At 45.1% G+C, this 288,358-nt stretch overlaps 3 protein-coding genes, 2 long non-coding RNA genes and 1 other non-coding gene across 14 annotated transcripts in view; 2 read left to right on the forward strand and 4 right to left on the reverse strand.

Moving 5' to 3' along the window:
- The first annotated feature begins 27,681 nt into the window (after positions 1-27,681).
- RAB26 (RAB26, member RAS oncogene family) lies at positions 27,682-199,043 on the forward strand. The gene is made up of 9 exons (XM_039349708.1): positions 27,682-28,018; positions 32,559-32,669; positions 144,019-144,060; positions 150,703-150,769; positions 163,493-163,545; positions 193,204-193,269; positions 193,541-193,597; positions 197,239-197,315; positions 198,290-199,043. Exons 1-9 carry the CDS (start codon positions 27,809-27,811, stop codon positions 198,390-198,392), a joined length of 786 nt encoding a protein of 261 aa, XP_039205642.1. The 5' UTR covers positions 27,682-27,808; the 3' UTR covers positions 198,393-199,043.
- Positions 199,044-202,121: 3,078 nt separating this feature from the next.
- On the reverse strand, positions 202,122-204,502 carry LOC120310851. Its single transcript, XR_005557476.1, has 4 exons — positions 204,343-204,502; positions 204,006-204,054; positions 203,630-203,664; positions 202,122-203,077 (listed from the first exon to the last, which is right to left on the reverse strand). It is a non-coding gene; the product is annotated as an uncharacterized LOC120310851 (long non-coding RNA).
- On the reverse strand, positions 203,874-203,958 carry LOC120310953. Its single transcript, XR_005557497.1, has one exon. It is a non-coding gene; the product is annotated as a small nucleolar RNA SNORD60 (small nucleolar RNA).
- A 285-nt stretch (positions 204,503-204,787) lies between the features above and the next one.
- TRAF7 (TNF receptor associated factor 7) lies at positions 204,788-256,580 on the forward strand. 5 transcript variants are annotated; one of them, XM_039349717.1, is made up of 23 exons: positions 204,790-205,040; positions 206,639-206,761; positions 211,713-211,777; positions 212,527-212,647; positions 212,776-212,833; positions 214,206-214,297; positions 219,016-219,126; positions 221,861-221,953; positions 224,871-224,904; positions 227,759-227,942; positions 230,645-230,779; positions 236,348-236,565; positions 239,028-239,101; positions 241,253-241,301; positions 244,415-244,542; positions 246,694-246,776; positions 248,707-248,746; positions 249,035-249,151; positions 250,213-250,335; positions 250,428-250,547; positions 251,178-251,309; positions 252,629-252,748; positions 255,845-256,580. In XM_039349717.1, the coding sequence occupies exons 4-23, from the start codon at positions 212,564-212,566 to the stop codon at positions 255,857-255,859; spliced, it is 2,010 nt and encodes a 669-aa protein (XP_039205651.1). In that variant the 5' UTR covers positions 204,790-205,040; positions 206,639-206,761; positions 211,713-211,777; positions 212,527-212,563; the 3' UTR covers positions 255,860-256,580. The 5 variants fall into 5 exon arrangements, with proteins under 5 accessions (XP_039205654.1, XP_039205651.1, XP_039205650.1 ...); XM_039349716.1 differs by lacking the exon at positions 211,713-211,777; XM_039349718.1 differs by lacking the exon at positions 206,639-206,761.
- LOC120310852 lies at positions 225,983-227,733 on the reverse strand. The gene is made up of 3 exons (XR_005557477.1): positions 227,158-227,733; positions 226,946-227,065; positions 225,983-226,332 (listed from the first exon to the last, which is right to left on the reverse strand). It is a non-coding gene; the product is annotated as an uncharacterized LOC120310852 (long non-coding RNA).
- A 1,376-nt stretch (positions 256,581-257,956) lies between the features above and the next one.
- Positions 257,957-288,358, reverse strand: part of CASKIN1 (CASK interacting protein 1) — a 118,084-nt gene continuing 87,682 nt past the window's right edge. For 3 of the 5 annotated variants that reach the window (XM_039349710.1, XM_039349713.1, XM_039349712.1), the window contains 13 exons: positions 287,954-288,048; positions 286,582-286,699; positions 283,578-283,820; positions 277,891-277,995; positions 275,637-275,758; positions 274,913-275,000; positions 273,623-273,720; positions 272,022-272,132; positions 268,027-268,128; positions 266,326-266,464; positions 263,448-265,541; positions 262,645-263,032; positions 257,957-262,281 (listed from right to left, as the gene is read on the reverse strand). In XM_039349710.1, coding sequence (XP_039205644.1) covers positions 262,185-262,281; positions 262,645-263,032; positions 263,448-265,541; positions 266,326-266,464; positions 268,027-268,128; positions 272,022-272,132; positions 273,623-273,720; positions 274,913-275,000; positions 275,637-275,758; positions 277,891-277,995; positions 283,578-283,820; positions 286,582-286,699; positions 287,954-288,048 — 3,800 coding nt within the window. In that variant the 3' untranslated portion in view covers positions 257,957-262,184. The remainder of the gene's footprint in view (positions 262,282-262,644; positions 263,033-263,447; positions 265,542-266,325; positions 266,465-268,026; positions 268,129-272,021; positions 272,133-273,622; positions 273,721-274,912; positions 275,001-275,636; positions 275,759-277,890; positions 277,996-283,577; positions 283,821-286,581; positions 286,700-287,953; positions 288,049-288,358) is intronic. The other 2 variants (XM_039349714.1, XM_039349711.1) reach the window with 2 other exon arrangements.

The following is a 288,358-nucleotide window of genomic DNA, read 5'->3' on the forward strand; positions in this document are numbered from 1 at the left end:
TGTGTGCCCCCTCCGATGGGATTCGGGCGACGTTTTGCCAAGAGGAGGAACGAGGAGGGGGCTTGCACCGCTGCCCACCTTCATGCACCCCGATCTTGCCCAGGGGCTGCTTTGGAAACAAAGAACTTCTCTTAAATCAGCGGTTCTCAACCTGTGGGTCGCGACCCCATTTAGGGTCCATCGACCATTTCAAGGGGGGGTCGCCAAACGCCGCGATCCGCCATTTTGTTTGTCAGCCAGTGCAGGGAGTGGTGTTGCGCATGCGCACCGTGCAGAGGCGGTGCATCGAGCACCACCACGCATGCGTGCCGCGCAGGGGGCGGTACTGTGCATGTGTGCTGTGCAGGGGGCGGCGCTGTGCATGCGCACCGTGCAGGGGGCAGCACCATGCATGTGCGCTGCACGGGGTGGTGCATGGGGGCGTTGCCGCGCAGGGGGCGCGTATGCGTGCCACGTAGGGGGGTCGCTGCGCATGTGTGCCGTGCAGGGGCGTTGCCACGCATGCGCGCTGCCTGCTTATGTCCAGGGTTGCCGTATAAAAAGGTTGAGAACCACTGTTTTAAATGAAGACACCAAGTTGAAAAAAAATATGTCGGTTTGCGCTTTCTCTCAGTCCAGGAAATACACTTACAAGCCTTTCCCAAGGCAGATACTAGCAGTAATAGTAACAATATAACAGGGTGGAAAGGAACCTTGGAGGCCATCTGTCTAACCCAACCTCTGCTCAAGCAGAAAACCATCTACCATCCCTGACAAATGGCAATCCAGGCTCTTAAAAACTTCCACTGATGGAGCCTCCACATCTTCTGAAGGCCAGCTGTTCCACTGACGAATTGTTGTCACTGTCAGGAAGTTTCTCCTTATTTCCAGGTTGCTTCTCTCCTTGATTAGTTTCCGTCCATGGGTTCTTGTCTTTCTCTCAGGTGCTTTGGAGAACAGGTTGACCCCCTGTTCTCTGTGACAGCCCTATGGGTTTTTTATTACTGAGATGCTGGGTTTGTACAGATAGAAGGTATGGGGCTGCTGTGGTCATCCCAAGAGGGTTTTTGTTTTATTGTTTTACTACTTTTAATGTTTTTATTGTTTTATTTATTGTTTTATGGTGGTTGTGAGCAGCCCAGAGCTGCTTAAGATGGATGGCAATATAAATATTTTAAATGAATAAATAAATTCTTGTAAGTAAAAATACAGTTAGCTACAAAACTAATTTAAATGCTGTCAGATTAGGATACATAAAGTAACTATATAAGGGGGGGGGGACTGTAAGACCATGTTAGTCATAAGCAAATCCAATACTGTACATAACATTTTCCCAGTCAGCAAATCTAAAAAGAGCTACACAAAATGGAGCTATTCAAAATAGCAACAAGTGCCTTTCTAATCCTGGTCAAATAAACCGACTTTATGTTGTTGTTGTTGTTGTTGTTAATTGCGAAGTCGTGTCCGACCCGTCGCGACCCCATGGACAATGTTCCTCCAGGTCTTCCTGTCCTCTACCATCTTCTGGAGTCCATTTAAATTCACACCTACTGCTTCAGTGACTAAACCGACTTTATATTCCTTCCTTTTTAAACAAAACAATCCTGCTCTCGCGTCCATTCAGATGATTGTTGATCCTTGTTTCAAATTTCTTCAAAACTTTAAACAACTTCTTTTGTAAGTCCAGCAAAAGGAAAATACTCCAATTGGTATCTGAGATTGTAATTTTTACTTCTGAATGTTTAAAGTCATATCCAGTTTTTCTTTATATCTAATTGCAAAATCTTGTTCATGTTGTTTCTGGATATACTTTATTGCACATTTTTCCTGTAACATCTAGGAACAGATTGTTCCCAAGAAGACACAACATAGCTGACATTATTGATTCAATGCCCCGATGCAGTTCCTCAAAAACGTCTCCGAACACCATTATAGCTTATTTTGTTATGTCTCAAATATTAGAAAGTAGTTTTTCTTTCCTTACAAAAATTCATTTATTCATTAAAATTAATTTCAAAATCTTCATGTCCAAAGTCCAGTATTACAATGTTTTCTGACCCATTTAAAACTGACTAAAGCCAAAACTTTGACTTGCTTGTTGTTTATTTTAAATTCTTAACAGTTATAAAGATGCATCTTCATATATTTATATAGGTACTCCTTGACTTACAACAGTTCATTTAGTGAATGTTCAAAGTTACAACTTCACTGAAAAAAGTGGCTTATGATTATTTTTCACACTTATAACTGTTACATGGTAACGTGATCAAAATTCAGACAGTTGGCAACTGACTCACATTTATAACGATTGCATTGTCTTGGGCTCATGAGTTCGATCACCTTTTGTGACTTTCTGACAAGCAAAGTTCTCTGGGTGAACCACGTTCACTTAACAACCATATGATTAACTTAACTGCAATGATTCACTTAACAACTGTGTTGAGAAAGGTCATAAAATGAAGCAAAACTCACTTAACAAATGTCTCCCTTAGCAAGAGAAATTTTGGGCACAATTGTGGCCGTAGGTGAAGGACTACCTGTATTAAGGATTGAATGCACTCACCCAGTGTTCCACCCTTGTCATTTCTGTCTAACTTCTTTAAAGCAGAGCTTTTCAACCTTTTCACCCATTGTACCACTTTTAGGATATGGCAATATCCGAGTACCACCAGTCACCTAGCAAGGTGTCAAAAACTTGATGACCCCCCCAAAAGGAAAAAAGTGATAAAGTACAGGTAGTTCTCGACTTACAACAGTTCACTTAGTGACTGTTCGAAGTTACAATGGCACTGAAAAAAGTGCCCCCCAAGGCAGAGCCGAACAAGACACTTTCCTGCCCACCCGGTGGCGCTCTTCCTCCTGTTGGAGGTTTTCATTGTTGTGAGTATTTCTGTTGAGGATTGGCAGTGTGAGTGGGGTGGGGGGTATTTGGTTTTTATTCCCCCTGTCTGCTGGGTGGTTGGAGCAGGTTTTGATCACTTCACATGACCCTGGGACACTGTGGCCATCATAAATATGAATCAGTTGCCAAGAATCTGAATGTAAATCACAAGACCCTGGAGATGCTGCAACATTCCAGTTGATCGGCGCTTCTTCTGGGCTCAGCAGAAGCGCCAGAATCAGCACCGAGCTCCAGCTGGAGCCTGGCGCTGATCCTGGCACTTCCACTAAGCCCTGACAGCCCCAAAGAAGTGCCGATCAGCTGGAGCCTGGCGCTGATCCTGGCGCTTCCACTGAGCCCTGACAGCCCTGCAGCTCCAGCCGCCTCTCGCTCAGGCTTGTGCGGTGCTGCCACCGGTTCAGCTCATTCCCCTCCCCTGCTACCACTTTTCTAGGATGGTCACGTATCACCTGCCAGGTGCCAATGTACCACAGGTGGTACCCGTGCCACTGGTTGAAAAGCCCTGCTTTAAAGCAGTTTATCCGCACTTTCCACGTATGGTTAGCAAAGGAAATGCAAACTTAGTCTCCTTTGAAAGGCTCTGGAGCAAGCATGGTGAATTCCCTCGGCTCCTGGTTCTCCAATCCTCTGGAGACTGCTGCTTTGCAGGCTATTTGTGAGAAGCAACCATATGGAGTACACGTTGGGCAATCTTGCATCCTCTCTTTATCCAGAGAGAGTTGGAGTAGCTGTTCTGCTCATCAATTCCCTGCCCTTAACCATAAACATGGCTCTGCTTCTTCCATTCACCATCCTTTCCTGGAAGTGTGTCCATTTTGTATGACTTATGTTTATGCTGCAACAGCTAATGCAGAAGAAGAGGCATTTTTATGGTCATGTTTAGTCTGAAATTGACAGAACATGTAAGTAAGATTGTAGTTTGAGACTGGAATGCCAAATTGGAGACATGAAGGATGAAAACATAATCGGAACAATTATGGAAATAAAAATGAAGCAGGAGAAAAAAAAAGTTTCTGGTTTCTTGGATTGCTAACACAAGCTTCCAACAATCAAAATGACATCTATCTGTATGGACATCTAGCTGGAATACCCAGAAAATAAACTGAATATATTATTTGTAGAAGGAGATGGAACAGTTTAGATACAACACACCACTCATGTGCAAGTTCCAAGTCAAACTAAAGTAGGAAAAGCCAACATCATCTTGAGTATATGCCCATCATTTCCAAGGAGAACATCAGGAATTATTTTAAAACTCTAAACTTCTTAGATAGGAAGCCATAGGAACTGTGTAATGCATTAAAGAAGCTGTTAAAGATGAACACAAAAAAAGACTTGACAAAGACCAAAGAAACAGAAGAAAGTAAATCAAATGTCAGAACACAGGTGGGAAACTTGTCAAGAAGAGAAGCTGAAATCAAGAATGACAAAGATCTCAACAAGGAACCGAACAAATGATTTCACGGCGCTGCATTGCGAGGAATTTAAGCAGAAATACAAATTCTGTAAAGACATCAAGTGGAAGCAGACATTGAAGACAAGTTTTCCATCAGATCTGAAAAGGAAATGTGGAAGGAGGTTCAAATTGATATGCAAAAGGATGCCAATGGACAGTTAATAACTAATTTAAAGAAGATTAAACAAAGTGAGAAGAAATACTGGTACTCTGACCTATAATCAGTCATTTAGCTATCATTTGAAGTTACAACAACACTGAAAATAGTGACTAATGACTAGTGCTCACACTTAGGAGCATTGCTGCATCCCCATAGTGGCATGATCAAAATTTGGCACTTGGCAATTGGCATGCATTTATGACAATGGTGGCATCCTGGGAGGTCATGTGATCACCATCTGGGATGTTCCCAGCCAGGTTCTGACAAGCAAAGTCAAGTGAGGGAAGCCCGATTCACTTAATGACTGTGCGTGATTCGCTTAACAATTGCAGTGATTCACTTAGAAGCCATGGCAAAAAAAGGTCATAAAATCGGGTATGAGTCACTAAGCAAACACCTTGCTTGGCAACAGAAATTCTGTTCTGTTCCAGCTGTGATCATAAGTCAAGGCCTACCTGCATGCTGTAATTCTGTACTGTGGAGAGGTCAATAGCCAAGATTGGTCCACTTTACACAGAAAATAATTTCAAATCTTCCTAGGAAAAAGTAATGCAAAAGAGAATGAGTTATGATTTTTTCTGATGATACTAACAAGCTAAATTAACTTCAGGTCAAAGAGAATCTGCTGCTATTTCACAAGATATATTTATTAATGATAAAATTTTAGGTTCCCGGATAGCTTCATATTTATACGAAATGTTGATCCCTAAATTCAAGAAAGCTTTAATTTTAGTTTCTTTGGAAGGAAAATAGATTATTCTCTTTGAAGCACAATATTGTCCACGTGGCATGAATGTTATAGAAACCATGAATCATGTTTCTCTTTAGGGACATTCATCATGAATTGATCACCCTTCTCTTATCTAAATTTCTAGATCGTTCTGATTTGACAGCTTTCTTATTAAATGTATGTAGTTCACCATAGCAATTATATTTCCTCCTTTCCCCAAAAAAACAGAAAGTACACAAATGCTTTTTAAAACATGTATTAATAAAATGCATTTTGTCTATATCAGTGGTTCTCAACCTTCCTAATGCTGCGACCCCGCAACCGGTCGTAAGTCGAGGACTACCTGTATTTCCCTGCCCGGGAGCACCGCGCATGCGTGGTGCCGCCCCCTGCGCCAGCCGAGGCGTAGCTGGCAAGCGGCAGAGACGGCGCAGGCTGACTACCGGCTAGGCCACCAGCTGGCCCAGCCCAAGGCAGGTAAGGCACCTGCCGGGCCCCACGCGCGCCAGCAACCCTCCCTGCACCCGCCGCTGCCTCACTAGCCTTACCTTGGCCACCGCCCATTTGGGGCGGCGGCAGGAAGGCCCAGGCGGTCCTGGGCAGCCACGGCAAGTGGCAGCGACAGCGCAGGCCGACCACCGGCTGGGCTACCAGCTGGCCCAGCCCAAGGCAGATAAGGCACCCGCCGGGCCCCACACGCACCAGCAACTCTCCCTGTGCCCGCTGGCCTCCCACCTCCCACCCCTGGCCCTCTTTTGCTTACATTTTTAGTAGTTGCTCAGCAGGGAGGGGTGGAAACTTCCAGACAGCTCGCCTTCGCTGCAGACAACTTGCAGCACCGTTTGCAGAATGGGACTTTTGGCGGGCTCATCAGGGCAGAGACAGCCTGGACAATTCCTATTGGCTTTTGAAAGCCAATAGAATTAGACTCTATTCAAGAGAGTCTATTCTATTGGCTTTCAAAAGCCAATAGAATAAAAGGGAGAAGCACAGCTAAGGAAAAGGGGGAAAAATGGCGGACTGCATTGTTTGGCGACCCCCGTGAAATGGTCGTTTGACCCCAAACGGGGTCGCAACCCACAGGTTGAGAACTGCTGGTCTATATGAAGATTTCTCACAATTTGCTAAACAATCAATACCTATTTGTGATGCATCTCTCAGGAATAAAACTAAATAATGAATAAGCCATGATGAGCAATCCGTTGCAACACATATCAACACAACAAACTAGGAAATAATAGGTGAATTACTGCATCTGAATTTCCTGATTCTCCAAAGCTAGGAGAACTTTCCCAAAAGTGCCAGTAAATGCTACTGATTAACAGAAAGTAAGAAATGATTGAATTCATGAAGAGTATTTATATTCACTACACTTAATTAAATTAAGTTAAATTCAATTAATTAAAATGCTGCTTCCAATGAGACAGAATAGTCAGTTTGTTAATCGATGTGATGCTTTGTTGAAATTTTTGCAGGGAAGAGCAGTCAAGTCTTTCGTGCACTTTTAATCATTCTCTGGGAAGTCCTTGTCAAGTGGCCCTAATTGGTGGATTAATTCTTTAATTTGATTATTTAAATCTAAAGGCTCCTGATGTTAATGTGCTTTTCTGAAACTCTGAGGCGGGGCGGGGGAAGTCTGCCAGCACATTGTGTGCTGCCTTCATTGTGGAACTGGATTGTGTGTTGCGGCTGGTTGTCAGCCCTGTTCAGAGAAAGAACAGAGGTGGGAAACTATGGTCCCTTTATGACTTGTGGACTTCAACTCCCAGAATTCCTGAGCCAGCACGGAATTCTGGGAGTTGAAATCCACAAGTCATAAAAGGGCCATATTTCCCCACCCCTGGTCTAGACGGTTTACACAAGAACACTACAGGTAGTCCTATGACCTGTTGCTCAGTACTGTTTGAAGTTACAACGGAACCCCTCCAGAAAGCTACTTTTGACCTGGATTTGAAGTTCCAATATCCAGCCCCATCCCTGGTGGTGTGACTGTATTTGGGGCATTTGGCAACCAGCCTGCATTTTCAGCTGTTTGTAGCATCCCACAGTCATATGATTGCGATTTAGGATGCTTTTTTCCAGAAACTAGCATTTACTTATAGTTTCAACTGCAAACCATACCAAACAAGAGATTTGCTTAATGACTATAGGGTTTGCTTTAGAATTGCCACTGTGTGGCAGTAGTCAAAAAAGCCAATGCAATCCTAACTTGCATTAACAGGGACAGAATCAAGATCACTTGAAATGTTAATATCGCTTTATAAAGAGTAAAACATTTAGAATATTGCATTCAGTTTTGGTCACCATATTATAAAAAAGGTGTTGAGGCTCGAAAGAGTGCAGAAAAGAGCAAGAAAGATGATTATGGGGCTGGAGGCTAAAACATATGTAGAACGGTTTCAGGAATTGGGTATGTCTGATTTAATGAACGGAAGGATTAGGGGTGACATGATAGCATCTTCCAATATTTTTTTAATTTTTTTTATTAGTTTTCTATATTTACAATTCATAGGTGCTTGGTAAACAACGTGTTGTCTGGGTCCATTTGTTTTAGTTAATAATACACATTAAATTCCTAATCTCTACCCCATTTTTCCAATATCATCCAATATTTGAGGGGCTGCCACAAAGAAGAAGGGGTCAACCTGTTTTCCAAAGCACCTGAAGGCAGGACAAGAAGCAAAGGATGGAAACTAACCAAGGACAGAAGCAACCTGGAACTAAGGAGGAATTTCCTGACACTGGGAACAATTAATCAGTGGAACAGCTTGCCTCCAAAAGTTGTGGGTGCTCCATTACTGGAGGCTTTTAAGAATAGACTGGACAGCCACTTTTCTGGAATAGTATAGGGTTTTCTGCTTGACCAGGGGGTTGGACTACATGACCTCCAAGGTCCCTTCCAATTCTGTTATTCGGTCTCATTGCTGCCTTTCAGCAGTTTAGGATCCAAGCACAACCTGTCTCGCCATTTTTCCTGGGCTTTAGGAAAGGCCTGCTAGAATAAGTGTTTGTGTGTGGTGGGGGGGGGGGTTGTTGCTCATTTATCTCTTCCTGGGGGAGCGGTCATAGCACCAGGGCAGAAATGAGCACGCTGCCTGCAGAAGTAAAAAAGTTGAAGGTGCAGATCCTTGTCAAACCCCACAGGAAAAAGATTGATGCATGCATTCTTGCAAAAGTCTGTGGTGGGAACCATTTTCTTGTGCATTCTGCCATCATGTGGAAGAAAAGGAAGGCGTTCGTCCTGGCTTGTTCAACGTTTCATGAGAGAGGCCACCAGGATCTTTGGAGCAGGGGTTCTCAACCTTGGCAACTTTAAGACTTGTGGACTTCAACTCCCAGAATTCCTCAGCCAGCTGTGATTTTGTCTTGTGTATAATATTAATAATATTAATAAGAAGCAATGGTTCTTATTATGGAATATTTGTAAGAAATGCAATTTGCCTGCAAGTAAGAACTGGGGGCATCATAAAATAGACAAAGTCATAGGAAATGAAGAAGCTAAATTCCTCTGAGACTTTAGAATTCAAACAAACAGGTATCTGCCACTTAACAGCCCAGACTTAACAACTGTTGATAAGAAAGACAAAAAAAGTCTAGATAGTGGATGTGGCAGTACCTGGAAACAGCAGAATAGAAGACAAAGAGAAGATAACAAATACAGTACAAAGACCTGCAAATAGAAGTAGAATGACTGTGGCAAAATAATGCAAAGATAGTACCAATAGTAATAGGCACCTCAGGTGCAATCCCAGAATAACTGGAACATCACTTGAACACTATCAGCTTTGACAAATTCACCACCAGTCAATTGCAAAAGGCAGATTTTACTTGGAACAGCTTACATCTTGTGACAATACCTTTAACACCAACAAAGTGTTAACAGCATCTGCCTATCCCAGATGCCTGGGAAAAACTTGATAGGTGGATAAATATATCAAGCCCAGTCTAAACATCTGGCTGATTATGCAAGCAACCATAATAAGATTATAAAGCCAATTGGAAAAGGAAGCCACTTCTGGGGCCAGTTGGCAATCATCATGGACCTCTTTAAAAATTCTAATTTATTTTTAAGCAATTATTCGTGTTTCTGACAGCAGCCAGTCCATCCTCTATTTCCTAAAGCAGATTTGAGGAAATCAATATCGGGGAAAGTATCAGAAGACGACGCAGACAAATTAGCCGCTGTGGTACCCAGAGAAGGACAATCCCATTTCGGGATGAATCAGCCTCGGTTCCGTAAACAAGCACTTCTTCATGCATAGATGCTTCTTCCTCCCTGGCCAAAAACAGATTCTAATAAAGCTTGTTGAGTATAAATATCATTTGTGAGATGAAAAATTAATACCTAATTACCAAACACATAAATCAAGTTTATGAGTAAACAGCGTTTGCAACTCCGGGAAGCATTATTAGGATTGTCCTAGCAGATCTACTGGGTGGTTCTGAGTAGCCAAGGCAGCAGGTGACATGGACATGGACAAGGGGGCCAAAATCCCAAGGAAGTTATGAAGCACTCCAAAAGAATTGCTTCAACTAGAGCAGTGGTTCTCAACCTGTGGGTCGGGACCCCATTTGGGGTCGAACGACCATTTCACGGGGGTTGCCAAACAATGCAGTCTGCCATTTTTTTCCCCTTAGCTGTGCTACTCCCTTTTATTCTATTGGCTTTTGAAAGCCAATAGAATAGACTCTCTTGAATAGAGTCTAATTCTATTGGCTTTCCAAAGCCAATAGGAATTGTCCAGCTGTCTCTGCCCTCCTGAGCCCGCCAAAAGTCCCATTCTGCAAACGGTGCTGCACCAGTTGAGTAGTCCTCGACTTACGGCCGGTTGGGGGTCGCGGCATTAAAAAGGTTGAGAACCACTGAACTAGAGAAACAGAGAAATCACCTGCAAATGTGGTTCACAATTGCACGCACAACAGGAGACAGCACCAACCCACAACCAACCCACACAAGCCCCCTCTCCCCCCTTCAGCAGTTCACCTCCCAAAGACCCTGACCTGATTTAACCTCCCCGTCACAAGATCCATCCCCAGCCTCTCACTGATGACTCACCCCTGACCCATCACGAGACCCTCACTTGACACACCCACACCTGAGGTCCTTATAAATGAGGAGCCCTGACACAGACTTCCCCTAAACGCAGCTGAAGGTGTTACCTAGCCTGGCAAAGAAACATTCAGAAACCAACCCACAAGCTAGGAGAACGAACCTTCACCCTCATGTGGTTCACTCAGTTTAATGAGGAGCGGGGGGGGGGGGGGGGAGAGGAGGAGGAGGAGAAGGAGGAGTCTTCACATAGACGTGCAAAGGCCTGACGTGTGATCTCACCAAGAAAGGAGAACTTAGATCAAGGGACTGAAATAAAACTGTCGATGTTGTCACCCTGTTATCCTCATTTGTTCCATTCTGATGTTCGGTCACGCGTGGCAGGGTTTAGGCTGCCCAACATGCACCATCGGCAGTCAGGAAAGTGGTACTGGGGGCAAGATGGCGAAGCTTGGTGGAAGGACAAAAAAGTGATTTTGCAGAGAAAAGCACAGTTCAGGGGCCCCCCTCTCTCTCCCCAACACCAAGCAGACTGGGGGCCTCAGCAGGCCTGAGCAGAGGACTTGAAAGGCCAATTGAGGAAGAAAGCCCATGCCCATCAGTCTCCAGGGCATCTTACAAAGGACACACTCCCAATCCAGATGTGCTGGATCGCAACTCTTGTCATCCTTGGCCAGGCCGGTTAAGGTGAATAGAATCAAATGGACCCAACTTTTGGAGCACGCTATATTAGAGAAAGCTGATGTGGCATTTTTAAAAGATCTATTGTGTAATGCCTCTGGAAATTAATTATCCCAGGACCTTTGTTGTTGATTGAGGTGAACTGCATCGCTAAATACGCTCAGGTTCAGCTGTTAATTTCAGCCCAGCACCTACTGGGGAAAAAATAGCTGAGAACAATTAGTAGCAGACTATTCTTAGAGTAGCACCCCTGGGAACACTTAGAACAAAGCTCGGGAAACGTTCTGCAGCCCTTCAGGGCGAGATCTGCTCCCTGAGTGACTCAAAGCTGTGCGGGGTGAAGTGACACCACCCACCCCTCCCATGAACTGCAATGCTTCAGATGGGGTAAGATGAATCTCAAGCGGAGTCGATGCAGAGCAGGAGACATGCTGGCACTTATATTCTAGCACAATCGTCATTAATTACTGCATCCCTCAAAGTGACTTTCAGTGCTCACCGTCACCAGCTACTCTGGTGCATAAGCAGAGGGCAATTTTTGAATTAGAGCTGGGAAAAAGATCTGCCCACCACTTTCTCACTTGTGTACAGGAACTGACCCCAATGGCTGATGACTTAAATCTGAATTTAAATCTGCGGCAGGACAGCCACAGTGGGAAGGCCAATGTTTCATCTGGGGGCACCAAAAGGGCGAGCAGGCCCCTCAACACTCTCCTGTCTGCCTTATTGCTAAGTCCCAATATTTGCTGTTTTGCCGTCTGCAGAATTACTTGCTCTGCAATTTAATTTTTTTAAAACTAATCTGCATCAGGTTAAAAGCATCAAGCTTTTCACCGGTGTGCTGTTAAAAATTGCTGATGAACCCCCTCTCACATCGGTGCTCTTACTCATTTGGAAGAGCCGAGGTGACGCAGCAGTTAGAGTGCAGTACTGCAGGCCACTTTAGCTGACTGTGTTCAGCAGGTCAGCGGTTCAAATCTCACCGGCTCAAGGTTGACTCAGCCTTCCATCCTTCCGGGGTAGGTAAAATGAGGACCCAGATTGTAAATATATATATATATATATATATATATATATATATATACATTGTTTACTGGTGTACACCGCTTAGAGAGTGCTTGCACTTAAAGCGGTATATAAGTCTCATAAATAAATAAATAAATAAATAAATAAATATCAGTTTAAATGCACTGTGAGTATGACTGAGGAAGGGAGCTGCAGCTCACACATTTGTCTGTTTGAATAAAATTTGCTAGTCTGAAAAAGTGCTACCAGATTCCTCCTGATTTTCACTTACAGTGCTCTGCTCCTCCTATAGGTCTGATCTGGTGCCAGCAGCCCCCCAAATTGGGTGGCCGCAGAGAACTGTGCTCTGGATTTGTGCCATTGTGCTTGCTCTTCAGATAATAAGATCATCTTGTGGCTCCAGGTGTGGTCAAACCAGAAGGGAGCAAGCAAAATGGTACCCGTGGATGGCATAAGTAACAAGGATGCATTGCACAAGAACTGTGCAAACCATCCCTGAAGGGGACCAGTCCTAAAAGCACTAACGGATCTGGGTATTTATTACAGCGCTCCTGGGTGAGTTCTCAGAAATAGCAAGACAAGCCAAATCAGTTTTTTTATAAAAATGACTGAATGGAATCCCTACTTGATGGAAGCAGAGGAAAACAGTCATCACTCTTTTAGAAGAACACTAAGACTGTGTTTATATGATGCCCACGTAAGATATGTGAGGCAGCTGGACTTTTCATGGGCTGATGGCTCTGCAGAAGCCAGGTCTCTGTGGGTCAATCCTGCCACTCTACCCAAAGGGCCACACAGGACAGACTCCACCAACCAGAGGGATGGAGACGCCCAACAGGAGCTGGGAAGATCTCACCCGTGACTGTGTCAACAACCACAATCACTAAAGTCTAGAAGATCATAACCCAGCAAAAATGGTCTTGGCAGAAGACAGAAACCACTGCTTTATTTACTGTAAATGTGTCAAGGTTGAATTGCTAAGATGCTTGCTAACCTCTGTGGCTACTCAACTTGCCATAGAAACAGGGGGGAGGGAGAGCCTGGGAAAGAAACAGGAGTTTCAAGAAACCATCCACGGACCGTGAAACCCAAGGTCACTGTCAGAACCCATTTCTTTTGTTGAGGGGGGTGGTTCTGTTCCTTTCGGGTTATTTCTGTGGGTTTTGTCATTCTCCTGGGGGGGGGGAGGCTCCAGGGAATGCATCATTTCTCCTTTTGCTTAGCTACAATGTATCCTCTCTGCTTTTCCTATCTGCTTGCTCTTTGAACTGTTTCCCCTTGATGTCAACCTGGGGTGAGAAAGGAATGTGCCTCCGGCCATTTGGCTTATCTCTCGCTGCGAAGATGCGAAAACCCAACAATGTCTTCACAGGCATGGGAACAGACTCCGTTATCAGCTCCATTCCCACAGCAGACTTAACCCCTGGGGATTGGCTCATTTGAACTAACCCACAGGTCGGCAACCTGCGGCTCCGGAGCCGCATGCTGCTCTTTGAGCCTTCCCCTGTGGCTCCCAGCCTCCTCTGCCTTTGCAGAGAGAGACAGAGACAGAGAGGCAATTGCGCTTCCCTGCTTCTCTCTCTCTCTCTCTCTCTCTCTCTCTCTCTCTCTGTGTGTGTGTGTGTGTGTGTGTGTATAAAAAAAGAGTGCACTCCCAGTGTTCTCCGAGGAGCTGAAAAGCTTTCTGGGCGGAGCTCCTCCCTTTGCTGCGTCTCTGCAGGAAGCAGGAAGGGCAGGAGAGAGCTAGCTAGCCCAGCTAGGCTGACTCAGGAATTCTGGGAGTTGAAGTCCACGAGTCATAAAAGAGATGAGGTTGCCTACCCCGGAGGTTGTTGGACAACAGCTTGAAGCTTGCCAGGTGAGCAGCAGATAGAAGGGGGGGGAGAAGGAGAGAGAGAGAAAGAGAGAGAGAGGGAGAGAGAGAGAGTGGGGGAAGAGGAGTGGCAGATCAAGGGCAGATAGAGAGGGAGGGAGAGAGAGACCCTTTTGACATCTAAAATGAAGATAACACTGCATATACCTTTTTTTACCTGTGTGTGTATGTAATTTTATTCTCTTAAAGCATTCTCTTGGTGATCATTGTTTTAATAGTATGGATATTCCCAAGAGTCATATTTTTACTTTTATTTTTAATGTGTGTATGTATGTGTGTGTCTGTGTGTGTGTGTGTGTGCGTGTGTGTGTGTGTGTATATATATATATATATATATATACATATATACACATACACATACACACACACACACACACACACACACATACACATACACACACCTATAATAAAGGTAAAAAAGGATATATGCAGTGTTATCTTCATTTTAGATATCAGAAGGGTTTTGCGGCTCCCAGTGTTTTGTTTTTGGTGGGAAACGGGTCCAAGTGGCTCTTTGAGTGTTTTGGGTTGCCTACCCCTGAACTAACCGGATGAACTGTTGGGGTGGAGTTTGCTTGGGACTCTTTTAACCTATTGATCTGAGCGGGAAACCCTCAGATCCTGCCTTCTATGCCTGTTGTCAGCTTCTCCAAATAAAAGTTCCTTTTGGGATGAAACTGTTCCAAGAGTCCTGCCTTCTTGGGATGAGGTTTTGAAGCGGGTCCTTACGGTCACGAAAGCAAATGTCTGACGGAGAAATGGACTGTTTTCATAACAAGCTGAAGAGATGTGATTGGGCAATGTGGACATTTGGTGGGTAAGAGTTATGAAAAGCTATTATTAACTAACTAGATTTTTGCGTGGGAAAATTAGAGTTGATTTTGCTTCTTCAAAGTCGGATGTGTATTCAATGAAGGTTATCTCTTATGGCACTTCAAGACTGTAGAGTTTCTTTGATATTGAATTCGCTAGCCGGATGGTTGACATTATGTTAGTTTGCTTATTAAATTTCTACAATTCCCACTTCACTTATGTGGCCCTAAGTGAGTTGGAAGGGACCTTGGAGGCCTTCTAGTCCAACCCCTGCTCAGGTAGGAAACTCTGTTCCATTTCAGACAATCTTGTTAAGATGCTTAAATTTAGTAGCTGGAGCAGTGGGGTTGTGCAAGGAGCCAGAACACACAGTTGTGATTGTTGGTACCAGAGTGCTGTCTGCTGTGTGAGGCAATCTGCTCTGTGATTGGTTGCTGTGTAGGGGGACTTTCCCTTTTCCCCCCACCTTTTTCTCCTGTGTGCTCTGTGATTTACCTGATGATGCTCCTGTTGGCCTGACTATCTAGTTTGCTGTATATATTGATGTAAAATATATTTATATATAAAAAACTATAAATACATGTCAGTATCTCTGACTCCATTTGAACACCAGCTGTGCAATTCCCTGATAAATCTCTTTTTGAAAACCTTCAGTGTTGGAGTATCCACAACTTTTGGAGGCGAGTAGTTCCACTGATTAATTGTTCTAACTGATTAAAAAAGAAAACAGCCAGAACAACTCTTGGGTTCAGTTTTGGAATGAAGATAAGGGTGAAAAATGATTTGTGCTATGGTTAGAGGGTGGATATGAACACATAAGGCCCTTCATTAAATGTTCATATTCATTTTATAACTTGTGGACGTCAAGTCCCAGAATTCCTGAGCCAGCCATGTTGGGTCAGGAATTATGGGAGTTGAAGTCCACAAGTCATAAAGGGGCCACCTCTGTTCCCCACCTCTCATGTAGAGGATGAGCAAAAAGGGCGAACACGAACTAGTCTAAACTAAGAAGACACGACCAAGCCTCGCCTAATGCACTGCTTATAAACGAATTAGCTTGGGTTTTTTTTAGAAAGTGAGCCAAGGAACAAATAGGGAGATGAGAATGTGGATGAGAAACAGTGTGACGGAGGGATTGTAGGAGGAAAGCTGTGTCAGTCTATGTGACAAAAAGTCAGAAGCCCCTTTTCTGACTAACAAACGTTACTAGAATTTACTCCATCAAATGCACAGAGTGGTTAGGATGATTCAGGATTTAAATCGGGGTTGGGAGGGAAATGAAATGGATCATAGACATGCAGGCTACATGAGAGACAGGAAGCAAGTGTCAACTAACATTCTGGGACTTGAAGTCCACACGTTATAAAATGAATATGAACATTTAATGAAGGGCCTTATGTGTTCATATCCACCCTCTAACCATAGCACAAATCATTTTTCACCCGTATCTTCATTCCAAAACCGAACCCAAGAGTTGTTCTGGCTGTTTTTCTTTTTTAATCAGTTAGAACAATTAATCAGTGGAACTACTCGCCTCCAGAAGTTGTGGATACCCCAACACTGAAGGTTTTCAAAAAGAGATTTATCAGGGAATTGCACAGCTGGTGTTCAAATGGAGTCAGAGATACTGACATGTATTTATAGTTTTTTCAAATATGTCATGAATTAAATTACTTAATTAAAATATCTACTAACAATTGTAATGTGTTGAAAACTCATTGTGCTTCTTAAGACCTTTGAAGCTAGTTTGAAACCTTTTAATATATAAGCAGTCCTCAACTTATGACAAACGCTGACAATTACAGTCAGAAGTCTTGGCGGTCATAAAGCAAGTCATCACATGACTGGCACAATTTTACTACCCCTTTTTTTCAGTGGTTGTTAAGTGAATGTGGCATTTGTTTAGCACAGGGGTCCTCAATCCCCGGGCCGCACCCAATAACAGGCCGTGAGCTATTCCGAACTGGGCCACCTGAAGTGGCAGGCGAGTGTGCATGCGTGCATCCCCACTTGCGCAAGTGGGGGTGTGTGCTTGCCTGCTGCTCACACAGACCCATGCAGTTCCTCCCCCCCCCCGACTGCAAAGCTAGAAAGATTGGGGAACTTTGATTTAGCGAACCCATTGTTGCTATGGGCCGGTGTCAACCTCCTCCTTGAATATCCAAATAAAGTCCAGGATTTCTTTCATATCTGAAGATCTTACTGGTTTATTGAATACATGACATGGTATAGGGCTGTGATGAGACCGAGTGCCCAAACTGCAACCCAAAACCCACTTATGTATCGTTGGGTGCCGGGTGGGCGTGGCCCATTGGGTGGGCATGGGTGCTGTGGTAATGGCAGACTTGGTGGAACTAAAATTCAATCAATTCCAACTTTGCGAGATTTTTTTTTCCCCACAAGAAGTTGAAATTGATTGATTGAATCTTTTTTTTTTTTGCACATGGTGGCGGAGGCCTAAAGCGAAAAGGTTTTATAAACCCAGCTGAAGGCCTAGGACTGGGGCGAGGGCACATGTGCCTACAGAGAGGGCTCTGTGTGCCACCTGTGGCACGCGTGCCATAGATTCATCACCACGTGTATAGGGCGAAGGAAAACTAACTCTAACATCCCAAGACATCTAACCAAAGCCTATAACAATGGCATTCCCAGCCAAGCCACCCAGATGTCCACATAGTTCATGTAAACACGTTGTTTTGAGAACCTTCTGTTATCTGCTTCACAACAGTTAGAATGTCCTTGAAAAGTTTCCATACATCTTTGTCTCAACAAGTGTCTGCAGAACTGGAGAGGTTTCGTTTCTCTAACTAAGCCATTCAAAGCCTCATCTCTCCCCCCTCCTTGCTGTTAGGACAAGATGAAAACAATAAGGCATGTAGCTGACAGGTTTTCACTCTTGACAGCTAGTTTTTGCTGAAAATGAAAGTAAATGCTAGGTTCCAGCAAAAAAGTCATAAATTGCAGTCATAAAGTGCAGTCGCGTGACTGTGAGGGGGCTCAGCTGTCAAAACTGGAACTGGGCCACAAGTGCCTTTGGGGGTCAATACTAACTAACTGGGGGTTCCGTTCTAACTTTGAATGGATGCTAAGCAACCAGATATAAATCAAGGACTTCCTGTGTGCAAGTTCAACAATTGTCCTCTCAAAGGTGCTGTTACAAATCTCTTTTTCTCAAAAGGGTCTCTTTGACATCTGCAATAGAGAACTTGGGAGGCTGAAATGTTCTGACGTTGCTTTGTCCTTGTATTAAGTCAGGATTGACTGCATTGAGTCTCTTGTGCAAAGTCTGTCCTGTATGTCCTATGTAGAATCCAAAGGCGCATTGCAGATCTAGGAGGGCCTGGAGAGAAAGAGCGTGTGAAAGCAGCACTAATCTTGCATGTGCAACTGTTGGCTCTCCAGATGCCGCTATTAGTGCAGGGGCAAAGTGGACACCTGAATTAGTTTCAGGGGCCAGTTCCAATGTTGGCACATGGCCCTGCTGTTGCTAAAGGCTTATGAGCATCCTCTTTAGATTGGATGGCTGTCTGAAGGAACATCCTGGCCTGCTGCACGGTGCCTGAAAAAATGCAGAGTCACGGTTGTGTACGGGCTTGTCCTTGTCAATAATGTGTTGAGTAGCTTCAGCTGTGAGCCGTAGGGGACAATCAGTAGTGCTCTGTTGTTATGTGGGATGGTCTGTCTTTTAAGACATTCTCCCTCAGAATTGATCTGATTCTATTGATTTGTCTATTGATCTTGTTAGACAGGTAGTTCAGTCTCCCCAATGATTTAATTCCATCAGTTGAACATCTCTGCATGAGAAGAAATGCCATTACAAGCACAGCGCCTGACTGTAGATGATAGATTTGGGGGTGGGTTTTGGATAGAAACTGGAGGCCTGGAGATATGCACGGCAATCTCCAGCTAGACCCAAATGCCTTGCAGGCCTTTCAAGACATCTTGGAAGGCATTTGGTCCACAGAGGAGATGCCTGGTGACTTCTCTGATGCCCTCATTGTGGCTCTCTACACAAGCTAGGAAGCAAATCAGACAGTGGAAACTTGAGAGGTATCTTGCTGCTGTCCATCGCAGGCAAGACCTTTGCCCACATTCTCCTGAACAGACCTGTCACTGTCTCAGAAAGGAACCCCCCCAGAGGTGCAATGTGGCTTTTGGCCAGAATGGAGAACCACCAACATTGTGTTTCCCATGAGGCAAGTCCAGGAGAAGTGCATTGAGCAGAACACGCCTCTTTACTCTGTCTTCATTCACCTGACAAAAGCATCTGACATTGTAAACAGACTCTCTGGATCATCTTGAGATGCTATGGACGCTCATAGAAATTCAGCTACTAAAGTTGGTTCAGCTACTCCACGACAGGACAGGTTCTTTACAATGGTGATGTCAGATCTGCCATCACACTGCTTCATCCTTACTTTGCTTTGATGGCATGCTGCTGTTAAAAGGTGGGAAGAGGAGAATGTTGGAGGGGAGGTGACAGGAACCAAAGGTGCCAACCAGAGACAACAGTTGAAAGATCCAAAGTCACAGGCGTGGAAACACAATGCAAATGCCCACCGTCAAACATTAGAACTGTTACCAAGACATTTAGTTCGAATATCATTGAACATTAACAAGATGACCGGGGGGGGGGGCTAGGAGAAGGAAAAATCACTGGGTTTACACAGGAATATTCAGATCTGGCTTTGCTTATGCCAGTGATAGCGAACCTTTTAGAGACCGAGTGCCCAAATTGCAACCCCAAACCCACTTATTTATCGCAAAGTGCCTGGGCTGCATCAGCATTGTGGTGCCCTCGGGGGGAGGGGGCATGGCCCACTGGGTGGGCGTGGCTGCAGTGGTCATGGCAGACTGGATGAGCGTGGCCAGGGCCAGGGTGGCAGGGGCCAGTCCCTCGCCATCTCTGGGGCATCCCCGGGGGGGCCACTGCTGCTTGCTTGCTCACTTCCTGCCCTGTTGTTTCCAAATGCCACGTGCTCGCTACTCTGGCAAACTCTGTGAGGGCAATGGCATATGTGCCCACAGACAGGGCTTTGACTGCCGCCTCTGGCATACGTGCCATAGGTTCGCCACCACTGGCTTATGCTGTAACCACTTGGCTTTAGTAAAAAATATACCTTTCACTACAAATGGAGTCGAAGGTCTTTCTTTCCTAGCCCTATTTAATCTGCATGTTGTCATGTGCAATCCAGGAACTGAACAAGGAAGTGTACCTCAGGTACCGATTGACTTTTCTCTGACTTTTGCCATTTGAATGCATGGATGAAGTGAGTCTGTACTGGCTGTGGAATTCTGGGAGTTGAAGTCCACACGCCTTAAAACTGTCAAGGTTGAGAAACACTGGTCTATACAGTCATTTGAGAAACCCTCTTTGCTGGTGTGGATGTCTGGAACACAAGGACAGTGATCTACAATTTGTGCTGAACAAATTCTCAGATGCGGCTAGGCTCTTTAGCCTGATTATCAGCCTGAACAAGATAAGCCCCTGCCACATTCCAAGCCTGTGGAACCAAAAATCACTGCTGATGACACCCAGCTGACAAATGTAAACAGCTTCAGATACTCCGGAGCGATGAGTCTTTGGACAAAGAAGTTGACTCCAGGATCAACAAGACCAGGCGGGCACTGGCTTGGCTGTATATTAAAGTGCACAATCAACACAATACCCGTATCTCCACAAAGCTGAAAGTGTTCAGAGCGGTGGTCATCCCTTGTGTCCTGTATGGATGTGAGTCCTGTCCTGAGGACACATCAAACAACTGGAGAAATTTCACATACATCTTCTCCCTTCTATCCTCAGCAATTTTTGGCAAGACCGTGTCTCCAACCTGGAGGTCTTCAATTGTGCCGAGTCCACCAGCACTGAGTTCCTGATTATCATAGGCAAGATGAAATGGAACAAACACGTCCTCAGAATAGATGATCACTCTATGCCTCACCAGTATCTCTACAGGGTCTGGGAAGAGACCTTGAAGTCAACCAAACAAATGCTACAAAAATGCTTATACCACTGTAACAACTAGTTAATTAGAACTAGCAGCTGCAGCTGCTGACAAGATCCTCTGGTGAGCCCTGGCTATAAAGCCTCCACCAGCTTTGAGGTCAGGCACCTCCAAAAATAGAAAACCGTGAGTGGTGTCACAGAGTAACACCCCCAGTTCCAAAGAAAATGGACTTTAAGTGCCCCCATTGTGCTAAATTCTGTGCTTCCAGACTGAGAGTGCAGAGTCACCTCTGTGCCCACAGTTGAACCACACAACGTCTTTTTCACACTCGAAAGTTGACCATGTGTATAAAGTGGTTTTAGGGTACATTGTATACTGGTAGTTTGATGGTGACATTAAGGAAGTGGATCACTCTGTAGATATATTGAGGCTGATGACGATGATAAATTAGAAGATGATGAGGTCATGATGTGGTTTAAGGAGAGATTTGTTTCCATGGTTCCAGATAGCAGTAGCAATAGTACTTAGACTTATATACCATTTCATAGTACTTTACAGCCCTCTCTGAGCAGTTTACAGAGTCAGCATCTTGCCCCCAACAATCTGGGTCCTCATTTTACCGACTTCAGAAGGCTGGAAAGCTGAGTCAACTTTGAGCCAATCAGGATCGAACACCTGGAGTGAGCAGTGAGTTAGCTTGCAGTACTGCATCCTAACCATTGCACCACTATAGCTCTGTTGAGATGATGTGGCAATGCTGGTTGTTATGGGTGCAGCACAGTACATCCATGCAACATCACTACTTCACGAACTCTGTTTACTCCCCAAAGGCTCCTGAGTACAATGCAAGATGTGGGTTGTCACTTAGAAAGCCCTACAGATCACAGGGCCACACTGTTTGTGGGACTGCCTATTTCTGACAATTTGTACCTGTCCCACCAACTGTCACCAGTACACTGTGGGCCCCTTCAACAGGACGATCCCTTCTCTGTGGCAGTGATGGCCCTTCCAATGATCCCCACCCCACCCAGGCATGGGTGGCCCTGGCCGGCTGTCCTCTTAAAAACTGGGTTTTCCTCAAGGTGTTGTGCCAGAGAATTGAGGATCCTGACTTCCAAAGGTGGACAGATGCTGGCTAGTAAGGGAGCTTTTCAGGCTGAGTGGGGGGACGAGAACCTGGGTCTCCCCAGTGCCAGCACAACACTTTCATCAGAATGCAATCCTGTCTCTCTTCCCCAATCTAAATAAATCTTAAGATCATCTTAAGAATTTAAACAGTAGTTATGCAGCTTTGCAAGTGATGAAGATTTAATGAGAAATTTCCTTTTATGGACAGACCCATAAAGGTGGCCAAGCAGAATATATAAATTTTAGGACTGTGCAGTGTTTCAGGTTTGATGGCAAAGACTGGCTTGGCAGGCGAAGGGTGTGAGCAGCCTGCCTCTTCTGAAAACAGCTGCATTTTCCCCAAAACATGGCAGCTTGACGGCAATTCTGGGAAGAAATCCATCTGGGTAGACAGATGCTACATTCCCATCCCCACAGGCTCTGAAACACCTTTGTACTTTGAATTCAAAGCACTGCACGGCCCTAAAAATGAATTCATTTGGGAAAAAGCAAACAGGAAGGGAGGACACCTACAAGCATCCTGCATTCCTAGAAGAAATTAAAGTCCATTTAATTGGGCTAGAGCAGGATCTTGGATTTGAGAACTTGGGCAGACTTGACTGAGGAGGAGATGATTTAAGAGAGAACCTCTTGGCTGCCTAGACGTGGCCATCCTTTCCCCTTTTATCTCCTAACAGCCCAGTGCCCTCTCCTTACTGATGGTAAAAATGTCTCAGCCTCTTAATGACGACCAACTTAATGAAGATTGTTTTGTCCAGCTGAGTGATCCACTCCCATTTCTAATTTTAGAGTCTAGCCAGAGAAGAAGAAAAACGGCCTTAGAGATGACCGAGAATGCAACTAATCAGCTCTACCTGGTTAACTATTATGTGAAGAGACTTTGGCTGACTTCACAAAACACCCTAAACTTGTTTCCTTCGTTAACCCACTTTATTGGTTCAACAATATGTTGAACTAAACCATCTGGGTTCACTAAGCTGCAAAGCAACCAACCAGGGTTTGTGTAAAGGCTGCTGATGGGTCTATCTGGATCTAGTTGGCTGTGTTGTCTCAACCAGCCTAATGTGAGATGTGTGTTACGAAGGAAGCAATGCCTTCAATTACAGATGTAATTCTGACGGGCTCAAGGTTGACTCAGCCTTCCATCCTTCTGAGCTCAGTAAAATAAGCACCCATATTGTTGGGGGCAAAATGTTGATTCTGTAAATTGCTTAGAGAAGGCTGTAAAGCTCTATGAAGGAGTATATATGTCTAAGTGCTATGGCTATTTGCACATCTTATTTTTTCCATTTTCCTATCACAATAAACATTCTATAAGGTGCAGAAAATGCTACTTGCTTCTCTTGGTTGCATCTGCCTGCCTGCCTGCCTGCCTGCCTGCCTGCCTGCCTGCCTGCCTATCTATCTAGCTAGCTAGCTAGCTATCAATCATCTATTCCTCTATCAATCTATTTATTCTTCTGCACACTTTACATTCATTATATGATGAAATATATAGTTTATTATCTTCAGCAACCAGCCTCCTACTATATAGTTGCACACAAATTCCATAATTTAAGCTTTTTCACTTGATCATGCTTTCGAAATCCGCAATATTTGTAATTTTTCTCACATTCCTATATTTCTCAGTGGTCTGCATAGGCCTTGCCTGGTGTAAAGCCACACTGCACTTTCAAAATGTCACTTACTCACGCTTCTCTGAGTCTTGGAATTAGAGTTATAAGGTACATCTTCGCAGGCACATTTTACAAGTTAATTCTCCTGCAGTTTTGACATCTTTACTTTTGTACATGGAAAGAATAAGAATATAGATGTAACTTCACACACCTATTAAACAAGTCCTACAGTCACCCAATATATGCCATCTATGTCGCAATCTTACAATTTTTCACAGGATTGATTATGTGCCAGTGTCAACTTGTGGCAACCACATAGATAGAACTGCCCCAGGATGGTCTCACAATATGAGTGTTTCTTTTACATCAACCTTTTCATCACTTCTCACTACAGGTAGTCCTTGACTTACAACAGTTCATTTAGTGACCATGCAAAGTTACAACGGCACTGAAAAAGTGATGTATGACTATTTTTCACGCTTATGGCTGTTGCAGCGTCCCCTTATGGTCACGTGATCAAAATTCGGATGCTTGGCAACTGGTTCATACTTATGGCTGTTGCCGTGTCCTGGGGTCATGTGATCATTCTTTACACCCATCTGACAAGCAAAGCCAATGGGGAAGCCAGATTCACTTAACAACCATGTCACTAAGTTGACAACTGCAACTGTGGCAAGAAAGGTCGTAGAATGGGGCAAAATTCACTTAACAAATGTCTCACTTGGCAACAGAAAATTTGGGCTCAGTTGTGGTTGTCACACGAAGACTACCTGTATTCTTCTCATACAGACCTCTGAAATACTCTTTCTTCTATTTCCTTCATTTACTTTCGGCATGTCATTTCATCCCTTTTACATTTAATTCTAGCCACCCTGCCGGATGCTCCTTGCTTAGCCTTCTTCACCTGCTTCTGAATGTTCTTATGCATGCGACATGAGAGTACTGAATTTTTGCAGAACTTCTAAGATGGGCTCACGTATTCTGTAAAGCGGTTCTTTCAGCAATAATTCATTAAGTCAGCACTAGCTGGGATTGTAAAAGGCTCTAAAATGCATCGGGCTGTTGATGTTCTCTGAGCTTGGTTATTTTCCAGCAGAAATTTTGCTATCATGCTAGATAGTATCCTTGGTGCATGGGAGAACGGGATTTGCTGCTTGTTTATATACAGTAGCTTGCCCTGTCAATCTTGGATGGGGTGTGCTTCCTTCTTGATGGCCCTTAATAAACCATTTTTCCTCCTGATGGTTTGTTTGTGCTGTTTCTTAATTATGTGGGTGTGGCTGCTGGAGAGGATGTTTTTTTGGGGCTGTTTCCCTTCTTCCTAGACTTTTGATTGTATCTTTTAAATGGAATGTCAGTGGGGCTTATCTCTATGTGGGTTGATGGATTTGTTAGAATGCTAAGCTTAGAGCAGTGATGGTGAACCTTTTAGAGACCAAGTGCCCAAACTGCAACACAAAACCCACTTATGCATCGTCGGGTGCTTGGTGCGTGTGGCCCATTGGGTGGGCGTGGCCCATTGAGTGGGCGTGGCTGCGGTGGTAACAGCAGACTGGGTGGAACTAAAAAGTTAAATCAATCAATTCCAACTTTGTGAGATCTTTTTTTTTTTCCAGTAAGAAGTTGTAATTGATTGAACCTTTTTTTTTTTTTTGCACACGGCAGCGGAGACCTAAAGTGAAAAGGTTTTATAAAACCCAGCTGAAGGCCTAGGACTGGGGCGACGGCGCACGTGCCCACAGAGAGGGCTCTGAGTGCCGCCTCTGGCACCCGTGCCATAGGTCGCCACCACTGGCTTAGAGGAATTGCCTAGTATTTTTGGAATTGGCTTCATCCAAAATGCCAACCCTTTCCCAGCTGAAATAGTTGTTGAATTTCTCCCCCTGCAGAAAGATGAAGGAGCTGTTGTCTTCTCTTCTGAATGTCAGTTGATGTTCATAGGTGATGATTTTGATCCATAGTCCTCGCACTGTATGTTGTACCGGTAGATGACTCCTGTTTATCTTTGGTTAATTGTTATTTCTCTGGGTAGTTTTAAAAGCATTTGAAGAGATTTTGTTGGTCTGTGTCACAAGTAACCTGTTGGTTGTCTCAGTATTTCATGTATGGGATAGTTAACCATCTCCCAGGTTATGTTGCGATAGGTTGTGTAGCTAGGTACTTTTATGAAGTTGTGTGGGTATCTGTTTTGTTCCCCTGGCAACCAACACCCAGGGAGGCAAGAAGTAGCACTAGGCCAGGGAAAAACAGGACCCTAATCAAACAACCAAGAAGTGTTCAAAATGTACCCCAACCAAGATTGGGAGGACAGGGTGCTCTTTGTAAACCATCAGTGAACGCTGCTCTTCCTTGCACAGAAGACGTTTCCTAGCCTGGTAACAAAAATTCTGCCAGAAAACAAGCAAGCATAGGGGACATCAAGACCCCAACTCCTTATAAACTACAAATATTCTTCACTACTGAAATTCTAAAAAAAAAAAAAATAGTTCACCAATGATAGTGGCTTAACCCTAAGATAACATTTGCACATCTGTAAAATGAATACATGCTTACGAGAGCAACATTTCATGTGTATATGCAGATGTAAATCCTGTATTGTGATGCTTCTACTTAACCGGCTTCCCCTTTGAGGCTTTGTTCAGACGTCGCCCAAACATCGCAGGCAAGTCTGTTGCATCCCAAATACAGAGTGTGCATATGGCTGTGTGTTAATGTGTTGTCAGTGGTGCCTCCTTGCTCCAGAAGCACATTTACATATTTTGCCCATTCTTGATGAGGGGGAGGACATGATGAGCATGCTCGGGGAACAGGCTCTTTGGAGGATGCTCTTTGGGGTACAAACAGTGGGCCTTTGGGGTATGCTCTTTGGGGTACAAACAGGATGCTCTTTGGGGTACAAACAGTGGGCCTCAAAAGTCAGAGCAGGGGCTGCAACCCCTCCTTTTTTACACACATCACCATGGATCCAAAATGTTCAGGCTTCAGCCATCATGATCTTTCTGACACATCACAGAAGCCGCAGAATGCTGCATTTCTATCATTTCTTCTAAGCTGCCTATGTGTTAGGATTACTTTTAAGAGCACTTTGAGGCACAGATGAGTGCAGGTGACCTCGCTTAGGATCTGTCTAGCATCCTGCTAGAACTTGCTTGTGGTTTGGCTACTAATTCCCCGTCAAGATAAAAAGCAGCACGTTTAGTTGTGTAGACTCAGGGCTGGGCTTCACTGTCTGCCACGCCATTGTTTACTTAGCAATGCTTGATTGCATACACAAATAATGGGTTACTTTACATAAGAGGAAACACCTGTTCTACATGAAGCCCATATGGGAACCCAGTAAATTACGCTTACTCAGCAAACCCTGGTTAAACAGACCATGCTTTGGCACAGTGTGTTAAAGCAGGGGTCTTCAAACTTGGCCCTGTCATGACTTAAGGACTTCAATTCCCAGAATTCCTCAGCCAGTTGAAGTCCACAAGTCCACAAGTCATGAGAGGGCCAAGTTTGAAGACGGCCTGGCTGAGGAATTCTGGGAGTTGAAGTCCACAAGTCATGACAGGGCCAAGTTTGAAGATGGCCTGGCTGAGGACTTCTGGGAGTTGAAGTCCACAAGTCATGACAGGGCCAAGTTTGAAGATGGCCTGGCTGAGGAATTCTGGGAGTTGAAGTCCCCAAGTCATGACAGGGCCAAGTTTGAAGACCCGTGTTAAAGTAACTATTGGTTGGGTTCATACATCACTGTGTAAACCATGGGGTGGTTCAGCAAAAGTGCTGGGTAAAAAAATGGTCAACCCCCCCCCCTCCGGGGAGGAAGCCAGTTGGGTCGTGTGAACTCTGCTGGCTGATTTTAATTTTGGCTGTTGGGCCAACACCAAACAATTGCGGGACAGCCAGAAATGGTGCTTAAGGCAACGAGGGCTCGTCCAGAGGGCCACTCCACGGTACTTTTGTGCAACGCGTTTAATTTGCAGACGAGCTTTTCTGGCACGGGGGTGAGTCAGGCCGGACCCAAAGTGCACCCGGGGGACGGTTGTGCGAACGCGGCCTCCGCTGTCCGGGACGCGCGTCCGAGGAAACTTTCGGGGGAAGCGGCTCCCCGCCAACGCTCCGGCCCCGGGCAGCGCTCCGCAGGTGAGGGCGCCGCTCGCCCCGCCGCTGCCTCGGCCGAAGAGCCCGGCCTGGGCTGCGGGACCGGGCCGGGCCCCTCCCGTCGCCTGCCCTCCCCTCCGGGCCGCTCGCGCGGAGCCGGGCCGGGCTCCCCCGCCCTCCCCGGCAGCGTGGCCGCGGCTCGGGCGCTCCCAGCGGCTGGGAGGCGGGGAGGCGCAGCGGCGGGGCGGGCGCACGGACCGCGTTGGCGAGGACGGGCACCGGACGGGCGGGATGCCGGCGGGGCTGGCCGGGCTGTGCGCGGAGCGGGCGGCCGGCGCGACCTGAGGCAGCGCCAGCATGTCCCGCAAGAAGAGCCCCCGGGCCAAGGGCGGCAGCAGCGCCGCGCCCTCCTCCGCCCTGCCCGCCGCCCAGCAACGCGCCGCCGCCGCCGCCTCAGGCGGGCCGGGCCGGGGCGCGGGCGGGCCGGAGGGGGCGGCCAACGGGGGGGCGCTGCCCAGCCGGCCCTCGCTCAGCAGCAGCGGCGAGTTCCACGACGTCGTCTTCAAGGTGAGCGGCGGGCGCGGCTCGGCCGGGGGGCGAGGGCGGCGCGGCGGGGCTGCCCCGGCGCTCAGCCACCGCTCGACGGGCGGACGGGCGGACCGCTGCCCTGGCCCGGCCGGCGGCTGGGTCGACCGAGGCGGCGCGTGTCGGGGAGGCTCGGCGAGCGCCGCCTGCCTTCCCCAGCCGGGCTGGAGCGTCCCCGGGACGGCCTCGCAACAGGCGCGTCTGCCGCCGGCGGAGCGAAGAGGCGGCGCTCCGGAGCGCCGGCGGGCTTGTTTTGCAGCCGGAGCCCCGCGGAGGTCCCAAGCCGGTCCCGGAACCGCCGGGGTTCCAATTCATCCCGCGCTGCGCCCTCCGCCCGGTCCGCCCCCAAACTGGGTCTGTCTGTCAGCCGCGAGCAGGTGCCTGAAGCGGCTGCTTGCAGGGATTAATCCACAGTAGCGGTTGGAGGTAGAGTGCGCCTGTAGCTGGAAGCTCTTCGCCCCCATGTGACCTACTCTCCGGCGCTCTCTTTCTTTCCCAGCCACCGCCACTTCTGGCGCTGCCAATTCCAGCCTCCGGCGCACTTTCCCCCCTTGAACGTATCGGGTGGCCCTTCCTATCCAGTTGTGTTTGCCCAGCCCAGGACCCTTTTAGGAGCAGGATGGCACCTTTCCTGATGCCAGTCTGGGTATAAAAGGGCAACCGGGGAAGTTTTCTTCCGCTCTGCTGCTGGGACAGTCTGGGTTTGCACCTGGCTCCTGGGAAGAGAGCCCAGGTTTGCTTAAATTAATCCTACTGTCTGGGATTTGCACACAGTACTGGTGGCGTTTGTACAACATGCTTAATTGTAACTCCTATGGGAGTTTACTCAGTGCAGCGTTCATTCTCACAGCGTACAGAACCCCGGGACCCATCACGTGGGCTGCTTTGCACTATCCATGTGCAAGAGAGGGATGGGGCTGAAAGTGAAAAAGGAAGACCAAAACACAAACAATTAGCAGATAGGAGATGTTGTCACAGGTTTATCTAACACAGAGACTTGTCTGCAAACATTCTGAGAAATAAAGATACACACACACACACACTGCAATAAGTTCACTTAATGAACTTGCTAGTAAGAGAGGCTTGGAGGGCTCCTGTCTCAGTTCTCCACATTTGTGATTCTGATTCTTGGCATTACACTAAATAAAGAAAATGTGTGTGTTTCCTTGACCAGATTCTGCAGGAAAGGGGCTGGATAGCGTAAGGAGGGTAAAATTTACCGGTGCTTCATGATCGGGTAACTCAGATACTTACAAAGTGTTTGACTCTGTTAAACTGGATGGTTGGCCATCTATGGCTCACCCTGTTGTGAGTGTGGTGGTGACGGCATCAGGCGAGAAACTGGGAGACTGTGAGTTCTAGTCACACCTTAGGCACAAAGCCAGTTGGGTGTCCTTGGGCCACTCACTTGCTCTCGGCCTCAGGAAGGTGGCAATGGCAAACCACTTCAGAAAAACCTTGCCCAAAAAAAGCCCTGCAGCGTCTTCTCCAGGGGGTCTTTGAGAATCAGACACCGGTGGAAGAAAAAGAAATTTGCTGAGAAGTTTCATGTAGTTTATGTGGGTTTCACCTACTGTAGGTCTCAAAAGTGCTTTTTCAAAAAAAAAGGCAACTGGACTGTTTTTTCCTTGAAGAAGAATAACAAAACATTTTGCTTCTCATCCAAGAAGCTTCATCAGTTGTGATGGGGAGGGGGTTAGGAAGGATAGGTACTGACAGTTGAGAATGGATGGTGGAAGGATAGGTTCTGATTAGAATTTTTTGGGGAGGGGGGGAATGGAAGGATTGAATTTCTTTGCAGTCATCTGGTCGTTTGCACTCTCTCTGAGAGCTCTTGGGGTTTCAAGGTCTCCTGAATCGGTGCAATTGGTTGTGGAATCATTTTTGGAACTGCTGCAAGGGCTGCGTTGTAAACTGGAGATAAGTGGTGTCTTATTCCTCCCCCTTGGTTGAGGGAGGGCTGCTCAATGTTAGCATAAATGGCCTCTTTGACCCCTCTTTCAAACCAATGGTCCTCTCCGTCCAGAATGGGGAGTTTGGGGAGTTTGCTTTGGAAAGAGCGGCCTTTGTCTTTCAAATAACGATGGACCGCTGAATCTTGTCCTGATGGGTTTCATCGCCTACCTTGTGCCGTGCGCTTGTGAAGTGTATGGCTAAAAATATCCCTGCAGATTCTCGGTCATAGTTGCCTCAAAGGTGCTTTTTCAAAAGGCGACTGGTCTGTTTTTTCCTTGAGGGAGATGAACAAAACATTTCATTTCTCATCCCAAAAACATCATCAGTTGTGATGGGGGGGGGAGGATAGAAGGATAGGTTTGCCAAAGATTTACATAAAGCCAAAGCAAATAAGCCAAGAAAAGATTTTAATACAGAATCGGGTAGCTCTGCTGTGGTTGGAAAAGAGGGGTGCAAGAGCCGGGGCACTGATGGAAGAACTTTTTTATCCCAAGAGGTGACTTTGGAAATATCAGCCATGATGTTGAGATGTGATTTGCCCCCGCTCCCCCCTCCTCCCCAGCATGGCAGCAAAGCAAAGCAAAGCAAAGCAAAGCAAAGCAAAGCAAAGAGTGTCCTTGGGCAGGTGAAGCTGAGCTGGTTAGCCAGGTGGAACTGACAGAAACTTCAGGTTCTCTGATGCCGGACTACGGTTCCCAAGAGCCCAGCCAGCAGCAGCAACTGGAAGTTGGCCTTCTCTGCCCCAAAGCTGGAGAGGTGCAGAATGGCTGCTTCTGCTGGAACAGACCACATTTTCCTGTCCTCTTTGAAGGACATCCTGTTGAAATGGGACAACTCGCAATGGCCAGCTCACCGTGGAACAATTCCATGCAGGATAACTCAGTGCGATAAATATTATCGGCCGCTATTTCGTCGACATTATTTCCATTGACAAAAATGAAAAAAAAAAAAAGTCTAAGAAACGGGTGGGTAACATTTATTGCGTTGAATTATCCTGCATGGAACTGTCCCAGGGTGAGTTGGCCATGGCAAGTTGTCCTAGACCAGGGGTAGGCAACCTTGGCTCTTTTATGACTCGTGGACTTCAACTCCCAGAATCAGGAATTCTGGGAGTTGAAGTCCACGAGTCATAAAAGAGCCAAGGTTGCCTACCCCTGTCCTAGACCCACATCCTGTGGCTTGGATCCTTGCTTACTGGAAGTTTCAGCCGCATGTTTGTTTCCTTTGTGGGTGATAGGAAGATTACAGGTGGTGATCAGGGCAATGCTGGCTAGTCCTGGGGTTGGCTGAAAGAGGCCAACTGGGAGAAAGTGAGCTTCCAAGCCAAGTTCCCCCCCCCATCTACAGATGAGCATTCCCACAATCCCATCCTCCCCAGCCTGGAGATGGCCTTAGTCAGAGAAAGGCCCAGCACTGACTGGATTTATACATCATGGTAAACACTGGCTTGTTTTAACCAGCCTTTACTGAAGAATGGACATCAGGCTAAGCCAAACCAAGAAACCATGGTTTGGCTTATCTCTGTGTTCCTAATAATAGCAGAGTAGAGCCCACCATGCCTGGTTTGTTTATTTTCAGTAATTGGTTGTTGTCTCTGCCCTAAACCAGAAAGGATTCTAGGCACAGAGTTGTGGTGTGAACTGTAATCATGGGAAGGGAGTTTAAACGGCACAATGACAGATTTGGTACGTTTGTCGCAACAAACTAAGATTGGTCTGCCAGTCCCCCCTCCCTCCACGAAGTTACCAAGACCTAATATGTCAGCCTTGCATGCTTCTGCTTTGCACTGGTGAATAGTTCTCTCTCTGCTGCTTTGGAGATACAAAGGTCCACAAAGTGGGGGCAGTTTGGGCTGCCAGCAGTCCTACTGTGGAAATCAAGCGAGGGGTCAGTAAAAAGGTGGGCTTGAAACCTAACCACAGTAAAATTCAGACCTCCTTCAGAGCCTGAATGGTGTGATGTTTTGTCCTGCAGAAAATACGATGCCCGCCTGACTTGCCATTTGAGAAAAGAGAGTTCTCTCTAAAATGGGTGAAGACAACCTCTGGCAGCCCCTCCCCGTTTCTTTTCTTCCCTCTCTCTCTTGCAGTGAATGTGGATTTAACCCAGTTGGTCTCAGGCTCAACTCATTACAGCTTTGAGGCAGACAGCTGCAGTTGGGTAGCAGCTGTGTGGAAGCCGCTTCAATTACCCCGTTTGTGCTTCCAGGGAGAATCTGTGGGGCTTCTCGCAACTCAGGAGATGTCAGAATAAATCGGTCTCTCTAAGTCCCTCCGTTGGGAGAAGGGGGTCTTTGCTGCTAGGTAGCAGAATGGCTCAAGTCAGCCTGTGTTAGGCAAGAGACGTTGGGGGGCCTGGAGGAGCACAGTTGTCTGAAGGAAGCGCCACCACCTGAGGAGACCGTCTGAGGCCAGGCAGAGAGGCAGCTGGGCAGCTGTGGAGAGTCTACCATGAAGGCAAAGCAGGACCCTGTCCCGTCTCACTTCTCCCCTTGTCCATTGGGTCCAGGAGGCCAGCGAGGCCACTGCACCCCTTCTCATCTCTTCTCCTCCTCTTCTTCCTCCAGGTGATGCTAGTTGGTGACTCAGGAGTCGGCAAGACCTGTTTGCTGGTGCGCTTCAAGGACGGCGCTTTCTTGGCTGGGAGCTTCATCTCGACGGTGGGGATTGACTTCCGGGTAAGTAGCCCTAGATGACTTCATTTGGGGCTGAGGTTGCCGCCCCAGAGACCTCGGTTCTCCTACCAGCTGAATTGGCAGAAGTGGGCTGTGCCCACTGGGTTGGGGCAGGAGAAGGTCTTGGTGGGCTGCCCACCCCCCAAGGATCCTCTCTGTCTTGAGAGCAGGGAATGTATTATTTATTTATTTTACATTTTATTTACGTATTATTGCATCTATTTTTGCTGCCCATTTTCTCATTTTGAAGTGACTCTGGGCGGCTTACGGCATAGAAACATTAACATCATCGAAAATAAATATTCCAAAAAATGCCCTTTGGCTGAGGAAGCTGCCTTGCCTTGAATCTTCCACCTGCTTATTTGCTCAGGGATGCTGGAGTCCCAAAGGGGTCTGTGGGGAGGGGAGTTTTCTCCTTGCTCGTATTTCCATGTTGGAGGCAGCTAGGGGGCTGTAGGGAGAACCAAGTCCCCCTGCTTAAAAAAAGAAGAAGCCAATCCTTTTTTTTTTTGGACAAGGGCCCGCTCTCTTTGGCACCGCACGCCTGGCTGCCCAGCGGGAATTGAACCAAGAGCCTCTGTGCCTGGTCGATCGTTGCCAGCTGGAGGCAGGAGGGTCCCGGCTGCTCGCTCGGTCCCAGCTGCAGAGGCATTTCTGGGCTTCTTGGAAAGCTGTTTCTTGCTTCGTTTATTCTGCAAAATTGAAAAGCTCCCGAATGAAAGAGGGAAGCGTTTTCTCTCTGTCAAGCATTTCTAATTAAATAATAATAATAGTAATAGTAATAGTAATAGTAATAATAATAATAATAATAATAATAATAATAATAATAGTAGTAGTAGTAGTAGTAGTAATAATAAAAGACTTCATTTCAAGCATTTGGGCAGCTGGCCCAGGATGTTTCAAAACAATTGTTCTGGAGTGGACCTCTGTGGTTCTCCGTACCAGGGACCTTTCCCAAAGCCGTCAGTTCTGGTGCTGAAGGGGCGGCTGCTGGAGTTGGCATTCCATACTGGCTCTTCCTGGGAGAAATGCTTTAACCAGGAACATTGGTAGTGCCAGATAAGGGATGCCTTGCTGAAGTGGGCAGCAGCCGCTTCGAAAGCAAGTTGTCATTGATGTACTAGTCATACAGTTGAGGGAGATTTGTTTCCTCTTGTTCAACCACTTTACATGACCAAAGGGGAGAAAAGGAGGAAGACAGAGTGGCCCTGTTTGTGTGGGGCTGCCCTAGACTTTCATCCCTGTTTCAGCAGCAGGCAGAGAGAATTAATTCCCCCCCCCCCAGAACGCTCTTGGGGGGGGGGGGAAGCTTGGCTGCCAACAGATCTGGGCTTCTGGACGAATAGAATCCTCCCTAAGGGAGGATGCTGGCTATGGATAGCTTTTTTCTAAACCTAGTCTCTCTCTCTCTCTCTCTCTCTCTCTCTCTCTCTCTCTCTCTCTCTCTCTCTCTATCTCTCCCCCTCCCTCCCTCCCTCCCTCCCTCCCTCTGCGGGCCAGGTAGAAACAGGGTTGGTGGATCCAGCCCATCGGAAGCTCTTCCTGTGGGGAACCAATGCTTCCCCTGATCTGTTGCACTAGAGAAGATCTTTCTGGGGATTGAGATTGCTGGTAGTGTCAAATCTGCCATAAACTGGATTTCAGTGGGAATCAATGGCACCTTTTGCGTTGGAACAGTGCTGAGTTTGGCTGCCATCAATGGGCTGCAAAAGGCAGGAAGTGGGATTCCAAAGCAGAGGTGCCTTTACAGCTGTGCAGTCTTCAAAAATGATTGAGAGGAAGAGCTTTAGAATTGGCCCCTGCATGGAGCCCTGAAAAAAAGGTTGTGTCTGCTTTAATGAGCAGCCAGAGGTGCTGTGTGGGTGCGATTTTTCAAAATACTAATTCCAAATCATTCTTTTTGCTGATGGTTCTGGAGAACTTCTTCCAAGTATGGGATGGAAAAAAGGAAACTTTGGGAAGAGTGTAGAAAGCATCTTTCTTTCTTTCTTTCTTTCTTTCTTTCTTTCTTTCTTTCTTTCTTTCTTTCTTTCTTTCTTTCTTTCTTTCCTTCCTTCCTTCCTTCCTTCCTTCCTTCCTTCTTTCTTTCTTCTTCCTTCCTTCTTCTTTTCTTTCTTCCTTCTTTCCTTCCTTTCTTTCTTCCCTTTCTTTCTTTCTTTCTTTCTTTCTTTCTTTCTTTCTTTCTTTCTTTCTTTCTTTCCTCTTACAATGGGAGAAGATGAAAATGTTATAAAACGTGCCTTTGGGCTTGGTTTCACACAAGAGCACAACATCCCTAAGAGTGGAAAGATGCCGTGAGATAAGAGAAAACCCACCTCAAGGGACGGAGGCAGGCTGGCTAGCAGGTGCAGCCCTTGGTCTTTGCTTGCATGTGCACAAGATTGCTGTTGCCGCTTTTTTCACTGCTTCTTGTCATATGGCCATTTGTGAGTGTTTTTACTCCCCTCCCCCTCATGTAAATGTCTTCTTTGACAGTTTCTCTTCGCTGTCTTGAAAGAACAAAATTATGTTCTAAGGGTATCAAGTTAAAAACCTTTCTTTTGCTTGTTCTTATTCTTTTGGCAGTCTAGTAGAGCTCCAAAAGATGCACAGTTATAGAAGCTTCTTCAATACACACTTTAAATCTCCTTGGTTCTTAATGCCTCTTTTTTCTGCTTATGAAACGGTCACCCAAGTAGATTCCTGGCCGGTCCCCAAACCCTTTGCTAGGAAGCTTTCTTTTTTTTTCAAAACAATTTTTATTCGTTTTCCATTTTACACCAACACAGCTTAAGAACCCGCGTGGGAACATGGTGATCCGTTTTTTTTAAAAAAACAAGCAATAACATAGTAAATATATACCCAGCCTTTCTTAAAAAATTCCCTCTCTATCTATATAGGGTATTATAATCAAATTAATACATTTCCAAATGAATTCATTCATTACTATATCTAACCATCAACTAGATTAATCAATAAAAAATTAATCTATAAAAACCTATATTTCTTCACACATTTAAACTTAAGCTTAACGAACTCCATTGATTTAAAAACATAATCAAATCAATATCTTTCTAAAACAGTGGTTCTCAACCTTTCTAATGCCGCGACCCCATAATACAGTTCCCCATGTTGTGGTGACCCCCAACCACTTATACATCACCGGGTGCCAGGGGCATGGCCAAAGAAAAGGGGGAAAAAATGGCGGACAGCCTTGTTTGGCGACCCCCGTGAAATGGTCGTTTGACCCCAAATGGGGTCCCGACCACAGGTTGAGAACCACTGTTCTAAAACCAACTGATTCACTAATATAACATTTCATCCAAGTTATATAATTAAAGATAAACTAACATTATCTATTTATATTGTTATAGGCTCATTAAAACATTTCTAAGTTAGGAGGTTTCCTGTAACCACCCTATCTGAGAGCTCCTGAATTCTCATCCCTTTGACCTTTTGTGGGGACCAGGAGCCCCTTAGTGCCTCCACAAGGGAAGCAGCATTTGGGGCCTGAATACATCTTGGAAATGAGTGATGAGAGAGGTGGTCCAGTTTTAAAGTTACAGGAAACTTTTTAAAAACACGACGGAGGGTCCTCTGGCAGTGTTAGGAATCCCAGAAGGAGAATTTTTACTAATAAAGCATCTAGAATCCTAGTTACGTTGAGCAACATGACCCGTCAATGTCTCATCAGCAGAACAGATTGTTCTCCGAGTCCTTGAGCAGGAGAACATCACAGTTTCCTTCTGCCACTCTGATTTTGGTGGTTGTTGCGTTTTTCTTTGACCTTCCTTTCGGAAAATCTTGGTGGGGGAGGGGGGGAATCAGAACCTCTTGAGTATTAGCTTTTTCCCCACTGCTGGTTGCAGGAAGCGTCTTTGCTTTAAAGATGTCCTGCCATGTTCCAATTACTGAAATATAGTTGACTCTAAAAATGCCACCACATTTCAATGAACACTGGTAAACTTCTCCATGGAGCAAAACGTTCTTCATTTTAAAGCCAGCTCGGCTTTGTTTTGAGATTTTTTTTACCCTTAATCAGATTGCATTTTTTGAGATACTTTCCCAATCTTTCCTGATTTGCAAAGATGCTGCAGGTTTCTGAGGAGAGCTTTTCCATAACGGAAGTGTGCGTTTTATGCTAGATGGCTTTCCAATTTCCCCAGGATCTATAATTGCTCCTTCCCAATTACATGATTACCAAACATTTTAGATCATCATTCTATAATTATGACAATAAATCAGAGATGGTTTTGCAGTCTGGCCGATGTATTTGTCTGGACAGCTAATGGCATTTCTGAATGTAAGATAAATCATTCCAAAGAGTGATCAGTCAACAAAAACTCTGCCTCTTCCATTATCATTTTCTTTGTGGATTGAAAAAATAATAATAATCAGGAGGAATCTGGTAGCCATGGTGCTATCAGACTCCTCTTGATTCTTTCCTGTTAACACAGCTCCCCTCCTACAGTGTCTGACTGGTTTTAAATTGTACGTGTATATACAGCATCGTGCAGAGTGTAGAAAAGGAGTAAGAAATAGTAAACTAAAGAATTTATAGGAATAAAATTAAAGAAAAATAACACAAACTAAAACTAGTTTACAAACTCTCCATAGCTTTCTAGCCCTGCAAATCATCCTAGAACATCCATACATTACCTCAGGGTTTCTCAACCTTGACACGTTAAGACATGTAGACTTCAACTCCCAGAATTCCCCAGCCAGCTGTGCTAATAACATTGCCGTGCTGCAAATGTGGGTGAATTGAATTGAATTGAGTATATAGTTAAATCATTCACTTAGCAGTCCATTTATTGTTAATGCATGTTTTACTTCCATCATATACCTTTCTCATCATGTTCAAAATCCAAATTTCAACTCCTTATGTCTGAGAAAAACTTGAAGTAATTTCCTTTATCAAATACTTTCTCTAAATCAGGGGTCTTCAAACTTGCCCCTTTTAAGACCTTTTTTCTAAACAAATATTCATTAGTTACCAGTGTAATTCCTTCCTGGGTTTCCAAATTGCTCAATTACTTTTTCTTTTTGGTCTTTATATATTTAAACAGAAAAAATAAGAAAAAAGTGAAATATATATATATATATATATATATATATATATATATATATATATGTATGTATGTATATGTATATACACACATATGTATATGTATATGTACACCTTTTTTGGATGGAACATTGTAGGGTAGGCAAGGCAGGTTGTATGATGTGTGTGAGTTCTGACAACTTTTTTTTTTTTACAAAAAAGCACTGTATGGAACTATATATTCTTATACATGTAGGTAAATTTATATGGATATATAATGTATTATACAACATATTTCTTTGCAATCAATCATACAGTATGTCTGAAATGGTATGGGGTTTCCTGCCTGAGCAGAGGCTAGATGACCTCCAAGGTCCCTTCCAACATTATTATCATCGTTGTTGTTGTTGTTAGGTCTGTAAACAGTTTGTTCATATTCTGGTTTCTCTTCTGATCGTGTATATATGTCTTACTTTTTACCGATCACTTTTTCTGTATTCCCACATCTGGTTTCCAGCGCTCCCTTTGCATCGCCTAACAAAATCACTTTTCCTTTACTCAGAAAGTTCCGCATTTCTTCCCAAAATCCCAACTCTGTTTTTTTTCCCAGTATCGTTGTAGTGTAGCCTGCAATGATCACCATCCTATGTGTGTGAACGAAAAGAGGAATCCATAGCAACCTATGTTGGTAGAATTATAACAGCAGTAAGTACAGCACGGATGGTGGGAGAGCTGGGTTCCAATTCCAAGATCAGCATGAGACTTGCAGGGCATGGACAGACCATTCCCTCAGTTTTGCAGAGCTCCTGGACATGCACACACACACACACACACACACACACACACACACACACACTTTCTGAGGTTGATTGTTGTCTTTCTGTAAGAAGAATTTTGCCTTGGGGCCTTCTTTCTAAAAGGAGGTTGCAGACGCCGTGCAATAAATAATTCTATTTAACAGACTTTGTTTCACTTGCAATAAACTGGTCCCAAACCTGAATCTGTCTTAATGTCATCTAAATTATTGATTGGAATACATCGGATTCCCTGCTTCTTGTAGCTTTAGGCAATCAAATAACGGTTAGTTCATTTCCCCACATTTCAGTTTTGCTTGAGGCTGTCTGTGGTTGGGTGGCAGCCGGGGGAATGCCAGGAAGGGAAGCTTTGCTCCTTGTAATATATAGACATTGGGGTGCGGAGAAAGAATTCGGGCTGGCATGTCAGATCTAGACACGGCGCCAAGAGGATAACCTATCCTGGCGTCTCTGTCCACACGTTGATCTCCTGCTCAGAGCGGATGCCAAGAGGCAAACACAGAAGAGCAGGGACAACCCTAGAGAAGGTGGCCTTTCTCTTAGCAGAGAGGTGGACCTTACCTTTAGCAAAACTGGGACTAAATCCAGGAGATGAGAAAGCGTGAGTAAGTTGGAAGGAAGAGAAAACACTAACATGTTTCCAAAATTCTATTTTCATAGACAATCTCAATAAAGTAGAGATTTCTTGTGGGGTCTCTTTTTGACTTGTCTATTTGAATGGCTACGTCAAGACATTGCTAGATCTCTTTTCTACATTCTCCAGTACTGTCTATATACGATCCACATTCTCCTGTCTGTTTTTATCCTTTAACTGATCCAATCAATGCATCATATGAATAACAGAGTTAGAGGGGACCTTGGAGGTCTTCTAGTCTAACCCCCTGCTCAAGCAGGAGACCTTATGCCCTTCTAGACAAGTGACTCTCCACTCTCTTCTCCAGTAATGGAGCACCCACAACTTCTGGAGGCAAGCTGTTCCACTGGTTAATTTGTCCTCACTGTTTGGCAGTTTCTCCTTAATTCCAGGTTGCTTCTCTCCTTGAATAGTTTCCACCCATTGTTTCTTGTCTTCCCTTCTGGTGCTTTGGAGAATAGCTTGGCTCCCTCTTCCTTGTGACAACCTGGATGCAGTTTAGTTGCATCAAAAGCTGCAAAACTCAGGGGCAGGCTGTGGTAGCTGATGGGTGTTCGCAGTTCCTTATAAACTGCATGTATTTTCATCACCTTTATCTCTTCAAATGGGGCAGCCAGAGTAGCGAGCTGCATTTTGCACCTGCCACAGCCCCTTCCTCCCCCCCCCCAATGAGTTTTGTCACCTGCTCTGGGTGCCTCAGCATCCCTCGGCCAGAGCCAGCTCCAGCAGGCCGTGAGGAGAGTTCCTCTTCTCTCCTGAATTATGAAAGTTCCGGAGATTTGATTTTTGATAGAACTAGTGTAATGGCTTGTTTCGAGTTGCCGAGCAGATGTCTCTCTTTCTGCAAATGGACCAGAGGTTTTTGTTCTGGTGGCTCTTGGGGAGGGGGCTAGGGTTATTAGCAGTTAATTTGCCTTTCTCCCATAAAACAGCCTGTCAACGTGTTTGAGACTTTGGGCTTCTCTGTCAGAGAAAATTTAGTTCATTTTTGCTCACCGGAGGCCTTAATTAAACCATCAGAAGGCTGACAAGATTTAAACAGCCTCTGATTCACCGCAGAATAAAAAGTGAAATACTTTAACTTTTTCTTCCTAAGTGGAAAAGCTGAGCTGCAAATGTACTTTTGCTTTCGGGGGCTGTCACCGGATGCCTCCAGACAGAATACTGAAGAGTTATTTTCCTATCATGAGCAAAAATTACTTTCAGGTAATGGAATCGGGAAAACATTTTGCAAATGGGTGATATCAAGAAGGGATTTTTTTTTTATGGCTCATCCTCTGAGCTACTTTAGCACGTTTCCTTCAGTCCTTGAAGCGGCAAAGAGGTGTGATGACACGATTTGTCCTCTCCTAACAGCCAACCTCTATTCTGGTTCTGTCCTTATGGTTTTTGATTGTCCTCCCAGTTGTGTTTTCACTGCCATTGGCTGAGTGGGCTAAAGCAGCTCCTATTGCTCTCCTGAATGTGGTGGCTTTGGTATAACAGAATGCATGGATGACCTTGAGCAAAGGGGAGAAGACTTGCTGCCCAAGGAATGGCCAGAGAAGAGGGCTAAGAGCCCCCAGTCGCTTAATGGTTGGAGAAAGAAGCTCAAGAAGGATTCACCCTAATGGAGCGAGTAGTTAAAAATGGAGGTGGGAAGATTTGTACTTTCAGACCTGCAAGATTCTGTTAAGGTTGTCTTACAATAAAGTGAATTTAGCTCATCTGGTCGTATTTTCTGTCTGGTTTACCTGGGAAGGCCGATGTCAATCTTGTAAGCTTGAAAATGCAAACTTCCCTCTTTTAACTGCTCGCTCTATTAGGGTGGATCCTTCCTTGGTTTCTTTTTTTGACCGTTATGCGACTTAGGGATTCTGCTCCTCTTCTCCGTTCCTAAGCTGCATCTTTGCTCCTTTTCCCTCAAGGTCACCCATGCATTCGTTACATTTCATAGAATCCTAGGGCTGGAAGGGACCTTGGAGATCTACTAGTCCAGTAATGGTGAACCTTTTAGACACCGAGTGCCCCAAAACCGCTCCCTCCCGCTCCGCCCCTGCCCCACCTGCCCACAGGGCCACTTACCACCTCCACCGTCCGCCACAGCACATCGCCCAGGCAGCCGTGCAGCGTCATAGCGGCCCTGCCCTCTGCCTGCACCCCACAGCATATCTGTGCGTGACGGAGCACAAGGGCAGAGTCTTGTCCCTGCTTCCCAGCTGCCATGTCCTTGGCTGCGCTGCTCTGCACGGGCCACGTCCAGGGGTGACTCTCCTCTGGGGGGGGGCTGCTGGTGAGGAAGGGTCCGCAGGGGGAGGCAGGGCTTGGGCGATGGCACGCGTGCCCAAAGAGAGGGCTCTGCATGCCACCTCTGGCATGCGTGCCATAGGTTTGCCACCACTGTTCTAGTCCAACCCCCTGCCCAAGGCAGGAGACTTTATAAACCTGGTCTACGGAAGCCAAGAAGTCAGAAACCTGATCCTTCTCTTCCATCAGAATCACCAAAGGATGTGATTTTCATTGATGCCCAAATCTTTCTCTAGTTGCCACCTAGTATTTCTGCCAAAACTGGAGAGGAAAAGTCTAGGCAGCAAACGACCAAGGAGGTGATAAGACGATGCACCCCTCCCTGCCCAAATTAAAGCCATAGAAAGCAAGCCCTGATCAGCAGTGGGCAATTGGTAGTCCTTAGAAACAGGTTTTTTATTTCCTGGTGATGATCTGCTGCCCAAAGAATTAGCCTCAGTCATCAAGAGAGGCCAGCGCTGTTCCAAAGAGTGCCAAAAGAAGCCCAATGCTGTTTCACAAGACCGGCATGTGGATAGAAAGCCTGCATAAGAGCTCACTTGCGCTTCCCCCCCCAAAAAAATCACAGGCATGTTCTGGGCAGCTGCCCACAAAACCCGAGCACCCTGCTGAAATCAGGATGGGCAAGGAGAGAGCACCAACCAGGGGTGCATCCTTGCGCCTGAAAGTGGCCAACAGGTTGCTGGATCATTATCCACAGTCCCTGCCAAAGCACCACAACTCGTGCATAGAAGAAGGCCTGTGATGAAGAAGGTGGAAAACCACAATGGGCTGGAGAAATGGCAAGGCAGGCAGGTTCAGTTGTGGATGAGAGGAAGGCGGCATCCTGAGGGCAGAGCAGGGATTCTCCCGGGATCCTGTGGGTCAGCTCCAGTGGGAGGTATCCCAGCTGGCCTTTTTTTTTTTTTTTTGCTGTGGCAATTTTTTTCTGAGCAGGGATGGGATTTAGGATAACGGAGTCTTCCTAATTTGCCTTTGGGGGATGCACAACAATTGTGATTGTGCCACAGGAGGGAGAGGACTAATTGTTTATCCGTGTCAGAAGCATCACGATTAAAATAAGGCATACTATACGATAGTAGTTCTCAACCGTGTCTTCACCACGGACCCCCTTTAAATACCTGTTATGTCACAGGCCCCCAAGGCTTAACTCAAGATTTAAATCACAATATTTCTTCAAGCCTTCATGGACCCCGTGACGACATCGTGGCCCCCCGGGGGTCCGCAGACCACAGCTTAAGAACCACTGCTATATGATATAAAATTTAAAATATAAAATACAAAACATGTACAAATTAATCAGCTCTTGTCTAGAAACTAGCAACATTAATTGCGTTCAGTCGCGCTGCCACGAGGTCCTCCAGTGTACACTGATCAGGACACAAAAAGCAGGCATGGTAGTATTTGTGTTGTTTTCTGTATGTCACCACAATTGCAAAGAACAGAAGCCATTGGATAGCCCCATTTGTTCAGAGTGTCCCTGGAGCTTGTTGTACCCTTGTGCAGTCTGTTCAACCATTTCCGTACTTCCCAGCTTTTGTCAGATCCAAGTGTCAGCCCCTTCCTTGGTTCCATCCAGTGCTGGTCCTTTGTAGCTTTCCATAGGTCCACTCTGCTTTCAGATTCTTCGAAGAGAGGACTAATTTGTCATCTCTTTTATTGGAGTTGTTTTTAAAATAAAATAAAAAATAACACAAGATAGTGGACCCTAGTTTTGCCATTACTTTCATGTTGGGTGAAAGTTACTTCATTGGTAATTGATGATTTGGGGGGCTGGGATGTCTCTAGATCAGTGGTTCTCAACCTTTTTAATGCCGTGACCCCCAACCGGTCGTAAGTCGAGGACTAAACCGGTCGTAAGTCGAGGACTAAACCGGTCGTAAGTCGAGGACTAAACCGGTCGTACGTCAAGGACTACCCAACCGGTCGTAAGTCGAGGACTTTCCCTGCCCAGGAGCGCCACGCATGCATGGTGCCGCCCCCTGCACCCGGCCGAGGCATAGCTGGCAAGCGGCAGAGACGGAGCAGGCCGACCACCGGCTGGGCCACCAGCTGGCCCAGCCCAAGGCACCCACCGGAAAAGGGGGAAAAAATGACGGATAGCCTTGCTTGGCAACCCCCGTGAAATGGTCGATCGACCCCAAATGGGGTCGCGACCCATAGGTTGAGAACCACTGCTCTAGATGCTTCAACGGTGGGGTTGGAGGCCATAAACAGCCAATAGCCACTGGCCCCACTGTCTTTGTCACCCCTCTTTTCCCCATAAGAGAATTTCTTTTCCTTCAATTCAGTTGTGTCCAGTTCTGGGAGGCCACCTGGACATGTCCCTGCAGTTTCCTTGGCAAGATTTTTCAGAAGAAGGCTTGCCATTTCCTTCTTCCCAGGCTTGAGAGAAAGTGGCGAGTTCAAGGACTCACAGTCTCTTGGTTTCTAGTCCAGTGCTTTATAACCATTGCAACAAACTGATTCTCGCTAAGACTATTTACAAGCATATTTACTATGTGAAGGCCGACTGAGCCCTCGGTGTGTTTTTGTAGAGCTGGGATTGTGCTTTTGGCTGAGCTGGGCTTTCCAGAGATTAGGTTGAGGTGCCAAAGCTGAAGGCAGAGAAGGGGCAAGTCCTACTCCTCCATTGCTTCCAGGGTAGCTCTCTGCACCGTTAAGCTTCTTTCTCAGCACTGCATTCCCCTAGAAGAGCTTTGCAAATGTGGGGAGCATACTGGCCTTTGAGTCAGTCCCTGTTCCCATCCTTGGTATCTGAATTCTATGCTTCAGGAGCTGTTTCAGAATGAAAGGTGCCCCTAAATGTCTTGCCTTAATGGGATCTGCCCTCTTATGAATATTTTGCTGCTTCAGGCGAGAAGAAGCAACAGGCAAGACGATCCTTTGATGAACAAAGCTTCTGTCATTACGTTACTTTTTAACGATCAACTTTATGGGAACTTAATGACTAAATCATAAGGGCCATTTATTCTTGGAAGATACAGTCTTCGGGCTGATAGATAGAACTGAGTTTGTACTGGAATTTGGCTGCAAAAACAGCCCCCCTCCAAGTCTCACTTATGTGGAGGGGGGGAAAGCCTGCATGGGACAAATTGGTTCTACATGAAGTAAACGGTGGTGGGATGTTTCCAGGCATCGAACTGTGGAGGGTTTTATGGATTTGAATTGGAAACCGATGCAGCTCTAAGACTTTTCTTGCCTGGCTAGGGAAGAAATTGCAAGAATGGGTTTTCAAGGACACCTGTCAGAATCCACTTATACTTCATCTCCAGTTATCAAATATAGAAAACCCCAATTCCGCCTTCTCTGGATTCTGCCATAAGAGGGAGAGAAGGGGGAGAACAAAGGGGCTTTATGGCCCTCACTTCCTTCAGTATACGTCTAAGGAACTGAATGTGTGTATTGCAAAAGAACTAACCATAAGAATGGGGCCGTTTTCCTTTCATGTAGTTTCTTTGAAGTCTCCATCCAGCCAGGCAGTAATGAAAAGGGGGGTGGAAGTGTAATGCCTGAGACTGTCGCTGAAAGAGGGGGTTGATTGGGTGGGGCTACTGGGGAAACCCTTAAAACCTTGAATGGGAGAGCTTGGACCCCAAGTCCTGTCTAGCACGCCTGCAACCACTTCTTCTTAATAAAGGATGCCTGTTGGAAGAATTATTCCAAGAGTTCTGTCTTCTTAAGATGCAAAGTGGGGTGGGTCCTTACAACACCAGATAATTTGGCTTATTATATAGCAAAGCTAAATAAACAGGACGGAAGAGCTCCAGTGACCACCTGCATCAAAGGGAAGCTGTAATTATAGTGAAATTCGTGTTCAAATTTTTACACATCTTTTCTCACCCAAACGCTGGAAAGGGCTAGAAGCCATCCTCTTTTGAGTGGGAGAGGCAGTTTCCATCTGCTTCTTGTCGTGGTGGTGGTGGTTGTTTTGGTAGCAGACGAGTCTAATGTCAGGTTGTTTGCTTGTGACTGTCTGAGAACGGGTTCTCACAACTGGGCCCACAGAACAGGTGTTAGGTGGCTGTCACTGCTCTTCCCTGTGGCAGCTGTCTTTGCACCCACTGTTATTCCTGGGAAGTCTTCAAAGACTGTCCTAAGCTGGGCGTGTTGCATTGGCCGGTCCTGGAGGAGATGAGGATGACCTTCTCTTGCTCCAGGTTTCTGGTCCCAGAAGCGCCTCATCAAGGGCAAAGTCTCAGCCTCTACCTCCCTGTCTAGAAGTCTGCCTAGACCAGTGGTTCTCAACCTTTTTAATGCCGCGACCCCCAACCGGTCGTAAGTCAAGGACTACTCAACCGGTTGTAAGTCGAGGACTACTCAACTGGTGCAGCACCGTTTGCAGAATGGGACTTTTGGAGGGCTCAGCAGGGCAGAGACAGCCTGGATAATTCCTATTGGCTTTTGAAAGCAATAGAAATAAGACTCTATTCAAGAGAGTCAATTCTATTGGCTTTCAAAAGCCAATAGAATAAAAGGGAGTAGCACAGCTAAGGAAAAGGGGGAAAAAATGGCGGACTGCGTTGTTTGGCGACCCCCGTGAAATGGTCGTTTGACCCCAAATGGGGTCCCGACCCACAGGTGGAGAACCACTGGTCTAGAAGAACCCCAAAGTCGGGGAGCTGCTCCTTCAGGGAATGCCAACCCATCTGGAGTTATAGCTGAAGCTGATGGAGAACCAGGTGATTTCTGGACAAACGGGACCTTTTTGCAGAGCTTCATCTTATAGCCCGTTTCTCATGATCCCCATGATCTTCACAGCCTGGATCAGACTTTCAGTGCATATCTGGAGAATTCCTGAATAGAGAGGGGTATCTGAGAATTGTTGGCATTCTGGTGGTCCATCTCCCTGGCCTGAAGGGTGACCTTTCCCAACACTTTGTGTAACAGGAGAGAAAGAGGAATGATTTGGGACTTCATCTGTCCTCAGCTGCTGCTCTCTCGTTTCTTTCCTCCTCCTTCTGAGAAAGACCCATTGTGGTGCAGTGCCCCATCCCTCGCAGGTGGCCCAGAAAGACAGAATGGCAAGGGCCATCAAAGGCCATCCAGTGAAGGTTATCAGTCAAAATACCAATATGGCTTTTGCCCAGGTCATTGCCTCAACCTGGGCCTTGAGGGATCTAGGTAATCTGTGCTGTTGAGGGATCTAGGTAATCTGCACTTTTCATTTGGGTGGCTGCTTGCCTTAGGGCAGAAATGAGAGCTGGCGGGGGTGGGGCTAATCTTTCCCATTTTCCGTTAGGGAAATGGATGACTTTACGATGGTTTTTGTGATTGTGACAAGCTATTAGAATTTTGGGAATCGAGAAAGCTCTGCAAAAGTGATTAAGAGTTGCCTGGATTTATACCGTGGCAGATTTAGGGCCTGGATTTTCAATAAGGTTTCCAGGCATATATTTATTGATTAATTTAAAGGGTGAATTTAAATTATGTACATTGGACTTGGTTTAAAGCATAATGTCAAGTGGGGTTTAAATTCTGACTCTGCTTTCAATGCCAGATAAATAACTAAGGACTTTAAACAAGTGCAGATTGTCAGGATTCCACCCTTGAATTACAAGTTTGGGTGAGTCCTGCTCAGTGGGTACAGCTTCCTGGAATCGTGGCAGGCAGGAGGCTCAGATCTGATAACTTGAAAAAATATTCAGAAAGTTTAATAAATTAAGTTCAATAGTCAGAGCATCCTGGAAGAGGCCTTACCAAGCGGATACGGGCCCCTTTATCTCATTGTCTGTTCCTGTTTATTGGGGCGCTTAAGAAAATGTATTGGCATTGATTGTTCAGCCTAAAAGAGCATCTTCATTCTGCCAAAATCTGCAGCAAGATAACTGCATACTGATGGCTCAATAGTCTGCTCTTTAATAGGAAAATAAGAATAAAAATATTTCTACCTCTAATAGTCTTTTTTTAAAAAATATACCCAATGATGCTAAAAAAAAGAGTGGGGCCAAGCATACAATTCTGGTTTTCCGATATGAAGTAGCTTTTATGTGGGTTGAGGTCCCACAATTGTGTTTGCAAAGCTTAGGAAGAAAGATCTGATTGGTAGAAGGGGCTTAAAATTACAGGATCGGTTTATGAACCTTTAAAGCAGTGTTTCTCAACCTTAGCAACTTCAAGAGGCGTTGACTTCAACTCCCACAATTCCCTAGCCAGCATGATTTCTGGGAGTTGAAGTCCATACATCTTTAAAGTTATCCAGGTTGAGAACTGCCGCTTTAAAGAATAATCTAGCTTCAATTCCACAGGAGACCCATAAACAGCAACAATATTTTCCTAACAGAGAGAAAGCCAGGTGCACTTGGAAAGTAATTCAAAGTGTTCTTGAATTGCAGAAGAACCACCTGGTCACTGGCACTCTTGCGTGATAGCTCCTAAGGCACTTTGACCCCTTGACTGTCTTAAAGAAGTCCAGATGTTCCCACCTGACATACTCTATTTTATACTTCTTATAGGGAAAGGTCCTTCCTCCGGAAACTGTCTGTGGAGATTCCCAGTCATTCAGGTCATAGTTGTCTCAAAGGTGCTTTTTTTCTTCAAAAGGCAACTGGACTGTTTTTTTTTTCCTTGTGGAAGAAGAAGAAAATGTTTCACTTCTCATCCAAGAAGCTTCATCAGTTTTGATGGTGGGAGGATCCATCCCTCCCCATCATCTCGTCTCACCTGTCAGTATCTATCCTTCCATTAGAACAGTTCAGTTGCCTTTTGAAGAAAAATGCACCTTTGAGATTTCTTCTGGCAATGATTTTCTCCTCCTGGGGCCATTCCTTCTGGTTTAGGTGATGAGTGGCTGGAGTGATCAGGTCTACTGCAATTCAGCAGGTGAGTCATCCTGACTCTTTAAGCCAGAGGGTCCTGATGAAGTCTTAATGAATGAGGCCCTTCTGATCAAAGATAGAAGCATAGCCTCTCACCAAGGTGTATGCTAAATCAGCTTGATTATAACAAAATTCAGTGTATTTAACCTTTTCCTCTTTGATATTCAAGGTTTTCTACAGAAGATTCACATCCCTCTCCTTTTTTGCAGGAAGGCATTGGGGAAGGTGGGGAGGTGTCACAGATGAGTGAGGTTGAGATTTTTTGGTATTTTCCAGTATTTGAGGGGCTGTCACAAAGATGAGGGGATCAAACTATTTTCCAAAGCATCAAAAATCAAGACAAGAACCAATGGATGGAAACTAACCCAGGAGAGAAGCAACCTAGAACTAAAAAAAATTCCTGACAGTGAGGACAATTAACCAGTGGAGCAGCTTTCTTTCAGACGTTGTGGGTGCTACAACACTGGAGGTTTTTAAGAAGAGATTGGACAACACTTATGTGGAATGGAATAGGATCTCCTGCTTAAGCAGGGGGCTGGACTAGAAGACCTCAAAGGCCCCTTCCAACTATGTTATTCTATGTTCTTGGGCACATTTGTGGTTTTTTTTTTTTACTTTGTTTCTCAAAACTACTAAGCTTCATTAAAACAAATGTACATATCTGCCTCACAAGAAGAAAAAATATGTCAGATTGGCCCAGGGCTACTGCATATGGGCCAGCTTGGGCTTATGGTTGTTCACTTTTAATGTGGACACTTTACACAGATTATTAAAAAGATGTAGCAAATGGATCCTAAGCACTTTATTTTTAGAAATGTGTATTTCTTTCTGCCCTTTGATTCAGAAATAGAAATGGCAGCGAGCTTGGCTGATCCCCTTGCATATTTTAGCCCCAAAATCTTTGGGTTCAGCCAATTATTTCTTCTCTGTTCCATTTTTCTGGTATTCCATGTGACCCAGTTAACATCTCCAGACAGTCCAAGCAGTTTCTACATCTTTCTCTCAGGTTTCTAGATTAACTCTTATCTGATTGTGTCTAGATTGTGTTTCAGAGTTTTTAAGCCAGTCTCTGAGAAAAAACTGTTTTCTGATTAGAACAAAATAGCTTAGCTATAGCAAGGGAAGTATCAGAAGGGACCAATTAGCAAATTTTCAGCAGATTGCCTCCTCTAATTTCCCCATAAGAATTTGAATTATTCAGGGCAGAGAGTGAAGCAAAAGAATCCAACTTTATCCTTGATTGAATGGGAAAAACCAAGTGCACCTTGGAATCATAATTTTGCAGAGTTGGAAACAAAGATCGGATGGTGAAGAAGCCTGTTTACAGAATACAGAATAACAGAATTGGAGATCTTCTAGTCCAACTTCCTGCTCAACCAGAAGACCCTATACCATTCCAGACAAATGGCTGTCCAATCTCCTCTTAAAAGGCTCCAGTGAAGGAGCACCCACAACTTCTGGAGGCAAGTTGTTCCACTGGTTAATTGTTCTCACTGTCAGGAAATTCCTCCTTAGTTCTAGGTTGTGTCAGTGAACATCTTCAAGATGGCAGACTGTGTTGAGAGAAGCCCTGGCCTTTCTGTAAATCAAAGGCGGGTGGGGGTGGGGGCTTTGACTGTAGTGTTGTACTGGCCATCTTGCAGATTTAAGGCTTCTGCAGATGCCGCTGTATGCAATTCTAATGGGGAGTTGACCTTTGCAAGATGGGTGGTACAATGGAGCAGTGGAAGCCTCACTCCGGCAAAGCTCGAAGGGCGTAGCATCTGAATTTGTCAGTCTTCTTCACATTGAATATTGAATACCCAGAAAAGCGATAGCTGTGGTTATTTTGTGTTTGTGTGTGTGTGTGTGTGTTGGAGAGATCATAAGTTAATAATTGTCATTTGACCAAAAGATCTGAATGCAGAGATTATAAAGAATCCTAATGAGGCATAATGGTTAGGGTGTTGAATTAATTAATCAAGTTCACTTTCAGCCATTGAATCTCACTGGGTAACTTTGGGGTAGTTGCTTCCTCAAACCCAGCTCAAAGGGCTGTTGTTGTGAGGAAGATGGGAGAAGAGAGTGTCATGTATGTTGCCTTGATCTCCTGGAGCAGTGGTTCTCAACCTGTGGGTCGGGACCCCATTTGGGGTTGAACGACCATTTCAGGGGGGTCGCCAAACAACGCAGTCCGCCATTCCCCCCCCCCCTTTTCCTTAGCTGTGCTACTCCCTTTTATTCTATTGGCTTTTGAAAGCCAATAGAATAGACTCTCTTGAATAGAGTCTAATTCTATTGGCTTTCCAAAGCCAATAGGAATTGTCCAGGATGTCTCTGTCCTGCTGAGCCCGCCAAAAGTCCCATTCTGCAAACGGTGCTGCACCAGTTGAGTAGTCCTCGACTTACGACCGGTTGAGTAATCCTCGACTTACGACCAGTTGGGGGTCGCGGCATTAAAAAGGTTGAGAACCACTATCCTGGAGAAAAGATGGCATACAAATCTAAAAAGTAAAGAATAAACCACTGGTGGAGCAGTGGATAAAGTGCAGTTTTGCAGGCCAAAATTCTGCCACAGCCTGGAATTCAATCCTGACGGGGCTCAAGGTTGAATGGATGAAGAGATGCAAAGCTCATAAATCCCTCTCTTGGTTTTGTTCTTTGCTTGAATAGAGGAAAGAGATGGGTTTTGTAATCTGGGGATCTGAAATTTTGAGCAAGATTCAGGGAAATAATTTAACTTGAATCTGAATTGATTTTACTCTGAAATATTTATATGTTCTTATAACAAGAAAGGGAAGTTTTGAAGACCAGGAAGTCATTTGCATGATATTGACTAAGTGATATAAGGCATAAATCTTATAAATTATAAGATAGACTGTAATTTCATGTATTAAGTGCCAAGTTATTCTCAAGACGTTCCTCTTCGTATCCTCTTCTTTGCCTTTTATTTGCAATCCAGTTTGATATGCTGGATTTCTAGTTTACACTCTTAAGATGTACGTTCATGGGAGCCTCATATTACAGTATTAGGATACGGGTATTTGTGTGCACAATTTGCTCCCCAAATTCTAAGTATCAACTCATTCCCTTCCTTGCCTTCTTTTATCTTGACCTTCAGGCTGGACTTTGGAGCTGGCACAGTGTTGTCTAATCAATTGCACTTCCTACAATTCTAGAGGCCGGAATCCTTTTTTGGATTTAAATTGGATGAACTCTTTCTTTAGCCTGAGTGTGTGTTTATTGCAACCTCCATCATCATCTTTGGTTGGTGGGATGCTGGGGAGAGAAAAAGACCAGCTGCAAAGGAGTGTTGGAGGTGGACATTCCTGATAAGAGCCTACTGCCCACTGCCAAAGCCCCTGACACCTGAGGCCCCTAAGCTTTCTCTTGAGAGGCAGGCAGACCAGAACAGCATCCAGAGTCTTTCCAAGATGGTGGACGGCATTGGGCACACTCATGGCTGTCATGGTGGACATGGCCAATCACAAAACTGCAAGTAGGCTCTTTGCCATCTCCTAGGAGCTGTGGTTCTCAACCTGTGGGTCAGGACCCCATTTGGGGTCGAACGACCATTTCACGGGGGTCGCCAAACAATGCAGTCCGCCATTTTTTCTCCCTTTTCCTTAGCTGTGCTACTCCCTTTTATTCTATTGGCTTTCGAAAGCCAATAGAATAGACTCTCTTGAATAGAGTCTAATTCTATTGGCTTTCAAAAGCCAATAGGAATTGTGCAAGCTGTCTCTGCCCTGCTGAGCCCGCCAAAAGTCCCATTGTGAAAACGGTGCTGCAAGTTGTCTGCAGTGAAGGCGAGCTTAGAATACACTATTGCAGGCTAACTCTGCCCACAGCTAGGAGTTCAATCCTGATGGGCTCAAGGTTGACTCAGCCTTTCATCTTTCTGAGGTCGGTAAAAGTAGGACCCAGATTATTGGGGGGGGGGAGCAAGATGCTGACTCTGTAAACTGCTTAGAGAGGGCTGTAAAGCACTGTGAAGCAGTCTATAGCTATTGCTATCCTTCCTTCCTTCCTTCCTTCCTTCCTTCCTTCCTTCCTTCCTTCCTTCCTTCCTTCCTTCCTTCCTTCCTTCCCATGGTGGCACAGCGGTTAGAATGCAGTATTGCAGGCCGACTCTGCCCACAGTCAGGAGTTTGATTCTCACCGGCTAAAGGCTAACTCAGCTTTCCATCCTTCCGAGGTCGGTAAAATGGGACACAGATTGTCGGGGGCAAGATGCTGAATCTGTAGACCGTTTGGTGAGGGCTGTAAAGCAATGTAAAGTGGTATATAAGTCTAAGTGCTGTTGCTATCCCAGAAAGACCTCAGGAAGGCCTTATTTTTGCAAATAAATCTGGTGTGGAAGGTGGAACTTTATCTTGCATTATACCAGCTTCATAATTATTTTTAAATTTAAAAAAAAATGTGTTCTAAAAGTCAGGTGTGGTAGGGAGATTAGCCGGCAGCTAAAAATGAGCCTACAAGCACCATGTTGCCTACCCTGAAAGAGCCAGTTTCGTCCCTTGCTCTGACGGAAGCCCCAAGCTCTGCCTTTGATAGACACAGCTGGAATCCTGAGCGACTTCTATTTTCTCTTCCTGGTCCTTGAGAATTAACACCTCACTGCTTTGGCCCATCAGCTGCCCCTCACACACACACACACACACACACACACACACACACACACACACACACACAACCTGTTGCTGATCTTCTTCCTCTGGATCTCCTGAGGAAGCTTATTCTTACCAGTGACCTTTTCTCTGCCAGTCAGGGCTTGGCTCTGGACTGGGAACCGCCACATGCAGAGACACAGCAGGGAGCATCTTCTGGAAGCAGGACCATTCTGCTCTGGTTAGGCCAGCATTTTTCAATCTTGGCCCCTTGAAGATGGTGGACTTCAACTCCCAGGATTCCCCAGCTGGCTTTGAAGTCCATCTTCAAGTGGCCAAGGTGGAGAAGCTGAGCTATGCTTTTGGGCCCAGATCTGTCCCCAGCAGAGGCTCAAGACGGCAATGCCATCAATCAGGCAGGGGCACAGCAGAAAACCTCCCAACAGGCACTTTAGAGCATGGGCACCTTTCATCACAGTTTTCCTCTCTCAAAGGGGGGGGGGAGTTTGGGGTCTCAGGTCAGGTGAGTCCTGCCCGGTTTCCTATTGGCTCCTTCCATTGATAGTCTCCTGGTGAAAATGTTTTTCCCCATCCCCATAAGGGAGGATTCTGACTTGGAAAATTAAACTCCCCCCTGTGGGAGAGGAGATATCCTTGCCAAGAGATAACAAAGATCTAATTTATAGCTTCCAGCACTAATTAGCACTCTTAACTACTGCTAGTGACTTCCTTTCCTCAGAGCTAGCCCAAAGGTTGCTTTTCTGAAGCTTCTCAAGAAGAACCATCCCTTCCTTCCAAATGCTACAGGTGTCCTGGCCAGCTCCTCACTGTTAGATGACGGAGATCCTGCATACAGAAATTTAAAAAAAAATTATTTTATTTCTGCCTGCAGAATGTTGTTTATTCCGTGGAAGTTGGAACATTCACTTTGCACCTTCTCTAAAATGTCAGCTGCTCTTTTCTAGGTGTTTTCAAGCAAATCTTTCAGAGCATAAGGACTAGAATCTTGATATTTTTCTCTTGGTTTTAAAACAATAATGAATAGGTTCTCCGAAAAATGAAGTCTGCACTTCCGTAGAAACCTGTGCATACTTTATTTCATGCAGCCCTTTTTAAAATCCCAGCCCATCACTCCAAGCGCTAAACCTCTGGCAGGCAGCCCAGGCTCCATCTTGATGGAAATGAGACAAATTTAAATTTTCTATCCATCTTCTCTCTCTTCGGGAGAAATTCAGCATTTTTTCTTTTTCCTTATTTGTGGTTTAAGGTGATTCGCTTTCTGTCAGAATGTCAAATGCAACTAAAAATAGTACAAAAAACCCCTCTGTGAATAAGTCTTGAGGGTTAAACTCACCTTCATTTGAAATTCTACTAATTGTGCTATGGGGGTGGGTTCGTTTAAAACTGAGGAACAGAGCTAGAACTTTGCTCCTAAGGGCCGCAGTTGCTAAAGGTTCTGCTTACTTTCCACCTTTTTGAAGGCAACAAGGAGAACAACACCAGGAAAACTAGGGCGTTTTAACCCAAAATCCTTTTGTTGTTGTTGTTAATTGCGAAGTCGTGTCCGACCCATCGCGACTCCATGGACAACGTTCCTCCAGGTCTTCCTGTCCTCTACCATCTTCTGGAGTCCATTTAAGCTCATGCCTACTGCTTCAATGACTCCATACAGCCACCTCCTTCTCTGTCATCCCCTTCTTCTCTTGAAAAATGGTTCAAAAATGGTTATGAAAGTGGCAGTCCCTGGGAGCCTATACTGAGACCCAGGACCACTAGTGAAGAAGCAGAAACCTGGGGGGGGGGAGAGAGAGGGGGGGGCAGGCCTTGCCTTCCTGCCTACTTGGGCATGTAGGTGGTTGGTAGAAGAAGTCAGAAACCAACATAAGGGTATGTGTGTTTGTGCGTGTGTGTGTGTGTGTGTGTGTGTGTGTGTGTGTGTGATTTCTCTGTTCTTTGCCAGGCTAAAACCAACCTTTTTGTTCCACTTTCTTCCATCCACGCTAGGAATTAAACATTTAATTTATTTTTAAAAGGGATTGTTGCATATTTTATTGGTTAGTTACTGCCTTGTCTGCTGGAGGGGATAAGGTGGAAAGAGGTACAGTTTGAACAACCCAGCCAATCTTGCTGGTAGCAAATCAGTATTTTCACAGGGGAAGCTGAACTATTCCTGGGGCAGTTTGCTTTTCTTAGAGCCCAAGTGCCTGCTTGCTGAGACTTCAGAAGTGGAGTCTGACACAGAGTCTCGTTGGGTGAAGAATCCCTCCTGTTGGGCAAAGAAACTTTTCATTTGCTTAAAATAATAACTTTCATTCACGTTGGCTATAGAGGAGTCAAATCTGCTCCCATTAAGCAGATTTCTGGAAGATGTAGAGCAGGGAACTATCGCCTTTTATGATTTGTGGACTTCAGCTCCCAGAATCCTGGGAGTTGGAGTCCACAAGTCAATAAGGGGCTATAGTTGCCTACCTCTGATATAGACCAAAGATGGGCAACTATGGCCCCTTACGACCTATGCAACAGAATTCCTGAGCCAGGAGTCTGGGAATTGAAATCCATGGATCCTAAGGGGGCCATAATTGCCCACCCCTAATGTAGTTCCTCAACAGGTATGTCTCTGGAGGGTGTGTCCAAAATTCAAGATGGTGTCTGAGTCTCTTTAATGGATGTGCCAAAAGAGGAAGGGTTTTGATTGTGCAGTCTTGACTTTTCTGCCACTATAAGCAACTTGATGTTAACACAACACTCCTTCCTAGGACTAACCCACCTATTCAAGATCTGGGATGTAGTACCGTTGGGGAGCATCAGACGGTCTACTCTAGTAGCCTTGTGTCTTTAGACACCCCAAACCTCCTTTGCTCCTATGGAGGGACTTGAAGGTGGCTACGGCCCCATCTGGTGTGGACAGAAGTAATGCTGATGAAAGACAAAATTTCCTTTGGCTCATATTACAGTTAGTCCTCGACTTACAACCACAATGGAGCCCCAAATTTCTGTTATTGAGACGTGTGTTAAGTGAGTTTTGCCCCATTTTACGTCCTTTGTTGTCACTGTTGTTAAGTGAATCACTGTAGTTGGTCAGTTAGTAACCCGCTTGTTAAATGAATCTGCTTTCCCCACTGACTTTGCTTGCCAGAAGATCACAAAAAACGATCACATGATCCCGAGACACAGCAAGTTCACATAAACACGAGCCAGTTGCCAAGCACCTGAATTTTGATCACATGATCATGGAGAGTGCTGCAAAGGTTGTAACTGTGAAAAACGGTCATAAGTCGCTTTTTTTCAGTGCCGTTGTAACTTTGAGTGGTCACTTGACAAACTGTTGTAAGTCGAGGACTACCTGAATTCCTCATGAATGGCACATAGAAAAGGTGGTGCTTCAACTGCAGTTATGGCTGCCATCTTGACTTTTTGACCAGACCCTGCAGACTCGCCCCTTCCCGTTGTAATGGCTGCCTGCTGCTGTTCAGTGTTGCCCTGTGAAGCCACCCTTAGTTCTCCTGTTGCCCACCGGGCCTGGCACCTGAGGTGGAGGCTGCCGTCCTCTATAGCAGGGGTCCTCAATCTTGGCAACTTTAAGACTTGTGGACTTCAACTCCCAGAATTCCTCAGCCAGCTTTGCTGGCTGAGGAATTCTGGGAGTTGAAGTCCACAAGTCTTAAAGCTGCCAAGGTTGAGGACCCCCGCTCAACAAATGATGACTAACTTTCCTGATAAGCCAGCCTTTCAGGCATCCATCTGGCCTTGATACCCCCTCCCCCTTGACTACTTCATGCAGCCGGTTCAGAATTTGACATTTTCCTTTCCCAACCTGGCTGGTTTCTTTCAAATTGTTTAAGAATGGGGGGAAAAAAAGACTCTGTTCCCTTTGCAGATGACAGCAAAAAGCCTGCAGTTATAATAGCTTAATGATGGAATTGGCGGTCGTGAGGAGAATGTTCTGCCTTTGCTGTCATCCCCATGGAAACCATCTGTGATGTCAGTTGGGGAAAGAGCGCCAAGGGCTTGGCTTGCCTGGGAATTGAGGGGGGGGAGAGACCCTGCCCATTGGGGCTCCCACCTGGTTGTCGAGGAAGAAGGTAGAAGGGAAGAAAGACCGGTGTCAGCTACAAGCACCCAGATTGCAAAGTTCAAGTCTACAACTTTATCACACTCTGCCTGTTATATAGGTATCTCCCCAGACTGCCAGCCTTCGGTGTGGAATAGACAGATAAGCCCTATGGAGCTTAAGCTAGTGAGGTCTGGATCTCTTGTGGCTGATAAAGGATTCCGTGCTTAGGGCCTCCCCCTACCTGGCTGGGTCTAGGACAGTGGTTCTCAACCTGTGGGTTGGGACCCCATTTGGGGTCGAACGACCATTTCACGGGGGTCGCCAAACAACGCAGTCCGCCATTTTTTCCCCCTTTTCCTTAGCTGTGCTACTCCCTTTTATTCTATTGGCTTTTGAAAGCCAATAGCATAGACTCTCTTGAATAGAGTCTAATTCTATTGGCTTTCAAAAGCCAATAGGAATTGTCCAGGCTGTCTCTGCCCTGCTGAGCCCGCCAAAAGTCCCATTCTGCAAACGGCGCTGCATCAGTTGAGTAGTCCTCGACTTACGACCGGTTGAGTAGTCCTTGACTTACGACCGGTTGGGGGTCACGGCATTAAAAAGGTTGAGAACCACTGGTCTAGGACAATTTGCCACAGCCAATTCACTGTGGGACAAGAATTACACTAATTTCGAAGGAATGGTGGAATAGAATCATTAAAGAAAGGATGCCAAAGGAGGAACAAAATGAAAGGTGAATGACAAAAACATTTTGTCAATTATGTTAAATAATTAAATCAAATTGTTGAATTATCCTGCAGCAATTCTCCCGTGGCAGGCTGGCCATGGTGAGTTGCTCCTGCAGCAAGTTGGCAGCAGTGAGTTGGCCATGGCAACTTGGCCGTGGCAAATTGTCCCATCACAGCCTGGCTGGGCATTTCCTAACATCTGGCAATCCAGGTTTGAAAAGGTCTCGGGGCTCCAGAATGAAATGGAAAAGAAAGAACCTGCGCAAGAGGTCACCTAGGAGCTGAAAGCCATGTATATTGATTACATTCTAGGTGACAATAAAGTTATTATTCTATTCTAGTCTGTTTTCCTTGGCTGGAAGGGTTGAAGAGAAGCTCAAGGCTTCTTCTGCCCTACTTATCTTACCTACTTATCTTCTGTGTGGCTCAACTATTCCAGAGTAGGTATCATATGAACTATAGATTAACAAAATAGCCTGCCTTCACACAGTGTTGTGTAAATATGGTCAAGAGATGTGTAACTTGATTAGTTGTGTTTTGTGAGTTCAGCCGACACTTCTGACTGCTTTTTGTTCTTTCTGGACTATCACAGTTTGCTGAATATACAGGAAGAGATATATTTTGGTTATAAATGAGATTTCTTAATCTCAGAGCAATTAAACTGGGTCCATTTATTCAATTATTGTTTGCCTTAAAACTTCAATGTGCCCATGAGTGTACAGAACACCAGCAGCTATGCTAGCTCACTGAGCTTGCATTTTCCTAACTCTGTTTGGGGGGAACCAGGGTTTGTTAAAGCTGCTGTAGACACATAAAGGTGCTTCCTTTTGATTAGAGAGTTCTTGGACTGCAGCCATACTTTTTTTCCTGAAGGGCAAAACCCACTAAGAATAACACCCGCTCATAAACAAGTTGTCTTATTTTAATTTTGCTTTGTTGCACAGGATGATACATCAGCATAAAATATCCCATTGCTTTATGCATTTATAAATACCTTTGTTTGCCTAGCCAGCATCTGGGGCAATATATAATAAGCAGACCATAACTAAGCTTCACATCATAAAATAATAAACACAAGGGTGCTGTTGTAAAATCAGCACCCATAGTTAAAATTAGGAGGCTGCAGAAATGAAACTGTACTAAAAGAGAGAGAGAAATATATTTATATTGGAGGAGCTCAGCCCAGCCTTTCTGGGAAGGAATTACAGGGAGTCCTCAAGTTAAGATCACAATTGAGCCCAAAATATATGTTGCTAAGTGAAAAATTTGTTAAGTGAGTTTTGCCGCATTTTACGGCCACAGTTGTTAAGTGAATCATTGCAGTTATTAAGTTAGTAACATGGTCAAATAAGTGAATCTGGATTCCCCACTGACTTTGCGTGTCAGCAAAAGCTCATCACACAATCCTGGGACACTGCAACCGTCATAAATATGAACCAGTGACCAAGCATCTGAATTTTGATCACGTGACCATGGTGGATGCTGCAACGGTTATAAGAGTGAAAATGGTCATAAGTCAATTTTTTTCAATGCTGTTGTAATTTTGAATGATCACTAAATGGACTGTTGTAAGCTGAGGACTACCTGTACAGTTACCAAAAAGGCTCTTTTTAGGGACTCACCATCTATATCTTGTTTGAAGCTTGTGATTTGGGCCCTGCTAAAAGAGATTAAAAATGGAGATGTTGCAAATTTAGACTGTGAATAAAAGGAACAAGCTTGCTTGCCCTTGGAGAGCTAAACTGGGTTTCCCTTCTTAGTCAGATTCTACCTGGTTTGCTTCAGTTATCACCTGCTATTATGGTAATTGCAGGTGTAAAGATTAAGTGGCTCTGTTGGCCTAGTGCAGTGTTTCTCAACCTTGGCAACTTGAAGAGGTATGGACTTCAACTCCCAGAATTCCCCAGCCAGCTGTGCTGGCTGGGGAATTCTGGGAGTTGAAGTCCATACCTCTTCAAGTTGCCAAGGTTGAGAAACACTGGCCTAGTAGAACTTCGCAGCCTTTGAACATAGATGCATGATGGTAGGAAAAAAGTCCTTGAAGAAAAAGGAGAGTTTGGTCTAAGTCTTTTTTTTTTAATTAAAAGTTTTACAAATTACAATATAAACCCACCCATCCCCTCCCCCCCTCCCCCCCTCCCCCACTTCCCAGAGCTGATTACAGGGTAACAAATAAACAAACATACTCTAGCTAACATAAACCAACTAAACTATCAATCAAAACCATAATACACTTTAACTCCTTCTCAAAACAAATATTAACAAATTAAGACAAAAATAATAATACCATTAATACTATTAATAATTATCTAAAATCTATTCAAAAGCAAGATAATACTTTTCAGTTTCATACTTCTTCTGAATATAATCAATCCATCTTCTCCAAACCACAATATATCTTTCTTGTGAATGATCCTTCAAATAGGCGGAGATTTTTGCCATTTCTGCTAAATTAGACACTTTAAGTATCCATTCTTCCAAAGTAGTTTGGTCTAGGTCTTGTGGCAGGCTTCATGTTGAAAAAAAAAATCTCTACTTTAGTCAGTTTTATTTTAGATAATTTAGAGTTTGGATTTTTGTTCTTGGCACAGGTCACAGTAGCAGATCACTCAATATACTTGAATTAACCGCTTTCATTTGTGTGTACAGAACCCTTGGCCAACGCTTAGGATGGCCAGTTTTGCCTTTTGGGGTCATACAGGCTTTTCTCTCCCCTATCCCACATGCTTTGAATATCTGTGTGAAATCACTGGCTGAAATCATTCAGCAGATTAATATGAGGGGCCCTTCCCCATTGACCCTCAAATTCTTGTCTCCATCCAGTTCAGTTGATCTGATGATGGAAATGGTCTAGATCAGGGGTGGGGAACCTTGGCTCTTTTATGACATGTGGACTTCAACTGCCAGAATTCCTGAGCCAAATAGGAATTCTGGGAGTTGAAGTCCACAAGTCATAAAAGAGCCAAGGTTCCCCACCCCTGGTCTAGATTGTTGAAGTTCCCTCTAGTCATGGGGAGATCTGTTGGTGGATGTTTTGCCTGCTCAAATTTATGGTGTTACGGTTTATGGTCTTGGTCTAGTTTTCACCCTGCTTTAGCTGAACACATTATTGCTTGTGCATAGATGTAGCAATAAGCTGGCAATATGATATTGATCATTGTCCTTGCAGGCCCCCACGGCTTCTGCCATATAGCGTTTCCACAAGCTTTCACTGACAAAACCATATGGAGCGATCCATGCCCTGGACACTTCCAGAGTAGAATTCTGTAATCTAATACTGTAATCCATGTTTCTCAACCATGGCTACTTGAAGCTATGTGGACTTCAACTCCCAGAGTTCCCCAATCAGCAGAGCTAATAATGTATTCTGGGAGTTGAAGTCTATATACCACGGTTGAGAAACACTGCTGTAATCCATTATATTGCAGAAAAGGCTGTAATTAGTAAAAATCCAGCTATAGGACTATTAATTGGCATCAGGATTATGATGACATTTGGAGAAGGAAGTGATTGTTGTATTGCTTTCAAGTTTTTTCAAGCTATCACGATTATTTGAAAGCTTTTATATCTAAAGACCAGATAATGGAAAAGACTGTTTGGTTCCACGTACCCACTAAGGGTCAACTTAAGTGGTTGTCTCCTTTGTGGAGAATGTTTTGCCCAAGGACACTATGCTCGGCATCCAGTTTGGTATAATTTCCCTCCTGTTGTTTGAAAGACACTTTATCAGAACTGTTTTGCTTTCATCAGTTGCTTTGGGCTTGTATTATTTTGACCTGTTGCTGTTTTTCTCATCGTGGTATTTGAATGTTGGCTTTTAATTCACTTTCTGGTGTAAAGTTTTTGTAATCCATTATGGGAACATCTTCAGAAATACAGCAAGATCATATACCTCTAAAAGCAATGATTTTACAGAAGGGTATCACTGTTCAACATTAAGAAGAAACAAAAGACCACTGTAAGGCTTTAACATAAGGTCATTGTCACATAAACCTTCTCAGAAATACAGTGTGTTTCATGTGGACTCCAGTCCAGAGAAATGGACTATCATCTGTGAAAAGCTGAGAGGCTTGGCAAAAGACCCAGTTCAGCTCTTGAAAAAGAATGAAGATTCATCAGTTAAAGCAGAAGAGTCTCTGCAAGAGAAATTGGCAATGGAAACCGCTCTCCCGAAGGGAGACACTTTGATCAAGGAACAAACCCAGTGGACAAAAAAAAAAAAAAACCCTCTCAGAAGGAAGAAAGGTAGAAGATATTTTTCATTACTGTAGCTGAGAAAGAAGTGTCAGGATCTTGCCGAGGGAAGAAATTCTGTGCCTTCAGGAGTTGAGTTAGGATGTAACTAATCTTTGCTAACCCAGAAGGTTCCAGTAGTTGTTGTTGATAATTGCGAAGTCGTGTCCGACCCATCGTGACCCCATGGGCAACATTCCTCCAGGCCTTCTTGTCATCTACCATCTTCTGGAGTCCATTAAAGCTCACACCTCCTGCTTCAGTGACTCCATCCAGCCACCTCATTCTCTGTCGTCCCCTTCTTCTCTTGCCCTCCATCTTTCCCAGCATTAGGTTCTTTTCCAGTGAGTCCTTCCTTCTCATCAGGTGGCCAAAGTACTTGATTTTCAACTTCTGGATCTGGCCTTCTAAAGAGCAGTCAGGGTTGATCTCCTCCAGGCCTTCCTGTTCTCTACCATCTTCTGGAGTCCATTGAAGCTCACACCTCCTGCTTCAGGGACTCCATCCAGCCACCTCATTATTCTCTGTCGTCCCCTTCTTCTCTTGCCCTCCATCTTTCCCAGCATCAGGCTCTTCTCCAGGGAGTCCTTCCTTCTCATTAGGTGGCCAAAGTACTTGAGTTTCAACTTCAGGATGTGGCCTTCTCAAGAGCAGTCGGGGTTGATCTCATTAGAATTACCTGGATGAGAGGCTACTGGCACAAAAGCTGTGGCACTTCACAGGTAGTGGCAATAATGTGTTCAGCTAAAGCAGGGTGAAAACTAGATTAAACTTTGAACTGAATTCTGTTGGGATTGGAGAAGAAAACTTCGAAGTCTGATAAAGACTTGTCACTATAGATGGAATGGGAATGTTGCAAGGAGTCTCCTAAATTAAGCATGAAGGGGGAACTTTGATATCAAGGTCATGCCTTTTATTGTTGCCACACTGATTGTCAGAAGGTGGGAGAAGCAAGCAAGATTAATTTGAACTCCTAATACAGGAAGGCAAAAACAACAGTTGCAGGAATAATGTGTTAGAAATGAAGGGAGGGAGAGAGGAAAGAAAAATGTTAACCTTTTAGTGTTAAAAATACTCATTTCTATTCAACAATCCAGATGAAAGAACTTGTAAGTAAGTGAAGGAACCAATGAAAATAATATTTTGGTCTCTGTTGCTGCCCATCCAAGCAAGGAGTTGTATGTGGTGCCTCCCAGAAGAACAATGCAATTACTTCAAGGAAGTTTGGAGTCATAATAATGGGAGGTTTGAATAAAACTGGCTCTACCAAACAGAATTTCCAGGAAATTCCTAACATATATTGCTGGCAGCTATCTCCTGAAGAGGGTTGAGGAGGCACACGAGGTTGAATAACCTTGAGCTCCTAATAATCAGTAGGGAGGACTTGTTGAAGTGTAAGTATCTAGTACATTGGAAGAAAGAATATAACTATGTAATGTAGGAGTAAACAGATTCTAAAGACACTGAATGTAGTGCAAAGGATCCCAGACTTGAAAAATGAACTGTAATAAGAGCAGAGCAAGGAAAACTAGGAACCCATAAAAAAGCCTCACGCTAGGAGAGGCTGCTATGAAAGAGCATCAAAAAGCAATTGCAAAGAGTGTCCAAGGAAAAAGGCAGGGGACAGCTACTTTATCAAAAGCTCTATGAAAATTCAGAACAAAAAAGGATACAGGAAATGGAAAGAGGACCAAGTCATAGAGGAAGAGTACTTGCCAGGAATGATAAAAATAACATGGAAAACCAAAGAATACATTGACAACACTGATTGATTTATAGCAGTCCTGAGATATGTTGAAAATAAAAGAAAGAGGAAAGAATCAGTTGCACAATGGAGGTGACAAAATATTACCAGGGAATAAAGACAAGACAGCTTCTATTTTGGCTCAGATTTCTCCCAAGAGAGCATGTTTTCCACTAGGTGGTTGTGAAGAGGCAGGATTGAACCTTGAGACTGATTGAAATCTTCAGGGCCAGATGAATTGCAGCCTGCAAGGGGTGAGTGAAGCAGGCTGAAAATAAGAAAATGAAATTAAGTGATGAGTTCAAAGATGTTCTATTCGGAAAGAGAAATCAAAGCTACAGATAAATAATCTGATGAGCTATTAGTATTTAAGATAAATACTGTTTCTTGAAAACTGAAAATGAGTCAGCAGGGTAATGTGGCTGCAAAACAGGCAAATGCAATCTTAGGCTGCATCAAAAAAAGTGGTTTTCAAATCACTGGTAGCAGTAGCTTCACTTTAGCCAGTGTTGGTCAGGCCAACATCTCAAGTCTTCTGTCAGGTTCTAGCACAGTGTTTCTCAACCTTGACAATTTTAAGGCATGTGGACTTCAACTCCCAGAATTCCACAGCCAGCAAGTAGATGGTCCTTAGCCTTGCTAAGTTGATGCCTTTCTCTTTTGCATCTCCATAGAAAGCTTCTGCTGGCCATAATATGCACATCAACCATACAATAATATAAACTTTGCAGAGTCCACTGTGCACCAAGGAGATGACCTTCAGAAAGAGGTGTCTGGCTTCTCCTGTTGCCTAGCAATTCCCCTCTCAGGGTCATAAGCTAATTGGGAATACAATACCCATCATTATCTGCTCAAGCCATCAAGCGGCAGTTCAAGATTTAATTGATTCTGATGTCAGCTGGGAGAAGAGAAAAGCAGCTCTGCGGAGATGTTCACAATTATCAGGGATAAGGGAAAACGTCCAAATCTGTGTTTTTTTTTTTGAGCTTGTAGACTGCAGGACAAGAGTAAAAGATTTAAGTTACAGAGAGATTCCAGTTGAATGTTGGAGAAAACATCTTAAGAAAAGAGGAGTTTGTCCTTCCTTGGAGATGTTCAAGCAGAGGCTGGACAGGCATCATCTGGGATGCTTTGATTTTGACTTGCTGACCTTGATGGCCCCATACATGTTTGGTAGTCTGTGACTCTGAAAATCAATTGATTGGCCTTTAAGCGGCTATGGTAGTCTTTTAAAAAACACCAAAAAGTACGGGAAGGAGGGGGAAGGAAAGGGAAGGAAAGGAGAAAGAAAGAGAAAGGAGAAAGGAGAAAGAAAAGGAAAGGAAGGGAAAGGAAAGGGAAGGAAAGGAAAGGAAAGGAAAGGAAAGGAAAGGAAAGGAAGAATGCTTGCAAGAAGTATCTGGGTGTTGTAGTAGACCACAAATTAAGGATGAGGCAGCAATGTTCTGCAACTGCCAAAAGAGCAAGGGCAACCTTGGCAAGCATCAATGGAGGTATAATATCACTGGAAGTGGGTGCAATGGTTAAAGCCCCCTGAAATTCTGTGTCCACTTCTAGTCATCACAATACAAAATGGATGCTGAGGAACCCGAAAGGATGAGGAGAAGAGCATTAAGGATGGTGAGGGGTTGGTTGGATGGATATGAAGAAGAGTCAAAGAGACTGGGACTGGGCATGTCTTCCTGAAGACATCAGTTTTGGGGGTCATCACAGGATATTGTCGGGCTGTAGCAGTGCTCAGACAGAAGGAATTTCCTGGCTGAATACAGCAGACCCAGTGCGCTTTCTGAAGTTGTGGGGGCTCATCGGCGGGAGGCTTTCCACGGTTGGGCAGCCGTTTGTCTGGAACGGTCTGAGGGCTCCTGGAACAAGCACAATGGCAATTAATAACCCACACAGTCATGGTTTGATTAACTGGCTTATGAAATCGGGGTTTAATTGGGATCACACTACCCCAATTGGGCTCATAGATTTAAAACCAAAATAGTCAATCTGTACAACACATTATGCCCCACACTGTCAAACCACGTTATAGCTAAGGAAGTTTACATGTGTTTTTACCAAGGGGTACAGTTGGAGGGTGAGCCAGGATTCTTGCCTGTTGGCAAGGAGAAGAAAGTGCCTCCTTTGGGGGTGGATTCGAAAAGGGGAAGAGCGATGCGCCCCTGAAGCGTCTTCTGAGGGGGCGAGAGGGGGGAATCTGGGGACCTGCTGCTAAGCATCGTCTGCCGGCCCCTCCAGCTCCGTGTGAGACACGCTTCCTTCCCACGTTCCCCCGTGTGGAATAATTCATTTGCTTGACCTTTATGTATCTGGGAGAGAAATACAATATTTTTAGCTTTGGGTAGGCATCCAATTATTGGCCGAGAAGATGGGAAAGCAGCCGTCAATCTGCCTGAAGGCCCTGGAGAGGCGAGTCTTTGGGGGAACAGTGCTCCTCCCTCCCTCCCCTCCCCTTCCTTCCTTCCTTCCTTCCTTCCTTCCTTCCTTCCTTCCTTCCTTCCTTCCTTCCTTCCTTCCTTCCTTCCTTCCTTCCTCCCCTCAATGGGGCACCCATTGAGAGCTTTTGGGACCCAGAGGCTGCCTTTTTCCACCTTTAAATCTCAGCAATGACTTGTACCAGGAAGGCCCCATTCAAGGAGGGTGGCCATGGTATCCCATTTTGTCAATTTCACTGCCTTTCTTCAGAAATGGGTTTCCCTTGCCCCCCCTTACAGGTAGTCTTCAACTTACAACTACAATTGGGGCCAGAATTTCCATGGCTAAGCAAAGTGGTTATTAAGTGAGTTATGCCTGATTTACAACCTTTTTCTCTATGGATGTTAAGTGGATCACTGCAGTTGTAAAGTGAATCATGCAGTCGTTAAGCGAATCTGACTTTCGCCTTTGACCTTGCTTGTCGGAAGCTGGCTGGAAAGGCTGCAAATGCCTGGGACACGTGCCCATTGCCAAGTGTCTGAATGTTGATCCCACAATGGTAGGGATGCTGCAATGGTCGTAAATGCGAGGAATGGTTGTAAGTCATTTTTTTCAATGCCGTTGTAATTTCAAATGGTCACTAAATGGATGGTTGTAGGTCAAGGACTACCTGTAACTTCTGCACCTTTGCTAAACACCTGGACAGGGACCGTCTGTGAGGCACATTTGTGGACTTGTGAACCTGAGCACAAGGATCCAGCTGGAAAGGGCCAACGGGCATCCAAGGTTCAAAGACCCGATGCCTGGTCAGTGCCACCATCTTTGGTTTTCAGAGATTTTGACCTTGGCAAAGGACAAGCATTTTCTTTAAAAAATGATCACTTTTAGCAATCAGGAGCCAGAGAGTGAAGATACTACACTGGGGAGCAGGTTTGAGGCCTTCACCGGGACAGCTGGTTTAGGCCTGCTTGCAAGCCTGCACATATTTGGAATTTTGCCCCAAATCCAAGAGAAACGGCATCTCCAGGTGGGGCACGTCTTCCTGCCACATTTCAGCACACGTGGGTGCTGAGTGTGGCCCAAAGTTGGTGACCTCTCAGCCCCATCACAGAGCTTGAAAGAACCTTCCATGCTTTCAGAAGGCTGAGATTAATTTAGGAGGCAGAGAACGAAGGGGTGTCTGGAAAGTATGCTCAAAAAGTTAGGATGGCAGCCATGATGGTGCAATGGTCGCACCTGTTTTTTTAGGGGCATTGCACCCTGCGGACCCCCCTGAGGGGGGGTGGTTCTTGGGCTGAGGAGAATCCTTTGCAAGACTCCGGGAACCCGGATACCGGGTCAGTGTGTTTGTGTGTGTGTGTGTGCGCGTGCGTGCGTGTGTCCATGGATACTTTGGGAAAAGCTGTTTTCCAGCTGGTTGCCAGGTTTCCGTGTCCTTGCCAGCCTGCCTGGTTTGTTCACCTCTATCACCTACTTTGGGCTCTGCCAATTCAAAGCCAAATGCCCCCCCTCCCTTCCCCCCCCCCCCCGCAGCTTTTTCCATTTCGCAGGTTGCATCCAACAGCATCGCTATGGCAACCACTTAGGAAGGGCTCCATCTTAGCAACTCGCCTTGAACAGTTGCTCTGAGCGCAACCGTTGGGCAGGTTTTCCAGGATCTGCAGCGAGCAAAAACCTTCCAGTCGTGGCTCTTAATTTTGCCTCAGATTTTGAAGCAAAGGGCTGAGAGAAAGAGGGAGGGAAGTTTTTTTTTTCTTTCTCTCTTCAATACAGTTCTGCTCTTGTTCTTTTTCCTCAGGAGCTATTTTTCAATTCTTGCATTGAATTGGAATATTTTCCTTCCTGCAATGAATTTTGCTCCATCTGAAGCTCTAAACCAGGGGTAGTCAACCTGGGCTCTTTTATGACTCGTGGACTTCAACTCCCAGAATTCCTGAGCCAGCTAAGCTGGCTCAGGAATTCTGGGAATTGAAATCCACAAGTCATAAAAGAGCCAAGGTTGACTACCCCTGCTCTAAACAAAACTAAAGGGGTAGAGAAATGCACAGCTGAAAGGGAAAAGACTTACATCCCCCCCCCATTTTAACAAATGCCTTGTTTCTCTGTAAAAATGGATTCAAAAGAATTATGAAGCATGTCCTAATGTTTTCTTTCTAAAGGATGAAAAGATGAAATTTGTTTGTTGTTTTAAATCAAGAAATTTACTAGAATATAAAAGTCTAGAGATATTTAGACATCTATTTAAATATTTAGATGTCTAAATATAGTTATCTAAATATATTTAAATATGTCTAACAAATTAGATATAGACAAATTAGATATATATCTAATTTACTAAAATATAAAAATTTAGAGATATTTGATTCAATATAGGCATATCATGATATTAATGAAAAATAATGCAAGGATGAAAATAAATAGAATAGAAAGTGCTTTACAGTTAGGCAGTGACATTGCTCAAACAATGTTTTTGGAGGCCAAAGCTATATTTTGAGAGGGACCGCTCACTTTTTTTTCCTGAAAATTAGTGCTTGCTTTATTTATCTAGAAATATTTACAATATTTGTTCTGGAACAGTGTGGATGGTTTAAAATTATTATTTTTTTATGTTTTATTTTTTTGTAAAAAAATTATTTTCAATTTTACATTACATTCATAAAAAATACTTCAGATAAAGAGTAAAATAAATTTATACACACAACTTTCAGTATTGCTCACCCATTTCCCCCCAAACCGCATCCACCCTCTAACCTCTTCTCTCTCTTCCCTTTTTCCTCTTCTTCCTCACTCTCTCCCTCTCCTCCTTCTCCTCAACCTTCCTACTTACTTCTCCCCTTCCTCATATATTCTCACTCCAGATGCAGTCCAGGGGAAATGCCCGAGCAATTCCTCTCTCCAAATTAAAACATCAATATTATATACAATAAAACTATTTCTGCTTATCTGAGCTATTTAACCTGATGGTTTAAAATTATTGTCTAAATAAACTATATTTTTCAGACTGGTGTACACCAGGTAGATTTTTATAAGCAAACCAAATTTTGCACATTACTTTTTATAAGTAAATACTGACTATATATGTGTTAAAGATTCTGCTTTTTAAAAAAGTGGTGCACCTGAACAGTGAGTGTAATCTCAGTCAAATCAGCCAGTTTCTGCAAGATTCCAAACACATACGATGAGAGAGACATAGCTTCCTTCTCAATATGTTTTGTAATATTTGCAAATAACAGTGGGCCTCTGTGGGGACACATTGTAAGGCGTCTCCTCCATGCTGTCATAGGGCAGGATCCATAATGTTCCCATAGCATAGGGGTAGGCAACCTTGGCTCTTTTATGACTCATGGACTTCAACTCCCAGAATTCCTGAGCCAGCATAGCTGGCTCAGGAATTCTAGGAGTTGAAATCCATGAATCATAAAAGAGCCAAGGTTGCCTACCCCTGCCATAGCACATCATCTGTATCCATGGAGCATAGTAAAGGTTGAGTTGATCCCTCATGTTCTTTTCTACTGTAGATTTAGTTCAACACTGGGGCAAATCTTATTTTCCTCTTCAAGCAGCGATCTGCTGCCAAGCAGAAGATCCATAGACTGATTTCCTTAGATCGTAGAATGGAAGGATCTTTTGTGCAAATTTGGATGTCTAATTTAAAGTATGTGTCTTTGCTTGTCTTTATATATTTCGGGGAAAGGAGAAGAAAATGGTAGTCATACATATAAATATACAGGTAATAGATGCTATAAGCATAAATATTCAAAATTAGCAAACCTCATGTTACTTTCCCACCTATCTGTTTCTATCCTCAAGAAAGGATTATTGTCTCAGTAAAGAAGAAACGTATCAGTTATGTTGCCTTCGCAGTTTTGATAAATCTTTCTGAGAACTGAAAATGTACTGAAAATCAAGGACTTCAAAGTTTGCACACTTTCCTTCTCTGTTTCTGTCTTGCCAACGCCCTCTCTACTCTAAGAACTTGTTTTCTCACAACTGTAAGGCTTCGTTTTATCTGCAGCCCCTGAGGTACATTGGGTTACTATTTCCTCTTAAGAGTAGAACTGTCTGCACCTTGTCATGTCACCCTGGGTCAGTTTGCCTGCGATGGCTCTTTCATGAAGCTGTCTGTGCTTGAGAGCTGCTGATTCTTGAAGCCCTGGATGGAGCCTCTGATGGGGATCCTGGCACGACACCCCTAAGAGAGTCTCCAAGTCACTCTGGAGTTACAATGCTTCCTGGCAACACATCTGGATCTGGCATTTCTCTCCAAAGATAGGGGCTGACCATCAATGGCCTGGGTCTAGGCCACTTCGCTGCAACCCCCCTGCCCCAGCCGACCCACTGCAGCAGAAGCTCCCCCCCTCCGCACTGCCACGGTGGGGGAACAAGGGGCAGGGGAGAGGGCCAACGTCTCAGGGATGCCCAGGGCTTGGAGTCTATTGTGGTGTAGTGGGGGAATGGGCAAAGTGGCAGTTTGGCAGGGGAATGGGAGCTGCGGTGGGTCGGCTGGGACAGGGGGCCCGCAGTGAAGTGGCCAGGACCCTGTGGCTGTGGCCCATTGTCCCATTCCGCAATGGCTATGTAAAAGAATTTTTATTTTATGGGAAAATAAGAAAAATAGATTGCAAAGTCCCCAATTGACAGAATGTATTAAAATGTATTCTCTGATACATCAAAATGGTGGAAAGGGGCAGAGAATCTGTGCTACCTTCCTAGGTGACACCATTTTGCAGTGGCCAAGTTCTGGAGTTCAGAAAGAAATGCTTTTAAAAATAGGCGCAGCCTCCTGTCAAACTGTTGAATGAGGTTGTTCTTAGTCTGCGTTGATATATACAGGTCTGAGGGGCTTTTAATGTTCTTCTGAGCTTTTGTTGTATTTAGTGGTTAATTTGCCTTTAGTTCCTTGTTGTAATCTATCTCAAGAAGGCAATTGTCCTTTTTAAGGAGTTGGCAAGTGTTTAAATATTTTGAACAGCAAAGCAGACAAGCATTCACCAAAACTGTACTATTTATAGGGATTTTGCAAATCCATATCCAGTGTTTCTGGAGACACCAGCTTGGAGAACCCTTTTTCTCCTGAAGAGCACTTCACTTCTTTTTAACAGGGAAAAAAAAAAAAACCAATGCATAAAATTTGGGAGAAATTGAAATAGATACAGTACTTATTTTAGCATCTTTAGAAATCTAAAATCAGTTTATAAAGGTACTAGGTATATAATATAAAATATATTAAAGAATAATAGTTTGCTTACAAACATATTTGTAAATGTATTGATTGGATTTTGTTTAAAATGTTGTTTTTAGAGATTTGATTTATTTCTCATCTTACATAATGTTAAAACTGAAAAATAAGGTGCTTTTAATTTTGTTTTAAATGGGCAACATGCTCCTGAGGTTTAAGAAATGGATAATAAATTTTGCTTGTTTAGGAGAAGCAAGCAGTCAAATAGTTAATACTGAAAGGAAAAGAAACCATAAACATAGTCGAACAATAGAAATAAAAAGTTGTGGCGGTGTGGATTTTATCCTGCACTATAACGAATACACAAAAAGCACTAATTTTCAGAAAACAGCCTGAGAAAGAAGCTTTGAATACGTATTTGGCCATTTTAATCTAATTTGCCTTATTTTCTCACCATGAAGCATTATATTCTGTTTCTTTTGATTCTTTATTTTTATTCTTTTAGAGAAGCTTTTCCATCCTTTTAAATTTACTCCAAATGTACACCTTTTTCTCCCTGGATCTTCAGTTCTGTAATGCCAATGTGTCCTTCAGCCCCAATCAGAATGACAGTTTCTGTTTCTCTAAAACAGTGGTTCTCAACCTTCCTAATGCCGCGACCCTTTAATACAGTTCCTCATGTTGTGGTGACCCCCAACCCCCCCATCCAGCTGGCCGGCAAGGGGGGGCAGGAAGGCCACTCCGCCGGCTCTGCCCAGCCTGGTTAGAGAAGCACCATTCCTCTCGCTCTTTCTCTCTTTCTCTCTCTCTTTCCTCTCTCTCTCTTTCACTTTCTTTTTCCTCTCTCTCTCTCTTCTCTCTCTCTTTCCTCCCTCTTTCTCTTTCTCTTTCTCTTTCCTCTCTTTTCCTGTTTCTCTTTCCTCTCTCTCTTCCTCTTTCTTCTCTTTCCTCTCTTTCGCTCTTTCCTCTCTTTCTTTCTCTTTCCTTTCTCCTCTCTCTCTTTCTTCTCTCTCTCCCTCTTTTCTCTCTCTTTCCTCTCTTTTTCTCTTTCCTCTCCCCTCTTTCTCTCTTTCCTCTCTCTTTCTCTCTCTTTTCCTCTGTTTCTCTCTCTTTGCTCTCTCTCTTTCTCTCTCTCTCTTACGGCAGCATCGTCGGGGGTCCCCGCTGCCCCCAGCCCGGCCTCCGCCGTGTCCTCAGCCAAACAGGCGGGGAGGGGGAGCAGGACGGGAGGCAGCGGCTCCAGTGGTGGTGGCACGGCTGCATCGTCGGGGGTCCCCACTGGCCCTGGCCCGGCCACCGCCCCCGGTGGGACTCCGCGCTGCCCGGCCTCACCCTCCGCCCATCGATGGAGCCGTGGTGGGGACAGCACCCGCCCGAGCAGCCTGGGGGGCAGCAGGAGGAAGAAGGGGAGGAAGAAGAGGAGGGCAAGGAAGCCGCCGCCAGCGCCAGGCCCCACAAGGAGGTACTACTACCATTGCTGCATCTCCTTCTTCCTTCCCGGCAGCCTGGACTCTGGTGCGCCTTCCCAGCCAGCGAGGCCAATGGTCGGACTGGCTGGGGATCGCAGGGGCTGGTCTCCCTTGGGCCGCGGCTTGCAGGAGAGCTGGCCTGCTCAGCGGAGCCTCCAGTGGGCCGCTCCCAGCAGGGATCCCGGGGCTTCCCCGGGCGGCTCCAAGGCCACGAGGCCCTGGCCGTGCTTCTCCCAGGGGGTGGGGCACCCGGGCGCAGGGCCAATCAGGAGCCCTGCAGGAGATAAGTCTGCCTGAGAGAGAGAGAGAGAAGGGAAGTGAAAGTGCCTTTCTGTCTCTCTCTCTGCAAATGGCGGAGGAGGCCATGTGGAGACGGATGCGGAGCGGTGTCTCGGTTCCTAAGACCATGGGAAATATGTGTTTTCTGATGGTCTTAGGCGACCTCTGTGAAAGGGTCGTTCGACCCCCAAAGGGGTCGCAACCCACAGGTTGAGAACCACTGCACAAGAATTTTTCCAGGAGATCCAGAAGCTGTGAGAGAACCTTCTCTGCTGTTGCACATGTGCTCATCGTCGGGGGTCCCTGCTGCCCCTGGCCTGGCCACCACCCCCAGCGGGACTCCACACTGCCGGGCCTCGCCCTCCGCCCATCGATGGAGCCCCAGTGGGGAGGCCAGTCTACAAACAGCTGTAGTTGCTGGAGCTTTCCATTTTAAAGCTATCACTATCTCTTTAATAATAAATTCTGTAATTATATACTAATTAATTAATCAGATTTACTTAAGTAATTAACTATATGTTCTACATATTCTAGGGGTATCAAGGGCTTAAGCATTAATTAATTGCTCTTTTCTGTAATGTCATAAGAGGTGATGGATGGTGCAGTCAAATACATAGCACCAGCAATAGCACTTAGACTTATCTACCGCTTCATAGTGCTTTGCAGCCCTCTCTAAGCTGTTTACAGATTCAGCATATTGCCTCCAACAATCTGGGTCCTCATTTTACTGACCTGGGAAGGATGGAAGGCTGAGCCAACCTTGAGCTAGTCAAGATCAAACACCTATCAGTGGGCAGAGTCAGCCTACAATACTGCATTTTAACCACTGCGCCACTTCAGCTCCTAGAATACCATAGAGCAGTGGTTCTCAACCTGTGGGTCGGGACCCCATTTGGGGTCGAACGACCATTTCACGGGGGTCGCCAAACAACGCAGTCCGCCATTTCCCCCCCCCTTTTCCTTAGCTGTGCTACTCCCTTTTCTTCTATTAGCTTTTGAAAGCCAATAGAATAGACTCTCTTGAATAGAGTCTAATTCTCTTGGCTTTCCAAAGCCAATAGGAATTGTCCAGGCTGTCTCTGCCCTGCTGAGCCCACCAAAAGTCCCATTCTGCAAACGGTGCTGCACCAGTTGAGTAGTCCTCGACTTACAACCGGTTGAGTAGTCCTCGACTTACGACTGGTTGGGGGTCGCGGCATTAAAAAGGTTGAGAACCACTGCCATAGACTGAGGCATCTTTTGTGAGTCTGTCAATGCTTAAACCATTTCATCAGATGTTTCCCAAGTTCTCTTTAGATAGAAAAAGGGATAATGATTGATCTAGAAAATCCTGATATGGCTTTTTTTCCTACCAATGAGTAGCTTTTCTTACCGGAACATATTTAGGAACCCTTTTTCTTCCTTTACCAAGACCTATCTTCCTTCCTTCCTTCCTTCCTTCCTTCCTTCCTTCCTTCCTTCCTTCCTTCCTTCCTTCCTCCCTCCCTCCCTCCCTCCCTCCCTCCCATCCATCCATCCATCCATCCATCCATCCGTTATAGATAAAGACTGTAACAAACCATCTCATTCATTTTTGCTTTTTTTTTCTTTTCTGATTTGATCAAACTGAACCTCATGGGGCTTTTGTGGGAGATGCTCTTTATTTCATCCAGAATAGGTGTGATTCACTCCTTAATTAGGCAAGGTACGATATAATGCTTTGCACACATTGAAAGAAACTTGATGATAATCTGACAAAGGTCTGGCTGTCTTTGCTATTTTTTGGGAAGGTGTTGCTTGCTCTCTCCTGTGGTTTTGTAATGGTACTTTGAATGAGATTAATGAGGTGTGTAATGCAGAAAGTGGCTGCTTTTTCTTCTAATCCTTGAGATATTTTACATTGTACTGTGATTGTGACATAGATCATCATAAGAACCGAGATGTTGGCAGCCTCGTTGCATGTGGAAATCAGTCTTCTCCAACTCAGTGCTCACCAAAAGTGTTGGACTATAATTCCTAACAGCTCAGGAAACAGTGGGACACGTGGACCAACAGAAGGCAAGCTGAGCGAACTTTTGCAAACTTGCTCCTTTGCTTCAAATGATGTGACCCTGCCTTGGCTGTGAACAGAAGCAGCCTTTGATCTGTTTGAAAAACATCAGGGCTGTTTAAAAATGCAAGGAAGAAATGCAATAGAGAATTGCTGAGCCTGGGCGGTAGATGCAGTTTGGAGAGAGCTACCAATGGATAGGGCTGCTGAATACAGGGATAAATGCCAGAGGAGGGTATCAGAAATGTAAATATAAAATGTAAAATGTCCCAGAATTTCCCTGTCATGATCAAAATGTTCCCCAAACACCCCCAAATTGTGGAAGGAAAACCATCTTAGTTCCAGTTTAACTAGGCTCCATCAGCCTAGTCTCTCTGTGCCTTTGATGAAGTGTCCCAAAGATGCTCTTTCACAAGGCCATTGGACTTTCTTATTTTTCTTTGAAGATGTTTCGCTTCTCATCCAAGAAGCTTCTCCAGCTCATTGGATGAGAAGTGAAATGTCTTCAGAGGAAAACAAGAAAGTCCAGTTGACCCATGAAAAAGCATCTTTGGGACAACCGTGACCTGGATGACTGAGAATCTCCATAGACCAGTGGTTCTCAACCTGTGGGTCGGGACCCCATTTGGGGTCGAACGACCATTTCACGGGGGTCGCCCAACAATGCAGTCCGTCATTTTTCCCCCCTTTTCCTTAGCTGTGCTACTCCCTTTTATTCTATTGGCTTTTGAAAGCCAATAGAATAGACTCTCTTGAATAGAGTCTAATTCTATTGGCTTTCAAAAGCCAATAGGAATTGTCCAGGCTGTCTCTGCCCTGCTGAGCCTGCCAAAAGTCCCATTCTGCAAATGGTGCTGCACCAGTTGAGTAGTCCTCGACTTACGACTGGTTGAGTAGTCCTCAACTTACGACCGGTTGGGGGTCGCGGCATTAAAAAGGTTGAGAACCACTGCCATAGACTCTGATGAAGTGAGCTGCAACTCACAAAAGCTTCTGCCTTTTAATAAAAATTGATAGAGTAACCAGACCCCTTCTGATTCTTTCCCGTCCATTGGAATATTTTCCTCTGGAGCAGCTGAATCATAGAAAATCAAGTCGATGGTGTGAAGCCGTAGATGCACAATGCTGGCAGGATGCTAGGACAACCTCATGGGTTGTGTCAGCAGTTGTGAAGTCTTGAGCTGCTCCAGAGAAAATAACCTTAAAGCAATTTGGTTTCTCAGAAAAAAGAAAGAATAAATTGGCTTCTTCCCTCCTGAGATTGGTTTCCTCAGTAATCAGAGGAAAAAAGTGCTTTTTTCCCCTCTTCTTTTCTTTTTGTCCTTTTTTCATTTTTTATTATTATGTCCATTAGATTACAAGCATTTTATGTTATTATCCCAAATGCTTTTCCAGGAAAGTGTTCCATATCTGTATTACAGGAGAGAGAAAGGACCTTTTCTAGCAGTTTCAGAATCTCAAAATGAAGAAATGCCATGATGGATGACATGGTGGACCTGTTTCTCCTAAATAAGGAATGGCAACTTTTCTTCTGAAAAATCAAATTTCTTTGATAGAAAATGGAAAAACAAGCAGGTTTTAAGTTACAATATTATTTATTGAGAAGATGCTAACAGTGAAAACGGCTTTCCTAAACAGTTAGATTGCTGAGATCAAATTTGAGATCCAGAAGCTAGTGGGTTTTTCTTAATATTAATGTGCCACCGAAGAATTAGTGTTATTAGTAATGCTTGAATTGATATGCCACTATCTGTGACCTCAGCAAACTCAGGATGATTCAGCATGAGATTTGCTCCCAGTTTTCTTTATCTGTCCTTTCCCAGAGGAAGTTGTTTCCCTGACACTTGTGCAGTTGTGAGCAGATAACGACCTGCATTTCCAACACAGGACCTCCCTGGCTCTTGTGGAGAGGACGTCGGCCTACAAAATGGCCAGCACGTGTGCTGCTGTCACCCGGTCCTTTTAAGTCCTCTCCCTAACCAGCACAACAGTTGTTGGCTATAAAACAGCGGTTCTCAACCTATGGGTTGGGACCCCATTTGGGGTCGATCGACCATTTCACGGGGGTCACCAAGCAAGGCTGTCCGCCATTTTTTTCCCCCTTTTCCGGTGGGTGCCTTACCTCCCTTGGGCTGGGCCAGCTGGTGGCCCAGCCAGTGGTTGGCCTGCTCCGTCTCTGCCGCTTGCCAGCTACGCCTCGGCCGGCGCAGGGGGCGGCACCACGCATGCGCGGCGCTCCCTGGCAGGGAAAGTCCTCGACTTACAACCGGTTGAGTAGTCCTCAACTTACGACCGGTTTAGTCCTCAACTTACGACCAGTTGGGGGGTCGCGGCATTAAAAAGGTTGAGAACCACTGCTATAAAAGCTGGGCAGAGAGGCAGCTGGGTGCTCGTAGTCGAGGGCATCTCCAGCCCGAAATGGGACTTTGAGCAGAGGGCAAGGGCAAAGGAAACACTCCGGAGAAGATATGGAAAGGGTGTAGATCAGTGGTTCTCAACCTTTCTAATGCCGCGACCCCATAATACAGTTCCCCATGTTGTGGTGACCCCCAACCACTTATACATCACCGGGTACCAGGGGCGTGGCCAAAGAAAAGGGGGGGAAAATGGCGGACTGCGTTGTTTGGAGACCCCCGTGAAATGGTCGTTCGACCCCAAATGGGGTCCCGACCCACAGGTGGAGAACCACTGGTGTAGATTCTCTTGGATGGATGGGTGCAGTGTGAAAAGTTCCTTGCTCCTTAAAATCCTTAAAAGGCAAGTTAAGTTTGGAGGCGAGCTCCAACAGGTCTCCTTGTCTTCTTCTGTCGTGTTCTGCCCCTTGCATAGCTCAGCATGACAATGTTCAGGTTTGACCCATGGCTCTGATGCAAGACTTTTGGCCAGATTCCTCCCAGGCATCCTTTGGAGCAGTTGGGGAGGGCCTCTCTTTGGTTGTACTTTCTTGGCAAGATGGTCACATTTCAAAAGCTTGTTCCAAAAGGGGGAGAAACCCCCCCCCACCAATTTGAGCAGCTCTGTTCTCCTCGCCCCATGTAGTTCATGCCAAGGTTGACTCTTGACATTTTGACATTTCTCAAAACGACTGGCTTTTAAAAGTTCTTCCATGCTTTGTGCTGCCTTTCAGGCTGAACTGATGTTGTTTTGACAACTGGATTTGGAAGCGAAGTGCTGAATGCCACTTTTTAGATTCCTTTTTATTCTTTCGTGAAGTCACACTCAGAGCTGGTTTGGGCCCAAGATTGACAGATGTAGAGGCAGGGGGTTCTTTTGTGTGCCTTTCAAGTACTTCTGGAGGAGGGAAACGGCAGGGGAGGTGCCAATTAAGGAAGAAAAGGGGGCTGTACAATAACTGTAAGAGGGAAGAATGGGCTTCTCCCTGGTTTCAAAAAGCTGTGCCTGCTTTCCAGCTGCCAGATGGAAGTTAGAGGCTGCAGGGGACGGTGCTGTCAGCCATCCTGCCTACCTGGTTCGGTCCTCATCTCGCTTCATTCATTCCCTGCTCCAGCTGCCCAATCCGATGCTGTTTTTTCTCATAGGTCTGTCCCATGTTTGAATCAGTGTCCATGGGCTTGGGGGGGGGCAGCAATGAACCAATTGCAGTTAAGGGGTTGGACTCGGACCAGCCCCCCCTCTCTCAACTCTGCCTACCCTTCAGGGTTGTGGTGGAGGAGAATACAACAAGGGAATGCTACATACACCCCATTGAATTGCTAGAGAATACCTGGGGAATCAGCACAGAACTGGAAAGCAGGCACAGCTTTTTGAAACCAGGGAGAAGCCCATTCTTCCCTCTTACACTTATTGTACAGTCCTCTTTTCTTCCTTAACTGCCACCCTCCGTGCCATTTTCCTCCTCCAGAAGTACTTGAAAAGCACATGCTCACACAGGCAGAGCTGCCCCTTCCCAGTAGATAGAGCCGAGGTGGCCCAGTGGTTAGAATGCAATATTGCAGGCTGACTCTGCCGACTGCCAGCAGTTCGATTCTCACATTGACTCAGCCTTCCATCCTTCTGAGGTTGGTAAAATGAGGACCCAGATTGTTGAGGGCAAGAGGCTGACCTTGTAAACTGCTCCGCCTTTTTGCGTTGGCGGCCCGGGGGGGGGAGGGAGAAAGAGGGGACGGTTTTGTTGGAAGGGCAGGCACAAGTGGGGCCGAGAACATCCACGTGTGCACCAGCCACACACTCACACGGCCCGCTAGTGGGCTGTGGCCCACAGGTTGGGGACCCCTGACTTAAGAAGGGCTGAAAAGCACTGTGAAGCGGTATATAAGACTAAGTGCTATTGCTATTTCATGGGCCCCCTCCCAAAGACTTCACTGCAGGGCTGGACTCCCTTCCTGCTTTTTGCAGCCCGGACCTTGTAGCTCCTCCCCAGCAGGTTGGTGTCTCTCCCAGGCACCTTGTGCTGTTCAAGGTGGCAAGTGAGGCTGATGCTTTGCCATGTCATCCCCTCTGCAGAGGCCTTAGGGGAAAGCTAAGTTGAGCCCCCGCTTGGTCTAGACCAGTGGTTCTCAACCTGTGGGTCGGGACCCCATTTGGGGTCGAACGACCATTTCACAGGGGTCGCCAAACAACGCAGTCCGCCATTTTTTCCCCCTTTTCCTTAGCTGTGCTACTCCCTTTTATTCTATTGGCTTTTGAAAGCCAATAGAACAGACTCTCTTGAATAGAGTCTAATTCTATTGGCTTTCAAAAGCCAATAGGAATTGTCCAGGCTGTCTCTGCCCTGCTGAGCCCGCCAAAAGTCCCAGTCTGCAAACGGTGTTGCACCAGTCGAGTAGTCCTCGACTTACGACCTGTTGAATAGTCCTCGACTTACGACCGGTTGGGGGTCGCGGCATTAAAAAGGTTGAGAACCACTGGTCTAGAAAAAGGGAAGCCCTTTGGGTCACTTGGCAAGAAGAGGAAAGCTCAGTTGGATCAAGCAGGGTGCTTTAATGAAAGTGTGACATTTGGATAGCTGACAGTCTCAGCATTAGCATTCATGAGCTTGCAGGCGCTTGATTTGAGCTTTTTTTCCTCTAACGAGTTGGTAAATCTGCATCCCCCGAGCCACAAAGAAAGGAAGAAGCAGGCAATAAACATGTCCACCAGAAGATGCAAAGCCTCTCCAAAGTCAGTGCTTAGGAATTTGGGGGTTTGAAGCTTGCTTTCTCCTGGTTTCCCTTTCCCTTCCCTGTTTGTGGTGGCTGCTTTTTCTTTCCTTAAACTGAGAGCCAGCAACAGATTGTTTGGGGGTCCGAGGACCATCTCACCTTTCCTGCTGATCTCAGCCTGCGTGGCCGTCAGAAGAGTGCTTGCTCCAGCCCAGCTTAGGTCAAAGTGGTGGCTTTTTGTTCTCTGGTGCCTAGAAATGGACCAGCACAAGGTCCCACCCTTCACTCCAGGGTAGCTGTTGCTGCATTTCAGACAAGTGGCTGTCCAGTCTCTTCTTGAAAATCTCCAGTGATGGAGCACCCACAACCTCTGAAGGCAAGCCTTTCTATTGCTCTCACCATTAGGAAATTTCTCCTTAGTTTTAGGTTGCTTTTCTTCTTTGATTAGTTTCCATCTATGGTTTCTTGTCTTGCTTTCTGGTTCTTTGGAAAACAGTTTGATCTCCTCATCTTTGTAGGAGCCCCTCAAATATTGGAACACTGCTATCATGTCTCCCTAGTCCTTCTTTTCATTAGATTTGACATACCCAATTCCTGTAACTGTTTTTCATATGTTTTAGCCTCCAGTCCCCCAATCATTCTTGTTCTCTTTCCATGGTTTCAACATCTTTTTTATATTTTGGTCACCGTAACTGGATGCTGTGTTCCTAGTGTGGTCTTCTTACTAAGGCTTTGTAAAACAGTACTAGAACTTCGCATGATTTTGATTCTATCCCTCTATTAATGTAGACAAGGCTTTGATATGACAGGCCATGAATTAGAGCCATACACCCCCTGCGGCTATCAGATGGTCAAGATGGGGACAGTAAGTTCCCTTTTACTGGACAGTGTTTCGGCAGTGTGACATCTCTGGTCTTTGTAGTTTTTATGGGGTAGAATCCATTTCACATAGGTGACTTGCAGCTGATGCAACTTTCCTCAGCCTACTTGTGTACTTAAGTGCCCCTTATTCCCAACCAGCATGTGGAGGAGGCTGGCCTGCTATTTGTATGTAGAAGTGAAATGTTCTCCTGCTCCTTCAAGCAACTGGAAGCATTTCCAAATCTATAAATGCATACTGTAATCTCTCGTTCTCTGTTCCATGGTGTTACAATGCCAGCATTTTGATCTTTCCTTCCTGCTGCTGCATTAGCAAAGAATATTTGCTTGTTTGTTTGGTAAGGAACACTAGATCCCTTGTAAAGTCTGCAGAGAGAAAATTTTATTACTTCAAGAACATTTTCTCTACTCAGAAAACATGTGTAAAACCTGGAGCTGTAAAACAACAACAACAATAATAACAACTCATCCCTGAAGGCTGTGGTCAAAAAGTCAGCACAAAAGGAGAAAGAAATGATAGAGGAAACCAAAACCCTCAGGTACCAGTTTCTTGTTATAAATGGAAACTGTTATGTCCTGGGCCGGCCAGCACAGGTTGCAGCGATTGGCCCGGGCAGACCATGTGGATGCCCGGAACAAGAAAGGCTGCTTCCAACCTTTGCAATGATTGGCCCGCAAGGTATGGTGCAGGGGGGGACTATAAAAGGGGGCCGCACCATTTTAAAATCTGTTCTGTTGGTGTTGCAATAAAGGAGACTATTGGAACTCATTGCTTCGTCTCAATGCCTCTTTTCCTGGAACAGAACAGAAACAATTTAAGGAAAAGAGGAATTTAACCAAACTGAACATTTTCCAAGGCAATAAATTACCCTATGGACCAAGGGTAGCATATGTTATGTTAATGCTCTGAATGTTAATTATGCCATTAAATCTACCTACGATTTGTAAATGAATAAAATATAAACTTTTCTGCAAAAGAAGAACAGCCTGTCAGTATTTATTGCACACTTGTGACTTCTTAGCATTTTAGAGCAAGCATTTCTTACAAAAGAAATTGTAGGGAGGATTTCCAGTTCCCCATATTTGGGGGCTGTTGTTGAATGGGTCTGGGCTGTCTACTTAAAGCTATTCTGCCGAAGATAGTGGGGTGCCGATAGGAGAGGAGTGTTCATCCATTCATGACCCCATCTGGGCACTTTCAAAGATCTCAATTCTCAGCATTCCCAGCAGTGCCCATGGCTGGCTGGACAATCCTGGGAGTTGAAGTGTCAGGGCCCACTTCAAAACTTCATCCCAAGAAAGCAGGACTCTTGGAATAATTCCATTCCAAAAGGAACTTTTATTAGGAGAAGGTGACAGCAGGCATAGAAGACAGGATCTGAGGGTTTCTTGCTCAGATCAATTGGTTAAAGGAGCATCAGGCAAACCCCACTCCAACAGTTCATCCGGTGAAGTTCAAACGAGCCAATCCCCAAGTGTTAGGTCCACTGTGGGAACGGAGCTGATAATGGAGTTCCTTCCCATGCCTGTGAAGACATTGTTAGGCCTTCCCACCTTTCTCTTCTGCAGCAAGAGATAAGCCAGATGTCCGGAGGCACATTCCTTTCTCACCCCAGGTTGGCGTCAAGGGAGAGACAGTTCAAAGAGCGAATATGCAGATACAGCGGAGAGGATACATTGTAGGAAAGCAAAAGGGCATTCCACAGAGCCTTCCCCCATCCTTCTCAGGAGATTGGTAGAACCCACAGAAAAAAATGAAAAGAAATGAATTAAGATCCCCCCCAGGAAGGAAATGGGTTCTGACATGAAGTCCAACATCCTGGATTGAGTTGATCAAGTTGAATGCTGCCCCATAGCAAAAACTGTGATTTTAGCATATCAAGAAGGTTGACAGTGACTCATTTTCATCTTTACACTTGTTGGTGAGCAGGTAATGTGTTTGCATGGAGGACAAATGAGTAAAAAGAGCCAAGTTGGTAGTTACTCTTGATATAATCTACGGGGGCATCTGTCAGAGAATTCCATTTCCTTGGTAAGACGCATCTGCAAAGGACTGAGAAATGGAGAACAACCCAGCTGGAATTCTCTATCTGCCATGATCCAACTAGCTTTTAGAAGGCCAGTTTAATAGGGAGTATTTTAACCCTGTACTTTTCCCCTCCTGTTTCTTCCGGATGTTAGAAGTAAAGTCTTCATCCTGATTCTTCCAAGCCGGGAATAAATAAGCAAACATGGCAACTGCTTTGGGAAGAAGGTTACAGTTTATTGCAGAAAGATGGTTCTTCAGGAAAGTGCACAGGAGAGAAGGGCTGAGCATATGGTGTAGTAGGTTTTTATACCCCCTCTAGCCTTTTGTTTGGAATAGTTTCCTGTTCCTGTGGCACGAACCTTGAGGCTGTTTCTGAGTGTTTGTCTAGGCCTTGATATCTGTGGTTTAATTCTATTATCATATCCTGCTTCCCAGGTGATGGGGCTAATGACTCCTAGAGTTTGGGTGGGGCATGCAGATCTTCTCTTTGTCTTCTTGATTGCTCTGGCTCCAACTTTCTGATGGTTTTACATCTGCATTTGTATGGGGCTAAAGTCTTGCTTGGGGCAGAGAGATAGATCTGGGGCCAGGTTTGGTTTTAAAAAGTCCTTTTGAGGAAAAATATATATTTTCTGCCCTTTTTAATATTTCTTTCTCTGGGCTAACTTCCCTCACGGGTGTGTGGTTTGCAACTTGCATCACCCCTTGACACAGAATTACTGTATACTCCAAGGCATTTCAGTACCCAGGCTGGAGAAGGCAGATCAAAGTGTTTTGCTCTCAGTTAAAGCTGGAGCCGCTGGAGGAGACCCCGGACGGTTCAGTAGCTCTGGGTTTCTTGGGTATCAAACGGCTTTGGCTGGCATTTCAGATTTATCCTGAAATTGGTCCTCCGTGAGCCTTGAGGGTCTGCTGCCTCAGAGCTTCAGCAGAAATGCTGCTGACTTTGTTCCTGCCCATGAGACCTTTGGAGGGAGGGGGGGGCTGCTGTGCAGCAACAGAAGCAAGTTACACCTGTTAGGCTTTGCTTGTTTCCAAGGGATGGGAAGCCGGGACTACAAAGACTCTTGTGCTGATCAGGTAGCCTTACCTGGCCTAACGTAACAGATAAAGCAGAATGACAGAGTTGGAAGGGACCTTGGAGGTCTTCTAGTCCAACCCTCTGCTCAAGGAGGAAACCTTGTGCCATTTCAGGCAAATGGCTGTCTAATCTCTTCTGAAAAGCCTCCTTAAAGCAAGCTGTTCCACTGGTTAACTGTCCTCACAGTTAGGAAATTTCTGCTTAGTTCTAGATCGCTTCTCTCTTCGATTAGTTTCCATCCATTGTTTCTTGCGCTGCCTTCAGGTGCTTTGGAGAATAGGTTGACCCCCTCTTCTTTGCGGCAGCCCCTCAAATATTGGAACAGTGCTGTCATGTCACCTCTTTTTTTTTTGTTGTTGTTAATTGCGAAGAGAGGTAGAAGATATTTTTCATTACTGTAGCTCAGAAAGAAGTGTCAGGATCTTGCCGAGGGAAGAGATTCTGTGCCTTCAGGAGCTGAGTTAGGATGTAACTAATCTTTGCTAACCCAGAAGGTTCCAGTAGTTGTTGTTGTTAGTTGCAAAGTTGTGTCCGACCCATCGCGACCCCATGGACAACGTTCCTCCAGGTCTTCCTGTCCTCTACCATCTTCTGGAATCCATTTAAGTTCACACCTACTGCTTCAGTGACTCCATCCAGCCATCTCATTCTCTGTCGTCCCCTTCTTCTCTTGCCCTCAATCTGTCCCAGCCTTAGGCCCTTCTCCAGTGAGTCCTTCCTTCTCATTAGGTGGCCAAAGTATTTGAGTTTCAACTTCAGGATCTGGTCTTCTAAAGAGCAGTTGGGGTTGATCTATTTTTGCTAGACTCGACATATCCCATTCCTGCAACCGTTCTTCGTATGTTTTAGCCTCCAGCCCCCTAATCACCCTTGTTGCTCTTCTCTGCCCTCTTTCCAGAGTCTCAACATCTTTTTTTATGTTGTGGTGACCAGAACTGGATGCAGCGTTCCAAGTGTGGTCTTACTTTGTAAAGCGGTACTAGAACTTTCATGAGATCTTGACTCTATCCCTCTATTAATGCAACCTCAGAAATAGCTGGAGTCATTTTGGGGTTTTCTTGTGGGTTGTGTAATGACGCCGCTTTTCCCCTCTCCATTCAGCCTTTGGGGAAATCATCGTGGAAAGAAATGAGGCTGCTGGATATCCTGCTTTTCTCCCTTGGGAAGTCCCAAGGAGCCCAGTTAATTATTTATTAACCTGAGCTACATTTTGCCACCTATACTTTTCATTCCTAGAGATGTCTTGTTTCAGAAGAGGCAATTTTTTTCCCTTTTAAAAAAGAAAAGCTCGACACAGTTGAAGAGATGAAAAGATTCAGGTTCAGCCACAGCCTGAATGACTGATAATGAGATATTTTCAATGCTGGGAAATAAGAGTGATCTGTGCGCAAATTTGGGATTGTCTTGGTACCAAGGTAGGTAATCCTGGTGTTCCCTCCAGCATGTAAATCTAAAGGAGCCAAATGATGGCTTGTTTCATCCCAGAGTCTCTCCAGGGCTTCAGCTACTTCATTCTGCATGCAAAAGCTGCTTAGCCCTTGCAGAAATCTCTCTTGGGTGAAGAATTTAGATCAGTCATACATTAATCTGAAATATGATTAGCTTTGCCTTTTGCTTACCGTAAATGCCGGCGTATAAGACGACTTCCGCGAGCGCTGAAATCGGCGCCAAAGACGGGGGTCGTCTTATACGCCGAGTCGTCTTATATGCCGGAAATACTGGTAGTTTCCGGCATATAAGACGACGTTCTAGGAATGTGGCCCAGCTATAAAGACGGGGGTCGTCTTATACGCCGGGTCGCCTTGTACGCCGGCATTTACGGTACTTGCAAGTGAACCTAGCTATTAAGGATTGCAAATAATGGCCCATAGATTGACATAATGACTGCATCCAGCCAATTGTGGCTTATTAAAGAGACCAGCCCTAAAAAACATAGCTTAAGATAATATCTGTTGTAACTGTATCAATTTGGCATGATGAGATTGGTCTCATTTTGGTGTACCCAGTTTTCAACCAATCAATCAAAATAGAGCTAGAAGGCACCTTGGAGGTAGAATAGAATAGAATAGAATAGAATAGAATAGAATAGAATAGAATAGAATAGAGCTGGAAGGGACCTTGGAGGTCTTCTAGTCCAACCCTCTGGATGCAGTATTCCAGATGTGACTTTACTAAGGCTTTATAAAGTGGTACTAATACTTCACATGATTTTGATTCTATGCCTCTGTTTATATAACCAAGGATTGTATTAGCATTTTTGACTGCTGCTGCCACACACAACTAGCTTATGTTTAAGGGATCGTTCACTAGGACTCCAAGGTCCCTCTCACAGTTACTGTTTTTGAGCCAAGTTTCACCTAATCTGTACCTGTACTTTTGTTTTTTCCTGCCCAGTCATAAAACCTTGCTTTTCTGCACACTGAAATTCATTTTGTTGGATAGGTCCCATTGTTCAAGTCGGTCAAGATCTTTTGGATTCTGAGCTTGTCTTCTGGGGTGTTGGCTATTCCTGCCAGCCTTAGTGTCATCTGCAAATTTGATGAGTTCCCCTTATATCCTCTCATTTAAATTGTTTATGAAGATATTGAAAAGTTTATGAAGTTATTGAAAAGAAACTAATCAAGGAGAGAAGCAACCTGGAACTAAGGAGAAACTTCCTGACAGTTAGAACAATTAACCAGTGGAACAACCTGCCTCCAGAAGCAGTGAATGCTCCAACACTGGAAGTTTTTAAGAAGAGACTGGACGGCCATTTGTCCGAAATGATATAGGCTTTCCTGCCAGAGCAGGGGGTTGGACTAGATGACCTCCAAGGTCCCTTCCAACTTTACTACTATTATTATTAGTAGTACTGGGCCTGAGACAGAAACTTGTAGTACCCCACTGCTTACTTCCCTCCAAGTAGATCTAGTACTATTAAGGACTACTCATTGAGTATGGTTTGTAAGCCAGTTACAAATCCATCTGGTGGTAATGCTGTTTATCCCATATTTTCCTAGCTTATCAAGAAATAGATTGTGGTCCACTTAGTCAAATGCCTTACTGAAGTCTAAGTATACTATGTCCATAGCATTTTGCTGGTCTACTAATTTAGTCACTTTGTCAAAGAATGAAATAAGATTGGTTTGGCATGATCTGCTAGCTACTGGTTATTACTTTGTTTCTAGATGTTCACAGATCTTTTTTATTATTGTTTTTTTTCCAGTATCTTCCCAGATATGGATGTCAGGCTGATTGGTTTGTAGTTTCCTGAATCTGTCTTTTTTTTTTCTTTTTTGAAGATGGGAACCACATCAGCTCTTTTCCAGTCTTCTGGTTGTTCCCTAGTGCTCCAAGATTTTTTTAAAGATATGATACAATTCTGAGATAAAATCTGTCAGCTCCTTCAGAATTCTGGGATGTAATCTGTCAGGTCCCAGTGATTTATGTTCAAGATCAGACAGGTGTTGTTTTACTATTTTCTTGCCTATTTTAATTTTTATTTCTAGTTTGTCTTTTACAGTTATGTTTTTCGTAGGTTGGTCTATAGTTTCTTTTTGTGTGAATACGGATGCAAAGAATGAGTTAAACAGCTCTGCTTTCTCTCTACTGCCTGTTATTTCCTTGCCATCTTCTCTCTTTAGTGGACTGTTTCCTTGACTTTTTTTTGTTATTTATATGTTGAAAGAAACTTTTTTTATTATTATCTTTGACTTCTGTTGCAAGTCTTTGTTCATTCTGAGCCTTTGCTTTCCTGACTTCATCTTTGCAGATTCGGGCTATCTGCTGATATTCTGCCTTAGTTATGTGTCCCTCTTTCCATTTTTTGTACTTATCCTTTTTGTCTTTCAGTTTATCAGAGAGAACTTTATGCAAACATGCTGGTTTCTTCTTGGATTTCTTGTTTTTCTTTTTTAATGGTGTTGTGTTGGACTGAGCTTTTATGATTGTACTTTTCAGTGTTTCCCACACTTCTTGAATCCTTTAGGATTTTTATCCATGAAATTTTGCTTAGACTCTCTCTGAGTTTGTTAAAATCAGTTCTTTTAAGGTTTAGGATTATATTGGATTATATTATATTGGATTATATTGGTTGGATTATATTCTATTGCTTGTGTTTGCATTGTATTGAATTATATTTTAATTATATTTTAAATTATGTTTTAAATGAATCCAGCTGTGATTTAGGCTTAACAAACTATGTCCTTGCTCAGTCCTTAAGATATGCCTTTCTCCCTTATTATTCCTTTTATTTGTTTATTTATTTGTATTGTGCCTTTATTGTTTTTACAAATAATTCAAGGTGGCGGACCTATCCAACACTTTTCCTCCTATTTTCCAGCTCCTCTTTAACAGCCCTATTTAATTCAAAGATTTGTTGAAATGCAATTCCAGTTGAATATTTCCTTATTTAATCTTTGAAGTGTGTGTGTGTGTGTGTGTGTGTGTGTGTGTGTGTGTATCTGCCTTCCTTAAGATGGTCCTTCTGCACTGCTTTTTCACACTTTCATATATTTTCCTTTTCCAACTCCCAGTATCTCTGGATTTTACAAAACACTCCATTCCATTCTTTCTTTCTCAAACTTCAGTTCTTCTGTTCTAAAGTGCAAAACTCCTGTTTGGAAGGAAGCTAACTTGAAATGGGTTTCGTGCTCTTTCAGAAGAACACTAAACCTGTGTTCCAAAGACTCTGGGTGACTAGTGGGGGGGGTGAAGGGGGCGCTCCCACTGTCCAATGCAAGCGGCTCTTTTCTGCTGCTTTTCCGCTGTTTAGGATAATCCTGGACTCCGATCCATTCAGAGCTCTAGCAGGGGAAGGACAGTTTGACAGAACTGGACTCACCCACTGCCAAAGCAGGATGGTTCTGGATGGCAGTGCCCAGGCAACAGAGGGCAGAGTGTGCGTGTGCCAGCCATCCCGTGACCCTGGCAAAACAGCTGGTGAAAGATTGGCACAGTACTCACATGAAATTGCCCTATGTGTTGTCTACTTACAAGGAAAATATTACTAGAGATGACTTACAGGGCTGGACAAAAGGAAGGCAAAGTTGTGGGGAGAGCGCAAAAGAAAGAGGGGGGTGGAGATGTTATGGGTCCAGGTGAAAAAAAGTGTCATTGATGACTTCTCTATGTTTCTCTGGCTGGATTCACACAACATGGTAGAATGAATGAAATGTCTTGTGTGCAGCATGAATGAGACCATCACAGGGTGATCTGCCAGAATTTATTCTCCCAGCTTTTTATGGGAATGGTGCTATTTATGAAGCTGAATTTAGAATGTAGTAAATAGCATGAAATCCCTAGGTGAGAATTTCCATTCTTCTGAAAATACAAATGCAGAAGTGTCCACGGGGATTCTCAGTCATCCAAGTCAGGGTTGTCCCAAAGGTGCTTTTTCAAAAGGCAACCAGGCTTTCTTCGTTTTTCTTTGAAGACATTTCACTTCTCATCCAAGAAGCTTCTTCGATTCTGACTGAACGGTGGAGGATGGAAGGATTTATAGTCCTTGCAGTCATCTGCTCATTAGCGCTCTTCCTGAGAGTCGTTGAGGCCACTTGGAGGCTCATCGGTGCCCTCGGGGTCACCTGAATAGTGCAAATGGGCGTGGAACTGCTGAAAGGGATTGTGTTGTAAACATCCTCCACCTTTCAGTCAAAACTGAAGAAGCTTCTTGGGTGAGAAGTGAAACATCTTCAAGGAAAAACGAAATCCAGTTGCCTTTTGAAAAAGCACCTTTGGGGCGATCTGCTGAAGTTCACAGTCTGCTTTTGACCCATCAAGAAACACCCCTGTCTGCCGCACTTGGGTTTTCTCACTGATGTTCCACAGACTCTCCTTTTAAGTACAAGCACGGTGGAACAGATACAAGCAGCGTAGGTAACTAGCTGGAGCTGGAATTTGAGATAGATAAACCCGTCAGAGATGCCTGCCAGGTGCTGTGTCCAAATAGTCAGGATGGTGCCTGTCTGCGATGCCTCACCCCTTTTTCAGTTGTGGCTGCCATCTTGACTTTTTGGACCATCCATGCCTATAATGGGGGCCTTTCCTATTCCTGGTGTGTCCCAGTTGGCCTGCCTGGGGCCGGTGTCTTCCTTTGGCCACAATCCTTGCTTTCACACTGCGCTGACTTCTTCTTGGCTCCAGCCTGGGATGGGTGTCACTTTGCAAAGGATGCCTGACTTTTTTCCAGCAGTCTTTCCAGATTAAGGAGGTTTTGTGAAAGCTTCTGATGGAAATAACATGTTCCAGGGCCATAGCTTTCCCAGTAGCACCTTCTTTATGGAGAGTCTCAAGTTTCACTGTAAAACTGTCAGCTTAGCCGTTCCTTGGCTTTATTTACACAAAGGCTGTGTCTCTGCTCACTCGCTGGCTCACATCTGTCCATGCCATAAACAGATCCTGGTGGCCTCTTTGTTTTGCGTGATCCCCTGAAATTTATCTTCATTTCATCCCCAGCCCAGGTGCCCATCTGTCGTCTTTTGCTGTATTGGTGTTAAGTTAGCTTTTTCTCTTGTCTGAACACCATCAAGGCCTTGGAAGGACGTTAAGGCAGTGGCCCCCAACTTTTCTGGCACCAGGGACCAGTTCTGAGGAAGACAATTTTTCCATGGACTGGTGGGGGTGGGTGGGGAATGGTTCCATGTACAACTTAGATCCCACACATATGCAGATAAAGCTTTGTTCACTTGCCTGCTGCCTGTGTGACCCAGTTCTCAACAGGGTAGGGGAATGGGATTGGTTCACGCCCCAGAGGTTGGGGACCCCTGTGTTAAGGGACTGGGAGAGGTAGAGGAAGGATTGGGAGGGGCAGCCAAATGGTTGCGGGACTTGGGTTTGGCCAGTCTAAAGAAAAGAAGAAATAGAGGAGACATGATAGCAATATTCCAGTGTCTGAGGGGCTGCCACAAAGAAGAGGGGGTCAGGTTGTTCACCAGAGCACCACAGGGGGAAGGATGAGAAACAATAGTTGGAAGCTGATCAAGGAGAGAAGCAACCTGAAATTAAGGAGAAACTTAAAGAACAAGTGGTGTTGGTTCCATTCTGTTGGACCCCATCCAGAGGACTGGGTCCCATTCTGGGCCCCAACTTGGAAAGGGATACCCAGAAATGGGAACAAATAAAGAAGGGTGTTAGGGATGAGGGTTGGACTGCAGCTCAGTGGATTTGTTTAGCCTTTAGAAACAAAACTTCAGGGGAGGTGCAATCCCCCCCCCTATTCAAATACCCGGAACAATGTAGTACAGAAGAAAACAGATCTACTCTTTTTATTCCAGAATATAAATGTCTAACGGGTGAATTCTATCTGAAAAGCTTCAGCAGTGGAAGGTCAGATTCAGAGAGAGGGGCAGCCTCCCCACAGAGATGCCTCCAGGCAGAGGGGGTAGCAGTGGTCTCGGATGCTATGATCTGAACTCCGGCAGGGGGCTGGACTGGATGGCCTTGAAGGTCCCTTCCCATTCTGTCATGTTCTAAGTGAGCCTCCTGCCAAGGCCTTGCATCAGAACCCAGAACATATGGCTGCGGTTTATGAGCACCCCGCCTCCTTCCCTTCTCCTCTTCCACTCTTTCTGCTGGCTTTCAATTCAGTTTGAAAAATAATTGGGAGCGGGCGACCTCCTTGTTTTCTGCAGTCTAAATAATGAGTAGCAAGAATAGATAATGATCCTTGTGTCTCACGTGCCATGGAACCGAGGGAGCAGCTGCGTCTTTCAGAAGGGGTCAAATTCCTGAGGATGGGCTGGGCTGCTCTGTATTCTTTCTGCGGGTGATAGACTGGGGAAATTTATTACGATTTTGGTAATAAATATTGCCTGGCTATGTTTATAGTTGCCGAGTGCGGAGCATGGGATTTACTAAGGAAGTAAATTAGGAGACATTACAAGGTTGTTTTTCTACCTTCAGTTGCAAATGAGATTCTCCCCAGTGCTGGTAAATGAGACAGCTCTGTCTCCGCTGCAGTTGGGCCAACGTCCCTTCTGGAAAATGATCTGTCTGGAAAATAATGGCCAGCAGACTTTTTCTGTATAATGAACTCATTTTTGGGCACAGCTGAATCGAGTGCCCAGTTCATTCCTTTTCATTTTATTTAGGAGTGGAGTCGCAATTCTGTAGAGACTGTCCCCTTTTCTGCTGAAGTGTGATGTAATGCACCCACAGCGCCTTCAGATAACAAAATGTTTAAACATCAAGAGAGACTCTTAAGAAGCCTGTTGAAAGGGGCTGCACGAGAGAACGTCTCTTGGGCAACCAAAGATGCTTTTTCAAAAGGCCACTGGACTTTGTTTTTCTTGAAGATGTTCGCTAGTCATAAAAGAAGCTGAATGGAACTTCTTCAGAACTGGAGAAGGTTCTTGGATGAGAAGCGAAGCGTCTTCAAGGAAAAACAAAGTCCTTTGAAAAAAGCACCTTTGGGACAACCGTGTCCTGGATGACTGAGAATCTCCACAGACATTTCTCCCAGAGGAGGCCCCAGTAGAAAAGGTCTGAGTAGGTTCTTCATTTCCAGGTCCTGGACTGCTTACATATTTCAGTGTTAAAGTCAGCATCTTTACTTGGGCATCACAAGTCATTAGATGCAGAAAACCCACCCATATATTTCTATATTACAAACTTGAATTTGAGGGAAGAGCAATGAAGTGAAGATGGTAAAGGGCTTGGTGATGAAAGCCCCTTAAGAACTTTTAAAGGAACATCTTTAGCCTAAAGAATAGAAGGCTAAGATGAGACAGGAAAATGGACTTCCAATACAGGGAGGGGTTGATTAGCTTTATAATACAATGAAAATGCCTCTGTCACCCAGGGTCACTTCATTGTGAGATGGGTTGCATATTTAATTAATAAATAAAAAATAATATCCTAATCAAGGATTAAGGAAGAGGCTGTGAATTTATTCTCCATACTGGCCAAGGTTAGGGCAAAAACCAGTGGGCAGATTTGCAGCAAAGATCCAAATTCAAATTAAGGAGCAATTTCATGACTCTGAGGGACAGAACAGCCTGCTCCTGGAGTCGTAGGGGCTAGAGATCAAGCAAAGGTTAGACAACAGAAAAGAATCTCTGAAACTCATGGTGGAATTGTAGAGTCCTTGGTGCTCTCTGAGTTAGGTTGTTTTCTTACAGATGTTTCACTACCTGATTAGGTGACAATATCAGTGCTGGTGAGTGTGGGGTTTGTTCCCTGTTTATCTTCAGTAACTTGCCTTGCCAATGTTGGTGGGGTGTGGTTTTCTCTTTGGTAAGTTCCTTGATTAGGCTATGGCAATATTTTGAGAAAATATGATTAACCAGCTGGCTGGGGAATTCTGGGAATTGAGGTCCCTACATCTTCAAGTCTCTCAAGGTTGAGAGACACTGTTTTAGACTCTAGCACAGTGGTTCTCAACCTTTTTAATGCCGCGACCCCCCAACCGGTCGTAAGTCGAGGACTACTCAACCGGTCGTAAGTCGAGGACTACTCAACTGGTGCAGCACCATTTGCAGAATTGGACTTTTGGCGGGCTCAGCAGGGCAGAGACAGCCTGGACAATTCCTATTGGCTTTTGAAAGCCAATAGAATTAGACACTATTCAAGAGAGTCTATTCTATTGGCTTTCAAAAGCCAATAGAATAAAAGGGAGTAGCACAGCTAAGGAAAAGGGGGTGGGAAATGGCGGACTGCGTTGTTTGGCGACCCCCGTGAAATGGTCGTTCGACCCCAAATGGGGTCCCGACCCACAGGTTGAGAACCACTGCTCTAGCAGGATTGAAAGTCAGTAGACAGAGGCTGAAATAGAAATGTTCTCCTTTTTCCAAATTGTTTCAGAGGCAGCTTCTGTTAAAAAAAAATATTGGTAGAACATAGAATATCAGGTTTGGAAGGGATCTTGAGGATCTTCCAGTCCGAGCAGGAGACCCTATATCATTTCAGGCAGGTGGCTGTCCAGTCTTTTCTTGAGAACTTCCATTGATGGAGTGCCCACAACTTCTGGAGGCAGGTTGTTCCACTGATTAATTCTTCTCATTGTAAGGAAGTTTCTCCTTGGTTCTAGGTTGTTTCTCTCCTTGATTAGTTTCCATCCATTGTTTCTTTTCTTGCCTTCTGGCGCTTTGGTGCTCAAATATTGGAACACCGCTAGCATGTCACCCCTGGTCTTTCTTTTCACTAGACTAGACATATCCAATTCCTGCAACTGTAGGTTCATAGGTTTTAGTCTCCAGACTCCTAACTTTTTACCATTGCTGTACAGACCTCAACTTACAACTGGTCACTTAGATACAATGGACCCAAAAAGTTACTGACAACACAGATTCAAAGTTCAGACAGCCAGGCATGGTCACGGGATCGCATTTTGGATGTTCGGCAACTGGCCCACATTTACAATCATTTGCACCATCCCACGATCACTTGACCTTAATTTATTACATTTTTTGCTGGAAACTGGCACTTATTTCTGGTTTCTGACAAAAAATCATTTAGTGCAGACCATGGATTCACTTAATGACTGTGTTCCAAAGATGCTTTCTTTCAAAAGGCAATTGGGCTTTCTTGTTTTGCTTGAAAACGTTTCATTTTTAAAATATTGGGAAAAGATCTTTTGGTAACACATTCCCCCCTTCCCTTCCATTTCCCTGACTGCTAACCGCTACTTAAATATTTATGCTTTTCATTTAACATTGGAGAGGGTTGCTTTTATCTGCTTAAACCATTTCATCTATTATTTTAATTGGTCTTTCAGCTCTTTTTAGAAACAGTATTCAGAGTATCTAAATTTCCCTTGCTTAAATTTAGCAAAATGTCAGTTATGTCATTACTAGATATTCTCCAATTCTGGACTTGCATCATCAGCAAAATCTTATTTTCCAATATTAAATAAAATATGTTTTGCTACTATGACCATACCTATTGTCAGTTGGAGGGCATCTTGCCCTTCCCAGCCCAAGAAGGAACTTATTCCCTCCCATCCATGCCCAATAAATCTATAATTATTGAGAAACAGTGATAAGTTTTAGTAGGGACATATAATTCTGGTGTACAAATTTATACACTCATTTCTTCAAACCATATAGATCTCAATAACTATATCTTGACTAACTCGTAATGTTAAACCCAAATGGGGGAGTAATAGAAGGAGTTGACTCCTCACCCATTTTACAGGTCTGGCACAATGAGGTTGACAGCCAATCCTCAAAAAGCATTCTCTGGAGTGAAGAAAAATGAAGGAAAAGCTTTGGTTGAATTAGTCTCATTACTTAGCATGGCTCGCTAAGGAATTCTGGGAGTTGAAGTCTACAAGTCTTAAAAGTTGCCACGTTTGCAGTATAGGAAAGATATTTAAAGAGTAAGATCCTTAAGCATTAATTTGTTAATACAGAGTACTCCAACTTTCTATCCCAGAGAGAGGACTTATTATTTGAATAATATCTACCTTGGTGGTGAGCTTTGTTTATTTAAAAATCTTCTGCAGGCTTAGAATGTTCCAACATGCATTTCAGAATCATTAGCATTTGGGGAGCAGATAAGGCCAATAAATCCCAAACCAGACTATATTAGTTGGAATTTTAGACTCTGCTAATGCATCAAAATCACCCTGTGAATTCAAGCAGGAGTTTTAATTGAATCTACGGCCAGTTCAGTTTAAGGCGAACCAAATTCCTCTTGCAGTAACTCAAGTGGATTAAAAACTTGATTGGCAATAAGTATTGATCTATCCCTATTTGCCTATACAGTAAGTGTACCGGCAATTATCCATCTGTGATTGTTCCAAAATATAAGATTGTCAAACAAATAAAGATCCGAATTATGCTTCTATCTCTCATTTTTCAAATGTGCCTTTGGTCTTGAATTATCCAGAGTCGTATTATGGGGGAGATGTACAAGAATTAACTAACTAACAAACAAAACAAAATAAAACTGAGCTTTAGCTAAACAGGAAGCCAGTATTTACCATAATCTTCAAGGCTCCACATGATAATTTTCCAATTGTGCCTATAAAGATTTTATAGTGTATCTGTCAATACATTGATAATGTTACTTAGTAAGGTAATGAAATGTCTACAAGCAAAGAAGCCCAGAGAGCAGCAGTATATTCTTCTTTGTTTTTACTTATCTTTTGTTGTGCGTTCATTATGTAATTTTTAATTTTCTCTTACATCCTGTATGCTGTTTTGGGAGAATACTAAGGGGGTTTAGTGACATCCTAAATAAAATTAAATAAAATGCTTTTCTACCTGTTGACCATTTGCAAAGAATAAATGAAATGCTTTAGCTTTTACAGTGGTCAATGCTGCAAGGCAGACCAAAAACATCAAGGTGGCTTTTTGATGTCTGTGCAGGATTGTCTGCCCCTGTGTAGACTCTGTTGACTGCTTCCTTCTTCCTCGTCTTATCACCCCAGTGTTCTTGCCTTCCCATTTCTCTAAACTGGGGGTCTCCAAACTTGGCAACCTTAAGACCTATGGACTGACCCCCATGCTGGGTGAGGAATTCTGGGAGTTGAAGTCCACAAGTCTTAAAGTTGCCACGTTTGGAGGCCCCTGCTCTATATGATCACACGTGGTCTGCAAGCTGGGTTCTGTCCAGCCTCTGCTCTGAAGCCCCCGGCACGGGGCAACCCAGTGGTCCCTTGTTGGGGTAGGGGTGCAGCTGTTGGGGAAAGACTTGTCAGTCAGGAGCCTTCAGAAGAAGCCGTATGTTGTGCACTGTTCTTAGATCACGGTGTGGCCTCCACATGATAGGTCTCTATGCAGACTTTATAAATAATGCCGTATCAGACAACTGGACCAAAAATCCCCATCGGTGACGCCAGCAGCTCCTTTAATTGGATGCTATTTTAATAATACATACTTAATGTTTGCCACTGGGAGCTGTTCTCTGTTGTTTCTTTACCCTTTTTAAACAGCCTTTATATAAATTGGAATCTTGTGACATCTTAGAAACTCAGGCTAATTATGCCAAGTACATCCATTACCACCTACCTGTTATTTGAATCAACAGCTACACTGACCCTTTCTACTTCTTCTTCCCTTAAAAATATCTTGGTTTGTTTTTCTACAATGTCTTCACTATTTTAAAACCAACTTTCATATCCCCCTTTTCTACTTATACAAGTAGTCCTTGACATACAACAGTTCATTTAGGGACCATTCAAAGTTGCAATAGCACTGAAAAAAGTGACCTAACATCGTTTTTCACACATACAACCATTGTAGCATCCCCTGTGGTTCACGTGATAAAAATTCGAACTCTTGGCAACTGACTCATATTTATGATGGTTGCAGTGCCTGGAGGGGTCACATTATCCTCTTTTGCGACCTTCTGACACGCAAAGTCAATGGGGAAGCCAGATTCACTTAACAACCAGGTTATTAACTTAACAACTGCAGTGATTCACTTAACAACTGTGGCAAGAAAGGTCATAAAATGGGGCAAAACTTACTTGACAAATGTCTGATTTAATATTTGTTAATATTAGTGCCTCTGTGCGAGCAGCACTTTCATATCGGCTTGTATGTCTCCAAGTCAGAGAAATCAGGAAGGTTTGCTAATATGTGTAGCAGTGGATGCCCTAACAATACCGGTGAACATAGGCAGGTTTGCTGGGGCGAGAGTTAAGAACTAATCCTTTGTTGCTGATTACTTTTTAGCCTGACATAATGCCGATCTGGATGCCTTGCCATATTTATTTATTTATGAGACTTATACACCGCTTTAAGTGCAAGCACTCTCTAAGTGGTGTACACCAGTAAGCAACGTATATATATATATATATATATATATATATATATATATATATATATATATATATATATATATATATATATATATATATTGCCCCCAACAATCTGGGTCCTCGTTTTACCTATCCCGGAAGGATGGAAGGCTGAGTCAACCTTGAGCCGGTGAGATTTGAACCGCTGACCTGCTGAACACAGTCAGCTATGGATGTCTGATAAATTTGATGCTCTTGCCCAGTTTGAATTGCTGTTAAAAGATCCTATGACAGAGGTCTTCAAACTTGGCCCTTTTATGACTTGTGGACTTCAACTCCCAGGATTCCTCAGCCAGGCATGCTGGCTGAGGAATTCTGGGAGTTGAAGTCCACAAGTCATAAAAGGGCCAAGTTTGAAGGCCTCTGTCCTATGAGATCAAGGAGCCAGGTCTGAATAAGGACACGTATTTGGACTGACAGCTACTCTTGACATGGGGTGAAGAACTGCCCACCTGGTCCTTGCAGGCATGAGGACTGTTGTGTGGTGACTTCCAAACCTGAGAGTTGAAGGAGGACCAGGGTCTTGGGAAAAGCACCCTAGGAAGAAGTGTCTCCTGTAGAGACGGTTATTGCTAAATCAGCTTCGGGGTACTCCTGTGCTTGGAACTTGTGGAAGAGCTCACTTGTTGCAAGAACTTGCTGGTCGTCAGCTTCTGGGCCATCCTGAGGATTTCTGCCTTTAGCCTGGAATGTGTACAGTCTTTGAGCTTTCTACTTATGCTGTGGAAGGTTTACATAGTCAGCTTATTGGTACTGCTTTGCTTTATTTTTCAATCCCAACTTCATTGCATCCCTGTAGGGTTTAATATAGCAATTTCTCTTCAAGTAGGGCAGTGGATTGGCTCAGTGGTTGGAGCCAGATAGTTGCTGCCAGTTAATTAGGCACTGACTTCATTTTCCTCACTTCAGAATGAATGCATCATTGTTTTTCTCAAGGTACTGCAATATTTCTCTGCATTGCCATTCATTAAGTTTCCAAATAAACAGAGGCTGAGCAAATGCTGAAGGCAAAACTGGTCCCAAAACCTGGAGGCTGAATCCCCAGTTGCAGCTTGGCAGATGTGTGCTTGAAACCGGTGGTTAGAATTTCAGATGGCAAATAGATTTTATAGTGAGGCTTTGATTTAATGGGCTTTAGTAGAATGGAGTTTTGGACGCAGTGGGGGAAATTCCATTCCATTTATGACATTTGTTTGTAATATGCATTATGAAGGATTGTGAGAAAGATGGAAATTAACACAACACGCTAAACTCACATTAAATCTTATTATCACATAATGGAATATATAAATCCAGGTCATAGAATCCAGTTGTCAACATCCAGCTTGAGAATCCAAATAAAACTCCAGATTCATTCCATTTCCAAAAATCTTACTGTTTATTGAATATATGGCATGATAATGTCAAACAAAACTAACTCTGAGGTTCCCAGTCACCAGTTCATAGAATTTAACAATAATTTCCCCAGCCAAACTGCCAATCTCTCTCGTAGACCATGTAAACAATTTCACTTTGTTATGGGAACTGTCTGCTTCCTCTCCACACCTGCTACGATGTCCTTGGAAAGGTTTCAGGCTCTCACGGTCTTCAGCAGAACCATAGAGGTTTCATTTCTCCATCTAATCCAGGCATGTCAAACTGTCTGAAATGGTATAGGGTCTCCTGCTTGAGCAGGAGGTTGGACTAGATGATCTCCAATGTCCCTTTCAACTCTGTTATTCTATGTAATATTTTATGAATTTTCCATAAGGGAAAAGCTGTGTGTGTTTGTTCTAAAGGCAGAGTAGGCTAGGTAACCTTTGCTGGAATTTGTTGATTTTTTTTGTTGCTTCCCTTCCTCCACACACCGATTGACAGCCCTTCTGGGTATCTGTTGGAGAGACTGTTCCGTCCATTTTGTTCCCAGATCAAAAAGGTTCGGCATTGTAGTATAAATACTATCGAAAGAGGAGCATCCAATTCCTACCCTGGTGGCCTCACACAGAATTATTTGTGGCAATCGAATGAAGGATGCAGAGAGAAAGAAGAGGATCAACCAGATTACTCTTGTGAGGTTGGTTCCCGCAAGGGAGCTCCATGAGTGCTGGCTGTATATATCCAAGGCCTGGTCAAGCAGATGTCCAGGCCAGCACCAGACTGGTGGATAAATTCCTGGGCTTGACCATGGATTTTGTGCAGTCAATATGTTAAGTGAAACCCCAGACGCTGCTCTGAGAAATGTTTAATCCATCCCCTGAATGGGGGACGAGCTGTTGCAAAGTGAAAATTGCTGCAGTTTAGGAGATTATGACAAAAAGTCCTTGCTGCAAAGAGCCCCTTGCAGATGTTGTGAGCCTCAAAGTTGCAAGGGCACCAAGTGTGCTAGAACAGATGGGCAATGTTCAGGGACAGTTGAGTGCATCTGGGCTTCAGCCCACATTCCTCATTTCAAAGACGGGATCTGCATGAGGGCTAGTAACATGACCTGCATCATGTGCAAAGTCAGATCACCCAGCCTCTCCCTTCCTGCCAGGGGAAATCAGCTTGTCTTTGTAAAATTGGGGACTGAGACCTGCCCATCTCCTTAGCAGACACAGAATTAATTGACTCCGGGATCTGGAGGGCAGTCCAGGAGGAATTGACTCAGAGGAAGAACGGATTGCGGAAAGATGAATTTAAAAGGGTAGGCTAAAAAAAACGGACTTGCTAGAAATACCGTATAACTTTACTTTTAATTTGATTGTGGGTATTCAAGTCTAATTTGTCATCTCCAGTTGAGCATATAGTCTCTCTATATGCTCAGTCTGGGCAGTTTAATGAGCACCTTCTTTACACCAAAGCAGCTTCCATATTAGGAGTTTCTATATTGGGAAGCTTATCTATATTAACAGATTCTATATTAGGATCACAATGGGATTTGCTCAGAGCCTCATGTTGCCTCGTATAATTTTCTACCAAGATTCTTTTTGGATGCTGCCTGTATATTTTAAACAGCTCTATATTTATACAGAGACTGCTCAGCTTACAACCATAACTGAACCTGCCAATTACAGTCGTACGTTGTGATGGTCATAAAGTGGATCGTCACACGACCAACCCAATTTTACGATATTTTTTGTGGCAGTCGTTAAGGGAACCCATTGTTCACTATGGGGCAATTTTGCCAGAAACCATGAGTGACCATGGGATGGGATGGGGCTGTCAGAAATCCAAATCTGGTTTGGGGGGGTTTGTAACTTTTTTTGGGGGGGTGTTGTAACTTTGAACAGTCACGAAGTGTAGGAGGAAGAATGGCAGTCCCTAGGAACTGTGTTAAAAAAAGGGATCAGTCTAGAATCCCTACTTAGCCACAAGTGTACTAAATCCAGCCCCTTTTGAATTCTGTTGACCCTTACCTAGCTCTAACCAGGTGCTGACCATTAGCTGAGAAGATTCCTGCGCATAGACACAAGCAGCAATAAATCAGTTTAATTCAGTGGTTCTCAACCTTTTTAATGCTGCGACCCCCAACCGGTCGTAAGTCAAGGACTACTCAACCGGTCGTAAGTCGAGGACTACTCAACTGGTGCAGCACCGTTTGCAGAATGGGACTTTTGGTGGGCTCAGCAGGGCAGAGACAGCCTGGACAATTCCTATTGGCGTTTGAAAGCCAATAGAATTAGACTCTATTCAAGAGAGTCTATTCTGTGGGCTTTCAAAAGCCAATAGAATAAAAGGGAGTAGCACAGCTAAGGAAAAGGGGGAAAAAATGGCGGACTGCGTTGTTTGGTGACTCCTGTGAAATGCTCGCTCGACCCCAAATGGGGTCCCGACCCACAGGTTGAGAACTACGGGTTTAATTGGACCTTCATCTGTGGAGCTAACACTACTGATCAGTTGTAAGTTGAGGACTACCTGTATCGCTTTTGCCATTAACTGCTCCTGGTAGCTGCTTCTCTACAGGCCCCCCCCCGATGAAAGGAGGGGCAGGGTGGGGTCTCTGCTGGCTCCTTTGCAAGGTCTGGAGACTATTAAATACGGGGCTTCTAGGCAACTTGCTCTCTCTTTTGCCAGAGCAGGAATCCAAAGAGCAGAAGAGCTGAGCTGTGCCATCCTCGGGCTTGGCAGGGTGGAAGGTCCGCAGAACCCCCGGGAGAGCAGCCCTCGTGGGCAGAAGGGCTGATGCCAAGCCCTTGGCGGCTCTGGAGAGGGAGACGGAGAAAGTCTCTGCCCAGACCAGGTTTTGATAAAGAGATGGGGAGCTGCAGTTTACCTGTTGAAAAATCCTATTGATTGCAACTTCATATGGGGCTTTACTGGTCTTTTTTCCTTCTTATTGTGTATTTATTTACAAACACGTCTCTCCCTCCCACCTCCAGAGACAGCAGGTGCCAACATCCCAATGACAACTCATGAAATCGCCCTCACAGTTGTACCAGGAATGTAGCATCCTAAAATTCAAAACAAGACATGACGAAAACACCTCTCCCCTCCTTCTCTCGTGCATTTCCTAAAAGCAGAATAAAGAAAGAAATATTCTCTAGTGCCGGGGCTGCTGGGCGGGATGTCAACAGATGCTTGATAGCAACTTTAGTGGCTACAGTGAATTGTCAGTGGAAGTTGGAGCTCCCACAACTTCATAATTGGGATTATTCGATCAAAGATTCTTCACTGCTTAGAAACCTTTCTTCATTTGGGGAACAAAAACCGCCTGCCGTAAAGATATGAACTGTGTGATATATTCATATTCTGGGAGTAGAAATCCACGTACCTTAAAGTTGCCACAGTTGGGAAATACTGGCCTGATACGTATTCTTTTGTGAACTATTTCTACCTTGTTGGGTGCACAAAGTATTATTTTGAGTAAGGAATATCTGCCTATCTGTCCATCGTTGCATGGGGTGAGGGTGTTTGGGGGAAAATACAGACCATTGAGACCCCTACCTTCAGGCTTTATAGAAATCGGAACTGGTAACATCACCGCTGAACTGGCATAGCCCACACTCGGAATGTTGCATCCAGTTTTGGTCACCACGATGTAAAAAAGATGTTGAGACTCTAGAACAATGGTTCTCAACCTGTGGGTCGGGACCCCATTTGGGGTCGAATGACCATTTTACGGGGGTCGCCAAACAATGCAGTCCACCATTTTTTCCCCTTTTCCCTAGCTGTCCTACTCCCTCTTATTGGTGGCCACACACACTTGGGGGTCACCAGAACATGGGGAACTGTATTATGGGGTCACGGCATTAGAAAGGTTGAGAACCGCTGCTCTAGAAAGAGTGCAGAGAAGAGCAACAAAGATGATCAGGGGACTGGAGGCTAAAGCATATAAGGAACGGCTGCTGGAATTGGGTATGTCTAGTTTAATGAAAAGAAGACTAAGAGGGACATGATAGCAGTGTTCCAGTAACTCAGGGGTTGCCATTTATCTGAAATGGCATATGGTTTCTTGCCTGAGCAGGGGGTTGGACGAGATGACCTCCAAGGTCCCTTCCAACTTTACTATTATTATTACAAGGAAGAGGGAGTCAAGCTATTCTCCAAAGCATCAGAAGGCAGGACAAGAAGCAATGGGTGGAAACTAATCAAGAAGAGAAGCAACCTAGAACTAAGGAAGAATTTCCTGACAGTTAGAACAATTAATCAATGAAAACAACCTGCCTCCAGAACTTGTGAATGCTCCAACACTGGAAGCTTTTAAGAAGAGACTGGACAACTATTTGTCTAAAATGGTATAGGGTTTCCTGCCTGAGCAGGGAGGTCGACTAGATGACCTCCAAGATCCTTTCCAAGCTTATTGTTTTAGGTTCTGTGATCCCACACACTTGATTTTGCCCCCCCCCCTTGGAAAAGAGAAGAGGCATCATTAAAGCAATCAGGCAAAGAAATTGCTTTGAAGGAAAAGGATGTGAAGGAGTCATCACACAGATAAGCCCTCAAAGTCAAGTCCTGACCATTTACTGATTTCATAGAAATGTAGACTTGAAAAGAGCTCTTACGGTCACTTTTAAAGCCAAACCTCTTCTATGTACTGAAATCCAAAATAAAGCAACTCAGACAGATGGTCTATTATTCTTTGTTTGAGTACATCCAGATCTTTTTTTTTTTTCCCCCTTGCTTTTAGACCATGATTCTGTGCCCTGCTTCTAGGCTAAAAGAGAAAGATTCTAAATGTTTTTCTTTCTTTCTTTCTTTTCTGGGTGAATCACTTCAGATTCTTGAAGGGAGGTATTCGTACTGTTTAGCCTTCTCAAGATCCTTCCCTGTCTCTTGATTGGACTGAGTTTTTGGACAACTCTCATTTCCAATGTCCCCTGTCCATCTCTGACCCACTTTCCGTGAAAGTGCCCAGAAGGGGATTCTGGTCCAGGGGGGTGAGGTGAGACTGGATGTATGTCCTTCTGGAAGTCATCTGTTGATGTGGCTTAAAGGGCACTGCCTGTTTTGCAGACCCATTGCCTTCCGACTCAGCCCCATATTTGTAATCAGCGACTGTTTCAAGACCTTCACTGGTGCTGCTGCCAAACCAGTATCCAAAGAAAATATTTATAGCTGAGGTATGAAATAAGGGCTCCTTGGTGCTCTCTGAGCTAGTGGTTTTCTTGAAGACTTTTCGTAACTCAAACAAGGTAACATCGTCAATGCTGGAAGGGAGTGGGGTTTGCGGAGAGGAGGAGGAGGAGCAGGACGACGGCTGTGGGGGTCCTTGGTGCTCTCTGAGCTTTCTTGCTTTCTTGCAGGCATTTCATTACCCAAACTAGGTAACCTCATCCATGCTAGTGACAGCCTCGACTTGCACGGATGATGTTACCTAGTGTGGATAATGAAACGTCTGCAAGAAAGCAAGCAAGCTCAGAAAACACCAAGGACCGTCCTGTTTCTTTACATTGTATTTCTGCTCATCAGGCGCTTAATTCTGCATTTGGCTCTGTTTGTTTAAGTCTATTAAATGTAATTCCACCCATTTTTTTTTTATTTGTTAGCATTTTATGTCTCTCAGTTAGCTATTGTCAGAATCCAATTACCATATATTCCGGCGTATAAGGCGACCCGGTGCATAAGACGACCCCTGTCTTCGGCGCCAAGTCGCATGCCTAGAAAGTCATCTTATACACCGGAAACTACCGTAATTTCTGGCGTATAAGATGATCCCCGACTTTGGCACCAATTTTACTGCTTGTGAAAGTCGACTTATACACTGGAAAGTACGGTATATTTCATTTCTAGTTATCGACTATGGAAAACCCCATTTCTGCCCTCTCTGGATTTTGTCATACTACGAAGGGGAAGGGGGGTGAGCAAAGGGGCTTTATGGCCCTCACTTCCTTCATTAAAACTTCAAAGGGGCTGAATGTGGATCTCACCAAGAGGACTGACCATAACAATATGGCCCATCACCTTTCATCTACTCCTCTCTGAAGTCTCCCTTCTGCCGGTGGAGAGGAAAAGGGGGTGGAAATGTGATGCCTGGGATTGTCGCTGGAAGGACGGTGGGGTGGGGGCTGCTTGGGAACACTTAAAACCTTGAATGGTAGGGATTGGCCCCTCAGATCCTATCTAGAACGTCTGCAACCATCTTATCTTAATAAATATGCCTGTTGGAAGAGATAGCTATCCTGTCTACCTTTGTGGTCTCCTGATGACTGATGACTTGTCTCTTAGCTGATTTTATGCGAATCAATTTTGTTACTATAAAAAGTCCAATACTGACTGATTAATAAATAAATAAATAATAATAATAAAGTTGGAAGGGACCTTGGAGGTCATCTAGTCCAACCCCCTGCTCAGGCAGGAAACCCTATACTATTTCAGACAAATGACTGTCCAGTCTCTTCTTAAAAACCTCCAGTGTGGGAGCATTCACCGCTTCTGGAGGCAGGTTGTTCCACTGGTTAATTGTTCTAACTGTCAGGAAGTGTCTCCTTAGTTCTAGGTTGCTTCTCTTCTTGATTAATTTGCATCTGTTGCTTCTTGATTATTTAAGTTAATATTAGTTACCTGACCTGCACGGAGATATTGAACTTAAATTACGGCTGATGGTGCAGGAGGGGGAATTAAGAATAATGTGAACAAGCACCGCCAAAAATGCTGCCTTGCACGTTGTTAAATGCTATGTGAAAGAGCAGAAGTGTCCTGTTCCCAGTTTTGAGTGGCAGCCACTTCCTAAAAAATTGGCTTGTAATCAATTAATTAAATAAATTCGCACTTACAGCATGTCTCATTATCGAACCCTTGTAATCACCGCCCCCATCCTGCAGCATTCAGTGGTTGACTGTTGCTGGGTGCCTGCTAGATTCATTCTGTTTTCTATTCCCCCCCCCCCACTCCTGCATCCTTAGCCGTGATTCCATCAAGAAGCCATTTCATGGTTGAGATTTTAATTGCACTTCCTTCCCCACAATCTCAAGGTGATTCTCCCCTTTTGTCTCTGGAATATTGCCTTTCATTATTATTTTCATTAAAAATATATATATATGAAAGGCAAAAGAGGGAATGTAAATGGCTCTTTCACATTTATAGTTATAAATTAAAAGTATGTACACTATTTTATTTCTATAATAAGTAAATCTGATACTCCGGGAATAATTGTGGCTTGAAATTTGTTTTCCTCTTAATATGAAATGTCTGTCCAGACATTCATGCATCTCGCTTCCTCTTTCTTGAATTTGTCTGCATGAGGATTTGGCAACTTGGGAGTTCAGCCTCCACTGCCGTGGCCAGTGGCCAAGAAAACTGAATCCAAAAGAGCTGGAGGAGGCCAGCTGGCCAGCATGTAGCCTGGAAGCCTTTCTTTGAAGTCCTTAGCTAGCATTGGGTTTTCTAAAAACAAATCCATTAAGTATTTCATATTTTAGGAAGAGTTAAACACAGAGAACACAGAGCATATAAGTGGGTCTTTTGGGGAATGAAAATGATGTGTAGGCAACCAGAATTACGTTGTGTGTGGTTGGTGATTTACCCTTGATGACTATCAGCTTTTATGGGTTTCCCTGACGGTTTGGTATATTAAGATTGGTGTTGAATCATGGACATTAAATTAGTTCGGCCAGGTACCAGGCCAGAAAGCAGGAGATGGTGAGTTCAAATCCCATCTTAGCCATAAAATGGCTGGGTTACTTTGGATCAGTCATTCACTCTCAGCCCAGCCCACCTCACAGGGTTGTGGTTGTAGAGAAAATAGGAGGAGGAAGGTGTGTTGTATAGGTTCACCATCTTTAGTTATTTATAAAAGTAAGGATGTGACATAAACAAACAAACAAAAACAAATATAGGTCTGTCTTTTTTTTTTTTTGCCACTTTCCCCAAGCCAATATTCTCAGCCTGATGCTCAAGAATCAGGAAAGATCTTGCATCTAAGATCTTGATTGGATTAATCTTTCTGTGTCTTTTAAGTTTGCCTGTGCTTGTCGAAGACCCAGTAACCTTTCAAGCATGGTTCAAACCCTTATGAGGATGCAAATTTACAGAACCTCATAACTGCTGAAAGAAGGATAAAGTTATTTCAACTTCGGTCTTCTGGGGCCAATTGGACATGCACTGCCGTTTTTGGTGGTAAAGGAAATAAATTATGCAAAATCCAATCTGAGCTGTTGACCAAGATCAAAGTTTTTTTTCCTTCCAGGTTTTTGGGCTTGTACTGGAGCCCATCGTCAACCTCATTCTGGTGCAGTGATTATAATACAGTATTGCAGGCTTACTTTGCTCACAGTCTGGAGTTCGATCCTGACTGGCTCAAGATTGACTCAGCCTCTCCTCCTTCTGAGGTTGGTAAAATTAGGACCCAGATTGTTGGAGGCAACAGGCTGATTCTGTAAACCACTTAGAAAGGGCTGCAAAGCACTATGAAGTGGTATATAAGTCTAAGTGCTATTCTCTTTCTCCAGAATATGTGCACTGGGCTGTTTTATGCATTGCATTTATATGTACGACGTTAATGGCTCTTATGAACAACTTAAAGCTACACACAACCAAGAACCCATATAAATACAATGCATAGAACAACAACACAGTGCATATATTCTGGAAAGAGAGAAGTTTCCTGAGGATGGGCTCCATCACGAGCCCAAAAGCTTGGAAGAATAAATCTTTGGTCCTGTTGTGATTCTGTGACAGCCTGTGCTCCCAACAGCTGAGTCTGAGGAATCTGAGGAGGAGGTGGAGGAGGCATTTGAAGGGCCATCAGGGGCAGGCTCTGATGAAGTACAGGACTCACGGTTTGATGCAGAGCCTGGGCCCTCCAGTCGTGTTCCTGATGAAGCTCAGCTGTGTGAGGAGAATGAGTCAGACTCGGAGGACTCACACCTGATGGACTTGCTAATTGATGCTCGCACACGTCGTCAATTAGCGAGAGTAAATCAGCAGCAGTCAATACGGCAACTCCAGGGTAAAAGGAGAAGGCACTGAGAGGCAACGCCTTGGGACTGCTGTATAAAAAGAGGAGGTGTGGGCGGTGCTGGTTGCTGAAGGCAATCGTTTGCAAAGTGCTTCTTGGAATCCTGGTCTGTTCGTCTTGCTTGTGACTACTCTTCTATTTGCATCATGTGTCTCATCATCTATTTCCTTCCTTTGGACTTGAGTTTTGATGTTTGTGTTTTGGACTATTTGACAGGTTTGTCACCCATATTAAAAGGGGTTTGTTTTGTTTTAAAGTTTCCAGCTTATTGTATCAGCAGGGGTTTGGTCCTTGTGCCTTTAACAAGGACGGCAATAGGCTGGGATAGAACAGGTCCCAGTGATTGACTCCGATTAGTTTTTGCAATATTATTGTGGGATATGTATATTTACATTTGGCAAGTAAATTATAACGAATCCGCCAAAATATGCAAATTGGTTTGGTTTATGGAATAGAAGTGGCAGAATTCAGATTGCATTCGATGCATGTCTGTTTTCTGGGCTCAGTTTTGTACATGAGGAACATTTAATGTGCATGGCTGAGGGTTGATTTTGGCAGCCATCTCAGCTCGGGCCTTGTGTGCTTTGCTGGCTCCCTGCAAGGAAGCTGAGCTGAGTCCTGCAGAACAAATGGACTCGGCAAATATTAGCCCCAAAACACCGAACTCTCTTCTCGTCACAGCGCTGGGTTCCTTGTTGTGCTTTGAGGTCCTAATTAGCTTTAAGTATTTATTTGTGTGGATTTGTCACATTTTTGTGTACAGAATGTAAAGCAGAAATAATTAGGACAAAATCCCACAGCCGCCAGTTTGACTCGCACTTGTGGGCACGATGCTAATAAGCGATTCCACCCTTCAGAGCAACCATCTCCTCTTTTGGAACTGACTAAAAACCCTTTAATCTCATTTGGATACTGCTGAGACAAGCAAGGGCCACAATGCATCACTGCTTTGGTGTAATCTCTTGTGCTTTGTGAAGAAACCCCGGGTAACTCTTGAGGATGAACTTTCTAGCATTTATCTTTTAATTGAGTGAGTCTTTGAAGTATTTTTATATAGCTTTGCACTGTGCTAAAGATGCTTATCTTCCCCCAGAGAAGCAATACTCTCATGCTAAAAGTGGGTCTTATTCTGTTCTGTATTTATTAGACCTTTGGGGCTGCAGACCACTTGGGGCCCTTGTTTTAGGGACTCTGCCAGGGTCCCCTCGTCTTGCTCCAGTTGTGATAGGAAGAGGTTTTCATCTGTTCTTCACAAGGATTTTACGTGGTAGCTAGACCAAGGGGTTGGGAGTTATCTTTGGCTACTGATTGAGCACTGGGAAACCTAAACCCAGATTCCTTTGTGGCTTCTACAGTTGTCCAGTTGCAGATCCTCAGTGGGTTGTGTTGTGTCCTGAGCCTGCAAAAGCAGGCTCGGGATGTTGCATTGGTCCCGGGCATTCCAAAAGCTGCCCGGGACCAGACAGAGCGGTGCCAGCCTTGTGCGCATGCGCAAGGCGCGAAAACGCTCCGTTCCGTTGGTTGACGTCCGAGTTTTCTGGCCATATAAAAAGGCTTGCGTGCCTTTTGTTGTTGCTCGGGTGTTGTTAAAAGGAGATTAAAGAGTCGTTCAACATCACCATATGTCTTCATCATTTGCACGCGAACGAAGTATACAACAGGTTGCTTGCACACAGAGTTTTCACCTGGACTTGGGAAGTTCTGCCCCCTCATCTACCTGGTGTCCCAGCATCACCTCTTTTTCTCTTGTGCCTCCTTGGCACCCTTCCTATAATGGCTGATTTATGCCCTGGATGGAACTCAACCGTAGGAGAAAAGCTGGCATATTTTTTGCACTGGTCTGTTTTTTCAGGACTATCATTCTGGAAAAAGGCTGAAGAGAGACTGGCCAAAGATTATATTCCTTCCATGAGCTACTGTCCCTCATGTGCCCATCCTGGCTAGTATGAATCAACCATCTCTTAGGGCAGGGGTCTCCAAACTTCCCAGAATTCCACAAGTCTTAGAGTTGCTAAGTTTGGAGACCCCTGCCTATGGTTAGGGTTAGCCTTGTCCTTCCTCATGGATGCTGGCCATGCTGGCTGTGCATTATGGAATTGCAGTCTAGCACAGTGGTTCTCAACCTTTCTAATGCCGCGACCCCATAATACAGTTCCCCATGTTGTGGTGACCCCCAACCACTTATACATCACCGGGTGCCAGGGGCGTGGCCAAAGAAAAGGGGGAAAAATGGTAGACAGCCTTGTTTGGCGACCCGCATGAAATGGTCGTTCGATCCCAAATGGGGTCCCGATCCCACAGGTTGAGAACCACTGGTCTAGCACATCTGAAAAGTGCCAGGTTGGGGAAGGCTTGGATTGGCTACTGAAGAATCCCAACATCTGATTTCATGTTCTAGCTACAATGGGAAAATGAGTAAAGTCTTAGTTAGTCTTTAAACTCACTTAATGTCCTTTCTGTCACCAAAGATCTGTCACCCATTCATCCTCCAGCATAAGAAGAAGCAGCCACAGGATGCAAGATATTCAAGCTAACAAACGGGTAGAGGGAAATACTCTATTATTATTATTTTTTGCAGAATCTGGGTTATCTACATGGAACATACAGGCATTTACCTACCTACCAATCCTTCCCTTGGCACCTACAGGCTTCCTTAGCGATTCTTAGATGTCAAAGGCAACCTGAACTGTTATACAGCATCCAAGATGAAGGAGACTGAAAACAGCGTCACAATTTGGTTTTGGCTAAAGGGGTGTTTGGTAATGGGCCTCACCCACAACAGCAGCCATTTTGTGAGAGTTCACTGCAGCACAGACAACCCCTCTCAACTCCCCGAGCACCCGCTGGTTGACCTCAGTAGGGCTTTGAGATCTTGATTGGCTTGAATTGGCTGAGGGGGCCATATTACAGCCCCAAACTGAGAAGTCCATTTCCACAGTGAGTTCCATCTGACCCGCTTTTAAATCCCTGGCATCCATGGGGGGAAGGTGTCACAAAGGAAAGATGGTGGTCCTGATCACATGATTCTTCTTTCCTCCCCAGGAAAGGAATTTACACATTTACAAAAGGTTTCTTTTGTTTGACGTTGGAAGTGAATATCACAAAGAATTTGTTATTTCGAAAGGTCTGCATCCCCTGAACGGTAAGATTGACTCCAAAGAAAGATAGGAATGTTCTCTATTTTCTCAGACTGATACATCTTGCACACCCATTTTGCAGTAGGGTTTTGACTTGGAGTGATATAATTAATCAATCAATGGAATAGTTTGTCTCCTGGAGTTGTGAGAGCTTCATCATTGCAGGTTTTCAAAAATAAACCAGACCACCGTTTGACCGAGACGGTATAAAGTCTCCTGCCTTGAGCAGGGGGTTGGACTAGATGACCTCTGAGGTCCCTTCTAGCCCTGTGATTCTATGATTCTATGTTCTAAATCCTCCCTTCTTTCTAACTGTAGTTTCCATTGCCTCTCATCATGCCCTGCCCTTTGCTCCAATACGCAACCTCGGCTGCTTTAAAGGCTTGCTTTGTGTTGGTGAAAGAAAACTGTGCAGTAGCATAGAAGCCACCCAGGACAGGTCCTTTCCCGGCGGCTGGCAGAAACACCTCAGGCACACTGCTTGGCTGACTTGAAGTAATTATCTCTCTGGCTTGTCACTCCACCAGTTGATTGATGCTCCAGCCCTGTCTTTATCCCATCACTACCTGATGCTCCCAGGCACTTAAGGGGTGTCCGGCGACACTCAATCTGTCAGCTCTCCATCTTAGCAGTTGCTCTGTCACAGCAGCCTTTCTCCCCGGTGCCGCTTGTGTCCCCCTTGTGCGCCATCTCCAATTCCCCACTGCCCGTCCCACCTGCCTTGGACTGCAGCAGTTCTGATCTCCAAGGGGGAAGTGTTCTCTGTGCAGAGGCATCTACAAAGGCTTTGTGTTTTGGGTGGTGTCAGACCTCTTCTGCCTTTCGGATCTTCTGAGATGCTTTTGGGGCAGGTTATGGCAGAGTTTCTCTAGTTTCTGCGCTTTTTCTAGAGATCATTCTTCATAAAAGTCTTGCAGTCCCTTCTCTCTTTTCCCTCTCTCTCCGCTTCGTACCTGCAGACCATCCAGAGGGGGTAGAAAGCTCTCCTGCACAAATAAGAAATCGCCCCCCATTATTTTTGCAGTGCAAGAGTCTTTCTGCTAGAAGTCGACATTTGTGCTTCAGGGCCCAGAGGCAAAAAAACCTGCCAAGCCTGATTTAATTTCTCTATACTAGATGATCTGGTTAATATAATATCTCCCTTCCCTTTTAGTGGTTCTGCAATTTTATTTCAGAATTTACTGTTCTCTTTCATTCTCCAGGTGGTTTTTCTCACAACATCATGGATAAAAAGTACCACCAATTTCTTCCGGACCCCACAAGGCCAACTTCACCTTCTCTGGTGGGAAACGTGTTGTTTTCCAACCTTGGGAGCCTGGCCCTTTCCCCTCTTGGCTAATCCAAACCCCAGCCTAATTAAGACAGCCCAGGGAACAGATGGGGACAATCAGGCCCCCATACATCATGCATGAGCCGGGACCCGAGCAGCAGCAGTCCCTGGCTTGGAAAATTAGCCGAGACAATTTTCACTCTTTAGGAGCAAGGCAGGATTTGTATGTGACACTCACAGCAATGATGATTTTCCTCAAAAGTAATTGTTTAGCTGATATCCAGCAATCTGGACAACACAACATCCATTGTGTTTGGGATAGGTGCATCTCAAAGCTGCAGAAGGAATTGGAGGTGCAAGGAAGACGTGTTTGTGATTGACCTCTCTGGGTTTCAGGAGCTGCCGCTGTCCAACTTTTTGTCATCATAAGCCAAACCACCGTTCTTGTGCATTTGAAAAACCAGCCTATCTACAGTACAATGAGGCAGGTCAAGCAGGAAGGCAGATCAGTTTTTTCCATGCTGAGCTTTTGGAGATGCATTGGATTCCAGTTGAGAGCATATCTGTTGCTCAGGGTTGAACTGCGCGGATCTTGGTTCTCTCTGAGCTTGGTTGTTTTCTTGCAGACGTTTCATGACCCCACTAGGTAACATCATCAGGTTTGCAGGGAGGAGGAGGAGGAGGAGGAGGAAGTGGTGGTGGTCATTCCTGGTGCTCTCTTAAGTTGGTTGTTTTCTTGCAGATGTTTCATGACCCCTCTAGGTAACATTATTGGTGCTAGAAGGGAGTGAGATTTGCAGGGAGGAGGAGGAGGAGGAAGTTGTCCTTGGTGCTCTCTGAACTTGGTTGTTTTCTTCCAGATGTTTCATAATAAACAACCAAGCTCAGAGAGCACCAAGGAGCCGCGTGTTTTGAATTACATCCCCACCAATGAAACAACGTGTTACCTTGGCGGATGGTGTGCCGACTCGGCACTTCTGTCCACCAATATGGGAAAAGTTGGAGAACTCTGTAATGTGCCTTTTCAGGAAATGGTTTGTTCATTCTCTAAAACTAAATATCCTTCTGTCCTGGAAAGTCGTACAGTTAGGTGGAAATGATTGGTAAGCCCCCCCCCCCCACTTTTCTGCATCATAATCCGGAAAGTTGTGAAAAGAAAGTTCTCTGAAAGTCACAAGATTACATTAGTTAAAAATTAAAGGTATAACCTGGAATGAAAAACATTGGCTAGACTCAGAGCTGCTTTGTCAAGCACAATCTTTAATCAGAACCATTTTTGCTGGGCAGGCCAAGAGCTCTGGAGGCCCCCAGAGAGGGGGCTATTGCTGAAAAGCTAACCAACCGTTGCTACTGGAACCAATAGCGAGGGTTAGGTATTTAATTTTCTACTAGACGCAACTGCCTGGTGGAACCGAGTCGGTTTCAGCTGAATGGGCTCCCTGCCAGCAATTTGTTCAAACATTTCCACGGTTTGTGTCAGTGGTTCTCAACCTTTTTAATGCCGCGACCCCCCAACCGGTCGTAAGTTGAGGACTACTCAACTGGTGCAGCAGAATGGGACTTTTGGCGGGCTCAGCAGGGCAGAGACAGCCTGGACAATTCCTATTGGCTTTTGAAAGCCAATAGAATTAGACTCTATTCAAGAGAGTCTATTCCATTGGCTTTCAAAAGCCAATAGAATAAAAGGGAGTAGCACAGCTAAGGAAAAGGGGGGGAAAAATGGCGGACTGTGTTGTTCGGCGACCCCCGTGAAATGGTCGTTCGACCCCAAATGGGGTCTCGACCACAGGTGGAGAACCACTGCATTAAACAAACCCAATGCTGTGTTCACATAACTTGCTGAGTCCAAAAAAAACTGAATCAAATCACCATCATCTATTATCTCTAAAGCCATCCAAATCCTATTGCTGCTTCTTGAGACGGAGAGTTCCATATTAACATTTGTGAAATATCCCTTTTCTGTACTTGAACCCCCATCCTCCAGCTTCACTGATACCTATGAAGGCACAATGCACCTCACGGTTTATAAGCTAAATGTCCCCCTTTCCTGACAGTGAACCTCCCCACCACCTTGGCCAACGGTTACCCAACCTGCATCTTTTCCACTTTGCGGCTTTGTAGCCCTGGTGACCAGTATTGCATTCCAAATGTGATTGCACCGTAGCTTTTGGATCTAGCAGTTTATTTTTTCCTTGTCTAAGGATTTCCTTTATAGAAAACGGCAGCCATACCCCTTGCCAACATCTCCATCAAGCTGTCCATCACAACCCCCAGATCCGCTTCCTTTCATTTTCTCAACTCAGGTCTCATTATGCATCTATGAAAATTAGGATTTCTGTTCTCCGTTACTTGTAATAAGCTGCATTTGAATAGCCAGCCCTTGAACTTGCAGAGATCCATCTGGATCCTTCCCCCCCCTCACCCTTCCCTAAAAGGTGAGAGCAGGAACATATTTTGAATTTTGAAGGAGTCTGGTGGGGGCACAGGATTTCAAGATTCTTTTGTCATCCCAGTAGGACTTTTATGGAACCTAAGGTATTGCTGTGAATAAATAAAATGCCCAGGGCATTTTGGCTTTGCAGCAAGAAAAATCCTGTTTAATTTTTTTTAATGAAAGTAATATTTTAATATGTAAATTAACATGGAAGGAGAAGCTCCCTGTGCCAAAGGTCACTTGGATTTCCCTTTCTCTTAAATTTCCTCTAAGCTTGCTTGCTCTTCCTCTATTCCTTTCCACCTTTTCCTCAGACATGGTGCCACTTGCGCTGTGCAGTGTTTAAGAAGACGCTCAAAGGGCTGCATTGTCACTGGTGGCGCCGTGGTTGGAATGCAGTATTGCAAGCTGACTCTGCCCACAGTCTGGAGGTCAATCCTGACGGGCTCAAGGTTGAGTCAGCCTTCCATCCTTCCGAGGTCGGTAAAATGAGAACCCAGATTGTTGGAGGCAACATGCTGACTGTGTAAACCGCTTAGACAAGGCTGTAAAGCACTGTGAAGCGGTATATAAATCTAAGCGCTATTGCTACCATAGTGCTTTTACTCCTTCCTTCCTTCCTTCCTTCCTTCCTTCCTTCCTTCCTTCCTTCCTTCCTTCCTTCCTTCCTTCCTTCCTTCCTTTCCTCCCTCCTTCCCTCCCTTCCATGGTGCACAATAGTTAGAATGCAGCATTGCAGGCTGACTCTGCCCACAGTCTGGAGTTTGATCCTGATTGGCTCAAAGTTGACTCAGCCTTCCACCCTTCTGAGGTTGATAAAATGAGGACCCAGATTGTTGGGGGCAAGATGCTGACTCTGTAAACTACCTAGAGAGGGCTGTAAAGCACTGTGAAGCAGTATATAAGTCTAAGTGCTATTGCTATTGTCATCACCTCATCACCCCACTAGCTGCGGAATGGCTGATTGGTGTGCGAGGCACCCAGGCTCATCTCTGTGGTCACCAGCTCCCAAAATTCCAGAAAATTTAACAACTGGTTCCTGTGAGCAGCTCCAGTGACATCTGCCTTCCACCGGTTCCCAAATCAGGTGGATTTGCGTCAACTCTTAGATTTACCCATGTTAGCCTTATTCTCTGTGCCTGTTAGCCTTTAGATTTAACGCTTGACACTAAATCTCATATTGACCACCAGTGGATTTTTCTGGAGCTTTGAAGGTAATTTTTCCCCCCATGAAGAACTGAAGCCTCTTGGACAGGACCTGAAAACCCACTGAAGCAGGGATTCTCAACCTTGGCAACTTTAAGACTTGTGGACTTCAACTCCCAGAATTCCTCAGCCAGCTTTGCTGGCTGAGGAATTCTGGGAGTTGAAGTCCACAAGTCTTAAAGTTGCCAAGGTTGAGAACCCCTGCACTGAAGTGTTAAAATCGCTTAAGCCCTTCAACTGAAAACTTCACCCTTGTTAAATCAGTCTCTTTTATGTCTTTTAATGCGTGAGTGTGGGGCTTACTGATGAATAGGATTTTTAATTGTTCTAGATCATTTTTATTTTTGCTAATGAAATGAATATTTTGTTTTTGCAACAAATAAAAAGAGAAAGAATATTGCAGGAAAAGGGGCCCCAAAGGTGGTTTTTTTCAAAAGGTTACTGTATTTTCTTTTGAAAAAGCACCTTTGGGACAATCATGATCTGGATAACTGAGATTCTCCATAGACAGGAAAAGTGGCATTTTAATCTCCTTCCCTTCCCCAGTGGAAACAGATCCTGGGACATGGAAGAGAGGCAGTAACGGATGGCTAAGTAGCTTGTGCAGGATTGGAGGGGAGATTATTGATTTTAGAAGGGATTTTTGATGAAGGAACATAATTTGTGAAAATAGATCTTACTAGTTTTATACACTTTATATTACCTTTCTTGTTACAGTCATTAATTAATTTTAGTGCTTTTATTGGGCTGTTTATTTTTAATGTCTTTACGTGAGTTTATAAGGTTTTCTGACCATGAGAACAGAATGGATTAGATGTGTAATAACGGATAATAAAACTGAGCTGTGGAGCTGGGAGGGGTCACCACTGTAGTTTGTCATTCTGCAAACTGTAGAAAAGCAGCGCTTTGCCACTGAAAGGGAAGATGACCAGTCCTGGAGTCATCCTGGCTTTGCAAAGAGGAGACCAGAGTTTGGGCCAAGAGGGCTTACTGGGGAGCTGGACTCTTGGCCTCTGAATGTGCAGAGATCTCTGGAGTAAAACAAGCTGATTACTGTCTGCCTTCCAGGTCTCCATTTCAGGCAGTTGTGATCCATAGATCTGCCAGTAAAAAGAATGGAAGGGAAGGGAAGGGAAGGGAAGGGAAGGGAAGGGAAGGGAAGAGAAGAGAAGAGAAGAGAAGAGAAGAGAAGAGAAGAGAAGAGAAGAGAAGAGAAGAGAAGAGAAGAGAAGAGAAGAGAGAAGATGGAATAATAGAATGGAATGGAATAAAATAGAATAGATTGGAATGGAATGGAATGGAATAGAAAATGGAATGGAACGGAACAGAACAGAACAGAACAGAATTCTTTATTGGCGAAGTGTGAATGGACACACAACAAGGAATTTGTCTTCAGTGCATAAGCTCTCAGTGTACATACAAGCAAAAATGGTAAATCATGATCATAATCAATACAATCATCATAAGTCATAAGATACAAAACTCAATGATAGACATACAAACAAAAATGGTAAATCATGATCATAATCATAATATAATCAACAGAAATCATAAGATACAGCAACAAAGTGATAGTCATAAGATGTTAAAGGAACAGGTAACAAGAAAGATGAGAAGGGTATTAGTAATAATAATTCCTATAGTTACTCTAATAAGACAGTAGTTGTTTAGCAGAGTGATGGCATGGGGAGAAAAGCAGCACAGACTGCTGGCTGAGGCTCTCTTGCCAGATGTGCAGGTGGCAAGGAAGGCACTCTCCTGGCATGAGGTGGCCTTCCAACTGTTGGCCAGATTGTGTCCAAAATGGAGAGATGATGCTTCTTAGAGAACATTTGTCCAAAGCAGCAAAGGAGTAGGATCTTTTAAATGGGAAAGGAGATGCTATAGTTCTGTGACAGGCCATGACATGAAAGTTCTCCATGCATAAGAGGGTCACTGCCCTTAATGGTATTCTGGGTTTGCCCCCTTCCCTTCGCTGGGAGATTTTAACACTCATGTGCTTCCCATATGAAATGCTAAAGCATCTAAAGGTGGCTTTCTTGAGCCAGTACATCCTGTAGCTTTAGGTTTCCACAAAGAGAACTACTTTGTTTTTGAAGTGGGGGGTTGTCCAGCCTTAAGGGTGCCATCTGAATGCTCTTCTCTTGGGACTTGGCTCCCCTGCCCATCCTTGAGGCTGCTGTCATTGTTTCAGGCAAAGTGCTGAATGGATTTCTGCCGGGTGCATCTGGCACTTTGGACATGGTTTGGTCAGGAGGTTTGATGATGGCCTAGGAAGGTAAACGGCATGGAAACACTCAAGTGGAACACAAAGGGTGCCAACACAAAATATCCTGCACAAGGTATTGGAACACAGGGAGGCATCTGCAGCCCAGAAAGTTCCCCTTTTGCTATAGAAACCGACTTCTGGCCAAGAGCTGAGAAACACACATTTCTCAGAATGGCAGTAAAACAAACCTCTAAACCTTATAAAGCTTCATTTACACTTCTCCACAATTGTGCATAATTGTTGACACATACCTACGCTATGAATGAGTAATAGTTTGCAGATGTTTGCAGACAGGCCAACATTCACACCTCCCAAATCCCAAATCTCAAAGCACCAAAAGGCAAGATAAGAAAGAATGGATGGAAACTAATCAAGGAGAAAACCAACTTACAGTAGAACTAAGAAGAAAATCCCTAACAATGAGGACAATCAACCAGTGGAATAGCTGGCCTTCAGAAGCTGTGGGTGCTCCATCACTGGAGGTTTTCAAGAAGAAACAGCCATTGTCTGGAATGATTTGGGTCTCCTGCTTGAGCAGGGAGTTGGACTAGAAGACCTCCAAGGTCCCTTCCAACTCTAATATTCTATGTTCTATGTTCACCTGTGCCTTGTGTGGAGATGCGTGTTCTGGATGCTGATTGATTGATCCAAATTCAACTGATTAATTGATCCAAATGCTTTGTTCATTGAGCACCCCCAGCCCAGGAGTAGGCAACCTTGGCTCTTTTATGACTCGTGGACTTGAACTCCCAGAATTCCTGAGCCAGCCTGGCTCAGCTTGGAAACCTCTCCCTTTCCCCTCAGCATGGCTGGCTCAGGAATTCTGGGAGTTGAAGTCCACAAGTCATAAAAGAACCAAGGTTGCCTACCCCTAGCCCGAATGTTAACATTTGCAAAATATAAATGCAAGAGCTCTGCAACCATCTCTGAACAACAGATACATACATTCCATGACATACAGTGACACAGAAGTCTAAATGCAGCTTTTAGAGGGCAATCAAAGCTGAAAATACACCACTGTTGGTTTGCCCAATAAGCGGAACCTAATATCCTGGTTAGCCTTTCTTCTCTTAGTTGAGAAGATGTCAGAACTTTTGGTTCAAGCCCTCCGTGGGGTAGGCTGTGTAAACTGGAATTGGGTTCACACCTTGTGCTAAACCATTATTACATTGATGGCTCCCTAAATAAGCCACAGTTGAGTGGATTGACACAGCAGAGAAAACCGTGGGCCACGGTTTGCAAATCACAAGGGCTCGGTTTTCATGGCCGGGGAAGACAAAACGAAGTCGATCCCCTACTGGCTTTGTGAGATGTGAGCGTGCCCTGACTGAGTGGGGGCTGAAAGACGCTCTTTTGCCCGCCACTGCAAAGCAGAGCATTGAGCCAGGTGCCACTGACAGACACTCAGCTTGTCACATTCATCATGGCGCTGCCCTTGTCTGAATATTCCCAGGGGATCCTTGTTCTGAGCCATTGTGCCTGTCCCGCAGTCTCTCGTGAAATGAATCTGACATTTCCCTGTCGCGGCTCTTCTCTGCATGGGAAGCAGAGCAGCCCTTTCTCCAGCCAAAGGCAGACCTTTATGTCACACACCGGAAGAGAGCTCTCCGATATGCCGCAGGCTTATGCACCCCCAGAGCCTCTGCAGAGGTGCCCATCGTCCCAAGCAGTTAGGAAATCATCCCGTCACAGGCTTGGTGCTATTTTTCCTGGGCTGATGTGCATGTAAGCATAGATCTGGAGTAGGGGGATGTGGGGAACTGAGAGGTCCAGGGAATGTGGAGATTAAGAGAGGGAAAACTCCGCAATAGCTCAAAGACTAGACTGGTCTTTGTTTCCCTGATCACAGCAGGGTTTGAACACCGCAAAGCAGCAGGTGTGCAAAGTGGAGAGGTTGGGGGGGGGTGATAAGTGGCAGTGAAAAAAGGACCTATGGTTGCTCTGGGGGGGGGGGCAAGGGAAGGGGAAAGAGGGGTGATGGGCTTCCTCCTTCCTTTTTGGAGTGAGGCTTAGTGGAAGTTCTCGTGCCAAGAGCTGCATATTCACCATAAGAAGCGTAAGCTGGAGACTGAAGAACTTGGTTTATATCCAGGCTTGGGAGGGTAAATTAGGAAGGTCCTTAGAGCAGATAAGGTTTCTGCAAAGAGTTTGTGGGAAGAAGAGGAGGCTAGAGCAGTGGTTCTCAACCTTTTTAATGCCGCGACCCCCCAACCGGTCGTAAGTGGAGGACTACTCAACCGGTCGTAAGTCGAGGACTACTCAACTGGTGCAGCACCGTTTGCAGAATGGGACTTTTGGCGGGCTCAGCAGGGCAGAGACAGCCTGGACAATTCCTATTGGCTTTTGAAAGCCAATAGAATTAGACTCTATTCAAGAGAGTCTATTCTATTGGCTTTCAAAAGCCAATAGAATAAAAGGGAGTAGCACAGCTAAGGAAAAGAGGGAAAAAATGGCGGACTGCGTTGTTTGGCGACCCCCGTGAAATGGTCGTTCGACCCCAAATGGGGTCCCGACCCACAGGTTGAGAACCACTGGGCTAGAGTCTGCAAGGAGGCTTTCCATGGGCAGCTCTTCTACTCTTGCCAATCCCTGCCATCTTCTGCTTTGCTCAGTGGGTCAGATCTGGGGGGAGTGGAACGCTTTGACCTTAAACACCCAGCCCGGTGACATTTGGAGATACTGTTTGCATCTGGACCCTTGGCCTCTGCTGTGAAAATGGAGCCACTGGGCACGAGTGCTGCCTGACTTGGCTCAGCATGAGGGTTACCTGCCTGGGCCAGAAAGCCAGTTTAAGGGGTGCTGATAAATAGCCAAGGGAATATGGAGGCTCCTCCTTCAAGTATGGCTGATTTGAGGAGCTGAACAAGTACTGTTTTGGCTAGTCACGTGAACCTGTGTTCCTGAAGAGTTAAAATTTAATTGATATTAATATTTAATGTTTTGAAAATACTTAAAACATGAGGAAGAAGCACAAGGACATGTGCACCGTGGCAGTCTCAGAAGGAAAGGCAGGCTGTTTTGCAGAACCCTGGCTGAGCCAACTTAAATCTAGGTTTGGGGATGAGGGAGAGTGTGCAGGGGGTAAAATTGGGATTACCAGATACCCGCAAATTTCAGCCCGCTTAGGAAAAACATCAAAACAATTTATGTGGATTTTGTAGCTTTAAATCCTGAAGTATGCAACTTACCAAAATTCTGTGGAAATTCTAAAAAATAGTTTTATAACCTGCAGCCTGCAAGTGAGAAATTTCCTCTTAAAATTGCACTGGCAGATACCCAGAATTAAAGGGACTTGAGGGAGAGGGCATTAATACTAAATCTAATTTGACTGTTTGCAGATCCTTGTGAATCTCAGACCAGTAAAAGCAAGTCTATGGCTTTGTCCAATAAACAATATTTTCTACAGGTATCATAAGAAGTGCAGCCAGCAAATCAGAAAATTGTCTAGTACTTGAACTTACATTCTGAACTTGAATAGTTCCAACTGGGCTGGGCTCACGTGGATGGGCTTGAGGCTTTGCACAGGCAAAGTAGTAGCACCATCAAAATTCACTTCCTTTTGTGTGGTCTTGTCCAGGTGAATCTGGAAGATTCACCAGGTGAATCTGGAAGAAGTTTCAAGAAGTGACTAAACCCCTGGATTGCAATCATTTGTCCAACCAATTGCCAGTCATAGCAAGACCCAAACACCTTGGGGAGAGGGATGAACTGAAGGCGATCAGTCTGCCAACATTGCTGATAAAAGTAGGACCAACTCAGAAAAGCCAGTACATACCTGGGCTGCATTAAACAGAGAGATAGAATCAAGAGCATGTGAAGCATTTGTACTGCTTTACAAAGCCTTAGTAAGACCACACTTGGAATATGGCATCCAGTTTTGGTCACCACAATATAAAAAAGATATTGAGACTCTGAAAAGACTGCAGAGAAGAGCAACAAAGATGATTATTGGGCTGGAGGCTAAAGGATATGAAGAACAGTTATAGGAATTAGGTCTGTGTAGTCTAGTGAAAAGGACTAGGGGTGACATGATAGCAGTGTTCCAATATTTGAGGGGCTGCCACAAAGAAGAGGGGGTCAATCTATTTTCCAAAGGACCAAAAGGCAAGACAAGAAACAATGGATGGAAACGAACCAAGGAGAGAAGCAACCTAGAACACTAAGGAGGAATTTCCTAACAGTGAGAGCAATCAACCAAGTTGTTGGGTGCTCCATCACTGGAGGCTTTTAAGAAGAGACTGGACAGCCACTTATCTGAAATGGTACAGGGTCTCCTGTTTGAGCAGGGGGTTGGACTAGACCTCCAAGGTCCCTTCCAACTCTGTTATTCTGCTAAATCCAAGAAGGAAAATTACACGCCTGTTATTTTCACCAGTGCTTTTTGCATCTGGTGAAGACTGCTCAGTGTGTTCTATGATGAGGAATGTCTTTGATGCTGAAGTGGCAGCTGACACACTCCCGGTGATTGAGGAGTAGCAATTAATTGATGTCTGCTCTGATACTTCTTTGAAAATAACATTTCTGATGCTGCTGCTCCCTGAATTTTTGATCAGAGTGCAAAATGAGTGCAAGGCTTTAAGTGAGGAGCCTGTGAGCATTCTAATTCCATTTGAAGTGTCATAGTTGGGTGAGTCAGAATTTTCTACAGTTGCTGGCATAAAAAGCAAAAATTGATCTGAAATAAATGTGTAACAAGAAATGCGAAGGGCTGTCTTAAAAATAAACCCAGTTTCAAAAAAAAAAAAAACTCTGGAAAAGGAAGCCAATTAAAAATAAAGCTTTTAATGTTCTTGCTTGATTGTTTTTCTTTTAGAAAGTTGCAAGGTCTTGTCATTTTTGTTTTACCTAAATTAACATATAATTGTTAAAAGTCAATGTTATTTTACTTGTTGCTCGGCTCTAATGCCAGTGAAATAATTATTTTTAGTTATAAGAGGGAAGGAATCACATAAATTAATGTAGTATTTAAGTACAAATGTCGCTTTAGGGACTACCACTGAGTGATGTCAAAAGATAAAAGGCTCATGAATAGAACCAAACTGTGTTTTAACCCAAAGTATTATATCTTTTAATTTTAAATGAGAGCTTTGCAGTTTGCTTCAGGGAGGCTGAGATAACTGGGTTGGCCTTTTCTGCTTTTAATTGCGACAGATTTGCACATCATGTGGTAGAACAAGTTTTTAAAAGTTAATTGATTATGATATAAGTTATTATATAATGTTCATGCAAGCCTAAACATATTGTACTTTTGTTCGAAAATGGATGAAATACCAATTTAAAAAACACAAAGTTACGTCCAAACAAGAACATGATCCTCATTCTTGGCAGAACATGAAAGGAAAAGAGATGCTGTGTCTCAGAAGAAGGTGATCAGAGTGGTTGCAAAACAAATATTTTAAACATTTTAGTTTGCCCACAGTGTGCAAAAGTAATTCAGCTCACAGAAGGAGAGAGAGGTTTCTCCTTTTAATTGAAAGCTGGTGATGCCCTTGCAATATTATTCTACATATTCTCCTTCGTTGTGAGTTTTGTTCTAGACAGGGGTGTTTTAGGACTGCATGTCCCTATTATATTTTATTTGAAGAACTTTTGTATCTATAGTTTCAGCTTCTTTTGCAACCCTGATGTTAATTTTTCTCTAAATCCTGGCATTTTGAGAAGAATCTTCTCAGACTTGAGAATTGCCAGCTTACAGAATGAGAACAGAGGCACAAAAGCCATTTTTCTATGACTAACTTGGCAATTGGGACACTGGCATTTTCTTCAGTACAGAAAAAACATAATTTATCTTTAAACCTCTTTTAATAATCAGAATAATAAGTGGTTCTCATGATGGGTGGGCCCAAAGAAATAAAACACCCATGGTATGGCCTAGTACAGTGATGGCGAACCTATGGCACGGGTGCCAGGCGGCGGCACTCGGAGCCCTCTCTGTGGGCACACGTGCCGTTGCCCCAGCCTTGTCTCCCCCCGTGACCCCCTCCTTTCCAGCAGCCCCCCTGAAGGAAAGTCGCCCTCAAGCGTGGCCTACACGGAGCAGAGCAGCCAAGGACATGGCAGCCAGGCAGTGTAGACAAGACTCTGCCCTCACGCCCCATCATGCAGTTGATGCTGCAGGGCGCAGGCAGAGGGTGTGGCCGCCATAGCGCTACTGGGCTGCCTGGGCGATCTGCGGCGGGCCCTGGAGGTGGTGAGTGGTCCTGTGGGCAGGCAGGGCGGGGATGGGGGGCAGAGCGGGGGCGAGGCCAGTTTTTGGGCACTCGGTCTTTAAAATATTTGCCATCATTGGCCTAGTAGTTCATGTGACATGCTAAGACAATGGCTGGGCTCCACAGTGTGCTAAAATGATAAACTATATCCCGCTCCTCTGTGCTGTGTGAATCCTAGGTGATAGTGGATGTCAGTTAACAGAACTCATTAACACAGTTGCCTAGAAGCTGAAGGTGGCAGTTTGTTAAGAAGGTGGAAGAAGAATTTTAAATCCATCTCCCTGGCTTGGGATTCAGGCTGAATTTTAGTCTTTATTTTTAAAAAGTGTTATTCTGTTAGCTGGCCACAGATGCTTGGTTTCAGGTGGCTTACAGACACCGTTGCTGGAGACTGGGACTGAGCCGTTACCAGTTTGAAGCTGGCATCCAAACCAATTTCTTCCTTTTAATCTAATTCAGATGAAGGTCTGGGAAGGCTGAGCCAGTGCCGGTCACTCTAACAGGCCAGAGGAAGGCCGGGAAGCAGACAAGAGTCCAGTCTGGGCAACTAATTGAACCACAAGATGACAGTCAAATAAATTTGATAAATTAAAAAAAAATTTGAGCAGGGCCCAAGTACAGGTAGTGCTCAACTTACAACCACAATGAAGCTCAAAATTTCTGTGGTTAAGTGAAACATTTGTTAAGTGAGTTTTGTCCCATTTTACGACTTTTCTTGCCACCGTTGTTAAGGGAATCATTGCAGTTGACAAGTTAGTCACACAGCTGTTAAGTAAATCTGGCCTCCCCATTGACTTTGCTTGTCGGAAGGTCACAAAAGGGGATCACGTGACCTTGGGACACAGCAACAGTCGTAAGTATGAACCAATGCATCTGAATTTTGATCACATGGGGATGCTATAAAAGTTGTAACTGTGAAAAAGGGTCATAAATCGCTTTTTTCAGTGACATTGTAACTTTGAACGGTCACTAAATGAACTATTGTATGATGCCCCATTCTGCAACTGAGAGGAGCTCTCTGGAAAAGGGGCCAGAAATAATCAGGAAAAGGCTGCCTCAATGGTCATCCCTGGTCAGGTGGGCAGTTGAGTCCGGAAAGGCCAAATCCAGGCTGAAGCCCTCAGTTGGAGAAAGTAGGAGCCAGATGTGATCAGGACCCTGGACAGCTCTCAGCTTGCCTGGGCTCTGGGCATGATTGCAAGCTAGAAGAACACTTGAAGAGAAAGCTGGGACCCCAGTGACCCTCCCCCCACATACTAAACATTTTCAGGACTTGTAGTTGTGACTTGCCTGACTTCTTAAAATTGTAGGTGTTTTTTGAAATATACAAAAGAGGGAGAAAGGATAAAACCCAGCCGAGGTTGCAGCAGTTAGAGTGCAGTTGCAGGCTTTAGCTGACTGTGTTCAGCAGGTCAGCGGTTCAAATACCGGCTCAAGGTTGACTCAGCCTTCCAAATAAATAATATATAATAAATAAATAAATAACAAGCCAGGAAAACAGTTCCAAAGAACCAAGCAACCTATGACATAACAGGAAACCATTCAGCCTAATTTTTAAACATGTCATAAACTCCCTGGAATCACTCTGATCGGTCTTTGCATTAAATTGAATGAGAGCTGGAGGGGGCATCTCTTCAATTATCGAAGGCTCAGACCTTTGCAGATCTGGCGGGATGGGCCTCTGCTAGGGATCTCTGAGCTCCCGAGAGAGTGATCTCTCTGAGGTCAGTGGAGCTACAGGTCTGCTGAGCAGATATGGTGAGGCTGAGGGCAGCCATAGTCAGTCTCTAGATGGCATTTGCTGGCATGACGATGGGTCTGTCTTTGCCCAGAGGGAAAGACCGCCTGGATCTGAAGCACATGCCACCCCACTGTGGATTTCAGCTTTTCTTTCTTCAGTATAGCTGCATTCATTGGCTGTTTATCTGCTAACAAAAGACTCCGGCCCATTTTCCTTGGATTGGAGCCCTGGAAGGCTGAGTTACACCTTTGCTGAGAAGCTATTCGAGATCTGCAGGGCATTTCCCGTGCTTAGAAGGGTGGCAGCTGCATGTATCAGAGGAGAACAAGTGGATCTGTGTGGATTTGGGGGTTGCTTGAGCAGGTTGCATTTGCGGGAAGAGAAGAGATTGTGGAGCAAAAAAAATGGCATCTCCTTCCATCATCATGGTTATCTTCTTACACTCAAAGGGCAGGCAGATATTTTGGCCAGAGGGCACACTTTAAAAAAAAATGGTTTAATATCCAAAGCCAAAGGGACAGAAATGACTGCTGAAGGAGGAGGACTGGAAGCTTTACTCTCTATTCCCCTCAACAAAAGAGTAAGAAAAAACTAAAATGAATATCCAATGGACCATATATGTTTCTCATTCTACTTGAGTGTCCTGCTCCTGATTGGTTGATCTCAGAAGCTAAGCAAGATGATTCCTGCTTAATACTTGAAAAGGAGACCACTCAGATTGATTTATATAGATTTTTTTAAAATCCTGTTTTTGTTATTTTATTTTATAAGTAAATTAGTGTGGCGAACATGCCTAATACTCCTTCTTCCTCCTGTTTGCCCCACAACCATCCTGTGAGATGGGTTGGGCTGAGAGAGGATGACTGGCCCAAAGTCACCCAGCTGGTTTTCATGCCGAAGGCAGGACTAAAACTCAGAGTCTCCTGGTTTCTGGGCCAGAACCTCAATACCCAACTGGCTCTCAAAATTAAACACCCAGGTTTGTCATCTAGGCCAGATGGAGACTGGTGTAGATGGAGACTGAAAATATATTTCCAAGCAGTTTCTAGAGCTGTTGGCTAGATTGGAAAATAGTAAACAGCTCCCAGAAGAAGGTAGTTCAAACCACTTTGGCAACCCTCCAGGAAAACGGCATGGGTGCAATTAGCTTTTCTTTCCCACCACCCCCAGCCCCATGAAAATCACAGAAGGGGGTCCAGTAAGTCTTTCTCTGACTTACCACTGAGTATCTGCAAGCAGTCTTGGAGCACTTCAAGGCACACCTATTTTAATCCCTTTATTCTTCCTTGGTGGGGGTTATGGGCAATTCAAGGCAGATGTCACTATTTTCTGATGATAGATTCCCCTGACCTTCCTTGGGGAGTTGCCTTCTCGCTCCATTCCACCCTGGTAGTAAAGTTGTGAGTTAGATGGATGGAGCCCTGTCAGGTAGCACTTGTTTCAATTTGATAAAAAATAATTGCATTGATTTTTGTGCAGGATGTGAATCTCTAGCGAGATCACTTGTGTGTCCCTTCCCCAGGAATTCTTCCCTTTTTTCCACAAAAGAGTGGAAACTACCAAAGGGGAGGTGAGTGGAGGGGTATACAGGAGCTTTTTCACAGTTTCTCCCCCCACGGTGTGGTCTGTGGCTGCTGGGTGCAGAGGAGGCCACAGAAAAAGCACAGAAGCAGAACGAAACCGTTTAGCTCTTGAAAGAGAAGAGGAAGCTTGAAATAACATTAATTGCTCTGAAAGAAGGTTGGGACACACAATCAGCCCTCCTCCCTTCCCAAAAGCTGACCATGTGCTCACATCTGTTGTAAAACTCCCACCTGTCGGAGCCAAGTTGGTGCAAGTTCATTTCCTGCCGGATTCTGCTCTGGGTCAGAGCTGATCCTTTCCAGATAGGCCCCTTGTCAAGGTTCCGATTGATGAACCCAACCAAGCAAGCACCATCGAGACGATCCGATCTCTTAATGCAAAACTTTATTGAGTACATCGTTTTGGCACAAACGAAGCAAAACCAGCTCTGGTTAATTCTCGCACAAACCATTATAATTAAAATATGGAATTCTCCCTCACCCTATTAATGCAGGTCACATGGTCCAATCGAGTGTCAAAATATTGTTATGAGAAAGTGTCTCTGTGGGTTTGCAAACACCTGCTGAAACGTCCTTGGTTCACACGGGCTGAATTCTTGTTGTCTGGAGCCTGCATTCCATTTCCCCCTCTCTTCCCTCTTAGTGTGTTCGTTGGCAAGATGAGAAGTAATAATGATGGCAACATCACAGGCACACTTCAAGCTTGACACCCCTCCTCAGTAAGACTCAGGGTCTGCAGCTTAAGGGTGCAGAGAGTGACTGTCCTTCAGATGTGCCCCTTCTTAGGCATCTTGTGAGGGACCGTCTTTCCTAGTTTCCTGAGCCCCCCCCCATCCAGAATGGGACAACTCTCCATGGCCAACTTGCAGCGGGAAAACTCGCTGTGGGACAATTGAAAAATTCAGTATAATTATTTAAAATTAAAACAATATTTTAATTTTTGTCATTCACTTCTCATTTTGTCCCTGCTTTGGCATCCTTTCTTTAAGGAGACTAGACCAGGGGTAGGCAACCTTGGCTCTTTTATGCCTCGTGGACTTCAACTCCCAGAATTCCTGAGCCAGCCACGCTGAGGGGAAAGGGAGAGGTTTCCAAGCTGAGCTATGCTGGCTCAGGAATTCTGGGAGTTGAAGTCCACGAGTCATGAAGGGGCCACAGTTCCCCCATGCTGGCTCAGGAATTCTGGGAGTTGAAGTCCACGAGTCATAAAGCGGCCTAGGCCTAGGCCAGAGGTAGGCAACCTTGGCTCTTTTATGCCTCGTGGACTTCAACTCCCAGAATTCCTGAGCCAGCCACGCTGAGGGGAAAGGGAGAGGTTTCCGAGCTGAGCTATGCTGGCTCAGGAATTCTGGGAGTTGAAGTCCACGAGTCATGAAGGGGCCACAGTTCCCCCATGCTGGCTCAGGAATTCTGGGAGTTGAAGTCCACGAGTCATAAAGCGGCCTAGGCCTAGGCCAGAGGTAGGCAACCTTGGCTCTTTTATGCCTCGTGGACTTCAACTCCCAGAATTCCTGAGCCAGCCACGCTGAGGGGAAAGTGAGAGGTTTCCGAGCTGAGCCATGCTGGCTCAGGAATTGGAAGTGTAGCCCCCAGGGCCAAAGTGCCAACTGCAGACCAGGAGCCCTGAATGGCTCTCTGGCTCCTCCCTGCTTCAGAGGGGGTACAGGTGGTTTTCAACTTATGACTGTTCATTTAGTGACCGTTCAAAGTTACAACAGCACTGAAAAAAGTGATTTATGACCGTTTCTCACAGTTACGACCTTTGCAGCATCCCCCTGGTCACGTGATCAAAATTCAGCTGCTTGGCAACTGACCCATATTTACGACGGTCGCAGTGTCCCAGGGACGATCCCCTTTTGCAGCCTGCTGACAAGCCACGACAACGAGGAAGCCAGGTTCACTTAGCAACGGGTTACTAACTTTACAACTGCAGTGATTCACTTAACAGCTTTGGCAAGAAAGGTTGTAAAATGGGGCAAAATTCACTTAACAAATGTTTCACTTCGTAATAGAAATTTTGGAATCAATTGTGGTTATACGTTGAGGACTAGCTGTATAAGAAGGGGAGGAGGGTAGCAGTAGCAGACTTGTCACGTTTGACTGTTAGAGGCAATTTCATAAAAGTAGTTATACCCTTCCTATGGCGTTGATTCCTGGTTTGGTCTACTGAGTAGGGCTGACAGATTCCAAGACTACAAATTTCCTACAGATTTCCAGAAAATCAACTCCATAGGAAGCTATTGGAGCGAAACGAAGGTATAATTACCTAAATGCAGGATGAAACAAACGCTTTATCATGCTTGTAGACTAAGACATTTAAGTTCTGGGATTTTATTGATTAATCATATATGACCCAAGACCATATTTCTTGCATACAGTCATTACTTATACAACATAAAGAGCCGAGGTGGCGCAGCAGTTAGAGTGCAGTACTGCAGGCCGCTTTAGCTGACTGTGTTCAGCAGGTCAGCGGTTCAAATCTCACCGGCTCAAGGTTGACTCAGCCTTCCATCCTTCCGGGGTAGGTAAAATGAGGACCCAGATTGTTGGGGGCAATGTAAATATATATATACATATGCTTACTGTATGTAGGTACTTGGCGACGACGAAGTCCCATTCGTCATCTTCAGGCTGGTGTTTTAAGCTTCGTGCTTCGAGCAGCACGACTTCGTCGAAACGTCGCCAAGACACTTCCAATTTTACGCGGGAGAAAACCCGAACAACCAAAGACCTACATATATATATATATATATATATACATTGCTTACTGGTGTACACCGCTTAGAGAGTGCTTGCAGTTAAAGTGGTATATAAGTCTCATAAATAAAATAAATAAATAAATAATGTCTTAACACAGGCAGATTCTATGATGGCTAATCATTACTGGTGTTAGAGATAGTTTCCTTCCAGCCATTTTGCCTCCCAATTTAGGTTAACTTTTAATCTTAAATGAGACATATACAATCACTAATGAATGCAAGGGCCTCTAGACCCGTGGTGGCGAACCTATGGCACGGGTGCCAGAGGCGGCACTCAGAGCCCTCTCTGTGGGCACGCGCGCCGTCGCCCCAGTCCTAGGCCTTCAGCTGGGTTTTATAAAACCTTTTCGCTTTAGGCCTCTGTCTCCATCGGGAAAAAAAAAAGGTTCAATCAATCAGTCAATTTCAACTTCTCACGGGGAGGGGGGGGGGAGAAGATCTTGCAAAGTTGGAATTGATTGATTGAACTTTTTAGTCCCACCCAGTCTGCCGTTACCACCGCAGCCACGACCACCCAATGGGCCACACCCACTCGGCATTCGACGATGCATAAGTGGATTTTGGGTTGCAGTTTGGGCACTCAGTCTCTAAAAGGTTCGCCATCACTGCTCTAGACTGTTTCCTCACCCTACAGGACCAGTCCTTTCCTGACACCAGTAGTGCATATCTGCCATCTCTGTCTCAGGGTTCATGGCTTGACTCCTGAAGCACAAAAAAAATTGCATAAGTTCCAAAGAATAAGAAACAAATATGCCACAGTGCAGGCTATAGGCTCACATACAACTGCACAAGCGTGTAAGATTCTTTGTCACAGCCCCTGAGAGTCCCTCTGTTCAAGATGGAAGAACATAGATCCTTACAACCCAAGGGAAAATTCTGAGAGAAATCTGTTGACAGAAACTTCCAAAGTTGATGTGTGTGTGTCTCCCATTTCCCTAGCAATCTCAGAATTAGCTTCTTATAGTCCCAAGAAATACAGGTGATGGAAGGAGAGGGAACATCTGTTTCAAAAACCTTCCGTAGAAATGGGTAAAAGCATTTTAGCTTGGGATCTGTGCTAGGTTTAATTTATTTTTGTTGTGGAACTAAATGTTATGGCCTCGCCTCATATTCTTATCTTCTCTATACAAGCTAGTGATGAAAATACAGTTTTGATTTGGAAAATTCTTATGACTTAAAATTTTAGAATCTTTCTAATAAGGTTTCTGGAGATTCCAAAAAGAAATAGTAATAAACCAAGGATATCTCATGATCTATCCAGAATATTGTATTTTCTGTTTTAACCGTTGTTTTTATGAGATTCCCCCCCCCCACCAGGAAAAGAAAAATCCTCTAGCCCAGGTGTCTATGGAGATTCTCAGTCATCCAGGTCATGTTGTCCCAAAGGTGCTTTTTCAAAAGGCAAGTGGACTTTGTTTTTCCTTGAAGACGTTTCGCTTCTTATCCAAGAAGCTGAGCTGAACTTCTTCAGAACTGAAGAAGCTCCTTGGATGAGAAGAGAAATCTTTTCAAGGAAAAACAAAGTAAGTCAAGTTGCCTTTTGAAAAGGCACCTTTGGGGCCTGTAGCCCAGGGTTTCTCAAGCTCAGCAACTTTAAGATGTATGGAAATCTTGTGGAAAACGAAAGGACTCTTACGAATTCCAGAGGGTTTTAGCAGAGAGATTTATTGCGCAGGTCAGAAGCAATAGCAACAACGGGTTCAGACTTCAGTTTTATACTTCCCTTTTTTTTTCTCAGGAACAAAGGAATACACATTGAAATACACATTGTAATACATTAGGTTCATTTTTCACGGGTATAAATGGAGAGTTTGCTACATACATTGTATCCAAGTGCAATGCACATTAGGTTAGTCACATACTACTAACACAGCACTATTCCAGTAATTATGCAGACACATCATTATTCTAGTGATTGTTCATTATTCCACATTAGATTCCAATTTCCAGAATTCCCCAGCCAGCATGTTGAAGTTCACACATGCTGGCTGGGGAATTCTGGGTGATGAAGTCCGCGCATCTTCAAGTTGCGAAGGCTGAGAGGCGCTGGGCCAGAGGTTTTGTGCGGGTAGGTACAGAGTCTCATCCCTATGAATACCACTCCGAAAATCTGGATTTCAGGTAGCTAACTGGCTCTGTCACTTCTCCTTTATTTTCTAAAAAGTTCCTTTTATGAAATGAGGGAAGAAGGAAATTGGGAGTTGCTGGCTAAATGGATTGTGGAGGTAGTGAAATTCTGGCTTTGCTGTCAATCAGTCAAGAAATTCAGTTCATTAATAATTTTGGTGGCCTGTTGCAGGCGTACACACTCCTTTTCGTAGAGAATTAAAAACCCTTCATCAACCCTGTCATTAAAATAACAAGGTATACAGTTTAGAAGCAAGTGAATACTAACGTGACAAGTTTTGCAAAGTGTGAAGGAACTTAAGAAGGCTTTCTGTCAAGGGAAATTGAGTTAGGAGAACTGGAGCCGATGGACCTGGAAGTTATTTCAACAAGGGTTAAAATGGAGTAGCGTTTTATCTTTTTCTGGATTTGCCATTTTGGAATGGTTCGGAGAATATAGAATATAGTCTTTATTGGCCATGTGTGATTGGACGCACAAGGAATTTGTCTCTGGTGCATAAGCTCTAAGTGTACATACAAGCAACAAAGTGATGCAATCACAAGTCATAAGATACAACCAATAAAGTGATAGTCTTACGATACCATTAGGAGCATTATGTACTAAGAATAAAAGGCTTTTGAATATGCATTCACCTTCATGTGAGATGGGCAGCTATGCAAATTTGATAAATAATAAATAGAATATTACTAAAATATTAAACCACGAAAGGGTACTATTTCATAATGTCATCTATGTAATCCATATGTTCCTTATTTCAATTTCAGTAAGTATTTTCCATTCTAGATAGCATTATTGGGGTCAGTTTTGATCGTTGAGAAAATTTATTATTCCACCTTCATTGCCCTTGGTTGCTGAGCAGATTATTTTCAGTTAAGGCATAAATAAATAATCAAGACCTTCTCTGCAACATCTTATTGTGGAAGGAAGTGCAAGACAAAAGCCTAGAATCTGCATGCAATAAAGATGCCACTAATTTAAAGGAAGCCACCTCGGGGAATATGAGGTGCTGATGGATTCAGCTGCTCAGAGTCACTTATGTGTGAGTTGGGCAGCTATATAAATTTGTTTAATAAGAATAATGAATAAATAAATAAAAAATCAGTGCAGCATTTTGGTAGGAGCCTGGCTTCCTTCTTAGTTGATTGGCTGATACTTCTTAGGGTTTCATGCTTATGACTATTTGAACTGTATTGAACTGAAATGTTATTGATAGACTCAGAAAGGTTATTGATGGGTGCTTGCTGCAGTTTTGTTTTGTTTTAAACATCCTTGTGCAGGACTTATTTCGACACATTGCAATAAATCACTTCAGGCTTCATTTGGGAAGGCAAAGCAAGGTTAAACAAAAGCAGAATCAAGTTGGATCGAGCAATATTTCTGCCTCCTCTCAGCCTTCAGCTATCAATTGTCATCCCTGCCAGAGGCCTTGCATCTGAAGCTGCTCTCTTGGTTGCAACAACATAAGCTGTTCTCCTGCTTGAGCAGGGGGCTGGACTAGAAGATCTCCAAGATCCCTTCCAGCTCTATTCTATTCTATTCTATTCTATTCTATTCTATTCTATTCTATCCCATAATTCTATTCTATCCCGTAATTCTATTCTATTCTATTCTATTCTATTCTATTCTGTTCTGTTCTATTCTATTCTATTCTATTCTATCCCGTAATTCTATTCTATCCCATAATTCTATTCTATCCCATAGTTCTATTCTATTCTATTCTATTCTATTCTATTCTATTCTATTCTATTCTAGCCTGTACTTCTATTCTATTCTATTCTATACCATAATTCTGTTCTGTTCTGTTCTATTCTATTCTATTCTATTCTTCTATTCTATTCTATTCTATTCTACCCCGTAATTCTATTCTATTCTATCCCGTAATTCTATTCTATTCTGTTCTGTTCTATTCTATTCTATTCTATTCTATTCTATCCCATGATTCTATTCTATTCTATTCTATTCTATTCTATTCTATTCTATTCTATTCTATTCTATTCTATTCTATTCTATTCTCTCTTTGGAGAAGGACGCTCAGCTATCTTCTTTACCACTTATCCATCTGTCTTGTTTGTATGTGGCTGAATTACAGAAGAGCCATCAGTCCATGGGGTAGCCAAGGCACAGGCTTTGTTTTGCCAGCTGTGCAGGTTTTGGATAATGGGATCAGAGATCCAAAACATTTGGGAGACACCAGACCTAGTAATTGCTCTCGATCACCCAAGCAATCCTCTGCCTTGTTGCAAGGACGCAACTGAAATGGCTCCTTGGTGTATTTGACACAAAGTGGTAATAAAGCTTGGTCGGATGCCTGTTCCCATGATAGAACCTAACTCTGCCTCAGCAGATGTGGTTTATTTTCTTTCACAGTCGTATCCAAAGATCTTGAAGCATCGGCGTGTTTGAACTTGCTTGCTTTCTAACGGCATTTAATGAAAAAGAGAAGTGAGCCAAGATGGATTTGTCTGAAATACATAGGCAAGTGTGCAGGTTTCTTTTCTCTCTGACCTTTCCCTCGATAGTGTAATAATTTCCCACAGGATCCAATCTGGGTCTGTCACCAGGACCAGAGGTTTCGTCTTCCGAGCTCTCGGATTCGTGCTGGAGCCGTCCTCGGGGAACTTCTTTTGTGCACACAGAGAGAAGTTCCCTGAGGATGGGGGCTCCAGATGAGTCCAAAAGCTCAGAAGACTAAACCTCTGGTCCTGGTGACCGACCCAGATTGGATCCTGCAACATTATCCTGGGACATGTAGATTCGTCTTCGTTCATAATCCTTCCACCCTTTGGGGATGCTGCAGACTAGACAAAAAGGCATTGAAATAACAAATTCAATTCAGGCAAGAATGATGTGATTCCTGTTGGTGTAATAGTAACAGTAACAGAATTGGAAGGGTCCTTGGAGGTCTTCTAGTCCAACCCCCTGCTCAGGTAGGAGACGTGTACCATTCCAGACAAATGGCTGTCCTATCTCTTCTTTAAAAACCCCCGGTGATGAAGCACCCACAATTTCTGGAGACAACTTCTGTTCCACTGATTAATTATTCTGATTGTCAGGAATTTTCTCCTTAGTTCCAGGTTGCTTTTCTCCTGGATGAGTTTCCATCCATTGCTTCTTGTCCTGCTTTCTGGTGCTTTGGAAAATACGTTGGCCCCTCTTCCTTGTGGCAGCCCTTCAAGTATTGGAAGACTGCTATCATGTCATCCCTAGTCCTTCTTTTCACTAGACTAGACATACCCAGTTCCTGCAAATCTTCATGGATTATAGCTTCTTGGCCCCTAATCATCTTTGTTGCTCTTCTCTGAACACTTTCCAAAATCTCAACTCCTTTTTTGTATTGGGGTGACCAAAACTGAATGCAATATCCTAAGTGTGGTCTTACTAGGGCTTACAAGAACAAAAAGAGTCCTAGTTCCATGTAGGTGATGGATCGGGTGATGCATCAGGCAAGGAGTTGTGCATAGTTCAAAGGGAACCCAGTGTGCTTTTGCTGCGAGAAAGGCCACTGCATGTGTGAAATTATTGGAAAAGCAATAAAAGGTAAAACTGATGCAATTAACACTTGGAATACTGCCTGCAGTGCTGGTTCACTCTCTCCCAACAGGTACCATGAATCGAAGAAACAGGTGTTAAGAGAATAACAGAATTGGAAGGAAGCTTGGTGGTCTTCTTGTCCAACCCTCTGCTTAAGCAGGAAACCCTAGACCAGGGCTGTACAACCTTGGAACTTTAAGATGCTGGCTGGAGAATTCTGGAAGTTGAAGTCCACAAGCCTTAAAGTTCCCAAGATTGGACACCCTTACCCTACACCAGGGGTAGGCAACCTCGGCTCTTTTAAAAGGGAGTAGCCCAGCTAAGGAAAAGGGGGGAAAAATGGCGGACTGCGTTGTTTGGCGACCCCCCGTGAAATGGTCGCTCGACCCCAAATGGGGTCCCAACCCACAGGTTGAGAACCATTGCTTTAGCCCAAGATCAACTCCCCCCCCCCGCACATCCACCTCTAATCAGTGGGGCAGGGGGGGTGCAGTCCCATTTCACGGGGGTCGCCAAACAACGCAGTCCGCCATTTTTTTCCCCTTTTCCTTAGCTATGATACTCTCTTTTATTCTATTGGCTTTTGAAAGCCAATAGAATAGACTCTCTTGAATAGAGTCTAATTCTATTGGCTTTCAAAAGCCAATAGGAATTGTCCAGGTTGTCTCTGCCCTGCTGAGCCTGCCAAAAGTCCCATTCTGCAAACGGTGCTGCACCAGTTGAGTAGTCCTCGACTTACGACCGGTTGAGTAGTCCTCGACTTACGACCGGTTGGGGGTCGCGGCATTAAAAAGGTTGAGAACCACTGTATTAGAGGGGGCATTATATGATTAAATATCTATTTGAATGTGACTAAAAGAACAGGTGACCCTTAGATATAATTAGACTTTTATAATGAAAGATATGATTTAGAATTAAAATAACATTTTTTTCTTTTTTTTTGATATGGGAAATATGCAATAAGAGGATGGCTTGTATGAATAAAATTCTTAGCTATATAAATGTAATTAATACTGTGAAGATCATAACTGACAAAGATATTTCAAAAGCTGACGGGAAATCAAACTTTAACAAGAGCATGAAAAACAGGATATTGATTTATGAATTGATGTTATTGTTATTTTATAGCATTAGTAAAATATAATGAGGATGTTTACATTTAACTTTGTACGCATCAACAGTAGCAAGCCTTGTAATTGTGTAATGAGGAGAAAATGGAAAAAATATGGGGAAGAAAGGAGGATCAGGGACAAAATACTGGATTGTGCATTACCGAACAGATTTATATTGAAGAAGTCAATGTTAAACATGTGAACCCAGACAACACGTTGTTTACCAAGCACTAAAGATTGTAATGGTTAAAAAATCAATAAAACATTAAACCAAAAAAAAAAAGATAGACAAGCTTTGTCCTCCCAGGCCTTCTGGTGCAGTAGCTGCCGAGCCCCTGGTGTGGGGAGTTTGCCTTCTGTGTTAATATTGTTTCTTGCTTTGGAGAGTAAGCCAGCGAAAGCCAGACAGCCTTTAAATCTAATAAAATAAGCAAATAATATGGATGAGCTGCTGCTGGGCCTAACCTAGAGCAGGGAAATGTGTCATTATTTGACAGAGGGTTTTCTGCTGTCACTTCCCCAATACCAAGGAGTGATCGGTGGGGCAAAGAGCTGACCTAGAAGGCCCACTTGCCCGCCTCTCTCCCCTCTACTTCTATTCCTGAGCCCAGAGAGCTGAGTGCTGAAGACTGCCAATAACCGGCCCCACTTCTCACCCCTTGCTTCCTAGGGGGACAAGATCTCTATTCTGCTTGGGTGCTGAGGCAGGAGTAGAAGGCTTGGATGAATGCAGATCCCTTTCTGCTACAGAGACCTCACCAGGCCCCCAGCCTCACTAGCAGGGACTGTTCCAACCTCATCCAGGGACTCTTGGCGAGAGGGAGAGGTGGGATAAGGAAGGGGGTGGGAAGCTTTTCCAGCTAGAACAGGGTCTTTCTGTGCGGGATGGTCCGTGCAAGGAGCCTGCTGGTGTCACTGCCCAGCTTGCCTTGATGTTGAACACCCAAAAATCAGTTCAGTCTATGATCTCTTGAAAGAAGATTCTAAGCATAAGTGGGAGAGATGAAACTCGTACAATCTTTAAAAAGGCAATCAAGGAATATTTTAAAACCTGGCCTCAATTCTTTAAATCAGTGGTTCTCAACCTGCGGGTCAGGACCCCATTTGGGGTCGAACGACCATTTCACGGGGGTCACCAAACAATGCAGTCTGCCATTTTTTCCCCCTTTTCCTTAGCTGTGCTACTTCCTTTTATTCTATTGGCTTTTGAAAGCCAATAGAATAGACTCTCTTGAATAGAGTCTAATTCTATTGGCTTTCAAAAGCCAATAGGAATTGTCCAGGCTGTCTCTGCCCTGCTGAGCCCGCCAAAAGCCCCATTCTGCAAACGGTGCTGCACCCGTTGAGTAATCCTCGCCTTACGACCGGTTGAGTAGTCCTCGACTTACAACCGGTTGGGGGTTGCGGCATTAAAAAGGATGAGAACCACTGCTTTAAATAATTATAAAGAGGACATTTGTAAAGAGGGAGAGAACAGGCCAGGTACCACAGCAGAGAAGGCCCATCCTGTCATACAGCATCACAGTCTGGTTTGGAGGCATCCTTGCTTCAGACAGGAAGGCGGGGCAGAGAGTGGTGAGAATGGCCGAAAAGATTGTGGGCAGCTCCCTCCCTCCCATCCAGGACATAGCACAGAAGCGTTGCTTGAGCAGGGTCCGTAAGATCATCTGGGACACCACACATCCTCTTCACGACCTGATTTCCTTGTTCCCTTCTGGGAGAAGGGGGCTTCATGGTATCCGAAGCAGAACATCCAGATTCAGCCAGAGTTTCATTCCATACAGCATTAACCTTGCGAACTCTCAAGCTTCCTCCTTCCGTTATATATTCAAGATGGACAATATTTAATATTTATTTGCTACATATATGTAGGGGTGTGGGTCTATACATGCGTTGTTCATAGTATATTTAGGTGTGTGTCGTGTATGTGTTTCACTTTGAGAGCAGGCAACTAAATTTCATGTTTGATGTGTGGTGTTGTGCCCACAGTATACAAATGACAATAAAGGTTATCTTATCTTATCTCTAGGGGTTCACCAATTGTAGTTCCCTAGAAATTGGGACCCCAAACATGTCTTCTCTATCAGATTTCATTTAAAACAATTCTGCAGAGAGAATGTGCCAGAACAGGCTAACAAGCCCAAAGCCTTCCTTCCTTCCTTCTCAATGTAAAGCCGTCATTCCTTTCCTCAAATGAGGAAAGAGCAGTTTGGTTTGCTTGCAAGCAATAATTAATGGAGAGGCCCCCAGCATGATAAAATCAATGCTGGAAGGGACCTTGGAGTCCAACCCGCTGCTCAAGCAAAAAACCTATACCATTTCAGACAAATGGTTGTCCAATCTCTTCTTTGAAACCTCCATGTTGGAGCAGCCACAACGTCTGGAGGCAAGTCATTCCACTGATTAATTGTTCTAATTGTCAGGAAATTTCTCCTTAGTTCCAGATTGGTACTCTCTTGGATTAGTTTCCATCCATTACTTCTTGTCCTGCCTTCAGGTACTTTGGAGAATAGGTTGACCTCCTCTTCTTTGTGGCAGCCCCTGAGATATTGGAATACTGCTATCATGTCACCCCCCCCCCCCAGTCCTTCTTTTCATTAGACTAGAGAAACCCAATCCCTGCAACTGTTCTTTTTATGTTTCAGCCTCCAGCCCCCTAATCATCTTTGTTGCTCTTCTTTGCTCTCTTTCTAGAGTCTCAACATCTTTTTTATATCATGGCCACCAAAACTGGATGTAGTATTCCAAGTGTGGCCTTTCCAAGGCATTATAAAGTGGTATTAACCTGTCATGTGTTAATACCACTTTATAAAAGTGGGCTACTCCAATTTTACAGAATCCTTGAGTGCATTTTACAGTGGACGCCCTTTGGAAAGGTGTGAGAACATGACTCTGTGGCTTTGCTTGGGGAGCACAGAGAAGTACACAGCCATTGGGTTGGTCAGCATCCCAAAAGCATCCCTGCTTTTTAATTATTATTTTTTTAACATTGAATTTTAACCATCCTTGCCTCCTGCTGGACTCTTTGAAATAGAGAGCTGTGTGGGAGGTCCGCGAACAACACTTGTGGAGGTCTCAGAGCAACACTTGTGGAGGTCCCTGTTTCTCCACATCTTTCCTTCAGCTGCATCACCTTGGCTGGCCTACAGAAATCCTGTGGAGCAGCGTTCTCCAACGTTCTCCAAAATCAGAAAGACTTTGCGGACTTGCAGGGGGGGAGGGAGGGAGAGGCCGCTCACACAAATGGAGCTTCACGTGCCTGCACTCACCTGCTGCTTGCATAAGTGCAGCTGCACACATGTGCTCACCCGTCACTTCTGTGGCCCAGTTCCAAACTGGTCATGGCCTGATAGTGGTCTGTGGTCTGGGGATTGGGGATCTCTGTGGAGGCTATCAAATTTTTCTTCTACTTCCAAGAAGTGATGGTTTCCTCTCTGAATTCAATCTGGAGGCATATTTCACTCCTGAAGGCTGGCCTGGCATGCACAGGTCAGCCTCTGGTGTCTCTGGGTTCCTGTTCTGCTCAAGCTGAGATGCAGCCCTCAGAGTCACAGAATCCTCCAAGCCATAGGAGAGAGCGTGTGCCACTCAAGCTTGGCTGCTGCTAGGGTGGACTCCAGCATGTTCTGGTGACAGCTGAGTAAGCTTCCATGTCCAGAGGTAGAGTATCTCTGAATAGCAGCTGTCTGGAGAAAAACAGGAAAAGCTCTTGCCATCCTGTCCTGCTGGGGCCAGGATGTTGCCAATTAAGTTGCCAATCCAGGACCTGTAATGGGTGAAGAATGTCCTGGATTGCGCTTATCCTTCTTGGTTGTGTTGGAGAGGCTAATCCTGAGCTATTTCCTTGAATTGTGAACTGTTTCTATATTTTTTATTAATTTTTTTGCACAAACTTAAGTCACAATAGTTGGTACACAGTGTGACGTCTGGGTTACATTTGTAAAAACAATCCTTAACAATTAATTTCTATAGTCTGTATTTCATATATTAATTTTGTTTACTTTCCTCTTTCCCTGAAACATCCTTTTTTTTTGCAAACATTACTTTAATATAATTCTTATTGTTTTAATAAGTGACAATTTGGTATATATTTTTTCCAATATTCCTAAAAAAAATAATCATCATATTAATGCATTCTTTTCTTTCCATTCATTTAAATTGCCTTATCATCAATCCTGTTACAGCCCTTATTTTAGTTTATTTCTCCCACCAAATTCTAAGTAATTTTTACTGGTGACAATTAGTTACACTTGAATTGTGAACTGATCGGCCACTGAGCCTGCCACCTTCCTGATGCTCTAAGGCAGTGGTTCTCAACCTTTTTAATGCTGCGACCCCCAACCGGTCGTAAGTCGAGGACTACTCAACCGGTCGTACGTCGAGGACTACTCAACGGGTGCAGCACCGTTTGCAGACTGGGACTTTTGGCGGGCTCAGCAGGGCCGAGACAGCCTGGACAATTCCTATTGGCTTTGGAAAGCCAATAGAATTAGACTCTATTCAAGAGAGTCTATTCTATTGGCGTTCAAAAGCCAATAGAATAAAAGGGAGTAGCACAGGTAAGGAAAAGGGGGAAAAAATGGCGGACTGCGTTGTTTGGCGACCCCCGTGAAATGGTCGTTCGACCCCAAATGGGGTCCCGACCCACAGGTTGAGAACCACTGCTCTAAGGTAGAGGTCCTCAATCTTTTGGGCACCAGGAACCGGTTAGGTGGAGAGAGGTTTTTCCGCCAACCGGAGGGGGCGTGGTTTTATGTGCTGCCTGCATCCTGTGGGTGGGACTTTCCTTGTTTGTGTGGACTGGTTGCTGGCATGCTGCGGCCGGTACTGATCCACGGACTGGGGGTTGGGGACCCCTGCTCTAAGGTATCTGTCTGAGAGACAGAGTCTGTGCAGAACATCTGAGGATAAATGGGCAGATTTCAGTCTTCCTGTAAACGCCTGGTAAAATTCCACATTTTGCTGAAACCTTCTCCAGCCAGATTTCTGTGCCTGGGTTGGCCCTCTTGTCCATCCTGAAGCATTTGCTATTCCAGACCATCAACTCATTGCAGAAGCCCTGAGATTAGAGCTGCAGCAATACAGTTGCCAATGTCTGCCTTCTCCAACTGTTCTCTTAGTCAGTTCCTATCATCCCCAACCTTCATGGGTTTTCTAGTACAGGGAATATAAAACGGTGGAACCATTCCAAGAAAAAGTGTCAAGACACCACCAAGCCCTTTGGATTACTTGTGAATGTAGAAACTGCCAGCTAACTGTGTGTTTAATATTCCATTGATTGCCATGCTAGTATTTTAAAAATTAAAAATGATCTCCTTTAACTTTCCCCCCCCCTAGAGAGTAGTAGCATAGAGTAGTATAACTATCACTCCATGTGACATAAGGGTTCTCGAATGAAAAGCACAGAGCAAGGAGTTATTTTGCGCTATGGACTGTTTTCTTCCCAGGTTGCATCCCTGGAAATGGCCGTGTTCAGTTCAGAACATTTTCAACATTGCTGATGTACAGTGCTAAAGTGTGTGTTATGGTTATGATTAATAATGATAGATTGAGTAGTTCCTCTTGGCTTTTGTCTTTGAACCCAGAACAATTAGAGTTGCCCTGTAATTATTTCGCAAATTTAGTTGTCAAATTTAATTTAGATGGACTCCCACTGATGTCATCTTGTGTTCTGAGGGTTTATCTCAAAGCTGCAGCACGTTTTTCCCCCACAGAGTAGCACTTATGGCTTTCTGGCTCAGGAATCTCCCCCCACTTTCTCCTTTTCTGGGAAGGCAGGTCCAGCCAAGATGGAGTAAGATTACAGTAACTGAATATTATAAGTCTGAAAGTGCTTCCCCCCCCCCAGCCTTTACATTCCAGCATATTAGGGAGGGTCCCTTTTACGATACTTTCTCCACCCCATCACTCCTTTGGACTATGATTTCTTTTATCAGATCTTTGTCCAGCTTTTCCTCCTGTCTCCCAAGGTTATTCTCACAGCCTCTTATATCTACACAAATAGGAGAATGCAGCTGAAGTTGGATTCAGGCTCTTTTGAATGCCGAGCTTTGCAACTCTTTCCAGTTTGTCCCAACCCCACTCCCTCCCTCCCATTGCAAAGCACCAGGTTGCTGCTTGAAGTTTTTTTTTTAATAACCCTGTTGATAATTGCAAGTTTACAGATGTGTAAATTTCTGGGGACTACTGGGGAGTTGAAATTCACACATCGTAAAACTTGCCAAGGTGGAGAAATCAATGCTTTAAACTGAAAACTCACAGCGTTGGGGAAAAATTCTTGTTGTGTGAGGACAAGTTGTAAGTCACCTTTTTCAGTACCGTCATAACTTCCAATAGTTGTTGATGGTAAGTTGAGGACTATCTGGAATGTCCTGAGGGTGCTTTTCTTTTTTCCTGGGTCTTAATCAACCAGAAAGTTTATATAACTTTTCTCAAAGGAATCTTGCAGTGAGAGGGTATGTTGCTGATGATCTGACACCAAGTTCTTTTTTTCTGTTCCAGAATAAAGTCTTGAATGTGGATGGTGTCAAAGTAAAACTGCAGGTAAGCCAAGCCATGTGTCAGTGTTGATCCTGAATGTTTTGCTGTTTGTTGTATCTGTGGCTTCTGTAGAGCAACCAGCATCCTGTTCCATTCAGATGTTGTTTATTTGTTAGCATCTCTCCTAGTCGCCTCCTGGACACAGAACAACTTGTCACAGGCAGAGGGAACAGCCAGCCTGAGCCCACTTGGAGGAGATGTTCCCATTAAGACCTTCTGTACCAACCCAACATGGGTTTATAGATTAAACTAACACTTTCAATTCTTCTCAAAAACCTAAAGAAGCCAGAGCTGCATCTGAAATATTGAAGTTATACTGCCAAACTAAAGTTCTATTGCTGGATGGAATTCCAAAAATAGAGTAGAGTAGGGTAGGGTAGGGTAGGGTAGGGTAGGGTAGAGTACAGTAGAGTACAGTAGAGTACAGTAGAGTACAGTAGAGTAGAACAGAACAGAACAGAACAGAATAGAATAGAATAGAATAGAATAGAATAGAATAGAATAGAATAGAATAGAATAGAATAGAATAGAATAGAATAGAATAGAATAAACAACTTGACTTTAATGGCCAAGTGTGATTGGACACAAAAGAAATTTGTCTCCAGTGTACACATACAAGCAACAAAGTGATAAATCATAAATCAGTCATTTAATTATAAATCAGATACAATCATAAATAATAAAATATAATCAACAAAGTGATAATCATAAAATATACAAGGTTTGAGAAATAGTGATGTTTTATTGTCCTTAAGCAGCACATTGTAGACCTGAACATGAGGCTCTGCTATTCCTCAAACTTATTTGCTCTCAGTTTTCTGTCCCAAGTGTTCCAGGTATCTTTTTTGCCCATCTCCTGGCAAACTAACACCCACCCAGTGGTCTCTGGTCAGGAAGAGATGCAAGCGGGCAATCTGATCCAGCACCATAGCAGCCGCTGTATAAGTGCTTAACTAGATTCATCAAAGAATTTCCCATGGTGTTGCTGGTTGCCCTCAAGTATCTGTGGTAATCCAAGCAGATCCAGAAAGCACCTGTGATGGATCAAAGACCACTATGCTGCAGAGGTTGATAATGGTGACTAGTCTCAGGCTGATCACAAAATGGTCTGCCCATGGCAAAGAACTACTTAAGTAGTTCTCAAGTGTTCCGTCTTCAGCTCATGCTCTGGTCCATCTTCGTAGGTTAAACCAGCTGTCCCTTCAGACAAGTTCAGGTTGTCGTGCCAGGTTCTGTCATCTCCTACTGAGGTCTCTTTCCAGAACCTTCACATATAACAACCACTGTATGACAAATTGTGGGAAGCGATAGTCACAACAAATCCTAAAGAGCCCCGTGGCTGATCTGAAATGTCTGTTCATTGATGATGGTCATAGTTTTCTTTCTCTATAATGTCTGTGATGTACAAGTTTGCCTCCCTCACTGATTCTCTTATCTCACTTGGCCAAATTATATCCATGCCACTATGACCATCCACCTCCTCCTTCACTTCACATATATAAAGTTATCCATCTTTACCGGTGCAATTCTCCCCTGAGATGCTTCCACCGTCTTTCCTCCAAACAATGCATGCTGCCTTCGGTCCTCCTCTTTGCCAACGTAACTTGTCAGTAAAGTATTATACTCTTGGTAAAATCATGTCCCAGGAGTTTCTTTTTCTGGAAATGCCAACTGGACAGTTGACAGTCCTCCTCTTTGCCTCTTAATGTTCTCTTTGCTCAACATTATTTTTTGTTCTTCTCTTCTACAACTGCTTTCTTCTTCTTTGGACAGTCCATTCATTTCTGCACACGTTCTCCTTCACCACTTTCACTTTCTCTGCACTTTCAGTTGTCCAGGTAACTTCCTTCCATATTGATCTCCTCACAGCCCTATCATTCCTCAGCATACTACACTTTCTGTCCCTGTTGATGGACTCTTGGGTCATTTGCAAAATGGAGGTGGGGAAGCCATCCCATTCCTTCAAGAAGAAAAGTGCCAGCGTTAACAAAACGGCAAAACTGCTGAGCAGCCATTTTTAAAACTGGCAATTATCTTGCCTTCTTCCAGGAGCTTCAATTCACACACATCGCAGAGGGTCTGTGACAATTCACTGCAGCCAACTAGCCACAGCCGGTTCACTACTGCCAACTTGCCACGGCCAACTCACCGTGGGACAAGAGTTACACTAATATCAAAGAAATGGGGGAGTAGAATCATTAAAGAAAGGCTGCAAAAGGAGGGACAGAATGAAATGTGAATGACAGAAATTAAATAACTTGCAAGGTAGTTTGGGTGGAAAGTAACACAGTCGAGTCATTTGATGAACTTCCAGGACTGAACGTACAACCCAAATCTCCCCAGTTTTAGTCCCCCACCTTAACTATTCCGCCTGAGTATGTAATCCAGTGTGCATGGAAGAATGGCCTTCAGCCGAGATGCATGCTGGTTCTAGCACTCAAGATGATTAATTTGTTTATTTTTTAAAAGCAAATATTTCAGTCTGTATATTACCTGCCATAATTCAAGTTCATTATGAAGTCCAAGTAGATAAATATTGGAAAGTAGTCATTCAGTGGAAAAGTTGTAACGTGAATAATAAGTTACAAACACTCATACCAAATAGCAATGCTGCACCAAGAATTCTGATTAATATTTTAAAGGAGATGAGAACTGTGAACTTCCAGATCTACAAGTCCCAGCTTCGTTCACTATTCCCCAAGATGGTGTCATGGGAACAACACCTGAATAATCACAAGTTTCCCACCAGAAGCGCTACAGAGACACTATGTGTGAATAACAACAACAGCAGCAGCAACAACAACTCTTGGAATAAGATGGAGAAGACTGAGTTCTTTTTTTCCCTGTAACCCTTTTTGAGTGTGAAGCTTTGTGGTGGTAATTTTTCTATGAGGCAAACATTGACTAAACATGCAGCGCAACATCTATGATGAGGCTTTGCACACTGCTCATAATTTAAGAAGTTGCTAACAAGATGACATTATTGCTCATATTCTATTTTTAATCCATTTTTTTCTGTTTTTGAGTAGGCTCAGATGCTTCTTGTTTATTCCCAAGCATATGAATTAGATTTTTTTTTAAAGAAATCAAATTTATCTTAACCGCCAATTCTTTCAGGGAAATCCGCCATCTTTCTTCTGGTGAGTGGTGCACTCACTAATTTAATAAAGCATTTTACCAGAGAATCTAAGCTTAATCTTTTCTAGTGAGTTCTCCCTGTTTTGTTTTACTCTGCTTATCTAAGAACTGCACATCAATTTGGGCTATTCTGTGTGTAGTATTTATGTGGTGCCTGATTGTGTGTGGGGGCTTTTTAGTTGTTGACTGGGGTGTTGATGGTTGGCTATTAAGTCGTTGGCTGTTGTTTCCTTCTGAAAGCTCGGAAGACTGAAACCTTGGTCCCAGTGACTGACCCAGATTGGATCTTAAATAATAATAATAATAATGAAAAAAAAGTTGGAAGGGACCTTGGAGGTCATCTAGTCCAACCCCCTGCTCAGGCAGGAAACCCTACACCATTTCAGACAAATGGCTGTCCAGTCTCTTCTTAAAAACTTCCAGTGTTGGAGCATTCACTTCCAGTGTTGGAGCATTCACTTCCAGTGTTGGAGCTTCCGGAGGCAGGTTGTTCCACTGGTCAATTGTTCTCAGTGTCAGGAAGTTTCTCCTTAATTCTTGCTTCTCTCCTTGATTAGTTTCCATCCGTTATTTCTTGTCCTGCCTTCAGGGGTTTTGGAGAATAGTTTGACTCTCTCTTCTTTGGAGCAGCCCCTGAGATATTGGAACACTGCTATCATGTCCCCCCTCATCCTTCTCTTCATTAAACTAGACATACCCAATTCCAGCAACCGTTCCTTATATGTTTTAGTCTCCAGTCCCCTAATCATCTTTGTTGCTCTTCTCTGTACTCTTTCTAGGGTCTCAACATCTTTTTTACATCGTGGTGACCAAAACTGGATGCAATATTCCAAGTGTGGCCTTACCAAGGCATTGTAAAGTGATATTAATACTTCACGTGATCTTGATTCTATCCTGCAACATTATCCTGGGACATGTAGATTCGCCTTCATTGGTGAAAATTATTTTGTTATCTATAAATTACATTTCATAGATATAAAACTGCAGTTATTTCAACATAAATATTATGTTGGTCCCCAGTATGGAAGAAATTGAAAAATTCAGCTAATGGTTGGAAATGCCACACTAATTCAAATGAGACAGGTGAAGGCTCCCTTTGTGTAGAAATGGCAATATGCAGGATCCCTTCTACACAAAAGGGAGCCTTCTCTCGCCTCAGATGAAATAGTTCGGCATTTCCAACCATTAGCTGAATTTTTCAGTTTCTTCTACACATTAATAAGTTGCTTTGCTTATCACAACAAATCCTAAAGAGCCCCATGGCTGATCTGAAATGTCTGTTCATTGATGATGGTCATAGTTTTCTTTCTCTATAATGTCTGTGATGTACAAGTTTGCCTCCCCCACTGATTCTCTTATCTCACTTGGCCAAATTATATCCATGCCACTATGACCATCCACCTCCTCCTTCACTTCACATATATAAAGTTATCCATCTTTACCGGTGCAATTCTCCCCTGAGATGCTTCCACCATCTTTCCACCAAACAATGCATGCTGCCTTCGGTCCTCCTCTTTGCCAACGTAACTTTTTAGTAAAGTATTATACTCTTGGTAAGTAGAAAGATGGAGGAGAGAGGGAGGGGAGGGGAGGAGGAGGCAGAAGGAAGGGGGAAGTGAAGAGATGAGAGGGGGATGCGGTCTGGGGGGAAATGGGTGAGCAATGTCGGAATTTGTGTGTTGTATTTTAACTTCTTATGTATCTGAATTTTTTTTTCTTATGATTGTAATGAAAATAAAATAATAAAAAAAAATTAATGTTGCTTTGAAAGGCTCACTGAGTTTGGAAAAGTTCATTTTCTTTTGAACGGCAACTAATTGTGTGGAAAGTAACAAGAGAACAAAGAAAGTGAACCCCGAGGAACCATACAATGAAGAAGGGCTGATATTACTCCAGGCCCACCTGTCTAGCATGAGTTGGACAAGGATCTCATGAACTTTCATTCTTCCCATGTTTGAATGTTCTGTTGCTGGAGGACTGAAGGGGCCATTTAGAAATTTGGTCTGTGGTTTTGAAAGCATCTGTTTGTTCTCACTTTCCCCCTCACTTCTGAAGTTAAATTTACTCAAAAGTATACAAGGTAATTCTGAGCATATGCTTAAGACTAAATTGCTTAGGCATTCATATGAATGCCACTTTTTATTTACTATTTTTTGCAAAAAAAATTAAAAGGTTTGGTCACTTTATTTATTTTTGCTCATTTAACCTGGACATAAAATTGTGTGTGTTGTCCTCTTCTATCCCCTGGATGGAAGAAGTGTGAGATATAGACAGATGTTAACAATATTTGCCTGGCACAATAAGATCACAAATAAGTTTAAATAATTAACTGTGGATGCCAAGACCGACAAAACTATTTGCCTAAAGAGGCCAGAGAGACTTTTCTTTCAGTATCATTCCCCCACCCGTGCTAAATTCCATCAGGCAAATGTATTGGTATTCCTAAAAGAGCCCCTCAGCCACAACAATAGTATTTTTTAAACATTTCATTGACCATTAAAAAAAGAAGAGGTCACTTTTCCTTGAGAAACTGTATCCGTTTGGATCCAGATCAAAACAGCCTCACTTGGCCTATCTGAACTGAATGTAAAACGGTGCTTGTGGCTAAATTATATCTGCCATTAATTTTAGGACGACAAATATAGCTACTGTGTCCTGGATCCAATTTACTGAAAAGGAAAATTTGTGTTTGGGATTTGTAATACTTGTAAAGCAAGACAATACTTGTATTCCCCTTTCTCCCTCTGGGTGGACTCTCTGGATATTTATATTCATTAATTTAACACATTTATATGGTTGCACAGCTCACACTTGGTGACATCAACACTTGGGTCTAGGAGAGGGGTAGGGAACCTTGGCTCTTTTATGACTCGTGGACTTCAACTCCCAGAATTCCTGAGCCAGCTATGCTGAGGGGAAAGGGAGAGGTTTCCAAGTTGAGCCATGCTGGCTCAGGAATTCTGGGAGTTGAAGTCCACGAATCATGAAGGGGCCACAGTTCCCCCATGCTGGCTCAGGAATTCTGGGAATTGAAGTCCACGAGTCATGAAGGGGCCACAGTTCCCCCATGCTGGCTCAGGAATTCTGGGAGTTGAAGTCCACGAGTCATGAAAGGGCCACAGTTCCCCCATGTTGGCTCAGGAATTCTGGGAGTTGAAGTCCACGAGTCATAAAAGAGCCAAGGTTGTCTACCCCTGGTCTAGGACAACTCACCTCAGCCAACCCGCCACAGGACAACTCGCCATGGGACAAGAGTCACACTAATATCAAAGAAATGGCAGAATAGAACAATTAAAGAAAGGATGCAAAAGGAGGGACAGAATGAAATGTGACTGATAAAAATTAAAATATTTTTTAAATTATTTTAAATAATTAAATTGAAATGTTCCATGGGGAGTTGTCCTGCGGTGAACTGGCCCTGGTGAGTTGGTCATGGTGAGTTGTCCCATTCTGTCAACACTTTGCCCGCACTTTTTCATGTGGTTTTCTGCTTTTTGCCCTTTTCAGATTTGGGACACTGCTGGCCAGGAGAGATTCCGCAGTGTCACCCACGCTTACTACCGGGATGCCCACGGTAAGAACCTCTGTGACGTTTTGAGAAGTTGGTTCCTTGTGGGGAAAGGTTGCCATCTTGAATACACTGTAAAAGCCCTGCCTGTGGGTCTTCCCTTTCGATTTTTATTGAAAATTGAGCTTCAGAAGACGATAAGAAACTATAAGAAACGTATTTCACACGCTTGCTTACTTGTGAAAATGATGCTGCTTGTTCATTTTCCCAGCCTAGGAACATTATCAATGGTTGGTTGTGCCAGCCAGTCAGAGCTTGTTAAAAGAGAAAGAGTAAGAAAGGATATAAACAAGCAAGTTTGTAAGTGAGGGAAGATGAAGAAATCGGAAATTGAGGGTGATAGATTCAAACATTTTTGTACCAAGAACTGAAAAATAGCCAAGCGAGATAATCACTGTCTGAAATTACTGTTCACAAAGTGGAATGAGCATTAAAATGGCTCTCTAGTTCTGCCCAAGCTTTTAGTTCCCCTGTTCATTTCAATAACAGCATAATATTTTGTTGATTCCCTTCATGGATAATCACCATGTAATGGGAGGAGATTTGTCCACCAAGGGATGCTATGAACTGTTGGTCCAGAAGGGTCACCCTTGATGGGCATGGCATAGACAACTGCAAGCCCCTAGAGAAGGAAATGAGATCCTCCCCTCCCCCCAATATTCTATCCAGAGAACCCAGTGGACATTAAGAACCAGGATAGAGTCAACATGCAACTGGAAGATAAGTTCCCGGGGTGGTAAATATCCAGGAAACTGTTGAGGAAGAACAGAGGGCAAGTATCAGTAGCATTACTGCTGGTGATATGACTGAATTAAAGCTGGAAGGACAACTAGCTGCCATTGTGCCCAGAAGCAAACTGTGAAGATATATATACTCTTGGTACATGGAATGACAGAACCATAAGCACAGATAATCTTCTCAGAACTGAAATGTCAAGGCTGAAGTTTGACATTCTGGCAGTTGCAGAGCTGAAATAGACTGGAATGAGTCAATTCATATCTGAAGACCATCTAATCTTCTAGTGATCCTGAATCATAGAAGATATGTATTTAATTTAATTTAATTTAGAGGCTGCCTGAGTCCATGATTTTGGATACCTTCCAACTTAAAAAGGAAAGAATAATGAATGAAAGATCATGCTCATCTGGAGAAAAGATCAACGCCAAAGAAAAGCTAACAGGGATTCAACAACCACCCTTCCCCAAGGTATGGGTCTCCCCAAGTCAGGTTTTCAAAGATTTACAGAACCTCATCAGGGTGAGAGCTGTATGGATTTCTGGGCAAAGGCTGTTCCAGAGGCAAGCAAGCATCCAACAAAGAAAGAACAATATCCAGATCCCAAAAGATGACGTTGTTGAACAAAGGGATCTAGAGCATACCCATACTGTCTCATCTTACAGGATGATTATTGGCTTTAAGTAGTCCCTCAAATAATCAGACTGTCTATTAGGAAGGGCTTGGTAGGTGATAAACAGCACCGTGAATTGTACCTGGAAGCCAAATGGCAACCACTACAGCATGTAGAGCAGTAGTGGTTGCATTGCTGGATCTACTCTAGGGCCTCCCAGCCTGGGAACAGATGCAACTGTTGCAATAGAAGGACCCATACAAAAACCTCTCCTGGCAGAATTGCCACCTGCTCTTTCAGGACAACTTCCAGATAGCACCCCAGTCTCAAATAGGGAATTGTGATCCTCTCCAAGACCAAAGACAAAAAGTCCCCAATTCCATGGGGCCCAAGTATACACAGACCCTTGTCAGGATTGAACCTGAGTCTGTTTCTCTCAACCAGACCCCAAAAGTCTTACAGATACTGGGTTAGTACATTAATAGCTTCATCTGTACTACCCAGGGTTGAGATGTGCAATTGGGGATCATCTGCATACAAGAGTCCAAATTCACAGATGACCTGACCCAGCCATTTCATGGGAAAGTTAAACAGAAGATGCAAGAACATTTGAACTCTGAGGCACCCAACAAATGAAAGTTTACAGGCATAACCTCTTTCCCTCATTAATACAGAATGATACCATTTACAGAAGGACTAAGTCTACTGTAACATGGTGGCCCCACTGCCAAACCCCAAGGCCAATCCAGAGAGATACCAAGATTGATGACATCATAAGTCACTGAGCTATTAAGGAACGCAAGGATGGATACACCAATCTGTCGACTCTGTAAACTTAACCCAGACTAAGAAACTAACACCATATAATGTAGAATTACTTTTATTTGGACCACTGTTAGCAACAGATTCTTAAAATGTTTGAAAGGGGTTCCCCCTTTCTCAATTTATTGTCATGTGAATTAGGGAGGAGTCTATCTCAGACATTTATTCACATTTGGAAGAGGTTCAAGCCGGCTTGTCTGATCATTGTTTTGTAGTGACTCTTCTTGTTTCTTCTAAGGCTAACAAAGGCTGCAGCCTCTACACCAGGGATTCCCTAACCCCTGGTCCGTGGACCTGCACCGGTCCATAGCATTCCAGCAACTGGTCCACACAAACAAGCAAAGCCCCATCCGTGGGATGCAGGCAGCATGCAAAACCACACACACTTCGGTCCAGGAAAACCCTTTCTCCATGGAACCAGCCACTGCTCTACACGCACCATTCAAGCTCATTAACAAAAGGTTATCAAAGTCAGTGGTTGGATATAACACAAGAAATTATCTCACTTTGAATCCAAGCCAAGTGTTATTATGATGGTCCAGGGCTACGCTTCAAGTACTGATGCAGAGGAAGCAGAATAATTTTAGAATGATTTGCAATACCTTCTTAACTCCACCCAAGGAAAGATGCCACCGGCAACTGGAACACTAAAGTTGGAAGTAAAATAACATCCAGAATAACAGGAAAATTTGGACTTTGAGAATGAGACTAATAGAAGACAGATTACTAGACTTCTGCCAAGAACATTCAGGGTTAATATTTTACACATAGACATCACTGAATGGACCACACCAAAAACAAGTTGACTCTGTCCTCTGAAGAAACTCTTTTGTCAGCAGAAACCAACTCAGACACTGATTGTATCTCAGGTCACAACCTCCTTCTTGTAAAATTACGAATTGAACTAAAACACACACATCAAATCATCAGGTCAACAAGCTACAACCTCAGCAGTATTCTGAATGTTTATGCAGTAAAAAGAAAGAATAGATTCAATGGATTGTTTTGGTAGAGTACCTAAAAAAAATCTAAGCTGAAACGAATGATACCATTAAAGATGAATCAAGCAAAAATATCCTGAAATGTAGAAGGCCAAAGGGCTGCTTCTTTACACCTTGAAAAGATGCATGATAAAAGAACGCAAAGATCTATTGGAGAAAGAAGATAGAAAGATGACATAGTAGAAATATATGGAACTGCACACACACAAAAAATCCCCAAATCCCTGATATATATGAAGATTTGACCATTGGACGTGAGCCAGATATTCTGAAAGTAAAATTAACTGGCCCTGAGAAAATATTGCTAATGACAAAGCCACCAGAGTTGATGAAATACCAGAGTGACTGTTTAAAATCTTACAAAGTGATGCAGTTAAAGTGCTTCATACAATTTGTAACCAGGTATAAAACACAACAAGGGCCAATAGCCAAGATACAGGAAAAGATCCTTTTATTTCCAATACCAAAACAGGCAGAATTCCAAACTACCAAAAATTGTACTTGGAGATAGTCCTTGTTTACCAACTGGCCTTACTTGGCGACTGAAGTTGCAACGGTGTTAAAAAAAAAAAAAAAAACTTTGTGATCAGCCCTCACACTTACGTTTTTCAAAGATAATTTTTATTAAATTTTTGAGATTTTACAAAAACAAAACAATCTTCCCCCCAACCTCCCCAACCCTCCCATTCCCTCCCCTGACCTTCCCAGAGCTGAATATAGGCTTAATTAAAATTTCATCAAAAAATCTTTAAAAAAGATATAAACCATAAATGAATCTAAATACATTAGTTAGAAATCTAAATACATTAATTAAAAAAATTATAAAATAATTAACAATAGTATATATATAAAAAAACATGAATACAAAAAATAAATGTTTAGAAAGGAAAAGAATAAAAAAAGGGAAAAAAGAAGAACAAAAAAAAACATATTCAATTTTAAATATAAATTGTTAAAAAACTAAATAATATTTTTTTATATCCAACTTATGTTGTATAAAATCTATCATTTTTTCCATACCGCAACATACTTCTCTTGCGATTGATCCTTCAAGAAAGCCGAAATCTTTGCCATTTCCGCCAAATAAGAAACTTTAAGAAACCACTCTTGCAAAGTAGGCAAAGATTCCTTCTTCCAACATTGCCCTACTAACAACCTTGCGGCTGTAATTAAATTTAACATCAATGTAATCTCCTTAGTATCACAATCAATAAGTATGATCACTGAAGCATCCTGCAATCACTTGATCATCTTCAGGTGCTTCACAACCAGCTTCTGACAAGCAGAGTTAATGGAGATTATAAAAGCAAAATCACAAATGTGATCTGTTGCTTAATGATCATAGTGATTTGCTTAACAACTAAAGGGCAAGTGATACTGTAAGCCATTATAGTCACATGATTTTCCACTTAGAGACTGCGGAACCATGGTGGCACAGTGGTGATAATTCAGGATTGCAGGCTAACTTTGCCCATTGCCAGCAGTTCGATCCTGGCTCAAGGTTGGCTCAGCCTTCCATCCTTCCCAGGTCAGTAAAATGAGGACCCAGATTGTTGGGGGCAATAGGCTGACTCTGTAAACCACTTAGAGAGGGCTGTGAAGCAGTATACAAGTCTAGGTGCTATTGCTATTGCTATAGCAACACAGTGGCTGGTCCCAATTGTGGTGGTTAAGCAAGCACTACCTGTATCACATATGTTAAGCAGAGAAAACTCAAGGTTTTTCTCCGGTCTTCAACAGAACTGGCAATACACAAGCTGGATTCAGAAAGGCCACCCCAGATCACATTATAAAATCTGGTGGATAATTTTAAAAAATCAGAGGGTTCCAAAATGAAATGTGTTTTTGCCTGCTCTTAAACCCTGGGTGCCCAGGGCTATCTCATCTGCCTCCTGAAAGATCTACTACATGGTACAAAGCTATTACAGAATATAGTTGTTCTGCTTCGGATATTGTGAAACCTCCTCCCAGAAGGTAACAAGGAAAACTGGTCATGGAGAGGATGTGTAGCGTCCCAGGCAATACTGCAGACCCTGGTCAAGCAGCGCTTGCATGCCGTATCCTGGATGTGAACCTCCAATCATCTTTTCTGCCGTCCTCACCACTCTCGGCACCGACTTCCTGTCCGAAACAGTAATATTTCCAAAACCAACTCTTAACATGCAATACGGAGCAACTAAAACTGGGAAAAGGTGAGGCCCCAGATTGTTTGCTGGCACTTTATTTACTTAAATCACATGCAGCAATTCTGAATCAGAAGAAGCAGAAATTGGGATTAGACCACTGGGAAAACTTCAACAGGCTCAGAGATGCTGACAATGTTACCTGGAAGACATCAGCTCTCTTCTTAAGGATGAAAAGAAAAGTGCCAAAGCCGGTCTGTTGCTCAGCATTTAAAAAGCTCTCAGCTTCTCTCGACAGGCAATGCCAGCTCGATGCAAATGGACAGAGAGGAAGTCAAACAAGCGGCAGACTTTGTCTTCCTAGGGTGAAAACTTCACCGGGGTGGTGACTGGAATAAGGAGAGGTCTCTTACTTGGGAGAAAGACTATGGCAACTCTGGGCAAATACTAAAGTGCAGAAGCCTCAGATTGCAACAGAAGTGGTGATTGTCCAGGCCAAGGTTTTCCCAGCTGTAACGCCTGGCTGTGAAAGCCGGAGTATCAGAAAAGCTGACAAGAAAGAAGGCATTGGGTTGCGATGATGGACAAAATGGCTGAGAGCACCTTGGACAATCAGAGGGCCAAATCACCTGAGGCTGGATGAAGTCAAAAGAGGCTCTCGCTGAAAGCCTGAAGGATAAAATTGAAGCGGAAATACTTTGGATGAACAATGCAAAGATGAGATCCATTGAAGAAGACCCTGATGCTTGGAAGTATGAAAGTGGTAGAAGATGACTGGATAGTGTCACGGGTGACAGGAGCAGGATCTTACAAGAATTCTGAGAAACAGTTACAGATGGACAGTCCTGGTGAAAAGATGCTCACTGAATCACAAAGATTAGGAAGTGTCCAAATGAGTAAACCACACTTTTACTGGGAATCAATTAAAAGTCATTATGTGTTCAGAGAAGAGCAACTAAGATGATCAAAGGCCTTTATAAAACATACGAAGAACGGCTGCAAGACTTGGGTTTGGCTAGTCTAAAGAAAAGAAGAAATAGGGGAGACGTGATAGCAGTATTCCAGTATTTGAGGGGCTGCCACAAAGAAGAGGGGGTCACGTTATTCTCCAAAGCACAGAGGGCAGGAGAAGAAACAATGGCTGGAAACTGATCAAAGAGAGAAGCAACCTGGAATTAAGGAGAAACTTCCTAACAGTGAGGACAATTGACCAGTGGAACAGCTTATCTCCAGAATCGTGGGAGCTCCATCACTGGAGGTTTTTAAGAAGAGACTGGACAGTCACTTGTCTGAGATGGTATAGTTCTCCTGCTTGAGCAGGGGGATGGACTAGAAGACCTCCAAGGTCCCTTTCAACTATTCTATTCTATTCTATTCCATTCCATTCCATTCCATATTCTATTCTATTCTATTCTATTCTATTCTATTCTATTCTATTCTATTCTACTCACTGGAGAGCATTTTAGGATGATCCTTTGAGCAAAAGGCCCATGAAAATTGCGACTGCAGTTGCTGGACAAAACAGTTCCTAGTTTAGTCACAATTTTATCTTACATCGCTATTGTTTTTGGTTTTATGTTTGTAATCCTAATAGTCTTACTTTATACAAATTCTGTACATGCTTCCCCTTTTAGTTATTTCTGCTTGGGAGCGTTATCTTGCTCAGTGGAAAGGGATGATGAAAAAACCGAATCAAGAATTCTAATTATCACCTGTAGTTTGCCACAGAGTGTGTTACACTTGCCCTGTTTAATAGCCTTGGAGTGAAAGGAAGGAACATTTCCTCCCTCCGTGTATCACGGGCTTTTGAGATGTGACACAACCTCTTTTGGTGATGTGACAAAGCCTCTTCAAAGAGGCTCTGCCTCTCCCATCAATAGAGGCAGTATAAAAGCTCTTTAACAGAGTTTTGAAGTCAGGCTCTGCATTCACGATGTGAATTTCTGAGTGAAGACCTCTGCGTTTTCCAAGTCACGTCAGCAACTTCTTTCAAAAAAGTGCTCTATCTTCAAATTGTACTTAGAAGAGGGACAATCCAGAAGAAATATGGACAGCCAGCTGCTAGTTTTTTTGTTTTGCATTTTTGCACTGATTAAAAGAGTCAGTCAAGGTTCTTCTACAAAAGAGAGAGAAATGAGCACCATCCAGCAATCCTTCAGTGCCCTCAATGAAACATCCCAGCCTTCAGGGTTGTGCCCTTTTAATTATAACAGTGCCATGCAGGGACATCTACGGCAACGGCCGCTGGCTTCAAACTTGATGGCCAATCCCTTTTTATCTGCATGCAGTGTGGGTGAAAGGCTTGGAGAGGCTGGTTCTGTCACCCATTTGGAAGCCAAGAACAATTGCTAAGGACCCCCTAGATCAGTGGTTCTCAACCTTTCCATAATACAGTTCCCCATGTTGTGGTGACCCCCAACCACTTATACATCACCGGGTGCCAGGGGCATGGCCAAAGAAAAGGGGGAAAAAATGGCAGACAGTCTTGTTTGGCGACCCCCGTGAAATGGTTGTTCGACCCCAAATTGGGTCCCGACCCACAGGTTGAGAACCACTGCCCTAGATCCATGATGTCTTTATTGGCCCATCCTCTGAAGAGGCAGCATCTAGGTCTTGAGGGACAGCCATTTGTCTGAAATGATATAGACTCTCCTGCTTCAGCAGGGGGTTGGACTAGATGTCCTCCAAGGTTACTTCCAACTCTGTTATTCTATGTCCTAGCTCAGGAGTGTGCAACCTTGGGAACTTTAAGACTTGTGGACTTCAACTCCCAGAGTTCCCCAGCATAGCTGACTTAAAGTTCCCAAGGTTGGACACCCCTGAGCTAAACCAGTGGTTCCCAGTCAGGGTTCAGAGAATTAAACCGAATTTGCTTCTTGGCAGCTTGTATTAGATTTTGAAAAAATGGAACCGGGCAATCTGAGCAAATAGCCCTGAGCAGCTTCTTGAGTGGGGAGAGAGCTTGTTAAGTGAGAATGATTAAAAGGATAATGAGAAAACTGTGAAGGAGGGAGAGAGTTGCTTCTGGGAATCTCATTTATTTCTCGGAGAACAAGAAGTGCCTGGGGGGGGGTAAATTTTGTGGAACGGAAAGGGTGGCCATTTCCAGTCAAACCACAATCGAATTACAGGCAGTCCTCGAGTTGCGACTGTAATGGGGCCTGACCATTACAGTAGAAAGTTGGGATAGTCATAAAGTAGTTTGGTCATGTGACCAACCCAACTTTATGATCTTTTTTGCAGCGGTTGTTAAGGGAACACAGTAGTCACTAAACCAGGAGTAGGCAACCTTGGCTCTTTTATGACTGGTGGACTTCAACTCCCAGAATTCCTGAGCCAGCCACGCTGAGGGGACAGGAAGAGGTTTCCAAGCTGAGCCATGCTGGCTGAGGAATTCTGGGAGTTGAAGTCCACGAGTCATGAAGGGGCCATAGTTCCCCCATGCTGGCTCAGGAATTCTGGGAGTTGAAGTCCCGAGTCATAAAAGAGCCAAGGTTGCCTACCCCTACACTAAACAAACCAGTGGTTCACTCTAGAGCCTGTTTTCAGCCAAACCATCCTAAAAAACATAATTGCAGTCTGGTTGCTGAGCACCCAAAGTGCAGTCACGTGACTATGGTGGGGGAGGGGGGAACCTGGGTCATAGGTAGTTCCCAGGTAGGTCTGTTGGAACTCCAAATGCTGGCTAAGCAACTGGTCATAAGTCAAGAACTACGTACCTTTACCAGTGAATACAGGTAGTCCCTGACTTACAAAAGTTCACTTAGAGACCCTTCGAAATTACAATGGCACTGAAAAAAGGAGACTATGACCATTTTTCTCACTTAACGACCATTGCAGCATCCGCACAGTCACGCAATCAAAACTCCAGACACTTGGCAGCATAAATATGAACCGGCTGCCGAGCGTCTGAATTTTGATCACGCGACCGTGTGGATTTTACAACGGTCGTAAGTGTGAACAACGCTTATGAGTCACTTTTTTCAGTGGTGTTCTAACTTCGGTCACTAAACAAACTGTTGTAAGTCTAGGACTGCCCGTATTCCCTCTGTGTGATGGGAAAAAGTCTTTTAAAAAAACCTCTCTTACAGTTTTAACCACGCTGAGCCCTGATTCTGGACCTGCTAAAAATGGGCTTAGAGGAAACATTCAACTCACACAACCACCGTGCCATTTTCAAGTCTGAAGTTTGCACTTGTGAATGTAGGTTTGCAGTTTCAATGCAGCTGAATTCTTGAATGTTGGGGGAGGTTTCTGCAGAACCTGGTTTCTTCCACTTGGGTCAGGAATGTGCTGCGGAGATAGGCCGTGCTTCTGGGATTCCCAGACTTGCATCCCTAACCTGTCTGGTGAGCCAGTGCTAAACCAACATTATGGGAGATTAATTTCTTCATTCTTGCGGCATGATCAGCAACTGTCACTTTTTGTAATTAAAATTGAGATTGTATCTTCAGCACGGTGATTGGCTCTATTGCAAGGGGGAAAAACCCCTCTGGAGAAACATGGTTTAATGCTTGAATGGAATTCTAATTGAAGGGAATTCAAAATGCTTTATATCATCTTGATGTGTGCCAAACGAGCGCTTTGCTCTTTTGTTCTGGTCACTGGGGGCTTCTCATGACACGAATAGACCCTGATTTGAGGCTGGGCATATTTTAGTTGCTGGATTTAATTTCTCATATATTTACTTTGGTACAGGAATTAAAACAAATGTTGCAAAAAGTCTGGGATTTTGCTACATAATGAAAATTAAATGGGTCTGCAGTGAATAGACATACATTTTTGATGTTCTGGAAAGCCCCCAAAGGATTTAACATGCATTTGGATGAGGTTGGTCTGCTTAGTAGCACACTCTGGTCCCAGCTGTGGTTTGCCCGATGTGGCTTGCTGACATCTGAGCCACAAGGGGTGCTTCTTTCCAGGTGACCTCTGCTGACCTCCGTCAGTATGGTTGGTTTGACAAGCAATCAGAGGGGGGCACATTTTTTAGTTCTCATTCTGGCTTCCAGTTCTGAATTTCTTGTGGTCTCCCACGCAGATGCTAACCAGCCAGGGGTGTTGGGAAAGTCAAAAAAGTCAGTATTATTGTGATCAGAGTTCTGCCATATATATTTTATGGTGGTTTGCTTTCAAGATCAGATACAATTGCTTAGATCCTGCTCCCTTCTGGGCCACAGTCAGTGGCTGTTGATGAAGGAACTGGGTAGGTCTAGTCCAGTGAAAAAAAAAGAAGTAGGGAGGACATGATAGTGTTCCAATATTTGAGAGGCTGCGACAAGGAGGAGGGGGTCAACATACATTTGGACGGAGAAGAGGGAGATTGGACATACATTTGTCCTGAATGGTACGGGGTCTCCTGCTTGAGCAGGGGGTTAGAATAGAATAGAGCTGGAAGGGACCTTGGAGGTCTTCTAGTCCATCCCCCTGCTCAAGCAAGAGAACCTACACCATTTCAGACAAGTGATTGTTTAGGCTCTTCTTAAAAACCTCCAGTGATGGAGCGCCCATGATTTCTGGAGGCAAGCTGTTCCACTGGTTAATTGTCCTCACTGTCAGGAAGTTTCTCCTTAATTCCAGGTTGCTTCTCTCCTTGATCAGTTTCCAACCATTGTTTCTTGTCCTGCCCTCTGGTGCTTTGGAGAATAATGTGACCCCCCTCTTCTTTGTGGCAGCCCCTCAAATACTGGAATACTGCTATCATGTCACCCCTGTTTCTTCTTTTCTTTAGACTAGCCAAACTCAAGTCCTGCAGCCATTCTTCATATGTTTTAGTCTCCAGGCCTTTGATTGTTTTAGTTGCTCTTTTCTGAATTTTTTTTTCCAAACTCTCAACATCTTTTTTGTGATATGGTGACCAAAATTGGCTACAGTATTCCAAGTGTGGTCTTACTAGGGTTTTATAAAGCGGTATTAATACTTCACGTGATCTTGATTCTATGCCTCTCTTTATATTGTACAATCCAGGATTGTATTAGCTTTTTTGTTGCTGCTGCACACTGCTGGCTCATAATCAAGTGATTGTCCACTAGGACGCCAAGGTCCCTCTCACAGTTGTTGTTTTTGAGCCAGGTCTTGCCTAATCTGCACTTAAACCTTTGGTTTTTCCTGCCTAAATGAAAAACTTTGATTTCTCCACATTAAATTTTGCTGAATAGGGCCTATTGTTCGTCAAGATCTTTTTGGATCTCGAGCTTGTCTTCTAGGGGTGTTGGCTTTTCCTGCCAGTTTAGTGTCATCTGCTAATTTGATGAGTTCCCCTTCAATTCCCTCATCTAAGTCATTGATGAAGATATTGAAGAGTCCTGGGCCTAAGACGGAGCCTTGTGGTACCTCACTGCTGACTTCTCTCCAAGTGGATGTAGTGCCATTGAGGACTACTTGCTGAGTACGGTTTGTCAGCCAGCTACAGATCCATCTGATGGTGATGTGTCTATCCCACCTATTTGTAATTTACCAAGCAAGGGTTGTGGTCTACTTTATCAAATGCCTTATTGAAGTCTAAGTATACTATGTCCACAACGTTTCGCTGGCCTACTAATATAGTCACTTTGTCAAAGAATGAAATAAGATTGGTTTGGCATGATCTGTTTTTAATAAACCCATGCTGGCTACTGGTTATAACTTTGTTTGCTTCTAGTTGTTCACAGATCTGTTTTTTGATTACCTTTTCCAGGATTTTCCCAGGTATTCAGAATTTACTGGAACTAATGCCAAGTCTGTAAGATTGTTTCTGTTCGGAGGTCTTTATATGAAATAATAAATTTCTAGCTGAGTGCACTACCTGCTTATTTTGAAACTGTTAAGAACTTATTTTAATTATATTAATACCTTATTTGATATTAATAATTTGGCAGTGTTCCCTGCTCTTTCTGCTCCACCTGGGGACTGTAGAGAGTGTGGCCTCTCCTAAGCAGGAGAAGCCAAAATGTTTAGTTTAACTTTTAGGGTTTGAATGGGCACCCTAAGCTTGGCTCCTTAAGCCCCTCCAGAACTGGTCAAGAGTTTGTCAGGGATGCCTTTTTTGAGTTTTTGGAATCCTCTCATTAAACCACCGGGTGAGAATTTTCAGCCACTGAAGGTTTTCTAAAATACTGGAAGTCACTAAAGTAAAAGGGATGGAGCATAAATTCTCCAACAAATGAGAAGAGAGGGCATTTTGGATGTCTTTTGTGTAAAAGTAACAAAGCGTAAAAATCTCAAGGCTGAAAAGTGCTCTATTGAACATTAAGGATTTCTCAGCATCAGGAAACCTCTCTTTTATGACCGTTTCCCCTCAGCACGGCTGGCTGAGGAATTCTGGGAGTTGAAGTCCACGAATCATAAAAGAGCCAAGGTTGCCTACCCCTGTCCTAGATACAACATATACGTGGCTGACATAGCTGAATTGCACAGCCTTTAGCTCTGAACTTTTATTTTTTTCCCCTTCTTTCTTCAGCTTTGCTGCTCCTCTACGATGTCACAAACCGAGCCTCCTTCGACAACATCCAGGTAAGTCTTGAGGACTCCAGACGGTTGATATTATTCAAAGATGCAGATGCCCAAAGACTGAATCCATGCAAAATGAATCCTGCAGCAGGGCAGGCAAAGGTTTTTGGCACTTCTCTTTTTCTGAATGAAGGCGAATATCTGTGTCCCAGGAGAATGACCATCTGGGTCGCTCACTGGGACCAGAGATTTAGTCTTTTGGGCTTTGGGTCTCGTGCTGAAGCCCATCCTCAGGGAACTTCTCTCTAGCAGAGTGTGTGCTTTGAGCTATTCTGTTTGTGGGATTTATATGGTGCCTTTTAGATGTTGATTGGGGTGTTGATGGCCAACTATTAAGTCATTGGCTGTTGTTTCCTTGTGATGCCAAGTCCTGGCTCCTGAGCATCTGATAAGCTGGTAGTAAATCAGTACTCCTGTTGACTGTCAAGGCGCCTGGTTCCCAGGCTTCCATTATTTCCCTGGCTATTTTTGTACCGGCTGGGCCAACAGTCTTAGTAGCTGCTAACCCTAGTGAAGCTCCATTCCTGTTTGCATGCTGCTACTGCTGGACAAGCTGACTCTTAAAGTTCATGTGCGGATGCATAAAAGGGCTTCTGCACAACTTAGAACATAGAATAATAACAGAGTTGGAAGGAACCTTGGAGATCTAGTCCAACCTCCTGCTTGAATAGGAGACCCTACCATTTCAGACAAATGGCTGTCTAGTGGAAATGTTTATTATTCTCTGACAGAACTGGCATGCTGGCTGGGGAATTCTGGGAGTTGAAGTCCACCTGTCTTAAGTTGACAAGGTTGAAAAACACTGTCCTACATCCTCTGCCTTTCTGCTTCCCCAAATGCTGCTTTCCCCTTAACTGAGGCCCATCCATCTGGAATGCTTGTTTATTTTGGGGAAATAAAATACTATATTTGAAACGGACTGGATCCATGAGTGATCCAGGGCTGGGACTTTCCTTCAGCTCGTGATTGGAAAGTGCAAAGGCAGGCAGGCGGTTCTAGGAGCTGTGTGTCCTCCTTGTTCTCAAAGGCTGTCTTGCTTTGCTGTTCACATGAGCTGCAATGACAGCAGGTATCCAGGTTTCGTGAGTCCTGGACATCCCTTGGACAACCATTGTCTTGATGCTGAGAGCAGAGAGAGACCAGGTGGCCCACAATTTCCATCAGCCCTAGCAAACCTGGATGGATGGCTGAAGTCTGGGAACCACCGGATAATAATAATAATAATAATCATCATCATCATCATCATCATCATCCTGTGACGATATCTGTAATACCATCAAACATCCACATCTGCCTATCCCAGGTCCTGGGTAAGGACTCGATAAGTAGACAAAATGCCAAATCCAGTCTGAACATCTGGCTGACTGTGCGATGATCCATAATAATAATAATAATAACAACAACAACAACTAATTCTGGCTGCACAAGATCAAGCCTTAAAGACAAATGCATATAAAGTCAAAATTGAGAAGACAGCAACAGACAGTAAGTGCCGCCTATGCAAAGAAGCTGAAGAAACAGTGGACCACCTGGTAAGCTGTTGCAAGAAGATTGCACAGACTGACTACAAGCAGCGGCATGACAAAGCAGCAACAATGGTGCATTGGAAGATCTGCAAAAAATATCATTTGCTGTAAGCAAAAACTGGTGGGATCATAAAATAGAGAAAGTCATAGAAAATGATAAAATTAAACTGCTCTGGGACTTCAGAATTCAAACAGACAAGCACCTGCAACATAATACCCCAGACTTAACAATTGTCGATAAGAAAGACAAAAAAGTCTGGATAGTGGACGTGGCAATGCCTGGAGACAGCAGAATAGAAGAGAAAGAACTGGAGAAGATAACAAAATACAAAGACCTACAAATAGAAATAGAAAGACTGTGGCAAAAGCAAGCAAGGGCAGTACCAATAGTAATAGGCTCCTTGGGTGCAATCCCAAAACAACTGGAGCACCACTTGAACACCATTGGCATTGACAAATTCGCTATTAGTCAATTGCAAAAAGCGGCCTTATTAGGAACTGCTTCCATCCTGCGACGATATCTGTAATACCATCAAACATCCACATCTGCCTATCCCAGGTCCTGGGTAAGGACTCAATAGGTAGACAAAATGCCAAATCCAGTCTGAACATTTGGCTGACTGTGCGATGATCCATAATAATAATAATAATAATAATAATAATAATAATAATAATAAAGGGACCTTGGAGGTCATCGAGTCCAACCAGGCAGGAAACCCTACACCATTTCGGACAAATAGCTGTCCAGTCTCTTCTTAAAAACTTCCAGTCTTGGAGCATTCACAGCTTCTGGAGACAGGTTGTTCCATTGGTTAATTGTTCTAACTGTCAGGAAGTTTCTCCTTAGTTCTAGCTTGCTTCTCTCCTTGATGAGTTTCCATCCGTTGCTTCTTGTCCTGCCTTCAGGCGCTTTGGAGAATAGCTTGATTCCCTCTTCTTTGTGGCAGCCCCTGAGATACTAGAAGACTGCTATCATGTCCCCCCTCGTCCTTCTCTTCATTAAACTAGACTTACCCAATTCCAGCAACTTTTCCTCATATGTTTTAGCCTCCAGTCTCCTAATCATCTTTGTTGTTCTTCTCTGTACTCTTTCTAGAATCTCAATATCTTTTTTACACCATGGTGACCAAAAATGCAGTATTCCAAGTGTGGCTTTACCAAGACATTGTAAAGTGGTATTAATACTTCACGTGATCTTGATTCTACCCCTCTAATGCAGCCTAGCACTCTGTTGGCTTTTTTTTTTGGCAGCTGCAGCACATGGCTGGCTCATATTTTGTCCACTAGGACTCCGAGATTCCTCTCACAGTCACTACTATTGAGCAAGGTACCCCCTATACTATACCTGAACATTTGGTTTTTCTTGCCTAAATGTAGAACCTTACTTTTTTCACCACTGAATCTCATTTTGTTAGATAGCACTCAGTGTTCAAGTCTGTCCAGGTCCTCCTGTATCTAAGCCTATCTTCTGGAGTGTTGGCTATTCCTACCAGCTTGGTGTCATCCGCAAATTTAATGAGTTCCCCATCTATGATGGAAATCTATCTCAAAGAGGGGAAAATGGGGATGCCCCTGTTGGTTAAAAAGTAACTTCACACATCCCAGGAGTCAGCCAGGGCTTCAGAGTTGGATCCAGACGTAACTACTGAGATCTGGGTCTGACGTGCCAGTTGTGATATAGGCTAGAGGTTGGGGTGCCTGAAAAAGGCAGGGGCTCCTTTGCATTCTGCCTCTCTGCATCCCCTCTCCTGGCTTGCATTTGACCCAACAACCAGCCCCAGCTCTGACCTGTGGTGGGACTGCCTTGGGGGAGCAGCTCCATAGGGAAGCTGCTAGTCCAGGGCTCAGATAGACTTTTGTGATGTCTACAGCGATGATTCTCATGCCTAGAGTCCTTTGAAGTTGGGTGGCTAATAAATTCAAATAAATAAACGGAACTCTCTCAGCACTTAAATGGTCTGGCTATAGTTTTCATTGAGAAGCATGCTCTTGTGCTGAGAGTTACCTGAACCACTTCTGCCAAATGGGAGCTTATGACCTTCTTCTTCTTGAACTTGGGGCTCAGCCCCTTTCCTCCCTCTGCCTCTTAGCGCTCCGTAATATGCAGCCCTTTTGCTGATCTTGTTCTCTGTCCTTTGGCATTGCCTGGCATCTCTGTCCGTGCAAAGTTAGATGTTTATCGAGTGGGCTGATAATTGCAGTGCTCTCTCCTCTGCAAATAGCAAATAAAGAATTAGACATCTGCCAAATTAAATACTTTACGCTGCTGGTGAATACAAATTCACAACCTCCAGCCCAGCGGAGTTCATTCTCTCGCGTTGGGGTGCCTTCGTTTCCACTTGCTGGTTTATGTAATCCCCGAGGGCTGCTCTTCTCTTTTGGGGGGTCTGTCTTTGGGAGTCTCAACCTTTTGTGCTGCTTCAAGGAGGGAAGAACCAGGAGGAGCTGCTCTCAACATGTGCAATGGAAGAAGATCCTGGCCTCAGATGCTGAGGCTGGAGGGAGCCCTTTGTGCAAAGTGAATGGCTGGTTTTATCTTATTTATGTTGTTATGGTTACAGCTCAGCCATTGGGAGGGAGGTACGGGGCTTGTTTTACACGTAGACTCGGCTCTGGGGGGCAAAATTTAGCCCATCTTCCCATTCTCTGCTTGAACCAATTCTCAGTATTTGCTATTTATTTTTAAATTAAGTCAGGCACAGAGGGATCCAGCTTAGGGATCTGCCTTAGTGATTTCTCAGCAGGAAAGAAGGCAGAACCAAAAACTGGATCAGGTTTGTAGCTGGAGAAGGTCTGTGGATTTCCTGTTTGGTATTTTTGGCACCCAAAGAGAAATGCGCCCTCTTTGGCCACAGAGCTTAAAATGCATCAACCTTTGAGATGTGTGTACTTCAACTCCCAGGATTCCCAGCCAACACGGCTATTGCTAAGAATTTTAGCAGTTGCCTACAATAGAAGAATGGACGCTCAAAGTGTCAAATTTAGCAGAAATGGCGAAAATTTCTGCTTACTTGAAGGATCATTCACAAGAAAGATACATTTCGGTCTGGAGAAGATGGATAGATTATATTCAGAATAAATATGGGACTAAAAAGTTCTATCTTCTAGTTTATGAGTAAATTTTAGAGTATTATTATTATTAATAGTTTATTATAGTAGAATTTTTATTAGTTTTATTATTATTTTTAGTATTAGTATTGTTAACAATTTGGATATTGTATTGTTTAATAATATCGACTTGCTTATATTATTATGTTTATTTTAATTTGTTTATACCTATGTTAAAGGGGAGTTAAAGCGCATTATGGACTTGGTTATTTATACAGTTGGTTAATGTTAGTTAGAGTTTGATTATTATATTTGTAACCCTGTACTCAGCTCTGGGAAGTAGGGGAGGGAGAGGGGGGGTTTAGGGTGGGTGGGTTTTGGGGTGTATACTGTAATTTTATAAAACTTTTCAATAAAAAAAAAAGAATTTTAGCAGTTGAAGGCCACACATCTCAACATTGCCCAGGTTGGGAAATGCTGTTTTGAGACAATGATGTGGCACAAAATTACCTGGCATGAATAGAACAACTTGCTACGATTTGCCCTACCCCAGAATTCTTTGCAGCCTAAAATTTACAAGCAGGGCTGCAGTGGATTCGGGCACATAGCCCAGCTAAGTAATCAAATAGTTGAAATTGTGTTTTGTTTTGTTTTGTTTTTTAAAGTCCCGGGGGAATTACTCCTAAATGTAAGCCTGCGTTTGTTCCTCCTGTTCAGCTGTGCTTGGACACCATTTGCATCCTTATCAGCCTCTGCAGATTTCAGGCAGTAATTTTGCCCCAAACATCGCTTAGTGCTCAAGGCAGACAGATTCATAGGCACTGGCTCTGCTGCAAAGTGGCATTTAACCCAACCTTCACCTCTGTCCAGCTTTGGAAGAGGCTGCTGTTGTCTGCCTCCTGCAGCACCGACTCAGGAGTTGATGCCATTTCAGTTTCCCTAAGGCAGTGGTTCTCAACCTGTGGGTCGGGACCCCATTTGGGGTCGAACGACCATTTCACGGGGGTGGCCAAACAACGGAGTCCGCCATTTTTTTCCCCCTTTCCTTAGCTGTGCTACCCCCTTTTATTCTATTGGCTTTGGAAAGCCAATAGAATAGACTCTCTTGAACAGAGTCTAATTCTATTGGCTTTCAACAGCCAATAGGAATTGTCCAGGCTGTCTCTGCCCTGCTGAGCCCGCCAAAAGTCCCATTCTGCAAACGGTGCTGCACCAGTTGAGTAGTCCTCGACTTACGACCGGTTGAGTAGTCCTCAAATTACGACCGGTTGGGGATCGCGGCATTAAAAAGGTTGAGAACCACTGCCCTAAGGCTTGGAGCATTCTCCAGGCCCCTTTCCCAATGGCCCTCCCTGGGCCTCTTCAGCCATCATCTGCTAGCCATGGTTAGCAGACGCCTTCAGGAAACCTGCAGTGCAAGGGGGAAGCAGGGGGCCTTCCCCGTGGGGTGAATTTGTGTGAGAGAGGTCTTGGGACTGCAATCACTTGCACGCTGAACACGAGACAGCTGGGTGCTGCAGCTTCAAGAAGGAGCTGGTGCCATTGGAGGCTGAATCAATAGCAACTTAATTTCCGGTGCATCAGACATTTCTGTTTTATTCTGCATGCTCAACCTCATCTGGAATGCTGTTTGCCAGTTTGAGGAATGGAGAAGTGGACAGTGGCAGTCCTCAGAAGATTGGAAAAAAGTCCTGCAGCCTGGAAGGGACCTGGGAGGTCATCTAGTCCAATCCCCTGTTCAGGCAGGAAACCCTTACCATTTCAGACAAATGGCTGTCCAGTCTCTTCTTAAAAACTTCCCCCAGTGTTGGAGCATTCACCGCTTTTGGAGGCGGGTTGTTCCACCGGTTAATTGTTCTAAATGTCAGGAAATTCCTCCTTAGTTCTAGGTTGCTTCTCTCCTTGATTAGTTTCCACCCGTTGCTTCTTGTCCTGCCTTCAGGCGCTTTGGAGAATAGCTTGACTCCCTCTTCTTTGGAGCAGCCCCTGAGATATTGGAACACTGCTATCATGTCGCCCCCTCGTCCTTCTCTTCGTTAAACTAGACATACCCAATTCCAGCGACCGTTCCTTGTATGTTTTAGCCTCCAGTCCCCTAATCATCTTCGTTGCTCTTCTCTGCACTCTTTCTGGAGTCTCAGCATCTTTTTTACATCGTAGTGACCAAAACTGGATACAGTTTTATAGCATTTATAGCATTTCAGATTCCTGCAGAAGTACCCTTAGAATGAGTCTGAGAGTTGAATGAAGGAAATGGGAATATCTGATTGGACCTTTCTTCTTCCCTCTGCCCGACCCTTCCCCCCCCTTTTTTTTTTACAAAGAGGAGAGCAGGATGGTGGTTAATGAGCTGGGGGGACAGGATGGGAGGGAGGCTGTTTCTGGCCATTCTGATTTCATGCTAGTGGGCCAATTTAATAATAGTTTCATTTTCTGTAAAAAAAAATCTAAGGAAGTATTAGTAAACTCTGTTTGGGTTGGGACAGCCTCTTCGAATACAAAAAACAATTTGTTTAACAGTGGTTTGTTGAAGAAGCCATGGTTGGCTAGCATCAAACAACAGACTTACCAAAGTGAAGCAAAACTATGCAATGGTGTAGTGCAGGATCAGGAGTATTTGGGCTTGGGGCACCAAGTTGGCCCAGTGCCATGGTGCCTGCCTTGCAAGATAATCTCTTGGCTTTTTGATAATGCATTAAAGATCTGGTTGTGCCTTGGGCATTTGGACCAGGCTTTATTTATTTATTAAATTTATATGCTGTCCGAATCGCCAAGAGTCAGACACAACTAGATGGATAACCTCATCGTATGCTGCCCATCTTGCAGTCATGCAGTTCTCTTAGGAGTATTAAGGGAGCCCTGTTGGTTGCTTGGATTTGCTGTTGTTGTTTTTTGCAGAGTGTAAGATAGGATTGTTCTTTTGGACCTCTGGCACATGATGTATTGATTGCTAGTTGTTTTAAAGCTTTTTAATTAATCGAGTTCTGTTGTTCTCCGATTTTAATTTCTTGTTTGCTCTCCAGACTCACAATAGCGTAATGGGCAGCTGTGGAAATTGTTTACAGAAAATGAATCAATATATTTTAGAGAAAAAAAGCTTATACCAAGAATTATACCAGAATTGAATGTAGTATTCCAGGTGGCCCTTGATGAAGGCAGAAAAAATTCAGACAGTATCTTCCTGTGATATGTATTCTTATGCTGATCTTATTACATCCCAAAGTAGCACATGATTTTCCTTTTTAGCAACTGCGTCACAGTCTTGGCCGGGGCTCAACATGTGATCTTCTTAGAACAGGGATCTCCAAATTAGGCAACGTTAAGACTTGTGGACTTCAACTTTCAGAATTCCTCAGTCAGCATGATAGTCATCCCTCCTTTGAGATTGTTAATATCCTGGGGTATTTTGTCCAATGTGCACACGTTATATCTTCATCAGATATATTAGCTTAATACAAACTACCCCAAGAAACCTGGAAGCTTTGTGTGACAGAAAACTCAAAGAATGATGGCAAGCTGAAGATGGGAAGAAGAGATTCCATCCCATGGTCCCTTCCTTCTGTCCATTCCTCAGAGTCTTGGGATGGCATATTCATGAAGCTGAGAGCCAGCAGGACCCCATTGTTGGCTGCAGAGAAACAGAGTGAACCCTTAAAGGTGTCTTCATATTTATATTGTGTGGCTTTTGCTACTTTCTAGAATCATAAGGCTGGAAGGGATCTTGGAGGTCTTCTAATATCTAATCCAACCCCCTCCCAAGACAGGAGTCCTTATGCCATCCTGGACAAATGCTTGTCCAATCTTTTCTTGAAAACCTCCAGTGATGGAGTGCCCACAACTTTGGGAGGCAAGCTGTTCCATTGATGGTTCTCCCTGTCAGGAAATTTCTCCTTAGTTCCAGGTAGGATCTCTCTTTAACAAGCTTCCACCCGTTGCTTCTTGTCCTGCCCTCAGGTGCTATGGAGAATAAATTGATGCTCTCTTCCCTGTGACAGCCCTTCAGGTATTGGAAGACAGCTATCGTGTCTCCCCTAAGCCTTCTCTTTGTTAAACTTGACATACCTACTTCCGTCAGCACTTCATGGTATGGCTTAGCCTCCAGCCCCTTAATCATCTTTACTGCTTTTCTCTGCACTCTTTCTAGTCTCAATATCTTTTTTTTTGTATTGTGACCAGAATTGGATACAATACAATACAGGTAGTCCTATTAAATTTATCAGTCTGAGGCAATCTGACTTATTAACAAACTAATTAAGGAGTTTGATGATACTAGATTCTGATACTTGATCTTTCATATTATTCTTCACTCCCAAACTGTCTGTAATAAACCTTTAAGTCTTGATAGATTCTGGTTCCACAGCAATTTCCTAGATTCTGCATCCTGAACAACTTGGCTCTTGACTAGATTCCTTGCGGCGAGATGAGAGGCAAACAAATTTAAAATGAACAGAAGGAAGGAAGGAAGGAAGGAAGGAAGGAAGGAAGGAAGGAAGGAAGGAAGGAAGGAAGGAAGGAAAGAAAGAAAGAAAGAAAGAAAGAAAGAAAGAAAGAAAGAAAGAAAGAAAGAAAGAAAGAAAGAAAGAAATGTATTGGCCCTGTTCAGAGATTCAGCTTGAAAGGGCCACAAAAATGTATCTGTCTGGCATTGTTTTCTCATGGAATGGTTCCTTAGCTCTTAGGATCCTCTGCCTACTTCCATCTTGGGACGAGGTGAGATTCAGGGCAGATTGTATTTGGAATCTTGGCACTGGAAAGGCAGATTCATTGGAAGAGATGCCCAAGAAAGAAAGATATTGGGGAGTAAAAGGTGTCCATGCCTCTCCCTTCTTCAATAAATCCTTTTCAATACCTACAGAAGCTCAGGTCTTCTCACTGTCCTCTGTACCTGCCACTTTTGCAGAGACAGGAAAAGGAAGCCACACTTGGCAAACAGAGGTTAACAGGAAACTGTCTCCCCCACCTGAAATCATCAGACACTCTTCTGGGACACGGGGCAAGTGGGGGGGGGGAGAACACCAGTGATGGGATGAACCTACACCTCCTCTTCCCCTCCACCCCTGAACCTGGAGGACTGGGTTTCTGGACAGGAAGTTCTACTGAAAATGAGAAACCTGACATAGAAATTCCCTCATTGTCTGCCAGTAGTTGGGACAGACTCCCTCTTCCTACTCCCTCTCCCTCCTCTGGAAAAGGGGCAGTGTTAGATTGGAGAAAGAACGCCTGAACAAGGTCACAGGGTTGGATGCCATTCCCAGCATGAGATATCTTCTGCGATTACCTGGGTTGGGACACAGAAGATGGAAATTCTACTTCCCAGGAGGATTCTTCAGCCTCAGCAGAAACACAGAAGCCATGGAAAATTACCATGTCCTTCCAGGACAGACAATTGGGGAAAACAAGGGAGAAATAACAGCTTCTGGAAAGAGCCTGGGGAAAGCAGGAGGAGGAGGAGAAGATGGAGATATGGTAGGAGAGCTAGTTCTACCAAGGTGAGAAACCAAGGACAGGAATAAGGGACAGGCACGACTGTACGACTTTACAAAGGGTTCCAACCCAACTGTGAACCCACCAGTTTGTTCCATTTTTCACCATTCAGTCAGAACTGAAGAGGCTTCTTGGATGAGAAGCAAAACATCTTCAAGCAAAACAAGAAAGTCCAGTTGCCTTTTGAAAGAAAGCACCTTTGGGACAACCATGACCTGGAGGACTAAGGATCTCCATAGACACTTAGCTATGTATTTGGGGATGAATACCTTTCGAATGGTGCGAAGAGATTTCCAGAAAAAAAATGGCAGACTACAGGACTCAGGTGACCCTGGGACGTACCGTAGGTGAACCTCCATGTGGCCTCAACAACTCTCAGAAAGAGTGCTAACAACCAGAGGATGCAAGGAATATAAATCCTTGCATTCTCCACCATTCACCCAGAACTGAAGAAGCTTCTTGGATGACGAAACAAGAAAGTCCAGTTGCCTTTTGAAAGAGAGCACTTTGGGGGACAACCATAACCTGGAGGACTGAGAATCTCCGTAGACCTCCAGTTTGTTGCACTGTGTGAGCTGGAAGAAGGAATTAAACCTTGATTTTATAATGACAGGCTGTATTCATCTTATTAGAATCCTCCCTTAGTAGCTTTCTGGGTGTCTGTGTCCTTGTATCCTTGTCAGCACCAGAACCGATTCTAATGTCAGCAGACACCTGGCACTTCCTGGTCCTTTCTGTAAATTGATGAGGACAAACACTTAGCACCAACAACAAAGACAATGCTTTCCCCCCCAAAAAAAAATCCTTACAAATTGTTCTATCCCAGCCTATGGCCGTCCTTGTTAAAGGCACAAGGACAAAACCCCTGTTGAGAAAATAGGCTGGAGAACTCAAAAGAAAACAAACCCCTTTTAATATGGGTAACAAACCTGCCAAATAGTCCAGAAACAAAAGCAGCAAAACTCAATCCAAATGGAGGAAATTGTTCACACGAAACTCAATGTAAAACAGAAAAGTAGTCACCGGCAATACTAACAGAACATGATCCCATGAAGTACTTTGCAACGGTTGCCTGCAGCAACCAGCACCGCCCACACCTTCCCTTTTTATATAGCAGTCCCAAGGCGTTGCCTCTCAGTGCCTTCTCCTCCTCCCCTGGAGTTGTCATATTGACTGCTGCTGATCTGCTCTTGCTAATTGCCGGTGTCTACGAGCATCAATCATGTCCATCAGGTGTGAATTCTCCAAGTCTGAATCATTCTCCCCACACAGCTGAGCTTCATCCATAACACGACTGGAGAGGCCAGGTTCTTCATCAAACTGTGAGTCTTATAATTCATCAAAGCCTCCCTCTGACCCTGATGGCCCTCCAAATGTCTCCTCCATCTCCTCCTCAGATTCCCCAGACTCAGCTGTTGGGAACACAAGCTGGCACGGAATCATGATACAAATGGTCTGTAGTTCCAGAGCCAAATCTGGCCCTTTTTGGCCAGTTAAAGCCAGAAATATTTAATCTGGTCTTTACTTTTCACCTTCTTTTACATTCATACATTCATCTGTCTTGTTCCTGCTGTTTGGATTGTCTTTTTAATCTCTAAAACTCATTAAGGTTTATCTCATGTCATCAAATGGGTGTTGAAACAGAAAATGAAGGTTGAAAAGTGGCACTGAGGATGGGAACTCACGCTCTGCTTTTCCTCTAGTATGGAGAGCTGCAGAAATGACTTGCTTTTTAAGCATGTGTGTTTTATGACTGACCAGGCCACCCTGGTCTGGGAATGGAATTTGGTCAAGTCTTGTTCTCTCTCCTGTTGGAGGAAACCCCCACCTCAAAATTCAAATATGCTCATTTACCCAGAATGAGCAGAAGAGGATTTAAAAAATAAATAAAGGTAATGCTGAACAACAAACAAAAGCCCAAGCATAAAAGCCATGTTCTTCCCGTCTGAGTACTAATTAAATCTGCTTCTTTAATTCTTCCATTGTTCAATAGATTTCAGTTACAGTAAATAAATGTCCTTCTGTTCCCTTAATAAGGGAGCATTAGGGCCATTTAAGTTGATATCCTGGCTTTTTTTCTGCCAGATACAATGCTTTTTGAAAACCTGTTATAACTGCTCCCAGATGGCAACAATTTGGTGAGCTTTTAAATTGTGAATAATCCTTCATTTTCATTTTTCTTGCACCAATCTCCGTCACTATAATTATCTGCTTTTCTTTCTCCCATGTTTTTTTTTTCCTGCCAAGTGGCCGTGTCATACTTCTGTGACCCACGGATAACTGGAGCTTCACTCCAGACCAATTTGCCCTTAAGGAGACAGAGCTCCACGGGGTGGCTGGTCTGTCCTTTATTGAGGCAGTTGGGTTTTATATATAATGCAGTAAAAAGAAATCTATTTTTGAGATAAACATTTGAGTAAAAGGGTTTTATAAACAAACAAACAAACAAATAAATAAATGGTCTGTCCTTTATTGAGGCAATTGGGTTTTATATATAATGCAGTAAAAAGAAATCTATTTTTGAGATAAATATTTGAGTAAAAGGGTTTTATAAACAAACAAACAAACAAACAAACAAATGGTCTGTCCCTTATTGAGGCAGTTGGGTTTTATATATAATGCAGTAAAAAGAAATCTATTTTTGAGATAAATATTTGAGTAAAAGGGTTTTTAAAATAAATAAAATAAAATAAAGCCTGCCCTATAATCTCTTTCCACTGGAAAGAGGTTTTATTTTTTTTCCTCCCTGTATCATAAAATTTATGTCTGTGGAGATTCTCAGTCATCCAGGACGCGGTGGTCCCAAAGGTGCTTTTTTCAAAAGGCAACTGGGCTTTCTTTGTTTTTCCTTGAAGACGTTTCGCTCCTCATCCAAGAAGCTTCTTCAGTTCTGACTTGATGGTGGAAAATGGAACAAGAAGCCTCTTGAATTGAAGTCCACAAGTCTCAAAGTTGCCATGGTTGGAGACCCCTGTTTTAAAGGACGGGGAAGGGGCTGGGAGCCTAGCAAGCAGCAAGAGAAGTATGTGGAGACACATTTGCCCCAAACTCTCTGGGTTGGAGAAAAAGTTGGGTGTTTCCCTTCAAAATGCCCAGTAACAGCTTTGTTATCTCTGTGGAGTTCCTTATAGTATTTTTTATAAGTTAATGCAGGAAAGGAGGTTTGGGATGAGCTCTGGGCAATCTACCAGCCGCGCAAGCATGCAAAATATTCGGAATTCTTTAAAGGGCAATCTAAATGCAAATAGTCTGAGATACTGAGAAGTAAAACTTCCTGTGACATTGCCCAGTCTTGTCATATGCTAAATGTTTTAATATTTACTCAGTGTAGGTGTCAAAGCATTCAACGCTGAGTTTTGAAAACAATCCCAAACTAAACCAGCAAGTTGGGATGTGGAAGAGGAGGTGTTCTGGGCTCCCATTGGCCAAGGCAAGGGAACAGAGGGGAGGGGGTATTGTAGACCTCCCTTAAATGTTGCCTGCAGTCTGGCTGGAGCTGCTCCCAGCTCTGGGAGGCTCAGCCAAAATTAAAGAAGGACTGTTCTACAGCTCTTCGGGCATCCGCTTGCAAACTTTTGCAAATCACAATTACAGTCTTTAGCCTGATCTCTGCTGACGCAGCCCTCGGCCCCAGCAGAGCCCCCCAGCACTGATGCCACTACCGCCCAGCTACAACCCTACCCACACTTCCCAACTCTCACAATTTCCATACGGCTGAAATGGGTGCATTCATCTTGCCTGATTTTTGAAGGCCAAATATGGCTCTTTTAGGCTCGTGCCTCGGCATGCATATTTTCCAATGAGACAAACCGAGACAGGAAGATCATTTTATTACAATTTATCAGAAATATTCAGACAAAGGGGATTCCTCTCATTCAAAGAGGGAACCCCGATCTTTAGGTTACAACACCTTTTTTTATAGTTAGCATAACAAAGAAACATCTAAGAGGAAAGTTGATTGGACAGGACAACAGTACCTTCCTTTTTGCATAGGAAATCAGTTACATGTGGTCAAGCATGTTACTTATTTGCATCCCATAATATCACACATGTTCATTAAAATGAGGTCTGACATCAGAAGAGGCATAAATTGTAAGGAAAAAGATTGTTTAGAGTACATTAAAGAGATAAAACAGACCCCAATTGTACTAATAATTTTTTTCTTTCTTTCTTTTAATAAATAATTTATTAATTTTCTATTTTTACAAACGTGCTTAATAGACAACGTGTTGACTGGGTCCATTAATAATTCCGTGATACATACAAGCTTCTTCAAACTAAATCTAATATTACACCATCTAATATCTCCTCTCTTCTTCCAGTAATAAACATTTTTCCACATTAAGCAAATACAATTCTTATTGTTATTAATAGATATACAGTTGAATATCAGCATTTATTACAGTTTTTTAATAATATCAATGATATCAGTTTAAAATATCTTTTCTAACCAAAACATATCTTAATTGCATTTGCACTCAATATCCATTTATTCAGTATCCTATTTTCGCTTGGTTTTTTTTTTCAGTTTTAATTTCCCATCCATATTCAAAATATCCCAATCATTTATAGTTTCAAAACAAATTATATTTGGGTAACCAAAGCTTCCCTTATTCAAACATCTTAGCATTTTCTTTGGTGCTTCTTTGGTGCCTATTTTATTAGTAGAGGATTTGTCTGACTTTGTGATGTTTTTGCAGCCAGCTAAGGGCAAGGGCAGTCGAATTATGGGTTAAATGTCCAGTAGTAACCATGGCCAGTTGCCTGCAGTTTGGAGCTGGCTACTTTCTTTGTCTCCAGGAGTTTAGCAGTTTTTTCTTTGCTAGGAACTGTGAGAAGTTTTATATCAAAATATATTTTATTGTTTCCATTGTTTCCATCTTCCCTTAAAATGTTAACAGAATCCACAATGGTCTCAGAATCACTGTCTCCACTAGATAACTGACAGTCAAGCTGAAAGTAAATTAATCAAGTAAAAATAGCAAACTGGGGGGGGGGAATCCTTTACCCAAACTTCCTTAAACCTCCAAATACTGTAAGTTACCCAGACCTAATCCACATATCAAAGGAGAAGGTCTGCAAAGACAAATAAGTTAAATTAGGTTTCCCAGAGGAACAACATGTTCACAAGAATTCATACTTACACACACACACACACACACACACACACAAGCCATTCAGGTGTCACCCTAGGATCAGCATGTAGTAAGACACTTCCACACCGCTGCACAAGCTCCCCCTATAAAAGTCTGCTGCTGCACCTCATTTCTCTCCAGCTGCCTCTAAAGGCAAACCGTTTGCTTTTAGGAACAAATACTTCTACTTTCCTCACAGCTGTCTGGATCTCATTTTTATTTATTCTTGCGCCGCCCCAGCTCAAGTTGGAACCCCAAATTATTCTTCTAACAGACTTTTGAGTGAACCTCTTTGGTGAAGTTCTAATGTAGGAAATAACATTGTCTGTCTATTTTCCCATATACTGGGTTGATTTATGACGAATGGATGGAAAAAATGTGCGTTGGGGGGGCAGATGAATGCAAAAGCTTTGTTTGTTTTCAGGAGCCCAGTTACAGGTGCCAGCAGGAGGGTGGCCTGTTGAAGGAGGCTGCCCTTTCCCTACCTTTTAAGCTGGGAATTAGCCTCCCTGGAGTCCCATCCGAACTGGCGTATATTGCAAAAAGCAATTTGTTGAAATGCTTAGTCTTGTTTGCAAGGGGGCTGCCAGCAGATGGATGCTCACCGGAGAACCAGCCTCCGTGAATCTAGGGAGAGCCATTGGAGTCGGGTTGCGTTTCAATCAGACTGAGGCTTACATATCTACTGAGGTGGCCCTCGGAGAGGGGTGCTGGGAGTGACACGCAGAGGCGCCGGGTCTGTGGCTGGCAGCCTGGCACACTTACGTTGGAGGCAGCAATCTAGGTGAAAATTGTTCCTATACAGATAGCCCTCAGCTTACAACAGTTCATATAGGGACCGTTCAAAGTTACAACAGCTCTGAAAAAAGGGAGTTATTTATTTATTTATTTATTTATGAGACTTCTATACCGCTTTAAGCGCAAGCACCCTCTAAGCGGTGTACACCAGTAAGCAATGTATGTATGTATGTATGTATGTATGTATGTATGTATGTATGTATATGTGTGTATGTATATATATATATATATATATATATATATATATATATATATATATATATATATTCTGAGGTTTTCGCGGGTATTTGTATGTAGGTCTTTGGTTGTTCGGGTTTTCTCCCGCGTAAAATTGGAAGTGTCTTGGCGACGTTTCGACGAAGTCCCATTCGTCATCTTCAGGCTGGTGTTTTCAGCTTCGTGCTTCGAGCAGCAATGTGTGGTCTTAGCTGTTTCTTCCTTTTAACTGCCAGTGGGGGTATGAACTGATTGGGTGGGAGCTTGGCTGTGTTCTGATTGGGTGGAGGTGTGTTCTGAATGGTTAGGGGCTTGGCTGTGCTCTGATTGGCTGGGGGAGTGTTCTGTTTGGTTGTGCACTTCAATTTTACGTGGGAGAAAACCCGAACAACCAAAGACTGTGAAATTGAAGAACAACCAAAGACCTACAATATTATATATATATATATTATATATCCAACAATCTGGGTCCTCATTTTACCTACCCCGGAAGGATGGAAGGCGGAGTCAACCTTGAGCCGGTGAGATTTGAACCGCTGACCTGCTGAACACAGTCAGCTAAAGTGGCCTGCAGTACTGCACCCTAACTGCTGCGCCACCTCGGCTCATATGTTATGAGTTATGACCCTTTTTCAGGCTTATGACCTTTGCAGCATCCCCATGGTCACGTGATTTATATTCTGATGTTTGACAACTGACTCACACTTAGGACACTTGCAGCGTCCCGGGGTCACGCAAGCACCTTTTGGGACCTTCTGACAGGCAAAGTCAGTAGGAAAGCCAGATTCACTTAACAACCGTGTTGCTAATTTTAACACGGTTGTTAAGTGATTCAGTTAACAAATGTGACAAGAAAAGTCGTAAAATGGTACAAAACTCACTTAACAAATTTCTCACTTAGCAACATACATTTTGGACTCAGTTGTGGTCGACTACCTTTATGGGGGGAAAGAGAGAGGAGGGAGGCAGAACATGTGTGTGTCTGTGTCTGTGTGTCTACATAATGTCTGCTTCTATGTGAGCCATGGTGTCAAAGTAGTTAGAATGCAGTACTGCAGGCTAATGCTGCCCACTGCCAGCAGTTCGATCCTGACCGGCTCAAAGTTGGCTCAGCCTTCCATCCTCCCGAAGTCAGTAAAATGAGGACCCAGATTGTTGGACGCAATATGAAAATAATGCTTGGTCATTATAAATGGCCCAGAAAGTGCTGTAAAGCACTATGAAGTCTAAGTGCTATTGCTATCTTAGGCCAAGCGAGAGATTCGCAAACATCCTTCGGCCTGTGACAATTACATTTGAGATTCCCAACAGCAACTATATTTTGGCTAGTTGACTTTCCTCACAAGTCAAATACAGCAATATTGTTGCTGAGCTTCAGTTGCCAGGATGCTCCTGAACAAAGGGATGCTGAGGTCACTGGTGGCTCTTTTGCTGCAATTTTCCTTGAGAGGACTCGATAAGGAGACTCCAATTTTGATCTGAAATGCTGCATTCATCTGAGGAGCGTCTAGGACAGTGATTCTCAACCTTTCTAATGCCGCGACCCCATAATACAGTTCCCCATGTTGTGGTGACCCCCCAACCACTTATACATCACCGGGTGCCAGGGACGTGGCCAAAGAAAAGGGGGAAAAAATGGCGGACAGCCTTGTTTGGCGACCCCCGTGAAATTGTCGTTTGACCCCAAACGACCCACAGGTTGAGAAGCACTGATCTAGGACAATTGGCTGAAGCTGTCTGGCCCTGCCTGCTTTGCCAGGGACCCAGCTGACCCACCAAGGGTGTTCCTCCTCCTCTCCCACCACCTTTCCCCCGGGCAATTCACCGCAATTAGCCATGTGTCTTGGCAGCCAAACTGCATGCAGAAGGGTGGGCCTCTGACTTCCAATGGGACGCTATATGCAGAGAAGGCACCCGGTGTGGTAGGCAGCAGCCTCGGGCCCTGGTCTTTTCCAAAAGCCTGTGTGCAGGAAGGCAGAGATGTTGCAGCTGATGTGCCGGGCAACCTGGGCCTCTCTTCCATGCCAAGTGCGCCTTCCAGGGGGCAACGCAGCACCCTGCCACCCCCAAAAGGGAGAGTGCTGGGCTCCAGCATACCTCACCACCTCCTGTCCACTGCCACACTGCTAGGGTGGGGAGAGCAGGACACTGTTCTACCCCATGGCCACTGCTCCACCCTGTGGCCACCATGGCCAAGCGGGCAGTGGGTGTCCCAGCCAAGACACCATCCAGGTGGTGGCAACCTCCACAGGCTCCTCACTGCAAGACTGTGCCCACTTGCTGTGCTGCTGCCACCATGCCATGGAAGTCGTGCTGCTGCTGGAGGGCGCACGTTGACACTCAGCTTGCAAGACCCGCTTTGCACACAGCTCGTCTGGGACTGGCTGGGCGCTGGCAACGGCACTGGCTGCATGGTGAGCAGGCCGCAGCAGGATGGATGGGTGCAGCCTCGCAGTGAGGAGCCCACGGGGGTTCAGGCTCAGAAGGGCTGTTTCGTATGAAACGTAGCCAGAATGAAGCATTCCTCCAAAGCCTGACACAGTTGTGGTGTGCACGGAACGCTTGGCCAAACCCAAAGCAGCTGCTTTGCAGCGTTTCTGCTGTGGGAACTCAGGCACTCTGCTGGGATGGAAGGCGTGCCAATTTCTTTAACATTTTTGTAGGGTTTTTCTTTCTTCCAGACTTAACTCTTAAGCCCAAGTTTAGTTATTTGCTTCCCGTTTCTCAACCAAGCAACTCTGGGCGGCTTATAATATTTTTCAGTTGATTAGATTTTTATCCTGACTATTACGTAACTGAAAGTGGCGAACATACACGATACTCCTTCCTCTTCCTATTTTCTCCTCAACAATAATTCTGTGAAGTGAGTTGGATTGAGAGGGAGGGAATGGCCCAAAGTCACTCAGCCAGCTTTTACAAGAGACGCACCCAGCCAAATTTTGTCCCTAAGGCAGGACTAGAACTCAGAGTCTCCTGGTTTCTAGGCTAGCACCTTAACCACTACACCAAACTGGCTCTCAATAGCACAAGTAACAGAATAAAACAATTATAGGATTAAAATGATAAAACAAATTGCTTGCTGTAGGACTGGAGATATTGAAAATTAAAGGCAGCTCCATTCTGGAACGAGGCAGATGCTCGAGAAGTCACTGTGGGATAGTTTCGCATCTGGCACACCTTCCTCCTCGCCAGAATTAATGATGAGGCGTGGCTCATTGCCAACATGGCTTCTCCTGGGCCATCAGATGCCCCTGGTTTGATCTTGACACTTTGACGCTCCAAATGTCTGCCTCTGCTTCTTCTGGAGATCATTTTCCTTTCCAATCCGTTCTGTATTGGAGGAAGATGCAAGGGAGGAAGTTAACAATGGAGCCATAATTGCTCCCAGTCTTGTAGTATATTACATAGAAATTAAATTGCAAATGCAGCTAATGCCCTCTAATTACAGTCATTATTACACAGAGGAAATAAGCCGGCTTTGCTTAACAGTTGGCAGTAGCTCTTTTTTGTTGGATTAAGTCTCCTTGCTTTGCCTGCTGGCTGCACGGAGGAGGAAAGGGACAGCAATAAAAGTTCAAAGTTAACCTCAGCAACCTTAACATGCGTAGATTTCAACTCCCAGAATTCTCCAGCCGAGAGGTGGATGGACAAAACACAGTCCACACAGTGCTAGGCTGCATTAATAGAGGAATAGAATCAAGATCACGTGAACTGTTAATACCACTTTACAATGCCTTCGTAAGGCCACACTTGGAATCCAGTTTTGGTCACTGCAATGTAAAAAAGATGCTGAGACTCTAGAAAGAGTATAGAGAAGAGCAACAAAGATGATTAGGGGACTGGAGGCTAAAACATATAAGGAACGGTTGCTGGAATTGGATATGTCTAGTTTAATGAAGAGAAGGACGAAGGGGGACATGAGAGCAGTGTTCCAGTATCTCAGGGGCTGCCACAAAGAAGAGGGGGTCAAGCTACTCTCCAAAACACCTGAAGGCAGGACAAGAAGCAATGGATGGAAACTCATCAAGGAGAGAAGCAACCTAGAACTAAGGAGAAACTTCCTGACAGTTAGAAGAATTAACCAGTGGAACAACCTGTCTCCAGAAGCGGTGAATGCTCCGACACTGGAAGTTTTTAAGAAGAGACTGGACAGCCATTTGTCTGAAATGGTGTAGGGTTCCTGCCTGAGCAGGGGGTTGGACTAGATGACTTCCAAGGTCCCTTCCAACTGTATTATTATTGTTGTTGTTATTATTATTATTGGTGTTTCTCTCAACCATGGCAACTTGAAGGTGTGTAAACTTCAATTTCCAGAGGGGAATTCTGGGAGTTGAAGTCTGCACCCCTTCAAGTTGCAAGGTTGAAAGACAGCGCATACTTGCTCCTAAAAATGTATGGTATACATTGGGAACAAATGTGCTGGCTGTGTGGCCATGTGCTCACTTGGTGGACTCTCCTTTAAGGAAGCAAAAGAAGCTTTGAGAATTGCGTTTTCATTTATTTTTATTTATATCCCATCGCCGTTCCACTCCCAAGATGAGTAATAGCAATAGAATGTGCCGTTCTAATTCAATAAAATTCAAGAAGAACACAGCAAAACCTAACTGTCACATTGAGAGCTGGAAAGTTCTATTTGTACATTTTTCTAAGGGATTCAGAGACACAGATGCAAAAGTACGTTTATGGGTATTATTGTCCTCCCCCTGAGTGAACAGCTCAGTTCATTCACACTTTGACACCCCCAAATATGACCCCTCCAAATGAAAGGCTCAGTGTGGGTTTTGGGGTTGGCTGGGGTATCTCAAAACACCTGCTAAAACTGGGGGGGGGGACTTGATAAATTTTACTCTGCCAATACTACAATTGTAGTATTCTGTGATACTACAATTGTGTTGAGCCCCAAGTTTGCACATAGTTTTATAACTTTTAACAAGACATGAGTAGTCCATCAAATTTGACCCCACTACCCGTTTCACAAGACTGACATTGTTCCATCCATGCCACACGGGAGTCACTAATTGTTGCAGGAACCGTCTTTCACTGCATCTTTTCCAAGATCACCGAACGCTTAACAATCTCTAAATTGAGATCACCTGAAATGTTAGTATCACTTTATATTGCTTTGGTAAGACAACACTTGCAATATTGCATCCAGTTTTGGTCTCCACAATATAAAAAAAGATTTTATGCTGAGATTTTATAAAGAGTGCAAAGAGGAGCAACAAGGATGATTAGAGGCTGGAGGCTAAAAATATGAAGCACAGTTATAGGAACTGGGTATGTCTAATCTAATGAAAAGAAGGACTAGGGGAGACACGATAGCACTGTTCCAGAATTTGAGGGGCTGCCACAAAGAAGAGGGAGTCAAACTATTCTCCAAAGCACCAACAGGCAAGATGAGAAACAATGGATGGAAACTAATCAAGGAGAGAAGCAACCCAGAACTAAGGAGAGATTTCCTAACAGTGAGAATAATTAATCAGTCGAATGGCTTGCCTTCAGAAGTCACTAGTGCTCCATCACTGGAGGTTTTTAAGAAGAGACTGGACAGCCACTTCTCTGGAATGGTCTAGCAGGGGTGTCAAACTGCCGGCCCGTGGGCCAGACGTGTCACGCGGAAGCCGCGCCCACCCTATTGCCGACAATGGCAAAACTGTCCCGATATGTTGCGTGATGTCACGTGACGTTGCGAGTTTGACATGTCTAGTCTAGGGTCTCCTGCTTGAACAGGGGGTTGAACTAGAAGACCTCCAGGTCCCTTCCAACTCTGTTATTCTTCAATCTGTTCACTCTGGTACTTTTCCATAGGCTCCTGAGCAACCCCTTCTCTCTCTTTGGCTGCTTAGAGTGGATCTCCCATTCTTGTCTTCCATACCCGCCAATTCACGCAAAGACATAACGCAGATATACTGACACTAGGATACGGTTACACAGTCGATCAACATATTCAAACACAACTGGTATGTTAAAGACTGGAATAATGTCAACCGCAACTATGCAGTACAAAAAAAATAATAACCAAAAGAGGAAGATGCAGTAAATCTGGGGTCTGAAAGCCAGCCTCACTATTATTTGGTTCACCTCAGCCTGACACTTGCAAAATGCTTCACATGAGACACCTCTTGAAAAGTGCCCAGAAGCTTCAGTTGCTGAATGTGGCATCTTGGCTACTAAATGTTGCATGAGCCAGCTTGACATGCTTGTGTGGATGGCTGCTGGGTGTAAGTTAAAGAGTTCCATTTCAAATCCCTAAATAGTTTTGGATCTAAGAATATGTCACAGGAGAGGCCTTTCTAATGATCTCCGGGCCTTAATTGGGCACGTAGAGGTTCTTCTCCTATATTTAATTATGTGTGAGTCACCTTTATTCAAGCAAACAGAAGGGAAGGACACAAAAAGGAATATTGTACCTTCTCACCCAAGGTAGTAAGTAGACACACTCTGGATAGCTCTTGGAGTCCAGCCCAGCAAAGAGCAGTCTGCAAAGCCTTTTCTGGGTGTGATTTGCAGCAGGAGAGCAGCTTTCCAGATGTCAAGATGCTCAGCACTCTCTCTGTTTAAGGCAGTGGTTCTCAACCTTTTTAATGCCGCGACCCCCAACCGGTCGTAAGTCGAGGATTACTCAACCGGTCGTAAGTCGAGGACTGCTCAACTGGTGCAGCACCGTTTGCAAAATGGGACTTTTGGCGGGCTCAGCAGGGCAGAGACAGCCTGGACAATTCCTATTGGCTTTTGAAAGCCAATAGAATTAGACTCTATTCAAGAGAGTCTATTCTATTGGCTTTCAAAAGTCAATAGAATAAAAGGGAGTAGCACAGCTAAGGAAAAGGGGGGAAAAATGGCAGACTGCGTTGTTTGGCGACCCCTGTGAAATGGCCGTTCGACCCCAAATGGGGTCCCGACCCACAGCTTGAGAACCACTGGTTTAAGGCATCACCTTTGCAACGCTAAGAGAAATAAAGGATGTTTTAAAAATGATTCCGTTTGTAGGCCTGTTTAACTGACTTTTCAAATTATCATTCCCTTGTTCCTGAAACTTTGTTACACAGGGTTAGTTCTTCCTTGGGGGAAGGCAAGATTAGAGGCATCTCCTCCCCCCACCACTGCATTATTTATTTATTTGGGATTTGCCTGGTCCTTCGTCAGTTTCTTGAAGCCCCCTTCTGGTCAGTTTTTCCATCTCCAGAAAAGTTCCAGTTTATCTCTGGATGCAACATCCTTCTTCTGCTCCTGCTAGCAGCCAGAGCTTACAAATAAAACTTGTAGTACTAAAGCCAGGCTTGTACCTGGGAGCTGAGGCCTATCATAAAAACAGGCAAGCCGACCTGGGTTTTTTTTTTTAGCAGGGAATGAGCTGTGAGAAAAAGCTACCCTCTCTCCCTTCAGGATGAATCACAGTGGCCATTCCAGTCTTCGTCTGGATGGCCTGCCTGCTTCCCAAGCTCTTCTCTGCTGAATTGTTTAATGTTCTCTTGAAAGAGATGCACTAGACCAGTGGTGGCGAACCTATGGCACGGGTGCCAGAGGCGGCACTCGGAGCCCTCTCTGTGGGCACACGTGCCGTTGCCCCAGCCTTGCCTCCCCCGCGACCCCCTCCTCACCAGCAGCCCCCCCGAAGAAGAATCGCCCCCAAGCGTGGCCCCCATGGAGCAGCGCAGCCAAGGACATGGCAGCCAGGCAGTGTAGACAAGACTCTGCCCTCACATCCCATTGCGCACAGTTGATGCTGCAGGGTGCGGGCAGGGGGTGGGACTGCCATAGCACTGCTGGGCTGCCTGGGCGATCTGCGGCAGGCCCTGGAAGCAGTGAGTGGTCCTATGGGCAGGCGGGGCGGGGGATGGGGGGCAGAGCGGGGGCAGGGCAGGGGGGTGGAGCGGGGGGTAGGGCCAGTTTTTGGACACTTGGTCTCTAAAAGGTTCGCCATCACTGGGCTAGACCCAGAACTGCTTCTGGTTTGGGGCTTCTCCACCTCCCACTCCTCTCCATAAGCCTGAAGTTTCAGAAACCATGTTCTGGAGAAGATAAAGTGAAGGGTTGAAGCTGAGAAGCTGCCACATGTGGAGTATGTCAAGGACTATTAATGTCAGGATCGCTATTGCGATAACAGTCATCCTCTGAAGCCTTTCTGGTGATAACTTTCACATCAGTTAGTTTGCTAATTTTCTCCGGGATGAGGGTGGCTTGTTTCACAATGCAGTAACAACTCAGCTGTGGAGAGAAACCGGGAGAGGTCTGAATTGGCCATCTTTGATGGGCCACAATTTGTGTTGCTATAATTCACTGAGTCTTTGAGCTGTGACTTTCCACATTAAGTGACCAGGGAGGATTGATTCACACGGTGCAGTGGTTAGAATGCAACGTTGCGGGCTGACTCTGCCCACAGCCAGGAGTTTGATCCTGACCGGCTCAAGGTTGACTCAGCCTTCCATCTTTACGAGGTCGGTAAAATGAGGACCCAGATTCTTGGGGGCAATAATGCTGACTCTGTAAACTGCTTAGAGAGGGCTGAAGCAGTTTCTAAGTCAAAGTGATATTGCTATTGCTAGGTGCTATAATGGTGGTTGGTTGGCTGGTTTGGGACTTCCTTCCGATGAGTTTTCACATCCTGCTAAATTGAGCAAAAATTGTTTGGGGGGTTTGAATAACTTTAGGGTTGATTGACAAGAGAAGCACACACCTTGAGAAAGTGAGGGCTTCTTTCTTTGAGATTGTAATGTAAGGCTTGATGGCCAAAGAGATCATTGTTGATTTCAGAAAAGGCAGGTACAGCCACACTTCTCCGTGCATCAATGATTCACCTGTGGAGATGGTTACCAGCATCAAATTCCTGGGTGTGCAGCTAACGAATAGGCTGGCTTGGTCGCTCAACAGTGAGAAACTGGTGAAGCGGGCACAGCAGCGCCTGCATTTTCTGCATCGCATGAGAAAAGCACATCTTCCTTCCCCTGTCCTGACCACTTTCTACAGGGGGACAATCGAGAGCATCCTGTCATACAGCATCACAGTCTGCTTTGGAGGCATCCCTGCTTCAGACAGGAAGGTGGGGCAGAGAGTGGTGAGGACGGCAGAAAAGATCATTGGCGGTTCGCTCCCTCCCATCCAGGACATAGCACAGAAGCATTGCTTTAGCAGGGTCTGTAAGATTATCTGGGACTCTACACACCCTCTTCACTACCTGTTTTCCTTGTTACCTTCTGGGAGGAAGCTTCACGGTATCCGTAGCAGAACATCCAGATTCAGTCACAGCTTTGTTCCATACAGTATTAACCTTGTGAACTCTCAAGCTTCTTCCTTCAGTTATATACTCAAGATGGGCAGTATTTAATATTTATTTGCTATGTATATGTAGGGGTGTGGGTCTTTACATATGTTGTACATAGTATGTTTTAGGTGTGTGTCATGTATGTGTTTCACTTTGAGAGCAAGCAACTAAATTTTTGATGTGTGCCCACAGTAAAAAAAAAATGACAAGGTTATCTTATCTTTATATCTTATATCTTATCTTATCTTATCTTATCTTTTTCCATGGTGCTATGCTAGAGGACTTTTGACATTAGGAACCTGGATAACTTTTGAGAAGCTCTTCAATTGTGCAGTTCCCTAAACAATCACACGTTGCTTAGCCATAGGTTTCTTCCCCAAAGAGAGATTAAGAACGGAGAAGTGCAAAACTGTTTACTACACCCACTATTTCGTTATTATGCAGGATACTTTTTCCAAGTTTTAAAAGTGTATAGATAGTGTCTCAAAATTCACTCTTAATGTGAATTTTGAGACACTTAATGATAAGAATCTGAGCCTGTGTTTGAGGCAAATACTGATTATTTCCCCATCACAGTTATTGTCTCTTTAGCACCATCATGTGCCCAAAACCAGTTATTGGCTACTAGAAATAAAATGGGATATAGCATAATAGCAAGCAAGATTATTCTACTGAAAAATATTATGCCGGGCTCTTGATAATAACAACAAAAATAGAAACAAGCATAAGCAAGATATTTGTAAAAAAGGGGAAAAAACAATCCATTTTAGCAAACAGGTATAGTTTTAATTGCACAAAATACACATTTTGGCAAAAGATGAAGGAATGGGAAAATGGCTGAAGACATATAACTTGGGATTTTTGGCAGGATATGAGGCCAAAAAGGAATTGATTCCTTCTACTGTACCACCAATGAAGGTTAACTGACAGAATTTGTGAATGTACCTATAAATATTCAAAACTTAAAGAACCAGTTTAGGGACAGGTTGTCATAGAGAAAATAAGTTGGAAGGGACTTTGGAAGTCAGATAGTCCAGCCATCTGCTCAAGCAGGAGACCCTATACCATTTCTGACGTGGCTGTCCAGTGGCTTCTTAAAAGCCTCCAGTGACAGAGAACCTACAGCTTCTGAAGACAAGCTGTTCAACTGGTTAATTGTTCTCACTGTTATGAAATTTCTCCTTAGTTCTAGGTGCTTTGGAAAATAGAATAGAATAAAGCTGGAAGGGATCTTGGAGGCCTTCTAGTCCAGCCCACTGCTGGAGCAGGAGAACCTATACCATTTCAGACAAGTCTAGTCTAGTCTCTTCTTAAAAACCTCCAGTGATGTGGCTCCCACGATTTCTGGAGGCAAGCTGTTCCACTGGTTAATTGTCCTTACTGTCAGGCAGTTTCTCCTTAATTCCTGGTTGCTTCTCTCTTTGGTCAGTTTCCAACCACTGTTTCTTGTCCTGGCCTCTGGTGCTTTGGAGAATAGTTTGAGAATAGGTTGTCCCCTTCCTCTCTGTGGCAGCCCCTCAAATATTGGAAGATTGCTATCATGTCTCCTCTGATCCTTCTCTTCACTAGGCTAGCCATGCCTGTTCCTGCAACTATTCTTCATAAGTGTTAGCAAATAATAAAACAATTGTAATAATAATAATAATAATTTATTAAACTTGCATGCCACCCAATTCTCAACAATTCTGATGGTTCCCAAGAAGCAGACAAAGAAATTACAATAACATCGATCAAGATAAAAGTTGGTAAGCTTAATTAAGCAAGAGGTCTCGCTCTCTGCTGAATGCTTGGGTGAAGAGTCAGATCTCCATAGCTCTTCTGGATCAGAACAGAGTGGGGTCCATCTGGATCTTGGGGAGACCCTCACTCCAGGGGGTAGGTTCAGTCAAATGAAACCAGAGTGCACCAACCATATCATACCCTCTGGTACTACTTGCTGTAGCACTCTCCTGCCAAATGAGGCGTCCGCAGAGGCAAACCTATCTAGTTTATAATGCCTCACGAAAGGAGAAGGAAAGGACCACATTATCTAATGTAAGGACCCACCCCACTTTGCATCTTAAGACGACAGTACTCTTGGAATCTTTCTTCCAACAGGCATCTTTTATTAAGAGAAACTGGTTGCAGGCATTCTAGACAGGACCTGGGGGCCAAGCCCTACGGTTCAAGGTTTTAAGGGGTCCCCAGCAGCCCAGCCCACCCCACCATCTTTCCAGGGGCAATCTCAGGCGTTAAAACATTTTCACCCCCTTTTCCTCACTGCCGGTGGAAGGGAGACTTCAGAGAGGAGCAGATCAAAGCTGATGGCCCGATTGTTAGTCCTTTTGGTGACATCCACATTCAATCCCCTTTGAAGCTGTAGTGAAGGAAGTGAGGGCCATAAAGCCCCCTTGTTCATCCCCCTTCCCCTTCATCGTATGACAGAATCCAGAGAGGGCAGAAATGGGGTTTTCCATAGTTGATAACTAGAGATGAAATATAATTGGATTCTGACATATATCCTCAATTGACGCCTGTGTCACCCATGCCACTGAGGTTGCAGCACTGCGAGTGGAGTGTGCAGTGATACAACTTGGAACCGGCGGGGAATGTGACTGGTACGCCCCTGCTATGCAAGCCCTGATCCATCTGCCAATAGTGGAGGCAGTCACTTTCTGCCCCATTGAAGAGGGCTGGAATGAAACGAAGAGAGCTTCCGACTTGCAAAAGGACGCGGTTCGCTTAATGTAGTGACGTGAGACTCTGCGAACGTCCAAGCTGTGTCATTTATGTTCCAAGTCGTGAGACGGCTGAGGGCAAAAATCTGGCAGCACTACCTCCTGCGCCCTGTGAAACAATAAATTGATTTTGGGAACGAAGGAGGGATCCAATCGAATGACCACCCTGTCAGCATGAAAGATGCATAAGTCATCTCTGCCAGTTCAGAAATGTGCCTAGCCGATGTAACGGCTACCAGGAAGGTGACCTTAAGTGTCAAGAACCGTAGAGTGCAGGTTCTGATGGGCTCAAATGGAGGTGAAGTGGGAGCCTGTAAGACCCTGGACAGATTCCAAGAGGGATACCTGTGAACCACGGGCGGTTTAGTGTTGGTTGCTCCCTTGACAAAGGAATGCACCATGGGATGCTGAGCCAAGGGCTCTGAATTGCTATATGTAAGCACCGTGGCTAGAGCAGCCACTTGTCTGCAGATTGTGTTCGGCACTAAGCCCTTCCTGAGTTCCCCCAATAAATAATCCAAAATCCTCGGAATGGTAATTGCCGAGAGATCTGTTGCTTTGCGCACCAGTTACAGAATTTTTTCCACGTGGAGTCATAAATTCTGTTTGTTGTAGGCCTCCGTGAGGCTTGAATCATAGTAATTACGTCTAACGAGTAGGACTCTTGAGTCAGGAGCCACTGTTCAAATGCCAGGCAGTTAACTGAAGCCACTGGGGCTCTGGATGTTGCAGAATCCCTTGGCTGAGGGAGATTCGATCCATGGAGGAGAAATTGAAAGACTCATGAGGTCGGCAAACCACGGCCGTCTTGGCCAGTGTGGAGCAATAAGTATCACCTCTGCCCGTTCCTGCAGTATCTTTCGGATAACTGCCTGGATCAGAGGTAGAGGAGGGAACGCATACAGCAGACCTCCAGGCCATGGGCTGCGGAGGGCATTTGCCCTTTCCACCCCTGGAGACGGGAACCAGGAGAAGAACCTCGGGAGCTGGGAATTCACCAGAGTAGCAAACAAGTCCAGTATTCCCCGAGCCTCATTTGGTTGGGAAGACCGGTTTCACTGCGGGCTCCATTTTGGACGCCGCCTTAGAATCGTCCCGTTTGTTTCTGTGCTCGGTTTAGGGAGGCTTCGAGTGCATTGCCCTTTTTCACGGTCTACAGCGCTCTCTTCAGAGCGAATTACAGCTCTTGTTCTGTTAATTTTTTGTTTAGTAGCTTTCGGCTCCTATCTTAGCCTTCTTTTGTCGCTCGGTGGCAGTCGCCATTTTGGGTGCCGCTCGTGCTATTTTTCTGCTGGAAGCGAAAACCTTATTGTTCTGTCCATTTACTGGGGAGAACAGCTGGCTCAGGAATTCTGGGAGTTGAAGTCCACGAGTCATAAAAGAGCCAAGGTTCCCTACCCCTGGTCTAGGGCCTCCCCCGGATACCTTCCAAATTTTGCTCCTGAGGTCTCTGATTGTTCTGTCTTCCTTTCTAGGCCTGGCTGACAGAAATCCATGAATACGCAAAGCAAGACGTGGTCCTTATGCTGCTGGGAAACAAAGTGAGGGCTCGACTTACGGCCTGACGTTGGACTGGATCTGTTTTGCACACAGAAGCTGTTTAAGACGGGGAGAGGGCAGAGGATGCTGGAGATGCTTTGCATAAGAGGAAATGCAACCTCAAAGCCCTTGGCTGCCACAGGAAGGGCGGCTGGGTGCTGGTTTGGTCCATCCGAGCTAGAAATCTGCCGGGTGGTGGGACTAGGGTTATCTGAGCAGTCCCAGAATGCATTGCTCCTGCTGCAACTATTGACGCTTTCTTGTTGTGCTTAGGTGGATTCAACCCAGGACCGAGTGGTGAAAAGAGAAGACGGGGAGAAATTAGCCAAGGTATGTTAGGTACCCCCCCCCTTTATTAACATTTAATGGCAATTTAGCTCCAGGAGAGCTTTTTAAAAAATGGATCTGCTTCTGTAGCTAATATAGCATAATCTCTTCTGCTTCATCTTGTTATGGAGAATTACCAGGAAGGCGCCAAGCAAAATTACTCAGTATGCTGTGCAGATATGTCCACCTGGAAAAGATCAAAAATTTAAAAGAAAATAGGGGATAATGATTCATGTTGAACTTGTTCTGCATTTGCAGGGGCTTGCAGGCTGCATTCAGTCTTGCCTCTTCCCCAAAGTAGAATTTGGAATGTTCCCAATATCCACACAAGTATCACATAGCGAGTTAACCTGCCTATCTGTTCTGCTTTGTCAATCTTCTTGATTGCTTTTGTTTTTTCGGTGCATTTGAATCAGTCTTGACTTCCTGGTAGCTGCCTGGGCAAATTCCTGGAATTTGCCTCCTTTCTAGGGCTGAGAGAAAGGGACTAGCCCAAGATTACCTAGCTGGGTTTGTGCCCAAGGCAGGACTAGAACTCAGGCTCTCCCAGTCTCTAGTCTGATCACTACACCAAAATGGCAATTTACTGAATACAGGTTGCATATCTATATCTACATACCTACCTATCTATCTATCTCTATATCTGTCTATCTATCTATCTATATCTATCTATCTATCTATCTATCTATCTATCTATCTATCTATCTATCTATCTATCTTATATCTATATCTACCTATCTATCTCTATCTCTATCTCTATCTATCTCTATATCTGTCTATCTATCTATCTATATCTATCTATCTATCTATCTATCTATCTATATCTATATCTATCTATCTCTATATCTATCTCTATATCTGTCTGTCTGTCTGTCTATCTATCTATCTATCTCTATATCTGTCTGTCTATCTATCTATCTATCTATCTATCTATCTATCTATCTATATCTATATCTATTATCTATCTATCTCTATATTTGTCTGTCTATCTATCTATCTATCTCTATCTCTGTCTCTCTATCTATCTATCTATCTATCTCTCTATCTCTATCTCTATATCTGTCTGTCTATCTATCTATCTATCTATCTATATATCTATATCTATCTATCTATCTATCTATCTATCTATCTATCTATCTATCTATCTATCCACGCACGCACACACATCCAGGTAAGTTGAGTAGATCTTGCCCACAAAATACCAGAACTGGAAGAGGAATATTCTTTTCCCAAACTCAATATCTCGTGAAAGAGACAGGAAGGAATATTGCATCAGTGCCCCTTTTCCACAGATATGTGATCATGACTGAGAACCCATTTGGTGTTGTGGTAAACCAGGCACCAGACCAGAAAATGGGAGGCTGGCTGTTTGAGTCCGGCCTGGGGTACAAAGCCAGCTGGGTGATCTTGGGCTAATCATCCTTTCTCAGCCCGAGAAATCAGGCAATGGCAATCTAGTTCTGAATAAGGTTGCCAAGGCAACGGAAGGGACCAGTCCAGGCCGTTGCCAGGAGTCGAAATTGACTTGAAGTTACAGCCGCCGTATCACGACGATCAAAATGGATTGCAATTTGCATCCTGGAAGAATCGAGATTATGGTTTATTTCTGCTTCTTGGAAGTGATTGTACAAAGAAATCTACAAAAACTCTGCAGTTAAGCTGTGTTTTCCTTAATGACGATTGCCTGAATATAAGTAGTCCTCAACTTACAACAATTCATTTAATGATGTTTCAAAGTTACAACCACACTGAAAACAGGGACTTATGGGCATTTTTCATTGCAGCATCCCCATGGTCATGGGATCAAAATTCGAACTCTTGGCAACTGACTCATATTTATGACGGTCGCAGCGTCCTGGAGGGGCCACGTGATCCCCTTTTGCGACCTTCTGACAAGCAAAGTCAATGGGGGAAGCCAGATTCACTTAACAACTGTGTGACTAACTTAACTGCAGTGATTCACTTAACAACGGTGGCAAGGAAGGTCGTAGAATGGGGCAAAATTCACTTAATGACTGTCTCACTGAGCAATCGAGGTTTTGGGCTCAATTGTGGTTGCAAGTCGAGGATTACTTGTTAATCCTTATTATAGACTCTTCACTATACCAACTCCAAACCATTGTTGACCTCAAGGGTCTGATAGCACTTTCTGCCTTTTCAATTATACCTTTTAATAAAAAACTCTTCATCTGAAAGGATGTTATCAAATTCCTTTCAGGTTTTGATCCCAAATTATATAAAACATGTTAATATAGAATCAAAGAAACCTCAGGCTGGAAGGGCCCAGTTAGGTCTAGAATGAAAGGATTGATTCCTTCTACTTGGCTAAGGCCGGTTTAGGGTTGACCGTCATTGATACTGTAAGACGCTAAGAAAAAGACACAGGCATGTTTTGGGCAGAGGTTTGAAGCTGCAGGACACCAAACTCTTGAGTTTATTGCTTCTTATATACTTGTTACATACATAGGCTTTACCATTAAATGCTGCCAAAGGTTTCTTCATTGGAAAATGTCTGTAAGCAACTATTTTCTAGTAACACATTACATGGTCAAAGATCAGGTAAGAACAAATACAGGGAGATGAAAGCAGAAGGAACTAACAAAGACAGGAAGAGATAGGAGAAGGAACTAAGCATATTATCTGTTTAGATAGGTGACGTGTTAAGTCAAAAGGGTATGACCTTTTGGCTGCTTCACTGGGACAAAGAGGATCAAAAGGTTATGAGGTTTGTGGGGGAGAAAGCACAGCAGTTTGCTGCGCGTGCATTTTTCCCCACAGATACATACAATATTTAAGGAGAGATCCAACCTAGAAATAAGGAGGAGTTTCCTGACCATGGAACTACTTGCCTCCTGGAATTGTCTTTTCATAGGTTTATTGTTTTATGATAGAGAATAAAATACAGAACAGTGAAACAAAACACAAACATATATTCAACCCTAACCACAAAAAAAAAGAAAGAAAACCAGTGTACAAAAAAGGAGAAAAAGAGTGGTCAGTTAAATTTAACTTTTAACATGTAGGATCTACCCTGGACGAGTGCTGAAAGAAAAGAAAAAAGCAATAAGTTCTCTTCCCGTTTTACAAATGTACAAAAAAAAAAAAAAACAGTCAACAGGTTGAGCTAAACATTAGTCGTCCAAAACTTTTTTCTGATAATAATGCAGTGTCTTTACACCTACCGGAATTGTGGATGCTCCACCACTGGAGGTTTTCAAGAAAAGATTGGACCACAATTTGTCTGAGATGGCATGAGGACCCCTGCCTTTGATCTAGAAGACCTCCAAGGTCCCTCACAAACCTAGGATTGTAGGATTCAATTTTTTTGCAGCATCTCTGGGCTGCAGTAGGGTACAAAATGTGGTTCCACCCCAGGACATCTTGAGTCAGACTGTCTAGGACAGGGGTAGGCAACCTTGGCTCTTTTATGACTCGTGGACTTCAACTCAACTCAAGTTGACTCAAGTCCACGAGTCATAAAAGAGCCAAGGTTGCCTACCCCTGGTCTAGGATAACATGCATGCAGAGGGGGGCAGTTCTGACACGAACCACACAACCCGTGTGTGATGGCCCTTGTCCAGCCTGACCAGGGGAATTGGAGAGGAAAACCATCAGCCCTGAATGCCTTATTTTCTTTGGTGCAGGAATACGGGGTGCCCTTTATGGAGACCAGCGCCAAGAGCGGATTGAATGTGGACTTAGCATTCATGGCCATCGCCAAGTAAGTTCCTTCATTTCCATTTTCCCATCAAAAGTGCATATCCCTCACCAACATGCAGTTCCCATGAACACTGTTTGCTCACCTTTGGCAGAAAGAGAATGGTGTGTGTCTCTGTGCATCTCTGATAAGATATCATTTATTGTCACTTTTTTCTGTGAACACACTGTGCACATTAAAAAATGAAATTCTGATGATATATCCATACAGCACATATATATACTATGATATATCTAAATATATCCATATCATGTATATTATATATCATCCATATCATTCATATACATAAGTATGTGTGTGTGTGTGTGTATATATATATATGTGTGTGTGTATATACACACGTGTATATATATATATATATATATATATATATATATATATATATATACACATACATACATATATTCAATACTACACAACGTTCAAACTCTGGGATAAATATAAATCAGCTGTTTATTGTTAAAAAAATTAAAACAATAAAAACAACTATTTTCAATGTTAAAACAAACTTAGCTTTCGCTGGTCCACTGCCAGTGTCTTCAGAGTAAAGCATTGGGGTGGAGAAAGATCTCTTATAAGCCTTGCTAACTTAGTTTTTTTTGCGGGGGAGTGGTTAGTAAGCATACCAACAGTAACAGCACCAGAAAGGAAGGATAAGGAGGGGAGAAAGAGAAGTTGTGGAACTGGAATGCAAACAAGGGGAGGCGGGACATTTAAGGCAATTACAATCAGTTAGGATGAATGGCCCTATCACGTGGTCAATGTGTAAAAAACTAGGTTAGCAAGGCTTATAAGAGATCTTTCTCCACCCCAATGCTTTACTCTAAAGACGCTGGCAGTGGACCAGCGAAAGCTAAGTTTGTTTTAACATTGAAAATAGTTGTTTTTATTGTTTTAATTTTTTTTAACAATAAACAGCTGATTTATATTTATCCCGGAGTGCACAGCTGACCAAGTCTTGTGTATTCAATTGTCAGGGAGCTGAAACATCGGTCCATGAAGCTGCCCCACGAGCCACGGTTCAGACTCCACGACTATGTCCGGAAGGAGGTGAAAGGCGCCGGCTGCTGCCGCTCATAGACTCTCTCTCGGGGGTCCCGTCCAGACCCCCCTCTTCGAGGAGACTTGCCACAAGCAGCCCACCCTGCCTGCTGCATCCGTGTCTGCCACTCTCGTTCTCCTCCTTCCTGCTGCACAAGCTCTACAAATCTCTTCCTTGTGTCTTCTTGTCTTTGTCCAGGTGAAGCTTGGAAGGATTGAAAGGGGGGGGAGCTTTTTTTCCTTCCCCAGGGCAGGCAGGTGGTTTTGCAAGAGAGAGCTGGGATAGAAGCAGCAAAGGACAATCTGAATGTGGACGGGCCTTGGGGGTGGGGAGGGAGAGATTTGCGCAGTCTCGGTGTTGATGTCCTGTGTGAGTGCCTGCCAAAGGGAGTGGGGTCACAGGGGAGCATAGGAAGGGCTCCCCTAAGACCTCACCAAGGAGGGCCCAGTTGCCGTGGGTGGACTTACGAGCGACCGTTGATGTGGGACTTCAGCTCCACTTTCATCATTACTGCCTCAATGGGTACCCAAATATGGGGGATTCCACTGTTCTTTATTTTTTAATAGAACGAATTTAAATGTGTGCTATTGCTGAGTTTTTCAAACACCCAAACTAGATGACTCGTCTTGACTGTAGGTTGCTAGCCAGTCATCCTGTTCCGCAGGGCAGAATAAACCTGTTCCATCTGCTGTAAAAGGCTTGGTTGTTGTGCTGTAGCTCTGGCAACTTGCTTATAGTTCATCCCTGCGCAGTAGAGTGCGCCTTTTTTTATAAAAGCATAAGGGAGCAATCTTGTATGTTCGGAATAAGTTGGATCCTTCATTTTCTTAATGCATACCCAGTGGTTGATCCCAAGTATGGTCGATCTCCTTTCTGGAATTCTATCCCGATTGAAAAAAACGTGGCTCTTTTCATCAAGATGGACATTTGCACCCACCCAAAGAAGGGAGAGTGACCCAGAACCCCAATGGCAAGTGGGGGGAAATGTCTCTCCAGATCAGGGCAGGCAAAGGAGCCCCGCAAGCTTAATTCTTGGGTCAAGTTGATGGGACAGAGATGTAGCAGCTTAAGAGCCCTGGTGATGCAGTGGTTAGAATGAGTATTGCAGGCTGACTCTGCTCACAGTCTGGAGTTTGATCCTGACTGACTCTAGGTTGACTCAACCTTCCAGAGTCAGTAAAATGAGGACCCAGATAGTTGGGGGGCAATATGCTGACTCTGTAAACTGCCTAGAGAGGGCTGTAAAGCAGTATGGAGCGGTATATAACTAAATGCTATTGCTATCTCTCTCCCGCTGTGGTAACGCAGTGGTTAGAATGCAGTATTGCAGGCTAACTCTGCCCAGTCTGGAGTTTGATCCTTACTAGCTCAAGGTTGACTCAGCTTTCCATCCTTTCAAAATCAATACAGGCTCAAGATTGTTGGGGTGCAATACATTGACTCTGTAAAACAACTTAAGAGTGCGGCAAAGTACTACAAGATTAAATGCTACTGCAGTCTTCCAGCAGAAGGCAGGAAGGGTGTAGAACCGCCTGGGCCACTCTTCCCTCCCCACCCCAACTGAGGGGATCCTGCCCAGCTGCAGGACAAGCTCTGCTCCTTCATGTAATCCTCTCTGCTGCAGCTTTTTTACTTGGCCCTGTGACTTCCAAGCAAGGGGCTCTGTGTTTGCACCAGCCTTCTCCAACTTGTTGCACGCTCCAGATGCATTGGACTGTCAAGTCTTACAATCCCATTAGAACAGCCATGGTGTAAGTCCAACACACCTGGGGAGCACCTACTGGTCTAGAGCTTTCAGGGAAGCTTCTGCCTTGATCTTGCAAGTACCTGCCAATCCAGGCAAGTCAGCAGCCCAATTGTACTGTAGAAGAGGACAAGCATACAATATCAGCCTGTTTATTTCAGAGTATTGGACAATGTGGATTAGGTGCTTTGTGATGTGTGCTAAGTTGCCATTGGGCTTCCCTTGCTAAATGTCGTTTTCCTTGTGCCCAGATGTTTTGAGTCCTTTACACAGCCCTAAACTGGATTATCGTCACCATTCTCCAAGGAAGAAATCTATCAAAGGCAGCTTGCATATCGCATGTCTGCAGCTTAGCGGCTTGTACATCCACAAGCCGGGAGGAAACTGCGTGCAATGCAGAACTGCAGGAGTTGGGCCAGTCCTGCCTTAACTTAGATCCTGCATTTGTGGCTTGGCTTTGGCAACCCCATTTGGCAAGCGCATGGGCTGCCTTGGCAGGGACCCGGCCCGTTTCCTACCTGGCTTTGCTGCCATGTAACTGGAGAGGTCAGACCAGTTCCTGAGCATCTTGAAAGTATTATTTATGTACCGAGGTAAATGTTGGCTCTGTTTATAGCTTTTTGGGGATTCTCATAATAAACAATTTTTTAATGATGCTTGCTTCTCAAGGTCTAAAGCAGGCCTCCTTCCTAAAAAGGTCTGTGTTTCTTTCTTTGCCAGTACTAACCCATTCATTTAAGTGAAAATAACAAGTTTTGCATTCTGCCCGATTAAGATCTCAAAGGTGTACACTGTTTAGTGTTAAGGTTAATTTTACACAAGTTTGGTTGAAAGGGCTGTCCAAAGAAGGGACATCAGGCTGAAAACTGAAGGGGGGGGGGGGAGAACCATAGCATGTTGTTGGGACAGAAAGAAACCACTTTGGGCTAGCCAGTCTAAAGATGGAAATTATTTTCCTAACTGTCTATAGAGCAGTGGTTCTCAATCTTTTTAATGACGTGACCCCCAACCGGTCGTACGTTGAGGACTAAACTGGTCGTAAGTTGAGGACTACCCAACCAGTCATAAGTCGAGGACTTTCCCTGCCCGGGAATGGTGCCGCCCCCTGCGCCGGCCGAGGCGTAGCTGGCAAGCAGCAGAGATGGAGCAGGCCGACCACTGGCTGGGCCACCAGCTGGCTTAGCCCAAGGGAGGTAAGTCACCCACTGGAAAAGGGGGAAAAAAATGGCAGACAGCCTTGCTTGGGGGTCGATCGACCCCAAATGGGGTTGCGACCCATAGGTTGAGAACCGCTGGTCTAAAGCATCACTTAGGACTAATGGTTCTGCTTTGAATCCCAAAAGTGCTTTTTCAAGAGGCAACTGGACTCTTTTTTCCCTTGAAGACCTTTTGCTTCTCATTCAAGGAGCTTCTTCAGTTGTGACTGGTGGAGAATGGAAGGATTTATATTTCTTGCAGTCATCTGGTTGTTAGCACTCTGAGAGTCATTGAGGCCACTTGGAGGTTTTATTTGCTCTCAGGGCCACCTGAATAGTGCAAATAAGGATGAAACCCTTCAGCAGTTCCAAGAAGTCCCATTTGCACTATTCAGGAAAAAACAAAATCTAGTTGCCTTTTGAAAAAAGCACCTTTGAGACAGCCATGACCTGGATAATTGGGAATCTCCACAAACGCTCTTGCTTAGAATGCATCGCGGTTTAAACTAAAGAATTTAAGGCACACTCTGAAAATGATGCAGTTACTTTCCAGACCTTATTTCATTATTACTCAATTGAAATTTGGCAACTTGGGAGATTAAGGGAACTCTGCATTTCTGACAAGCATTTGACAGAAGCATTAGGAGACCAAACCCAGCAAGGGGAAAATGATTTTTGCCTTGACCTTCAAAGCACTTGCCCGCTTCAAGGTTAGCGACTTAACCTTTGGGTTCACCAAGGCAAATGGAGTTATCAGAATGTATAATGGTCTTTCTGTACCATGAAAAACTGTTTGGACTGTAGGGTTATTAGAAAGTTCAAACAACTTTTCAAATTGTTAACTTTTTTTATTCGTAAATAAGGATCAAAATAAGTTTATCTGCCACAACAGAATTGGCTTATAAATGATGTACAATAGTCATTTCACAGGAAAATAGTAACAACTGGCACTGAAGAACTTCCAAAGTTTACTGCAATGATTTTTCATTTTACTATAACGCTTTTTCTTAGCAGCAAGGTATTAGATATATTGGAATGGCTCATACAAAAGGCAGCAAAAATGAAATGACTGAAAATTGAGTTTTCAAAAATGCAGTCCCTTTTTAAGCTGGCCCAAATTATTCAGCATGCACTGGAACATTGCAAGATTTTGATGCATTATAACTATTAAAAATCATCAGTACCAGACTAAGTGCCATCTATTTCCAAAGTGGGATGATCCCTACTGTTTGGAATCTTAGTCCCAGCTCACTTGTCACCAGGTGGTGTTCTTGGATTTTTGTTAACTGCCACACAGAGAAGCAGCTCTCAGCCCTCTTTGATCCTCCCTGCAGCATTTGAGCAGTTTAGGGATTCTCTCTGCCTGTGCAAAAATAAACACTGCACAATTGACACAGGCAGTTCTTGAGATGCAACTGCAAGGGATCCTGCCTGTTGAGGTCACACGTTGTGGCAGTCCTTAGGTGAACATTGTCACTTAACCACCCCTCCACACTCCAAAGAACTGTTAAATGAACAGGTAGGTTATTAAGCAGAACTTGGGGTGCCTCCTGGTTGGGGGAGGCAATTGGAGACTTAGGACAAGCCCAGGCCTGCCTATCCTGGTGTCAGACCTGCCACAACTTAAACCTCTAAATAGAAACCATCCGTGACTCCATTTCTTGAGAAAGATATTAGAGAATTTGCATTTCTCCTTCGTCACCATTTCCATGACTCAGAACGTTGGGATAAAGCAGGTTTTGTCAACTTCCACTGTAGTTCAGTTGAGGGACATTACACCCACCTGCAAAAAATGATACAAGATTAATTGAAAAGCTTTTCACCATTATTATTTGACTCTTCCTACCACCACCCTGCCCAACACTGATGTTAACATTGGTCCTGGGTATTCAACAACGGCTCACTATATATACCTATAAGCCCTAGCTTGATTTGGGGGGGGCTAATATAAGCCCTACTCCAAAAATAAGCCCTAGTTTTGGAGCGAGATGCTTGACTAAGTCAAGCTAGGGTGGGAGGTTACCTGTGAACCCATAGCAAAATGCAGACCTGAGAGTTCCATTCTCAGTGCAGAATGAAGCTGCTCCTTCGGCCGCAGAAGTAGTGGGCTAGCTGGGCGGGGCTGTCGGTGCCAGAGGTTAATGGAAAGGACACCCCCCCTGAAAATAAGACCTGGTGCCTCTTTTGCAGGCAACCTCCCCAACAACCCAGGTCTTACTTTTGGGGAACACAGTAGCAAATACAGTCTTCCTTAGAAAAAAGCTTTTCCAACATCTTAGTGATGTACTCGATTGGAAACAATGCTTTTATCCGTCATAAAAAGTCACTTTATTACCTGTTGTGCAGTACCTGCCTTGTTTCAATCTGCTTCTAAAAAAAAAAAAAGAACATGAGTGCCATTGATTTTCTAAACCAGCAATCACAAAACTCTATAAATATTCCAGAGGAGTTGGACCAGACTGGGGCCTATAAAATAAACTGAAGACCTACCCGACTGGGAGGCCCCAATTTTAGGAACTGTTCTAAAATAACATCCCCCCCATCTCAACTCAGACCTAGTACCCTATTATATGAATGCCAAGCCTCAGTTCATGTCTGAAATCACCAACTGCAAGCAGTTTTCATACGAGGTGTCAGAAAATAATATAGAATTCATCATTGGCTGGTATTTAGGTTAAGAAAATTCTTTCTTACAAACAAGTAAGACGCACCTTTCTTGTCTCTACATTTTGATCTGATGTTACTCAGCAGGAAACATACCTGAAAAAGATAATCTTATTTGTACAGAAAAAGATCAACCTAAATTAACCAAATAGATATATACATTGCTTACTGGTGTACACCGCTTAGAGAGTGCTTGCACTTAAAGCAGTATATAAGTCTCACAAATAAATAAATAAATCCTCCCCCCCCCCCATGCTTTCGCTACTCCAGGCAGGCAGGGCAGCTCTTCAACCCAAGGCCAACATCGGTGGCTCGCGGCTCTTCACAACCGGGGAACAGGAACGCAGGAAATGAGCAGGGAGGCCAAAGAGTCGCCAACCTTACCGAAGGCTATTGCGGCATTCGAGCCGACTTGGGAGAAAGGCCGGCGGTGTTGCCGCGTCTCCCTCCGGCCACAAGGCGGCAGCAGCGCACTCGAACAGATCCTCATTCCGGAGGCGCGAAGGGACGAAAGAACAAAAATGCCACGCGTGCGCCTTTTATACTGCTTGTCGCTTCCCGATTGGCTGGCATTTGTGCGCGGTCAGCCAATCCCGTTGCTCCTTTCCTCTCGCCCTTCGTAGCCAATGTAGTTTCGCGATCTTCCTCTTCTTTTTTTTTTAATCAGCCGCGTCCATTCGCCGTCCGCGTTGCGACTGTTCTTCGACCTCTTGAGGCCACGTGATTGGAGGAGCCGACGCGACTCGGGAGCCGGAATTGGCCAGGAACATTCTTCGAAATCCTAAAGGCTGAGGAGGCGGAAGGGGCGGGCGAGTCTCCTGCAAAGCGGGGCCTGATGGGACTTGTAGGCAACGCGCAGCTAACGGCGCCCGGCTCTGTGTAATCGCTACGCTACCAGGACTACGACTCCCGGTGACTCAGGAAGGGGCTGACGAAGCGGCACTTCCGGCCCGGCTGCTGCGAGGGGAGCGGACGAGACGGCCGGCTGTGCGCTTTTCGGCACTGGCGGGGCGAGCGGCGGAGAGGCGCCATGCGGTGGGCAGCCGCGCGCAGGCTGCCCCCGCCGCCCCCGCTGCCCACAGGTGAGCGGGAGGGAGCGCGGGGCGGAGGCCGGAGGAGGAGAAGGCGGCCCTTCCCCGGCCCAGACCATCCTCATGCCGAGCGGACGGGCTGGTGCCGGTGACTCCAGCTCCCATCAGCCCCGTCAGTGCGGCCATTGCGACGGGGGACGATGGGAGGTGCACAGCCCGGGAAGGGAGATCTCCCCGGCCTGTCACGGGGGTCCCTGCGGGGGGGGGAGCAGCGCCTCCCGCTCTCCCGAGCTCGGACCACCCTCCTGGACGGCGAGTCTCGCTTGGCTGGGGGTTCTGGGGTTTGTAGTCCCGGCATCTCCGGATGGGGGGGGCACTTGAGGAAGGTCGGCTTACCCCAGTGCGCCGCCTCTCTCCCCCCCCCCAATACCTCTGGTTCTACCTTTCGGCTGCTTTGCCCGTCAAGGATCAGCTTGAGAAGGTGGTTCTGAGGCTCTTTCCTCGTCGTCTATAACCAGATTGATTTATTTATTTATGAGACTTATACACCGCTTTAAGTGCAAGCACTCTCTAAGCGGTGTACACCAGTAAGCAATGTATGTATATATTTACATTGCCCCCAACAATCTGGGTCCTCGTTTTACCTACCCCGGAAGGATGGAAGGCTGAGTCAACCTTGAGCCGTGAGATTTGAACCGCTGACCTGCTGAACACAGTCAGCTAAAGTGGCCTGCAGTCCTGCACTCTAACTGCTGCACCACCTCGGCTATCATCTATCTATCTCTCCTTATCTATCTGTCTATCATCTATCTATCTATCTATCTGTCTATCATCTATCTATCTATCTATCTATATCTATCATCTATCTATCTCTCCCTATCTGTCTATCTATATCTATCATTTATTTATTTATTTATTTGTGAGACTTATATACCGCTTTAAGTGCAAGCACTCTCTAAGCGGTGTACGCCAGTAAGCAATGTGTGTATGTGTGTGTATATATATATATATATATATATATATATATATATATATATATATATATATATATATATATATATATTGCCCCCAACAATCTGGGTCCTCATTTTACCTACCCCGGAAGGATGGAAGACTGATTCAACCTTGAGCCGGTGAGATTTGAACCGCTGACCTGCTGAACACAGTCAGCTAAAGTGGCCTGCAGTCCTGCACTCTAACTGCTGAGCCACCTCGGCTCTTAGATTTGGTTAGAAGATGGGCAATTATATAAATATTATAAATAATTGAAACAGTGTTGCTGAGAAGCTGTGAATAAGCAGTCCTTTCAACCCTCTCTGTGATTCACCTGGTATGTTAGAAATAAATGGCCACTCCAGAATACCATTCTTAGCCCTTCAGGTTCAGGGAAATGTAAGCAGATTGAACTTTGACTTGGGACACATACGTTTGCCTTCATTCGAGGTTGAACTTTGGCTGCTTTCTGAATGCCTAAAGCAGGATCTGCCCCAGACCCATTGTATCCCGAAAAGCTAAGGTTGCAGCAGAGAAGACCCAGATTTTGCACAAGCAGGACCATCAACAAGGCTTCTCTGAAAGATCTCAGATTGCGGTACGGTCTGTACCAGATTGGATAGCATCGCCTTTCGTTTCTTACATCTTTGTACCAGGTTCACGCCCTGCAGAATAAATAAAGGCCAGAATGACTCTAAAGGTCAGCTGAAGTAACATTCCATTAAGCAAAGTTGTTTCCTTCTCAAAAGTGAAGCAAACAATTAACACAAACATGCCAGGTAAGTTTAGGTACAAAGTTCAAAAGGTTTTCTTACTCCTCTGCTGTTGAGATGTAAGCAAAATAGCTGTCTTTCACTCTTAGCGTATCCTGGAAGAAATGGATCCTTGAACAAGTCAACCCAGAGTTCTCTCTCCCAGAGCACAAAGGACCTGGTGTAAATTATAATGTGTCTACTTCAGACCCATTAAGCAAAGACTCAGCTCTTTGGAAAAGGCTCTAATGTTGGGAAAGATAAAAGAAAAAAAAGTGGATGGACTTGGTTACAGAGGTGATGAGTGCAGCATTGGGAGATATGAAAGAACAGATTAGGGATAAATTGTCTGAAAGAAAATCAGGTTTTTTTTTAATGACTCTTTAATCCCTTTGTTTTGGGGTGGGGACAACTGAGTGGAGCTGAGCATTTATTGGCCAGATGCCCTTCCTATTGCCTTTGTGGAGTTCATTGCAGATATTTTCTTTCTGCGCCCTGATAGAGAAACATCTACTGTTGCCTAGGATGGAACTCTCAACCTTCTGAGTGGGAGGTGAGCATCTTCACCTCTAGGCCACCATGCTGCTCATCTGTATGGTCACTAAAAGTGGAAAATGACTTGATAGCATATAATTAACGTTAAAGTCTTTTTAAGTGCCAGGTGTGTGCTATCCAAATGTGGACTGCTAGCTTTCAGGTGTTCTGCCAATTAAAGACATTATTAAGCTTTCCATGATCTGTGGATTGGGTACATGCACATATAAATCTAGGTGGTTCAGGCATGTCCTTAAGACACAAAAATGGACATCTGAGCTAAACATTTACATCGGTGAGATGTATGCACCAGTGTCAAAGATATTGCTTGTGCCATTAACAAGTTATATGTTTGGAATAAACTGCAAGAGGATAACAAGGTGCCTGCACCAATAATCACTTGGGGGGAGGGGGGGTCAGCTTAGTGATTCAGGGAGACAGGATATTTGGGTGCTACCTTCAAGGAATGTGTGAGCAGTGGCTTGGCCTTAGTAACTAAGCAGTTGGGGGCCTGGGCTTTGAAGATAGATCATTGGGGAATTCAAAAGTTTAAGGCTTGGCTGGGGAGCAGGAAACATTCTGAAAGAGGGAGTCAGTGAATAAGTTCTGTGCTGTTGCCCTTTCAGCCTGGGTTTTTAACATATTAAAATATTTTTAAGGATTTGGGCAGCTTATCTTCATTGCTGGTATTTAAATCCTTTGGTCCTGGGAGTAAATATTTTTGTAAAATAAATGTCAAGCTTGTATTTAAGAATCTAACTTTCCATGCCCCTTCTTTTAATCCAGGAAACTCCAAGGTCATCATGGCAGTTAAATCTTTTATTTGTATGTGAAGGTGCAAAGTTGATGTTTTAAGCATCATGTGTTGTTAAGATTATTTACTCCTAAGAGTCTCAAGTTGGCTCATTTTTTTCCTCATGGAGAATTAGTACAAGGATTAAGACACTCATTTGACTTTTTCCACTGAAACATGCAAAAAAACAAAGCTGAACATTTTCGGCCCACTTTTACTAATCCTTGTCCATTGAGTTCCTAGGTAGGGCAGGGGTAGGCAACCTTGGCTCTTTTATGACTCGTGGACTTCAACTCCCAGAATTCCTGAGCCAGCCACGCTGAGGGGAAAGGGAGAGGTTTCCAAGCTGAGCCATGCTGGGTCAGGAATTCTGGGAGTTGAAATCCGTGAGTCATAAAAGAGCCAAGGTTGCCTACCCCTGGCATAGGGCATACATAAAAAGATTACATGCTCAGGTGTGGTAAAACTAATTCACCGTTCTTTGTATCTTGGTGGAATCACACGTGTGGTCCCTGTGCCTGTCGGCAGATCTTATGTAATTTCAGATGTTCTAACACAGTGGTTCTCAACCTGTGGGTCAGGACCCCATTTGGGGTCGAACGACCATTTCACGGGGGTCGCCAAACAACGCAGTCCACCATTTTTTTCCCCCTTTTCCTTAGCTGTGCTACTCCCTTTTCTTCTATTGGCTTTTGAAAGTCAATAGAATAGACTCTCTTGAATAGAGTCTAATTCTACTGGCTTTCCAAAGCCAACAGGAATTGTCCAGGCTGTCTCTGCCCTGCTGAGCCCGCCAAAAGTCCCATTCTGCAAACGGTGCTGCACCAGTTGAGTAGTCCTCGACTTACAACCGGTTGGGGGTCGCGGCATTAAAAAGGTTGAGAACCACTGGTTTAAAGTCTGTGCTGCTTGAAGGGAGTGGCTCTTCTGATTTTGCTCAATCCTCTTCCTGGCAGCTGTGCACAAAAATCCTTCCCCTGCCGTTATCATTCTGTTTTCCCACCCATCCCTTACTTGCTTTTTTTTTTAATCTATCCTGTTCCTCCTGTCTCTGTCACTCTTGTCTGTATAGTTTCAACTTCCTCTTTTTCCTTCTGCATAAACGCCTCCTCCAGAGATGGTTTCACTTCTTATTCCGGCAAGCCGATGCTTTTCCCAAACATACTGGAGAGTTAGTTCCTTGTGCAGCTTGTTCCTGTGTTACTGTGAGAGAACAGAAGCGGCTTCTGAGGCCCAGGTCTCAGCTTGATACTTGTTCCAATCCACCACCCCGATCAAACCCCATGACCCTAGTAAATTAGAAAGTTAGGGAAGATTTAAAGCAAACTTTCTATTGCATGAAGTTTCTATCCAGCTGTATTGGAAGTCCTCGACTTTCAACTACAATTGAGCCGAACATTTCTGCTGCTAAGTGAAATATTTGTTAAGTGAGTTTTACCCCATTTTACGACCTTTCCGCAGTGGTTAAGTGAATCACTGCAGCTATTAAGCTAGTAACACAGCTGTTAAGTGAATCTGGTTTCCCCATTGACCGCTTGTCAGACGGTCGGCAAAGGGGATCGCCTGACCCTGGGACGGTGCAACTGTCATTAAATGAGGCAGTTGCCAAGTGTCTGAATTTTGATCATGTGACCCTGGGGATGCTGCAACGGTCTTACATGTGAAAAACAATCATAACTCAAAAACAGTCATAACTCATAACAGTCATAACATAAAGATGACCTCCAAGGTCCCTTCCAACTTTACTATTATTATTATTACTTATTATTATTACTTTTTCCAGTGCCGTTGTAACTTCGGTCACTAAATGAACTGTTGTAAGTCAAGGACTACCTGTAGTTTTTGTTGTTGAAAACCACTCAGATATGTTTTCTGACCACCTCAGAAAGGGGGAGCTTTGCTTGGGCTTCTGTTCCATCAGCCTCGCTCCTTCTGTCTGACTGCATATCGCGAAAGCCACTTCAAACAAGGGCATGTATAGCCTCTCTGATGCATGGAGCTTTAGTAAATGTTGATCTGAATTTTGTTTTTCGACACCTTAAAACAGACATGTCAAACTCGCGATGTCACATGACGTTGCGCAAGTATCGGGACGGTTTTGACATTGCTGGCAATGGGGTGGGTGCAGCTTCCGGATGATGTGTCTGGTCTGTGGGCCGGCGGTTTGACACCCCTGCCTTAAAATAACCCCTTTAAACCCACTAAAATATGTTTAACAATTGCCCCATGTGTTCCAGGGAACGGCTCCTTTATAGCCCTCAAGCAGGGCGGATATCATAGTGAAGCCTACAGACCAAAAAGTGCATTTGGACATAGAAATCCTTTTTTTTTTTTTTTGGTCATCTGGTAGTGCAGTGATGGCGAACCTTTTAGTGCCCAAACTGCAACCCAAAACCCACTTATGTATCATCGGGTGCCAGGTGGGCATGGCCCATTGGATGGGCGTGGCCCATTGGGTGGATGTGGCTGCAGTGGTAACGGCAGACCAGGTGGGACTAAAAAGTTCAATCAATCAATTCCAACTTTGAGAGATCTTTTTTTTTCCCGCAAGAAGTTGAAATTGACTGATTGATTGAACCTTTTTTTTTTTTTTTGCACACGGAGGCAGAGGCCTAAAGCAAAAAGGTTTTATAAAACCCAGCTGAAGGCCTAGGACTGGGGCGATGGTGTGCGTGCCCACAGAGAGGGCTCTGCGTGCCACCTGTGGCACGCGTGCCATAGGTTCGCCACCACGGTGGTAGTGTATCCACTTACAGTATGTGCAAGATAGCCAGGTTTCTGCCTCCCGTTCTACTCTATTTGTATGATGGATGGAAATTGTCTTTATTTTTCCCAAAGAATGGAACCCTCAGCATTACCTTATCTTGACATGCTCTTCTTTTGCGCAAAATGCTTTTACATCCCACCCCACTCAAAATGCTTTTACATCCCACCCCACTTTGATACTCCAGCAAGCTTGAGTTGGAGAGAAAAGTCTTTCACACAATGAGACGAAAGCACGTGGCGGATTAAACAAAAGGTGAAAAAGAAAAGATGAAACTCCAATTTGGTCTTCACGGCTGGGCTTTCTCAATTGTGGTGCCACCGTTGGATTTGTCCATGGAAATGCAATATTAAACTGCAGTATAACTCAGTTGGGATATCAAATATTGATAGCATTCCGTATTTAACATGCTTTTTAAGATATATGTCAGGAAGTGTAGCTCTTGTGTAGTTCACTTCAAAAGCTGCTTGATACCCTCTTCTTATTTCATTATTGGTTTTGGTTTTAGCCCTTAACAAAGGGAAAAAATAGGAAAAAGAAAAATATTATAAGGATTCTTTGTATATAATATTTTGTATAACATTTTGAGTAAAATATGACCATTTGCATTATAATCTATGCCAAGGGGTCTTCAAACTTGGCCCTTTTATGACTTGTGGACTTCAACTCCCAGAATTCCTCAGCCAGGCACACATCATAAAAGTCATAAAAGGGCCAAGTTTGAAGACCCTGATCTTGTATTATACATGCCTGTAAGCAACTAATTTCATAATATCAGGTCTTCAGTGAAGAACAAAAGCCTTAAATTTATACTTCTGTTGTTGAAGGATGTGGAGGATCCATTTCTGTTATTCAGACATCCATTTTTATGTTATAACAATATACAGATTGTCCTTGAATTGTGACCACCACTGAGCCCAAAATTTCTGTTGCTAAGCAAGACATCTGTTAAGTGAGTTTAGTCTCCTTTTATGACTTTTCTTGCCACAGTTGTTAAGTGAATCGCTGCAGTTGTTAAATTAGTAAGCCGGTTGTTAAGTGAATCTGGCTTCCCCATTGACTTTGTCAGAAGCTCGCAAAAGGGGATCACATGACCCCAGGACATGGCAACCGTCATAAATATGAGTCAGTTGCCAAGTGCCTGAATTTTGGTTGTGTGATCATGGGGGTACTGCAACAGTCGTAAGTGAAAAATGTAAGTCGCTTTTTTCAGTGCCGTTGTAACTTCAAACGGTCACTAAATGGACGGTTGTAAGTCAAGGACTACCTTTAGTTCAAGAGAATACAGACGTCTAAAATGTTACTCCTTGTTCTTCTTCCTTAAATGAATGCACACAATTATTTCTTTTTATAACGTAATCATTTCTGGCTATTGCAAAAAATGTTTTATGAAGCATTATTCTCACGATACCCTGAACACTTGATACAAACACTGAGGTCCAGTAAATTTTTAATATTATGTTTTCCTGAACAATCCATTACTGGAATTTTTGCTAAATTAATGCAGTTTCCCATTGTTCGGTTATAAGCGGTAGATAGATATCTTTCAGGAATTGAGGAATTTTCCTTCTTTCCTTCAAAAACTGCTTTCATTTTTTTGAGATGTTATAAAAATGATGTAAGACTGGGTTTTGGTGGGGGGGGGGTTGCAGATGTTTTTTGGTGTGTTTCTGAACAAAACTCTTCTTTTGTTGTTACCAGAAGCAGCTTTTATGATGTTCCATTGTGGGACTAGATTATGAGTGCCAACAAGAATACCCGCTACAATCGTTTCTCCAGCAGTAACACTCCAACAGTAACACTCCCAGAAAACACAAACGGGGTAAGACAATGCAGCTTGACAGCCATCTCACCCAGCGTCCTGGGATTTTCTCCCAATTGCCCTCCTTGGCGTTCTGGTTTTCAGCCCATGAAGGATGGAATGTAACAAGTTGTCTCTCTCTGTTGCAGACAAGAATGGAAACTACTTTTGGACCTACGTACTCCGCTGTGACCACCATCACCAAAGGTTGGGACTGAATAATTCTTGCTGTCTAATCTGTATAAAATTATAAGATAGTTTACAGAATAAATACATCTTGGCTTAGTGGTCTCCTCTGAAAATCCAATAATTCGTTTGTCAGGTTAAAGCTGCAGTCTGAGTTCCAGAAAATTCAGATTCCCACTTCATGATCACCCAATGTACGTAGGAACCAAAAATAGCCTGCTACTATGGAAGATAAGAATATCAGGCTACATGTAGAGTACTGAATAGTTCTTGGGATCATATTTAAGGATATCATTTTAATTACTAGTAGGTCCATAGAATGACAAACATGATAGATCAGTTGAAAACTGTAGTTGGTTTCTGGTAATAGGATTAGGGGAAAACATGGCTGTGATTGACAAGTGCCATACCTAAAAGCATGGCAGTCAAAAGATGCTGCCCAATTGTTTTCTGATGCTCCAGGTGACAGAACTAAAAACAATAGGCAGAATTGTAAGAGAAACAAATTTGAGTTAAGCATCAGAAGAAACTTCTGTTGATAAGAGCTTTGGAGTGGTGGAATGAGGTCCTTTCTCCGTATTGTGTTTAGGACTCTGCAACATTTCTAATTTTATTTCAAAAACCTGCCACAGCTGCTTTAAGATGTTGCCTGTTCTCACTCCCTGCTAGCACTGATGAAGTGACCTAGTTTGGTAATGAAATGTCTGCAAGAAAACAATCATGCTCAGGGAACACCAAGAACCCCACAGTTCAACCCTGAGCTACAAATATTCAATTCTGAGATGGTTACATTTTAAGTGATTGTTCAGTTTATAAAAACAAGCAAACATGAAGTTTATAACATGTAAATGAAGTAAATAAAATGCATAAATAATATATTGCTATAGGGAGCAGAGATTCAGTTAGCTATTTATCTCTTAGGACATTCATTTTAATTCCTTCCTAGCGTTGCTTTTTGATGTTTAGTGTTTTCTAACCATGGAAAATTTACTTTTGTTTTTGCTAAACCTTATTATGTAGTGATTTTTCACAGAGGTTTCACTATACAAACTTCAGGTACTTCCTGTTGTGCCCGGACACTGCTTTTTGTTGGCATAAGAATTGGTTTTTAGAAGAGAAATTTAGAATATAGGCCTAAATCAATACAGGGAGGGTAGAATTATTGATGGAAAAATCCATCTCTCCATTTCAAAGCTGTTTTAAAAAATTGTTCTGTTCCATCCCCAGCAAATTTGGAGGAGGTGTGGAGCTTTATTAATTTGTTTTTCTTTTATATATATATATGTGTGTGTGTGTGTGTGTGTGTGTGTGTGTTTTTCAAAGCGGCTCAGTGATTTAAGGGAATCTTACATTGCAGAATGTCTCACCTCTCTCTCCTGCTTCTTTTTTTTAGCAGATGGAAGTAGTTCATACAAACAACATCGCCAGACACCCTCCTCCTCAAGTACACTCCCCTACCCCTCCCGAGACGAGGATGACGGCATGGTAGGTGCTTTGAGGAGAGCAGAGATTGCAAGGTTGGGAATGGAGTCCCTCCCCAATTTCTCTGACTCAGTTTCAGGTCACAAATTCCAGTCTGCTCTTTTTTTTTTTTTCCCCTACATCTGTTGAGATTTCTCCCTTCATAGGATGTGCAATTAAATATAGGAATAAATCTATATGAAAGTTCCCTTAAAGGTTCTCAATTCTCCCAATTATTAACACTGCTTGTTGACTTCAACTGAATGTGTTTAGCAATCACTCTGGATTGATGTGGGTTAAAATACATGTTGAGTTTGAGCTACTTGAGACAATAATGGCTTATTTAATATGACTTCACTCCATTAATCTTTATTTGGCATTTTAAAATATTCCGCTATACCAGTGATGGCGAACCTTTTAGAGACCCACTTATGTATCGTTGGGTGCTGGGTGGGCGTGGCCCATTGGGTGGGTGTGGCCCGTTGGGTGGGCGTGGCCACAGTGGTAACGGCAGACTGGGTGGGACTAAAAAGTTCAATCAATCAATTCCAACTTTGCGAGATCTTTTTTTCCCGCAAGAAGTTGAAATTGACTGAACCTTTTTTTTTCACACAGCGGCGGAGGCGTAAAGCGAAAAGGTTTTATAAAACTCAGCTGAAGGCCTAGGATTGGGGCGACGGCGTGTGTGCCCACAGAGAGGGCTCTGCCACCTGTGGCACACGTGCCATAGGTTTGCCACCATGGCGCTATACTATCCTTGGAAATATTGAAGAATAAATAGCTTTTCAAAATGGAAAGGAATTGATGGATAGCTAAAATTTAAGAAAGCTCTACGCTGCCTTTCAACTGCCCTCTTGGTACATAAGCTCTCGGCGTGCATACAAACAACAAAGTGATGTAATGATAAGATATCAATAGGAGAAAGTAATAGGAAAGATGAGAAAGATAATAGTAATACAGCCCTATTACATGAGTGAATATCTTTAGGCATAAGACAGTGCTGTGGTCATTAGCAGAGTGATGGAACGAGGGAAACAACTGTTTGCCAGGGGCAGGACCTTTTGGTTGCACCCCAGTTCCCTTCGAGGAGTGCCAGCTAAAGACATAACATTTTAGAGAAATTACTGGTTCGTGTATTTATTTTCATTTTCACTTTGAGGTGCATAGGCGTGCACATATGCACATCATATGATAGACGGGCGGTTGTAAAAATTTGATGAATAAGTAAAAATAAGTCAAAAAATAAATACTTCAATATCCCACCTGTCTATTCAAATGGTATTCAAGGAAGCTAATGATTTTCTTTAAAATTTAAAAGCTAATGTGTGTATCAAAATTAATGCTAAAACTGATCACTGATAAAAGGCTGGATGAAAGAGATGCATTTTTACAAATTGTAATGAATGTGAGAGTGTGGAGGTCAACGGGTGCATCATCCCTCAGCATCTAGGAGAAAAACCTCTCAGCTGGGGCCTGGGCTCTAAACCTCTGTGAGAGCCTGCCTGAAGAGTTTAGGTCAGGTGTAGGCAATCTTGGCTCTTTTATGACTCATGGACTTCAACTCCCAGAATTCCTGAGCCAGCATAGCTGGCTCAGGAATTCTGGGAGTTGAAGTCCATGAGTCATAAAAGAGCCAAGGTTGCCTATCCCTGGTTTAGGTCATCACCACCACAGGCGTGGTTCCTGCAACTACTGGGGACTTTGAAGGCCAGTATCAGCATCTTCAATCATGACATCTGAGCCTCTGGCAATCCCTGCAGATCTTCAGCAAAAGAATCCAGAGAAGCTGCCTTTTGCGCCAGTTCACAGCCAGTTCCGGTCCCCCAGCACCACCTTCTGCGCACTGGCAAATAGAAAAGGCTCGAAGCATCGCAAAGTAGAGGTTTGAAAGCCTCCACCTACCTTGAAGATCCCAAGTGGGTTCCAGGCATTCACCAAGATAACTAGAGCAGCCTCAGTACCATGTCTTGGCCCAGAGCCCAAGTTTAAATGGCCCCCAACCTTTTGGACACCAGGGATCGGTTCCGTGAGGAGAGGTTTTTCCACGGACTGGAGGGGATGTAGTTTCGGAGGGGGTTTCCCTCGTTTGCGTGGGCTGGTGTGTGGCATGCCCGAACTGGTGCTGGTCCACCGACTGGCGCTTGGGACCTCTGGCTTACAAGAATTGGTACCATCCAGATTACTTTGGAACCGCAAGGCCTTTCTGATCGCTTTTGTGATTTTGAAAGTAACCTATAATAACCCAGCACTCAAGTCAAGAGGAGATTTCAAGTAGATTTCCTGGAACTGCCTTTTGCAGTGCGTGGGTGTAAATATAATCTACCAGGAAACATTCTTGAACTATCAGGCTAGTCCTGCACTGCCTGATTTAACCATTGTAAGAACAGCAAATTCAGAGCAGCTACTTAACAATACAATGAAAAAGATGTTCAAAAGCAGGACAACGTCTGGGACCTGTTGGCATTTGTGTCAGAATATTTTGGAACCGTATCTCCGTTGTTGCGTTAATTACCAATAAGACAATGGGTCACTCTTCCTCCTCTTTGCATGAGCAGCCTGTAACAACTCAATACACAACAGCATGGGGGTTCACACCATTCTGAGTGGCCACCGGCCGAGATTTTGTTTCTAGGCCGGAACTTCCCCAACCATCACCCCAGAACACATCACTAACCAGGAAGGGACCAAAGTTAACTGGCAGAGGTCTGGCGTGAACTCTCAGTTCTGGCTTTGCACTACTGTAATTCACCTGCCTTCTAGTCAACTATACTTTTCTCAACAAATGGAGTAAAAGATTGTTTTTACGTAGAAGCCCAAGATGAGGCAGGCCCGACGTCCTCAGGGTGAGAAGCAGGAGAGCCTCTCTTGAGTTCATTAATGTGAGCTGCCTGCTGAGAGGCCCCTCTCCCCCCCCCAGCAAAGAGTCGGCGTGGTCTGAATTTTCCTTTTGCTCTTCCTTTGGGATGCTGCATCCTGGAGCCACGAAGAGGCCAGGACACCGACATCTCAGTTGTCTCTTCTGTCACCATTTAAAGCAGTGGTTCTCAACCTGTGGGTCGGGACCCCATTTGGGGTTGGACGACCATTTCACGGGGGTCGCCAAACAATGCTGTCCGCCATTTTTTCCCCCTTTTCCTTAGCTGTGCTCCTCCCTTTTATTCTATTGGCTTTCAAAAGCCAATAGGAATTGTCCAGGCTGTCTCTGCCCTGCTGAGCCCGCCAAACGTCCAATTCTGCAAACGGTGCTGCACCAGTTGAGTAGTCCTCGACTTACGACCGGTTGAGTAGTCCTCGGCTTACGACCAGTTGGGGGTCGCGGCATTAAAAAGGTTGAGAACCACTGGTTTTAAAATCTGTGGAGATTCTCAGTCAACCAGGTCACAGTTGGTTGTCCCAAGGTGTTTTCCTCAAAAGGCAACTGGACTTCCTTGCTTTTTCCTTGACGATGTTTCGCTTCTCATCCAAGAAGCTTCTTCAGTTCTGCCTGAATGATGGAGAACGGAAGGATTTATATTCCTTTCAGTTATCTGCAAGGAATGATGACTGCAAGGAATATCAGTCCTTCCATTCTCCACCATCCAGTCAGAACTGAAGAAGCTTCTTGGATGAGAAGCGAAACGTCTTCAGGGGAGAAAGAAAGTCCAGTTGCCTTTTGAAAAAGCACCTTCGGGACAACCACTGAAAGACTATGGCTGCCAGATCCCCCTAGTTAAACTTGGCCTTTTGCGGCTGCTTCTCTAAGGTGCAACTTTATCGTTGCTCTTCAGTCCCCCGTTCGTACAGATGCCCTAGGTCTCCTTTGGCCTTCCTCCCCTGCATGGGAACCTGAGAGGTGGCCGTTCCGCTAGCTGCTGCCTTGCTGAGCCAGTCCCAGAGAGCCTGCAGCCAGGACAAGCCGGGTGATTGGTGGGCATGGTGCCCAGCTGACTCTTCCATCCCCAAACAGGAAGCCACAGAGCAGAACCCCGACTGAATTGAATAGGAGGAAGTCTCCAGCCATCTACGCAAAGCAAATTGGCAGAAGTGTGTTTGTGTGTGTGTGTGTGTGAGAGAGAGAGAAAGAGGCAGAGGCAGCCTAACCACAAGCGCTCTTAGGAACAGCAAAGGCCATGAGAGCGAAGCGTAGTAGGTTTTTGGTGGAGGATCATAGCTGGGAAGCCGCATTTCTGGCCAGAAGCCTGGTTGAGCACCAGCAAGTTCCATGTTGGGAAGGTGAGCTTTTTATGTATCGGCCTCAGAGGCAAACGTCAGTCCGGAGAGCTTTTGCAACCACCTGTCTGAGATCTGTCAAGCTTTTACCGATGATTTAACGGTTAAGTGAAATGCTGGTATTGTGCAAGAGGTGAAAGGAATTCCGAAGGATAAACTTTGCAGAGCTTCTGTTCAAAGCAAGAGTAACTTCTTTGCAGGGCAAGTTAAATGTGCTCTGCCTGCCGCTGATGCATCAAGGCCTCCCTCGGCTTAACCTGCTGCTTATTTCTTGTTTTGAAAAATGCAGAGCGGTTTGCAAAAGGAATGGGGTGGTCTCACTGCTTCTTTGTGTGCTGCTTGGCCCGTCACAGGTGGAACAGCCGCTTGGGACAGAACCTGGCAGAAATGGGTTGAGAAAGGCTGCCATTAAAAAGGGCCTTCTGGAATCCCCCATAATGCTGGTTCTAAGTTGCTGATTGGGGCCGCTGTGCTCTTTAACTTAAACAAGCTACTGACTCATCTCTCTCTTCCCCCCCCCACTCCCTCTCCAGCTGCCGATCACCCGTCGGTCTGACTCTGCCATCTCCGTTCGCTCGTTGCACTCCGAGTCCAACATGTCCCTGCGCTCAGCATTCTCTCTCCATGAGGAAGAGGAAGAGCCGGTACGTATTTGGGGGTCGGGGGGGGGGGGCAGAGTTCCCATAATATATGGAGCAGAACAAGTATATGCCACTTTCTCTATTAACTACCAAAGCAGAAAGCTCTTCGTATTGCAGGAATTTCATTTTTCTTTTCATAAAGGAACCTTTGGTGACCATTATTAAAGCAATTAGCCTTCTGCCTCTTTCCTCCCCCCCCCCCAGCAACAGAATGAAAACATCCTAATAAAACCTTGCGGTGCTTAAAGAAAAAGCCCAGAGGAGCCCAAACCCGAGAGAGATGAGGCTCCCTGATGCAGCAGCTGATGATTTTCCTATCCAAGGCATCCTTGGTCCATATTAAGCCCGTAGTTTTAGCTGTTTCCCCCCCCCCCCTGCAAGCATGCAGCGTTGCAGCCAGAAAGGACTCTGAGGAAGGAAATCTCTGGGTCTGGAGTTGCAGCCAAATTGGTCTCGCTTTTCATGGTCCTTGCTCAGCTTATGGCAGTGGTTCTCAACCTGTGGGTCGGGACCCCCTTTGGGGTCGAACAACCATTTCACGGGGGTCGCCAAACAACGCAGTCCGCCATTTTTCCCCCTTTTCCTTAGCTGTGGTACTCCCTTTTATTCTATTGGCTTTGGAAAGCCAATAGAATAGACTCTCTTGAATAGAGTCTAATTCTATTGGCTTTCAAAAGCCAATAGGAATTGTACAGGCTGTCTCTGCCCTGCTGAGCCGCCAAAAGTCCCATTCTGCAAATGGTGCTGCACTAGTTGAGTAGTCCTCGACTTACGACCGGTTGAGTAGTCCTAGACTTACGACCGGTTGGGGGTCGCAGCATTAAAAAGGTTGAGAACCACTGGCTTATGGGTTGCTGTTGGTCTTACTGGCTGCAATCGTAGATGTAGATGAAATCGTAGATTAAATTAAAAGGACCACAAGTTTGCCCATCTCTGTTGTAAAGGAAATGGTGGTCTGTTTCTGGCACAATTCTTTTCACCATAAATGGTTTGCCACAATTCACAAGCACTGCAGAAAATCTACTCTGTCCCTGTTTAGAATTTACTGCCCATGGCCTCTGTTCAACTTTTCTGCCTCAATCTTGATGCATGCATGCAGTTCAGTTCTGGGTATTGTAACGCTGGGCCTTTGGAAGTTTGCAAAAATCCTTTTTGTTGTGGAAAAAAAAAAAGCTGTATGCTGTTTAACAAAATAAAGTTCCAAAGCTCTCCCCAAAATTTGGCATAGGTGTGTGACCTACATTTATCACATTTTCCTTCCCCAGTTAACTCGTGTCTCTCCCAAAAAGTAAAAGTGCCTCAAAAAAATGTTACAGGTAGTCCTTGACATATGACCCCAATTGAGCCCAAAATTTCAGTTGCTAAATAAAACATTTGTTAAGTGAGTTTTGCCTCATTTTACAACTTTTACTTGCCATGGTCGTTAATTGAATGACTGCAGTTGTTAAGTTAATAACAGGGTTGTTAAGTGACTTCCCTATTGACTTTTACTTGCCAGAAAAATCACATGTCCCTGGGACACAGCGACCGTCATAAATATGAGTCAGTTGCCAATTTTGATCACGTGAGCATGGGGATGCTGCATCGCTTTTAAGCATTAAAAACGGTCCTAACTCACTTTTTTCCCTGTGCCATTGTAGCTTTGAACGGTCACTGAATGAACTGTTGTAAGTCGAGGCCTACTTATATTGACCCTGAGCAGAGGCTACCTTTTTGTGAGCATGTTGTGCACATAGATTGATGACCTTGTGGGAGGGAGGGGGCTTATCCTGAGCCTGCAGCCCTGGTCCCCAGTGGTATAGGTCAGAGGTCTCCAAACTTGGCAGTTTTAAGACTTTTATTTATTTATTTACGAGACTTATATACCGCTTTAAGTGCAAGCACTCTCTAAGTGGTGTACACCAGTAAGCAATGTATATATATATATTATATTACATTGCCCCCAACAATCTGGGTCCTCATTTTACCTACCCCGGAAGGATGGAAGGCTGAGTCAACCTTGAGCCGGTGAGATTTGAACCGCTGACCTGCTGAACACAGTCAGCTAAAGTGGCCTGCAGTACTGCACTCTTAACTGCTGCGCCACCTCAGCTTTTGATCTACAACTCCTAGAATTCCTCAACCAGCTGTGAAGTTGGAGTCCACAAGTCGTAAAAGTTGACAGGTTTGGAGACCGCCCTGCTGTAAATACAGGCAGGCAGCTGTTTTGGATCCTGCAAACACAAATGCCCCTGTTTGCCCGCTTCCAAAGAGATCCCTGGTCCCTCCGGTGTCGTCCCCTGCTAGCTGCTTTCATCCTGGGAGCTGCCTAGAGTCAGTGAGAAGTTTTGAATAAATAAATAAAATTCTCTCCTTTTCTCTTCCCCGATTGTGAAAGAAGGAGGGAGATGTTTTGGTATCTGGACTGCAAAACCCTGGACCAATTCCAACTAGATGGCAGCAGAAAGATACAGAGGGCAGAATTCTTTCACACCTTCTGGTCGTCATCTGTATTTTTGCAAATGAAAGGTTTTGCTTGGGCCCTGGAGAGTTCTTCTTGCAGCCCGGCCCGGCCCCGGCAAAACCCGCTTAACGACCGTCTCACTCAGCAACCGAAAGTTTGGGCTCCATTGTATTTGTAAGTCAAGGACTACCTGTGATTTTGTCTTCCAAGGTCCCCGGCCTGGCAGGGCATTGCTGCATTTGAGCAAAGGGAGGCGCTCTTTCATTTTCTCCTTTGTGTTCTGGTTGGTTACAGGAGCCTTTGGTGTTTGCTGAGCAGCCTTCTGTGAAACTCTGTTGCCAGTTGTGTTGCAGTGTGTTTAAAGATCCCGTGATCACGACTTGTGGGGTAAGGAGCCGACCCAGGCTGTAGTTTCAGTCCTATGGAGAAGGCAGTCGGGGTCCTGAATTGAAGCCTGTTTGGGGATAACCTGGCCGTCCAGTCCAACTTCCTGCTCAGTGCAGTAATCCAAATTAATGCACCTTTGTTTGATCAGCTTTAGAACCTTCCCAGGTGAATGGAATGGAATAGAAATTATAGAATAGAATAGAATAGAATAGAATAGAATAGAATAGAATAGAACATGGAATGGAATGGAATGGAATAGAGCAGAGCAGAACAGAACAACAGAACAGAATAGAACATGGAATGGAACGGAACAGAACAGAATAGAATATGGAATGGAATAGAATAGAATAGAATAGAATAGAATAGAATAGAATAGAATAGAATAGAATAGAATAGAATAGAATAGAATAGAATAGAATAGAATAGATGTAAGGACCCACCCCACTTTGCATCTTAAGAAGACAGAACTCTTGGAATAATTCTTCCAACAGGCATCCTTTATTAAGAGAAAATGGTTGCAGGCATTCTAGACAGGACTTGGAGTCCAAGCTCTTCCATTCAAGGTTTTAAGGGGTTCCCCAGTAGCCCCACCCAATCACCCCCTTCTTCCAGCGACAATCTCAGGCATTACACTCCCACCCCCTTTTCTTTACTGCCAGCTGGAGGGAGACTTCAGAGAGGAGTACATGAAAGGTAATAGCCCTATTGTTATGGTTAGTCCTTTTGGTGATATCCACATCCAGTCCCTTTGAAGTGTACCGAAGGAAGTGAGGCCATAAAGCCCCTTTGTTCACCCCCTTCCCTTCATCATATGACAGAATCCAGAGAAGGCAGAAATGGGGTTTTCTATAGTTGATAACTAGAGATGAAATATAATTGGATTCTGACAATAGAATAGAATATGGAATGGAATAGAATAGAATAGAATAGAATAGAATAGAATAGAATAGAATAGAATAGAATAGAATAGAATAGAATAGAATAGAAATTTTATTGTTGCTTTAAATGTACACTAATCTGCATACATTAAAATGAAATTTCATTACATTCAGCTCTAAAAAAAAAAGTACCATTATGCATATACCCATATACAAACACACATATGACCCAGAAAAGGTTAGACCGAGTAGCCTGAAATTCCCTGCCCTCCCCCCCCCCACACACACCCTTTCTGCCAGTCTCAAAGGTCAGTCCTTCCCTTCCCTTCCCTTCTACTCGTCCCGATCCTCTGGAGGAGACGTAGGCAAGAAAGGATTTGCCTTTTCTTTGGCTGCCCTTTTCTCCCCCACTGGATCCTGTGCAACTGTGCTTCCAACCTCTCCTTTGGTAGGAACTTCAACCCACAGCACAACGGAGCCTGCCCTTCATGGTGGTGACTCATAATGGTTGTAAAGCAGTGACTCAATCACTGTGCTCGTTAAACAAACAGCACAGTCATTAAGTACAGTAAGGATTCACCATTGGTGCGGTTTTACACGGCATTGTGTCCGACCTTCGGCCACTCTGTGGATCAGCACTCTCCATGGCCCTCTGTCCCACACCGCCTCCTTCAGATCCGCCACGATCATCCCAGTGTCATCCTTTATAGTGTCCAGCCAGTGGCTCCTCCTTTTTCTGCTGATCACTCCCAGCATGATTGACTTTTTGAGTGAGTCAGCTTTCACGATGTGACCAAAGTATGACAGCCTCTGTTTAGCAATCTTGGCTTCAAGTGACTATTTTGGGTGAGGTTCGCTCTAGGACTTCTTTGTTACTTTTGCAGTCCGTGGGATGTGTCATAGTCGACTCCAGCACCACAGCTCAGAAGCGTCCTCCCTCCTCCTATCTGCCTTTTTTCAGAGTCCCAAGTTTCGCAGCCGTAAGGAGCAATTGGAAAAATTATTGCGCTAGCTAATCTCCATTTGGTTGCGAGACAGATGTCTTTATTCTTCCAGATGTTATTCATGCCAGACATTGCACTTCTTCCAAGTCCTATACGCCTGGCTAGATATTTGTAAAAATAAAGACGGATACAAACAAATAAGAATAAATTAATGCGGGCTGATTGCCCAGTGCCCAAAGTGCAGTCACAGGACGGGGAGACTGTCAGGGCTTCAAATTTGGGTCATAAGTGTTGCTTATGACCCAAAGTCCACAAGTCATAAAAGAGCCAAGGTTGCCTACCCCTGTCTAAGTCCTCCTGTTCTAAGCGGTGAGCTTCCTAGCTCAGGGGTAGGCCACCTTGGCTCTTTTATGACTTGTGGACTTCAACTCCCAGAATTCCTGAGCCAGCATGGGGGAACTATAGCCCCCTCATGACTCGTGGACTTCAACTCCCAGAATTCCTGAGCCAGCATGGCTCAGCTTGGAAACTCTCCCTTTCCCCTCAGCGTGGCTGGCTCAGGAATTCTGGGAGTTGAAGTCCACAAGTCATAAAAGAGCCAAGGTTGCCTACCCCTGGCCTAAACGAAACGAGGCTTTCAGTAAGATGGAGGTGAGTGGCATCTGTCTGGAAGAAGAGATGTAATGGTCATAGGAAAGGGAACTGTATCACCTTTTATAGTCCAGAATGCAGCCATCTGATAAAAGGAATTTTTTTCAAGATCTGGTTTTGTCTGGGATCTTTTCTTTCCAGATAATGAATTTATTTTTTAAAACCTTTGCTGGGTTGCATGTGAGGAAGAATGATGCAATTTGTCTGTTTTGCTTTCTTAGAGTTGAGTTGGACATATGGAGGCTGATTTGTCCACAAAGATCTGCAGAAAAGGAGCCAATCCACCAGTTTTAGCTCCTGGAGCAAACTGGATTAACAGGGCTGGGTCTCTAGGGAGCAGATGCAGCCTAGCAGAACCCATAGAGGCTTCTCCCTGGTGGGGAAGACAAATGTTATGTGATACACACCCCACTTCTTACAGTCTTGTGTTCTCTTTCTTCACAGCACACATTTTGCAGGAGATGTGCCTTAACCTCTGGTAGGTAATTACAGTCCTGTTGAACATTGTATTTGAGATTACAGGTAGTCCTCAACTTACAACCTCAATTGAGCCCATCATTTCTGTTGTTAAGTGAAACAATTGTTAGGTGAGTTTTGCCCCATTTTGTGACCTTTCTTGCCACAGTTGTTAAGTGAATCACTGCCATTGTTAGTAACACGGTTGTTAAGTGAATCTGGCTTCCCCATGGACTTTTGTTTGACAGAAGGTCGCAAAAGGGGACCACATGACTCCAAGATACTGCAACCGTCATAAATATGAGTCAGTTGCCAAGTGTCTGAATTTTGATCACGTGACCCCGGGGAGGCTGCAAAGGTTATAAGTGTGAAAAATGGTCACAAGTCACTTTTTTCCAACGCCGTTGTAGCTTTGAATGGTCACTAAATAAACAGTTATAAGTTGAGGACTACCTGTATTGTTGGAACATGTAAGCTTTCTTATCTTTTGCTTCTTGATCAAAAAGAAAATTAAAAAATCGCACCCAGGGTTTCCCTGTTGATTTGGACTCTGGTACTTTTTACAGCCTCTGAGAAATTTCACTCTGCTAGCTACTTTTGCCAAGTGCAGCTCCGGATTTTTCCTTTAGGTCAGGGGTTCTCAACCTTGGCAACTTTAAGACTTGTGGACTTCAACTCCCAGAATTCTTGGAGTTGAAGTCCACAAGTCTTAAAGTTGCCAAGATTGAGGACCCCTGCCCTACATGATCTCAAAAACTTCTTACAAAATTGCACTTGGGAATTTGCTACACGAATTTGCACTTGGGAATTTGCCAGTAGAATACAGGAGGGTGGAGAATAATCATACGGTACCCACACATAACATACAAATCATTGAAATGAAATGAAATCAATTTTTCTGCTTGCTTCTATACAGTTATTTTCTCTCAAACTGTTTGGGCTTGGCCTAACTTTGGAGAAATCAGTTCAAACAGGACCGTGGCCCAAAAAGCTCCTCCTGTTCTCCTCTAATGCAATTCATTTCAAAGGTTTTGGAGAAAGGAGATTAGCAAGGTCACACATACACACACAAGTCCCTCACGCAGCAGAGGGCACTGTTGGTGGAGCCAGGCAGCTGACGAGACCTTGGGTTGGGATGACCATACAGCTATTCAGGGATCAGGAGCCCAGCTGCCTGCTTCCTAAAAGTTCAACTTCATCAAATTAATAGACTTTGAAAGATCTGTTAGGATCCCTCCCATTGCCACCTCCCCCTTTTTCCCATGGTCTTCTTCTGCGCCCCTCGCCTTGAACCAACAACTTGCTGTGCCTTACGTACCCGCAACGACCGATCATACGAGGCGCTGAAGACTTTGGTTTGATCCGGCGTAGAGATGACTGCCAGAGCGTACACAGTGCCCACGTGTCCCGTGAGGGTGCGAACCTGCTCTTTCGACTCAATATCCCACACCTAGTTTAACAGGGAACAGAGCAAAGGCCGAGCGTTACTTTCCCATTGTTTCCCCCTTCCGATTCTGGTTGCTCCAGCTTCGTGGTGGCGAACCTATGGCACAGGTGCCACAGGTGTCACGCAGAGCCTTCTCTGTGGGCACGTGCGCCATCGCCCCAGTCCTAGGCCTTCAGCTGGGTTTTATAAAACCTTTTCGCTTTAGGCCTCCACTGCCGGGTGCAAAAAAAAAAAAAAAAAAGTTCAATCAATCAATCAATTTCAACTTCTCGCCGGAAAAAAAAAGATCTCACAAAATTGGAATTGATTGACTGAACTTTTTAGTCCCATCCGGTCTGTCATTACCACCGCAGCCACGCCCACCCAATGGGCCATGCCTAGCCAGTGGGCCACACCCACCCAATGGGCCATGTCCATGCAGCACCCGATGATACATTAAGTGAGTTTTGGGTTGCAGTTTGGGCACTCGGTCTCTAAAAGGTTCGCCATCACTGTTCTAGCTATTCGGTCTGCTTGCCAGATCCCAGAAAGAGAGGACTGGAGGTTCTGGGGAGGGCTGAAAGAGGCTGCAAAGTGCCCCACTGCCCCCTTCCTCCTGGTCTTCGCTCATCCTTACGTGAATGAGATTTTCGTAGGTGCCACAGACGATGTGATGGTTGGTAACCGCAATGGAGTAGACGCTGCCCCCAGACGTCTGTAGCACATGCACACATTCTAGGTTCCGGATGTCCCAGATCTGGAGCAGAGGAGAGAAAAGAGCTGATGGAATCTTCTTCCCAGGCTAGAGAGAGAAGCCGCAGCAGGCGGAGCACCTGAGAGCACGCTTACCTTAATGGTTTGGTAGGAGCCGCTGTACAGGTGGGAATTGAAGTCCACAAGTCTTAAAGTTGCCAAGGTTGAGAACCCTTGCTTTAGGTGACTCCCACGTTCAGAGTAGTGGATTTGGGCAGACCAGGGCTGTACAACTTTGGCGAGGCAGGCGGTTGCCAGGGCAACGTTGCAAGTAGATGGGCTTTGGATTTTCCAAATTTCTGATATGCTCCCCTTGTTTTAGTGAGCCTATTTTGATATCTCCTCTACAATGTTTCTGTGTTTCCTGTCTCTGAAACCGTGGTTGAAAGAGTCCAGGGGATCGCAGAAAAGTCACCCGAGAGAGGCACAGAACGATGGGTGGTTTTGAGGAATGACCTCTCTTAAGATAATGTACAGGAAGATATGTGAGTTATTTAATTGATGAAATGTATGCCAGTCAATTGATAAACTTACAAATTCAGGCATTTGAGGAAGTTACTGGTGTTTAAGCGGACAACAGCTTTACTTAGAAATTGGATTCCAATGTTCCCTTGGAGTGTTTTAAAGTGGTTAGCCGTAGTGGATCCCAGCTCGGGATGGTGTCTGAATGATCTTCACAAAGGGTTTCTCCTTGCAGAGAAGTGCCCGGTGGACAATGCCAAACTGACGGTGGTGGTCAACAACATTGCAGTGGCCGAACAAATTGGGGAGCTCTTCATTCACTGCAAGTACGGCTGCCGGTCCAGCGCGAGTGGCAAGACTCCAGCCTTTGAGGTGGACCCCCATGGGTGCCCCTTCACCATTAAACTGAGTGCCAGGAAGTAAGTTACCGTGAAGCCTCTTCCCGCGATCTCTGGCTTGTTTGGGAATGGCTGCTTCCTCGAATTCAGCAGGGTGGCATCCTCCCTCCCACTGCCCCTTTCCATATTTTTGACAGTGCAATCAAGGACGGGCTGTGGAGAGATTTGGGAGGAGACACGACCTGGGATTAATGCTGCAGACAAAGGGAAGACTTTTTTCCCAAGAAATCTAAGTGTCGTGGTTCCGATAGATCAGCGTTTCTCAACCTTGACAATTTTAAGGCATGTGGACTTCAACTCCCAGAATTCCACAGCCAGCAATGCTGGCTGTGGAATTCTGGGAGTTGAAGTCCACATGCCTTAAAATTGTCAAGGTTGAGAAACACTCCAATAGATGAAACCACTTAAAACAGTGGTTCTCCACCTGTGGGTCGGGACCCCATTTGGGGTCGAACGACCATCTCACGGGGGTCGCCAAACAACCCAGTCTGCCATTTTTTCCCCCTTTTCCTTAGCTGTGCTACTCCCTTTTATTCTATTGGCTTTTGAAAGCCAATAGAATAGACTCTCTTGAATAGAGTCTAATTCTATTGGCTTTCAAAAGCCAACAGGAATTGTCCAGGCTGTGTCTGCCCTGCTGAGCCCGCCAAAAGTCCCATTCTACAAACGGTGCTGCACCAGTTGAGTAGTCCTTGACTTACGACCGGTTGAGTAGTCCTTGACTTACGACCGGTTGGGGGTCGCGGCATTAAAAAGAGAACCACTGACTTAAAAGAACTTCAAGGCAAAGATTTCTTCCTTAAAGAACATTTAATTTAGGAAACACAGTATCGGCACTTACATAGATGAACCCAAGACTAAAGTTCTCTCCCCCCTTATACAAAGTAACAAATTATAATTCCCACCCAAGAAAGGCTGTCATCAATCACTATCACCAGTTATACTAAAAGGTGGGTTCTCCCCCCAACCTTTCAGCCCACCAAAACTTTTTCTACCATTGACCTTGATTCTCACACAGCTGCAATTGTTATGGCTAACTGAAACAACTCAAGCATTTCCCCCCCCCCATCTAAAAAATACCAAACAACATAGAAAAAAACAGCAAAGGCAAAAGATAAAATGGCTGTTGTTTTTCAGTTGTTGCAGGGGTGACATTAAGCTGGAAGAAGAACGACCAAACGTAGCCCTTTGCGGGGTTTTCAAGGGTAGAGATGGGAGGAGGAGCCCGCCCCCCCAAAAAACTTGCTCTTTGTCTTAAAACTACCTTAGATAATTGAACAACCCTCTGAAAAGCACAGCTGAAATTCAGCCATTTTGCAGCTGCCTTTTGGTGGCCAAAGATCAAGTTGTTGGGAAGGGTCCTAAACGGAGCTTATCCACGGGTTGCTGCATGGGAGGGAACAAAAGCTGGACATCTCTGTAGAGCAGTGGTTCTCAACCATCCTAATGCCGCGACCCTTTAATACAGTTCCTCATGTTGTGGTGACCCCCAACCCTAAGGGCTCTCCAAGCGCGCAACGACGCCGCTCACTCACCCGCCGCACCCGGGGCTCAACGAGCCTCGCCTGTCCTCGCCTCCCTTCTGAGGGTTGCCGGCCTGCCCAGCTCCAGCTGGCCAGGGAGGGGGTGGCAGGAAGGCCGCTCCGCCAGCCCCACCCAGCCTGGTTGGAGAAGCGCCCACGCGGGGAGAGAGAGAGAGTGCCAAGAGGGCGACAGCGCCGGCAGAGCTTAGTTCAGCCTCCTCCACGGAAAGGGCAGCGAAGCAACGCAGCCTCCCTTAGGAGATGCTCGACAGAAACGAATCCGGCGCTACAACAGCCCCCAGCTCGAAGCCGTGCGGAGACAGATAGAGGAGCAGTGTCTCGGTTCCTAAGACCATCGGAAATATGTGTTTTCCGATGGTCTTAGGCGACCCCTGTGAAAGGGTCGTTCGACCCCCAAAGAGGTCGCGACCCACAGGTTGTGAACCGCTGCTGTAGAGAGATTTCAGTCCCTTTTGTTGCAGAGCTGGCAAAACTGCTATAAATACTTTAGTGCAGTGGTTCTCAACCTGTGGGTCGGGACCCCATTTGGGGTCGAACGACCATTTCACGGGGGTCGCCAAACAACACAGTCCGCCATTTTTTCCCCTTTTCTTTCGCCACGCCCCTGGCACCCGGTGATGTATAAGTGGTTGGGGGTCACCAGAACATGGGGAACTGTATTATGGGGTCGCGGCATTAGAAAGGTTGAGAACTACTGCTTTAGTGACTTAATTAAACCTTTCCAGCTCCGTTTGTTCAGCTAAACCACAGCTCTGTTTCCACAGCCAGAGCTCGTAAGATTACAAAAGCTGGATGGTTATAGCCCAGCATCATGGAACAACAGAGTGGGGGGGGAAGAATCACGATTCTTCCCATCTTATCCATTTTCATTTTGGTAAAAATGTGGCTTTCGTGTTTCACCCTGCCTACAAAGACATCCATTTTGTGTGAGTACACTCCAAGGTGTTTGTAAAACCTCACCAGCTCAAATATTGGTACTAGGCTTCAGGGCAACGCTGTGGAAATGGCCAGCTGCCCTCAAGTTGCCTAAAGATGGAGATGTCCAGACGACCTCCCTGATGCCACTCCAGAGAAATATCTGGTCCCTTTGCCAAAGAGTAGTAATCCATTGTAGGTGTGTGTGTGTGCGCGTATGTGAGAGAGATACTCATTTTCTGACATTCCCCCTTTTATGTCTAGGGACCATGAAGGCAGCTGTGACTACCGGCCAGTGCGCTGCCCCAACAATCCCAATTGCCCTCCGTTGCTCAAGATGAACCTGGAGGCACATCTGAAGGAGTGTGAGCACATCAAGTGCCCTCACTCCAAATACGGGTAAGCGGGGATCCACGATCTCCTAGCAGAGTCTTGCCTTAGAACAGTGTTTCCCAAACTTGACAATTTTAAGGCATGTGGACTTCAACTCCCAGAATTCCACAGCCAGCGATGCTGGCTGTGGAATTCTGGGAGTTGAAGTCCACATGCCTTAAAATTGTCAAGTTTGGGAAACACTGCCTTAGAAGGAGCCCTTTTTTGCCCATCCCAAGGGTCAATTCCCCAGGCCTTGCCCTGTGACCCAGTGCTGGGTCCCCATGATGCTTGGGCTCTAGGCTGTTCTGAAGTATCTAGTCTCAAGAACCCTTTGCTCCCTCAGATCAGAAGCCAGTTTTGTTGTAATAATAAATATGAGATCTGTCTGTTTGTTTAATGCCTTCCATTCTATCTCTAAATGTATGCAGTTCAGCAGCTGCAGTCAATGAAAAGAAAAGCATTGTCGGGGGACTTACAAGCAAGGCAGTTCCCGAGAGAGCGAGCTCATTGAACAAGTGAAAAGGAGAGCAAAAGAGGATTTTAGCTTGGATGGCTGGCGGGGGAAGGGTGTGGGGGGGACTCTCAAGCAGCACGGTCAGTCAAGGAAGTCTGCAAAAAATGCCCTCCTGTCTAATGAGAACCCAAACTACCCCAATGGAAATGCAGGCTAATTGGAAAAGGGATTTGAGGAAAGAAACCAAGCACTGCCAGATATCAGAAAAAAAACGAGAGTTTCTTGGATAGAACAAATAAACTTCCTTAGGAGAAAACAGAGAGAAGAATAGGAATGCCAGAGAACAGGAAGAAGGGAGGAGGAGGAGGAGGAGGAGGAGGAGGAGGAGGAGGAAGAAGAAGAAGAAGAAGAAGAAGAAGAAGAAGAAGAAGAAGAAGAAGAAGAAGAAGAAGAAGAAGAAGAAGAAGAAGTAGTAGTAGTAGTAGTAGTAGTAGTAGTAGTAGTAGTAGTAGTAGTAGTAGTAGTAGAAGGGTCCAAAGACCCTCAGAGTTGACATTGCTTCTCAACATCTGTGACATCTATTGCTACCTGACTCAATTTCATGGAAGCAAGCAGAAATCACTCAAGCCATCACAGCTCAATAAAGCCTAAAAATCAATTTTAGAAAGAAAAAGTATATAGGATTTCCTGTTGAGAGGCCACAATGTGTAGGCCTGAGATGACGTTCAGATGCCCATGTCCAGGATGCAACAGACAGGCTGCTGAGACATCTCATACCCATCAATAATGGACCCTTCCTACTTATTCATATGGGAAAGAACAACCCTGCCAGGAAGGACTTTGAAGGTCTCCCAAGACTCTGAAGCCCTGGGCAGGAAGCTGAAAGAACTGAGACTTATCCAGTTGATAAGCATGCTTAAGAAGAGACAGTCTCCTCCAAGAGAGCCTGTGTAAATGGGGATAATGAGGAGGGTTAGGGTTAGGGTTCCTTGCCTAACATTACCTCTCCGTTGCCGGGAGAAATATCAACAACCTAAGATACGCAGATGATACCACTCTAATGGCAGAAAGTGAAGAGGAACTAAAGAGCCTCTTGATGCGGGTGAAGAAGGAGAGTGCAAAAGTAGGCTTGAAACTCAACATTAAGAAAACCAAAATCATGGCATCCGGCCCTCTCAATTCCTGGCAAATAGATGGGGAAGAAATGGAGGTAGTGACAGATTTTATTTTTCTGGGCTCCAAGATCATCTCAGATGGGGACTGCAGCCAAGAAATTAAAAGATGCTTGCTCCTGGGGAGGAAAGCTATGGCAAATCTAGACAGCCTACTAAAAAGCAGAGACATCACCCTGCCAACAAACGTGCGTATAGTCCAAGCCATGGTTTTCCCAGTTGCAATGTATGGCTGTGAAAGCTGGACCATAAGAAAGGCTGAGCGCAAAAGAATGGAGGCCTTTGAATTATGGTGCTGGAGAAGACTCCTGCGAGTCCCTTGGACTGCAAGGCGTTCAAACCGGTCAGTCCTAGAAGAGATCAACCCCGACTGCTCTTTAGAAGGCCAGATCCTGAAGTTGAAACTCAAATACTTTGGCCACCTGATGAGAAGGAAGGACTCACTGGAGAAGGGCCTAATGCTGGGAAAGATTGAGGGCAATAGAAGAAGGGGACGACAGAGAATGAGATGGCTGGATGGAGTCACTGAAGCAATAGGTGTGAACTTAAATGGACTCCAGAAGATGGTAGAGGACAGGAAGACCTGGAAGAACATTGTCCATGGGGTCGCGATGGGTCGGACACGACTTCGCAATTAACAACAAAGGGTTCCTTGACGACTCCCATCAACCTGAAGGATCTAAGTAAGAGTTGAGCTATATCTCATCCTGACTAGGAAGGATGTTGTTAGCAGCCACATTGCTACTCTCATCAGGAAAGCCTGAAGTGCAAGGACAAAGAGGAGAGCCTCCAGGATAGAGGCAGGACTTAGAGACTGGCTGGAATCTACAAAGATGAAGTCAAGAGGAAGCACAACTCACAGTCTGAGAAATATTTTACAGCAGTCACAGAACATTCTCGTGAAACAAAATGAATTTGAATTCCTAACAAGAAAGGACGAAAATGGGCATCACTGAAACTTAGTGACCAACCAAGGAGCATAGCCTAGAAAGCTACAATTTAACTCAGGGGGAACAAAGTCAACGGAAGGGGGGAGAGTGTTGTGCTATAGATTAAAAAATGCCTGTGCACAAATTCACAATTGTATCATGGAAATCCTGTTGAGACATTCTGGGTGGAAATAAAAATAGAGAAAAACTAAAGTGATATCATTGTTATTACAAGCTGCCTGGGCAGGCAAAAAATATGGATGAGGATTTTTGGGTCAAATGATCAAAGCAACAATGGGAGTTTTCAACAATTCTGACATCTGCTGGGAATTGTACTCTGCCAAAAGTGAGAGATAAAGTGAATCCCGAACCAATTTGCCGACAGCTTCTTTTGTCAGAAAGGGAAAGAACAAGATCTAAAGATCAGGTCTGCTATCCTAAACCAAATCTTTACCAACAGAGAAGTGGTTACAGAAGAGAAGATGACTTAGAACCTTGGAAGAAAGTGACCATGTTGTCCTTGGGAGACATGTACAAAGCAGGCTAGTTAGATACACAGAGCTTCTAAAAGGTAAAAAGAGACGTGTATAGAAACTGCAAGAGGCGCATATAGCCCAAGAAGGATGCAAAGGACACATTTGCTAGAAACTATGGATTGTACCAGAAATACTGAAGCTTGGAAGAAGCTGAGGCTTATTGAGAAATGTCCAATAGAAGAAAAAGGCCCCTTTTGTGGGGGTGGTTATGTCAGAAACAAAAGGAAGGGCAAAAAAGCCAAAGTGAAAGGGATGGGATTGGTATAGGTGATGCCAGGAAGGCACAACATCTTAATTCATATTTTACGTCTGTTTTGCCTCAGAAACGAAACAAAACCCTAGCCTGCCATTGTTGCATCTTAGAGGAAAGAGGGAACTACAGCTCAGGATGGACAAGGAGAGAATCAAAGACGGTTTAGTAAATTTAAAGCAGTTCAAGTCTCCCTGGCTGGGGACTTCCATTGGAGTATACTAAAGAAAGTAGCAGCAATGATTGCAGAACTTCAGTCCTTGGGAAATCCTGAAGCCCTGGCAAGGTCTTTGTTTTCAAAAAAGGAAACTACAGATGTATCCCCCTGCCATTTGTACTGTGCAAGGGCCTTGAGCAAATTATTGCACAGCATATTTATGCGGATTTAGATAGGAACGCAGCAAGGGTTGTCACAGTCCAATCAGACTAACCGATCTCCTTTTTTGATACTCTTGGTTAATAGATTGGAGGAATGCTTTGGACAGTAGTATACCTTCACTTCCACAAAGCATTGAACAAACATCTTTATGAAGTTTTCATTCATAATATGGTAAAATACTGCATCCAGTTTTGGTCGCCACATTATAAAAAAGATGTTGACACTTTGCAGAGAACAGCAACAAAGATGATTAATGGGCTGAAGGCTAAAACTTTAGAAGAACAGTTGCAGGAACTGGATATGTCTAGTCTAATGAAAAGAAGGACTAGGGGTGACATGATAGCAGTCTTCCAATAAAGAAGAGGACAATCTATTCTCCAAAGCACTCAAAGGCAGGACAAGAAGCAATGGATGGAAACTAATCAAGGAGAGAAGCAACCTAGAACACTAAGGAGGAATTTCCTGACGGTGAGAACAATTAATCAGTGGAACAGTTTGCCTTTGGAAATTGTGGGTGCTTCATCACGGGAGGTTTTTAAGAAGAGTCTGGATAGCCACATGCTTGAAAAGATATAGGGTGGTGGCCCCCAATCTTTAGATTCCATGGAGACAGGTTTTTCCGCAGACCGGAGGTGGCATGGTGGCATCTGCTGCCTGCATCTTGCAGATGGGACTTCGCTTGTTCGTGTGGCCCGGTTTCTGGCATGCCCTGGCCCGCTGCTGGTCCACGGATCGGGGGTTGGGAACCCTTGATATAGGGTCTCCTGCTTGTGCATGGGTTGGACTAGAAGACCTCCCAGATCTCTTCCAACTCTTGTTCTGCATTGTTTATATGCTGGAAGACACCGCTGTTTAGATGGCTTCACAAAATGGCTGAATGATTGCATTTGCAGAACATTCATAAATGACACCACCTCCCCTTGGAAGGAAGTATCTAGTAAAGCATCACAGGATTCCTTCCTGCATCCAGGGCCATTTATTAAAAACCTGGATGAAAGGATATGAAACTAAAAGATGTCACAAAACTAAGAGGAATGGCTAAATTTTTAGAGAAGAATAAGAAAATTCAAAAATTTCTTGACATGCTTCAGCAGGGGTCTGCAGCAAGCAGAATGAAATTTAAGAGGGAGAAAAGTGAAGTCCTGCATCAGGAGAGGGAAAAAAATGAGGCACAAACGTTGGCTGGGAGAAGCTTTCCAGTAGGACACAAGAAAGGACTTCACGGACAGCAAGAACGTTGGAATGCCTTTCCTTTTGTTGGAGGACTTTAGACAGGCTTGGAAATCTGATATCCAAAATGTTTTCACATATTCTGCCACAGGTAGGAGCTAGGATTTCAGTGAACCCCAATTTCTGACAGTAACAAGGACCAGCTGAGAAACAATCAGTTTAAGAAACTTCAGTGAAATGGAATCTCGAGGAACAACAAGTGATTGTGAGGTGTTATACAGGCTGTAATTTAACAAGGCAAAAAATGGGTAACCAAAAGCAGGCGCCCCTTCATAGAATTGGCACAATTTGGGCATATGAGAAGATGGCACAATGCATCTCACGGATATCTTAGGCCACTCAGTCCATTGGTACAATTGCAATATGTACAAGTAGCGGTTTTCTGTCTATTTTGCTTAAAGCATCAGACTTAAAACATGGGGATTATTCGGCCATGTTGTGTCTGTGGAATTTCTGGCTCTCAACTAGTTGTTGAATAGGGATTTGAGTTGCTCAGAGGCCAAGTGCAAACCTTGGCCTGAAAAATTGCTCTGGTGCGTAGAACAAACGTAAGAGTCTTGAAGCTCACTCTGATGTGGTCCTAGGCAGAATCCCTGTTTTGAAGAGGAACTTCTCACAAACAACTTGCTTCCTCTTCGCTAGGTGTACATTCATAGGAAACCAGGATACCTACGAGACTCACCTGGAAATGTGCAAATTTGAAGGTCTGAAGGAGTTCCTCCAGCAAACGGATGACCGCTTCCATGAAATGCAAGTGGCCATGGCTCAGAAGGACCAGGAGATTGCCTTCCTGCGCTCCATGCTGGGCAAGCTCTCCGAGAAGATAGACCAGCTGGAGAAGAATTTGGAGCTGAAGTTTGGTGAGTCTCTGAAGAAGGCAGGTAGCTCTGCTTTCTGTTGCTGGGGGGCCCCATGTAAAACCCCCACCACCTTCCAGAGTTGCTTTCTCGTTCTGATAGATTTCTGTAATATCCCGAGAGCTGGTTTGGGGTAGTGCTTAAGGCAGTGGTTCTCAACCTTTTCAATGCTGCGACCCCCAACCGGTCGTAAGTTGAGGGCTACCCAACCGGTCGTAAGTCAAGGACTACCCAACCGGTCGTAAGCCAAGGACTTTCCCTGCCCGGGAGCGCCACGCATGCGTGGTGCCGCCTCCTGTGCCAGCCAAGGCGTAGCTGACAAGGGGCAGCGACAACGCAGGCCGACCACCAGCTGGGCCACCAGCTGGCCCAGTCCAAGGGAGGTAAGGCACCTGCCGGGCCCCACGCATGCCCGCAACCCTCCCTGCGCCCGCCGGCCTCCCACCTCCCACCCCTGGCCCTCTTTTACTTACATTTGTAGTAGTTGCTCAGCAGGGAGGGGTGGAAACTTCCAGATAGCTCACCTTCGCTGCAGACAACTTGCAGCACCGTTTGCAGAATGGGGCTTTTGGCGGGCTCAGCAGGGCAGAGACAGCCTGGACAATTCCTGTTGGCTTTTGAAAGCCAATAGAATTAGACTCTATTCAAGAGAGTCTATTCTATTGGCTTTCAAAAGCCAATAGAAGAAAAGGGAGTAGCCCGGCTAAGGAAAAGGGGGAAAAAATGGCGGACTGCGTTGTTTGGCGACCCCCGTGAAATGGTCGTTTGACCCCAAATGGGGTCCCGACCCACAGGTTGAGAACCACTGGCTTAAGGCATCAGGCTAGAAACCAGGAGGCTGAGAGTTCTAGTCCCACCTTAGACATGAAGCCACCTCACTCTCCAACCTAAGGAGGAGGAGGAGGCAACAGGTAAACCATTTCCAAAAACTTTTCTGGGAAAACTGCCGGGACTCATCCAGGAAATTGCCAGGAATCAAAAACTGATTTAAAGATGTCTAAATAAATAAAATCCTGGAGCATTTTGCTCTGTGATTTCTTTGGAGAATCAGTGTTCCACTTTTTTAAAACATCCAGCTAGTCCTACCCACTCTAAAAAAGAAAATGCACAATTCTGATTCAAAATTGAAAGAATGAATTAAATAAATACATACGTGCATGCATACATACATAACCATGGTGGCACAGTGGTTAGAATGCAGTACTGCAGGCTACTTCAGCTGCCTGCCAGCTGCCTGCAGTTCAATCCTCACCGGCTCAAGGTTGACTCAGTCTTCCGTCCTTCCGGAAGGTCGGTAAAATGAGGACCCAGATTGTTGGGGGCCATAGGCTGATCTGTAAACCTCTTAGAGAGGGCTGTAAAGCACTGTGGAGCGGTATATAAGTCTTAAGTGCTGTTGCTATTGCTATAACTGGGGGCTTCAAAATAGCCATGAAAGTCAGTATGTATCCCGTTGCTGATCATCCTAGCTCAGTGGTTCTCCATCTGTGGGTCGGGACCCCATTTGGGGTCGAACGACCATTTCACGGGGGTCGCCAAACAACGCAGTCCGCCATTTTTTTCCCCCTTTTCCTTAGCCGTGCTACTCCCTTTTATTCTATTGGCTTTTGAAAGCCAATAGAATAGACTCTCTTGAATAGAGTCTAATTCTATTGGCTTTCAAAAGCTATTAGGAATTGTCCAGGCTGTCTCTGCCCTGCTGAGCCCGCCAAAAGTCCCATTCTGCAAACGGTGCTGCACCAGTTGAGTAGTCCTTGACTTAAGACCGGTTGAGTGGTCCTCGACTTACGACCGGTTGGGGGTCGCGGCATTAAAAAGGTTGAGAAGCACTGTCCTAGCTGGACATTTTGGTCAGATTTCTTTTCAGGAAGAATGTTGAGTTTTCTGACCATCTGGGACTGGAGAACTTTTTCCTTTGAGCAGGCTATGGGCAAGAGCACCCATGGGGCTGACTTCTAAGGGGTCAGTGCGGAGATGCTGCTTGCAGGTGGGCAGAAGGCCAGGCATACTGCGGAGGTCAAGTGAAAACAGGGTGCCTGGGGCACATTTCCTCAGCGATCTTTACATCCGTAACTCTGATGGCAGCTCAGTTAGTTGAGATATTCTTGGGCTTGCTTAAAGCGGTGCTGAGGCTCAGAGCACAGGGATCAGGAAGTAAAGCTGCATGGTTGGATGGTACGTCCAAGTGCCATAAACAAATAACAATAAATGACCAAATTGTTACAGGAAAAGTATTCTTCTGCACAAATCAATCTATTCTTCATTGATCTGTTACATTTATAGGCTGCCCCTGTCACTGAAAAGGCGACTCTTTGCACTGCAAGAACTTTCAGCAGAATATTTCTGGAGCAGGAGACTGAAATGGATTGGGATTAGTTTGGGTGTGGGGCCTCAGTGGGTTTATGATTTATTTGCATTTGCAACCAGAAATCATATGCCCCGTTTTCCTACCTGTCATTGTTCAGATGTGCTGGATGAGAACCAGAGCAAGCTAAGTGAAGATCTGATGGAGTTCAGGCGAGATGCCTCCATGCTCAACGTGAGTGTCAACCAGTCATCTAGCACAGAAAGACGCCTGGCCATTTGGTTTGGCCAAGAATCTACTTTACTGAAGCTTAGGTGGTTACAGAAGTAGCCTAAGCTGAATCTGAGGTTTTCCCATGCAAACAACACAAAATAACTGTCCCTCTTACGCACACACACACACCAGTTATCTGTAAATGTCCAATTAGATGCTTGTATATTGTTTAGGCTGCTCTTTAGAAGGCCAGATCCTGAAGTTGAAACTCAAATACTTTGGCCACCTAATGAGAAGGAAGGACTCACTGGAAAAGGGCCTAATGCTGGGAAAGATGGAGGGCAAGAGAAGAAGGGGATGACAGAGAATGAGGTGGCTGGATGGAGTCACTGAAGCAGTAGGTGTGAACTTAAATGGACTCCAGAAGATGGTAGAGGACAGGAAGACCTGGAGGAGCGTTGTCCATGGGGTCGCGATGGGTCGGACACGACTTCGCAATTAACAACAACAACAACAATATTGTTTAGGAGATAGATGCTTGATTCCCAGCTCTGCATTTCAGTAGTTGATCTTGGCTGGCTGAAGCTTCTTGCAAGGCGCAGCTGGGCTTCCATCCCCCCCTTCTTCCTTACAGTCCAATCTTTCCCTCTCCCCCCCCCCCATCCCGTTGCTAATGTCTGGCTGTCAGCTCATGAAGCCTGGATAGGGGAGATGCAGCCCTGACAATGGATGCCGTTTCCTCCCCAGGGCGGGCATGGATGGGCCTGGGACTTTTGGGAATGATTTTCTGTAGTATATTAGAAGCTGGGCTTTCTCACTGGGCTTCTCCTTTGTGCGCGTGTGGCAAATACAGGACTCTTGGCCTCTACGCTCCCTGCCATGCATTGGCCTGAAGACGCACAACAAAATGCCAGTTTCAGGCAAGGAAATTAATGTAGCCTGAGGAAAAGCACAGAGAGAAAACACGCCTTATACAGGTAGTCCTCAACGTACGACCACAATTGAGCCCCAAATTACTGCTTTTAAGTGAGATAGTTGCTAAATGAATTTTGCCCCATTTTACGTCTTTTCTTGCCACAGTTGTTAAGTGAATCACTACAGTGGTTAAGTTAGTAACATAGCTATTAAGTGAATCTGGCTTTCCCATTGTCAGAAGGTCGCAAAAGGTGACACAGCAACTGTCATAACTACGAATCAGTTGTTGAGCATCTGAATTTTGATTACGTGACCACGGGGGGAGGGGGAATGCTGCAACAGCCATAGGTCACCTTTTTCAGTGCCGTTGTAACTTCGAATGGTCACTAAACAAACAGTTGTAAGTTGAGGACTATCTATACAAAGCCTCCAGGTTAGACTAATAACCAACCCAAAACAGTTCATTAAGAAAGGTGAAATACAGTTTCCTGCCTTTTCTGCTGATACATCCCCACGAGTATCAACCAGAAAACTCACAAACCTGTCAAATTCTTACCTCACAAAAAAGACCACCAGTAGAAGTTAAAACCTTAAAAAAAACCTTAAATAATCATATAGATGTGTGCCTGTGTTAATCTTCTCTCTCTTGGAATCTCACACACACACACACACACACACACACCTCGCTTTTTACCAGAAAGTCCACTTTACAAACACAAACCTGCCTGGTGGGTCCTGCATTTCTCTGCTTCTCAGCTGCCCGGAGAAGTTGAGGTGACATGTAGATGGTGGGATGGATGGGCGGGCCGAGGGATGAATAAATAAATACATCCCTGGAGAAAAAGTGATGGGTAAAACAAATGTGGCATTGTCTGAGCAAGACCTGGATTCCTCCCTCAGGCATCTTTACAAACCAACATTAAAATCAACTTTTGGTTCATTTTGCTGTGTGAATGCAGCTGTATGTTAGTTCAAACAGTGGTACACAGCCTGGTTCCAAAGCCAAGGCTTGCAAAACAGCTTCAGATCCAAGTGATGCTCAGCCATTGCCTCTGCCAGTCCCTGTTCGTGCTGTGGGCACCCGCTCTCATCTCTCCCGGTCAATTATGGTGGCTTGAGGCTTACAAACCTCGACTCCTCCGTCTGTCGAGCAGAGCAGAGGGCAGCACTTACGTTTTCCACTCCTGTCACACCTCAGTGTCGAAATTAGCATTTTTCCCACTTGGCCTTTATCACCTGCCTTCTTTCTCTCTACAGGATGAACTGTCTCATATCAACGCCCGACTGAACATGGGGATTCTGGGCTGTGAGTATCTACTACCTTTTCTTTCTTTTATTAGTTTATAATATACAATACAATGAAAATACAAAAGTAAATAGAGGAAAAGATAGGGAAGGAGAAAGGGAGTAGAGAAGTGAGGTAAGGGAGAAAAGAAAAAAGGGGGAAAAAAAGGCATTGACATCCGACTTCCTTTGGTGCAGTAAAGTAGAATATCAACATCAGACCTCAATCTAATTGGTAAACCCCCAAATCAAAATTTCATTTTTTTCCACCTCAAACACAAAGTCTAGAAGCGGTTTTCCACGTAACAATAAAAGTATTTGTATTCCTGGCAAATAGATGGGGAAGAAATGGAGGTAGTGACAGATTTTATCTTCCTGGGCTCCAAGATCACTGCAGATGGGGACTGCAGCCAAGAAATTAAAAGACGCTTGCTCCTGGGGAGGAAAGCTATGGCAAATCTAGACAGCCTACTAAAAAGCAGGGACATCACCCTGCCAACAAAAGTGCGTATAGTCCAGGCCATGGTTTTCCCAGTTGCAATGTATGGCTGTGAAAGTTGGACCATAGGAAAGGCCAAGCGCCAAAGAATTGAGGCCTTTGAACTCTGGGGCTGGAGAAGACTCCTGCGAGTCCCCTGGACTGCAAGGCGATCCAACCGGTCAGTCCTAGAGGAGATCAACCCCGACTGCTCTTTAGAAGGCCAGATCCTGAAGTTGAAACTCTACTTTGGCCACCTAATGAGAAGGAAGGACTCCCTGGAGAAGAGCCTGACGCTGGGAAAGATGGAGGGCAAGAGAAGAAGGGGACGACAGAGAATGAGGTGGCTGCATGGAATCACTGAAGCAGGAGGCGTGAGCTTAAAGGGACTCCAGAAGATGGTAGAGGACAGGAAGGCCTGGAGGAACGTTGTCCATGGGGCCGCGATGGGTCAGACTCGACTTCGCAACTAACAACAACAATTCTTTTCTTTAATCAGTATAGTTAGTTTAGCCATCTCTGCTAGCTCCATCAGTTTTTGTAACCGTTCCTTGAATCCATGTAGTCCTCCATTTCTGAGTGTAAAGTAATCTTGGTACTGTCAACATATATAAGATCAAAGTTCCATATTTTTTTCCCCAGGTCTTTGTCCATTAGCCCCAAGTACCTTTTCTTTCTCCTTGAACAGAAAGAGGCATTCTGGGATTTCTGGGTGTAGAGAAATTTTTCTTCTTTATCATATAAAACTTCTAATTACTGATTCGGAAGTTCTGCTTTCAGAATGAGAACTAATTAGATGCTTGGGGTTTTCTTTTTCTCTTCGGTTAAGAACAACATTGTATTGAAAAATGTAGCAAGCAAAATAATTTCACTGGATCATCTGAGGCTGGAATGAGATTATGCCTTTTTTTCCAGTTTTCCAGTTTTTTCCTTCATGCAAAAAGACTGCAAAGTAGATTTAATTCAAAGAATGCTACTGAGTGCATTATTGACCTTTTTTTCTTATTTAATGATATGTTGATCGTACTTTTATTTCTGATCGCCTTTCGCTGGGGATGTGTATGAATCACTTGCTGAAGCTGCTTGGCAGTAAATTCAAAGCAGTTTAGAAAGTGTTTTTCACACAAGTATTTTGTTTTAAAGTCCCATTTTCACCGGCTCTGGAAACCTCCATTTTTTTTTCCTCTGGATTACTGTGCCTGCCCTGCTCTTACTTCCTTTTCAAACAAAGCAAGGCTTCCAAATCTGATTCATGGGTCACCTGGTTTAGGATTATTGACTTATTTAGCCTATTCACATAGTCACCCATCTCACAAACTCACAACTCTGATGACATAACAGCAGTCGAAAACTCCATAACATTAAAAACAGTCCAAGATAAATGAAATAAGCATATAAGGCAAACATAAAATAAACGTAATCTCAAGAAAGCAGGAGAACAAACATCACTTAATCTTATGCAGGCACCGTATAGGCGCTCTCTGGGATCCCCAAGGCTGGTGAAAAAAGTATGCTTTAAAGCAGGAGTCTCCAGCCATGGCAACTTTAAGACTTGTGGACTTCAACTCCCAGAATTCCTCAGCCAGCTTTGCTGAATTCTGGGAGTGGAAGCCCACAAGCCTTAAAGTTGCCAAGGTTGAGGACCCCTGCTTTAAAGGCTTCCCAAGAGGCTGGCAGAGATGGGGCTAACTACACCTGGGGGAGGGGGGATGATGCTCCAGGGGAAGGGTCACAGCAGGGAAAAAACAGGCCACCTGGGTCCCACCAGATGGAGTTCCCTAAGAGAGAGAATCTGCCACCAACAGTAGCCCTCCTGCCTGACCTAGTGGGAGGGTAGAGATCATTGGGAAGAGGCAATTTCTCAAACAATCTGATCCTGTGCCAGGGAGCAGCATAAAGGGTCAACAATGCTGCGGGGCTGCAGGATCTGCGGCTCTTCTGGAAGGTTTTTGTCTTCCTGTCCTGAGAGAACCTTTGATCTAACTGAATGCAGGTAGCCTTTGACTTAACAACAGTTCATTTAGCGACCGTTCAAAGTTACAACAGCACTGAAAAAAAGTGACTTAGGACTGTTTTTCGCACTTACGACGGTTGCAGCCTCCCCGTGGTCGCATGATTGAAATTCGGATGCTTGGCCACTGACTCACATTTATGACGGTCGCAGTGTCCCAAGGTCACGTGACCACCTTTTGTAACCTTCTGGCAAGTGTAATCAGTGGGGGAACCAGATTCACTTAACGACCGTTGTACTACTTTAACAGCTGCAGTGATTCACTTAACAACTGTGGCACAAAAAGTCGTAAAATAGGGCAAAACGTACTTAACAAATGTTTCACTTAGCAACAAAAAATTTCAACTCAATTATGGCCGTCAGTCGAGGACTACCTGTATTGCTATAAGTGCTGATCGATACGTAGAATATCTTTGTTTAATGGCCGAGCACGTAGAGTTGGAGAGGATCACTTGCAAGTCTCCCGGATCCTTTCTTGGGAAAAAGGTTGCTGGGCTGGTTAGGCGCTGGCTTTGAGCCACACATCCTCGACTGCTTCTCCCCCGTGACCTGCCCAAGAAGTCAGATTCCACCTCTTCTCCAGGGCTCGGGGTTTGGGGTGTGGCTGCTTGCGCAATAACACCCCTTCTTTCCTCCTCCTTTGCAGCCTACGACCCTCAGCAGATTTTCAAGTGCAAAGGCACTTTCGTTGGCCACCAGGGCCCCGTCTGGTGCCTCTGTGTCTATTCCATCGGTGACTTGCTCTTCAGTGGCTCTTCCGACAAAACCATCAAGGCAAGACGCTTGTTCCTTCTTTGAACCTTTGCGTGTGGTACAGTGTGGACTTGAGGGGGCCTCGGGAAAAGCGCGTCCTCTTGCTCTCAGCCAGGATTCCTGGTGTCTGACCAGCCTCAATTTGGGCTTCTAAGTAAAAATGATCCTTGGTCGGTACTTGGTTGTGGGCAAAGGCTGTGGACTTGAATAAAAGAATCCCAGGGGGGCGAAAGCAATATACTCTAGCAACTGTCATGGTTCCGATAGACCAGTGGTTCTCAACCTTTTTAATGCCGTGACCCCCAACCGGTCGTAAGTCGAGGACTACTCAACCGGTCGTAAGTCGGGGACTACTCAACTGGTGCAGCACCGTTTGCAGAATGGGGCTTTTGGCGGGCTCAGCAGGGCAGAGACAGCTTGGACAATTCCTATTGGCTTTTGAAAGCCAATAGAATTAGACTCTATTCAAAAGAGTCTCTTCTATTGGCTTTCAAAAACCAATAGAATAAAAGGGAGTAGCACAGCTAAGGAAAAGGGGGAAAAAAATGGCAGACTGCGTTGTTTGGCGACTCCCGTGAAATGGTCGTTCGACTCCAAATGGGGTCCCGACCCACAGGTTGAGAACCACTGCAATAGACAAATAAAGCAGAACTCCAAGGCTTGCAAATTCCTCAAAGAACATGTTTATTGGTTACAAAGTATCGGCACGGTCAAAAGTGAAATCAAATCTGAATTTCCCACTAAAAATTACCTGGTTACAAAGTATAATGCCCCACCCTCAAGAATATGCATTTTACTACGTTTCCCAAGAGAAATGTTCAGCGGGCTTTCTAATACACTGCCCCGTCCTTAGTCCCAGGAGTATGAGGTGACCTTGGTTCCCACGGGACAGAACCCTTCCTCCTCTGCATGTGGCAACCTAGGATGAGACAGAGAAAATGGCTCATTGTAGAGCTGACAGCAACAGCAATAAAACGTAAGAGTTATGTACCATTTCAGAGTGCTCTACAGCCCTCTCTAAGCAGTTTACGGAGTCAGCATATTGCCCGCAACCATCTGGGTCCTCATTTTACCGACCTGGGAAGGATGGAAGGCTGAGTCCACCTTGAGCCAGTGAGAATCGAACTGCTGGCCGTTGGCAGAGTCGGCCTGCAATGCTGCATTCTGACCACTGAGCCATCAGGGCATATCAAACCATTTCCATTATGTTGCCAAGAATTGTAAGGAGTAGAGCTTTCCTTAAAAGGATTTTTCTTCTTCAGGCCACCAGTAGCAGTTGCCTTTACCAAACGAGTGAATAAGCCAAAGGAAGGGCTTTTTTAAACTCCTGGGTGGAAGAGCAGTGCAGGCTGCATTAGAATCGCCATTCCTCCGCTCAGAACCAGCCGCTTGCTTCTGTTTGTCTTAACTTGCATTTCAGAAAGCCAAGCGATGAAGAGAACAATTGTAAAAAAAAAAAAAAATTAAAAAAAAGTTCAGATTTCAACGTCAGTTGCTGCAGAGTTGGCTAGCTGCCTTGGTAGCTTTTAACATCGATAGTTCGTTCAGAATGAAAGCAGCATGTGTAATAATCGGAGAGCTGAACAATGAGGGAGCCCCTTGTTTATCCACTCTTTGGGGGGTTCTTCATGCACGGACTTTCTGCTGTCCTCTCCCCTCGGATCTTGACGTAATTTAGGGCCTGAAAGACTCAGCTCAGCTCATTTTTGGCAGCTGGTATTCACGACAGTGAGGGAGGACTTGAAAATCCCCCAGAGGCCTGTGTGTTGGAAGGCACAATGCTAGGCAAGGAGTTGTGTTCACCCCCTCTTTGGAAGAGCAGGCCGAGCGCTGCTTTAGCCTCCTCGTCTCCAAGGGCACTGAAGCAGGCATTTGGCAGGAGCCCACCCCAGTTTTGAGGAAAAAAGGTAAACGTTGTGTCTCCCGGGCACAACTCCAGCCTCCCTTGCTGACCTCCGGGCCATTAGGACAACTGCCGGGAGCTGCACTCGTTTGCGTTCAGCTCTCTGGGAAAATCTGCCTACCTGTTTCCTTTCTTTGTCGGAAAGAGAGGAAAGCAGGTGGGCAGGTGACAGTCCAGATGCTTCCTGTCTTCCCAGCTCTGGCACTGACTTCCTGCCCTGGGTCTGGTTGCCCTTGAGTCCAGTCATGTGACCTTTTATTTTCTGCTAGGTCTGGGATACCTGTACCACTTACAAGTGCCAAAAGACCCTGGAAGGCCACGATGGGATTGTCCTGGCACTCTGCATCCAGGGGTGAGTCAGCCGCTGGCTTCATTGCCTTCCCCTGCTCTACTGTATAAAGCAGTGTTTCCCTTGCTTGGCAGCTTGCTGATGGGTGGACTGCGGGTGGCTGGGGAATTCTGGGCGTTGAAGTCCACCCATCAGCAAGCTGCCAAGGAGAAAAATCACTCATGTAAAGGCAGTGACGGGTAGCTAGATTTTAGTTCTGCTCTTTGTTTTCTTAAAGTCAACCAGCCACTTCTCCTCAAAAGAATTGTGGGGATCCGAGTCTTGTTTTCAGTCATGAGGGAAATGCCTTAATTTCTCAAATGGCAATGTGAATTACATGTGAGCACCAGAAAAACCTGATTTTTGCAAGTTATATTCAAACTGAACTCATTTGCGTGGATTGTGTGGCGTTGCATATTTTTGGTTTAACCAGTGCAGTCCTGGGCTGCATTAACAGAGGGATAGAATCAAGATCACTTGAACTGTTTGTATCATTTTATAATGCCTTGGGAAGACCACACTTGGAATACTGCATCCAGTTTTGGTCACCACGATGTAAAAAAGATGTTGAGGCTCTGGAAAGAGTGCAGAGAAGAGCAACAAGGGGGCTGGAGGCTAAAACATACGAAGAACGGTTGCAGGAATTGGATGTTAGTCTAGCAAAAAGAAGGACTAGGGGAGACATGATAGCAGTCTTCCAATATTTGAGGGGCTGCCTCAAAGAAGAGGGGGTCAACCTATTTTCCAAAGCTCCAAAAGGCGAGAAACAATGGGTGGAAACTAACCAAGGACAGAAGCAACCTAGAACTAAGAAGAAATTTCCTGGCAGTGAGAACAATCAGTGGAACGGCTGGCCTCCAGAAGCTGTAGTTATTCCATCACTGGAAGTTTTTAAGAAGAGACTGGACAGCCACTTCTCTGGAATGGCATAGAGCTCTGCTCAAGCAGGGGGGTTGGACTAGAACAGGGCTTTTCAAACTTTTCACCCATGGTACCACTTTTAGGATATGGCAACATCCGAGTACCACCAGTCGCCTAGCAAGGTCTCAAAAACTTGATGACCAAAAAAAAAAAAAAGGAAAAATGATAAAGTACAGGTAGTCCTCTACTTACAACAGTTTGCTTAGTGACTGTTTGAAGTTACAAGGGCACTGAAAAAAGAGCCCCTCAAGCCACAGCCGAGCAAGACACCTGCCTGCCCGCCTGCCCGCGCTCTTCCTCCTGTCCGAGATTTTCATTGTTGTGAGCATTTCTGTTGAGGATTGCAGTGGGGGTGGGGTGGGGGGGATGTTTGGTTTTTATTCCCCCCTATCTGTTGGGTAGTTGCAGCAGGTTTTGGTCACTCCACATGACTCTGAAACACTGTGACTGTCATAAATATGAATCAGTTCCCAAGCATCTGAATGTAAATCACAAGACCCTGGAGATGCTGCAACATTCGAGCTGATCAGTGCTTCTTCTGGGCTCAGAAGAAGCGCCAGGATCAGTGTTGAGCTCCAGCTGGAGCCTGGCGCTGATCCTGGTGCTTCCGCTGAGCCCTGACAGCCCTGCAGCTCCAGCCGTCTCTCGCTCAGGCTTGTGTGGTGCTGCCACCAGTTCAGCTCATTACTCTCCCCTGCTAGCACTTTTGTAGGATGCTTGTGTACCCCCTGCCAGGTGCCAATGTACCACAGGTAGTGCCCGTACCACTGGTTGAAAAGCCCTGGACTAGAAGACCTCCAAGGTTCCTTCCAACTGTGTTATTCTGGTTTTTCAAGAGATTTGGGATGTATGCCATTTGTTGAATAATGGAAATTTTTTTAGCAGCTCAGTTTGACAACAGATGTTGCAGTCTACATTTTTCTGGAGGAAGTTTACCCACCCATCCCTATCTTTTTTCATCATCTTGAGAAAAAAAAATCGTGCCAATGAAAGTCTTCTAGCTCTCTGACTTCTTTTTGCTTCTTTTGCCCAGGAACAAACTGTACAGTGGCTCAGCTGATTGCACCATTATTGTAAGTGGTCAGTTGGGGGAGGCAGGGCGGGGGGGGGGGGAAACCTGCTTTGGCTTCCTCCAGGAGGGAAAGTTCCTGATCATTCTCTTGCGGAGGGTCTCCAAACGTGGCAACTTTAAGACTTGTGGACTTCATCTCCCGGAATTCCTCAGCCAGCTGTGCTGAGGAATTCTGGGAGTTGATGTCCATAAGTCTTAATGTGGCCAAGTTTGGAGACATAGTGCTCTTGCACTATGTACGGTAAAGCTGCCGACACCACTTGTCTGTATCCTTTTTGACTTTTGGCAGGTTTGGGATATTCAGACCTTGCAGAAGGTCAACACCATCCGTGCACACGACAATCCTGTGTGCACTCTTGTCTCCTCGCACAACATGCTTTTCAGCGGCTCCCTGAAAGCTATTAAGGTACATTTTCTGATGCAGAGGAGTGGGGAAAACAGAAACCTTCCTTCCATTCCCAGATCCTTTCTTTTCCTGGCCTAAGCGGGTTGTCCACTTAGATTTGCTCCCTTCTGTCTGCCGGTCATTCTGGGTTGATATAGGACCTTCCTTGATCCTTCAGAGCTGGCCTTGCTTTTTCCTCTCCCCTTTTCCTTGCTACTTTGACTGGTGTTCAGACCTGCTGCATTATTCATTCTCTTCCCTTGTTGAACGCCTCCCCATTCCCTAGTAATTGATTTCTTCTCCTACTTGTCCATAATTACCCTTTGCAGGATTGTTGCAAGGATAAAGATCTCTCCTCTGAGCTCTTGGGAGGAAAGGAATAGCTCAGCCTAATAATCCAGCCTTTCCCCCACCTGCTCGCCAAAATTCCCCAGGCATCATGGCCACCAAAAGTTACCTTCTTGACACCTGGAGAGCATCAGATGAGGAAGGCGGTTATTACGTTAATATGTTCCTTTTCTTCCAGAGTGGCATGGGGGCCTAGAGGTGGGGCTTTCGCCTCACAATCAGAGGCTATGAGTTTGATCCTAAGCAGCAACAAATATTTCTCTCTCTGGGCTCCAAGAGAAGATATCTGCTCTAGACTTCACATAGGTGTCAGGAAGGGCGTCCAGCCAGTAAATGCTCAACTCTATTCCGTCGCCCTGACCCCACCCCAATACAAGGGATTACAGGGTTGTTAAAAGAAAAACAAAATGTTCCTTTTCTTCCAGGAACTGTGAGAAAAGACCTTCAGTCTGATTGGTTTGGCGTCCCTCTCAGGGCTTGATGAAAAAGTGGGATAGAAATGTAGACCTGTGTAAAAACAGGTGGGCTCTAACCACTGCCCAAGTATGGTTCATCTTTCCAGCCTTCCTCACTTGAGAGAACTGTGGAAGCCCTTGAGAGTCTGGATTTTAGTTTCCCACACCTTGTATGGAGCAGGCACAGGAAGCTGGTTGGCGGTCCTGCGCTTGAGCTGGAGTGGACAATCTCCCATCACTGTTGAAGGCCTGAATTTCGCTGTCCTTCTGCCCCACCAGGTCTGGGACATTGTTGGCACTGAGCTAAAACTGAAAAAGGAACTGACAGGCCTTAACCACTGGGTCCGGGCACTTGTGGCATCCCAGAACCACCTGTACAGCGGCTCCTACCAAACCATTAAGGTAAGCGTGCTCTCAGGTGCTCCGCCTGCTGCAGCTTCTCTCTCTAGCCTGGGAAGAAGATTCCATCAGCTCTTTTCTCTCCTCTGCTCCAGATCTGGGACATCCGGAACCTAGAATGTGTGCATGTGCTACAGACGTCTGGGGGCAGCGTCTACTCCATTGCGGTTACCAACCATCACATCGTCTGTGGCACCTACGAAAATCTCATTCACGTAAGGATGAGCGAAGACCAGGAGGAAGGGGGCAGTGGGGCACTTTGCAGCCTCTTTCAGCCCTCCCCAGAACCTCCAGTCCTCTCTTTCTGGGATCTGGCAAGCAGACCGAATAGCTAGAACAGTGATGGCGAACCTTTTAGAGACCGAGTGCCCAAACTGCAACCCAAAACCCACTTAATGTATCATCGGGTGCTGCATGGACATGGCCCATTGGGTGGGTGTGGCCCAGGGGTGGGTGTGGCCCACTGGCTAGGCATGGCCCATTGGGTGGGCGTGGCTGCGGTGGTAATGACAGACCGGATGGGACTAAAAAGTTCAGTCAATCAATTCCAATTTTGTGAGATCTTTTTTTTTCCGGCGAGAAGTTGAAATTGATTGATTGATTGAACTTTTTTTTTTTTTTTTTTGCACCCGGCAGTGGAGGCCTAAAGCGAAAAGGTTTTATAAAACCCAGCTGAAGGCCTAGGACTGGGGCGATGGCGCACGTGCCCACAGAGAAGGCTCTGCGTGACACCTGTGGCACCTGTGCCATAGGTTCGCCACCACGAAGCTGGAGCAACCAGAATCGGAAGGGGGAAACAATGGGAAAGTAACGCTCGGCCTTTGCTCTGGTCCCTGTTAAACTAGGTGTGGGATATTGAGTCGAAAGAGCAGGTTCGCACCCTCACGGGACACGTGGGCACTGTGTACGCTCTGGCAGTCATCTCTACGCCGGATCAAACCAAAGTCTTCAGCGCCTCGTATGATCGGTCGTTGCGGGTACGTAAGGCACAGCAAGTTGTTGGTTCAAGGCGAGGGGCGCAGAAGAAGACCATGGGAAAAAGGGGGAGGTGGCAATGGGAGGGATCCTAACAGATCTTTCAAAGTCTATTAATTTGATGAAGTTGAACTTTTAGGAAGCAGGCAGCTGGGCTCCTGATCCCTGAATAGCTGTATGGTCATCCCAACCCAAGGTCTCGTCAGCTGCCTGGCTCCACCAACAGTGCCCTCTGCTGCTTGAGGGACTTGTGTGTGTATGTGTGACCTTGCTAATCTCCTTTCTCCAAAACCTTTGAAATGAATTGCATTAGAGGAGAACAGGAGGAGCTTTTTGGGCCACGGTCCTGTTTGAACTGATTTCTCCAAAGTTAGGCCAAGCCCAAACAGTTTGAGAGAAAATAACTGTATAGAAGCAAGCAGAAAAATTGATTTCATTTCATTTCAATGATTTGTATGTTATGTGTGGGTACCGTATGATTATTCTCCACCCTCCTGTATTCTACTGGCAAATTCCCAAGTGCAAATTCGTGTAGCAAATTCCCAAGTGCAATTTTGTAAGAAGTTTTTGAGATCATGTAGGGCAGGGGTCCTCAATCTTGGCAACTTTAAGACTTGTGGACTTCAACTCCAAGAATTCTGGGAGTTGAAGTCCACAAGTCTTAAAGTTGCCACGGTTGGGGACCCCTGATTTAGGGCACACCCACCATGAGAGGATTGTTCTGAGAGACAAAAGTTTGACCTGAGTGTCTCTTTGCTCCAAGCCCTGAGAGAGGAAAAACCAGTGGAGGCCATAATGTCTTCTCTCTTTTTGTTTTTGTTTTGTTTTACAACCCTGTAATCCCTTCCTTCGGGGTTGGGTCAGGGCAACTGAATGGAGCTGAGTGTTTACTGCCCGGATGCCCTTCCTGACGCCACACGGAGTTCCCAGTAGATATTTTCTTTTTCTGCCCTGATAGAGAAACATCTGCCGGTATCTAGGCTTGAACTCTTAGCCTGCTGAGTGGGAGGCGAGCATCTTCACCTCTAGACTGCCACGCCCCTCCCATGGCGTCTCCTCCTTGCCTGCCTTGTGACGCCTGATGCAGTTGCAGAATGTTAGCAGCCTTTGCCTAGTTGCCCCAACTGAGGAGGGACTGAGCTTTAGAGGCCCTTCGGCTGCATCTGATGCATATCCTAACTACAAAGTCTGCGTGTGGCCCGGATTTAGGCAAAGAATGGGATCCATGGCTCAACACTGTTATTTGCCTCAATCCAGGCCACATGCCATCCGCTACGGCGATCTACCACCCTCACCGTCTTGGCTTGTTCTCTGCCTCCAGGTATGGAGTATGGACAACATGATCTGCACCCAGACACTCTTGCGCCACCAGGGCAGCGTCACAGCACTGGCCGTCTCAAGGGGCCGCCTGTTCTCTGGGGCTGTCGACAGCACTGTCAAGGTATATATTGAGGGGGGGAGGGCTCTCAGTGGGAGGAAGAGGCCCCTCCAGTTGGCTCAGAGCAGTTTTCGCAGCTGCTTCCTAGTTTCCCTGAAAGCAGCAGACCAGGGAGAGCTAGCATTTTTTTCCCAGGTTATGCCTAGTACAGTGGTGGCGAACCTATGGCACACGTGCCAGAGGCGGCACGGAGAGCCCTCTCTTTGGGCACACGTGCCGTCGTCCCAGTCCCACCTCCACCTACGGCCCCCTCATCACTAGCAGCCCCCCCAAAGGAGAGTTGTCACCGGGCACGGCCCACATGGAGCAGCGCAGCCAAGGACATGGCAGCCGGGCAGCAGAGACAAGACTCTGCCCTTGCGCCCCGTTGCACACAGTTGATGCTACGGGGTGCGGGCGGAGGGCGTGGCCACCATGGCACTGCAGTGCCACCTGGGCACTTTCTTCCGGCGGGCTGTGGAGGCGGTAGGTGTCCCTATGGGCAGGCGGAGAGGGGGAGGGGTGTTTTGGGGGCACTCGGTGTCGAAAAGGTTCACCATCGCTGCCCTAGGAGCTCCACCTCAGTAGTTGAAGTCCACAAGTCTTAAAGTTGCCACGGTTGGGGACCCCTGATTTAGGGCACGTCCACCATGAGAGGATTGTTCTGAGAGACAAAAGTTTGACCTGAGTGTCTCTTTGCTCCAGGCCCTGAGAGAGGGAAAGGCCAGTGGAGGCTATGGTGTCTTCTCCTGTTTTTGTTTTGTTTTACGACCCTGTAATCCCTTGCTTTGGGGTTGGGTCAGGGCGACTGAATGGAGCTGAGTGTTTACTTGCCGGATGCCCTTCCTGACACCACACGGTGTTTGCAGTAGATATTTTCACTTTGTGCCCTGATAGAGAAACATCCTAGTTAGATGTGTTTATGCTACACATGGAGGTGAGGAGGAGAAAGAGGAGGCGGCAGTGGAGCGGGCTTGTCACCTCTTTAGGAAGAGCTCTTTTTAATTTGAGACACAATGTGATAGAGTCACAAGTCTGTGCCTTCCAGGGGCCCTTTGCAAGCCAAGATGTGCTTATATGGGGCCTATTCTGTTCCACAGTGAACAGGTTGCTTTCTGTACAGTCCAAACAGATAGATAACTCCGAAGAATAAACAGAAATATAACTTTTATTCTGGGAATTTTAGACAATGACTTACAGTCACGTGGAGATGCATCTAGAAGCACATGTTTGCAATATTGGTTTATTCCCCAGGTAAATTGACACTGGATTTTCCCCTCTTGTTTTCCTGCGTTACATATTGGCAAGGATCTCCTAACCATGTGGCTAGGAACCAGGCGGCTGGTGAACAAAGGATCCCATCTGGTTTGTGTCCAGGAAGTCTCTCAATGACCTTTGATACTCCTCCCACTGACCCATCAGCATACGTAGCATTTAACCCAATAACTGCCAGACACTCCAACACACTGATACCTGCTCTCTAGTTAGGGCTACATAGAGCTATACGGTCCATGGAGCTATATGTTCCAGAATAGGGCCTATTCGCTTACCATGGTTTAAGACACGGGAAGGAGCTTAGCTTACTTCCGTGCCACACATGGCTTCCCTGGTGCTCTCCTTTTGGGAGGGGTCCACTCACAAATGGGAGTTTAGATTACTTTTTTCTTCCCCTGTGCCACGTGTCATCTATTCCGATGTTTAATGTTGAGCATTGAGAGAAAGAAGCCATCAGCAGAACCCTGAAGATTTGGCCAAGTGCCCGTTGCTGGACCCTCACTGGGCAATTAGGTCTCTGTTTCGTTGCTCGGCAAGGTCTTTGCCAGCCTCATTAGGTGGAGGAGTTCAGGGAAGCAATTCCAAAGTTTTGTTTTATTGAGACTGGCTGTAAAACTATAATCTCCCCACTCCCGAATGTCCTCTTTGCTGTGGAGTTGAGAAATATTTCAGCTCCTTTTGCCAGGCGTCACTTCTTGCACACGGCCATCAAGGTCATCTTCGTGACTCTCCATTTGAAGTTACAACAGCACTGAAAAAAGTGACTTATCACCACTTGTCACACTTCTGACTATAGCAGCATCCCCAGGGTCACGTGATTTACATTTGGATGCTTGACAGCCGACTCACATTTATGACGGTTGCAGTGTCCCAGAGTCATGTGATCCCCTTTTGCAACTTTCTGACAAACGGAGAGTCAACGGGGAAACCCACCGTGTGACTAATTGAAGAGCTGCATTGATTCACTTCACAAATGTGGCGAGAAAAATTGTAAAATGGGGCAAATTTCACTTAACAAGTTTCTCATTTAGCAACATAAAATTGGGGGCTCAATTGTGGTCGTAAGCTGAGGACTGTCTGCAGTGCTTAGACTTACGTACCGCTCTACTGTGCTTTTATCACCCTCTCTAAGTGGTTTACAGAGTCAGCATCTTCCCCTTCCCCCCCCCCGGACAATCCGGCTCATTTTACCAACCTCAGAAGGACGGAAGGCTGAGTCAGCCTTGAGCTGGTCAGGATTGAACTCCTGGCCGTAGGCAGAGTTAGCCTGCAATACTGCATTCTAACCACTGCGCCACCACAGGTCATACTGGGCCAGCCAGCGTGTAGTAGTTAGGGATGATGGGGTTTGTAGTCAGGCCTCTACCACTGATTCCCTGCTTCCCCGGGCCTCTCCCAATTTCTATAAATTTGTGGTTTTTTGCCAGGAATCAGAATGGTTGTGGGGAGCGGAGGGATAGGTCCCTAGGAGGTGGGCAAGTCAGCCGTTCTCTGTTCTCTTGCAATCCGGGAGTGCAGAAACCACCCTAGAGATGACATTGATGCACATATTGTTGCGGTGCTGCGCTCATCGCAGAGCTGCACTTGCACAGCTCCACAAAGGGACCCTTTGGTAAAGATCGGCTCCTGGTAGGAAGACCTCTGGCGCTCAGGATGGCCCCTGGGCTGACATGACACAGGTCCTGTCAAACAAGGGTCGCCTCTACATCCTACGCCAGCCAGCTAGGCTGGCTGAGGAATTCTGGGAGTTGGAAGTCCAGGGGTCTTAAAAGTTGCTAAGGTTGAAAAACCATGTCCTACTCAGTGACGGAGTTTGGGCTGTGCTGACATTTCTCTCCTTGACAGGTTTGGACCTGCTAAAGATGCTGCCTTCCGCTTTGGACACCACGCTGCCAAATACACACGCCGGCTCACTCCGTACACTCCAAACACCCTCCAGATGTGCTGTGTTCCTTCTCGGTGGGCCCTGCACTCCCCAGCAGCTGTGCAAGAGCTTTGGGCCACATACCTCAGCACCGCCCCCCCTTTCGCAGCAGCGCATTCCCAGGGAGGATTCCCTCCCCCCCCTTACCAATGCGCCACTCCAGCTCCGGTTCCTGGTCTGGCTCTTCTTGGGAGAGAGAAGGAGCTGGTGGACACTGGCCCAGCTGCAAAGAGGGGCAACGAAGGCTGCGCTCCTCGCCGATAGGAGACCGCCTCCAAGGGCCGTTTTTCCGCGAAGCTGGTTTGGATCGGTCTGCATGAGCAGCCACAGCGCCTCGCCCAGAGGACCTCTCTCTCTCTCCTGGTATTTAAATTATTTGCTATGCTCCTTCCTTCGTGGCCCCAGCCGGGGGTAAAACCCAGTGTCCTGTCATGTAGCCCGGTACGATTTTTATGTCCCCAGTCCAGCCTTCTTATCAGGTATCCTAAGCCTCTTCCCACCCACCCCCTCTTCAGAGCATCCCATCATCACGGCCTCCCTGGGAAAGGCAGGCGAGCCAACGGTTGTGTTTTTACGGACATTTTCTACTGTTTTTAAAATTGTGATAATAGATTTGGATTATTTCTTCCTTACCAATAAAATTGGACCGTTGTTTTAGGCCAGCATGACTCATTGACAAACCTGAAGCGTTTCAGCCGATGAACAGAATCCCTCAGGAGCGGGGCCCAACCCTGCCCCCACCCCCAAAAAAGTTCGAGGCTGACCTCTATGGATTTTGAGAGATACCCACTCAACACTTCCTGGCTGATCTGCGATGAGCACCTCCTGGGTTGCCATTAGTCAGTAAATGTAACAGTCCCCCTGACTGCAAAGATATTTGCACGTAGCGCAAGGAGCTTATTGCTCAAAGCAGCACCAAAAAGGCTGAATGCACCGACCAGGGCTTCGTGTGATCACCTGCGGCCACCTATCTGTTCAATTTCTTAGGTTCAACTATTGGTTATCTGTGGCATTCTCCTCCCTCAGAATGCTGCTCTTGAGGTTGCTGTTTAAGCCTGAAACTCAGATGGCCTTTGCATTCAACTTCCAAAATGCTGAGACAATGTTTAGAGGTAGGAATTGAGGGGAAAACGACAGACCCACAAGCTGGGCACTGACCGTTTCCTTGGAGAAGAGGAAAATGCCTTCCTTAGTTGCATTTGGCCACTGCATTGCCAAAAAAAACCTGAATTACAGTGGGAGATTTCTAGTGACAGAAGTAGCTTCCAGCAGTTTGGTGTTTTTTTTTCTCTGTGCAAATGTTCTGGCTCAGTACGATGTACAAAGTGGGAGATGTAGAAGAATCGGCTTCACAAACTGTTCCACGTTCCAGCTTCCGGTAAGACGTGCAGCTTTTACAATGGCTCCAGCTGGCACCCAGCAGCCCTTTCCCATCACACGGCAGAAGCTTTTTCTCCCCTCCGGCTGGAGCCAAAACACGAGTTGAGCGGGCCAAGATAATCTGGACGTTTTATTAAGCACCGATGGTCATAAATGCATCCACATTGACGCTTGCCTGGACTGTGAGCTGCAGCATGAACTCGTCACTCCCTCTGCACCAGAGCAGCCAGAAACCCCCCCCCCCACACACAAAGTTAGTGCCTCCGAGGTGGGATTTTTTTTTCTGACCTCAACAATAAAAGTATTATTTAACAGTGAATGTCATGTATCTGTATTAAAGACGAGCAGGGCCTGCTTCCCCATTTTTATCTTTAAATATTGAAAGCCAGATAACTTCTTTTTTAAAAAGAAGCAGTAAAAAAAAATACTCCACCATAAAGCTATTAATATAAGTAATACTGGTTGAATGTGTGCAGGAAGAAAAGAAGAATAGAAGCAGAAAATGCATAGCTTTGACAGAAGGGGAATACAATACAGTATCCATAACTTAATAATAAAAATATAATGTATATATAGATAGATAGTATGTATATATCCAGCATTAGAATCTTGGACTAGTTTCTTACACATTTTGTTTCTCTTTACAACAGCTATTGTTATGTTGCCTTTTTATTTTATTTTTTTTAATTAAGAAATTTCAAAGTTGTGCCAGACACGTTTTGGATATCAGCAAAGACAGACTATCCATATTCAAGAAAAGAAACAGGAACAGCATTCACACAGCAAGTCTAGCTCTCAGAAACCACAGCTCTAGGAAACCAGTAGGATGTTTCAGACTTAACAGCCGTGTTTAAACTGGACTGACCCCCATTTGTACACTGGTGTACAGCTGGGCATATGTTAGTGATTTCCACATGCATGCACTTCAACACGCACTCGCATACATACACAGGCGCATATAAACATACATCCAACTTAAAAAAGACACAAAAGAATGCACGCTTTTCAGATAAGATTAAACAAAACTTCTTAAAACAAGGCACATCCTTTGATTTTCAATAAAACTGTAAAAAGAAAATGGCAAAAAAAATCCATATAACATAATGTTTTGCACGCTTTGAAAAAAAAAAAAGATAAACTACCTTTTTAAACATTGTGCTACTTTTTTAAAATGACCTCACAAGACACACAGCTTATAATAATTCTAATAGTCAAGCTAAACTCCAGTTCTTTCAATCTCATATTTTAAAACTTCAATATACAATTGATAATATTTTAAAATCTTTTATATATATATATATTAAACTCCTTTCCTTTTGTTATTTATCTCTGGGGGAAACTCCACTTAAATATTTTTTTCCCAATAAATACTTTTTTTATATATAGCTTATTTTTATCCCTTTAATCACCTTCCAACAGAAAAGCTGTGTGAGTCTCTGCACACATAAGAACATCCCAAACACGGCTGTCTCAAGAGGAGGAGAGCTCTATCAGTGAAGTAACAAAAGAAACAGCACCACAACTCAACACTACTCTTTTAAGGTGGAAAAAGCTCCATGATGTCTCTCAGAACAGTAGCTCTTCCAAAAGATGACCACGAGTTCTCCCGAGATCTTAACTCCAAGCCCATGGGGGATGTATAGGAAGCCAAAGGGAGACTCCCATTTTTTAAGCTGCTTTTTTTCTGGATTCCTTTACCGGATGGAGAGATAGGAAGAATAGACCGAAGAGGAAGGAACCCAGCATGTCATGATCACATAAGTGAAGAACGGGTCCCGTGTTGGAGGTTGGCCTGCCACTCAAGAAGATGGAACTGATAACTCTAAGAGAAGATGAAGCTGTGGTAGCCCCACACGTAAGTTTTGTTCCTATCACTGGTATTTTTACCCTTGGCTGAGAGCAGCCATAAAACGTGAGAGGTCACCTGCTCAAGAACCCCAACCTTGCCATGTTGTCTGAGAAGAGTCTGCAAGACAAAGCCCCAAGATCTCACTGAAAGTTGGTAGCTCTTGTTTGTTTTTTTTTTCCTTTATTGCCAGGTGATTCGATAAAGCAAAAACCAAAACACGACGGAGTGAAATGTACAGGAAACGGAGAACCCACCAGCAAGAGAGACCTGAGAATTACACCAGATAAGAGGAAGGAGAGATGAAAGGCAAGGGCTCCATCCCATGGTCAGAACGGATGCCCTACAAATCGGATGGCAGCATGCGGAGAGGTTGTGTCACTTTCCCAGCCCCCTCTGATCTCCCGAAGAATATCGGTTGATTCCCAGCTGCAAATTGTTGCCCTGTAGTTCTTCATTCCCAGAAGATATAAGTTTTGGGAAAAGGGCCTTAAGCTAGCTAGTACCTCGGTACTTTCATCTGTGAGAGAGGAAGATGGTTCAAGTGCTTCTGGTTTCAGAGGCGTGACATATGAATTATGGGCCACCGTTATTCTGACGTACAAACACATCATGAGGGAGAGAAAGTATAACCAGCCGAAAACATTTAAAAGCCAGTTTAGGCTAGAGATTAGGAAACGCATTCTAAGAGTCAAAAATAAGTAGGCGCTGCCAAAATTCCTTCAGAAGTACTTAGGGGAATTTCTTTGATGGAGTTTTGTAGGCAAATGAATCATTTGGAAATAGCAGTCAAAGGTTTAAGAATTACTCCCACTGGCCTTGGACAAAGGACAACATATCTTGGGCACTTGCCCCAGAATGCTCCTGTGGGCACAAGGTTTAGAGAACCCGGTAAACGATTCAAGTAAAATGATCTACCTTTCCTTGTAAAATGCTGCTTCTTGCCATCATCGTGTTGTTTTATAAATTCCACAAGAAGGAAGACCGAGTGGAAGCTGAAGTGGAGCAGCTCACTGAGAACATGGCCGGAGGGTGATCCAAGTCTTCCCATGCAACTTGAAGAAGCCAGGAGACCCCGAGAAGCTCATCCATCAGAAGCAGGAGCCAGACAAAGGCTGGCCTTCCCTAACGGCAACATTCAAGCATTCCTCTTGCAGCCAAGGGTCTTCCTTATTTCCTATCCAGACCCTTCCAATTTGCAAGTGGAATAAACCAAAGTAAACCTGAGCATAGTAGACAGTTCTGAATTGACAGAGCAGTTTGTTCCTCCCGTCACTATACTATGATTTCTTCCTTCTAGGAAGCCTCAAGTCGGTTGATGAAATTAGAAGATGAATTTGCCACAATACCAAGGTGGTGCTTACACTGCCTGGGGAGTAACGAAAACAGCAATTCTGCACTACATACCTGGAAGAGGGAGAAGGCTCATAAGAGTAAACTTTGGCGTACAACCCTTGGGTCAGCACAAATTGTGATCCTCTTGGAAGATGCCCCTTTCTGGAAGAAGAAACGGTGCTGTACTCGGCAGGATTCCTTCTCGCAAGGAAGCCCTTTCCTAACTGATTGCCAGAAGATCCTTCAATCAGGGCAAGATCTGCGTCTCACGAGTCAGGAGTACAAGACATGTTCTAGCTAATGGTTGCAATCCACTCATCCTGGCTGCCCCCTTCCGAAACTGAGCCTGTAATACCAAGAGAGGACGTCTCCCTTCCATGAAACCTCCACTGAAATACCAAACCACCACCGCCCTTGCCCTCGGTTTCCAGAACACGGATATGGTTTATCGTTCCTTCTCCGTCCATTGCCTGGTCAGTGACGTCTTCTTCCAACCTTGCTCCCAACGGTCACGGCAGGTTAAGAAGGCGAAATGGTTCAATCGGTGACGAACTCTTTGGGACAGAAGCGCCTTAGAGCAATAGAAAGTGCAGGGCGAGTCCCTGTGCTCAGAACTGCCTCGAGAGGGGTTTAAAAAAAAAAAAAAAAGATTTGCCGTCTATCTTCGGCAGCTGCAGCAGCCACCGATGGGGCTTATGTACAAGGAAATTTTGGCCAGGATGCTTTTATCCCACCCACCCCACCCCGTTTTTTTTTTCTTTTCATATTTCAATACTTTTATCGATCATGCAAACATACCAAAGCTTTTGCACAGCTTTTGCCAGGAATGATGCTTTCCAAGGCAAACCGACAGAAAAAAAAGAGCTTGTCTCTCAAAGGGGACGTGTTAACAAAACAAAACTTCTTACAGTCACAGCTTCATCATCACCAGGAGAAGACAAACACCTTCAGGACAAAAAAACAAAGCATGCAGCTTGCTGAAGGTTCCCCCACCCCCCACCCCGACTCACAGGTTCCCTCAGGCCTTCCATGGCTGCCTCTACCAGCATGTCCAGCGGTGGCAGTTGGGCGCATGAGCTGGGCATGGAAGGAAACGCGGTGTGCAGTCCAGAAACACCCAACACAGAAGGCAATAGTCATCGCTAAGACAAGATTTCACCCCAAATGGAAAACATGAAGAACCAGAGAAGACTAATACTTATTTGTGCCACGTACTTTGATAGTGTATTGGGACGGTAACAACTCAGGACTGATCTGGAGAGGGGGGAAAGGAAACCTTCATAATTATATGTGAGGGGAAAAGCCACACGGAGTGGATGGAGTAGCTTCGCCCAGAAAGCTGTGCTGAAGAAAGTGTGACGCTCACTTTCTCCCGTTGCCATGGAAGCTCTGCCATCCCAGGCCCTGACCTCCGACTCCACTGCAGGAGAACTGCAGCCCTGCTGTTATCTCTAAGGTCACACAGGTGTTTGGAAGGGAGGGGAGAAGACACCCAAACGTGGTTCCTCCCTTCACTTTGCCAAACTGGTCCCGAGGGAAGCCTTTCTCAAGCATCTCAGTTTGTTTCAACACAATCCTGAGGTAACCTTGTCTTCTTTGTGCAAACCTCAAAAAATGGAGGAGGGAAGATCTTCATGGAGGTGATTGTGCCCTTGTGCCCATGGCAGATCCTGAGGTTGGCCCGGACTGTTCTCCAGCTCTCATTCCAACATGGCATCTAGCTGGTCAGCAAGGTCATCAAACATGCTGCCAATGTCATCCAGGATGCTGACAGTACTCTTGGATTCTGCAGTGGAACTGAAGGCAAGAGATACAAGTGAGGTTAAGCTGGTTCCAATTCCTCTACAAAACCCTTGCCTTAATTCAGCTTCCTAATGCCTCTGTCCTTTGGTTAATTAAATCTGAGCACATGTAACAGCAGTAATCTCGTCCTGCCTTTCTCCTATTCTGTTCTCCTTCACCTTTTTGCTAAATACGTCCTTTGTTCCCGAGAATGGACAACCCATAGAAGACAACAGATGGCTGCACCTCCTCATGGTGCAGAACCAACAGTGGCTGTTTCACCCAGCCTCTCTGGTCTGCTGGACTTTCTGCGGGCCTTCTGGCTCCTCAACCATGTCTGGCCTTCCCCACCCCTTCCCATCCTCAGGAGTGCCTTACTCTGCTGCTTGTCCATCCTCTTGCTTGATCTTCTCCTCCACAGCTTGCAGAGCGGCAGCCAGAGAAGCACTGGTCTCCTCCAGTTTCTGATGCACACTCTCGGTGCTCTCCACTGAAGGCCCAGCCATGGAGGAGCGAGGTGGCTTGACTGGCACGGTCTGGGGAGGTAGCCCTCCGGGAGACAAAGGCTTAGCTGGGCTGGAGCAGAGGGAAGGAGGTGTGCTTGAAGGCTTGATGGTGGGGGTGAGCTGCTTGGCCGGTGAAGGTGCTGGTGTGCAGCTGGCACTCACTGACTGGAGGACAGGGTGGACCTTCGGCTTCGGAGCAGTTGGGGGTGGTGTAGGCTTTGGAGATGTGGGTGGCGGGGTCCCATGGACACGTTTCACTTCTGCAAGAGACAAGTAGCACCCACTATGTTAGAGGAAGTGGTTATAACATGCAGATTTCAATTGGTAGGGCTGCTTCTAAAGTTTTCTATCATTAGGAAGACAGTCCAGCTGTTACTGGAACTGGATTCAGTGGATATTAAAGATGATAACCGGTGCCCCCTTCTATTCAGCAACTTCCATTCCCCAGCCTGATTCCCAGAGCACCCACCCACACACACACATACACAAAATCTCCCATGTGCCACCTAACACTTCTTTGTGAGCAGCTTATAGGAGCCCAGATATATGCATGGATAAAGAAGCCTTGTGGCAGCCTCGGAGCACAGAGAAACAGCTGTGAAGCCCCTGGAATTATGAGCTCAGAAGCCCCCTGCTAAAACCATGCTCTGTGGGTTCCCCAGGAAGAGGCTTTACCTGGGCTTCCAGGGCCGGGAATCGGAGCCCTTTTGGGGGTGGGCGTGGAAGGCCCTGAGGTTTTGGGCGGCAAGATGGGCTTGGGGGAGACTGGAGGCTTGATGGGTTTCTTGGCTTCTCCTTCGCGGGGGATCTGAGCCAAAGCCCCTTCCCCTCTCTGCTCTGTGGGAGCCACAGCCTCCAGGCTGCTCATTTCAGAGGTCGGCCGGCGCTTGACTGTGCCCATACCGTTGTGGTACACCGAGAGCTGGGCCAGCTCTTGCTCCTTGTCTTTTGACTTTGGCCGCCTTTTCACAGTGTCCGATTCCGTGAGGATGAACTTGACATTGTCCTGTTGACACTGCTTTGCCCGGATCCTCCGCTTGAGAGTGGCACTGGCCTCCACTCTGGAAAGGTCACCATGCCGGTGGGCCAGGGACAAGCCCTCCCCACCTTCGGCCTTGGCGAGGCTCATCTGCCGGGGACGCTGCTTGATAGTCAGGCTGCCCTCCTCCGCAAAGGGGATATTTTCTCCTGAACCGTTCTGTGGGGAGCTCCCGCTGTGCTCTGCTCGCAGCCGTTCCATGGGGCCGCCATCTTTGGCCAAATCAGACTTGATGCTGTCCGAGCGTTCACGGCGAGCAGCTGCCACAAGCCCAGTCACAGGACCACTGATGGTGCGTCGGCGGTTCACCACCTCTCCGTCTGGTCCGATGGCCTCTTTGTGCTTGACAGTGGCCAGAACAGTTGCAACACGGGTATGTTCCGGACTGGCTGAGCGCACAACCACACCAGGCTGCAAGTAGTACCCGTCAGCCCCCTTTTGCAGGGCAAGAGCCCGCCCCCCTCCACCGATAGATGACATTTCTAACATGGCAGCAATACTCTTTACGCTCCCAGCACTGCCTGTGTCCACGGTGCCCCCGTCACTCAGCTGCTTCTGGGCCAGCTCTTCTCCCTCCTCTCCTTCTTTGCTAAAATCGTCCGTCATGTTGCTGCTGGAGATGGCAGAGCTGGAACGTTTGGGCGGCGGAGGCGGAGGTCCCTTCTTCTTGGGCCGCACAGCAAAGGACTGGCTGCGGTTCACGTTCTTGTCGACACCCGACTGTGCCCGGACAGAATGGCTGCGCCCGACCCTCCGCTGCACAGTGGCATAGGGCCCAGCATCTGGCACCAGCAGCTCATCCCGCTCCTGCTCACTGTCGGACATTGCATAGCGATTCAGACTGTGGGCCCTCTTCTTGGGCCGACCTGCCTCCTCCTCGCTCTCCGCAGCCTGGGGTGGCAGGCACAGCACTGGAATGGAGATGGGCAGGACCGGCACGGCTTGAGCCAAGGGGCCCGCCGCCTGAGCCTCTCCCTCCACAGGCTGCGGTATGACATATGCAAAGCCCCGGTGCGTTGGAGACTGAGGCAGGGAGCGAGGGGACATGGGTCGGTCGGTCTGCGGCAGCAACTGTGGTGTGGGTTTTACTTTGGCTGTGGCGTGGGGCACCCCGAAAGCCTGAGGAGAGGATGGGCGGGGCTTGGTGGGCGTTTGCGGAGGGGTGTAGTGGCCTGCAGCTGGAGGGAAGGATTGCCGGGGTTTTCCAGGCACTGGTGGGACGCTTGCCCTCTTGATGCTGTGGCCATGTCGGAGGCTCCGCACCTCCTTGGGCAGGGTGGCTGGAGGTTCCTTCCCCTCTTCTGCTAGGTGCTCCTGGCTTTTGGATGCTGCAGGGCCAGGAGATTTGGGCCCATCTCCCAGCAGCTCCTGGGAACTACTAATCAGCTTAGCTCTCCCACTCAGGCTGTTCTCGTGAACGAGGCGGGAGGGGTGCCGGTAGACAGCTCCGTCCCGGAAGTGCGTCACATGGTTGACCTGTTTCTCGGGCCCCTCTTCACTGGTGCCTGTCATGGCCACCTGCAATTCATTGCTCAGCTCGCTGCCCTGGAAAGTGGACATCTTGGGGGATTGGCATTCAGCCGTTTCCTGCGGAGGAGACTCTATGGCCACTGTGTCCTGTGACTGTGGTGCACCTTTTTTCTTCAGGGTTCCTGATTCATACTTGATGTATTCCGCTTTCTGGATCTCCACCAACTTTTTCACAGCTAGCATCAGCTTCTTCTGGTGGCCTAAGCAGATACGAGAGATCGAAACTGGTTAAAATTCTAGCACAATCTTTATAAATAAACCTCCAAACCAGTACAATTGTGTCTCACTAGGCCTTAATGTATGAGTCTAGTCTCCGTCTGGAGAACAGCTTCTTGTCTCTTCTTCTCCATATGCACCTCCTCCATGGCCAAAATATTTGAGGCCCAGTCACAGTATAGGCTGGGCTTTCCCACCCCGGCACCCTCCAGAACAGTGGTTCTCAACCTGTGGGTCGGGACACCATTTGGGGTCGAACGACCATTTCACGGGGGTCGCCAAACAACGCAGTCTGCCATTTTTTCCCCCTTTTCCTTAGCTGTGCTACTCCCTTTTATTCTATTGGCTTTTGAAAGCCAATAGAATAGACTCTCTTGAATAGAGTCTAATTCTATTGGCTTTCAAAAGCCAATAGGAATTGTCCAGGCTGTCTCTGCCCTGCTGAGCCCGCCAAAAGTCCCATTCTGCAAACGGTGCTGCACCAGTTGAGTAGTCCTCGACTTACGACCGGTTGAGTAGTCCTCGACTTACGACCGGTTGGGGGTCCCGGCATTAAAAAGGTTGAGAACCACTGCTCCAGAACAATGGAAGTTGTTAACTTCAAGACATTCTGAAGGCACCAGGTTGGAGAAACTGAGGCAGACTGAACCAGCCTACTCTTCCCTCCACTTTGCTCGGAACCAAAACCAGCCATTCATGCACAGAGGTACCCAAAGACCCTGATTCAGTTTCTCGTTGAGAATGGAGTGGTCTCCACCCTCCCCTCACCCAGTTTGGTGATGCCGATCTCCTGCAGATCCTCCCAAGTGATATCGGTGATGAAATCGATGTTCTCGTAGCCATTTTCCACCAGGACTTTGTAATACTGTGCCAGACCGATCATGGAAAGCCAAAGGGCCAGGTTTGCCTGGGAGAGACACAGGATGTAGAATTTAAGCCAGTGTGTCAGAATCCAATTATATTTCATCTCTAGTTATCGACTCTGGAAAACCCCATTTCTGCCCTCTCTGGATTCTGTCATACGATGAAGGGAAGGGGGTGAACAAAGAGGTTTTATGGCCCTCACTTCCTTTGGTACAACTTCAAAGGGATTGAATGTGGATACCACCAAAAGGACTAAACATAACAATGAGGCCATTACCTTTCATGTAACCCTCTCTGACGTCTCCCTTCCACCCGCAGTGAGGGAAAAGGGGGGGGGGAAATGTAACGCCTGGGATTGTCGCTGGAAAGATGGTGGGGTGGGGCAGGGCTGCTGAGGATCCCTTAAAACCTTGAACCGTAGGGCTTGGGGCCCAAGTCCTGTCTAGAACACCTGCAACCATTTTCTCTTAATAAAGGATGCCTGTTGGAAGAAATATTCCAAGAGTTCTGTCTTCTTAAGATGCAAAGTGGGGTGGGTCCTTACATAGTGTTTCTCAACCTTGGCAACTTGAAGAGGTGTGGACTTCAACTCCCAGAATTCCCCAGGCAGCAAGGGGAATTGAAGTCCACACCTCTTCAAGTCGCCAAGGTTGAGAAACACTGTCATAAGTGTTTCTCTGTCATTAACAACTGCTGCAAAAAAATGGTTGCAAAATCAGGCCAGTCACATGGGTGACCCGATTTACCGTCATGACTGCAGTGGGTGGGCTGCATCACGGTTGTAAGTCAAGACGTACCTGCGGGCAGTTAAAGCTTCTCCCCTCTACAGTAGAAGGATCAGGAACTTAAATGAGGGAGGCAGCCGAAGGGCAGCTTGTAACCTGTACAGGTCCTTGACCTACGACCACAATTGAGCCCAAGAGCAACAGCTAAGTGAGACATCTGTTAAGTGAGTTTTGCTCCATTTTACAACCATTCTTGCCACAGTCGCTAAGTGAATCGCTGCAGTTGTTAAGTTAGTCACAGGGATGTGAAGTGAATTTGGCTTCCCCTCTGACTTTGCTTGTCAGGAGGGCGCAAAAAGACGTGATCTTGGGACATGGCAACCGTCATAAATATCAGCCAGTTGCCAAACATCCAAATTTTGATCATGCAACCGTGGTACTGCTGCAACGGCCGTGTGAAAAACTTGTAAGTCCCTTTTCTCAGTGCCGTTGTAACTTTGAACGGTCACTAAACAACCACCTGCATTTGTCAGGTTCTTTTTTAAATGGAGGCGGCTTCTGCATTATCCTTACAGAAGAATTCTAGCAATAAAGGAGGGTCTGAATCATAATGTTGCCTCTCCCGTGTGGAACCACAGCGTGAATTCTGCTTTCAGATGCTCTGCAGAAAAGCAAAGTTTCTGGCGTGCTTCAGAGAGCCTGCCAGGAGCAGAGGCAAAGTTGTGAAAGTCACCAGCAAACCAACAGCTAAGTCTGCTGCTGACACATTCTGGGATTTCTGGACCTTTTAGACTACGGCTTCCCACCTCAGGGCGATGCGCCTGCCCTGTCTGTCTCCAACCTCCCCAAACCCCAAATGCAGCAGGATGAGGCTGCTCACTGGCTTGTATTCTGGGAGCCACTCGGGAATGTTCAGGTTGTTGATCTCGGAGGCGATCTTCTTTCGGTGTCCTGGCTTGGTGACCCCAATGGCCGTCAGGTCCTAAGCCAAAAAGAATGGCCCCATCATTCGAGTCTCAGTCAGCAGCAAGCACACATTTTTAAATAAGGTGACCAACTTTTTTACAATGAAAAGGGGGACACAAATAAATTGAAGAAAAAAATATCGTAAAAACTGGCTCGGCCCATGGAAGGTCAACCGCCTGCCGCGCCCCCGCCCGCAGCCACCCCGCCAGCACCACTGCCCTGCCATGTAGAGCAGGCCCTGTGGCTCCCAAAGCACCAGCCACGCCAGCTCCGGCCCTGGGGGGCAGCCCGCCACCGACACACCCCACCTGCAGCCACCCCGCCAGCACCACCACCCACCCTGCGCAGCCCCGTGTAGAGAGGGCCCCGCGGTTCCCACAGCACGGTATCTTTGGAACTAACTAGGAGATGGTGTAGTTGGGTAGCAGGGAGGGGTGCAAAGTTCCTGCCAATTCGCCTTCGCTGCAGACAACTTGCATGTGCAAAGTTTGCCGGCTAGGTGTTTGGCGCGCTCAGCAGCAATTCCTATTGGCTTTTGAAAGCTAATAGGGGGAGTAGCACAGCTCATGCAAAAGCTGAAAAAAAAAATCCATCAAAAAAAGGTGCCGGAATGGCTTTCTGAGTGTTCTATGAGAAAAAAAAGTCCTGCAGATTAGTCTTCAAATATTGAAAAGGAGGACATGTAGGAGGACACTTTTCAAGGGAGGATAGAACTTACAAAAGAACTGTCCTCCCTAAAGGAGGACGGGTTGGTCACCCTATTTTAAACCCTGAAACCGTTGGAGCTAGGAATCGACAGAACATTTGTAGTTCAGGACTGATTTGTGGGGTCCTTGATGCCCTCTGACTGTGGCTGTTTTCTTGCAGACGTTTCATGACCTAACTAGGTAACATAGTCAGTGCTGCAAGACAGAAGGGTTTGCTTCTTGTTTTTTATACTAGTGGCTCTCCCTGTCGTTGTTGGTGGGAGTGCTTTGGCGGTTCCTTGATTAAGGTGTTATTTACTGATTGTCTGAGTTGGTAATTCCTTGATTGGGGTATTGTTTTTTTAATTGTTGGTCTAGTGTTAATCTTGGTGTTAATCTCTGCTCATCTGGCTGTTGATTGTTGGCAAAGGGATGTTCTGGTCTTGTTTCCTTTTTGGCTTTTTGTAAGTCTCCTTTGAAAAGTATATAGATACTGTAGATCTTGTTTATCTCTATGTGTCGTTTGATGGCTGATTTGTCTGAGTGCCAAGCTTTGAGGAATTCTCTAATGCAGGGGTCCCCAATCTTTCCAGTTTGGCAGACCGGGGGGGGGGGGGTGAGGGGGAGAGGCACGGGTCAGTGACAGGCACGGGTGCAAGTGCACATAACTCCACTTGCACATATGCTCGCCGCTTGCGCAAGTGGAACTGTGGGCATGTGCACACTCAGCCCCTCCTTGCACGGCCTGGTTTCGAATGGGCTGTGGCCCGGGGTGTTGGGGACCCCTGCTCTAGTGTTGTTGGACTAGGTTTGGTCTGGGAATGGCTGAGAAGGCCCAACCACCTAGAACAGTGGTTCTCAACCTTTTTAATGCCGCGACCCCCAACCGGTCGTAAGTCGAGGACTACTCAACCGGTCGTAAGTCGAGGACTACTCAACTGGTGCAGCACCGTTTGCAGAATGGGACTTTTGGCGGGCTCAGCAGGGCAGAGACAGCCTGGACAATTCCTATTGGCTTTTGAAAGCCAATAGAATTAGACTCTATTCAAGAGAGTCTATTCTATTGGCTTTCAAAAGCCAATAGAATAAAAGGGAGTAGCACAGCTAAGGAAAAGGGGAAAAAAATGGCGGACTGCGTTGTTTGGCGACCCCCGTGAAATGGTCACTCGACCCCAAATGGGGTCCCTACCCACAGGTTGAGAACCACTGACCTAGAAGATAAACATGCACCATTGTGATATACATGCAGTAAGGCAAAGTCAAGCTCGCCTCCTGGAACATCACGTCATTTCACGGCCTTTTCAGGATGTTTGTTCACTTCCCAGCCCTTCATTAGCCTGGAAAGGCCACATTTCCAACGTCTGGTCTTGATCACAGAGAAAAAGGTCCTTATTCTTCACACTCTTGTCCAAATTTGTTACTGCCTCCCTACTTAGGATTACCACCCAGTAATCCTTGGGTCAGGTGGGGAGCACGGAGATGTAATAAATGTAATAAATAAATGAAATTCCCATTTACTTTTTCAGTCTTCTGTCCCTCTTTATTCTTGACCAACAAGTGACTGAATATACTAGGCCAGATTCTCCACTTCCCATTTTTGCTTTAAAAGGGACCTTTTCTGAGTCTTCCTTTCAACTTAACAACATGACTTATCTACATCTCTCAGAATGTTGGTGCTTCATCTTCATGACTCTTTCAGTCAGTTATTCTTACAATATATTCAGAGTGTTTGCAATAATGGTGAATATTTGTAGCTCGGGTGTAGGATGAGGGTGAAGGAAACCAACCCACAAGCTCGGAGAATGAACGTTCACCCTCATATTCACAGTGATTTTGCTTCCAGCATGGAACACCATGTGGTCTTCCATCCCAATTCTAAGCCAACCTGATCCTTCTTAGATTCTGATACCAAACAAGCTCAGAGAAGGGTCACTATTCAGTGTCCTCTCTCACTTCTTTTCAGGGTGTGGGCCACCCACCCACTCTCCCATCCACCCGTCCAGGCATGTTATCAAGGTTATTTGCAGGAGCACCACTTGAGGAAGAATCCAGATGGAGGACAACCGGTCAGTTCCTGAACTATGGGCTAGGCTGGAAAGCCAAAACACATCCCAAAAAGTGTTGGCAGAGGGCAAAACACTTCTTGCCAAAAAATCTGCTTGGGTGGATTTTGCAAATCACCAGGAATGAAGCTAAACTCAAGGAAGAGGGTTTTTTTTTTCCATCCAAGAATGACTCATGTTCTATTTCAGTTTCTTTTTAAGTTAAAAAAAAAAAGACTTCTTAAGCTCACTTTGGAGAGGAACAGAGATGCCTAAGAAAGGAAATGAAGCTTCTTACAATCATAATAGGGAAAAGTTTCCTCTGTCCAATCCTGCCCGAATCTAGACTCATCTCTGTTTCTTAGCTGAGGGAGCCAGCATTGTGCAAAGACATTTCCACGGTCATGTGGTCAGCATAATATGCAGCGAAAAGCAAAACTGTTTTTTTGTTTTATCTACTTGTATTTCCATGCTTTCAAACTGCTAGATGGGCAGGAGCTGAGTAGAGGATGGGAGCTCACCCCTTTGCACGGTGCTTGGGTCTCAAACCCTGGCTTGTCACCTTTCCAGCTGACCAGTTCAGCTTCTTAACCACTGATCCATTGCGCCCCAACATTCATAATAATACCCACAAACTAAAATGTGGATCTGTCCTCTTTCTTCCTACGGTTCCAGGGTACAGGTATCGGAGCTAGGAGTGACAGCCAGGTGAGTCCGAAAAACCAAGATGATGGCATCAAACATTAAAAACAGGCAGAATTTTGATTCTGCCCCTGTGGCCACCATCCTGCCTGTTTGTAAACCACACTTTGTGGAGACCTGTGCATTAGGAAGCCATCGTCCTTTTTCTGCCAAACCAATGGTTTTTTAAAAAAAAGTCTCAGAGGAACTAAGTGCCCCCAAGGATTGTGTTGATCTGCTGCACTTTCATTCCTTATAATCATTTGAATGGAGATGCTCCCACCCAGGTGGTTGCTGGTTACAATCAACACATTTGTGTGATTTGCGTTGGCTTTGCTTTTTTAAAATTCTCACTTCTAATGTTAAAAATAGAAGCAGTTCTTTGAAAAATCATCAGGATGCTCCCTCCATTCCACCAGCCCCTTCCTGAGCTGAGCGGCCAATTCCTTAGTCCTCTCCCACAGACCCCCACCTCCGTATTTCTCAATAGGAGTCCTCACCTCGGGGGTCATTCTGCTGATCGTGGGAATGTCGTAACCAGCATTTATGAAGTTGGAGGCATAGAGTTGCAGCTGAAACTTGTAGAGCCACTGGTAGACGGCCTCTGAGCTCTGGGTGGGAAGACGGGCACAAGTCATTATTTATAGTTATTACATCTCTTTAAAAAACCCAGAATCACCTGCCTGAATGCCTGACAGAGGGAGGTTTTGGCAACAGCAGTTCTTATTTTTTCCTATCCTTAATGAGGTTTATGGTCTTCCTTCTACCTTCGTCACTGTGATCCCCATCACTATTTTGGGATCTCTTCCTACTTGCAGAATCTCTCTCCTTGCAAGAAAGCAATCTGCTTCTAACACTAGTTGCAGGTTCCTCCCCTTCCTTCCTTTCCACATTTATCTATTCCAGTGGTTCTCAACCTGTGGGTCGGGACCCCATTTGGGGTCGAACGACCATTTCACAGGGGTTGCCAAACAACGCCGTCTGCCATTTTTTCCCCCCTTTTCCTTAGCTGTGCTACTCCCTTTTATTCTATTGGCTTTTGAAAGCCAATAGAATAGATTCTCTTGAATAGACTCTAATTCTATTGGCTTCCAAAAGCCAATAGGAATTGTCCAGGTTGTCTCTGCCCTGCTGAGCCTGCCAAAAGTCCCATTCTGCAAATGGTGCTGCACCAGTTGAATAGTCCTCGACTTACGACCGGTTGGGGGGGTCGCGGCATTAAAAAGGTTGAGAACCACTGATCTATTCAGTCTGGTGAGGGGTGTAATAAACCCCAAAAAACAACCATTAAAAAAATGGGTCTTGTAAATGGAATCGTACCCTGCCGCTCAGGCCTCGTTGCCAGCTCTGTCCTTTTCTGCAGCATCTTGAATGTCTCAGGAGAAGCAGGTGAAGCTGAGAGAACCAAAGCTGCCAAGCAAAGACAGATTCCCCCCTCCCAGGCAAGGTGGGGGCAGCCTAGTTCCTTTGGGGGGGGAGGGGAAGATAGAGCTAAAGGAGGAGCTGCCCCCCCCCAGATACCGCCAGCCACAAAGTGGCACAAAAAAACACCAAATTCTGCATTGCTTTTGGGTACTCATCCAAATTTTGGCAGCCCAGAGAAGGCATCCTTAACTAAGCTCCCTCCCTCCCCCTCCCTCCCTCCCTCCCTCCCCCTCCCTCCCTCCCTCCCCCTCCCTCTCCCTCCCTCTCCCTCTCTCCCTCTCCCCTCTCCTTTATAATAGATTGGAAAAGTCGGTTTGTACATAAAAGGGCTGCAAGCTCAATTCCACAATGGAACCAAGGCTTCATCTGAGCCACGTTCTGTCCCTGAACTCTACCAGACCACGTTTTTGCCAGCTCAGTTCTCCAGGTTTTATTCAGAATTCCAGAATAAAGGAGACTTGAGGCAGGAAATGGGGGTGGAGAAATGGGTTACCAGCTCTTCAGACCCTCATCTGTCCCTGAAAACACTCCCACCCTACCCCATAAGTCCAACCCCAAAGAAAAGATTACAGCGTGGGCAGCCCCCCGAAGGAATGCCACAGGCTGCAGGGACCTCTTGTCCAGTTCTGTCCTGCTTTACCCACTTCAGAAGCTGTTCTGGGGTGCCCAAACTTGCCTTCCCCTCCGACTGCGGCTCCACCTTCTTCACCTGCTGCTCACCATACGGCTGGCTGGGGTATGGGGTGCTGCCCAGTCCTGGGGTCCGGGAAGTACCTGTCACAGAGCAGGCAGGAATTCTCAACACAGCGGAAAATTCGAAGGAGCCTCGAGTGCAAAGAAGGCCCTGGGCACCCCATGGGCACTTTCCTTGGCAGGACAAGGTGGCCGGCCACAGGACATTGGGAGAAACAGACTAGCATGCAGGTGCTACAGCACAGGTGGCTTGTCTGAGTGTGGGACACTGCCAGCCTCACACGGGGAACAAGGAGCTGCGCAGGTGCTCTGCTTCCTTTCAAGCCGAAGGGAAAATGGGGGGCCCAGCCTCAATGAGGCAGCATCTTCCTCCCACCAAACAGGTGGTAGAAGATCAAGATGGCAGCCAAGGTGACCTTGATGTCTCCCAGATCGTTTTAGGCCATCCGACCCTCAACAAGGATTCCAACCCTCTTCCAGTCCAGCTAACACGCAAGGTCTCCGGCTTGATCCAAGGGCTACCGAGACCTCCAGCGTCAGCCCTTGAGCCTCGGGAGGGAGGGAGATTATAAGTGGGCCTGGAGATTTCTAGATTTGTGTCCTCCAGAACAGGGCAGCTCCAAAAGTAAAAACTGCTGCACAGAAGATGCAGACTCCCAGCCGATCCACACCCCGGGCAGCATCACAACGGCACAGATCAGAACAGCCTGGCTGCCTTAGGCCCCTCACTACCAATCGAGAAAGCCCCTTCCCCACAGTGAGCATCTTGATACACCATCCATTTCGGCAATGCAGAAAGCAGCCTTTGCTGACGCCTCCCCCTCGCCTCCTCCTGCCACTGGATAGCTCCTGAGATGCTCCATCCAGGGCAAGAGCAAGGAGCAGAGCAGTGATGCCCGGGGGGGGGGGGGGAGAAAGGCCTCAAACATTCAGGATCCAAATAAACATCACAGGAGGCTGAGACACTCCTAACCGAAATCAAAGGGGACAGCAACACCAAAAGCGTGGGGGGGAGACAGACCGACCTGCGATCAACAGCGCGCTCTTCGCACAGAAGGCAGCTTGCATGTTCAACAGAGGCAGGAGGGATGCTGTTTTCCCTCGGCCATCGTGCCCTCCCCCCAGTGCTCCCCACTAACCGAAGCAAGCGAAGGCCTGGCGGCAGCAGCAGAGAGACAGGGTCATGTTCTCCAGGAGACGCCGGGGGTCCTGGGAATAAGAAACGCTCCCGCGAGGACAGAAGGACCAGCTGTCCTCCGGAGCATCCACGCACCTGCGGGTGTCTCCACCGCCTTGGCAGGCCCGTCGCTCGCAGCAGATTCTTGCACAGACGCCTTCTGGGAAAGGACAGTTGCCAGCAGCTGAGAAATTGGGGGAGGAACAGCAAGAAAGCCTTAATCAGAAAAGAGTGGCAGGCAGGCAGGGGGGAGGGGAGCCGAGTAGAAAAACAGGGACTCGGAGAAGCCTGGAAGGAGAATCAGGTGCTTTTTCTCCCCAAACTGTGACTCAGTTGGCAAAGTGGCAAGCTGCGGCACGGAGAGCAAACGGGTGGCACAATGGCGCTGCCTGTTTGGCATTCGTGGCTGCAGCCGAGTCAGCTCGAAACGAGGATTCTGGTGCAGGCAGGCAGGCAGGCCGCACAAGGGTGATTTGGGAGCTAGCTGCCTGCCCCTCCTCCTGGCCCACTTTCCCCAGGGAAGGAAGGAGCCCGTGGGTCACTTGAGCCAAGCGCGTGGCATCGGGAAGGGGCGAGCAATCCAACCTGCAACCACAAGGGGGCAGTAGAAGACCGAGCAACATCAAGGATGGACAGCTACTTGTTTGTAAAATTCATTGGCTGCCCATCTTAGCCCGGGCAGCTTCCATTCTTAAAAAGATAAAAAGTATACAACTAGACCTGGGCCATCGGGTGAGACTTGGGCCAGCTGGTGGGCTGGAGAGCTCCGGATTTAGCTCCGTGGCACATCCAGCCCTCTGGGGAGCAGGGACTGACTTACCTTCACGCCTTCTGAACTGGGGTGAAGGGCCACATGGCTTCCGCTTCCCGTGCTCTGGCCACTGCCCGAGCTCCGTCCACTGGCGATGCTTCCAGTGCTGCCCACGCTGCTGCGGTCACCTCCTAGCGGGGGGTCAGGGAGAGGTTGGCAGGACAAAGAAAGGACAGCTCCGTCCTACAATGGGTGGCTTTTCTCAGGACTGGCACCCGCAACCAGGGACCAGGTGGGGTCCTGCACGCCTGTTTTCTGGCCACCCCTATCATGTTGTTGAAATTCAGGGCAAACACCAGATAACGGGGGTGCACGTCAAATTGCTGTCCAACCAAAAAGGACCCAAAAATCTCTGTTCAGAAAACCCCATTAAACCGAATACTCTCCAAGGGTCTTGAAGCCTTAAATATATCAAGGGAAAAATTCCCCCATCAATTGCTGATGCGATCCTATCCTCCTTTACTGTAGGATATCTTAAAAGGTTCCCTCTTCCATAAAGCTGCTTTCTTTAAATAGACATTGAAGGTGGAAAACTGGGTGCAATTCTTCTACGGTAGCAGAAGATCACGAGGCACCGGGCAGCACTTTATCCTATTCACAAAACTTCATTCAGAAGCAGAAACGTTTCCAAGCTGCAGCTCTTCCCGACTTCTTCTCCAGGGTCCTGACTTGCCATCCTATACTTTGTACAGCTTCAGGTTGGATAGTGGGATGCTAAAGCCAGGGGCTGTGTTCCCCCCCCCCCCAAGAGACAGGAAAGGCCCCTCTAACCTCCAGTTTTGCCTACTTGAGGAATGGCTGGTACAATAGTCCTCCTTGACGCACCCACCTTACTCTGCTCTATTGCCTCTCCCCATCAGCCAGCCACTGCCAAAACTCCCCATACTGCTTCCCATCAGGGGAACCCCCCCCATTGCCTCAGCCAGCCTCTCTGGATGGCCAGTCTAGAGCAAAGAAGAACTAGGGGGGAACATGATAGCAATATTCCAGTATTTGAGGGGCTGCCCGAAAGAAAAGGGGGGTCACATTATTCTCCAAAGCACCAGATGTCAGAACGAGAAGCAACGGATGGTTAGACTCGAGGAGAAAAAGTCAGAACAAAGAAAGCTTTCTTGGTTCTGATTTTTTCTCCTTGAGAGAAGAGAGAAAAGTGTAGATTTTCAATCTCAAAGTGAGCATAAGATAGAGATCAGAAAGAATATGAAACAAGAATGGAAATGGAAGTTATGTCGTAAATAGATGTAAATGTGTATGTAAATATATAAATAGTATAAAATGCAATATGTAAATGGTATAAAAGTTCAATGAATAGGGAGATATATGGTATATGGTATATAGTATAGTACAGGGGTAGGCAACCTTGGCTCTTTTATGACTTGCGGACTTGAACTCCCAGAATTCCTCAGCCAGCATGGGGGAACTATGGCCCCTTCATGACTCGTGGACTTCAACTCCCAGAATTCCTCAGCCAGCATGGCTCCGCTTGGAAACCTCTCCCTTTCCCCTCAGCATGGCTGACTCAGGAATTCTGGGAGTTGAAGTCCACAAGTCTTACAGTCGCCAAGATTGGAGACCCCTGTCCCAAAGAATTTAGATATTGGTCCAAGATTATGATTTGGATGGTTCTGGCCTAGTGCAGGGGTAGGCAACCTGGCCTCTTTTATGTCTCATGGACTTCAACTCCCAGAATTCCTGAGCCAGCATGGGGGAACTATGGCCCCTTCATGACTCGTGGACTTCAACTCCCAGAATTCCTCAGCCAGCCATGCTGAGGGGAAAGGGAGAGGTTTCCAAGCTGAGCCATGCTGCCTCAGGAATTCTGGGAGTTGAAGTCCACGAGTCATAAAAGAGCCAAGGTTGCCTACCCCTGGTATAGTATGTATGGCAAAATAACAGCCAGAAAAGCCACCCTGTGTTTAACCTGTTTTAAAATATTTACTCAATAAAACATATTTTTTAAAAAAAGAAGCAACGGATGGAAACTGATCAAGGAGAGAAGCAACCAGGAATTAAGGAGAAACTTCCTGACACGGAAGACAATTAACCAGTGGAACAGTTTGCTTTCAGATGTTGTGGGTGCCCCATCACTGGAGGCTTTCAAGAAGAGACTGGACAGCCATTTGTCTGGAATGGTGTAGGGTCTCCTGCTTGAGCAGGGGGCTGGACTAGAAGACCTCCAAGGTCCCTTCCAGCTCTATTCTGGTTCTAATTCTGATGCCCCTTGTATCCCTGTGGCCAGGAGGTCCCCCTGCCCTCCTCCTACCTGCGAAGGGCTTGCGGAGCACCCAAATTTCTTCTGCTGGGGCCGGCGTGGTAGCAGAGCTGCCGGGGGACAAGTGGGAGGGGCTGGCATCCGACCCCCGGGAACCTTTGAGGCCAAAGACAGCATCACGACCCAGCAAGGGGAGGGAGAGAAGAAGAGAGAAGAAGAGGTGAGAGAAGGGAGACAACGTCGCATGAAAAAGAAGGGCGTGTGTGGAAGCTTCATCAGCCTCCTCTGGACGCTCGATACCCCAGACCGTTTCACCAGGAGGGAGGGTCTTGGCTTTTGCCACTATTTTTGACCTCATGGCGTCCAGGAGACTCAACGTAAGAGCCATGGTGGCCCAGCGGTGAGAATGCAGCATTGCAGACAAACTCTGCCCACAGCCTGGAGTTCGATCCTGAGTGGCTCAAGGTTGACTCAGCCTTTCATCCTTCTGAGGTTCGTAAAATGAGGATCCAGATTGTTGGGGGCAGGAGGCTGACCTTGTAAATCACTAAGAGAGGGCTGTAAAGCACTGTGAAGCGGTATATAAGTCTAAGCGTGATTGCTTTTTCCAAAGTGTGAAACCCAGCTTGGCTACTGCTGTTCCACTGGCATCCAGGCTGCCCTGCCAACTTTGTGGCTATTGGATTGGGACAGTGGTTCTCAGCCTTTCCACAGACCTCCAAGACTTAAGATTTAAATCATAACATTTCTTCAAGCCTTCGTGGACATCCTGTGACTTCACGTCCCACCCCCACCCCCCAGTTTCCATGGACTACAGTTTGAGAACCATTAGACTAAGGCAGTGATGGCGAACCTTTTAGAGACTGAGTGCCCAAACTGTAACCCAAAACCCACTTATGCATCGTCAGATGCTGGGTGGGTGTGGCCATTGGCTGGGTGTGGCCAATTGAGTGGGTGTGGCCAATTGGGTGGGCGTGGCTGCAGTGGTAACGGCAGACTGGGTGGGACTAAAAAGTTCAATCAATCAATTCCAACTTTGCAAGATCTTTTTTTTTCCTGCGAGAAGTTGAAATTGACTGATCGATTGAACCTTCTTTTTTGGGGGGCACATGGCAGCGGAGGCCTAAAGCGAAAAGGTTTTATAAAACCCAGCTGAAGGCCTAGGACTGGGGCGACGGCCCACGTACCCACAGAGAGGGCTCTGAGTGCCGCCTCTGGCACCCGTGCCATAGGTTCACCACCCCTGGACTAAGGAATCTTCACTGGGGGTGGGGGTAGGGTCTGCAAAGGCTACAGTCACCTAGTCCAGCTGCTACCTAGGCACACCTTAGATGGCGGGGTGCATTCCCTAAGCTGCTCCTTGTGGTTTGCTCTGCATATCTGACGCTCTGCTGTCGAGGCTGACAGCCACTGATTAAAAGGCCACATCACCATTTTTTTTTAAGCAGGAAAACCAACAAAGGGTGAAAAAGTCCTTTTTTTGCCTCGTCTGTAGTCAGCCAAAGGGTCTTGGGGAAGCAAAACCGGTCTCTCAGGCCAATGGTGTTTGTGCAAGCAGATTGTGGGGGCCACCCTGATTGTGTTCTTTGTGGCACTGAGCATCTCTGGGAGAAGCCCGCACTCCACTCTGGGGCCCGGCGAGGAAATGGGGCGCCCAGCAAGTTCCCCCCCCCTCAAGAGTGCCTGTAGCCACGCTACTGTTAATGCCGTGGTCCAAGTCAGTTCGGATGGGAAAACCCGGAAGTGAGCGTGCTCCTGCGCCAAAAGGGGGTTGGATTCACTTCCTCTCGTGTGCCAGCCTGCCTTCCCCAGCTGTGCTGGCATTTTGGGTGTTGCAGTCCCAGTGGAAATGGATGCAGCCAGATGGGAGCTCCAGAAGATCAAAGGCCCAATCTCTGGGGACTGGGCTGGCTGGTAAAAGGGAGGAAAAAAGGGTTTTCTGTCCATTCTCACGGAAAGTACATGATGGTACAACTCTGGGACGCCCTGTATTAATTGAAACGGTTTTTCTCAAACTTAGCTGGCTGGGGAATTCTGGGAGTTGAAGTCCACACATCTTCAAGGGGCTAAGTTTGAGAAACACTGGATTAAACACTTGTGGAAACAAGACCCCAAATCCTTGAAGAAGCACCCAGGGCCTGAGAGGGTTGGTTCGGGTAGTGGAAGGTCAGGGAAGGGAGAGGACAAAATGATAAGAGGGCCAAGAAAACAAAACAGAAACTGACCGTACACACTTGCTCTCACACCCCTTCCCTTCTCCCGGGACCTCCGCAGGGCATGGCCAAGAAGCTCAAGAGAGCCATGATAGCATAACAAGCAGCCACGGCAGTGCCATCTTGGCATTTCTGACCATCCTCTGCAGCCTCTGCCTTCTCCCATTTCTCAAACCACACAGTCTGAATTCCTTCCCCAGCCACTTCCTGCAGGTGCCTCCGAGTCCAGCTTCCTCCTGGCAGTAATTTTTGAGGCAATTCTTGGCCCTCCAGCCTCCACCCCATCTGCATCTAACGTTCTCCGTGGGGTACTGAGCAAATCCTGGCCATTGGTTTAGCCACCCAGTAACGGCTCATACATCATTTAATTTTAGATTATTTTACTGATCATGCATGCTGTGTGTTTTTAAAATAATTCACTGCTCTGTTTTATATTTTGATAGGACATTTTATATGCTATTTTGTGAATTATTTATGTGTTAATGCTATAGTCTGTTATGCCATACAATATATACAACATAAGATAGATAGATAGATAGATAGATAGATAGATAGATAGATAGATAGATAGATAGATAGATAGATAGAGATTTGATAGATATAGTTGATAGAGATAGATGATAGATAGATAGATAGAGATAGCAATAGAGAGATGATAGATAATAGATAGATAGACAGATATAGTTGATAGATTATAGACAGAGAGATATAGAGATATAGAGATAGAGATGATAGATGATAGATAGACAGAGACAGAAGACAGAGACTAGATATAGTTGATAGAGATAGATGATATAGAAAGATGATAGACAGACAGAGATAGATAGATATAGATAGATAGATAGATAGATAGATAGATTATAGATAGATAGAGATAATAGATAGATGATAGATACATAGATAGATAAAGAGAGAGAGAGAGATTGTATAGATAGATAGACAGACAGAGGCTTGATACATATAGTTGATATAGTTGATAGAGATAGATGAGAGAGAGAGAGAGAGAGAGAGAGAGAGGTGAGAGATGAGAGATGAGAGATGACAGATAGACAGATAGATATAGTTGATAGATTATAGACAGATAGAGAGATATAGAGATATACATGATAGACAGACAGACAGACAGACAGAAGACAGAGACTAGATATAGTTGATAGAGATAGATGATAGATAGAAAGATGATAGGTAGATAGACAGACAGATATAGATGATGATGATAGATAGATAGATAGATAGATAGATAGATAGATAGATAGATAGATAGATAGATAGATAGAATACACTATAGATACATAGATAAAGAGAGAGGTTGGATGGATAGATAGATAGATAGACAGACAGACAGACAGACAGACAGACGATATAGTTGATAGAGATAGATGATATAGAGAGATAGAGAGATGATAGATGATAGACAGACAGACAGATATAGTTGATAGAGATAGATGATAGATAGATATAAATGATAGATGATAGACAGACACAGATAGATATAGTTGATAGAGATAGATGATAGAGAGATAGAGAGATATAGATAGATGATAGATAGACAGAAGACAGACTAGATATAGTTGATAGAGATAGATGATAGATAGAAAGATGATAGATAGACAGACAGATAGACAGATATAGATGATGATAGATATAGATGATAGATAGATAGATAGATAGATAGATAGATAGATAGATAGATAGGATAGATAGAAAGATGATAGATACAGATAGACAGATATAGATGATGATAGATATAGATGATAGATAGATAGATAGATAGATAGATAGATAGATAGATAGATAGAAGATAGATAATGAGATGAGGATAGATAGATATAGATAGAAAGATGATAGATGGACAGATAGATGATGATAGATATAGATGATAGATAGATAGATAGATAGACAGAAGATAGATAATGAGATGATAGGTAGATAGATATAGATAGAAAGATGATAGACATATATAGATGATGATAGATATAGATGAGATAGATAGATAGATAGATAGATAGATAGATAGATAGATAATAAGATAGATGATAGATAGATAGATAGATAGATAGACAGACAGACAGACAGACAGATACATACATACATACATACATACATACATACATACATACATACATACATACATACATACATAGATGAGAGATTGTATGGCATAACAGAATACAGCATTAATGCATAAAAATTCACAAAAACAGCACATAAAATATCTTATCAAAATATTTATCTATATTGGGCAAAAGGGCGTCTCTTAGGAGCTCACCCAGGACAGTGACTGCCCCCTTAGGGGGGCTCGTCTCCCACGACATTTCTCTCCTCCACCCCTGGTCTAAACAGGGCTCCCCCCCCACAATACTCTGAGAAATTCCAAGCTGCAAAGCTGTGGCTCTCGTTCCTTTTTCATGCAATTCGACAAGGAGTTCTCCGTTCATAACAGCAGTTGGGACTGGAATTTCTGTCACTGAGCAATGCAGCTGTAAAGCAGAATGTCTATGATGCATAACTTGGCCGCTCCGGCACTTCCATGATGGTAGAAAACATCCTGCTCCTGAGTGAGGGGAAGCCACACAAAGATCAGAGTGGTGGGCTCATCCCTTGTTGGTCATCAGGCTCTCAGCTCCAACTAAAGTTAATTTTTAAGAAGAGGTGAGACTGGACAGCCTTTTGTCTAAAAGGGTGTTGGGTCTCCTGCTTGAGCAGGAGGTTGGAATAGAAGACCTCCAAGTTACCTTCCAACTCTTGTTTTGTTGTTGTTTTTTTTAAGAAAGGGCTTGCTACACTGTGTCCTTCAGCCAGGGCAAAATTCCAGATGTGTGGACCTAACTCCCAGAATCCTCAGCAATAGTCATATAAATTAGGGGATTTGGGGAGTTGAAATCTATACTTCTGGAAGTTGCCAAAGAGAGAACCACTGCTTAATAAGATGTTTATTCCCAAGGACACCTCCCAACCCCATTCTTTCTTTGAAAGAAATTCTTGGTGAATACTTGACAAAAACATTTACCTCCCTCTAGATCAGGATTCTCCAGACTTGACAATTTTAAGACTTGTGGACTTCAACTCCCAGAATTCACCAGCCAGCTATGCTGGGTTGAAGTCCACATTTCTTAAAGTTGCCAAATTTGGAGAACCCTGGTCTAGAAGCTCAGCAGAAGGCGACGGGACCTTCTGGGAGAGAAGTGGGGGCAGGTGGTTGGTCTTCTGATCCACAGCTGTTGGGACTGGCCCTGCCTCCCATGGCAGGAATTTTGTGAGAGCACCCATGAGATGCCCTCAGTGTCCCCAGTGGCCTCTCACCCCCTACCCTGCCCCAGCTGCTGGATCAACCTGCTCCTCGTCTTCATCATCCCAACCACACACGCTGACCCACAAATGCCTGCACATGCAAAGCACCCCAAAAAAACCCTGACAAAATGAAAAGCCACACAAATATTTGTCGGGATCCATGGAAGGACCACGCAATAGGGCCAAAGCATAACAGAACACAACATAAAACGAACCAAGCAATGGAGGGTCTACCTGGATTGGCGCAAGGCCTTTCCGTGCCGCCATGGGCGAGCCGGCGGTAGCCGAAGGAACTGAAAAGAGGCTGATGGGAAAGCAGTGGAGGTGGAGGCAGGCAATGGAGCTGATGGAGGGGGGGAGAAGAGGAGGAGGAGGAGGAGATAGAGGGGGCAGAGAGGCCGTTGGGCAGGGCAGCCCCTCCAGCTGGGAGGGAGATGGCTTGATACTGCCCCGGGGAAGGGTCTGCATCCCACGGACCTGATAACAGAAACACAAGAGGCAACATGAAGTGGGTGCTCCAGGCTGGGAAGGAGAGCCAGGAAGTGGATTATTGGGGGTCCCGCAAGATGGAAGGAAGGAGCCACACACAGCCAAGTGACCGACAACCCTCCCCCACTGAAATCTCAAGTTTTTGCAACAGCCTCGCTAGCAAACCTCTTTCTTTTCAATTTCTCCCCTATCGAAAGGGATATTAATGCCAATTATACTTCTAAGATCTGGCACGCAAACCCTTCTGAGCACTCCCAAGCCTTCCCCAATTGATTATTGGGTAATTATTATGATAGAAAAGGGATGCCTGCAGGCTGCAGGACACTCCTGCCAGCCAAGGACGTGCTCACAAGTCATCGTCAGCTCAGCGAAATGCACTTCACGAGGTTTAAGGAAACCCCGGAGTGGCCTTACCTGATTTTAAGGCCCCCGTTCCGCTCTCCCACCTACCCCGCTCTTGAGGATTTAATCTGCCTTCAAAGGAAATTGGGGCTTACAATATTAATTATACGTGTAACTGGATTCTAACTGAATTTAAATAGGATAATCTACTACTTTTTTTTCCAGCACCAAATCTCCAGTTGCAATAAAGCAAAGTATTAGATTGAAAAAAATAATAATCAGGAGGAGGGGAGAGGTAAAAAAAAACTTAATTACGAGCCATCCAACCTTGAGAAAGTAGGACAGGAATATGAGCAAGCCCCAGTTTAAGGTTGTGGTTTCAAGCAGCTGGTTCATTTTTCCTTCAGCTACACAGAGTAAGATTCTGGCTGAGACCATAGGCTATAGTTTACAGAATAGTAAGCCTTGGAAGGGACCTTGGAGGTCTTCTAGTCCAACCCCAGGCTCAAACAGGAGACCCATACCCTTCCAGACAAGTAGCTGTCCAGTCTCTCCTTAAAAGCTTCCAGTGATTCCTGGTTGAGAAGCTGAGTTTCCCATTTGCAACTGGTCTGGTGCAAAAGACCTTCCCGCCTCACAAATCTCCAGCGAGGATCTATGGCAGTGTTTTCTCAACCTTGACCATTTTAAGGCATGTGGACTTCAACTCCCAGAATTCCACAGCCAGCATTGCTGGCTGTGGAATTCTGGGAGTTGAAGTCCACATGCCTTAAAATGGTCGAGAAACACTGATCTGTGGAGATAGTACCCACCACCAACACCAACACCACCAGAACTGATGATCACAACTGATGCAGCTTCTTGGATGAGAAGTGAAATGTTTTCTTCTTCCTCAAGGGAAAAAAAAGGCCGGTTGCCTTTTTGAAAAAGCAGCTTTGAGACTCCAGCAAAGGCTACTACATCTGAGCAGCCAGAAGAGGGTGCCAGAGAGCGTCCAAAACACTAAGCCTTCACTGCCCTCTTATGGACGTCTTGATTTTGATAACTCAGGTCTGGTAAATTTAGAGGCAGGTTTTTTTTTTTCAACCTTGGCCACTTGAAGATTTGGGAACCTCAACTCCCAGAATCCTCCAGATTGGCTGGGGAATTCTGGGCACCGAAGTCCATACATCTTCAAACGACCAAGGCAGAAAAATAATGCCCTAGATCAGTGGTTCTCAACCTGTGGGTCGGGACCCCATTTGGGGTCGAACGACCATTTCACGGGGGTCGCCAAACAATGCAGTCCGCCATTTTTTTCCCCCTTTTCCTTAGCTGTGCTACTCCCTTTTCTTCTATTGGCTTTTGAAAGCCAATAGAATAGACTCTCTTGAATAGAGTCTAATTCGATTGGCTTTCAAAAGCCAATAGGAATTGTCCAGGCTGTCTCTGCCCTGCTGAGCCCACCAAAAGTCCCATTCTGCCAACGGTGTTGCACCAGTTGAGTAGTCCTCGACTTACAACCGGTTGAGTAGTCCTCGATTTACGACCGGTTGGGGGGGGTCGCGGCATTAAAAAGGTTGAGAACCACTGTCCTAAGGGAAAATCCTTCCAACCTAGAACTGAGGAGAAATTTTCTGACAGTGAGAACAATCAGTCGATGGAACAGCTTGCCTCCAGAAGTTGTGGGTTTTCCATCACTGGAGGTTTTCAAGAAGCGTTTGCCTCAAATGGTATAGGGTCTCCTGTTTATGCAGGGGGGTGGACTAGAAGACCTCCAAGGTCCCTTCCGTTATTCTCTGTGGCCCAGCTGTCTAGGCACATCTCCAATCTGTGCTCAGTCCGGAAAGGGGCCTTTGCTCTTGAAGCTCTGGAAGCTTCCATCATTCCCGACCGCCTGGGCTGGCTGCTGTCCCCGTTGAAGCCCCATCAGGCCATGGAGCTCTTCAGCTCCGAAAAGAGAGTAGATGCTCAGTCGTTGCTGGATTGCACTGGCTGGAATTTGATCCCTTTGGCTTTCTTTCTTCAACATGTTTTTTACTCTAGGCTTTGAGGTTACTTTTAACGGGAGTAAAATGAAATGCGTGCGGTATCTAAATCTGTTCTTCTCCAAGAGCACCCACTGAATGCTTCCAGATGTTAGCCAACCCGAAGCCTGGGGGTGCTCTCAATTCTCTCTCTTTTTTGTGGCAAAAATCAAAGAGACAGGAAAGCGAGGGGGCTTAGGGGTGCAAGGAAAGACCCCCTCCCCCCGTTCCCACCAAGCCTAAACCTCCACGATGTATAAAATGCTTATCTGGAAGCACCCAGTCGAAGCAGAGCAAACGCAGGCAGCCCAAAAGAGAACAATGGGTGAAAAAGCAGCCCCAATCCCTGCCCCTCCACTCCCCAGAAGGCTGGGAAGCCCCCCCCCAGGAGTGATATTTGCCTGTACGTTTGCTGATGGCTTCGACCAGGGTGGACGGGAAGTATCCCACACGGTCGTTGCCTGTCCGGTTGTCGTGGATGCAGCCTTTCCACCGGCCGTCGGCATGCTGCTCCAGCACCTGTGGCCAAGGTGGGGGGGGGAGAGGGGAGAGAGGAGGCAAAGGCTGGTCAGCGGCAAGCATCCGAGCCCACCCATTTAGGGCCAAGGCAGCAAGGAATGGCCGGGACACGGGCCCCTGCGAGGGGGAATCAGAAAATCAAGATGGCGACAGCAGGCTTCCCTCAAACAGTTCCAGCCACCGTCTTGACTTTTTCTCCTCCACAAATGCCGCTGCCAGCAGCTCATCCAAAGACGTGGCCTCTTATCTCCTGAACCCAGAGCCAGTCCCAGTGGCCATTCTTTACTCCGCATGTGCCCTAAGGCATAAGGTTAATATTTATTATGGGTGGTCCTCAAGTTATGGCCGTAATGGAGCCTGCCCGACACAACTATAAGTCGTCATTGTCAAAAAGTGGGCTGGTCACACAGCTGCAAGGTTGTTAGTAGGGCAATGTTGGAAGAAGGAATCTTTGCCTACTTTGCAAGAGTGGTTTCTTAAAGTTTCTTATTTGGCGGAAATGGCAAAGATTTCAGCTTTCTTGAAGGATCAATCGCAAGAGAAGTATGTTGCGGTATGGAAAAAATGGATAGATTTTATACAACATAAGTTGGATATAAAAAAATATTATTTAGTTTTTTAATAACTTATATTTAAAATTTAATATTTTTTATCTTCTTCTTTTTTCCTTTTCTTTATTCTTTTTTTTTTCTAAACATTTATTTTTTGTATTTATGTTTTTCATATGCACACTATTGTTAATTATCTTATAATTTTCTTAAGTAATGTATTTAGATTTATTTATGGTTTATATTTTTTTTAAGATTTTTTGAAGAAATTTTAATTAAGCCTATATTCAGCTCTGGGAAGGTCGGGGGAGGGAATGGGAGGGTTGGGGGAAAATTGTTTTGTTTTTGTAAAATTTTAAAAATTTTCAATTTAAAAAAAAAAAGTGGGCTGGTCACATGACTTTATGGCCTTTTTGCGAGGGTTGCTGAGCGAATCGTCACAGTTTTTAAGGGAACGTCACAATTTTGCCCAAACCCGAAGTAAAGGTCAATTTGGGGCAAAACCATCACAAAAAGCAGTCACATCACCACGGGGCAAAAGGCCGCCAATGAGGGGAACGGCCCCCAGATAGGCCGGGCCCCGTTTTGTGGGTTACCCTCCCCCAGTAGAAGCTTTCAAGTGAGAGACGGGCATCTGTTGGTGGCAAAACTGGACCGTGTCAAAGGCCATCTTTGGCTCAGGACTCAGCACCCACAGGAGGCTCACCGTGATGATGTCCCCGGCTTTGACATTGAGGCTGGTCAGGTCGTAGTTGTTGCAATAATCTTTCATGGCCCTGACCTGCAGGGCGGCCGAAGCGTCTGGGAAGGAAGAGAGGAAGAGACGGTCAGAAAGATGGATGACCTGCACCACAGCCCCTGATGTGCCCTGGGCACCCCTTCCCACTGCTGACCTTGCCCTCTGGGCCCGCTATCATTCATGCCATCTTCACCTGTGCCTGGGAGAAACACCAAGGCAGGTTCACACCCTCCCTTATATGCCAACCAAGATGGAAGCAGGATGAGCAGGGTGGAAGTTGGCAAAGTGTGGCCTACACATCCTGGTACTCAACCCTAAAGGGAATAACGGATACTTGGAATTGAGCCAGCCAAGCAGCAGCTTCACCTGACA

The sequence above is a fragment of the Crotalus tigris genome, unplaced genomic scaffold, assembly GCF_016545835.1.
Source record: "Crotalus tigris isolate CLP2741 ecotype Arizona unplaced genomic scaffold, ASM1654583v1 scf7180000018301.7375997, whole genome shotgun sequence".
NCBI classification, from domain to species: domain Eukaryota; kingdom Metazoa; phylum Chordata; class Lepidosauria; order Squamata; family Viperidae; genus Crotalus; species Crotalus tigris.

Excerpts from the sequence above, each read along its gene's own strand:
- TRAF7 (XM_039349717.1), top strand. The coding sequence starts at position 212,564 with ATGAGTGCCAACAAGAATACCCGCTACAATCGTTTCTCCAGCAGTAAC. Across the intron at positions 230,780-236,347 it reads TGCCCTCACTCCAAATACGG|GTGTACATTCATAGGAAACC; the intron begins GTAAGCGGGGAT and ends CCTCTTCGCTAG. Across the intron at positions 241,302-244,414 it reads GAACATGGGGATTCTGGGCT|CCTACGACCCTCAGCAGATT; the intron begins GTGAGTATCTAC and ends CCTCCTTTGCAG.
- RAB26 (XM_039349708.1), top strand. The coding sequence starts at position 27,809 with ATGTCCCGCAAGAAGAGCCCCCGGGCCAAGGGCGGCAGCAGCGCCGCG. Across the intron at positions 32,670-144,018 it reads CGGTGGGGATTGACTTCCGG|AATAAAGTCTTGAATGTGGA; the intron begins GTAAGTAGCCCT and ends TTTCTGTTCCAG. Across the intron at positions 193,598-197,238 it reads ACGGGGAGAAATTAGCCAAG|GAATACGGGGTGCCCTTTAT; the intron begins GTATGTTAGGTA and ends TCTTTGGTGCAG.